This window comes from Arvicola amphibius, chromosome 10 (genome assembly GCF_903992535.2).
Source record: "Arvicola amphibius chromosome 10, mArvAmp1.2, whole genome shotgun sequence".
NCBI lineage: Eukaryota > Metazoa > Chordata > Mammalia > Rodentia > Cricetidae > Arvicola > Arvicola amphibius.
Window position 1 is genome coordinate 110,873,893 of NC_052056.1, and position 288,358 is coordinate 111,162,250.

General features: G+C 43.3%; 2 protein-coding genes and 2 pseudogenes across 4 annotated transcripts; 2 read left to right on the top strand and 2 right to left on the bottom strand.

Moving 5' to 3' along the window:
- The first annotated feature begins 2,552 nt into the window (after positions 1–2,552).
- Positions 2,553–52,961, top strand: LOC119824400 (vomeronasal type-2 receptor 26-like). The gene is given in 10 exon segments (XM_038344519.2): positions 2,553–2,618; positions 2,836–3,098; positions 15,858–16,149; positions 17,385–18,200; positions 26,323–26,429; positions 26,431–26,477; positions 26,480–26,529; positions 26,531–26,548; positions 29,218–29,341; positions 52,048–52,961. Coding segments are annotated over 10 exon segments (2,697 nt in total).
- Positions 52,962–73,219: 20,258 nt separating this feature from the next.
- On the bottom strand, positions 73,220–212,952 carry Insr (insulin receptor). 3 transcript variants are annotated; one of them, XM_038346588.1, is made up of 22 exons: positions 212,339–212,952; positions 188,418–188,969; positions 136,154–136,475; positions 126,230–126,378; positions 124,382–124,526; positions 121,323–121,537; positions 118,420–118,546; positions 116,415–116,671; positions 113,034–113,201; positions 108,516–108,717; positions 105,074–105,109; positions 98,695–98,969; positions 97,547–97,686; positions 93,946–94,105; positions 91,820–91,919; positions 89,904–89,971; positions 87,660–87,904; positions 86,236–86,346; positions 85,908–86,067; positions 83,689–83,818; positions 81,571–81,705; positions 73,220–78,345 (listed from the first exon to the last, which is right to left on the bottom strand). In XM_038346588.1, the coding sequence occupies exons 1-22, from the start codon at positions 212,436–212,438 to the stop codon at positions 77,991–77,993; spliced, it is 4,152 nt and encodes a 1,383-aa protein (XP_038202516.1). In that variant the 5' UTR covers positions 212,439–212,952; the 3' UTR covers positions 73,220–77,990. The 3 variants fall into 3 exon arrangements, with proteins under 3 accessions (XP_038202516.1, XP_038202515.1, XP_038202517.1); XM_038346587.1 differs by having other exon boundaries at positions 91,820–91,922; XM_038346589.1 differs by lacking the exon at positions 105,074–105,109 and having other exon boundaries at positions 91,820–91,922.
- On the top strand, positions 195,581–195,676 carry LOC119825883 (annotated as a pseudogene).
- Positions 212,953–220,671: 7,719 nt separating the features above from the next.
- LOC119824401 lies at positions 220,672–221,602 on the bottom strand (annotated as a pseudogene).
- Positions 221,603–288,358: the final 66,756 nt, after the last annotated feature.

Below are 288,358 nucleotides of genomic sequence, written 5' to 3' on the forward strand. Positions count from 1 at the left end.
TCATTAGGTCCTATTTTTAAAAACCTGTACTCTACAAAATTGGAAAACTTAAAGGAAATGGAGAACTCTCTGGATAAATATCACTTACCAAAATTAAAATCAGACCAGATAAGCAAATTAAATAGACCTATAACTGCTAAAGAAATAGAAACAGTCATCAAAAGTCCTCCAATCAAAAAAAAAAGCCCAGGACCAGATAGCTTCAGCTCAAAATTCTACAAGATTTTCAAAATAGAAATACCAATACTCCTCAAATTGTTCCACACAATAGAAACAGAAGGAACATTGCCAAACTCTTTTTATAAGGCTACAATTACCCTGATACCCAAACCACATAAAGACATTACTAAGAAAGAGAATTACAGACCAATCTCATTCATGAACATTGATGCAAGATTACTCAATTAAATACTGGCAATTCATATCAAAAAAACATATCATTTGCAAGAAAATGGATGGAACTAGAAAAAGCCATCTTTAGTGAGGTAACCCAGACTGCAAAAGATGAGCATGGGATGGACCCACTCATGAGTGAATACTAGCTGTAAAGCCAATGATAAGGCTTGGCTCCACAACCCCAAAGAAGCTATATAATAAGGAGAACCCTAAGAGAAACATGCATACGCTCCCCTGGAAATGGGAAATAGGCAAGATCTCCTGAGAAAATTGGGAGTGTGGGATGGTGAGATTAGGCAAGGCAGAAGGGGGGAGGAGGGTATAAGAGGAAGGAGGAGGAGAATTAGAGGGAATGAGTTGGTCAACATGGGTGAAGGACAGAGATGGAGAACAAAGAAAGAGATATCTTGATTGAGGGAGCCATTATGAGCCTAGCAAAAACCCTAACACTAGAAAAATTCCCAGCAATCCAAAAGGATGACCCCAGCTAAGACCCTCAGCAATAGTATAGATGGTTCCTGAACTGGCTTTGCCCTGCAGTCAGATTGATGACTACCTTAAATGTTGTCCTAGAACCTACATCCAGCAACTGATAGAGGCAGATGCAGAGAATTACAGCAGAGCACTGGGCTGAACTCCAAAGTCCAATCGAAAATAAGGAGGAGTGAGAATATAAGCAAATAGGTCAAGACCGTGATGGGAATACACACTGAATCAGTTTACATGAGCTAAAAGAAGTCTTCCAATATGGACCTGACAGCAAGGGAGCCAGCATAAGTCCAAACTAGGCCTTCTGAATGTGCATGGCAGTTGTTTGGCTGTGGCCGACTGTGGGGCCACTGGCATTGAGACCAGGATTTATCCCTACTGCTTGTTCTGGCTTTTTGGAACCTATTCTTTCTGGAAGGATAACTTGATTAGCCTACATACAGTGTGGAAGACTTGGTCCTGCCTCAAAGCAATGTGCTAGATTTTGTTGACTCCCCACAGGAAGCCTATCCTCTCTGAGGACTGGATGGATGGTCGGATAAGGGTGGGAAGGGGGAAAGGTGGAGGTACCATGAAGAGTGGAAGGAGTAGGAAATGGATTTGACATGTAGAATGAGAAAAGATCGATTTTTAAAATAAATTAAAAATAAACACTGATTTGTTTTGTGCTATATTACAATTTGCAGTAGTGCATAATGAAAGGATGAAATTATATCTAAAGCAAGAGTATTTCTGTAGTTTGGGTATCAGGGTAACTTCAGGCTCATAAAAATAGTTTGGCAATGTTCCTTCTGTTTCTATTATTTGGAACACTTTGAGGGGTATAGGTATTAGGTCTTCTTTGAAGTTTTGGTAGAATTCTGCACTGAAACCATCTGGCCCTGGACTTTTTTGGAACCCATTCTCTTTGGATGGATACTTTTCTCAGCCTAGATATAGTAGGCAGAGCCTTGGACCTTCCACAAAGCAATGTGCCTTATCCTCTCTCAGTAGATGGGATGTGGTGTGAGGGAAAGGTGGAAGTAATGGGAGGAGTAGAGGGAGGAGGAACTGGGATTTGTACGTAAAAAAATGTTTGCTTTAAAATAAATAAATAAATAGATAGATAAATAAATAAATAAAAGAGTATTTCTGATAAGTGGTATTACAGGAAAGAAGAAATGTAGAGATGAAGAATTATTCTATTTATTGATTTTCTACAAGTGTACTTGGGAGGAGCTGTACCCTAGTGAACTTAATAGCAGAACACAGATTACTGCTCGGAAACCTTAATACTGTGAAAGAATGAGGTGCGAAATTATCTTATGGAAGTGTCTGAAATGCCCTTACTCATTTCTACATCTTTACAATCATTGCTACAAGGAGAGCAGATCAGAGAGTCGGGATAGATTCGAGGTCAGTGTGCCTGTGAATGGCAGACACTAAAAACTGACATCAGCACTTCGCCTTCAAGTGAAAGCGTTGTATGCAATATTTCAAGTGTTTGCAATGTGGACTCCAGCTATTGCTTTCTCTCTTATCTGTTCACACCTCCATGCGTCTTTCAAAACAGCAATCCAAATCAAACAAGCTGGACCTACAATTCTTTCTCGTACTATGGTGCTCTCCAGAGTCACTGTGGATGATTATGAAATCACAGAGGTAGGAAAATAAGGAAAGAAGCAAACATGTTTTTCACCAGCATAAAGGATGCAGGTGCAGAGTCCCAGGGCAATGAGATCCCCGGAGCACATGTATGAGAGGGAAAAGCAAGAAAAGAGGGCATTTCATGTTCACTCTGATTAGTTAGAGAAGAATGTCAACACTCTAACTTACCCTCAGTTTTCTGGACTTTCTTCTCTCTGTGTCCTTGTCTGGCATGAGAACCAGCTGTAGCTAACAGAGTCTTCCCTGACACTGTCAAGGTCTGAACCTGTTCCATGAACTAAGCCAATAATCTTTATGGCTCAGCTTAGTTGCAGGGCATTGTCTCTGTGTAGTGCAGACCCTCACATGTCTCTTCCTTTGCTTTGCCTCTTCTTACTCCTGCAATCTATGTTTTCATTAATGAAAATAACTAATCAGAAGTGTTTGGAGAATGGGAATCCCACCACGTACATGAAGGCTGACATAATCCTAGGTGTGTTTATTCCCATTTACTTCACAATAGAAGGACCCAAGGAAATCCAGATGTTTTTTGAGAAAAAAGAAAATCCACTATTCAAAAGCTTAAGGTAAGTACTTGTGCCACTGTGCTAAGGATGTTCTAGCTGCAGGACAGTGCATGCTCATCTGTGCACATGTAATTCCTTTAAGAGTAAAGAACTGTATACACAATATAGTATTATATACTATATTATATATTATATATTATATACTATAATATATATTATATATTATAGAGAAATGTGAAACTCAGTTGCGAACTTTCCACATTCATTATGCTTCTAGAGATCTTTACTCTCCTCCTCTTTATTTCTCTAGTCAAGTAGAGATCAAAGAGGAAAATCACCAACTTTTGTGTCTGCCCATACTGTGAGTTCATGGTCAGGCTTATATTATTTTCACAGATTGAATTTAATGTGTCAGGAGAGGTTGCACCCTGTTCACATATCTTTGGGAATCTAAATGTGTTGTGTTTGAATGTTTGATTCTTTCTATAGACTAGAAGAGTTTCGGCTAAATCCCCATGTCTTTAGTGCATACCTTAGCTTCTCCTACCTCACATGTTCTTGCATTAGTTTGTTTAAATATCTCAAGATTTCAACATTGTGATCATGTTTATTACTTATTTATTTCTCATTAATATTTTAATGCAGTGTCTGAAACTCACATCCTTCATGCTTGATATTTTGTTTTCTGCTTAGTCAGTACTGAGTTTTTATTGGCAGTTTCTTGATTTTATTTCCAACATTTCTGTCTCTTCTTCCTTTACCCCAGAATCTCAATTTCCTTTTAGGATGTGACTTTCTCAGTATATATTTGTTTTTTTACTCCCCCCTCAGCCGTTGTCTTCCTTCAACAGTGTTGTCTCAATGCCCAGTTGAATTCATTTGCTTGTTTCTATCTTCTTTTAGGTCATCCATCTTTTTGCTTTTTGAACTAGCAATCTGACATTTGATCTTTCTGAATATTTTTTTAGTTCATTTGTTGATTAGTTATCATATTATGGAGTAGTTATTTGGCCTTGCTGTTTAGTAATTCCTATTGTTTGTTTCTATTGTTGCTATAATCAGTACCTTTGTTCATTTGAGCATCAGTTATATATTTGGATGGTCCTATACTAAGAAGTTTCTTCTTAAATGTTCAACCTATTCATTTCTGTGTAAGAAGGAAACAAACTTCCAGGCTTCTACTTCTAGTGCTTGTGGTGTTATGGAATGTGTGAAGAAAAAAGTTCCTAGATGCTAGATTTATTTGGCAGTTATAGTACTCTTAGGAATGGATGGAAGGACTACAGTTCAGTAGCCCAATACTGAAGGAGATGGTAGGAATTTTAAGACTAGGAGGAGAAAGATCCCATCCTCAAGAAGAGGCAGTGGGCAGGAAAGCTTTAACTCTTAACTGAAAGCAGTACTTATCTGGAGTCTGCCTAATGTATCATAGGGGAATTCAAGTCACAACTCACTTATCTTAAATTAATTTGGTTTTTAGTTTACAGATAAAGATGAAAAACTTAGATGTGTTAACATTTCCACTCTTTGTAATCTTACTGAAACCTCATTGTAGAAGAAGCAGTTAGCCAGTGTCTATAAATAGTGAAGTAGACTCATGATTTAGAGCCATATCAAAAGCTTGGTAATTCAAAGGGGGATACAAATATGAACACTCTTTACATGCTTCCTTTGTCCATATTTTATGTATGTATATCAGATAAGTATTCGGCACAGTGAGAAGCAATTTTAAGTCTTATTTAGAAAACAATGAAAGAAAATTAAAATTTTGCTCATTGGCTATGAAAATAGTAGGTAGTACTTTACCAAGGCTAGATTAATAGCTCATCAGAACTCCACTGATTAATATGATAAAACTCTGTATGTTAGAAATCTTTAAGTCTCATTTTCATATACATTAGATCAGTTAAACATACCTTTGCAACTTGCATTTACCTACCTTAAATCATTTCCCTTGATCCTCAAAAGTAACATCAACTTCAAACATTTTTTCCCGGCCAATCTTTTACCAGGAGACTAATATGATTGACTTATGGGAGCAATAATTCAAAAGGAGTTTCTTTAAAATAAAAGAATAGTAAAAAGTATATTTGTTTCTAGTACTAGCATGATAGTTTCAGTTTGATTTTTCAATTGAACCTGTTATAAGATTATCTTTTTCAGTGTTAGGCCTGTCAGCAAGGTAACCCAGTCTGTGAGTCTGCCTTTTTCAGCAGATGACCTGTTCTCTGTAGAATAAAACAGGACCTGACATGCATATGACACGGACTGACCATGCAACTGCAGCCTTGTTGGGAGGAGCTGGGTAGAACTGCTTGCTGCTGCTAAAATTATAAAGCTGAAACTTGCTATCACCACTATCAGAGATCTGAGAAGGATAAATGTGAGCAGGAAGTATAATCTAAACTGCCTCTGTATCAGCTAAAATGATAGAGACTTACCTGATATGGGGGCAACTAGTTGGGATCCTTTGTATGATTTCAATGTCTTTGTTGGGAGCAGAGATTATCATCTTCAGATGCCACATGAGACACCATTGGACTTTGGTTGCCACACAGGACAGCATCAGCCTTCAACCACTGGACTCTTGAGATTTGAGAAATGTTTCTGTGGAGGAGGAACTTGAGGAAACTGACCTACCTTGCCAAGGCATAGTGTTCAGAGTTTGGGCAGGGACCAGGCGGTGGGTGAGACATGTGACAGCTCTTGACCCAGTGGTTGGAATTAGCACAGCTGAGGTAATATCCAGGTGGACTCTGTATTATCAATGGTATTTGTGGATAGCCTCAATTACAGATTCCAGAAGCAGGTATTTTTGTTTATAAGGTGAAGTCTTTTTATTAAGTAACTTAAATACCATGTTCAACAGATCTCTCTGAGGATTTTGAGGGTTTGAGGGACATCATCTAATTTATTAACTATATCTGATTTTAAACAAACTTTACTTCTTTTTAATTACTTGCTTCAGACTTGTCATTGATAGCGTATACAGAAGGCTAAAGCTTATCCCGCTGTGAATGAAATACATTTGTACTCATCGTGACCAAAACAAGGCTCTGAGCATGGTAAAGAATTTGATCATTTATAAAGTGACTGACCATTAGCTTGCATGTCTTAATTATCTTCTACAGTTTCCAACAAGTTGGTAGCTTTTATAAGAATAGAATTTTACAGTTTCATCCCTGTTAGGTGAGCCTTATAATTTTGAATTGAACATTTAATTGAAGACTCTTGCTGGGTAGTGGTGGTACATGACTTTAATCCCAGCACTAGGGAGGCAGAGACAGTTGGATCTCTGTGAGTTCGAGGTCAGCATGGTCTACAAGAGCTAGATTTAGGAGAGGTACCAAAGCTACACAGAGAATCCCTGCTTTGACAAACCAAAGGAAAAAAATGATCCTTTTGTATCAAGATAAAATATTAAAGAATATAGTCCACAGCATGTCTGGGAACACGATGTCATAATCATTCATAGTGTAACTTTACACTATGTCAGTTTCCTATATGACATATTTTATTCAAATAGCTAAAGATTAACAAAGTTATCAAATACAAGAAGGGTATGCATCCATCTTCGAGACAATTTCTGCTAGCCTGGATGGACTTTAGGAATTTACAAACTTTATCAAACATAAAAATTCATTAAATACATATTGTTCTTTATCTATATTGTCTAGATGCCTGGTGTTGGACACAGTTAGCAATGGCAAAAGGGATGTGACATACATGTCTAAATGAGTTTCTTTTATGATAAATAGGCTCTTAGAACATTAGGAATCATAAATCATCTTCAAACTTTTGCTGTTAGCAAGGTTTTTCCTCTACAAACAAGAATTAAATCAATAGCATGTGCAGTATGCTGTGTCATATCTGTTTTTCTAAACAAGAGTTGAATTCAAGTCACAAATAAGAATATTCTATATTTTTAACTCTCAAGTCTTTCTTTTTTCACTTTTTCATTGATTATTATTGAGCTCTACATTTTTCTCTGCTCCGGCTCCCTGCCTCTCCTCTCCCCACTTCAACCCTCCCCCAAGGTCTCCATGCTTCCAATTTATTCAGGAGATCTCTTTTTCTACTTCCCATGTACATTAGATCTATGTAATTCCCTCTTAGCATCCTCATTGTTGTCAAGCTCTCTAGGATTGTGATTTGTAAACTGGTTTTCTTTGCTTTATGTTTAAAAACCATCTATGAGTGAGTACATGTGATAATTATCTTTTTGTGTCTGGGTTACCTCACTCAAAATAATGTTTTCTACCTCCATCCATTTTCCTGCAAAATTCAAGATGTCATTATTTTTTCTGATGTGTAGTACTCCATTATGTAAATGTACTACATTTTCATTATGCATTTATCAGTCGAGGGGCATTTAGGTTGTTTCCAGGTCCTGGCTATGACAAACAATGCTGCCATGAACATAGTTGAGCACATGTCCTTGTGGCACAGTTGAGCATCCTTTGGATATATACCCAAAAGTGGTATGACTTGGTCTTGAGGAAGGTTGTTTCCTAATTTTATGAGAAATTGCCACACTGACATCCAAATGGACTGTACCAACTTGCATTCCCACCAGTAGGAGTGTTTCCTTTTCCCCACAACCTCTCCAGCATGAGATGTCATCAGTGATTTTTATCTTGGCCATTCTTACAGGTGTAAGATGGAATCTCAGAGTTGTTTTGATTTGCATTTCTCTGATGACTAAGGATGTTGAACATTCCCTTACGTGTCTTTCAGCCATGTTAGATTCCTCTAAAGTGTTGAGAGTTCTCTGCTTAGGTCTGTAGTCCATTTTTATTGGATTATGTGTTCTTTTGATGATCTATTTCTTGAGTTCTTTGTATATTTTGGAGATCAGACCTCTGTCTGATGTGGGATTAGTGAAGATCTTTTCCCATTCTGTACACTGTTGTTTTGTCTTGTTGACTGTATCCTATCCTTTACAGAAGCTTTTCAGTTTCAAGAAGTCCCATTTATTTTCTCTCAGTGTCTATGCTGCTGAGGTTATATTTAGGAAGTGGTCTCCTGTTCCAATGCATTCAAGTGTACTTCCCACTTTCTCTTCTATGGGGTTCAGTGTGGCTAGCTTTATGTTGAGGTCTTTGATCCATTTGGACTTGAGTTTTGTGCATGGTGATAGATAAAGGTCTATTTTTGTTCTTCTACATGTTAATATCCAGTTATGCCAGCACCATTTGTTAAATATGCTTTCTTTTTTTCCATTTGATATTTTTTGCTTCTTTGTTAAAAATCAGGTGTTCAAAGGTGTATGGATTAATATCCAAGTCTTCTATTCAATTTGATTGGCCTTCCTGTCTGTTCTTATGACAATAACAGGTTGTTTTCAGTACTGTAGCTCTGTAGTAAAATTTAGTTTCAGCTCAGAATTCTATAAGACTTTCAAAGAAGAACTAATACCAATACTTCTCAAATTATTCCACACAATAAAAATAGAAAGAACAATGTCAAACTCTTTTTATGAAACTACAATTACCCTGATAACCAAACTACAGAAAGACATTACTAGGAAGGAGAATTACAGACAATAACACTCATGAACATTGATGCAAAAATACTAAATAGAATACTGGCAAATCAAATCCAAGAACACATCAGAACCATCATCCACCATGATCAAGTCGGCTTCATCCCAGAGATGCAGGAATGGTTCAACATATGAAAATCTGTCAATGTAATTCACAATATAAACAAACTGAAAAATAAAAACCACAGGATCATCTTATTAGATGCCAAAAAATCTTTTGACAAAATACAACATCCCTTCATGATAAAGGTTTTGGAGAGAGCAGGGATAGAAGGAACATACCTAAACATAATAAAGGCAATATACAGCAAGCCAACAGGCAACATCAAACTAAATGGAAAGAAACTCCCAGCAATTCCACTGAAATCAGGAACAAGACAGGTTGTCCACTCTCTCCATATCTATTCAATATAGTTATTGAGGTCCTAGCTAGAGCAATAAGACACCAAAAAGAGGTCAAGGGGCTACAAATCAGAAAAGAAGAAGTGAAACTCTCACTGTTTGATGATGATATAGTAGTTTACATGAGCAATCCCAAAAATTCTACCAAGGAACATCTATGACTCATAAACACTTTCAGTAATGTAGCAGGATACAAGGTTAACTCAAAAAAATCAGAAGCCTTCCTATACACAGATGATAAAAGGGCTGGGGAGGAAATCAGAGAAACAACAACCTTCACAATATGTAGAATGAAGCGGCGGGGCTGCGTCCCGCCACCCGGCTGCCGGCTAGCTTTACACCCGAAATAATTACACGGAAACTGTATTCTTTTAAACACTGCCTGGCCCATTATCTGTAGCCTCTTATTGGTTAATTCTCACATCTTTCTTTAACCCATATTTAGTAATCCATGTAGCACCACGAGGTGTGGCTTACCAGGAGAGATCTTAACCTGCGTCCATCTCAGAGAGGAGAATCATGGTGACTCACTATGGCGACTGCCTGAATTGTCTGCCCAACTCTCCCAGAATTCTGTTCTGTCTATTCCGCCTACCTAATTTTCTGTTCTCTTAAAGGGCCAAGGCAGTTTTCTTTATTAATAAACCAATGAAAGTAACATAGACAGATAACTCTCCTCCATCAACAATAGCCACAAATAGCATAAAATATCTCAAAGTAACTCTAACCAAACAACTGGAATAGTTGTGTGACAAGAACTTTAAATCTTTGAAGAAAGAAATTGAAGAAGACACCAGAAAGTGGAATGATCTTCCATGCTCTTGGGTAGGCAGAATTAACATAGTAAAAATGGCAATCTTACCCAAAGCAATCTACAGATTCAACCCAATGCCCAGCAAAATTCCAGAAAATTTCTTCATAGACCCAAAAAGAACAGTACTCAACTTCATAAGGAAAAGCAAAAAAAACCCAGGATAACCAAAACAATCCTGTACAATAAAAGAACATCTGGAGGCATCACAATACCTGACTTCAAGTTCTACTACAATGTCTTTCTGTTACAAATTTTAACCTGACTTTTTGTTTCAGATTTTACAGATTTTTAAACTAACTCAATGAATTTACAAATCCATAGCTACAGACCCTTTAAAAATAGTCATACAAATCTTAAGATAACTACTTTATCAAATGTTTTAGGGATGTAAGAGAGGAGAGTAGATTAGCAGACATAATCGCTATTGCAAAAAAATTAGATATTTTTAATCATACAGTGTCTTTTACTTTTTTGCTCTACTCCTTGTTATGGATTCAGGTAGTCAATTTGATACAGGACAGATTTGAATGAAACTTTTAAGAACATGCTCAGGTCTGGCTGGAGGGGGCTGAAACCCAGAGCCAGAGCCAACTTCTTTATCGAATACATCAAAATAAAACAGTTTTTAGTATTACCCGTAGTGCAAAGATATTCAAATCTCTGTAAAAACTGTTTCAGTGGTCAGAGGAAGGGACAAGAACAAGCAGAGAGTAAAGAAGATTCCGTGAGAAGACAAGAGCAGGAAACAAAACACAGATGTAAGAGATTTTGAGAATAAATAGCAGAAAGCTTGGAAATAAAGAACTTTGGAATCATATGCTGGTGAAGTGGAGGAAATAGTTACGATTTGGGGGCATTTGGAGATCCAGAGTGCCATCTTTGGCTATTGAGCTATCCCGATGACAATCCATTTACAAGAAGACAACTAGTATTAAGGAAAACTCTAAATCTGAGAAGGAAAATAGATCAGAGAAGGCACATGAAAGTATGCAGAGCAATCTCAAGGAGTAAGCAAAGAACACGTTTGGAGGGAGAGCAAGTATGGGAGAGAGAAGGGTAAGTTTTCTGGAGTTGTCAAGAAGTCTGAGAAATTTGTCAGAGGGAAATGTCCCAAATCACAAAAGAGCAGCATCCCTTTCCATGAGATGGGTGCCCAATAGGGAAAGAGAAACTGCATTGTACACAGGCTAAAACTCTCTAAATAACCCATTCATTCACATATCAATGCTGAATGGTTTCAAAACTGCATCTCAAAAGTTCTCACTTAATCCAAATCCAGAGAAGTTGGGATAACAGGAACTAGAGGTTCCAATGTCTTATCAACAAACATTGACTTAACTACTGATAAAACAAACAATCCAATTTAAAACACATGGAACTAAACTGAGAATTCAGTTTAGTAACTGAGAAAGAAAATAAATATGCTCAAGCTCCTTAGCAATTAGTGAAATACAAATTAAAACTTCTTTGATATTTTATATTTCCCAAGAATATAAATTACAACAAATGCTGGAATATATGTGAGTAAAGGGGGTTGCAAACTGGAAAGCCCTATAAAATTAGTGTGGAGGATTTCTAAAAGTGTGGAAAGATATCTACACTATTCTCTATGTCTATTAATCCTGAGCATATGTGTAAAAAACTGCATATCCTACTGTAGATATTTTTGAACATCTATGTTCATTGTTGCTCTATTCACAATAGCCTTGTAATGGAAGCAGCCTCAATGTCAATCAACTGATGAATGGAAATTGTAACTGTGGTACATGTAAACAACTGAATTTTATTTGGCAGCAAATACAAATAGAATTATGGAATCTGCATGTAATGGATGGAGCTGGAATTACCATTCTGAATGAGGTAACCCAGACACAATAAGACTAAGTCAAATGCTTTCTCTCATATGCAGATGCTACTTTTCAATCTTCAGATGTCTCTACTTAACTGGAGTACACATATTAGCCAGGAAACTACTAAGGTGCAAAGGAGAGGGGATTTCACTAGCAGGGAAATAGAACACATGTGGTATGAAGAGGGGAACAGAAATACTGGAGCAGGAAGGGTTAAGTAGAAAGTGATGGAGAGCAGAACAGAGGGAGTGTGTGAAGGAATAATTAACTCTAAGACCTCAGAGAAAGCTTATGAAAATGTACTAATATAGACGCTTCCTAAATACATACACATATATAAAAAAAGCATTTAAATGGGGTTATTCTATAGCTGGGGAGAATGCCTCTCACAAGATCATGAACCATTAAGCAAAAAGACAAGTGTTAGGTATGAGTTAACTGTCTTAAGTTGTTTGAAAATGTTGCCCCTATACACACAAACATAACCAGCTTTGCCTTTGCTCTTGGTTACCCTCCAGAATCTGATGGCAGGACCTGTTTAATGAGAACATCACATAGTTGAGTCATAGGACATGGAGTAATTAAGCTGTGGCTGACATGGAAATTTCATTCGTACCTGCTAGCATCCACAGTAATGAAAAGTTTTATACACATTAATAAAAATGTAATAAACTGTCTAACACACCAGCAATCCCTGAAACCAACAATTATGACTGGCAGGAAAACATGCCCACTGGTGACATATCTTTATACTGGCATTAATATTATGGGAGTAACCCACAACATTCTTCTCAGATTTAAGTCCAGCTCCAATAGTGAGATATCATGTCCCATTGACATAAGAAACTGTGGTTAGTTGTGTCGTTGGTCCTAAATGTGAGCCTAATAATATTATTATGCTAAATAGACAAATATTTTACCTACCTGCTCAATTCTTACCTTAAATGGTAATTTCACTACATACTTCCCTCGTACCTTCTCAGGGAGGCTTCATTTTCCAATAGATGGTGTTCAATACATAAACCTATAAGTAGTCACCAACCAGACAACGAGAGATTGTGGAGTATCCAGCTCTGCATGGGACACGTTTATCATGTACTCTTTCCCCTGAAAACTCACAAGAGAGGGTAGAACTTTCTAAGAGTCAGAGATAGTGCATGATTGGGTTGAAATTGTTTGCTCATTAAATGGCATGGCCATGGCACACATGAACTGACTGCACAGGACCATCAGGAAATGAATATAAAATCCCCACATTAATGGGAGAGAGGATCATGAATACTGCTCCTGCCTAAGGAGCCATTGACAGTTGTAGCTGCTCGGGGTAGGAAAATCGGTTCTCTTCAGGATGTGAGCACTGAGAGAGAGGATTCCCATTCTCCAGCAGAAGGCCTGGCTCCCATGTATGTGCTGGTAATGCAGAGTGCCCTCTATAGGGATTTACAGAGAATGTACTTGAATATAAGTGGAGAAAGTGTCAGGAAGGATAAGGGAAGAAGTGGTGAGGGAGGTGGTGTGGGTTTGATGAAAACACATTCTATGCATGTAAGATATTCTCAAATAATGAATACATTCATACTTTTATAAATGTAGTGGAGAAAATTTGAATCAATTTTACAAATAAAAAAGAAGTCAAGGGTTAGCAGAAAGGGATCTCACTGTCCTTAGTAATTGCAGACTTCCGGCTGTAGATATGGAGGGAGTTCAGGTCACAGTGTGAACTCTTCTATTTCCTCTGGCTTATGTTGTTCCTGTGACTTTATTGAATGACTCTGATGTCCAGATCTGTAGCCGTATGGAGCTGTGAATTCTAAGGGCTGGCTAGATTCTCTCACTCTCTGGGACCACCTCAGACCATACTTCTCTTGTTGCTGTATAACTGGAGGGCGTCTCCTTACTGACATAAACTGGAAAATTACGTTAGCATGAGAACGGTACAGGTGTTGACACTTGAAAACCCGTTGGTTGTTAATCAGCAGGCAGGAGGATGCTGTGTGGATCTCAGACACACCACAGTAACCTCGCAGTCTCAGGCTTCACTACAATGATCAACAGATTTGCAGATCTACATTTTTACCAGTCCTGTGGGCTAAGGTTCAGAGATTCCATCCAAACTCCAGCATGATTCTCTAATAAGAAGCTTGGTTTATGGCTGCCCGTGGCTGGACACTCTTATGTCCTTCCTAGACTAGATTACATGCTGCCTGGTCCTCTAGTGCATAGTTTTCCTGCACTCCTGCTCTCTAAAAATCTATGATCTGTTCTTTCTATCACTCAAAATTTGTGGCAGAGTAAATACAGTATTCACAACCAGTGGGGTTTCCTTGATGTCGATATTGCTAAATCTTTAAAATTTTTGTATATTGAAATTTTTATATAATTACTTTTTCTTTTTTACTAAAAAGAATTTGCAGACAATGTATTTTGATCATTTTTTCTCTCCAACACCTCCACACTTAAAATATAATTCTCTTATTTCCTCCTCTTTGCCTACCTCCAACTCTATCTTGTCTCCCAGGGCCATTTCCTCTTAAATTCATTTTTTATAATTATTGCTATTTAGAAAAATCAACACATATAAATAAATAAGTTTACATATATAACCAACTGAATCAATTGTTTGGTGCATAGTATTATTTTGTGTCATTGGAAAAACCGCAGCCCTGAACTCAAATGGAAAAAGAAAGATTTATTCTAGAATCAAATTAATGTGATCATGGCCAACGAACACAGATTTAGATGACCCAAGATCCATGTTCCCTTGAGCAGACAGTTTCATGAATATTTCATAGTAAAATATAAAGCAAGTTGTAAATCAAGTAAATTAGTGAATACATCAGCCAGGAGGTCACAGGAAAGTTAGGAAAAATTATCCTACAAGCCCAAGATGACATCTGATGTCATTCTTAGCTTTTAGGTTGTTGGAAGCCAGTGCTCTACTAAGTTACTAGATTTCAAAGGAATTTTGCTCATTAGTTATAGGGGATTAACTCACCTCCATAGTTGGCCATAAATGACTGTCCATGGCGATGCAGTTAGCCTGGAATAAGCTTCTAGATCTACAAAATTCCAACATCTCCACATCACTGAAGCTGATATCAGCCAGTCTCTGTAGACGCAGCTCTTTCCAGGAGTTCTCATGCATGTATTTATACACATGTATACAGTTATACACATGTTAATCATATGCACACATTTACACATGCTTACATTTATACACATGTGTACATTTCTACTGCTGAACACTCAGTATTGAATAATCCTCAGAGCAGACTGATTTCTCCTTCTCTCAATAGTGACTATTCATCAGTTATGAACAACAGATTCTCTCTTAACATAGCATCTAGCTATAGGATTCAAAGTCACATAGTATAAACAAATGTCATAATTTTTCTGCTGCCAACAGGTAGAATCTCTCCTTCAAGAGAACTCAGTGGACTCATGATTTCTCTTACTTGCCTCCAGTAGAGCTAACCAGACTCTCATCTAACACAAATTTTGAAAGTACCTCCTAAGAACTCCTCTCCAATCACCGAAAGTCATGAGTGAGAGAGACAATTTAGCCCACCTTACTACTTCTAAAGTTTCCTTTCCTCTAATTTTGAGAATTCTTTTACTGCCCTCATGAATTTGGGAGCTTTCACTCTTTATAATATTCTATTTTTACTTATTATTTTATTTACTTTGATTCTTTCACTGGCAGGAGACTCTACTCACTCATTTAATCTGCAAGTTTAGAGAACAATTTTTTCTTTGTTTACTAGTTTCTGAAATTTCATGGATTTCTTTTTTATTTTATGTGTATGATTGCTTTGTCTACGTTGTGTGTGTGTGTGTGTGTGTGTGTGTGTGTGTGTGTGTGTGTGTGTGTGTGTTTCACATGTGTGCCTGCAGAGGCCAGAGGAGGACATGGATCCCCAGAAAACAGGTGTTGCAAGCTATTGTAACCCAAAGAGTGGCTTCTGTAACCTGAATCAGAATACTACGTAAGAGCAGCAAGTAATTCCAGAAAAGAATACTAAAATATAATTCAAATACCAAGATGTTCATGAGCCATGCCATGATGTTCCTGAGCTGTCAGCAGTTCGTTCATACAAGCTTTATGTGTCAGAAGAGAAATCAGGTTTTAAAGTCCTCTTCCTGAATTTGCTAAGGCATTTCTGAGAATAATGGCCTGACTGTACTCCTCATTCTGCTCCTCCTTTTAGGGGAAGATGGAAGAACTATCAGTATTTGCTGACCTTATACTTTGCCATTGAGGAGATCAATAAAGATTCCCACCTGCTTCCCAATGTGACCTTGGGTTTCCACCTCTACAATGCATTTGACTATCACTACAGAACCTTAGAAGGACCTCTGATGTGGCTGTCTGGAAGGAATGAGTTTATCCCTAACTACAAATGCATAACTCAACAGAAAACTCTTGCAATCATTGCAGGAGTCAGGCCTGAATTTTCTGCTGCAATTGGAACACTTTTAGAACTCTACAAAGTTCCACAAGTAAGTTAATAATGTTCTGGTGACTACACTCACATAGGATACCATACCAAAAGAAAATGTTTATATCCAGTGATTTAAAATAAAAGTAAATGAATTACCTGGATTCTGCTGTGATCAACAGGGGAAAGAGTGTGGTGAAAAACTTGAGCAGCAAATATTTGGATTTCCAAACAGATCACTTACTAGTATTTATGATTCTGTCTCCAAACATTGGCAAGATGTACTGTAGTAGATTATAGCTGAGTGCTGCTCACAAGTCAGAGTCTACAGCACAGATAACTGCCCAAGCTGGGTCATAAACATCTCATAGTTCCTCCAGGAGTTAATTACTGACAGGTAGAGGAACAGAAAGTTCAGGACATTTAAATAAATTTGGACAATCCTCAAGGACATCACTAATAAAAATGTTACAAAAAATTATTTTCTCATTCAGGAAAGTAGATCTCTGTATAGCACTCACAGAGAAGAACTGCTTACATAAATCCCCAAAACTGGCTCTTGCCAGGCACTATTGAAGGAAAGAAGCCATCATTAGGTATCATTACAAACAGAAAAACATTAGATGAGGACCATGCTCAGGAATACAGTGCAACACTGATTATTATCACTCAGTTAAAAATTGATAAATGTATTGGGTCTTGATGTAAGAAAAAATGATATACATGATAATTTTCATTATTCTCAGTTACTCACATTTTATATTAGTTGTTCAGTGATGGCTCCTCAGATTTATCTATAGGGAAGGAGGAGGCAACAAAACTTGCTGATGTTCCCCTAGATCTTCATGCCTTACTCTTTTCTAAATGCAGGAGCTAAAACTATGAGCAAATTTGTCATTTATGTTCCTCAAACTAGAGGTTCTAGTACAGATGCTGATATGTAGTGAGAGTACAGCACTTGGTAATGTTTCTGCAGTCTTTCTCTACAACAAATGCTCTGTTCAGTTGTTATTGGAACAATAGAATTCAATTGTACCTTTCAAATCTGTCATGAAAAGAATATCAATCACTTTATAGGTGCTTCGGAACTCTTAGTAACTTCAGAGCCCATAGTACTTGAAACTGACCATAGTCCATCACATGATGAGAAAGAGAAGCTAATCTCAAAAAGACACTCTTCTCACCAATCTTCAGTTCCCTGATCCTCTTCTGTGAATAATAAACTCATTTCCTCTCTAAGGGTGATAACTCCAAATACCTAGAAACTCAGAATCAATATTTTGTTTGTTTCATCAGGTCTCATATGGAACTTTTGATTCTGCACTAACTGACAAAGATACATTTCCATCCCTTTATCAAATGTCTCCAAAAGACACAGCTCTAATCCAAGGGGTGATCTCTTTATTGCTGTACTTTGGCTGGAAGTGGGTGGGGCTAATTGTGTCTGATGATCTAAAAGGTAAGGAATTCATCTCTGGCCTGAGAGCAGAGATGGCATTGGAAGATATCTGTGTAGCTTTTACAATAAAATTCCCAGCTAATTGGAAAATTCAGTTAGTATCTGAGGTTTCATTGCCGAAGTTAAATCAAGATACAAAAGTAAACGTACATGTATTCTATAGTGATATGAATGACCTAGTCCTTTTCTGCCTCAAAAATGGAATCATATCAAACAGAAGGAAGGTGTGGATCATGACAAAGCCACAATTATTTTACTTAGATTCTGAATTATATGTGTTTAATGATTATTTGGACATTTTTGGAGGAAGCTTCTCATTTTCAAAAAATAAAAATATTCCTGGCTTTAAGAATTTTATCAAAGCACTTATGCCCTCCCAGTACCCAGAAGATCTTTACTTCCGTAAATTCTGGATTGACACATTTTATTGCACACCTCCTCCTTTACATTGTGGAAAATATACACCCTGCCCACCAAATATATCCCTAGAGACTAAACAAGAAGAAAATGTTGTGATGATCACTTCTGAACCCAGGGTTTCCATATGGAATGCAGTGCATGCAGTAGCCCATGCCCTCCATAAAATGCTTTTGAGTAAAACAGAAATAGCACCTCACAAAGCAGCAAACAAGGACAGGCTTCTACCTTGGCAGGTAAGCCTACCACATAACCAAGGGAAGCATTGGGCACTTATATTGTTAGGAGGTAATTCATGGTATTCAAACACATAATTCGTTTTCACCTTATAATTAAAATAGTAAGGCAAAGTGTAAAGGGGTTCTTTCACAGTGGGTGTCAATGTGTCTGTAAATATGGTGCATGCTTTGGGAAATGGTTGATTTGCTTGCAAGACATATTTCAACAAATGGTTTCCTAGTATGATCTGAAATTCTGTAAGATATACAAAAGCAATTAATGTCAAAATTTGTAAATTCAATAATCAAATTTATTCATTTTCATGGAATGTTTCTGGTGCCACCATGTAGAGATATAGTGACCATATTTAATCCAAGACCAAAGGGTTAAACTTTTTAAAAAGTAAAAATAGCCTCCCATTGACTAAAAAGTAACTGATAAATTGCTTTTTATACTTTATTTACTATGCTGTTATTAAATTTATTTATTTATTTTTGGAAAAACAGTCTTTTCTCATTTTACATGTCAATACCAGTTCCCACTCTCTGCCCTCTTCTCACTCCCCGCACCTTCCCCACCACCCATCCACTCCTCAGAGAGGGTAAGACTTCCCATGGGGAGTCAACAGAGTCTGGCAGATCGCTTTGAGGCAGGATCAAGGCCCTCCCACTAAGCCTTGGCTGAGCAAGGTATTCCTCCAAAGAGAATAGGTTCCAAAAAGTCAGTACAAGCAGTAGGGGTAAATCCTGGTCCCACTACCAGGGGCCCCACATTCTACCCCAGCCATGCAATTGTCACCCACATTAAGATGGCCTAGTTTGGTCCTATGCTGCTTCTCCCACTGTCAGAATGGATTCAGTGAGCTCCCATTCTCTCAGGTAAGCTGTTTCAGTAGGTAACCCCATCATGGTCTTGACCCCTTTGATCACATTATTGTTCTACCCTCTCTGCGACTGAACTCTGGGAGCTCAGCTCAGTGCTTCATTATGGATCTCTGCATCTGCTTCCATCAGCTGCTGCATGAAGGTTCTATGATGACTATCAAGGTAGTAATCAATCTGATTACAGGGGAAGGCCAGTTCCGACACCCTCTTTACTATTGCTTAGGGTCTTAGGTGGGAGCACCATTGTGGACTCCTGGAAATTTCTCTACTGCCAGGTTTCTTGATAGTCCCATAATGGCTCCCTCAATCAAGACAGCTATTTCCTCGCTTTACCTCTCTCTCTTTCACCCCATCTCATCTATCCCATTCCCTCAAGCTCTTCTCCACTCACCATTCTCCCCTCCTCCTCCCTTTTTACCCTTCCTTCTCCCAACACCCCCATGCTCTTAAATTTTCTCAGGTAACCTGTCTATTTTCCCTTCCCAGGGGGAGTGTAATGTATGTATATTATGTTTCTCTTAAGGTTCTCATTGTTACCTAGCTTCTCTGAGGTGGTGGACTATAGGCTCATTATCTTTTGATTCACATCTAATATTCACTTATGGGTGAGTATATATTGTGCTCATCATTCTGGGTCTGGGTTATCTCACTCAGGATGAATTTTTTTCTAGTGTCATCCATTTGCATGCAAATTTCAAGATGTCATTGTTTTTTACCACTGAGTAGTACTCCATTGTGTAAATGTATCATATTTTCTTTATTGATTCTCTGGTTGAGGGGAATCTAGGTTGTTTTCAGGTTCTGGCTATTACAAGTAATGTTACTATGAACATGGTTGAGCAAATGTCCTTGTAATATAATTGAGCATCTTTGGGAATATGCCCAGGAGTGCTGTTGCTGGGTATTGAGGTAGGTTGATTCCCAATTTAAAAAAAAAACACCATACTGATATCCAAAGTTGTATGACTTTGCACTCTGACTCTCAATGGAGGAGTATTCCCTTTACTCCACATCCTCTCCAGCACAAGCTGTCATGGTGTTATTGATCTTAGCCATTCTGACTGGTGTAAGATGGCATCTCAGAATTGTTTGATTTGCATTTCACTGGTGGCTAAGGGTGTTGACTAGTTTCTTTGGTGTCTGTTGGTCATCTGAGATTCTTCGGTTGAGTTTCTCTGTGTGGTTCGTACCCCATTTTAATTAGATTATTTGGTATTTTGATATCTTGTTTCATGAGTTCTTATATTTGGAGATCAGTCCTCTGTTAGATGTGTGGTTGGTGAAGGTCTTTTCCCATTCTGTAGACTGAAGATTTGTCTTATTGATATTGTCCTTTGCCTTAGAGAAAGTTCTCAGTTTCAGAAGGTCCCATTAATTTATTGTTGCTCTCAGTGTCTGTGCTGCTGAAGTTATATTTAGGAAGTGTCATCTTGTGCCCATGCATTTAAGGCTACATCTCACTTTCTCTTCTATGATATATCGGTGTGGCTGGATTTAAATTGAGGTCTTTAATCCAGTTTTGTACATAGAGACAGAAATGGATCTATTTGCATTTTTCTACATGTTGACATACAGTTATGCCAAGACCATTGTTGAAAATGCTTTCTCCCTTCCATTGTATAATTTTAGCTTCTTTGTCAAAAATCAGGTGTTCATAGTAGTGTGGATTACTACCAGTGTCTTTGATTCAATTCCATTGGCTCACCTGTCTTTTTTATGTAAAAAGCAAGCTATTTTCATTGCTGTAGCTTTATAATAGAGCTTGGTGTCAGGGATGGTGATGCTTCTGGAAGTTCCTTTATTATACAAGGTTGTTTTGGTAGTTTGGGGTTTTTTGTTTTTCCATATGAAGTTGAGTATTGTTCTTTTGAAGTCTGTGAATAATTATTTTGAGATTTTATTGGGGAATTTATTCAATCTGTAAATTGCTTTTCGTAGGATTGCCATTTTATTGTCTTAATCCCACCTATTCAAAAGCAGGGGAGATCTTTCTATTTTCTGATATCTTCTTCAGTTTCTTTCTTCAAGTCTTAAATTTCTTATACAGGTTTTTTACTTCTTTGGTTAGTGCTACTCCAAGATATTTTATGTATTTTTGGATATTGTAATGGTGATGCTTCTCTGATTTCTTCCTTAGTAGCTTTATCATTTGTATACATGAGGGCTATTGACTCTTTGAGTTGATCAAGTATCCTGCCAACATTGCTGAAGGTGTCTATCAGCTGTAGAATGCCCTCATAAAATTATTGGGGTCACCTATGCATACTATCTTGTCATCTGCAAATAACCAATCTTTGACTTCCTCCTTTCCAATGTATATGCCCCTGATCTTCTTTTGTTGCCTTATTGGTCTTGCTAGAACTTCAAGTGCTATATTGAATAGATATGGAGAAAGTGGATAGCCTTGTCTTGTCCCTGATTTTAGTGGAATCTCTTTTTGTTTCTCTCCATTTAATTTGATGTTGGTTGTTGGCTTGCTGTATATTGTTTTGTTATATTTAGATATGTTCCCTGAATCCCTCGTTTCTCCAAGACCTTGAAGGGTGTCAGATTTTGTTGAATGCTTATTCAGTCTCTAATGAGATGATAATATCATTTTTCTTTTTCAGTTTATTTTATTTTTTATTTTTATTTTTTTATTTTTATTTTTCAGTTTATTATATTTATGGTGGATTATATTGATATATTTTCACTTATTGAACCATCCCTGCATCTCTGGGATAAAGTCAACTTAATCATGGTGGAGGAATTTTTTATGATGTGATCTTGAATTTGTTTTGCCAGTATTTTATTGAACATTTTGCATCAATGTTCATAAGGGCAATTGGTCTGTAATTCTCTGTCTTAGTTGAATCTTTGTATAGTTTGTGTATCAGAGTAATTGTGGTCTCATAAAGAGAATTTGACAATGATCCTTCTGTTTCTATTATGGGGAAAAATTTGCGGAGTATAGGTATTAGCTCTTCTTTTATTCTTTTATTATGGAAGAATTCTGTGCTGAAGCCATCAAGTCCTGGGGTTGTTTTAGTTGGGAGAATGTGATAACTGCTTCTATTTCCTTAGAGGTAAAAGATCTATTTAAATTATTCAGCTGGTCTTGATTTAACTTTGATAAATGATATTTATACAGAAAATTGTCCATTTCTTTTAAATTTTCCAATTTTGTACAGTACAAGTTTTCTAAGTATGACCTAATGATTGTCTGGATTTCTTCAATGTTTGTTGTTTTGTCCTCCTTTTCAGTTAAGATTTTGTTAATTTGGATATTCTCTTTCTGTCTTTGATTAGTATGAAAAGTTTGAATAAGTATATCTTGATATTCTCAAAGAGTCAGCCCTTGTTTCATTGATTCTTTGTATTGTTTTCTTTGTTTCTATTTTTACTGATTTCAGCCCTCAATTTGATTATTTCCTGTCCATATACTCCTCCTTAGTGAGTCTGTTTCTTTGTTCTGTAGTTTCAGGTGTGCTGTTAAGTTGCTAGTGTGAGATTTCTCTACTTTCTTTATGTAGGCACTCAGAGCTATAAACTTTCCTCTTAGCATTGCTTTAATAGTGTCCCATTGGTTTGGGTATGCCGTACACTCATTTTCATTGAATTCTAGGAAGCCTGTAGAAGGAGCTGCGGGCTGTGTCCACACCGCCTGGCTAGCTTTGCCCAAAATAATTACACGGAAACTGTATTCTTTAAAAACTGCCTGGCCCATTAGTTTTCAGCCTCTTATTGGTTAATTCTTACATCTTCCTTTATCCCATATTTAGTAATCTGTGTAGCACCACGAGGTGGTCGCTTACCAGGAGATATCTTAACCTGCGTCCATCTCAGAGAGGAGAAGCATGGTGACTGCATATGGCAAACTGCCTGAAGCATCTCCCTACTCCTTCTTCCCACAATTCTGTTCTGTCTACTTACTCCGCTACCTAATTTTCTGTCTCTTAAAGGGCCAAGGCAGTTTCTTTATTAATAATGAAAGTAACACATAGACACTCCTCCATCATTTCCCCTTTTTCTGTTTAAACAAAAAAGAAAGGCTTTCACTTTAACATAGTAAAATTACACGTAACAAAAACAGTTATCAAGCAAGAATTACAGTTACAATATTTAGATCTATTTTATCTTTTATCATAACTATGGAAAGCTATAATTATCTATTTATTCTTCATCTCCATCAAAGACTCCAGAAGGATATAATGCTACCTAAGTAAACAAGAAATATGCAACTTTCAAACTCTAGAAATGACAGAGACAACTCACTGCCTGGACAGTCACCCAAAGTTCCTCTGTACCGTTGGGGCATCCATCTTCGGCCTTCAGGCCCATAGTATCCAGCAGACATTTCCATGAAGCAGGAAATTCCAAAGACAGTTCAGTCACTTTCTTCTGTGTCCTGCAGAATGTCTTGCAGACTCTTTCATGAATCAGGAACCCCGAAAGACCATCTCACCTTTAGGCAAGTTCAGCAGTCCTCTCTCTGCGGGTTCTTTGTGTCCAGTTTATTCAACAGTCCAAGCAAGAGCAGTTTCTTGCCTAAATGGCTATCAAACTCCATAAGGAGCCTCTGTGATGCCCATCTTCCTCTTGAAGTAGATTGGTGCTGCCAGGAGTAGACGTGTCTCATTGTCATGAAAAGCCCTAAGTTATTAAAATATTAAATGCCATATTCTGCAGTCTTTGAAAGATATGAAGAATGCCTATCTGAAATATATCTATGCACATCTAGAAAATCTAACTAACATGACAAGCTTGATGATTATCCATTAACAACCTATATTTCTTAATTATACATTTTTAAAATGAACTATCTCCATCCATCGCCAGATGAAACTTCTATGGTGATATGCAAGATATTCATCAGTATGGCTATAGGAAAGGGCCATTTCAGGCTCCCTCTCCTCAGCTGCCCAAGGAACTAGCTGGGGACATCTCCATGGATACCTTGGGACCCCCCTCTAGAGTGAAGTCTCTTGCTAAACCCTAAAATGGCTCCCTTAATTAAGATATCTTCTTTCCCTGCACCCCTATCCACCCTTCCTCCATCCCAACCATCCCATTCCCCCAGGGTCTCCCCCTCCCCCCCTCCTCACTTTTCTATCCACATCTCCCCATCACTCCTTACCGCCACCCCCCCCCCCCCCCCCAAGATCCCAAATTTGTGCCTGGCAATCTAGTCTACTTCCAATATCCAGGAGGATACCTATATGTTTTTCTTTGGGTTCACCTTCTTATTTAGCTTCTCTTGAGATACCATCTTACACCTGTCGGAATGGCTAAAATAAAAAACACTAATGATAGCCTTTGCTGGAGAGGATGTGGAGTAAGGGGTACACTCATCCACTGCTGGTGGGAATGCACACTTGTGCAACCACTTTGGAAAGCAGTGTGGTGGTTTCTCAAGAAATTCGGAATCAACCTACCCCTGGATCCAGCAATACCACTCTTGGGAATATACCCAAGAGATGCCCTATCATACTACAAAAGCATTTGTTCAACTATGTTCATAGCAGCATTATTTGTAATAGCCAGAACCTGGAAACAACCTAGATGTCCCTCAATGGAAGAATGGATACAGAAAGTGTGGAATATATACATATTAGAGTACTACTCAGCGGTAAAAGAAAAAACAATGACATCTTGAATTTTGCATGAAAATGGATGGAAATAGAAAACACTATTCTGAGTGAGGTAACCCAGACCCAAAAGGATGAATTGTATGTACTCACTCATCAGTGGATTCTAGACATAAATAAATGTCAGTGAGCCTATAATTCCTGATCTTAAAGAAGCTATGTTTGAGTTTTAAACCAATTCTATAAACCAGTCCTTATAAACTTGGACTCACTTATACTTTTGAGCATTCACCTTCAAATAGGTTATCATCAAGAGAAGGTTGTTGACCAGTCAATTAACTTTTCATTCAGTCAAAGATAGTTTAGTAAAAAATTAACTCTGAATGTTTTCTCTATTATGTGGTTCTTACTATTACAGATAACAATAATATGTGACATAGACTTTGACACAGTTTGTGAACATGGCTTCCACAGATGTTAAGTAGTATGTCTCTTGTACATATAACTAAATACCTATGAAGCAGGTCTTTATATAACAAGTTGCTAATTAGTTAACACAACAGTCAATCTCAGAACTGAAGTATTAACCCATTGTATTAATTTAAATATTTAATTAAATGATTACATAGAGGGATGGCTCAGAGTTAGGAGCTCTTGATCCTCTTGCAGAGGAACCAAGTTTGGTTGTTCATACACACCTGATGGCTCACAACTATGTGTAAGTTCCATTCTAAGGAATGTGACACATGAGGAATCTTACATGTAGTTTGTATATATGCATACATATAGACAGTACACCGAAATGAAAAGAACTCAAATCTAGGGGCCAGAGATTGCTCAGTGGTTAGGCATACTTGCTGCTATTTAGAAGCCCCAGGTTCAGTTCCAAATATCCACAAAGCAGCTTACAGCTGTCTGTAACTCTGCTTATGGAGAATCCTGCATCATCTTCTATCCTTCAACAAGTAACTTGTACACAAAATTAAAATGAATTAATCTAAAAATAAATCTTTTAAAATTCTAATTAAAGCACTGAATATTTATATTTTAATTTGTATCCAATAAGGTTCATACCAAATTTAAAAGGCAAATTATGTGACCAAACTAAATCAAGGAAGAATGAAGGCAGTTAGTGGGTCTCTTTACAATTTCCTAAAGCATAAATGACACGCAAAATTGCTGCATATTTAAAGTACATTTTTATGAATTAAGAGCTTTGTGTGAACTCCTGCTAATATTATAAGATCAAGATACTCTGTATATCTACATATATTCCTATATACTTAACTAACTGTACATACATATATTCGTGTGCTATAAAAAAGATAAATATCTTAACACCTGTATACCCAAATACATAATGCTGCTTACATTTTTACTTCAGTTTCATTCAAAAACATGTATATTTTCTAACTGGTGACACAGGGCCTTGGTTCCACTAAGAACATGCTTCCAACTATGCTATGTTTCACCCCTTAGATGCCATTTCTATTTACATTCAGCTATTCCTACTTTAGTTTCATGAGGAGCAAAGTTCATCTCCCTGGGACAACTTGGGAGACAATGACTCAAATGAAGCCTTTTCAAAAAGAAAGCTGCAACAGGGAGAGTGAAGGAGGCTTGTTCTAAGGAATCATCAGTGAGAAACTGGTATGCACCACTCATGTCCAAATGATGTCTCTCTCCAGCTTCATCCATTCCTCAGGAAAATTCAATTTACAAGCACTGATGGGGAACAAATATGCTTTGATGAGAACAAGAATCATGTGGAAAAATATGATATACAAAATTTTATAGTACACGCTATCATTATACATTCTAGTTAAAGTAGGAGAGTTTGTCTCCAGAGTCCACAGGATCAAGTCTTGTTCATCAATGAAGTTATGATCAAATGGGCCAAGAAACTTCAATCAGGTCTGGCAAATTTCAACCTTAATATGTTGAAAAACATCTACAAAGAGTTCCTGTGAATTTAATGTATCATCGTACTCTTTGAAATTTTTCAAATAATTCATTTTTATAATGTTATTTTATTTTTACAAAAAGAAAACAATCCTTTTTATTTTCATACCAATCCCAGTTCCCACCTTCCTCCCCTCCTCCCATTTCCATCACGTATTTCTACACCCCACTCCCATGCACTCCTCAGAAAGAGTAAGACTCATTGTTTTGTGTAAGGTCCAAGGCCCTCCCTACTATACCTAGGCCTAGCAAGGTATCCATCCAAAGAAAATAGGTTCCCAAAAAGCCAGTACAAGCAGTAGTAATAAATCATAGTGCCACTGGCAGTGGCCCTGCAGTCTGCCCATCCATACAACTGACATTGTTGTATGAGGGTGAGTGGGGAAGGGACAGTGGAAGAAGAGAAAGAGGAGAGAAGGGGAGGGGGGACAACTTGGGGGAACAGGATAGATGAGATGGAGGAAGGATAGAGATGAGAGCATGGAAAAAGTCTAGATTGGTCCTATGCTTGTTCCCTCCTTGTCTGGCTGGAGTTGGTGAGCTCTGATTAGCTCAGGTAGACTGTTTCAATGGGTGTTCCCATCATGATCTTGACATCTTTTCTCATATTCTCACTCCTCCCACTCTTCAACTGAACTTTGGGAGCTCAGGCCAGTATTTCACTGCGGGTCTCTGCCTCTGCTTTCATCAATTGCTGTCTGGTGATATTTAAGGTATTCATCAATCTGACTAGAGGGCAAGGCCAATTTGGACACCCTCTCCTCTACTGCTTAGGGTCTTAGCTGGTGTCATCCTTGTCAATTCCTGGGAATTTCTCTAGGGCCAGGTTTCTTGCTAGCCCCATAGTTGCTTCCCTCAATCAAGATATCTCTTTCCTTGCTCTCATCTCTGTCCTTCCTCCATCTCAACTATCCCATTCCCTCAAGTTCTCCTCCCCCTCTCCTCTCCTCCTCTTCCCCTTGCACTCTTTTTTCTCTCCCCATCCACATGCTCCCAATTTTGTCAGGCAATCTTATCTATTTCCACTTTTGAAGTGGTCTATGTATGTTTTGCCTATATTATAAGTCCTTAGCTCTGTTGTGAGCTTGTGTGTGAATGCTCATGCATGTGAGTGCATGTGCCTGTTGAGGCCACAGTCAGAGTGGATACCATCTGCAATTCTTTTCCATTTTATTATAAACATGATCTCTCGCTCAACTCCTTGTCTTTTGATTTAGCTTTCCTGTCTGTCCAGCATGCCATAGGCTGTCTCTTTGTCTCTATGACTGCCGTATTTGGATAACAGGCACTTGACTTTTCTATACTTCCATTCTGCATGATCAAATTCAGGACTGCATGCTTATGTGGGAGTCACAATAAATACTGAGCCATCTCTTTTGTTCTATTTGATGTCTTTAATTTAAAAATAAATCAACCTTTTAAATTTGACATATATATATACATATACATGAACATATGCATAGGCATATACAAACAGGCAAGAACATATTGTTACCTAATTCCTGTAGATAGAATTAGTTCGAATTAAATTTGAACTTGTATGTATTTATTCATATTATAATGAATGAATAAATCAGCGTTCATATATACGATTTATGTATATTTCTGTGAATGCATATGCACATTTTATTATATATGCATGTTGATACTCAATGCATCTCTCCATTGAACACAATTCATACTCAAACTTTTCCATAGTCCTTATAAAGAAGATATAAATTATGAATTTTTATATAAATCATCTCTATAACCAATGTTTGTAAACTACCTTATTTGTGTGCTAGGAGCTGACCTCAGGTTTCTCCACAAGAGTAGTATGCATCATTAATGGCTGGGCCAGTTCTCCAGGCCCATATACTTGTTAATATGTAGATATTTATGAGACAGAAACTGAGTCCAATTTATGACAAGAAGCATGTCTAAAGGAAAGAGAAATATTTTCTTGCACACACAATTTCCAGAAATATTAACAAACTGATGTTTTGTTAAATTAGAAGTAAATTGGTTTTTAAAAAAACTAAATGATTATGTCACTAATGTTTGGAAGAAAAAGCATGGTATTACTCTGAGTGTGGGGAGTCAAGGATGAAACTCACAGTAATGGATCATATTTCAGTATCTCTGGAACATCAACATGTGAAGAAGTCAGGAGAAGCTGTGATCACCCACCAATGGCCAAACTCTCTTTCATGGGACATGTCAATCAGAGTGAATGGTTGTGACTACAAACTTGGGAAGCTAAAAGTAGAAGCAGATGTGACTGGGTTTCTGTCTGACAATCCAACTGATTTGTAATTCATATACAAATTATGAAGGAAGGAGTTTTTGTTTGCTCTTTCACAGGAGAGAATATATGGATGTTTTACACATTTCACAAAAGCTAGCAGAAGTGAGTCACAGTTTGCTCAGCATAAAGAAACTTTGAACATTTAGCATCTTGAAGTGTGCTAACTTCAGCTCTACACACTACACTCTACACTCCCATATGGAGATTTCACAGAGCCTCATAAATATATACAACTTTCATAGTCATCATGCAGTTTAAATTGCTTTGGTTAAAATTACCACAATTCTGTGACTGATGTGCAAAATTATGACCAGGTTTTCTGTTTTGTCCTTAGACTCCTCAATCTGTATGTACACAGAGCTGTGGTCCAGGTTTCTGGAAAAGTCTAGAAAAAGACAGACCTATCTGCTGTTTTTCTTGTGTGTTTTGTCCAGAAAGACACATTTCCAATCAAACAGGTAATAAAATACTTTTTCTCAAACTTCTTGTTAATGTAGAAGGAGAAAGATAAGAAGTGACCATGATGTAATACAGCATGGAGAACCCATGTCTCTTTCATTCATCCCCACATTCATTAGTAATCACTGATGATTCCACACAATGTGTGAACATTTGAGTGGCATTCCTTATGTTATTGTATCATCTGCATCCATATTTCCAAAACCTGACTTTCCTTACATGGTAGTTTTACCTCAGCTCTTGCTGTGATCCATGGTAGAGGCTGCCCAAGCAATGTGAGGTGTGCATATAACCATGCTACTTCTGTGTTCCTTGAATAAATGAATTCAATAATTCTTTCCTGAAAATAAGCCCTGTTTCCAGGAGCCCTTTCTGCTCCTTCAGCCAATAGCCACTTAGATACCAGCCCATTAGGGCGTGGTCTCTCTCTTTAAAAAATGCTTCCACTTCCCTCCACTCATGCTCTGGCTTCTGGCTCTGCTTCCAGCGACTAGGCTCCCTTCCTGATTGTGCAGAGGCTGTTGGCTTGGACGGTGATCTTTAAGTTTTCCCGTTAAATAAATAACCATTCTATTATCATAATTCCAAACTGCTGTGTGATTGTTTTGTGACTACGCCTTCATCTGGCGCCCAAAATGTTTGGTTTTAGAACCCTTCCTTCCCTGCTCGGCTACCTGCTGTCAGCTCGGCTTGGCACGAGCTCTCCCTTCCCTCAGCCGCGGCCGTGTGCCTTGTGCATGGAGCCAATACAGTTTAAATATAAATTATCACGCAGTGGCTTTTCTTGCTGAAATTTCTTTATATTTTCCCTTTACACACCTCAGATTGACTTCAAGTCCCCATGCACCCTATCGTTGCCTCCCCATGTGGATTTAAACTCCACAGGCCCGCACAGTCTCTGGCCCACACTGGCCTACTCTTTTAAATCTCCCTTGCAAGCCAGCAGCGCTTAAGTGGAGCGAACCAGAGTGACGAAAACTGCAACCCTCAGGGTGACTCTGTCACGTGGGAGGCCATATGCGGCTTCCAGGTTGCTCTTTCTCTACCCCTGGATTCTGGGTTCTGAGTTCTGTGTATGGAATTGATTTAATTAACATTTTCTTTGTTGAGCAACTCGCATTTCCCAGTTTTTAACAAATAATAAGGTGGACACTGAAACAGGACCCTGTTTTAGTCACCTTTGCAGCGGTTCTAGTCGTGACTCTGCAACAGCACCACCTCCTGGATAATAGGTAATTATGGCAGTTTCATTTCCAATGCAAATTTTACTGTTGTTTATTAATACAATGTTTTATATCATACAAGGTTTATATGACTATGGGGATACCTTAATTTACTGGTTACTAGGTTTCAGTATTCTTTTCAATATTCTATCATTAAGGAAGAATATGGCACTCCTAAGAATCATACAATCTTTACTAGAAACTCAGGCAGGTCAGAAGATTCAGGATTTAAGAGAGACAATGATAAAAAGATTTGAAAAGATTGAAGAACTTATTGGAGCTGGTGAACAGAGTAAGGAGGCACAAGGACAGGATACAATGCCACCACCAGCTATTAGAACTGGCTTATCCAGTGACATACCCTGTAATTTATTCTGACAAAGAGTCAATTTCTAAAGGCTCAAAGGGAGTCAAAAAAGCTAGATGGAAGCCAATAGGAATGAATGATCTAAAAGAAATCAAGCAAGCTGTCATTAATTATGGCTTGCACTCTACATTTGTTAAGGAAATGATAAGGACTTGGGCTTCTAATGTCAGAGCTACCCCCCATGATTTCTATCAGTTAGTGACTGCAGTTTAGATGATGGACCTTCCTTGATGTTTGGAATTTATTTCAGAGAAGAATCCAAACATATGGAAACAGCAAGGAAGAGCAAAAGGTGTGGAGGTTTCCCAAGATCAAATTCTTGGTGTAGGAGTGTATGCTGATCCACAGGTCCAAGCTCTTTATGATGAAGAAGTATTGTCATTATGTCACAAGGCAGCCTTAAATGCTTGGAATAGAATACAAGATCCAGGGAAAAGGGTCGAATCATATACCAGGATTAGGCAGGGACAGAGAGAACCTTTTGTTGACTTTTTGCAAAGATTAATTAAGGCTCTGGACATAGGGGCAACAGACCCAGAAGCTAGATGAATACTTCTTGAATCTCTAGCTTTTGAAAATGCAAACATAGATTGCAAAAAGATAATTGGGCCTTTAAAGTCTATATCAGCACCTATGGATGAATGGATTCAGCATACGATGAATGTTGAGACGTTTAGCTATAATGATGAATCTTGGGTAGGAGAAGCAATTTCCAAAGCAATGAGGAGACATCAAACTGCCAGGTGTTTTAATTGTGGTAAATTAGGACATTTGCAAAGGGATTGCAGACAAAGAACTTCTAGGAATAATATCTCCTCTGGGAATGACAAAAATAGGAGACCTCGGCCTTCAGGTATATGTAGGAGATGCGGTAAAGGCTGACATTGGTCCAACAAATGCAGGTCAACAACAGACAGACAAGGTAACCCGATACCATTGGGAAACCCCTTGAGGGGCCTCTCACAGGCCCCCAAGCCAGAAGTGGCCCAGTCATTCCCAGTCACAGTGGAGAACGTGCCTCACCAAGAAAATTTAAAGCTCCAATTTCTGCTGTAAAAAGTAATACTGGTTTAAATGATGAATTACATGGGGAGGATGAGTCAAAAAATCTAGTAGAATAGAGTAAATGTATATTTTGGCAGACTTCTATTAACGATCAAAGACCAAAGCTAAGAGTCTGTATAAATGGCATTTTTATTGAAGGCTTATTAGACAAAGGTGCAGATTAAATATCATTACTCCAGAATCTTGGCATCCGAATTGGCCTCTTCAAGAGGTGCATGTTCAGTTCCTGGGAATTGGAACCCTATCTCGTGTAAAACAAAGCCACAAGATGGGTTGAATTCATAGGGCTTGAAGGGCAAATAGGAAGACTAAGGCCATATATAGCCAATATTGCAATAAATTTATGGGGCCATGACCTGCTACAACAATGGAATACCCAGATTAACATTCCTGCAGTCTCAGGAACTCATAATTCTGGGAAGGATGTAATAAATTACTATGCACAAAGGTCACCAGCCATTCAGGCTGTACAAGAACATAAAGCAACTAACAAATCTTTAGAGGTACCAACAGCCCTACCTTTAAAAATGGCTAACTGAGAAGCCATATGGGTTAAACAATGGCCTTTAGCTGAAGATAAATTACAGGCCATTGGAACAGCTGGTACAAGAGCAACTAGATGCTCACCATATTGAGGAATCAACCAGCCCTTGGAATTCTCCTGTGTTTTGTTCTAAAAAAGAAATCTCTAAATGGAGAATGGTGACAGATCTAAGAGCTCGTCAATAAGCGTAATTCAACCTATGGGCCCACTACAATCTGGAATTCCTTTGCCTTCTCTATTACCAAAAGGATGGCCTCTTATAGTTATTGATTTGAAAGATTGTTTTTTCACTATACCTTTACAAGAAAAGGATAGAGAAAATTTTGCCTTCATGGTGCCTACTTATAATAATTCTCAGCCTACTAAGAGATATCAATGGACTTTCCTCCCACAGGATATGCTCAATAGTCCTACGTTGTGCCAATATTTTGTAAGTAAGCCATTGGAAATAATTCGTAAGCAATTTCCCAAGACCATAATTTATCATTACATGGATGACATTTTGTTATCTGATTCAAATAAAGATACTTTAGAAAGGCTGTTTGAAGAAGTAAAGAAAGTCTTGCCTAAATGGGGATTACAAATTGTCCCTGAAAAGATTCAAAGAGGAAATTCTATTAATTACCTAGGTTACAGAATAGGGTTAGAGAAAATTAAAACCCAAAAGGCACAAATTTGGAGAGACTGGTTACAGACTCTTAATGACTTCCAAAGATTGTTAGGAGACATTTCCAGTCTACAACCAGCTGTTGGGATAATACCTGATCTAATAGTTCATTTAAACAAAACCTTAGATGGTGATAAAGATTTGAATAGTCCCAGAAAACTGACAGCTGAAGCAGAAAAGGAATTGACAATGATTGAGGAAAAATTACAAGAGGCACATGTGGATAGGATGAACCCAAATCTTAGCTGCATTCTAGTCATAGTGCCTTCCAGAATTTCTCCTACAGGGATTTTAATGCATAGGGAAGATATTATTTTAGAGTGGATATTTATACCTAATAAACCAAGTAAAAAAATTAAAAACTTATGTGGAAAAAGTCTCTGAATTAATTATAAAAGGTAAGCTGAGACTTCATCAACTAGCAGGTATAGACCCAGCAGAAATTATACTGCCTTTTACTACTGAGGAAATAAAAAAGTTATGGGAAGACAATGAACTATGGCAAAGAGCTTGTGCTAATTTTTTTGGGAGAAATTAATAGCAACTATCCTAAAAGTGATAGAATTAACCTCATAAAGAGAACTTCTTGGATTCTTCCTAGAATGTTATGAAGAGTGCTCCAATAATTGGAGCCCACAGGTTTATACTGATGCAAATAAATCAGGGAAAGCAGGTTACAAGTCAGATGAATTGAGTAAGGTGGAACGAAGTCCTTATGATTCTGTCCAGAAGGCAGAATTATATGCCATTCTTATGGTGCTATGGGATTTTAAAGAACCTCTTAATATAGTTACTGATTCACAATATGCAGAAAGAGTTATCTTACATATTGAAACTGCTGAATTTATACCTGATGATACAGAACTAACCTCATTGTTTATCCCGGTACAAGACATAATCAGGAATAGGCTTTGCCCTATGTATATAACACACATCCAATCCCAAACAGGTCTGCCAGGTCCTCTAGCACAAGGTAATGCAGATATTAATCAATTATTGATTGGTAGTGTGCTGCAGGCCTCTGAATTTCATAAAAAACATCACGTCAATAGCAAAGGCTTGAAGAAAGAGTTTTCTATTACATGGCAACAAGCTAAGGAGATTGTAAAGAAATGCTCTACTTTCTCTTTCTATAACCAAACACCACTGCCTGCAGGGACTAATCCAAAGGGCACTCAAAGGAATGAAATCTGGCAGATGGATGTGTTTCACTTTATGGAATTTGGTAAATTAAAATATGTACACCACACCATAGACACATATTCAGGTTTTCAATGGGCTACTGCCCTGAGCTCAGAAAAGGCTGATTCAGTAATCACACATTTATTGGAAGTATGGCCATCATGGGAATACCTGCACAAATAAAGACAGACAATGGTCCAGCATATGTATCTAAGAAAATGAAACGCTTTTTTGATTATTATAATATAAAGCATATTACAGGTATACCAAATAATCCTACAGGTCAGGCAGTTATAGAAAGATCAAATAATACTATAAAGGATATGCTGAACAAACAGAAAGGGACAGAAAATACCCCCAGAAATAGATTGCATAATGCTTTATTAACCTTGAATTTTCTTAATGCTAATGAGAAAGGAACAATAGCGGCAGAAAGAAATTGGATAATGGAAAAGTCTGCTGAACTAAATCAACCGATTTATTTCAAAGATGTGCTGACCTCTCAATGGAAGCCAGGAGATGTGTGACGTTGGGGAAGGGGTTTTGGTCTTGTTTCCACAGGAGAAGAAAAATTGGGGATACCATCCAAATTAATAAAGGTTCGATTTGAAGAGGAGAAACCTCTTGGAAAGGTGAAATGACAGCTCATCCACAATGATGATATTCATACAGGTGATAAGAAAAACATATAGAATGGGGGCAGGGTTCTGTTCTTATCTCCACAGGTAAACATTCATCTTTGAAAAATTCAAGGGACCCTGGATGTTTGAATACTGACAGATGGAAAAATAACTGTCCAATAGGGATTATCAAGAAAACTGAATAAGTTCCATAAGTAAAATATACTAAATCATATTTCTAAATTTATAGAGCTGGTTTTGGAGTTGGACTCTGGCTCAGTCCCCTCCTAATTCCAAGCCTGTTGTTAAGAGAAAAACCCAGAGTTTCTGGAGTTTCTGTCTCATGTCAAGAGCCATGATATGGGACAGAAAGAAATATGAGTTTAGAAAACATCTTTGCTTTTCTTCATATCTCTCATACTTTTCACTGAATATATCTATCATGCCTTTTGAATATATGTATGTCTGTATATGTCTATATGATTAATGTTTACGTTTTCCACAATGAACAATGAGTTTTTCCTGCAGTGACATTTGAAGATTCCAGGGAGAAGATGGGGCCCCATAACAACAACTCCACCTGGTTGATATGACGTCATGATACTGATAGGGCTACTACAAGACCTGTTTTGGGTACCAGCTGCACAAGACAGTTCCAACTTGGTTAGCTGAAATGGTGCACATCTTGTAAAATATTCTGGCCAGACCTGCACAAAATACTCAGAGACTATTCGCAATTTTAAAAGACATTGATCTTGAAATTTAACTATCATTTTACTTTCACAGGATCCCCCAGAAAGAACATCACCCCCATGACAGCTGGAAGTAATGCTAGAGGACGACGTCCCCTCTCCCAGTAAAGTTTGTCTTGGGTTTAGGGACATCATTTAAGGGTTGATTATAATTAGTATACAGTTGAAGGTTGGGGGGTTAGGGGAGGAATTTTATAAGCTCAGGGATCTTTTTGGAAAAAAAGAGGGATAATTGGATGATGGGATAGTAGATTTGTAATTGTGAGTTCCTGTTTTTAGACAAATATATTGGTATCGATTCTTGTATATTGATACAAAGTTAAATTATATTGACTATTGTATGCATGCATGTTTCTAACTCTGTTTAAAATATTTTTATGTATTGATATGTATATATTGTATATATTTACCATATTGCAGTGTACATTTCTATCTCTGATTAAGATATTTATATATTGTTTATGTATTGATATATATTTACCATATTGTATTGTATATTTGTACATTGTTTATATTTGGAGGTCATGTTGTCCTCATTATTGCACAGTTGTTTATAGTCTTAGTCTTTAAGTTAGATAGGTATTGAGAATTATATAGATCAATAGTCATCTAAGTTTGTCATATTATAATTAGACTATATCAGGTTCTTTAGATACATAGAGATTATATTCAGTATAGATAGATAATCTTCACCTCTTCAAAGAGCTGTAGAAAATGGCCTTTAATACTAACTCATTTTCATGGTAGTGAGACACAATTGCTCCTGGAACACTGATCTATTCCCAAAGAATGTTGAGCACCAAAGACACTCCACCTGGAGCCTTTCTTCTTGGCAGAACTGGCCTTTGGGCAAAAAAATGCCCATACCTCAACCACTGACAGAGATACAGAGTATCTATAAATGGATAAAACAGGACTGTCATATCCTGCCAAGACAGGGTAAGATAGTTTTGAAAAGTTTCTTGCCTTTGAAAATGGTATGTCAGTTATGTTAGGCCTTAGCCAAAGTTGGTTGCTTCAATGCTTCAAACGTGACTTTGGGTGATTGCCCAGGTAGCTAGTTGTCTCTGTGATTTGTTGCATGTTTTGGAAGTTGTTTAATTACACTTCCTAATTACTCAGGTAACATTATTTCCCTTCTCAGATCTTCGATGGGGTTGAAGACTATATAAATGTAGTTACTTTCCTCTCATGACTTGGCCAAGTTATTTATTATAAAAGACTTAAGCTAGTTGGAATAGGATATTTGTACTTATTGTCTATAATTTCATAGTAGGTTTAGAAATCTCTTACTTAAACAAAAGGGGGTGGTGTTGCGGGAGCTCCTTCCGCTCCTTCAGCCAGTAGCTGCTGAGATACCAGCCCATTGGGGAAATGGTCTCTCTCTCTTTAAAAATACGGCCACTTCCCTCCACTCGCTCTCTGGCTTCCAGCTCTGCTTCCAGCGACTAGACTCCCTTCCTGATTGCACAGAGGGCTGTTGTCTGGGACGATGATCTTTAAGTTTTTCCCTTTTAAATAAATAACCATTCTATTAATCCTAATTCCAAACTGGTGTGGGATTGTTTGTGACTTATGCCTTCAGTTTTATTTTTCAGTTTGTTTATATGGTGGATTACATTGACAGATTTTTGTATGTTGAACCATCCCTGCATCTCTGGGGTGAAACAGACTGAATCATGGTGGATAATGGTTCTGATGTGTTCTTGGATTCATTTAGCCAGTATTTTATTTAGTATTTTTGTATCAATGTTCATGAATGAGATTTGTCCATAATTATCTTTCTTAGTAATGTCTTTATGTGGTTTGGATAGCAGAGTAATTGTAGTCTCTTAAAAAGAGTTTGGCAATATTCCTTCTGATTCTATTCTGTGGAGCAATTTGAGGAGCATTGATATTATGCTCCTATGTATAACCCCTGCAGCACAGACAATCAGAGCAACATTGAATAAATGGGAACTCCTGAAGCTGAGCAGCTTCTGTAAAGCAATGGACACTGTCACTAAGAAATAAAGGCAGCCTACTGACTGGGAAAAGATCTTCACCAACGCCACAACAGACAAAGGTCTGATCTACAAAATATATAAGGAACTCAAGAGACTAGACTTTAAAATGCTAATTAACCCAATTAAAAAATGGGGCACCTGAACTCGAACAGAGAATTCTCAACAGAAGAAGTTGAAATGGCCAAAAGACACTTAAGGTCATGCTCAACCTCCTTAGCTATCAGGGAAATGCAAATCAAAACAACTTTGAGATACCTTCTTACACCTATCAGATTGGCTAAAATCAAAAACACCAATGATAGCCTTTGCTGGAGAGGTTGTGGGGTAAGGCATACACTCATCCATTGCTGGTGGGAATGCACACTTGTGCAACCACTTTGGAAAGCAGTGTGGCGGCTTCTCAGGAAATTCGTGATCAACCTACCCCCAGGACCCAGCAATTCCACTCTTGGGAATTTACCCAAGAGATTGCCCAATCATACTACAAAAGCATTTGTTCAAACTATGTTCACAGGAGCATTGTTTGTAACAGCAGAACCTGGAAACAACCTAGATGCCCTTCAGCGGAAGAATGGATGAAGAAACTGTGAATATATACATATTAGAATACTACTCAGCGATAAAAAACAATGACATCTTGAATTTTGCATGCAAATGGATGAAAATAGAAAACACTATTCTGAGTGAGGTAACCCAGACCCAAAAAGATGAACACGGGATGTACTCACTCATAATCAGTTTCTAATCATAAAAAAAGGACATCGAGCCTATAATTCGTGATCCTAGAGAAGATAATAAGAAGGTGAACCCAAAGAAAAATATATAGTTATCCTCCTGGATATTGGAAGTAGAAAAGATTGCTGGGCAAAAATTGGGAACTTGGGGGTGGGGTGGGATGGGGGCAAGGAGAGATGGGGAGAGAAAAGTGTGAAGGGGAGGATGGGGAGAGTTTGGGGGAATGGGATGGTTGGGATATAGAAAGGGTGGATATGGGAGCAGGGAAGCATATATCTTAATTAAGGGAGCCATTTTAGGGTTGGCAAGAGACTTGACTCTAGAGGGGTTCCCAGGTATCCAGGGAGATGCCCCCAGCTAGTTCCTTGGGCAGCTGAGGAGACGGAGCTGGAAAAGGCCAGCTCCTATAGCCATATTGAAGAATATCTTCCATATCACCATAGAACCTTCATCTGGCAATGGATGGAGATAGAGACAGAGCCCCACATGGGAGCACCGGACTGAGCTTCCAAGGTCCTGATGAGGAGCAGAAGGAGGGAGAACATGAGCAAGAAAGTCAGGACCGTGAGGGGTGCGTTCACCCACTGAGACGGTGGGACAGAACTAATGGGAGATCACCAAGACCAGTTGGAATGGGACTGATGGAGCATGCGATCAAACCAGACTCTGAATGTGGCTGACGGTGGAGGCTGACTGAGAAGCCAAGGACAATGGCGATGGGCTTTGATTCTACTGCATGGACAGGCTCTGTGTGAGCCTTGTCAGTTTGGATGTTCTACTTCCTCGACCTGGGGGGAGTTGGGAGGACCTTGGACTTAACATAGTGTAGGGAACCCTGATGGCTCTTTGGCCTGGAGAGGGAGGGGAGTGGGGGGTATGGGTGGAAGAGAGGGGAGGGAAGGGGAGGAGGAGAGGAGATAGAAATTTTAATAAAAAATGAGAAAAAAAAGAAAAAAGAGAGTTTGGCAATGTTCCTTCTGATTCTATTGTGTGGAACAATTTGAGGAGCATTGATATTATTTCTTCTTTGAAAATCTTGTAGAATTCTGAGCTGAAACCATCTGGTCCTGGACTTTTTTAATTTTTAATTTTAATTTATTAGGGCTAGGTATGTTCCTTGTATTCACCTTCTTTATAAGGAGGGGGTGTTAGATTTTGTCAAAGGCTTTTTTAAACATCTAATTGTAGTGTGGAGCTGTGGGCCGGCTTTCTGCCACCCTATGCCCCAAAATAACAACACACAAATTATATTCCTTTAAACACTGCCTGGCACCTTAGTTTCAGCCTCTTACTCACATCTTGATTAACCCATATCTAATAATCTGTATAGCACCACGAGTGGTGTCTTACCGGGAAAGATTCAGCATGTCTGACCTGGTGTCTGGCTTCATCGCATTTCTCTCCCTGAGGAGAGGCATGGCAGTCTGTCCCAGAGAGGAGAGGCGGGGCAATTGTCTGAGCCATCTACCTCACTTCCTTTTTCCTGTTCTGTCTACTCCACCTATCTAATTCTTGCCCTATCAAAAAGCCAAGGCAGTTTGCTTATTAGCCAATGAGAATCCTCCATCATTTCCCCTTTTTCTGTTTAAACAAAAAAGAAAGGCTTTAACTTTAAATAGTAGAATTACATATAACAAAACAGTTATCAAGTAAGAATTACAGTTACAATATTTATATCTACTTTATCTTTTATCATAACTAAAGAAAACTATAACTATCTATCTAACTATCTATCTATTCTTCAACTCCATCAAAGAATCCAGAAGGATATAATATTACCTAAGTAAATAAGAAATAAGCAACTTACAAAACTCTAGAAATGAACAGAGACATCCTCGCTGCCTGGACAGTCACCCAAAGTTCTTTTGTACTATTGGGGCATCCATCTTCGGCCTACAGACCCATAGTATCCAGCAGACATTTCCATGAAGCAGGAAATTCCAAAGGCAGTTCAGTCACTATCTGATGTGTTCTACAGAACGTCTCGCAGACTTTCATGAATCAGGAACCCCGAAAGATTATCTCACCTTTAGGCAAGTTCAGCAGTCCTCTTTCTGTGGGTTCTTTGTGTCCAGTTTATGCCAACAGTCCAGGCAAGAGCAGTTTCTTCCCCAAATGGCTATCAAACTCCATAAGGAGCCTCTTCGATGCCCATCTTCCTCTTGAAGTAGATTGGCGCTGCCAGGAGCTGACGTGTCTCATTGTCATGAAAAGCCTTAAGTTATTAAAACATTTAAGTGGAATATTCTGTAGTCTTTGAAAGATATTAGGAATGCTTATCTAACTGAAATATATCTCTATATATCTAGAAAATCTAGTAACATGACTACAAGCTTAACTAATATCAATAATTATCCATTAACAACCTATATTTTCTAATTAAACATTACATTTTTAAGTGAACTATTCAATCACAATACCTTAATCAAGATCAGAAATATATATACATATAACAAAATTGACCTTAAAATCCATACCAATGCAAATTATTCATATCTATATCATATCCCCCTTTAAATGTAAAAGAACATTTATAAACAATATCTGGGAATATGGGCATAGTTATTTCTCTCCAAACTGCTTCCTGCTGAATGGGGACACTGTTAATCCGATCTTTCATGGTGTAACCTGTGTGCCAGGTTCATCTCAGTCATCAGTTGGGTGGAGTAATTTTCTGAAGGTATTCACAGCAACCTTTCAGGAGGGCGTGGTCTATCATACTATATTGGGATAGAAGCAATCCAACGGGTCTCATTTTCTGTAAAAATAAAAGAAAAATCTCTTTTCCAAAGTATCATATGCTTAGATCCAAATTCTGAAGTCAAGGTATTTTCAAGATATCTTTCTTGGATTAGTTCAGCAGCATTTATAAACAAATATCTTTTAGCAGCTGTTGCTCCTTCCTCGGTATTTAAACAATTCAAAGAGAGCATAATAGCATACAGTATCAAGATTCTCTGTGTATTTTCCATCTTTGTACAGCTTTCTTTTAACCTCTATTTTGTTTATTTTTACTTTTATTTTTTTATTTTTTGACAAGTTCTCTGTATATCTTTGACCTGGAATAACTCTGCAGACCAGGCTCTCCTTGAACTCTCAGAGATCCACTTGCCTTTGCTTCCCAAGTGCTGGGATTAAAGGTGTATGCTACCACACCTTGAACTCACAGAGATCTGTCTGTCTCTGCCTCCCAGGCATTGGGATTAAAGGTGTGTGCTGCCACACCTTGAAGTCACAGAGGTCAATCTACCTCTGCCTCCCAAGTGTTGGGATTAAAGGTGCGTACCACCACAACAAACTACTTCCTTTTTTATTTTTAAGAACTTTAACCTTTAGCCTGCATATATTTTTAACACATAGTAAACCATTTTGACGTTTTCTTCTACTTTGAATCTTTTACTGTATATCTCTCTTTTTCTGACTACATGAGTCTTTAATTTACCAAACAATATCGGTAGGACTAAAGCCGTGACTTTGGCAGCTAGATCCAGCCTATTCCTTAGCTTTCTAGAGCATGAGACTCTTAATCTCAGGGTCGTGGGTTCGAGCTCCATGTTGGGCGCCATTCTGTAGTGTGGAGCTGTGGGCCAGCTTTCCGCCACACTATGCCCCAAAATAACAACACACAAATTATATTCTTTTAAACACTGCCTGGCACCTTAGTTTCAGCCTCTTACTCACATCTTGATTAACCCATATCTAATAATCTGTGTAGCACCATGAGTGGTGTCTTACCGGGAAAGATTCAGCATGTCTGACCTGGTGGCTGGCTTCATCACATCTCTCTCCCTGAGGAGAGGCATGGCAGTCTGTCCCAGAGAGGAGAGGTGGGACAATTGTCTGAGCCATCTACCTCACTTCCTTTTTCCTGTTCTGTCTACTCCACCTATCTAAATCTTGCCCAATCAAAAAGCCAAGGCAGTTTGTTTATTAGCCAATGAAAATCCTCCATCATCTAATGAAATGATTGTGTGGGTTTTTTCTTTCAGTTTGATTATATGGTGGATTACATTGACATATTTTTGTATATTGAACCATCCCTGCATCTATGGGATAATGCCTACTTGATCATAGTGTATTTTTTATATTCTTTGATTCTGTTTGCCAGTATCTTTTTGAGTATTTTTGCATAAATGTTCATGAGGGAGATTGGTCTGTAATTCTCTTTCTTTATTGCATATTTGTTTGGTTTGGTTATCAGGACAACTATGGTCTCATAAAAAGAATTTGGCAATATTCCTTCTATTTCTATTGTGTGCAACAATTTGTGGAGTATTGATATTAGCTCTTCTTTGAATTTCTAATAGAATTTTGTACTCAAAACATCTAGTCCTGGCCTTTTTTAGTTGGGAGACTTTTAATGATTTATATTTTCTTAGGGATTATATGTCTATTTAAATTGTTTATCTGGTCTTGATTTCATTTTTGTATGTGGTGTCTATCAAGGAAGTTGTTCCTTTCTTTTGGGTTTTCTAATTTTGTGGAGTATAGGTTTTTTTGAAGTATGACTTAATGATTTTCTGGATTTCTTCAGTATCTGTGTTATATCCCCCTTTTCATTTCTGATTTTGTTAATTTGAGTATGCTCTCTCTGCCTTTTGATAATTTTGGATAAGGGTTTGTCTATCTTGCTCATTTTCTCAAAGAACCAACTCTTTGTTTCAATGATTTTATGTGTTGTTCTCCTTGTTTCTATTTTATTGATTTCAGCATTCAGTTTGGTTATTTTCCTGTGGTCCACTACTCCTGGATGAGTTTAATACATTTTGTTCTAGAGCTTTAATGTGTGCTGTTAAGTTACTTCTGTGAGATGTCTCCAAAGTCTTTATGTAGGCACTTAGTGCTATGAACTTTCCTCTTAGCACTGCTTTCATAATGTCCCATAAATTTGGGTATGTTGTGGATCCATTTTCATTGAATTCTAGGAAGTCTTTGATTTCTTTATTTATTTATTCTTGACCCAGTGGTGGTTCCATTGAGAGCTGTTTCATTTCTATAAGTTTATAGGTTTTCTGTAGTTCATGTTGTTATTGAACTCTGACTTTAACTCATGATGATCTGATAACAAGGTGTTATTCCAATTTTTTATATCTTCTGAGTTTTTCCTGATACCTGAGTATGTGCTCAGTTTTAGAGAAGGTTCCATGTTGTGCTGAGAAGGCATATTCTTTTGGGTTTGTGTGAAATATTTGCTAGATGTCTGTTGAATCCATTTGAGTCATGACATCCGTTAATTCTCTTATTTCCCTGTTAAGCTTCTGTCTGTCAGACCTGTCCATTTGTAGGAGTGGGTTGTTGAAATGTACTCCTATTAGTGTATGGGGTTTGATGTGTGATTTAAGCTTTAGAAGTATTTCTTTTACAAAAATGTGGGTGCCCTTGTATTGGGGGCATAGATAGTCAGAATTAAGACTTCTTCTTGATGGATTTATCCTGTGATGAGTATGAAGTATCCTTCTCCATCTCTTTTGATTAATTTTAGTTGGTAGTCTATTTTGTTAGATATTAAGGTAACTATCATTTGATGGTTGTTCCTGTATGATGACTGGATAAATTAAGATTTTTTTTGTATAACCTTAAATTAAATTAAAGAGGTCATTCCTCTTTAATTTCATAATGTAATGGTGAGATTGGTTCGTCTTTAAACTTCTCTGTCTGTGTTTGAATATTTTTATTATCTGTATTAGTAAGCTTTTCCAGGGCAGTAACTTATCTGTGAAACTATTATTATTTCATTTAGTAATTATTTTTAAGGCTTGCATATTATCAGTAGTAACCTAGGCTTTTATCTTGTAAGGCTTGTATCTTATAAATAGTAAATTTTTATAAAGTTTCTGTTATCAGTCAACTTTTCATTATCTTCATCAGTAAACATTACTAAAGTTTGTATTTTATCAAACTTCACCTACATTATCAGTTAAGTTTATTGCCTTCTTTATTAATTAATTAATTGTAAGTCTTGCATGTAATGAGTAGTAACCTTGTCTAAGGCTTATATATCATGAATGGTAAGTTTGTCTAAGGTATATGTATCTTACCAATCAACTTCTCATATTTGGCAAAGTTATCAAACCATATTTTGAGAATAAAATATGAATTGTCAAACTGATGATAACTATGACCAAAAGTATATCAATCTCAGCTATTATGTTTATTTTCTCATTTATGTTTTTATTTGCATCCAGCTCATAGTAGCAGTAAACAGGGTTCTAATTCCCTGCAATGTGATATTTCCTGTTTTTAACATTGGAAAGATTTTAAGATTGTCCTTGCCCCTTATTCTTTCTTCCTATTGTTAGTTTGTTTGTTTTTGTTTAATAGCCTAGTTTACCATTTAAAAGTTTCCAAGTATCTTACCAACTCTGACGCCAATCCTCAGTGGATTGGTTTATGCACAGGTATTCAAATGTAGGGAAGATGTTTGAACAAATAAAGGTGGTGCTTGTAAGACTTGATTTTATGAAGGTATTCATATGTAGTGATGATGTTTGACCAGCAGGTGGTGAAGGCAAGGCACGAGATCCCGGTGCAGAAGCAGCACTCTTACTCAACACTCTAGAAGGGATTTCACTCCAGCCAGGACCCAGGTGACCCTGGTGGGGACGTTCAGCCAAGCAGCTTAGCTAGCCTCCACCCTGCTGCCTGTAAGTGTCAGGCAGAATAGAGTAAGAGGTGCCGCTATGTTACACATGCCTTGCGTTTCCTACCCATAACCAGTGAATTGATAACAGCAGCCGCAAAGTTCCAAGGTCCCAACAGGGTCTCAAGGCAAGCGGTCTCAAGATGAGCCAAGCTGCCTAAATTGACAGCCCAAAGAGGGCTTTGGAAAACCCCAAATGTAGGAAAGCATCTCAGAAGGGGGATGGGGAAAAAATGAAATGTGAGCCTGGGAACCCCTTTGCAGGTGGCAGTTGGCATGTCAGAACCATGTACCATCATGTGGTCTAACAATGCCCAACAATGAGAATCAGATGTAAGAGATTTCTTTTACCGTTTATGAAAAATAAAACCCACACATAAATATTAGAACCAAAAAAAAGCTGAGGTGAATCATAAGCAACTATTAAAGTAGCGGCCACCACTGGTTTTCTGGCTCAAAAAGTCCCACCCCCAAGCTTTTGGCCACGCCTCTTCCCTCTAGCTCTCTAACTCTTTCTCTCCTCCTGGGTCCTCCAAGGCACCACTTTCATTGTATCCGATAAGTTTGTGTATGATGTGCATTCATTTTCATTGAATTCTAGCAGATCTCTAATTTCTTCCTTTGTTTTTTCTTTGATCTAATGGTCATTCAGTAGACTTGTTCAGTTTTCATGAGTTTGTAGAGTTTCTGTTGTTCCTGTTGATTTTGAAAACCAACTTTAACCCACAGTGGTCTAATAGGACACAGGGGATTATTTCTACATTCCTATATCTGTGGAGACTTTCTTTGTTACTGAGAATATATTTTTAAATGATTTATTCATTTTTATTTTATGTGCATTAGTGTTTTGCTTGCATGTATGTCTATTTGAGAGTGTAGGATTCCCTGCAACTGGAGTTACAGACAGTTATGAGCTGCCGTGTGGTATGGAAGGAGATTATCAGCTGTAGGAGTTCTTTGGTGGAGTTTTGGGGTCGCTTATGTACACTATCATATCATCTGCAAATAATGAAAGTTTAACTTCTTCCTTTCCAATTCGAATCCCCTTGATCCCCTTATGTTGTCTTATTGCTATTGCTAGAACTTCAAGCACTATATTGAAGACATAAGTAGAGAGTGGACAGCCTTGTCATGTTTCTGAATTTAGTGGGATGGCCTTGAGTTTCTCTCCATTTAATTTGATGTTAGCTGTCTGCTTGCTGTAAATAGCCTTTATTATATTTAGGAATGACCCTTGTATCCCTAATCTCTCCAAGACCTTTATCATAAAGGAATGTTGAATTTTGTCAAATGCTTTTTCAGCATCTAATGAGATGATCATATGGTTTTTTTCTTCAGTGTATTTATATAATGGATTAAATGATAGATTATCATATGTTGAACCAGCCCTGCATCTCTGGGATGAAACCTACTTGATCGTAGTGGATAATTTTTCTAATGTGTTCTTGGATTTGGTTTGCCAGTATTTTATTGAGAATTTTTGCGTCAATGTTCATGAGTGAGATTGGCCTGTAATTCTCTTTCTTGGTTGAGTCTTTGAGCAGTTTAGGTATCAGGGTAACTGTAGCTTCATAAAAGGAATTTGGCAATGACTCTTCTGTTTCTATATTATGAAATACCTTAAGGAATATAGGTATTAGGTCTTCTTCGAAGTTCTGGTAGAATTCTGCATTGAAACCATCTGGTCCTGGCCTTTTTTGGTAGGGAAGTTTTTGATCACAGTTTCTAATTCTTTGCAACTAACAGGACTATTTAGAATGTTCACCTGGTCCTTGTTTAACTTTGGTATATGGTACTTATCTAAAAAATGTCCATTTCTTTTACATTTTCCAATTTTGTGGCATACAGGCTTTTGTAGTAAGATCTAATGATTCTCTGAATTTCCTCTGTGTCTGTGGTTATGTCCCCCTTTTCATTTCTAATCTCATTAATTTGTGTGTTCTCTCTCTGCCATTTGATTAGTTTGGCTAAGGGTTTGTCAATCTTGTTGATTTTCTCCAAGAACCAGCTTTTTTTTTTTTTGTTTTTGTTTTTTTGTTTGTTTTTCGAGACAGAGTTTCTCTGTGACTTTGGAGCCTGTCCTGGAACTAGCTCTTGTAGACCAGGCTGACTTCAAACACACAGAGATCTGTCTGCCTCTGCCTCCCAAGTGCTGGGATTAAAAACAACCAGCTTTTTGTTTCATTGATTCTTTGGATTGTTTTCTGTGTTTCTATTTTGTTGATATCCGCCCTCAGTTTGATTATTTTCAGTCTTCTACTCCTCCTAAGTGAGTATGCTTCTTTTTTTTCTAGAGCTTTCAGGTGTGCTGTTAAGTCTCCAATGTGTGCTTTCTCCGTTTTCTTTAAGTGGGCACTTAGTGCTATGAACTTTCCTCTTAGCACTGCTTTCATTGTGTCCCATAGGTTTGAGTATGTTGTGTCTTTATTTTCATTAAATTCAAGGAAGACTTTAATTTCTTTCTTTATTCCTTCTTTGACCCAGGTGTGGTTCAGTAGTTGACTGTTCAGTTTCCATGAGTTTGTAGGTTTTCTGGCGGTAGCATTATTGTTGAATTCTAATTTTAATCCATGGTGATCCAATAAGACACAGGTAGTTACTAATATTTTTTTGTAACTGTGGAAGTTTGCTTTGTTACCGAGTATGTGGTCAATTTTCGAAAAGGTTCCATGAGCCGCAAAGAAGAAGGTATATTCTTTCCTTGATGGAGGATTCTCATTGGCTAATAAACACACTGCCTTGGCTTTTTGATAGGGCAGGATTTAGATAGGTGGAGTAGACAGAACAAAAAGAAGGAAGTGAGGGAAGTCAGATAGATGAGTCAGACAATTGCCCCGCCTCTCCTCTCTGGGACAGATGCCATGCCTCTCCTCAGGGAGACAGACGCAATGGAGCCAGCCACCAGGTCAGAAATGCTGAATCTTTCCCAGTAAGACACCACTCGTGATGTTACATAGATTATTAGATATGGGTTAATCAAGATGTGAGTAAGAGGCTGAAACTAATGGGCCAGGCAGTGTTTAAATGAATACAGTTTGTGTGTTGTTCTTCCGGGGCATAAGCTAGCCAGGCAGCCAGGAACTGGGCAGGAATGCAGCCCACCGCTCCCATCACCACTACAGAATGGAGTCCAATATGGATAACTGAATCCACAGAAAGCTTGAGAAAGGTTGGGAAAGAATAAAGCATGTTTTTTGGTAGCAGCAATTTCTCGGGTCTGTTCTGTTTGCTAGAGGCAAATAAACGCTCTCATCTAAGAGGCTTCCTGACTCAGCTTTAGCTGCAAAACTGTGCAGCTCTTTTAAGAGGTCCTGTCACGAAACACTTAAATGGTGTTGATGAAAAGCTGAACGCATGCTTTTCAGTTTTCAGCCATAGCAGGAAAGAAGTTGTGCTGTTTTAAAATGCCAGCTTTCTGGGCTGTCCTGCCAGGGCAAACTCTGACTCTTTCAAGCAGGCGGTCCTGACTATGGAGCTTTTGATTGTTGTTTAACACTGTTGCAGCTTGCTTGCTGGCAGGGACCTTGAAACGCCACAGAGTTGTGGTAATAAAAATGGCTCTAGCAAGTACCTCTACCATGAGGCTGGAAAGCTAAGGAATGGGATGGATCTAGCTGGCAAAGCCACGGCTTGAATCGTACCCATATTGCTCAGTAATTTAAAGGCTCATGTCATCAGAAAAAGAGAGAGATACAGTAAAGAGAGATTCAAAAACAAAGAAGACCTCTAAATAATTTACAGTGTGTTAAAAATATATGCAGACTAAAGGTTAAAGTTCTTAAAAGTAAAAAAGAAAAAGAAAGAGATTAGTTTGGGTGTGGTGGTACACACATTTAATCCCAATAATTGGAAGGCAGAGGTAGACTGACCTCTGTGACTTCAAGGTGTAGCAGGACACACCTTTAATCCCAATGCCTGGGAGGCAGAGACAGACAGATCTCTGTGAGTTCAAGGTGTTATAGCACAAACCTTTAATCCCAGTACTGGGGAGGCAGATGGATCTCTGAGAGTTCAAGGACAGCGTGGTCTGCAGAGTTATTTCAGGACAAAGATATACAGAGAACCTGTCCGGTTGTACTTACTACCCAGTCCCAGCACCCTGATCAGGCTGAGCTGGGGATGTTATGAGTCTGAAGAGGGGGAGGAATAAAGGAGGGTTTTTCTGGATGCAAGCTGGGTGGGGTAGGAAGAGAGAGGCCAGGGAGAACAGCCCCAGCCGGAAGACCAGGAAGTGTCAGGGGTTGAGGAGTTGCTGTGCTCTGTCTCCCAGGCTGCTGCCGAGGGGTCAGGAACTCACTCACCTCCCGGATGTATCGTCTGGAACTAAGATCAGGTGTCCTTGCTGACCAGGGAGTTCGCAGAAAAAGGGCCTACTGTAGGGAGGAGCTGCAGGCTGCATTCCCGCCCAGCTCCCTGCTGCCTGGCTAGCTTTAGTCCCGAAATAACAACACAAACTGTATTCTTTTAAACACTGTCTGGCTCATTAGTTCCAGCCTCTTATTGTCTAATTCTTACATCTTGATTAACCCAATTTTAGTAATCTGTGTAGCACCATGAGGGGTGGCTTACTGGGAAGATTCTAGCCTGCATCCATCACGGAGAGGAGAGAGGAGAGTCATGGCGACTGCTTGAGGCATCTGACTAACTTCCCTACTTCCCAGCATTCTGTTCTGTTTACTTGTCGCGGGCCGTGTGGGCCCCAACATAGATAACTATTTTCCCTAACTAGACTGGTACGGAGTTGCGAGGAGTAATCAGACACAGCTTACATGGTCATCCTTGAAGGGCAAGATCTGATCCTTCATTTATTCTCCAAAGTTTATATATCATCACAACAATTGAGCAGGAAAACACATTAGGCTGTATCCTAGGTAACCAGGTGAATGGCCTTCTGTCATGTATGCATCTACCTGTTTGCGAGTATGCTAGCTGTCACGTAGGCCATGAATTAGCATCTCTATAAGACATCCTCCAAATTAAGAAAGGAAGGAGCACCAAACATCCTGATCAGCTTCAGCTAACACCTCTCCTCAGGTGATCTACATTAGTAACAAAAGAAAGTAGGAGCAGCACATCCAGGCTGTTGTTAGGCTGAGACAGCTTGTCTGCAAAGCTACGTGACCACCTCAGACCGGGCCTATGGCTCTTGTGCCATACCGAAATATGGGCCTACATCTACTCCACCTATCTAAATCCTGCCCTATCAAAAAGTCAAGGCAGTTTCTTTATTAACCAATGAGTATCCTCCATCAGCCTACCTTACTGCAGGCAGGCTATTGAAACAAAGAAACTCCCTCCTGCCCGGTTGCACTCCCTACCCAGTCCCAGCGCCCCGATCGGGCTGAGCTGGAGATGTTATGAACCCGAAGATGGGAGGAAGAAGGGAGGGTTTTTCTGGATGCAAGCTGGGTGGGGTAGGAAGAGAGAGGCAGTAGCCAGGGAGAATAGCCCCAGCTGGAAGACCAGGAAGTATTCTGACTTTTAGTCTCCATAGAGAAGTTGGGTGGACTTCATGTAGGTCTGAATTTATATGTTACTTGTCCTTTTTTCCCTTCTGGCTTTTAATAGACTTTTTTTGTTATGTTCATTTAGCATTTTCATTATGACATGATACAGTGACTTTCTCTTCTAATCTAATCTATTTGGTTGGTGTTCTGTAAGTTTCTTGTACCTTTGTAGTTATATCCTTCTTCAAGTTAGGGAAATTTTCTTCTATAATTTTGCTGAATTATTTTTTAGGTTTTTATGCTGAGATTTTTCTCTTCTATTACTATTATTTTTAGATTTGGTCTTTTTATAGTGTCCTGATTTCCTGGTGTTTTATGTTAAGAATTTGTTGGATTTGACATTTTCTTTGACCAATGAATCTATTTCTTCTATTGTATCTTCAATGCTTGAGATTCTCTCTTCCATCTCATGTATTCTGTGGGTGATACTTGCATCTTTAGTTCCTGTTCATGCACCCATTTTCCATTTTCTGAATTCCCTTACTTTGTGTTTTGTTTATTGCTTCTATTTTGATTTTCATGTCATGGAATTGTTTTTTTTTTTCAACTGTTTCTTTTCCTTATCTTTTCTTGGCATTTTTTATGGATTACTTGATTTGCTCTAGTTTTTTGGTTAGTTTTTTCTTGATTTCTTTAAGGGAATTTTTCATTTTCTCTTTAAGAATATCTATCATCCTCAATAAAACTGCTTGAAGTTCATTTTATTGTGATTTGTCTGTATTGGAATACTCATGTTTGTCGTCATAAGGTAGATGGGCTGTGGTGGTGCCATATTGCCGTGGCTGTTATTGATTTTTACATTGACATTTACGCATCTGGGTTTGGGATGATTAGCGCTAGTTATTGATTTGTGAGTTTGCCTTTCTTGGGTGGGTATTTTATTTTTCATTTCTATTTCCTCTTTGGTTTTCTAGTCTTTGTGCCCTAGGTTACTGGTGGCTGGTGTGACCTCTGGTCTAGTTTGGAGTCTCTGTCCAAGTTTCGAGTTGGCCTTCTGGCAGTTAGTTTCTACTGGGTGCAGCAGGGGGTTTCTGTTCTTTGACCGGATTGGCCTGAACCTGGGCACCTAGGGTTTGAACAAGCTGGTGTGGCTTAATTTTAGAATTATTTAAAGGATTGCTTGACAGTTTTACTTCATCTAAATAATTAGATTACTATTTTACTCTCATTGCCCCAGAAAAAACAGTAATAAACTTGACAGGACATGGCTTGTCATGAGGTAGACACGACAGATAGTAGAAATTGGCTTTTTAAATAGTTATTGTCCTTCTTGGCACAGAGTAAAGCAGAATGTGCCAGGCTACAAACAACAACAGTGGATGGCATTCTTTGTGGCATGAATGTGAAATGAATAAATAATTGTAGAAGCTGACATGTTGGTTCATTTCCTCCCATAGATCAGCAGGAATGTATCCCTTGCCCAGTTCGAGAGTACTCAAACCCTGAGAGAAACATCTGCCTGCCCAAGTCAGTGACATTCCTGTCCTTGGATGACTCTCTGGGCATGGCTCTGGCCTGCACAGCTCTGTGCTTGTCTGTCAGCACAGCTGTAGTTTTGGGGATCTTTCTCAAGCACCAAGACTCACCCATCGTGAAGGCCAATAATCGGACTCTCAGCTTCATCCTGCTCATCTCCCTCCTCCTCTGCTTCCTGTGCTCCTTTCTCTTCATTGGCCATCCAAACACAGCCTCCTGCATATTGCAACAAATTACATTTGCTCTGGTGTTCACTCTGGCTCTTTCCACTGTCTTGACCAAAACTATAACGGTAATTCTGGCCTTTAGAGCCATGACACCAGGAAGAACAATGAGAAGGCTCTTTGTCTCAGGCTTCTATAACTCTGTTATCCCCATCTGTGTCCTGATCCAGCTTATTCTCCTTGGACTCTGGCTGGGAACCTCACCTCCCTATATTGAAGTAGATGTACACTCTGAACATGATCACATCATCATTTTGTGCAACAAGGGCTCTGTCACTGCTTTCTACTATGTGCTGGCATACTTGGGGATCTTGGCCCTAGTGAGCTTCACTGTGGCTTTTCTGGCTAGGAACCTGCCTGATACCTTCAATGAAGCCAAGTTCCTGACATTCAGCATGCTGGTGTTCTGCAGTGTCTGGGTCACCTTCCTCCCTGTCTACCACAGCACCAAGGACAAGACCATGGTGGCTGTGGAGGTCTTCTCCATCTTAGCATCCACTGCAGGGTTGCTTGGGTGCATATTTTTCCCAAAGTGCTACATAATACTCCTAAAGCCTGATAAGAACTCTTTGAAATGTTTTAAGAATAAAACACAATCTAGGAAAAACTGATCATTTTGATGCATTAACTAAGTCTCTCTCATAAAATCTTAGTATAGTCAGGTGAAACTATGACCTACTTCTCAGTGTATTTTTCTGAAATGTTGTTTTAACAAAAATGAAAGAGTCCCTCGCTGTTTCTCACATATAGACAATCTATTTCAGAATAGATGCTACTACTGAAAATGCATGTTAGTAAGTCATGCATGTCAGTTATTAATTTGTAGCCATTATAAATATTCAATATGCATTATATGATAATAACTTAGACAAATAACACATTAACTACATGTCAGGCAAAGAAATATCTGGGCTAGGGTCTTGCCAACAGGTCCAGCCACTCCATAAATCAGTGTGGAGAATTTTCAAAATGCTAAAAATATACCTGCCATATGAAACAACTATATTATTCCTTGACCTATGCACTAAGGAGTCAACATCCCACTCCAGAGATACTTGCTCAGTCATTCTCATTGCTGTTCTATTCACAATAGGTAGGAATCAAGAACATGTAGATCTCCTATAACAGATAAATGGATAAAGAAAATGCTGTACACATAAATGGATGGAAGTAGAAAAAAACTATACTAAGTTATGCAACCCAGACCTAGAAAGTCAAATGTCACATGTTCTCTCTTCTCTGAGATATCTAGCTCCAAATCTTCAGATGTGAATATTCACCCCAGACTAACAGTAGAAACCAGGAAATAGGGTTGGGAAGTTAAATAGCAGGGTACAAATGATCTAACTGGGGAGAGGGTACTCTAAATATGAGGGGGAGAATAAATACAAAAGAAGAAACTGGTTGTAATAACAGTAAATATGCCTGAAAGAATCATAAGCAATTATACTATGAACTACATATCGAAAACTACCTATAATATACATAACTTCATGCATAAATATACAAATGTAGTTTAAATGGAAAACCTACAAGCCTTGCTTTAACAAGCCAGAGTATAGTCTAATTAAATATTTATCATTACACTCACAGGTAAATACAATTCCCCACTCACCAAAGAAACTTTCTTTGCAACAATTCATGAGATAAAACCACAACTAATCGAAAGGCAGGATTCTGGATTCTAGTCTCCACTGACACATCTACCAAACAATTCCTACATCTATGGCTCACAGACATGAACAACATGGAGCTACAAGATTGTAAAAGGCAGAGGATCAGAGTTTACACTGAAACTGTGTCTCCTAATAATGTCATAAGCAACACCCATAAGTGTTACCAACATGACTGCATGAACATGAACTGAACAAGGGAAAGGATAATACAGATGCTGAACTGGACTAGGAAGAGACCATCAGGCTTCAACCTTACAGAAAAATCTACACGGCATGAATAAACTCTGAGAGTGGAAGAAATAATTTTCCACAGGGAGGAGCACAATAATCAGTTAGTTATCCAACACCAAATGATCAGCTCTGAAAACATAGAAACAATAACATTATAAGGCGGAGAAACTTATATGTAGGAGTATATGCTTCTGTTCAGGAAGAGGCAGGGCTCCCATGGCTGTCAACAAAGCATGGCATATCCAATTGAGGTCAGACTGAGTTCCTCCCCAAGTATTAAGGCTGGGAAAGGCAACCCAGAATGAAGAATAAATTCCTGGAAGTTAGCCAAGGTGTTAGGGACAGGCCCAGATTCCACCACTAGGGGTCCCTCAAGTATATCAAGCTACACAACTGTTACACATATGTAGAGACAGGGATTCATGGATCCCTGTGAGGGGGAAATAAAAGAGATCTTCTGGGTAAACTGGTGCCCAGTGGGGATGGGAACATAAGCAATAGGACCTCATGGCTTTTTTCTTTAGTGTTATTTCATGCTGTGATGGGGGAGCTAACCAATCCCCTTGTTTGAGGGGCATGTCCCCTCCAGAGGGCCCAAATACCTTTGAAACATCCATGTGCATTTGTTTTTGCTCTCTTTGTTTCCTGTGCTTTGTGGAACTCTAGCTTTGTAAGTTTTTCCCTTTTCCTCCTTTTATTAAAGCTGAGTATTTTATAATAAAGCTAGTTTGGTTAATTCCAGTTGCCGACCAACCATGCCCCTTCATTTGGCGTCCAACTCGGAGCTTTTGGGAGCCTTTAGCTCGGGACCCCAACACCAGCCACACAGCGGCATTGGGCTTTTGATTGATTCAGTGGTCGCCCCGCATGCAATTTTGTGCCGCAGCCGCCTGCGCGCTCCTACACTCGTGTGACTGCCTGAGTCCCAGTGTTCAAGCTTGGGCAGCCGCTGCTGAATGAGAGCCAGTACTGCTGACTAGGTTTGGCTCTCCCTTACGTGGGGTTAGTGGCTTTCCCCCCATCCCCCTCACGGGAGAACTTCCATCTGCACAGCTTCTGCACTGTGGAAATTCAGCATTGAGCTCGAGCAGTTACTGTCTGCATCTTGGCCCTTAGCGCGCATGCAAGCGGGCACATACTGCACCTGGTTTTCCAGCTGTAGCGTGCCCCGGCCGCAGCAGCAGCTGCCACTGCTGCCAAACGAGTGGTTCTAGCCAGCTACAGCGCACGCACCTGGCCAGCTTCTGGCCGTGGCAGCCGTGGCCACTGCCACCGTGGAAAGAGTGAGTGCCCCCGCTTCCGGCCTGGCTTTGCCCCCCCCCCCTCGATTTTTTTGGTGTTCACACCGCTGCCACCTCCGATGTTGCAGACTCGCCATAGCACAGCAGCATATGAGAGGTTAATGCCCACACTGTGATCACGGAAGTAAGACATGAACAACCAAGCGAGGAAGCAGGGCAAGTGACTCTATCCCCTCAGGCGGAGTCCGACCTTGGCTCTGCCAGGTTTCCTGGTTTTCCTGGCTGGCCTGGAGCCACCTTTTACCCAGCGCCTGCATTCCACAGCCATAACCTCCAGTTTTGAGTATTTGTTTCAGGAATTTTTTCCTCCAGTTCTGACTTTGTTGGCCACGTGGATCCAGGTGCATCCCACCACCTACTGGCAGGCAACAGTGATTACAGGTAAAATTTCTTTTGATTAAAAAATAAATAAATAAAAATACAGATTTGATTGAAAATGTCTGACAATATCACCGTTGAAGGATTCTACAGCTTGTTTAATTACACCATGGCTGAGTTATTGCAGGATGCAAATGAGGTTTTCTTTCGTTGGATATTTACAGGGCTTGGGATTTTTCTTGTTTTTGTTTGTTTTCGTTGTAACATGGTTGGACAATAGGAAGATGACAGAGTCCTTACAGGACAAATCCAGGATTCTTAAGGCAGAAGTTGAAAAATTAGAAAGGGCACAACTATTTTGAAAGACAACTTCCAAATGGTTGGGTTTAAAAAACAATTCAGATTGACAATAACCACATCAAGAAACAGTTTGCTGATATGACTCTGTCAACTGAGCAAAATTTAGGAAAGGTAAAGTCTGATATTAAGAAGAGATTCATTGCTGTGGAGGAGGGAACAGCTGATTTGGATCGTAAACTTCAGTCCCTGTCTGTAGGAAGTGAAACATTATCTGAGAGAATTAAAACTGCTGAATTTGACAATCGGATTTTGTCTAAAGGATATGACAGATTGAACAACAGATTGTTATTACAAGAAGGCACAATTCATGTCATGAAAATTCTATCCAAGGATGAGATATTATCTGTATTGTACAAACTTCATACCTTAGAATCCTCTATAAAGGCCTTGGAACATAATTCTGGACAGGAGATTCAGGCCTTGCAGAAGGCAATGGTAAACAGATTTGAAAAGATTGAGGAAATTCTAAATTCTGATGAACAGGAGCAAACGGTAGAAAGGCAAATTTTAACTCCATCAGTGAGTAAAACTCTCCAGGATAATTTCCATAAAGCTCTACCTGCCTTTCCAGTAATAACAACAGAGAATGTGACTGGTTCCAGAAACCCTAGGGTCATCAAGGAACATACATGGGAACCCATCTGTATGACTGATCTGAAAGAAATTAAACAAGCTGTTATGAATTTTGGGATACATAGCTCCTTTGTTAAGGAGATGCTAAAAACATGGTCTATCAACAACAAGACAACGCCCCATGACTGGATTCAATTGATTTCAGCAGTTCTAGAGAGTGGATCTCAATTGAATTGGAAGTATATGTTTAGACAAGAGGATAGATTTTTAGAACAGCAGGAAAGAGTGAAGGGAATTAAAATTACCCTAGATCAAATTCTAGGTGAATGACTTTTCTCTGATCCTTTAGAACAAGCTAATTATGATGAACACACCTTATCCATATGTACTACAGCAGCCTGAAAGGCTTGGGACAGGGTTCAAGACCCAGGACAGAGAATAGAATCATATATCAGAGTTAAACAGGGTCAGAGAGAACCCTTTAGTGACTTTTTACAAAGACCAACTAAAGCTGTACAAATAGGGATATCTGACCCAGAGGCAAGGCGTATAATAATTGAGTCTTTGGCTTATGAGAATGCCAATGTGGAGTGCAAAAGGATTTTGTGGCCTTCAAAGATCAGATCAGCGCCCTTGGATGAATGGGTCTTGTATACAATGAATGCTGATACATTTGACTATGGCACTGAAGCATGGGTAGAAGAAGCAATTTCCAATGGTAAAAGAAGGCATCAAAATACCAAATGTTTTAATTGTGGCAAAATGGAACGTATGAAAAGTAATTGTAGACAAAGGATTTCCAGAAATAATAATAATAATATCTCTTCCAGGAATAACAGAAATAGGAGGACTCAGCCTTCAGATTTATGTAGGAGATGTGGAAAAGGCTGGACGAATGAATGTAGGTCAACAAGAGATAAACAAGGCAATCAGTTGCCATCGGGAAACACAATGGGGGGCCTCTCGCAGGCCCCCATGGTGAATGTGGTCCAGTCATTTCCGGTTACTACAGAGAACATGCCTTGTCAGGAAAATTAGAAAGCCCCATGCCTGCTGTTAAAAGCAAAAATGGCTTGAAAGATGAGTTACATTTATTTTGGCAGACTTCTATAAGTGATCAAAGACCAAAGCTAAGATTGTGTGTAAATGGCGTTTTTATTACTGGCCTGCTGGACACAGGTGTGGATATAAGTATCATTACTCCAGAACCTTGGCATCCATATTGGCCTCTTCAGGACGTAAATGTTCAGTTCCTGGGAATTGGAACCCTATCTTGAGTAAGGCAGAGCATGAGATGGGTTGAATGTATAGGGACAGAAGGACAAATAAAAAATTAAGGCCACATGTAGCCAATATTGCAGTGAATTTATGGGGCCGTGACCTATTGCAGCAATGGAATACCCAAATTAACATTCCTGCTACTTCTAAAACCTATATTTATGAGGAAAATATTAAAAGATATTACAGATGGCAAAAACCAGCCATTCGGGCTGTACAATTAGACCTGTTTTTTGGTACCAACTGCACAGGACAGTTTTGAATGGTGCACATTTTTGACAAAATTCTGGTCAGACCTCCTCAAAACACTCAGAGGCTAGGAGCTTAACAAACTTTAGACTAATAAACCCAAAGAAGAGAATATGACCTAATTTGATAAAATAAGAGTCAAAAATAGAGGCACTGTACTGGCTAGATTTATGTCAACTTGACACAAGCTAGAGCCATCAGAGAAGAGAAAATCTCATTTGAAAAAATGCCTCCATAAAATCAAGCTGCAGGTATGTCTAGAGGCCATTTTTTAATTGGATTATTTGGCATTTTGAAGCCAAATTTCTCGAATTCTTTGCATATTTTGGAGTTCAGTCCTCTGTCAGATGTGGAGTTGGTGAAGATCTTTTCCCATTCAGTGGACTCCCATTTTGTCTTATTTACTACATCTTTTGCCTTACAGAAGCTTCTCAGTTTCAGGAGGTTCCATTTATTGTTGTTGCTCTCAGTGTCTGTGCTACTGGGGTTATAGTTAGGAAGTGGTCTCCTGTGCCAATGTATTCAAGGCTACTTCCCACTTTCTTTTCTATCAGGTTCAATGTAACTGGATTTATGTTGTGGTCTTTGATCCTCTTGGACTTGAGTTTTGTGCATGCTATTAGTCATAGATCTATTTGAATTCTTCTACATGTCAATATCCATTTATGCCAGCACCATTTGCTGAAGATGCTTTTTTCTCATAGTACAATTTTGGCTTCTTTGTCAAAAATCAAGTATCCATAAGTGTGTGGATTAATGTTGGTGTCATAATTCGATTTCATTGATCCATGTGTCTGTTTTTATGCTAATACCAAGTTGTTTTTATTAGTGTAGGTCTACAGTAGAGCTTGACATCAGGGATGGTGATGCCTCCGGAGGTTCCCAAATTGTTTAGGAGTGTTTTGACTGTCCTAGGTTTTTTTGTTTTCTTCATATGAAATTGAGTTTGCTTCTTTCAAGGTCTGTGAAGAATTGTCATGGGACTTTAATGGTGATATCATTGAATCTATAGATTGTTTTTTATGAGATGGTCATTTTTCTTATGTTGATCATACCTATCCAAAAAGATAGGAGATCTTTTCATTTTCTAATATCTCTTCATTTTTTGTCAAAGATCAATAGTTCTTAATCATACAGGTTTTCTTAGGGTTAAGTCCAATATATTTTATGTTATTTGTGGCTAGTAAAGAAAGACAATTGGTTTTTTGAGTTTATTGTGAATCCCCCCTCATTGATGAAGGTGTTTATCAGCTGTAGGTGTTACCTGGTAGAATTTTTGGGATCTCTTATACATATCTTGTCATCTGCAAATAGTGAAAGTGATTCTTTCTTTCCAATTTGTATCCCCTCAATCTCCTTTTGCTGTCTTACTGTTCTAGATAGAACTTCTAGTACTATATTGAGTAGATTTTTTTTAAAAAAAAGTAGACTTCCTTATCTTATTCCTGATTTTAGTGGAATTGCTTTGTGTTTTTCTCCATTTAATCTGTCGGCTTGCTGTGTAATGCCTTTATTATGTTTAGGTATGTTCCTTGTATCCCTCATAACTCCAAGACCTTTATCATGAAGGAGTGTTTGATTTTGTCAAAGGTTTTTCAACATCTAATGAGATGATCATGTTATTTCATTCAGTTTGTTTATATGGCATGTTACATTGACAGATTTCTGTATGTTGAACTATCCTTGCATCTCTGAAATAAAACCTACTTGATCATGGTGGATGATTTTTTGATGTGTTCTTGGATTCAGTTTGCTAGTATTTTATTGAGTATTTTTACATTAATGTTTATGAGAAAGACTGGCACTGGCCTGTAATTCTCATTCTTCATTGAATCTTTGTATGATTTGCATATCAGAGTGTCTGTAGCTTCATAAAAGGAGTTTGACAATGCCCCTTCTGTTACTATTATATGGAAATATTTGAGGAGTATTGGTATGAGGTCTTCATTAAAATTCTGGTAGAATTCCATGTTGCACACCATCAGGCCTCAGACTTGTTTTATTGGGAGATTTTAATAACTGCTTCTATTTCCTTAGGGGTTATAAGTCTATTTAAGTGGTTTATCTGGTTTCTTTCAGACTTTCCAATTTTGTGGAGTACAGGTTTTTGAAGTATGACCTAATGAGTCTCTAGATTTCCTCGGTGTCTGTTGTTATGCCCCCTTTTCATCAGGCTAAAAGAACTTTATTATTTGCTTTAAAGAGTGATATAAAGTCAGTTTTCTTCTAACAACTGATCTACTTTGAACTTCTAGAGAAGAGGAAAAAACAAGAACCTGGGAGATAAAGATTCTGCTGGTTGCTCTTGCATTTTCACTGTTTTGCCAGAGATGGCAAAGCCTAGCCCCAGCCCCTCATTCACACGTGCTTCTTGAGATACAGGAAGCAATTCCCTCCAAGTAATCCAGTGGCAGCTACATGAGTGTGTTAACTTGAGGGTCAAGGAGAAAACACCTATGTGCCCTGAGGACTGCATCTATGGCATCTGCATACATATTTGGCAATGTTACTGATGATTCTGGTTTTAGCAATTCTACTAGTATACTTATTCTTCATGTTCTTTTTCTCCTTCCATACCAGTGGCTTCTGAAAATATAGATGTGCTGCATGATAATATGAGTCTTCCTCATCTGATAGAGAGGGCAGGTATTGAAGTTGTAAAGCAAGTTATGGGTAAAAAAAAAACTGACTGATGAATGAATTGGAGAAATTTGAAGAAAATGCAGAAATTGTTTTTTTTTAACCTGATTATAAAATTTGGCAAAAGAATCATACTGAAACAGAAAAAAGCTTGTCTATGATGAATAAAGTTTATGAAGAACCTAGGGCTTTAGAGATGACTGCCTATAGCCTTATAAATCAAAACTGGATCCCCAGCTTCCTTGGCTTTTCTAGCATGCCAGCAGGGATTTTCCTGCATCTAGGCTCCCTGAAACACAAAACTCATCCACTGGAACCCTCAAGCCACTAACCACACCCCACCTAAGAGCTGAGAGCTTCCTAAATTATTAAGGGGACCAAGAACATGCTACAACACTGAGGGGATTAAGAGAGAGAACCAAGAGAGCAAACCAGAAGGGAAGACCAAGAGAGAAGGTATATAGAGACCTCAGAGGCTTTCTGAGACAGATGCTGAAGTACAGAACAGAACAAGAAAAACTCCCAAATACTCAGACGGACACAGCAAGGATTGGACCAAGATGAAAAGACATTGCTGGCCTCATTTGAAGGAAGAAATGTGTAGGCACCAATGCAAGAATTCCTCCAACAATTTAAAAAGCAACATGGTAAGATCAGAACCCAGTGGACACACAACAGGAAGACTTGGTCATACTAACCCAGAAGTAGAAGAAAACGACTCTATATGTAACTTTATAAAAATAATGAAGACGTTTAAAGAGGAAGTGAAAAACTTCCTTAAATAAATAGAAGAGAAAACAAACAAAAAAATTGGAAGAAATTATTAACGCCCTCAAAAAAAAAAAAACCCAAGAGAACAAAAAAAAAAATTAAACAGGAGAAGAAAACAGTTAAAGACATGAAAACTGAAATAGAGGTAATAAAAAGAAACACAAACCAAGGGAAATCAGGTTATGGAAAATCTGGATAAATAACAGGAACTACAGAGACAAGTATAACCAACAAAATACAAGAGATAGAAGAAATAATCCCAGGCGCTGAAGATGCTATAGAGGAAATAGACTCATTGGTCAAAAGAAACATTAAATCCAACAAATTCTTAACACAAAACATTCAGGAAATCTGGGACAACATGAAAAGACCAAATGTAAGAATAATGAGGGTAGAAGAAGGAGAACTCCAGCTCAAAGGCACAGAAAATATATTCAACAAAATTATAGAAGAAAACTTTCCCAACCTAAAAAAGGATATCTCTATGAAAGCACAAGAAGCTTACAGAATATCAAATAGACTGAATAAAAAAATCTCCTCACCATATAATAATCCAAACACTAAATACACAGAATAAAGAAAGAATATTAAAGCTGCAAAGAAAAAAAAAGATCAATTAACATATCAGGGTAAATCTATCAGAATTACACCCATCGTCTCAATGGAAACCATGACAGCCAGAAGGTCCTGGATAGATATGCTGCAGACACTAAAAGACAATGGATACAAGCCCAGACAACTATACCCAGCAAAGCTTTCATTCACTATCAATAGAGAAAACAAAATATTCCATGACAAAAACAGATTTAAACAATATGTATCCACAAACCCAGCTTTACAGAAAGTACTAGAAGGAAAACCCCAACCTAAGGAAGCTAACTACACCCACAAAAACACAGACATCTGATAACCCCTCAACAGTATAACCCAAAAAAGGGGAACACACAAACACTACTAACAAAAATAACCGGAGTTAACAATCACTGGTTATTAATATCACTTACTATCAATGGACACAATTCACCTATAAAAAGACACAAGCTAAAAGTATAGATACGAAATCAGGATCCAGCCATAGGCTTTTTACAAGAAACACACCTCAACTGAAAAGACAGACACTACCTCAGAGTAAAGGGTTAGGAAAAGGTTTTCCAATCAAATGGACCTAAGAAACAAGCAGGTGTAGCTATCCTAATATCTAACAAAATTGATTTCAAACTAAAATCAATCAGAAGAGATGGAGAAGGACAGTTTATACTCATAAGAGGAACAATTCATCAAGATGAAGTCTCAGTCCTGAACACCTATGCCCCTAATGCAAGATCACCCACATATGTAAAAGAAACATTACTAAAACTTAAATCGCACATCAAATCCCACACATTAATAGTAGGAGACTTCAATCTTCCACTCTCGCCAATGCACAGGTCAACCAGACTAACTTAACAAAAAAAATAAGAGAACTAACAGATGTAATTATTCAAATGGACTTAACAGACATCTATAGAACATTCTACCCAAACACTGAAGAATATACCTTCTTTTCAGCACCTCTTGGAACATTCTCTAAAATTGATCACATACTCAGTAACCAAGCAATCCTCCAGAGATACAAAAAAAATTGGAGTAACCCTCTGTATCTTATTGGATCACTAGGGATTAAAGTTAGAATTTAGCAACAATACTACTCCCAGAAAGCCTACAAATTCATGAAAACTGAGCAGTCAACTACTGAACCAACCCTGGGCCAAGAAAGAAATTAAAGTCTTCCTTGAATTCAATGAAAATGAAGGTACTACATATCCAAACCTATGGGACACTATGAAAGCAGTGCTTAGAGGAATGTTCATAGCTCTAAGTACCCACATAAGGAACATGGAGAAAATTCACATTAGTACCTTAACAGCACACCTGAAAGGCCTAGAACAAAAAGAAGCAGACTCACCCAGGAGGAGTAGAAGACAGGGAATAATCAATTTGAGGGCTAGAAGCAAAAAAATAGAAACAAAGAAAGCAATCAAAAGAATCAATGAAACAATAAGCTCGTTCCTTGAGAAAATCAAAAAGATTGACAAACCCTTTTCCAAACTAATCAAAGGGTGAGGAGAGAATATCCAAATTAACAAAATCAGAAATGAAAACAGGACTATAACAGACACTGAGGAAATTCATAGAATTATTAGGTCTCACTACAAAACCCTGTATTCGACAAAATTGAAAAAATATAAGAGAAATTGACAATTTTTTAGATAGATACTATATACCAAAATTAAATTGAGAGCAAGTGAGCAATTTAAATAGACCTATAAGCTGTGAGGAAATAGAAGCTGTCATCAAAAACCTCCCCAAAGCCTAGGGCTGGATGGTTTTAATGCAGAATTCTACCACAACTTCCAAGAAGAGCTAATACCTCTATGCCTCAAAGTGTTCCACATAACAGAAACATAAGAGACATTGGCAAACTCTTTCTATGAGGCTACAATTACCTTAATACCAAAACCACACAAAGAATCAACCAAGAAAGAGAATTACAGACCAATCTCACTCATGAACATCAACACAAAAATTCTCATTAAAATACTGGCAAACCGAATCCAAGAACACATCCAAAAAAATATCCATTATGATCAAGTAGGCTTCGTCCCAGAGATGCAGAGCTGGTTCAACATATGAAAATCTGTCAGTGTAATCCATCATATAAATAAACTGAAAGAAAAATGCATATGATCATTTTATTACATGCTGAAAAAACATTTGGTGAAATCCAACACCACTTCATGAAAAAGATCTTGGAGTAATTAAAGATACAAGGATCATATCCAAATATAATAAAAGTAATATACAGCAAGCCGACAGCTAACATCAAATTAAATGGAGAGAAACTCAAAGTGATTCCACTAAAATCAGGAACAATACAAGGCTGTCAATATAGTCTCTTCAACATAGTTCTTGAATTTTTAGCAATACCAATAAGACAACATAAGGAGATCAAGGGGATTCGAATTAGAAAGGAAGAAGTTAAACTTTTGTTATTTGCAGATGATATGATAGTGTACATAAATGACCCCAAAAACTCTACCAGAGAAGTACTACAGCTGATAAATACCTTCAGTGAAGTGGCAGGATACAAGATCAACTCAAAAAAAATTAGTAGTCCTCCTATACACAAACGATAAAGAAGCTGAGAGGGAAATCAGAGAAACATCACCTTTCACAAGAGTCACAACTAACATAAAATAACTTGGGGTAATACTAACTAAGGAAGTGAAAAACCTATTTTCAAGAATTTTAAGACTTTGAAGAAAGAAACTGAAGATGCCAGTAAATGGAAAGATCTCCCATGTTCTTGGATAGGAAGTATCAACATAGTAAGAATGGCAATCCTGCCAAAAGCTATTTATAGATTCAGTACAATCCTCATCAAAATCCCAAAACAATTCTTCACAGAACTTGAAAGAACAATAATCAACTTCATATGAAAAAACAAAAAAACCAGAATAGCCAAAACAATCTTGTCCAATAAAGGAACTTCCGGGGGCATTGCCATCCCTGACATCAAGCTCTATTACAGCTACAGTGATGAAAACAGCTTGGTATTGGCATAAAAACAGAGATGTTGACCAATGGAATCGAATTGAAGATCCAGATATTAATTCACACACCTATGAACACCTGATTTTTGACAAGGAAGCTAAAATTATACAATGAAAAAAGCATTTTCCACAAATGGTGCTGGCATAACTGGATATCAACATGTAGAAGAATGGAAATCAATTCATATCTATTACCATGCACAAAACTCAAGTCTGAAAGGATTAAAAACCTCAAAATATGACCACACTGAACCTGATAGAAGAGAAAGTGGAAAGTGGCCTGCAATGCATGGGCACAGGAGACCACTTCCTAAATATAACCCCAGTAGCACAGACAATAACAGTATCGATAAATAAATGGGACCTCCTGAAACTGAGAAGCTTCTATAAGACAAAAAGGCAGCCTACTGAATGGGAAAAAATCTTCACCAACCCCACATCAGACAAAAGATTGATCTCCAAAATATACAAAGAACAAATGGATGGAATTAGAAAACATTATCCTGAGTGAGGTAACCCAGACCCAAAAAAACGAATATGGTAGGTACTCACTCATAAGTGGATACTAGTCATAAACAAAGGGCAACGAGCCTATACTTCAGGATCCTAGAGAAACTAAGTAATAATGTGAACCCCAAAAAAACTTATATAGACCCACCTGGAAATTGGAATCAGACAAAAATTTGGGAGCAGGGTGGCAGGGGATAGAAGGAAAGGGAGAAGGGGGGGTTGAGGAGAAATTGAGGGAATGGGATAGTTGAGATGGAGGAAGGACAGAGATGAGAGAAAGGAAAGAGTTATCTTAATTGAGGGAGTCATTATAGAGTTAGCAAGAAACCTGGATCTATAAAAATGTCCAAGAACCCACAGGGATGACCCCAGCTAAGACCCTAAGCAACAGAGGAAAGGGTGTCTGAACTGACCTTACCCTGTAGTCAGACTGATGATTATCTTAAATATCACCATAGAACCTTCATGCAATAACAGATGGGAACAGAGGCAATAACCCACATCGGAGCACTGGACTGAGTTCCCAAGATCCAGTTGAAGAGTTGAAGGAGTGAGAGTATGAGCAAGGAATTCAAGACCATGAAGGGGTTCACCCACTGAAACAGTTTGCCTGAGCTAATGGGAGCTCACCAACTCCAACTGGACTGGGAGTGAATGAGCATGGGAACAACCAAGTCCCTCTGAAGGGGATTGACAGCTGGGGCAGACGAGGGGCCACTGATAGTGACACTGGGATGTGTCTCTACTTGTATATACGGGCTTCATGGGATCCTATTCTCTTTGGATGTAAACCTTGCTCAACCTAGACGTAGTAGGGAGGGCCTTGGACTTTCCACAGGGCATGGTGCATGGCACTCCCTTAGGGTTGGAGGGGTGGGAGGAGGGTCTGTGGAGGGAGAGAGAAAGTACTGGGGGAGGGGGAGGGAATGGGAATTTCGATTGGTATTTTTTTAAAATAATAAAAAGAAAAGGTAAATGGGCAATAGCTAGGTAGGTGGTATAGCAGGGACATCTAGACAGAGAGAGCTCTGAGATGAAAGACAGAGTCACCAGCAGAAGCAGAGGGAAAACACATTCAGTAGTTGTAAAACCCACAAAACATGTGGCAACATGTAGATGAATAGAAATGGGTTAATTTAAGTTATAGGAACTAGCGGAACAAACCTAAGCTACAGACTGAGCTTTCATTATTAATAATAAGTCTCTGTGTCATTCTTCTGGTTATATGATTCACTTTAGGGAAAGTGAGCAAGTATTTGTTACTAACAAATACCACAAAGTACAGGTTTGGAAAGTGTTTGAATAGTGACACTCACTTCCCACTTGGAACCTTAAGGAAACACCTGAAGTGGCCTGTGGAAGATTAGTAATCTCATCTATACCAGCAAAAGCCTCAAGGCACAGGCAATTCAAGATGTAAGAAATGAAAGTTTGATGCAGGGCTCTGAATATATCTCAGAAGACAGACAGACAGACAGACAGACAGACAGACAGACAGACAGACAGGCAGACAGACAGACAGATAAGATAAGATAAGATAAGATAAGATAAGATAGATCAATGGGTGGGTGGATGGGCAGATGGACAGATAGATAGATGATAGATAGAAGATAGAGATAGATAGAAGATAGATAGATAGATAGATGATAGATAGATAGATAGATAGATAGATAGATAGATAGATAGATAGATAGATATAGATATACAGATATATAGATATCAAAGGCAAAGTATTTTGTCTAACATGCATAGGGCCCTGGGTTCTATGCCTAGTAGTGCAAGGAAAAGAAAATATTTGGCCCAATAATCTCATCTGTGACCGATAGGGTTTTAATTATCAACTAAGCACAGCCTAACTCACTGGGGAAGAACACCTCAATGAGGACATCTAAAGTGAACTAACATGTGGGCGTGTCTGTGGGAGACTGCCTTAAGTTAACTGAGGTAGGAAGACCCTGCCCACTATGAGAGGCACCATTCCCTAGTCAGGAGTCCTGGGCTGTGGAAGAGTTGAGAAATTAAGCAAACTCACAGCACCCACGCGTTTACTCTCTTCTCACTCTTGACCAACCACAAATGAAATGTGACTGGCTGCTTCAGGCTCCTGCTGCTGTGACTTCTCTGTGATAATGAACTATAGCCTGTAATTCTGACCTAAAATAAACCCTTTCTCTTAAGCTGTTTTTTGTCAGGTTATTTTATCACAACAACAGGAATCAAACTAAACGAAATTCAAAGGCTATACATCGGCACTGCCAGTTTCAAAGAAGTGCTATTCACAGTAAACCAGAAGTGGATACAGCCCATCTGTCCAACAACTGATGACTGGTAAGAAACATCTAAGAGAGCTGGAGAGATGGCTCAGAGGTTAAGAGCACTGACTATTCTTCCAGAGGTCCTGAGTTTAATTCCCAGCAACCACATGATGGCTCACAGCTCTCTATAATGAGATCTGGTGCCCTCTTCTGGCATGCAAACATACATGGAAGGAATGTTGTATATACATATATAATAAATAAATAAATCTTTAAAAAAAGCAAGAGAGAGAGAGAGAGAGAGAGAGAGAGAGAAAGAAAGAAAGAAAGAAAGAAAGAAAGAAAGAAAGAAAGAAAGAAAGAAAGAAAGAATCTCAGATACAAGGCTCCAGAGATGGGCCAGTCAGTAAAGTGTCTGCAACACAAGCGTGAGGACCTCAGTTCATATCTCAGCTCCAACGAAGAAGCCAGCCATGGTGATGCACATTTGTAATCCTAGTGACAGGAAGCGGGAGATAGGAGAAGCCCTGGGTTCACTGACTGGCCAACCTCACCTAATCAGTGACCCCCAGAACCAACAAGAGGCTTTGTTACAACAGTACTTGCTGCTCTGTTTGGTTCCAGATGGCTCACAAAATGCCTGTTACTCCATTTACAGGAGATCCAACACCCTCTTCACACATACATATATTCACAAACACACATGCATACACACAGAATTAAAATAATTTAAAAAAAATAACAAAGTAGAAACACACACACATACAAAACCACTCATGGTTGTGCTTTGGCTCCAACACTTCATATACATTTGCATGAGTGCCTGCACACACACAAGCACACTCCACCACATACACTCTCATATGTTAGACACATATATGCATGCACAATAGAATACTAATTAACCCCAAACAAACAAACAGACTTATTTCAATTGCAACAACATAGGTGCAGCTCAAGAGCATTACGTGAAATAACTAAGGCACAGAAACACAATTGTTACAGGAGCTCACTCACATTTGGTATTTTGAAAGCTGGGTCTGGCAAGATGGTTCAGCAGGTAACAGTTCTTGCTGCCAAGCTCAATGGCCTGAATTTAATTCCTAGGACCGACAGAGTATAAGTAATGAAGCAATTCATGCAAACTGTCCTCTGACTTCCATATGCACACCACAGCAACATACCTGCCTCTCTCTCTCTCTCTCTCTCTCTCTCTCTCTCTCTCTCTCTCTCTCTCTCTCTCTCTCCCCTCCCTCCCTTCCTCCCTCCCTCCTTCCCCTCTCTCTCTCTCTCTCCCTCCCTCCTTCCCCTCCCCTCCCTCTCTCTCTCTCCCTCCCTCCCTCCTTCCCTCCCCCCTCCCTCCTTCCCTCCCTCTCCCTCCCTCTCTCTCTCTCTCTCTCTCTCTCTCTCTCTCTCTCTCTCTCTCTCTCTCTCTCTCTCACACACACACACACACACACGCTACTGGTGGGTTATTGCATGATAACATGCCTATAGACAATGATATACTATGCATTTTAAAAAGCTGGAAGAGCAAGGCATGGTGCTGCATGCTGTTATTCCTTGCATTTAGGAGGATGACTCAGAGAAATCTCAGTGAGTTCAAGGCCAGGATGATCTAAATAGTAAATTCCAGGAGACCAGGGGCACACACACACACACCCCAAAAATGACAGGTTTTCACCATAAAAAAATAAATGTTTGAGGAGATAGATATGTTTAACCTGACTTAAATTATGCAATGTATACTTACATTGAATATAACACAGTACTACATTAAAATACAGTTTTTACAATTTATGCATCAGCTAAGAGTATTTGCAAGAAGAAACAGGGGCAGGGAGAGAACCAGGTTGGTTAAAGCCCTACCTTGTAAACATAAGGACCTGAGTTTTAGCCCCAGAACCTGTGTAAAAAGGGCTGAGAAATGTGGCACAAAATTGTAATCCAGCACTGGAAAGACAGAAACAAATGCATCCCTGGAACTTGCTGGCCAGTCAGTCCTGCCTATATAGTGAGTTCTGGGACAATGAGAGACTTTCTCAGAATAGGAGTCAGGGCAGCACCTAAGCAACAACACAAATGTTGTTCCCTGGCTTCCACATACCTGTAGTCATACATACATATGTATGCATACTCACATGTACATGTGCGTCTGCACAACATTATCACACACATACACACACAAAACAGTATGATGTTTTAAGCCACTATCTGGATGTTTGTTACACAGTAAAAACTATCATGTGAAATTATGTCTCACTGAAAGTCTCAGAAAGTTAAAAGTGTGTGTGTGTGTGTGTGTGTGTGTGTGTGTGTGTTGTATACATATGTATGCTTGGTATGTCTGCTACACAAACAAGAATGTTCAGATGTGTGCACCTATGCACATGCAGTCACAGACCAGAGTACAATGTCACATGACTTGTCTCTCAGGCTCCACCTTAGTGCCTTGAGACAGGGTCTGACTGAGTAAGAAGTTCACCGCTAGACTGGCTGGTCAGGAAGCTGCCATCACCTGTCTGTCTCCACCTCCACTCCAAACTGAGGTTATAGATTCACACAACCATGCTTCCTACTGAAGTCCAGGAGATATGAAACCCTCTGGACTCCACAGGCACTTCACACTCACGGTGCACAGACCACGCAGACCGGCAAAACATCCATGCACATAAAATAAAAAATAAGAAAACAAAAAATTCTAACTTCCAGTTTTCTGTGCTGAAGACCTGTAAGTCTCTTCTCAGAGATCATTACTTTGGGCTGGGGATGGCTCAGTGAGTAAAGTGACTGCCTTGTGTGCTTGCTTTTTTTTTTTTTTTTTTTTTTTTTTTTTTTTTTTTTTGGCCATAATAAACCCTCTGACCAAAAGCAACTGGTGAGGAAAGGATTCATTTAGTCCATCATCAGGGGAAACTAAGGCAGGAACTCAAAGCAAGAGCTTGAGGCAGAAACCATGAAGAAATTTTGCCTACTGGCTGACTCTCAGCTTTCTTATTTGCATATAGCAGGCCTACCTGCCTAGGGATTGTACTGCCCACAGAGTGCTTGCCCTTGCTGCCAATCAACCAGCAATCTATGAGGACAACCAAGATCAGTCATCACACCTTCCAAGCACCAAGACCTGAGTTACACATTGCTTGTGTTGTGCTTTGAATAAGAATGGTCCCCAAGGCTCATATATTTGAATGCTTAGTCATCAGGGAGTGACGCTATTTGAAAGGATGAAAACAATTGGGTGTGGCCTTATTGGAGAAAGTGGGTTTTGCGGTTTCAAAAAGCCTATTCCAGGCCCAGAGTCTCTTGCTCTGCACACTGATCATGACGTAGCTCACAGCTACTGCTCCGGGAGCCTGCCTGCATGTTGTCACAATCCCTACAATGATGATGATGAACTAAACCTCTGAAACTGTAGACAAGCTCCCAATTAAATGCTTTCTGTCACAAGAGCTGCCTTGGTCATGGTGTCTCTTCACAACAATACAACAGTGACTCAGACAGAAATTGGTGCCAGAGACTGGGGTATTGCTATGATAGGCTTGAGCAAGATGTCTGAGGGAGGAATATGGAAGATTTGGGGATTTTGAACTAGAAAAATGGTTGGATACTTTAGGTGGGGCTTAGTGGTTTATCCCAGTGGGAGCATGGAAGACAGTGCTCAAGGTGATTTGAACTGTGAAAGCCCAGCTCAAAAGAAGTTTCAGAGGTTAAGAGGCTTAGAGACCATTCTTGTGATGTTTTGGCAAAGAATGAGGCTTCTTTTTGCCCTTGTCCTAAAAACCTGTCTGAAGCTAAATCAAAGAGTTTTGAATTGATGGCCTCGGCAGAGATTTCAAGACAGTCTGCACTGCTATTCCAAGATGTGTTGTGTAGTTATTAACGACCAGTCTTAAACAGATCTATAATGAAAAGGAGCAAGCTGAGCAAGGAAAAAATACAAAATATATAGTTTTGAGGAGTTAAGGAACACCAGGAAATGTCATGTTGGAGACGAATCCAGTCCTCAAAGAGATAAAAAAATTTTAAAGAAAAGCCTGCTGGTAAATGGAATAAGGGAGTGGTGACCTGAGGGCAAGACTCCACCAACCTAAGCTTCCAATTTGTGAAAAGGAATTAAAGGAAATCTTAAGCAGTGAAGAAACCATGAAAAACAGAAAGCTAATAAGATGTAACTGAAAAAGACAGCCAAGTTCCAGGCCCAGCAAAAAGCAGAATTTGGCAGCTTCAGCCACTTAGTTCTGGCTTTAGAGTCAAGAAAGAATATAAGAAATGGGTTGTGGAATTTCCCTCTACAGCTAAGGAAAGCTGCTGAAGCAAGGTGTATGTCGGGGTATCCCTTCATGGAGGCCCTGAGAGGCCACTTCACAAAGCTATGAAGGTAGAACCTGGATTGTATTGCAGACTCCAAGATGTTGGAGATACCAGAGTCATGACATACCTGCCAAGAGAAGCTTCAGATTCAAAGTAGAACCAACCCAAGAGAAAAGTATGTTGCAGTAAACAAAGCAGAAAGAAGTTGGAGATCTGAAGAGCACTTTGACCGGAGACATGGAAATGCAGAGTTTAAAGTTTGCCCAGCTGGTTTTTGGTCTTGTTTTGATCCAGTATTTCCTCACTATCCTCCCTTTCTTCCTTCTTTGAAATGATAATGTATATCCTGTGCCATTGTATATTAAAAGTATGTGATATGCTTTTTGATTTTGACTTTACAGGGGATTACAGCTAAGAGACTGCCATGAGTCTCAGAAGAGACTTTTGACTTTCAGGGAGTCTTGAGACTGTGAAAGACTATGGGAACTTTTGAGGTTCTACTAAATGCATTTTTGCATCATAGTATGACTATTAGCACCAGTTAGCCCCCTTTAAATGTTTAAGCCCCCAAACCAACATTAAAAAAGTCATCCGTGGTGGCATGTGCTTACAACCCCAGCACTGGAGGCAGAAGCAGGCAGATCACTGGAGTTCATTGGCTGGTCAGCTATGAAAAATCCTGTCTCAAAAGTAATGGTGAACAGCACTTAAGAGACAATATCTGAAGCACATATGCTTGCACTTGCACACATGAGCACTAACACACATGTGTATCTGCATACATGAACACACACACAAATAACTCACAATTTCCCAAGTTTTTATTTAATAAATTTCAAAACCACAACTCCACCCAGACCAACCTGGATACCACATAAAAAACAGTCTCAGATAATTTATTCCAAATTTTAATATAAACAAGTAATTAGCCTGTATTGTACATGCAGAACAATTTCAGCCCCTCCCCTCCCCCTCACAAAGAAGGCATATTCTGTACATGATGCTACTTGGCTCTTGTAAGAAAACATCACTGTTTTGGGTGGGTTTTGAGTTTCTGAGTTTTCTACAGCACTGTGGCACATTTGATCCCACACTGCTGATATATGGGGTGCAGCTACCCAGGCACATAAAGGGGCAAGGAGCAGCAACTTTGATACAAAGGATAAGGACCAAACAAGCCATTCCTGGACATGTGCATGGACACATGAACACATGGACACACACACACACACACACACACACACACACACACACACACTTTAGGGTCCTTCCTTCTCAAATGATAACACGGGTCCCAGGTTCATGATCAAGTTTTTAACAAGTTTTTGTTTTGTTTTGCTTTTTTAGTGGCTCACATATAGATAAAAAAATGACCAGAGACTGATTCTGAACCTTGATTGGCATCAAGTAAGCGCAAATACTCACTGATCTCTATTTCTTGAGGACCACCTGAGGATAAATATGCCTTCAGTCATGGCCTCTTAAAAGTTTAAACAGCAAGGGATAATCATTTATTCCTATTTCACAACCTCATCTCTTGTGTCAATTCATATTTTGAGGAACATTTTGAAAGATTTTTTAAAATGGCTCTACCCTATGTGTGTCATTTATACAAAAATGAGCATTTTTCTTTTCCATGTTCAAAACAACTATAATTTTTCAAGATTATATGTTCTCATGAAGTCGCCAGCTAGTATCCAGAACACATCCACCTATCAGGAACTAGAAAAACCTTTTGTAGAATGACAGCCACTCATTTGCTAAGATTGCCAGTATGAACTAGACTTGCACAGTGATACTGCTCATTGGCCAGTGTTATGGTGGACTTTAAATAAATTTATAGTCCTTAACCCCATAATTAATCACTCTGCCTGGTAGACTATGTGTCCTGGTAAGATAATAAGGGTGGCCTGCGCTTGCACCGGTGACATCACTCCCAACAGCCACAGAAGTAGACATGCAGCTCTCCCTGCCCATCTCCACATTCTCCCAAACTGTGCTCAGCCTAACTCCAGAGAACCATCAGCGTGCTTCCCCTCCAGTTAGCTTCAAACGACAGGAAGCATCTAGAAGGGCTCTAGAACATGAACATTTCCTGGTGTGTGCTTGATATCATTGAACCAGACAGAAAGCATATCTGCTATTATCCTGGAAGAAATTACTGTGTGGCTTTTACCATGATCATAAAAAGACTTTTAAAATGATGAGACATCTTCCAAAACATACAGCAAAGTGTCAATGTAACTTGGCTTTGCTTCTTTTGTTCCCCTCTCACCCCATCACGACAAACTCTCAGGAGAGCCATGATTTTCTAGGTCCCAAGGTTCTTTTCTTACAAAGCTAACATCTTCTCAAGCCAAAATGAGTCTCATGACCCAACAGCTACTTATTCCCTCCCCAGCAGCATTAGATATCAAAATGGAGTTGGTAAAGTCCTTTTTGATAGGGTCATCCCAAGTTGGTACACCTCTCCAGAGAAGATGAAGAAGGGCGAACTTTCAAGGGCTGTGCCCTAAAATGAAGTAAGAAATGGGAAGCCTGAAAACAGGGGCCATGCTGGCCCTGCCTTGACTTCCAGACTTCCCAAAACTGCATAAAGCCAAACAGTGTCAGCTTGAGGGCAACCAAATCCCAGCAGAGGGCTCCTGTTTTATTGCTTAAAATATGTTCAAGAAACTGATGGGTTTTGGATTAGGATTTCTCCCCAAATGCCCTCATACTGGCTGGTTGTATAGGAGGTGCCCTCAGATACCCCAAAGCCTCACAGGTCTGAAAAGGGCTGAGAAACAACGGTAGGTCAGAGAACTCAAAGTGCCTGCGCATTCATGGCTGGGAGGTGTCATGTGACAGCTGTAAGTGCTATCACACTCTCCCCAAAAGACCTCAACGTGAGGACCTCAGAGAGGCTAAATCAAGATGGACTGAAGCCCGGCTTGTGTGTAAGGAGTGTGCATCAACAAAAAGCTGTAGAAGGTTACACTCAGAAGAATACCAGCAAAGAGAAGAATCCGGGTTCACAGGAAGGCTCTAACTGCATTCCAACTCCCTCCCTCAAAGTTCTTCCTAGTCTGTGGCATTCAGAAATCAGCTGGTACACAGCTCCCCAACTCAGAGCACGATCCGCCCGAATCGCCTGTGACTGAACCTCACCCTAACAAGACACTGAGGTAGACTGTGCTGAGAGAGACACAAACATGGCCCACACTCACCTGTTTTTTATTTTTTCCTTGATAAAAAAAATTTACATGCACACCATTTTTTTACAAAAGTGATTTTCAAGAGTGATTTTATATATTAAAATAAATACTTTCCCCAGTAATATAAGAAAACCTTTTGAATTAGAAAAATGTGGAAATTCCTGCTAGTGTAGCATCTGACCACTACAAATTTACTGTGAAAAGGAAAAAGAAACAACAAATACCAGACCTACATGTCTTCCACTGATGCACAAACCCTCTAGTTACAAAGTTATTTGGGTGAAAATAACTGACCTTTTTCTTCTTGTACCAACCATTGAGTTCCCTGGTAACATTTTTACATCTGTCACTTTTCTAATACCAATTTGACAGCAACTGGCAATCAGAATCTGTGTCTACTTGTGTTCTCAACCAAGAATTAAGAGGGTTTTGGGGTGGACGCTGTGTCTTTATCTCACATCTCTTAGAGGAGAAGAAAGGTATCAGATATTTGTGGGGAAACACAGGCAGGGAAGGATGTGTGGGAGGATTCTGAGCCCCGATCCATGAGTTCACCATGGCTGTTTGTTTCTTTTACTTGAGCAGCTGTAGTTTTATGCAGAGAGGAAGCTGTGGGTTCACATCCTTTCAGGAGTTCTTGGTGATGGGAAGAAAGTCTCTGATGTCTTCTCCAACAGACTGTAGTCTCGAGGGACTGAAACATTAGCACCTGAGAAAGAGACTCAGGCACCACACCTGCCCGAGCTGAGGTCCCTGGGAACCAAGAGCAGCTGTGGGAGTTTAGTGTGGAGAACAGCCGATGTCCCCCGGGGGAGGAGACCAACAGCTATCCCAAGGGGGCATCTCCTTATATTGCTTAGTGTTCTCAAAGTCCTCCTGTGTCGTTGGTTTTTGGGATGAGTTTGCTGTGTTTATACAATGACTGAGCAACAAGTAGGCCTTGAAGAGCTGAGGTACACAAGCAGAGAAAAACCCAAAGATGAACACAGGTGTTCTGGAAGGCCAGCTCAGCTCCAGGACTACCAGTGTATGCAAGCAAGAGACATCCAGTCCAACTTGCTAGAAGAATCAGTCAAAAATCCAGTTTCCCATATACTCTACAAGGCCTCACAGTGTCCTAAAGGGCTAGCAGCTAATGTGGTATAATTCCCCGAAAAACATGTGCTTCAAAGACCAAACACAAGAGGCCATTCCCTCGTGTCTCCCTACACAGGCAGGTGTGCCCACTACTTCCTCTGCCCCCAAAGAAATAATAACTTATTAGGCTCATGCCAGAGATTCCTTAAGCATTAAATATGTTACAAATATATTCTCAAAATTATTATCTGACTTCTTTCTACTTCTGTCCGGTATGTGTGTTTGTGTGTTTGTGTGTGTGTGTGTGTGTGTGTGTGTCCTTTGCTTTGTTTGGTCTTCCAAACACCCTTGATGAATCCAGACCAAATGGTCCTCCCTCAGTTTTTGGAAAACATTGCAAAAGGGAGGGAAAGAAGACATCTGAGCAAGACTTCTGAAATGACCGAGAAGCATCTCTAGACGGCACAGATGCTGAATTCCTAAGAAGGAAGGACAAGGTGAGGTCACCCACTCCAAGCAGCAGGAGCTTCATGAGCCAATGAATTCCCCAAGCATCAGTCCAGATAATGTTTTACACACACACACAATCCCCACCCCACCCTGTGATCTCTAGCCTGGACACGACACGCACACAAACACACACAGGTGTGAACAGAAGCACACACAGAGGACTACACACCCTCTCCCAAAATAAAATATGAAAGCAGCAGCTATTGGTCAATTTGAGGAACTGATTTTGTGAATGAAGAAAAAAAGCTAAAATAAAGCCCCTCTCTCAGATTAATCAAACCTTCTCAAAGCCCAACCCCGCAAAGCATGTAATTCTAGAACAGGGCGCTGTGGGTTGGGTTTTTTGTTGTTGTTTTTTTTTTTTCTGTCTGTCTCTCCTTAGCTTTCTTACTTGTGTTCCATAAATAAATTCTGTCCTTGACAACTAACTGTAACTCAGACACTAGCAAGAAAAGAGAAATGCCTGTACAAACAGGTGCATTCTTTCAACCTATGAGGAAAACAACAGCAACAACAAAATCCTGGTTTGAAGCCGTGGACGGGAGAAGGGGACGTGTCTGTGGAAAGCCCAACCCCTCTAGGTTCACAGTTAGCCCTCCACTGGCTTGCAGGGTTGGCCATCACACATGTGTATGTTTAGGTCAAAAGACAAACAGAAACGTGTATGAACTATCTCTGAGCTCAGTTTCACATCTGGGTAGAGTCCTGATAATCCTGAGTTTCCTGGAGGCGGTCAAACTAGAGAAGAGTTTTAAAAAAGAAAGAAAGAGTCCTTCCCCAGCAGGCGCTGTTAGGAAGGGTTTGACCTGGGCAGGGTGAGCACACGCCCATTCTTCTTGCCCCCGTTCATGTGGGTGTATGGGATGTGTTCATCATAGGTCCGTTTGATGCTCAGAGTGGACCCTCCCTCCCGGCCCCCAGCCTCTTCCCTGTGACAGTGAGAGGACCGATCCAAGGGGACATTCTCCATGTCCTCGAACTCCATCTCCAGCTCCTCACTCTCGGGAGCCTTGTTCTCTTCGCTGTAGAAGAAGGAAACCTCTGGAAAGCTGGGGTGGAGGTCATCCTTCAGCAGGTTGACAATTTCCAGGAAGGTTGGCCTCATCTTGGGGTTGAACTGCCAGCACATGCGCATCAGGTCAGTGCTGCAGGAACAAGAACCAGGGTGGATGAGCCTCAATATGCAGCCAAGCCAAGCAGCTCCCTCATACTCCGCCCCACTATGGACCACATCCAAGTAGTAGACTCCTTGCCTTGGCTGTGGCTGCACATTTGGCAGTCAAGGCTGGGCTGACAGTTCTAGTGGGACTGAAGATGGCTGTGAAAAGCAAGCCGGCAAAACCTGGTAGTGCAGGCCTGTCATGCCAGCTACTCGGGAGGCTAGGGTAGGACGACTATAAATTCAAGGACTGCCACGTTAGAGTGGCTCTCAGACCAGCTTGGGCAACTTAGTGAGAACAGTGCCTCTAAATTAAAAGGACAAAAAGGGACAGTGTTCAGTGAAGAAAGAGGGAGGGCAGAGGAAAAGAAAAAAAGAGTGGGAAATGGAAAGAAAAGGAAAAGATTGGGGAAGGAAGGAATGGGGAGGGAAGAGGAAAAAGGTGGGAGAGGGGAGGAGAAAATAACATAGTGGAGCCGAGAAGCTGTCAACCGGGGAAAGGGCCCCAACTAAGGAAAGTTTAGATTAGGTTGGAATGCTAACATGCCCATGGAGGTTGTCTTGGTTGTCCATCGACATGGCAAGACCTGGATCTGTGAGGATAACACTACACCCTGGGCAAGGCCTCCTAAACTTCACGAGAGTGTGGAAAGCAAGTTGAGAGCAAACAAGGAAAGATCACATACTTATTTCTCTCTGCCCTTGACTGCAGATGTGACCTGACTAGCTGCTTCCTACTTTGACCTCCCCATTAGTGATCCAAATAAGTTCTTCCTCCCCTAAATTGCTTGTGGTCAGGTTTTACCATGGTAACAGAGGTGAGGAACTGGATAGGCATTGTATTGTACATCGTTTATTCCCCTACACATCCCCAGTCTCAGGAGTTAACCGGTATGTCTCACCCCTGTCTGGAACTGCTTGCTGAGGCTTACCTGTACCCAACAGTCATTCTAGACTTAAAGACTCTTTAGGGCTGGTATTCTTGAGCACTGGCAGGTACAGCTATATGAACTGAACATAGGGAGCTGGCTCCTCATATATCAAAAGAAAATGTCAGGAGGGGCTTTAGTCATAGAACCAGCCTGGTGGGCTCTGCAGTATTTACAGGACTGAGGTACACTGGTGCCTAACATCATACAAGAGTCCGTACCTCATCCTTACAGATTCCCCAAGAGCCCCGGGTTTCTACTTCAGTCCAAAACATTAAGAACAGAAACCAAGGACTTCCATTTGCGTTTTGACCTTTTTCTTCCTCCCATGTAACTTGACCTACAGCAAATTTCAGACCTTGAATGAAATCTGGCTCCCTGCATGTGTCTATAAAGTTTTATTGTCACAGGGTATAATGCTGTTTCTTAGATGCCTCCAAACACTGAGCTGTTGATGCAACACGTTTCCAGGTACAGCTCTGGGGAAGTGTTTGGATCATGAGGGCACTAACATAGTCAATGGATGAAACCATCAGTGGAGTAAGAGGAACACTAAGAGGAAGGGCCTTGCTGGAGGAAGCGGGTTACTGGAGGTATGAATCTCAGGGGTCCATTTTACCTCCAGCCTCAGTTCCGCTCTCATGCTACCACCCTTGATCTTCTGCCTCACCAGAGCTCTAAGTAGCTGAGTCAAGTGAGCATGGAGAGAGACTGAAACTGAACCACAGTAAGTCTTTCCTCCTTAAGCTGAAATTCTCAGGTATCCTCAGCAGTGACAGCTAATGAACAGGGTCTCATCCATGCATCTACACGATGCCAATGACTGTATTCAAGATACAACTGCACAGCCATCGTGCTGTTGATATTTATAGTAGAGCCTTTAGGGAAGGCTGTGGACCTCTGCCCTGAGGCTCAGTCTCCTTTCCAGTTGCTATGATGACAAAATGTCCCAATAAAAGAAACCTAGGGAAGCAGGGTTAATTTTAGCTCCCAATTCCAGGCTACAGACCATCAGAGTGGGGGAAGGAAGGCAACAGGAACTTAAAGCAGCTAGTCACATCACATGCACAGTCAAGACACATAGAGAATGAATGCCTGTTCGCTGGCTCAGCTCGCTTTCTCCACTTTATGCAGTCAGGTTCCCCTGCCTAGGAAATGGTGCCACCAACAGTCGGATGGTAGGTGACATCACTTAGCATAATCAAGACAATCCCCCATAGACATGCCCACAGGCCAATGTTACCTAGACAACTGTCCTCCCAGACAATTCTAGATTGTGTCAAGTTGATAATTAAAACTAATCATCGCAGGTAAACCCCCCCAGCTCTCGTCCAGTTACAAACTGGTCTGGTTAGGAAAGGGCAATGTTTGGAAAATTTTAAATGTGAAGAGAAAAATACAAATACAAGACAAATGCAAGCACCTACATGAAGACACAGAAAGAAACACAAAATGGTTATAAAGATTTGGTATGCAAGGTTGGGAGATGGTTCAGTCAGTAAAGTGCTTGCCCCTCAAGCCTGAGAACCTGAATTAGTTCCTCAGAACATACATAAAAAAATACACATTTACAATCCCAGTGCTGGGGAGGCAGAGGTGGGAGGATCCTGGGAACTCTACAGTTGGCCATCCGGCCTAGCTGAATAAATGAGTGGAACGCCAATGGAAGGCCATGTCTCAAAGGAGGTGACAATGCCCAAGGTTGCCCTCTGGTCTCCACACATGTATGAACAACAGGTATGCACAGAAGCATTTAAAAAAATTTAAGGAGCTAAAGAGAATGGCTCAGTGGTTAAGAGGACTTATGCCTCTTGAAGATGACCAAGGTTTAGCTCCCAGCACCTATGTATTGGTTCACAACTACTTATAACTCTAGGTCCAGGAGATCTGACACCCTCTTCCAGTGTTCTTGGACACCAAATATGTAAGTTACGTACATATATGTAGGAAAAGACTCACATACCTAAGATTAAAAATAAATATTTAAAACAGATTTGATGTGCAAATGTATACATGTAGACTTCATGACACATGAAGAGGCATAAATATATGCAGACATAAGCACATACGTAGGCATATGTGAAAATGTAAGTGTGCATCCAAAATGCAATATGCAAACACAAGCCTATAAGTAAAGGCATGCTATACAAACATACATGTGGGCCTAATGCCTGCAAACCAAACATACTCATATACACCTGGGATATACAGACACAAAACATATAAAGTGCAAAGCCTTTTGAATAGACTCATCACACTCTCCACCTCTTTTCTATACTTACAGTCTCTCGGGACAATTGTCAGGTGGATCCAGATAGCCTCCATCCATGACAAACTTCAACACCTGTTCGTTAGACAGGCCTTGGTACGGTTGCTCAGCCAGGCTAGTGATTTCCCAAAGGACCACCCCAAAGGACCTGCCAATGACAATTGAGAGCAGTTAACAAAGAAGTCAACTAAACATACACGCACACACACGCACACACATGCACACACACGCACACACACGCACACACACGCACACACACACACACACACACACACACACACACACACCGTCTCTCAAACATATCCATTCATACCTCTTTTGACTTACGAGAACTTGGCTGGCCAAGTAACAATGGACAGACTGAAACAATAGCTCAGTTGGCAAAGTGCTTTCCACCAAAGTATGAGTACCTGAGTTCAGTGCCCAAAACCCATGTAAAGAACTGGATGTATGGGCCAGCAAGATATCTCAGTAGGCAAAGACTCATGCTGCCAAGCCTAATGACCCAAATTAGATCCCAAGGACCCATATGGTGGGAGGTGAGAAGTGACTCCTGTAAGTTGTCCTTTGACTTCCACACATGTGCTGTGGTATGTTCCTCAGAACACACACACACACACGAAGACACAGACAGACATCTAGCGCTCTCTCTCTCTCTCTCTCTCTCTCTCTCTCTCTCTCTCTCTCTCTCTCTCTCTCTCTCTCTCTCTTTCTCCCTCCTGCCCGCTCGCTCTCGCTCTCTCTCTCGCTGTGTGTGTGTGTCTTTTGTTTAAAGCAGGGCTAGCTGGGGAGATGACTCAGTGGCTCATGTGCTTGCCCCACAAGTCTGAGGATAGAAGTTCAAATCCCCAGAAAATCATGTAAATGCCAGGTGGGCATAGTAACCTAGCTGTAATTCCAGCCTCAGAAGGCAGAGACAGGGGATCCCTAGAGCAAGCTGGCTGACTAGCAAGAATAGTCATCGCACCTTGACTAGCTCTGGGTTTGATTGAGAGACCCTGCCTCAGTGAATAAAGTAGAAGAGCAGTCAAGGATAATTTCCAATATCAACCTCAGAACTCTACATGCATGAATGTACACTTGGTGTGCACACACATGCAAACAACCACATACATATGAAAATGGGGTAAGGGAGAAGCTGGGTGTGGTGGTGAGCACTTGTAATCCCAGCACAGGGGAAGCAGAGAATCCCGAGATCTCTGGCCAGCAAACCTAACCAATATAGAAAATTACAGGTCAGTGAGAGACACTGCTTAAAAAACCAAGGTAGAAGTCAGGCAGTGTGGGTGCACACCTTTAATCCAAGCACTTGGGAGGCAGAGGCTAGCCTGGTCTATAAGAACTAGTTCCAGGATAGGCTACAAAGCTACAGAGAAAGCCTGTCTCAGAAAGAGAGAGAGAGAGAGAGAGAGAGAGAGAGAGAGAGAGAGAGAGAGAGAGAGAGAGAGAGAGAGAGAACAAGGTAGATGGCACCTGAAAAGGAACTATGCCCAAGGCTGTCACATGCCTTCCAGATGGAAACCTGTGTGCACTGTTGTGAGATATTTGTACACTGTGTGAAGATGTGTTGCTGTGATTGGTTTAATAAAGAGCTGAACAGCCAATAGCTAGGCAGGAAGTATAGGTGGGATTTCTGAGGAAAGAAAAGAAAAGAAGATGAATCAACAGGCAGGAGAAGCCAGGAGACATGGAGAGAAAACAGGATGTGTAAGATAGAAGAGAGGTAATGCCATGTGATAGAATGTAGATTAATATAAATGGGTTAATCTAAGTTATAAGAGCTAGTTAGGAACAAGCCTAAGCTATAGATTGAGCTTTCATAATTAATAAGTCTTTGTGTCATTATTTGGGAGCTGGCTGGTGGGACAGAGAAAGACTCATTACAGCATGTGAACATACACGCACACATGTGCACACATGCACACACACCTGCAACAACTTATGTCATAATTCATAAATAAATTATTCTAAAACCATTCTCAATCTATGCACAAGGACCCAGAAAGAACTACCTTCATTTCAATATGTGGAAGGCAGGCCTCCCTCTATCACCTCCTGCTGACTCCATCAGTGGGATTCCTGCAGGAGTTTAAGCCCAGTACAGACATCTACCCATGCATGCATAACTTACCACATATCAGAAGAAGCAGTAAAGACTCCATCCTTCAAGGACTCAGGTGACATCCACCGTACGGGAAGCAGGCCCTTGCCCCCTTTCCGATAGTAATCTGTCTCATAGATGTCTCTCGTCATTCCAAAGTCTGACAACAAACAGTTCACACATTTTTCAGTTCATCATCCTAGCATTGAGTGTTCCACCCCACATGACACCACTAGAGGGTAGGCAAATTCCCCAAGAAGGAGTTCGGGGGCTGTACCTGAGGCTGTGGATGGAGAATAGGGGCTACCATGTAAAGGAAGGGGAAAAGAGGTCTCTAACGACAAAGAACCAACAGTATGGCCTGAAGCTCCCAACACCTACTCCTTCCCCAGTGTCCCAAATAGACCTTTTCCTTTCTTCCAGCCAACCTGCTGCTGCCGTGACTCAGCTGCACACCCCAAAACCAAAAGCTGGGGGTCCCCTTTTGACCTTGCCTTTTGCTCACTCCCCCAAACAGTGGGCAACCAAGGCTTTCTGGCTCTACATCTCTCTCCAATGCATCTCACTTCTCATTGCCTTTGCACAAACCAGGCTCACCTCCATCTCTCCCCGTGCATCCTCCGCCATGGCAACATCCCACTATACAAGAGCAGCTATATGAACAGAATCATACCCCTTTCTGTTCCCACTGTTTTTGTTTCTTTTTCTGAGACAGTCTCACATATTCTAGGAAGCCTAGGACTTGCCATGTTGCTGAGAACGACATTGAGCCACTGATCTTCCAGCCTCTACCTCCGCAAGTGTCAGGATACATGCACCACCACACCTGGGTTTTGGGGGGCGGGGTTTCTCATTAATGTAGAAAGGTCTTTAGGATCATAAATACAGAATCATGTCTGATGTGGGATTCCCCTCTGTATGCTGTAAATACCATTGGATAATAAAGAAACTGGCTTGGCCTATAGCAAGTAGAACTTAGTTAGGTGGGAAAGCTAAGCTGAATGCTGGGAGAAAGAGGGCAGAGTCAGAGGGAAGCCATGTAGCTTCCTTCCTTCTGCCAGAGGAAGACACTGGATGGAACTTTACCTGGTAAGCCACAGCCATGTGGCGATACACAGATTAATGGAGATGGGTTAAATTAATATGTAAGAGCTAGCCAATAAGAAGCTAGAGCTAATAGGCCAAGCAGTGATTTAATTAATACAGTTTCTGTGTGGTTATTTCAGGTCTGAGCCGCCAAGCGGCCAGAATGACCAAGAGGCCTTCTTACAACACATGTCCCATCTTCCTTCATATAGTTCATGCAGGATGATGTCACTGGGTCACATTCCTGCATGACTCCTGTTGTTTTGTAGAAGAATATCTCTTGGAATCACACACAGGTTCACCTCCCTACCTGCTCCCATAGCTAATGTTTGTGTGTGGGAAGGGGAGTCTGTGGGATCTTTATGGGACCTTGCCTCTTCCTGGTTCTCACTGGTGTTGTAGAGGAGAGGCAAGTCCTCTGAGTTATGAAGCGCTTGCATGCCTGCTTCTTGGCTCTCAGCTCAGCCTTACACCTCACCGTCCTGGGCCCTCCCATCCTGTCCACACACTCCAAGCAGACATCGAGACACTTCGCATCTACTTCTGTTGTCTCTTACATTCTCTGACTCAACCTTCGGTCTTGTACTAGGAAGTACTAACTGTCGCCTGGACACAGGCTAGAGTCACTTGAGAGGAAAGCCTCCATTAAAGAACTGCCTAGATCAGACTGGCCTGGGGCAAGACTATGGGGGCCTGTCTTGATGGTTAGTTGATATAGGAAGGTCCAGTCCACTCTAGACAGCACCATTTCTTTGGCAGAGACTCCTGGGCTATCTGTGAAAGCTAGCTAAGCATGAGCCAGAGCAAACCACCAAGCAGCGTTCTTCCATGGTTTCTGCTTCAAGTTGCTGCCCTGACTTCCCTGAGTGATGGACAAGTTGAAACAAACTCTTTCCTCCTCAAGGTGTTTTATTTATTTGTTTGTTTGCTTGTTTACTTAATTATGATAGAAACAGGCAGGAAACTAGAACAGAAATGTTGACTTCTGGGCTAGGAAAGTGCCCAGAAGTAGGTAAAAGTACTTTTCAGACAAGCATGAGGACCTGAATTCTGAACCCCAGAACCTGCCATTCTACCCACACCCCTAACACACACACACACACACACACACACACACACACACACACACACGAGGGTGCGCACTAAAGGATTCCAAGACACACCTCCAATTTTGACGGTAAAATCATGAGCAACCATGCAGTTTCGAGCTGCCAGGTCACGGTGCACAAACTTCTTGGCATTCAAGTATGCCATGCCATCAGCAATTTCTGCTGTCATCTGAATCATCTCTTGCAAGGTAGGGGGAGGACGGCCTGGGTTATTCTAAAGTCAAAACAAGGGTTGCAATTAGCTCTCTGCTGCCATCTAAATTATCTCTTGCAGGGTAAGGGGAGAGTAGCCAAGGTTACAAAGTCAAAATATGGGTTTGCACTTAGCAAGCTTGGTACACTTAAGAGCAGGTGCCCTTCTAGGGATCTAGAGGAAACTCACTTCAGCATCCGGGCGCAGGGAACGGAGGTGACTCTTCAGGTCTCCATGAGCCATCAATTCCATCACGACTAGTGTTGGCTGGCCTTTGGACACCACCCCAAGGAGGCGAACCTGTAGGACAAGTATGGAAGTGATTCAAAGAGCATGAAGGTGACTCAAAGAGGGTCCAGGTATTATTTCAATTTGCCATGAACTCTGTCTGGTGCCCACAGCACACAGGCCACTCCATGCCTGGAAGAAGCACAGCCAGCCCTAGTATGCGGAAGCAAACAGACCCACTCATGTATAGCACATTCCAGCAAATCTCACCCGCTCAATGTTCCTCAGTATATAAACCATGTTCTTACCTCCAGACCTCTGCAGTTCCTGCACTCCTTGGCCTGTCTCCTCTCATGTACACATGGTTCAGTCTCACATCCTTTAAGACTTTACTCAAATATACTCCACAGTCCTCTCTCTCTTTTTCAATTTTTCCTAGCACCACTCTCTCAATATGCCATTCATACGTCTATTTTGGGAAATGTCTTCCCTGCAATAGATATCTAAGAGGGAGGTCGGGAACTTGCTTCCACATCAGCAAGAGCAGGGTTTTTAGGAGATGATACATAGCAATTTCTTCTGAATTGAAGGGCAGCTTCTTAAGACTTAATAAGACTAAGGAAGTAAACAATTCACAAGTCTAAGAAAGTTCCTAAAAATTTACAAGATTTACTTTCCACGTAAAATCTCTAGAAAGAATAGATTCTCCATCTCTCTAGTGCCTGCAAGTTGCGCAGAGAACTGAAATTCCAGTTTTCATGAGTTATCACTTATGCTAGGGAGGGCTTTTTGGAGATGCAGCTACCTATGCACATTGTCCATGCTCCTCTAAGTAAACCTACACTCTTGCAAGCTACAGTAAGCTCACTGGTCTCGCTCTAATGGAATCCTTTCCTTGGTTTGTCATGATTACCCTATCAGAGTAAGTTTTGTTCACCTCTCTGCAGTACAAGTCACACAAAAGGGGACCCTAAATATGCCTTATAACAATAAACAAATATAATGTTCAACAATAAATAAAGAGCCCACTCTGGGAACAGAAGGTTTATTTTGGCTTCAGGGAGAAGAAAGAATGGGGGCAGGTACAAAGGGGTGGCCTTCCATGTGGTTAAGAGGTATAGGGGAGGCAAGAATAGCAAAGAAATGTAATAATACAGATATCAATGGGAAAGTCTGAAAAGCGAAGGAAGATCCTAGAAAGCAACAGAACGGTTAGAGAGTTTGATTCTAGGAAAGCTGGGAAAAGATGAGGTGGAGAAGGGAGGCTCAACAGGGTGGGGGTAGGCATCAGTCTACACCCAGCTTCCTGGGTGGCTCCAGGGAGTGGAGGCAGAGTTAACAAGAAGCATGAAAGGAAACCTCTGTCCCTCCCCAGCCAGACTCACCACATGATGGCAGGTGAATCCCTTCATGACTGATGCCTCGTTGAGGAACTCGATCCGTTCTCGGAGACTGGCTGACTCATTGACCGTCTTCACTGCAACACGCGTCTCTGCCTCGCCCTTGATGACACCCTTGGCGTTGCCTTCATACACCATGCCAAAGGACCCCTGCCCCAGCTCTCGTAGAAGGGTGATCTTCTCTCGAGGCACCTCCCACTCATCCGGCACGTACACGGAAGAAGGAAACACTACTTTTCACTTATCTATACAGTGCGCTCAGCCAGCCTCTTGAAGCCCCCTAAGACCCCCCCAACACAACTTTTTCTTGAGCTATACACAAATATTCACTCATTCTGTGACTCAAGACTTCACCTGGGCATTGGGTAAACAACCCAGAACAGGACGAATTTCTGCCACCATCGAGGAGAACGCAGAGGCTAGGGATCCTGCGTAGGAAGCACTAAGATGGTCCTGTATCCCCTTCTTTCCCATCTTGACTCCAGATCCCTGCCACTAGATGGTGTCCTGTGATGGTTAATACCCTGAGTCACCTAGGAGATAAGCCTTGGGGAATGTCTATGAAGGAAGCTTTTAGATAAAATTAATTGAGGTGCAAAGACCCACTCTAAACATGGGCAGATCATCCTGAAGGATGGAATTCTGGACTGAATACAAAAGGCAAAAGCGTGCTGAGCAGCAGTATTTGCCACTCTGCTTCCTGACTCTGGACACAATGTGACCAGTTGCCCAGACTTCTGCTCCATAAGGAGCTGCATCCTGAAACTGTGAGCCAAAATGAAACCTTGCTCCCTTAAGATGCCTTTGTCAAGAATTCTGTCACTGTATTGACTAAAAACAAGTTAGACACTTCCTATTGGAGAGAATGGTGGAAGAAAGGGAGTAGGTTAAAATAGACTGGGGAAAAAGTGTCTATAATGCTTAGCAATCCTTCCTAGAAAGTGGTAGATTCTCTGTCGCCACCCCCTGGACTCCTTCATGGCCTTCTGATTCTCTTCAGTCCATAAGACTCAGTAAGAAGATGCCTTGTAGCCCACCTTCACTGTTAGGAACCCATAGAGCATTCTAGGGAAGGGCACCAGGCAAGAAATCACACAGAAGGAGAGGCTACTCCTTGGGACCACCCAGCCTACTAACCAACACTAGTGAGTGGGGTTATCCAAGGCAACAACCTACAGGCCCGATCAATACTTTCATGCCTTGAAACTCAAACATTGATTGCGCTATTTGAGGCCCTTTAAAGAAAATATGCCAAATTATGAAATTCTTGGAAAAGAGGCATATCTTCTCTCTAGAGGCCACCCACTATCCTTAGGGACAGTTAGGACTGGTGTTGAGCGTAAATGCTAAGCTCCCAACATCAGCACCAGTTTATACCCAGCTACCACCACCAGCAAATGTCTCCCTAGCACTCATCCAGCTCCTACCTGACCCATCCTACCTTCACTTGTTTACAGTTTGTGCGCATATGTGTATATACATTTGTGTGTGTGTGTGTGCATGCATTTATGGGTAAGTACACATGTGTACTTATACACATGAAGGTCAGAGGCTGACAACAGGAATCTTCCTTGATCACGCTCTACCTCCTTTGCAAGCAATGATCTCTCACTGAACCTGGAGCTCACAGATTAAGCCTGGCTGACTTGCTATTAAGCCCCATGTCCCTGCTTCCCCAGTGCAGGAATGACAGGTACATATCATAGCACCCAGATGTTTACATGAACACTATGGGTCATACTCAGTCCTCAGGTGTGGGCAGTAACATTTTACCCACTGACCCATTTCCCAACGTTATTATCTCCACTTCTCTTCCCTCAGTGTCCTATCACAACTTCTAATTCCTAACAAGAATGACAAATTGTGTGTGTGTGTGTGTGTGTGTGTGTGTGTGTGTGTGTTGGGGGGGGGTCTGGTCCTGACTTTGCAACACTCCTATGGCTGCGGCACAAAGTTCTTAGTTTCAAATTCCAGCCTGAAGATCCCAAAAAGATGCTATCAAGCCACCCGGGCAGGTCCAGACAACGGATCTAAATTCCATAGCAGCAGAGTCTCTGCAGCAAGGGTAGACAGGCATGCTCAGCACTCCAGGGGGTTCTCTCAGCCTCTTTGAGATGTTTTTCCCTTCTCCCTGTGATGCTAGCCAACTCTCAGATATGACTTAACATTGTGGCAAAGGAAATCAAGGGCAGAGTTCTGGCTTCCAACAAAAAAGGAAGAGGTGCTCACCATCACTGGCACTGAGGTATTCAGGGTTTGAAGATGCATACAATGGTCCCATTGGCCCATCCGGCTGCCTAGAAGAGGAAAAGATAGACACACCAGCTTGAGTATCCCATGGCATTCTGGACACTAGAAATAGGCAAATACTACAGATCATGAATGGATTCATGGTTCTACATTTTGTCCAACTTAGAGAAAGTGAGAGACGACAATGTTAATTAGTGTCAGGTTAGCCTTCATTAGTTAGTCTGGCACAGCCTAGAATCATCTAAGAGGAGAAGCCTCAGATGAGGAATTGCCTAGATCAGATTAGTCTGTGAACATGTCTAAGAGGGTTATGTTTTGTTTAATAATTATACAGGAGGTCCAGCCCCCTGTCAGTGGCATCCTCCCTCAGCAGGTAGTCTTGGGCTGTATGAGCAAGCAAGCTGAGCAGGAGTCAGTAAAACAGCAATCAAACGTTCCTCCATGGTTTCTACTTCGAGTTTCTACTTGTGAATCACAGGCCCTGACTGTGACCTGTAAATGTAAACCAAAATAAACCCTTTCCTTCCCAGGTTGCTTTGGCAAGAGTGCTTTATCAAAGCAACAGAAAGGAACCTCGTACCATAAAGCAGACTGAATTTCAAAGTATGTCAGCTGTGCCATGATGGCATGATACATGACACGAAAAGCTGTTCTGTCCTGTGTAAAAACGACCTGATTTGGCAAAGGTATTGCTTGTAGTTATCAAATATGTGTGTGTCTCCCTTGTCTCCCTTAATTTTTGTCTTACTCTTTAATGAAAGGAGGGGCGGACAAAATGAAGCTGACGCATACTTGTAGGTGGGGTGGCACACACCTGCAAGCTTATTTGGGAAGCTGAGGTAGGAGGTAGGATGGTCACAAGTTCAAGGCCAACCTTGGCCATAGGGCAAGACCCTGCCTGAGAAAAACAGAGCAAAGATGGAATTGGACATCATCAGGTTAAGCAAAATAACCCAGACTCAGAAAGACAAAGACAGCTATAAATTACAGAACAGTAGATAGGGTGCTAGGAGGAGAGAGGAAGAGGGTAACGGGGATAAAGACAAAATGATATGTAAGTGTGTGTCCCATATATATGGGACATGAAAACAGAAAGGTGGATGATTTCTGGGGAGGAAAAAGATCAGTAAGGATGAGGAAGGAAGAAGGGGGGGAGGTTATATATAAGGAACTATACTGATATATATGTACAAAACCATCATAATGAGACCCATTATCCTGTAAGCTATCTGAAAGAGCAAAAACAAGTAAACCAATGTTTATGCTTCATTGTGGTTTGAATAAGAAGTGATCTAACATTAAATGTGTGCACTGTTTTGGAAGGTTACAGGAGGTGGGGCCTTGATGAGGAAGTGTGTCACTGAGGATGGGCTTTGCAGTTTGCCAGCCCAGGCCCACTTTCTGTTCTCTCTCGACCTCTTGGGTCCAGATGAATTGTGAACTTCTAGGCTCATACTCCTGTAGCCTGGTCTTCGCTGTCACAGTGGACTGAATATCCTTCTGGAACTGTAAGACAAAATCTACTTTTCCTCCCCAAAGTTGCTGTATGTCAAGGTTTTTTATTGCAGCAACAGGAAATTAACTAATGCATGATGGAATTATGTATGCTTCCCCATCAGCTATAACTCTAGGCTGGCTGCAGATATTAAGATCTGGGTAAAAATCTATCAGTGGAAGTATACAGGAAGAATCAGTGAACTAGAGGGAATTTGTAATCAAGAGTACATCATAGTATTATACAGTAAACTTATTACCATGAGTATTGCATGTAGCACATCCCTAAGTAAACCTTATAAGAAACTTGCCTCTATCTAATTCAATATTTATGTTACAGTTTGTTTGTTTTTCCCCAAGAAAGACGGCTGTTAGCCGTTCACCAACACACCCTTGCTTACCTCTTTTTCAGGAATAGATAAATACTTCCAATAACAACACTGAAGAGGAAGACAAAGATGAGGGGCCCGATGATAATTTTGGCAATATTTGATGGGACATCTACTGCAACAGAATAAGAAGGTACAAGTTTAGGATAAAATGTATTGATAGCAAGATTTACACCATTGAACACTGGCTGTTGTCATCTCAGTACCTGGTATTGGGATGGGAACTGAGGCAGGAGGTTCGTGAGTTCAATACCACCCTGGGCAATAAAGCAAAATCCTAGGCCATTTCCAAGCAAGACATGGTCTTCACAGAAACGAACTCACAGCATGTGGGAGCCATGGTAACTGACGGCTGCTAAGAGGAAGAGTCAGTTTTCTTCAGGGATACGGCCAATGAGAAGCTACTCTATTTCAGTAGATGACCCTACACCTGAGGCACACTGGCAACACTAAGTGCACTCAGTGTTTTTGTTGTTTCTTATAAAATTCACCTGAAGTTGAAGGGGGAAAGTGTGGGAGACAGCTCAGTCAATCAAGTGCTTGCTTTGCAACCATGAGGACCTGAGTTAGAGCTCCACATAAAAGCAGGTGAAGACCTGCTGTGGTGTTACAGACCTGGATTCACAGCACTAGGAGGTCTCCCTGGGTGTGATGTTACAGACCTGGACTCACTGGGTGTGGTGTTACAGACCCGGACTCACAGCACTAGGAGGTCTCCCTGGGTGTGGTGTTACAGACCCGGACTCACAGCACTAGGAGGTCTCCCTGGATGTGGTGTTACAGACCTGGGTTCACAGCACTGGGAGGTCTCCCTGGGTGTGGTGTTACAGACCTGGATTCACAGCACTGGGAGGTCTCCCTGGGTGTGGTGTTACAGACCTGGATTCACAGCACTAGGAGGTCTTCCTGGGTGTGGTGTTACAGACCTGGATTCACAGCACTGGGAGGGGAGGTCTCCCTGGGTGTGGTGTTACAGACCTGGATTCACAGCACTGGGAGGTCTCCCTGGGTGTGGTGTTACAGACCTGGATTCACAGCACTAGGAGGTCTCCCTGGGTGTGGTGTTACAGACCCGGATTCACAGCACTGGGAGGTCTCCCAGCTCGTGCTTCATCATGACTTCTGTCACCAGCTCTGTCCTGAGCAATCCCACTTTGAGCTTCCCTGTGAATTGACAGCAAACTGCCTCCTTGCCCGTAGGATATATTTGTAAACACTGGTGGCTGAATAAAACTCAGCAAATGGATGCTGTCTGGTTACAAGCCTTGTGTCCCTGCCTCCTCTCTTCTCCTTTAAGAGAACAAAGTACTCTGAAAAGTTATAAAATTTTTGAGTTTTAACTTTTTTGAATTTTAATGTGCTATTTAACAGTTTTATATATATACAATGTGTCTTAATCATTCACACCCCAATGATTAATGACTTTAAAGTATATACTTTATTATTAATCAGTGTGTGTATGTGTGTGTTTGTACATGTGTACTACTTGCCCATGGAGGCCAAGAGGTCGATCTACATCAAGTATCTTCCTTTATCGAGTTCCATCTCTCTTTCTCTCTCTCTCTCTCTCTATTTCTCTCTATCTCTATCTCGGTTTGCATGTTGTTTCTCTTGTTTGTTTTCTTGGAGACAAGATCTTAGTATGTAGCCCTCACTAGCCTGAAATACACTATGCAGACCAGGTTGGCTTGGAACTCTGTCTGTCTCCGCCTCCCTAGCCCTGTCATTTCTTCTTCTATTTCCTTTCTTTTTAAGATTATAATATGATTACATTATTTCCCATTCCCTTTCCCCCTTCAATCCCTCCATAAACCCTTCCTTGCCCTATACCTTATTTTTTGAGGCAGGGTTGTTCAGTGAACACAGATCTTACTGGTTGGCTGGACTGGCTGGCCAGTACACCCCAGGGTTACAGTTTGTGCATGGGCATACCCAGAATTTTATGTGGGTGATGAGGATGTGAACTGTTGGTAGAAAGGGTCAGCAAACATGTCGAGCTGGTTATGTTACAGTTTCTGGTGGACCCAAAAGGAAAGCACCTGTCACTTCTTTCCCTCGGGGCCATTTTTTAAAATGATCTACCGTTCCTACAGCACCGAGCACAGATCCAACCACTTGAGGTTACTATGGAGACTTACAATAATCAGTCACATAAAAATAGGTGGGTTCTGTCCAGGAGCCATTGCCTGCCAGGGAGGTAGCCCGGACTCGAACACTGTAGTTCCCTGGGGAGAGCCCTCTCAGCCTGCAGCCCCGCTCCAGGGCAAAATGCTTCCTGGAGACACAGAGGTGCAGCTCCTGGAAGAAACGAGAAGGTGGTTAGTTGAGTTTTGCACATCTGGGCACATCCCTCCCAGGTGGGGACATCACAATTAGGCTCCCACGCAGGTCAAGCAGAGAGAGTAAAAAGGAAGGCAAGAGCCTGACCTGTCAGAGGCTCTGAGAATTCATTTGTTTCTTTCTGTTTTTATTTGTCGGGGGTGGGGTTGTTGCCTTTGCTTTCTTGAGACAGTGTCTCATGCAGCTCAAGTTGATCTCCATAGCACAGGTGATTTGGACGCCAGTTCTCTGCGACCTAGCCAGGTCCCTAGCCCCTCACTGGAGGATTCTCAGCAAGGCTTCCACCCTGAGCCACACCACTGCCCCTCACTGTGGTTGGAAAGCAATAATGGAGCTGTGATTCAGGGGGCCAAGAGCTTGCCTAGCATGCTCAATGCCCTGGGTTCCCTCTCAGCCCCGCATAACCAAGTTGGTGCACATGCCTCTCAACAAACATAGGAAGATGGAGGTCAGAAATGCAGAAGGTCAAGGTCACCCCCTCCTATACTGGCTACATAAGAAGTTTGAGGCCAGCCTTGTCTCAAAAAGGAAAGAAGGAAAAAAAGAGTTGGCATTCCTCTGAAAGATTTATTAGATGTAACATCTAAACAAATTGGGGGCACACAACCCTAAGAAGCATGTACTCAGGGCTCCTTAGGAGTGAGGCCAGGATCTCTAGGGAATAACTTTGTGAAGTCTGTGATCACCAGACCCAAAATTCCAAAATTTTCCAAGTAGTTCCATCACTCACCCCTCAACTAAGAACTGGGATGGGAGGAGGAAATGTAAGAGCCCCTGTGCTCATCAAGTGACATTAGTAAGGAGAAAAGAAATGTGCTGGGCTAGGTGGCAGGAGGTGGGTGGAGAACTCAGTCCTAAGGTTCTTCCCACCTGAATGAGTCATCAAGCAGAAAAGGACAGATGAGCAACTACAGAAGCCCAGGAGAGCTGCTGAGGGCACAAGGGAGGCCCATCTCTAAGGCTGGATAATCACCATAGATGCCTAATGCGTAGAGCAAGGAAAGAATGCAATAGAAGATCAGGAGCATAAGTGCTCTCTCTGTGAACACACAACACATAAACATACACACAGAGATACAACACACAGACACACAGGTACAAACCACAGCCACAGACAGATGCACACGCAGAGTTACACACTACATTTGGGGAGTCACACAGAGACAGATACACCACACAAAGAGCATACAACATATGTGTGTTGTGTACATACACACACATATGCACAACACACACATTCACAAAGTAAAATGAACAGGGAAAATTGATCAAAAATAAAGAAACTAGGGCTGGAGAGATGGCTTGGCAGTTTAGAGCATTTTATGTTCTTGCAGAAGGCCTTGGTTTGGTTTTCATTGCCCATAAGGCTTACAACCACCTGTAAGTCCAGATCCAAAACATCCAGGTGTTTGGCACACATTCACACTAATAACACTGATACACACACACAATCATAGTATACATGCATAAAAGTCAAACGAAAGGAAGAAAGGAAGGCAGGAAGGCAGGCGGGCGGGAGGGAGGGGGGAGGAAGGGAGGGAGGGAGGGAGGGAGGGAAGGAAGGAAGGAAGGAAGGAAGGAAGGAAGGAAGGAAGGAAGGAAGGAAGGAAGGATTTGTCCTGTAGGTCATAGGGTGCTGACTCCATGCTCTGAGTCATTGTTAAATGCCATCTTTGGGTACCAAAAAGAGATACAGTCCCGGGAAGAAAGGGTCCTCAGAGGAATCCTATCTGCTCATAAGGATTTATTGTATGTTATAGAACTCTGAAAGTTTCATTAAGTCAGTTTTGCTATATTAAGGGAATATGGATAAACACGGCCCACCATCTGTTTTTATGAAGTTTTATAGGTACACAATAACATTTACATGGAGTTCATGTTGCCTTCAGAATACAATGGCAAAGTTAAATATGTCTAAAACTAAATCACACTTCAATCATGAAATTATATTCTCTGCCTATATAGCAGTTGTGAATTCTAATTCCAGAGGCTATGGGGAGAGAAACACCATGAGGCAGAAGAAAGCATCTTATGAATACAGTGTCAATATATATGTAAAACACATATGAATATGTTCGCATGTTTGAAAATCTATAAAAATTAAATAGCTTAATTCTATCTGAATACAGAGCCCAGGATGGCCCCCGAAAAAAATGAGGGTTTAGGGCCTACAGATGGTCCACTTAGTAAAGGGCTTGCTGCAGAAACACGAGTACCCAAGGCAGACCTGCAGCACCTTGACAAAGGTGGGTGTTCAGCTCTCAGTGGGCTTCCCGGCAGCTTAGAGGCAGCTGTAACACCACTGAGTGTCCGCTCACAGTGGGCCCTCGGGTACCTTAGATATGACTTTGGAGTCTCTACTGAATTCCTACTTTCTCTGCATGCTCACATCAAACCCCACAGTGTCTGGTGTGGCAAAGAGGCACATAAGAAAGTTTTAAATGATGCACTCCTGGACTGAGATGAATCTCTCTAAAGTGGAGCGAGCCCCATCCCATAATAAAAGGACACAAATATAAGCAGCCCATGAAGCAGTTTGAAGGACACAGCTAAAAATCTACACACACATATGATGAAAGACTGGGTCAATAAGATGCCTCAGCAAGCACTTTAGCTTGAAGCAAAGTCCAGTGACCTGAGTCCAATCTCCAGGACCCATGCAGTGGAAGGAGCAAGCTGATTCTCAAAAACTGTCCTCTGACCTCCTTAAACAGAGCAGGCTACCTCTTCATACACAATAAATTAATTTAATTTTTTTAAATTTAAGTGAAAAAGAAATAAAAGATTCTCAATTGGCATGTCTGTCTATCTTCCTGGAAAGATGGTCATCAGGGTTTTGAACTCTAATTAAAGACAGCATCTGATGTGAGAAGCAATGGGTAACTGAGAAACTTAGTTCCTACCCAGTATTATATACCTACTTCCAAAAACTAAAACATTACAATCTGGAAGGAAGTTCCTTAAGACTCAGAAAGTTCTAAAGGGAGGCTCTGAAAGGCTCAGGAAGTCCACACCTCACAAGTCTGAGGAAGTCACTGAAACTTCTGGGACCCACAAGGCCTCACTTTTCCTGAGGTTATGCAGCAGAACTGCTGAGGAGAGGAGACTCTGACTGGGAGGGTTCTCTGGAAAGTCCTGCAGAGAGCTCCCAGGTTCCAGTTTTCATGAGTTATCATCCACGCTGGGTGGTGGGCTTTTGGTGATGGATCTGCTTTGGAATTATCCCCATGACCATAAGTAAGCCCTTATCCTTGCCACTCTAAATAACTCCCAATAAAAAGTCATTGCCTCATCAAATTGGACCCTGGCCACACCCTTACTTTGGTCTGTCACTGGTCCCTATTTGTTCACATTTCCCCTGGAATAGTTCCACACAACACCAAGATCTGGAATCCTTACCTCATCGCCATATCGCCGATAGCTCACTTCATACAGCACAATCAGACCATTGGGCTCCTTTGGCTCTTGCCACATTAAGTGTACAACATTGTTCTCAAAGATTTCATGGGTCACAGGGCCAACGATATCATCTGCCTTAGCTATGAGAAACAATTAAAAGCTCAGATATTAACTCTTGAATCGAAATTCATCCCTGACACCAGGGTCTCAACAGCTGAGGGACCTGGTTGTAATTTTCCCACGTCTTATTTTCTTTATCAGAAAATAAAATAAAACTCATAGAGTGAGAAGATAGCTCAGTCAATAAAACCCATGCTCAATCCCCAGAACCCACACAAAAGAGCTGGAACATAGTGCTCTGGTAATCCAGTGCTGAGAGACAGGCGATCCCTGGAACGCATGGACCAGCCAGCCAGACCAAATCAAGTACCAGACCCATAAGAGATCCTAAGTGGATGGCACCTAAAAAAAAGATGCCCATGGTTGATTTTTGGCTTCACCACACCTAGGCACGCACATGGACACACACAGAGAAAAGATTAGGATACAGTGCGTGATGTTTAGTGTTTATTGCCAACCTACAGGATCCAGAATCAAATGAAAAATGGGAATCTGAGCTTGTCTGTGGGGGTTATCTCGATTGTGTTTAAGCGAGTTGGAGAGACCCACTTTGGGTGGCACCATTCCCTGCTCAGGATATAAACTGTATAAATGGAGAAAGGGAACTGAACACCAGCATGCATGTGCTTTTCTCTTCTTCTGACTGTGGATGTGATAGAACCAGCTACCCCAAGCTCCTTCTGCAGACATCCCAGGCACAGTGAAATGTACCTTGAACTGTGAACTAAAATAAATCCTTTCTCCTTTAAGCAGCTTTGTCAGGACTTTTATCAAAACTACAGGAAAAGAAACTAAGACACTCCAGCAAGTCCCAACTACTCAGGAAACACCTGAGTGGGCAGGAGGACTCCTTAAGACCAGGAGTTCAATGCCAACCTCGGTAACAAAGGAAGAGGTCCGTCTTGGAACAAAAACAATAGAGAACACTTTTAGAAAACATCTACACTATGCAGAGAGGAGAGGACTTGTCTGTGGCCCAGTGGGACTCCAGCCCTGTAAATTGTAAACACAGAGGAAAGCAAGCCCACCTTCAGGCATGGTCCGGGCACTGACGTAGGCAGCCACACTACACCTCTCTTCTGGGGAGTCTTGGTTGCATGCCTGCAGCTCAATGCGATAGCCAGTAAAGTGTCTCAGGCCAGAGATGACAAGTGACTCCTTGTTCACCACTTTCTCAAATGGCCTGTGTTCCTCCTGACTCGTAGGTGCAATGGTGGAGGAGGTGTTAGGAAAATCTGGAAGTGTAGGCATGGTGGCTGTCACATTCCCCACCTCTTCAAGGGATCTTCGCTTTCGAGATGGCCTGTGGGAAGAGAGCATGTGTGGGGGTCATGACATCACCATCTTAAAATAAAATTATACTGAGGAAAGCAATGCTTAATTAACTCAAAAGAGACTTGAGTGGAGGAGAGGTGCAGAGGTGCAGACTGATTTCCACACAGATGTCTTTGTCAGAGACACTGGCTATGAAGGCACACCCACCCTGAATGTTCTTGACTCTAGGGCTACCCCCAAGTTCTCCTCAACACGCTTGATTGAAGGTTTCCAATTTTCTGAAGAATGGTCCATAAGGGGCAGAGTAAGTAAGATTTGGAAAGATGTAGGAGTGTAGCTATCGGGGCAGGGGTGTCAAGGATACAATCTACAGTCCCACACAATCAGTCTATGATGCTCATGTACACATATGCATGTGTATGCTCATGTGTGTGCAGCTTCACAAGGAGGCCAGAGGACAACCTCGAGTTTTGCTCCTCAAGTGCTGTCCACCTTGGTTTTTTTTTTTTCCTTCTTCTTTAAAGCAGTCTCTCTCATTAACCTGTAACTCACGGAGTAGGCTAAGATGACCAGTCAACAAGACCCAGGCAACCACCCCGCTTCACTTCCCTGGCACTGAGATTACAAACTGAGTCACCATGCTGGGCCTTGTTGTTAAGACCTGTTTCTATTTCAAAGTCTTTGTATATGTGTGTGGGTATTTGCATGTGAGTGCAGGGACCCTCAGAGTCCAGAAGAGGTCATCAGATTCCCTAGAGCAGGAGTTACAGGCAGATGTGGATCACTTCATGTGTGTGCTGGAAACTGAGTTCAGGTCCTCTGTAAGAGCAGTAAGCATTTTAAATCACTGAGCTTCCAGGGTTTGTTTTTCATTTTTACTCAATTCCTCATGCTGGCAAGGCAAGTATTTCACTAACTGATCCATCATCCCAGGCCCTACATTGTCATTCAAACATGCGTTGTTAATAGAGAGAGAGCTGTGAAACTTGAGAGATGAAGCATCAATTCTTGGTAATGAAATTCTATCACTGGGGTTAGAGCAAGAAAAAGAAAGAACCATTAAGTGGACAGATGCCCCTGCCCCTTAAAGAGACACAGAAAATAAATACTGAGAGATGACACATTAAAAACTGCAGAAAGTATATGCAGAAATGTAAATTCTTCATAACACCCATGACCCACTGCTCCCTCTGCACAATTACTTTTGCTTATAAGCCATGGGAGCATGATGATGATCCAGCCAGCTGCTTACTACACCTGCTAGATGGGAAACAACCCCTGAGTACTTTCCTAAAACATGAGATTAAGAGAGCTTCCTGAACTTCCAGAGGACTTGAGTTAGTTCCCCAGCACCCAGATCAGGCCTCTTGCAACAGCTCCACAGAGTCCCACACCCTCTTCTGGCCTCCGCAGACACCTGCACACACATGGCATATGCTCACAGATACACAGAAATAAAAAATAAACTCTTTTTAAAAGTCTTAAGAAGATTTCTGTTTGGGTATGGCTTTTTCCTCAGTTAAAATTAGGATTTTCTCTTTTCAACTACAAATGTTGTGTGTGCGGCTTTTATCTATCTATGTATATGTATGTATGTATATATATATATATGTATATATGTATATACATATACATATATATACACACACATGTATTAATTATTTCATATATGAGTATTGTATTTACATCATTTCCACCAACTCCTCCCAAGTCATCCACTCCCTCTCAGGACCTTTTTTTTTTCTCTAATCATCATTCACACACACATAATATATATACACACATATATAAAACCTATGTCAAATTTATTAACACATAGATTATATAAATGTGTATGTATATGTACATGCACACACATATATACATATCTTATGTGTTGCTCATACATACATGTATCTAGGGCTGATAACCAGGGACTGTATAACCTATCAGGGGCTCACCCGGGATAAACCATCTCTCTGGCCCCAGCACATGACCTTGCTGAAAATCCATGGGCTACAAAAGATCACTTAATTCATGATCCATCCTTCACTTAACCACTTTCCTATTTTTCAAACAAGGGCATCCCCAAGGTACAGTTCAGTGATACAGTACATACTTAGCTTACATGAGACCTTAGGTTTGATCCAAAAAGAAAGGAAAAGAACATTTCTATTCTTTCCTCATTATAGTTTTGATTACTGTGTTGTCCTACTATTTTCCAAAGCAGATCCTGGGAAGAAACTATGGCCAGGTTGAAAGAACTCTGAGCCTCTGGAAACCTGTGTGCCTGACGATACTGCACAATGGACATGGTACTACCTGAAGCCTCGCCCACCACCGTGACTCTGGACTTTGGAATACCATTAGAAAGCTGAGGGTTAAAAGCTGGGTTTTGTCTTTTTCCAAAATTTTCAACCTAAGACATTACAAACATGGCACCAGATAGTGGAGTGGTCAGCCCTCACTGGGACATACACACTCCCCGCAGACTCAGCCCTCACTGGGACATACACACTCCCCGCAGACTCAGCCCTCACTGGGACATACACACTCCCCGCAGACTCAGCCCTCACTGGGACATACACACTCTCTATAGACTCAGCCTTCACTGGGACATACACACTCTCTATAGACTCAGCCCTCACTGGGACATTTACACTCCCCGCAGACTCAGCCCTCACGGGGACAGTTACACTTTCTCCACAAAGGCCCAGGGAGCATCATGGAAGGGAAGACTTAGCCCAGGAGGGCCTTGACTCCCAGCAACACTTCTATCTCAGCATCTCACTTGAGATAATTGGCTCTAAAGCCACAAACTCAAGTCTGAGCATATTGTCCTTTCATCCCTCATTATGTACAATAGCTTTCTTAACTGAAAAAAGAAAAGAGCTTATTTATTAAGCCTCAATTAGATCCATTCACTTTAGTGAGTCTGAGAGAATTTCTATACAGTCACAACTGAACCTGACAAAATAACCAGAATCCTCATGCCTCACAGCTCACACTGGGGGAGTCATATCTGAACACCTGAAGACCATGTGCACTCATCAAGCATGTCAATGGGCAGAGAATGCATTTCGTTCTATTGAAATGTTTATTTTATTTTTAATGCTTATTATTATATTATTTTGTGTGTGTGGGGGGGGGGTATTTTTTCACTTGCAGTCAGTACTCTTAAATACAGAGCCATCTCTCCAACCCCTGCAGTTTTTAAGACTGAAGATCTATAGCATCTTTACTTTGGATAAGCCTACAAGCTGCATGTTGGCCTTTTCTAGCAAAAAGGAAAAGGTTTTGTGTTTATTTAATTTTTGAAGTGTTGGGAATTAAACTTTACGTTTGCAGTATTGGGTACTGAGTCTTGTTTTATCTTATTTTAATGGGTTTTAATATGACAGTGCTGGATACTGAGCCCTTTACTCGGTTGCATTCACTGTTTTACTTTGTTTTTGCAGTACTGTGGGTTCAGCCATACCTCTACTTTCCATTTAATCTCATTTCTGCAGTGGGAAAGACTGAACCTATTACTTTATGCATTCAGGTATTTATTTACTTTGTTTTTTTTTTAAGTCAGGGTGTCTCTGTGTAGCCCCTGACTGTCCTAGAATTCACACTGTAGACAAGGCTGACCTCGAACTCAAAGAGCCTTCTGCCTCTGCCTCCCAAGTGCTGAGATTAAAGGCATGCACAGCCAACACCTAGCTAATTACTATATTTTGCAGTACCCAATATTGAACTCTTGTTTTTCCTTTCTTTGTTTTTATTTTATCTTATTTCTAGCATACTGAAGGGTGAACTCAAGGCCAGGCACATGCTACACAAGTCATCTGCCAGTGCACTAAAACCTTCCAGCTCAATGAAGTGTTTTAAATAGATCTAACAGATAACTAGAGGTTTCTCAAAAAGATATCTACACTTGCTCGCGAACTGCAGTACAGTGTGAGGACAGCTTTTTAAAGATTTAGTTTCACTAGTTTAAGGGGAGGGCATACGCGCGTGTATAGTGTCCACAGAGGCCAGAAGAAGGCAAGAGATCCCCTAGATCTGCAGGTGCTGGTGGTTGTGAGCCATATGGGTGCTGGAAACTGAACCCCAACCCTATGCAAGGACAGCGAGTGCTCTTAGCCACTGAGCCATCTCTCTGACCACAACATAATTTTTATATGCACTAGAAAACGAACACTTTTGTGTGAATTTACTTAAATACTACATTGGCTTGAATGTTTTACCCACAAGATCTCTAAGGTACTTCGGCATCCCAATAGGATACTATTAAAATAAAATAAAATAAAGGGCTGAAGAGATGGCTCAGTGGTTAGTAGCACTGGCTGCTATTACAGAAACAGTCCAGTTCCCAGCATCTACATGGCAGCTCACAACTGTCCATAACTCCTGTTCCAGAGAATCTGATGTCCACTTCTGGCATCTCCTGGCACCAGGCAGTTACATGGTGCATAGACGTACACGAGGACAAAATATATAACCATATTAAAATAAAAAAACGTTATATCAAGTGAAAAGCCACTGTGTTGATGAATGACTTCTGACAAAGAATATCAACCGAGCCCTCTACTCCATTCAGAAACGTGACTTCATTATTCAGCAATCCCACACTAAACCAGTGACCTCAACCAGAGAATGCTACCATCACTACTTTGGAAAGCTGAGATGTTCCTGCTGTGGAGTAGGGTGAGTTCAGGAATTCTCCTCAGCATCGTACCACGTCCAGAATGCTCCTCACCCCATTGAGCAATCTATCCCCAAATATCAACTGGGGATAAGATGAGGAATTCAGCTTAGGGTGTGGGCCACAAAATTCATGAGCTTCACTGACAACAGATTATATTTCAATTGGCCACTAGAGGTCAGATCTAGCCTGGAAACAGAGACAGACAGACAGACTGCTAGAAATTCTTGCCTGCTACTGTGAACAAGGTCCCAGCCTCAGCTGGAGAAGCCATCACTGGGGAAAACCTAGAGATGCCTCTTTTCTGAACCATCATGTCGTCAAACGGCCTTCTAAGTGCTTGTTTAGCTCCTCACTGATTTGCGCTGCTCTCAGCCTTGGTGAGAGCAGCTTCTCTCGGCAGTGACTAAAGCATTGACTCCCCACTGTCCAAAGTGGTGAGAGCCAGTGCCTGACTGCTCAGCTAGGACGAGCTGGGACACTAGATCAGCCCCACCCCCAAGTCTCTGCAGTGAAAAACCTGTTTAAGAGTCAAACAGGGGGGAATATCATCCTCTGGACACGACATGGCCATTGTGCTCACAAACCCGCAGCAGCTATGGTTACTTACACAAGACCTACACATGACCAAGCCAGTTAGAAATCGGGGCCCTGTCTGAGGAATTATTGTCAGCTGATGGCTACTGGGGAAGGAGAGTCCCTTTCCTTTGGAGTTGTGATCAATGGTATGTCGACATACATTCAAAGAAAGGCCCCAGACTTGTTCATAAATGGACAGCACTAATTGAATTCAGAGGGTCAAAAAATAAATAAAATACGTATTTTATTAAACCCTTCAAAGCAGCCCCTACCTGTCTCTGCAGACTTGCTTCATGCTCCAACAAGGGCGAACAATGTCTCACCGCCCTGTCTGTCTGCACTGATCCCTTAATGGCCTCCCTACCACTGCTGCCCCTCAGTTGCCTGCTGAAGTTCAGCAACATTGTGTTCCTGTGATCGTCACCTTTTGTGGTCATATTGCATTGTCTAGAGACCCAGAGAAATGGTCATTAGGAAGGATGAGATTGGGTTTAATTAAAAAGTAGAATTCCCTACCACCTGAAGCTGGAACATCAAGCCTCAGACAGGGTTCTGGGTGTGTACCCAGCTACTTGTAGTCAGATATTTAGTGAGCAAATGCCTGGAGGGAAAATGATCCATTGGGGAAGGACCCAGGAAGTGTGCCCTTGAGTGCATATTTTAGGAAGAGTGTGTTAGTTAAAATTTTTCCCCACATTCATGCCCAGATTCCATTTCCCAGTGAAGGCATTTTTAATCGGAGAATTTGTGAAGCATCCAGTCTCAAGAGCTGCAGTTCACCACATGCAAAATAAAAGCCCCAGAAATCCCTGATTTGGGGCTTGGCACCCCACACTGACTGAACAGCGACAGGGCCGTGTGGATGTCCCACAGCTGAGTCATACCTAGTGTCCTCGGCACCACTGCCTGCAGAGGGTTTTCTGTGAAAACAAAATTCATTGCTTTGAGGACAGACAGAATTTCAACCAAGGGACCGTTTGACTCTGACACCCCTGAAGCAGTACTCCCTCCAAAAAAGAGCACTGTTATGTTTGGGATGTGGTTTGACTCTGTTCCCCAAGGGTCACCTACTGGAGATTTGGTCCTCGGAGTGGTAATAAGAGGTAGTAGCAGAAAAGGAGTAACGGAAGAGGAATAGCAGAAGCTCTTTACCGGCTCCTCCCTAGTCTATACAGCTTCCGTCTCATAACAGATACCCCTCCCACTCTGATGTCATCTTTGTTGATATATCACCAAAGCTGCCCAGATCCAAAACTGTGAGCTAAATCAATCTTTTTTTTCTTCATAATGTGTCAGATCTCGGCTATTTCATTTTAGTAACAGAAAGAACACAAGTTATGCCATCATTGGCCAGTGGAAAAGATCTATCTATACTTTCCCTGAAGTGCAGGGAATCCAGGGAAAGTGAGAGAAAATGACTTCAGAATTCCCATGAATGTCATATATGACTATTATCTAGCCATAAGCAATTCAGCCATTTCCCCAAATCCAGCATCATTTAAGTTCTTACTGTTTAGTGTGTGTGTGTGTGTGTGTGTGTGTATGTGTGTGTGTGAATTTTGTGTGTGCGTGTGTGTGTGTGATGTGTGTGTTTTGTGTGTATGTGTGGTGTGTGTGTGTATGTGTGGTGTGTGTGTGTATGTGTGGTGTGTGTGTTTTGTGTGTGTGTGTGTGTGCGTGTGTGTGTGTGTGTGTGTGTGTGTGTGGTGTGTGTGTGTGTGCAGGCCACCTTCTGAGACAGAGACTCGCTGTCTGGAATCTGAAGAGTTGGTGGAGATGGTTAGCCAGTTGAGCTCCAAGCATCCTATGCTATGGGACACCTTCTTAGCTATGGGCTTACTAGCAAGTGCCTCCACAGCTGACTCTTTTAATGCGAGTTTTTAGGGGTGCAGCTCAGATTCTCATGGCAGCATAGCAAGAGCTTTACTGGCTGAACCCCCACTCCAGCCCAGCATTTTGGACTCAGTTATGGCAGAAGATACTATAAAGAAAGAAAAATGAAAACAATGGTTCTGGAGATGAAACTACTCAAGGGAAATACCAGTGGACACTGGAAACACTAGAACTTTGTTCAGTCCCAGCATGGACTTTCTAGAGCTCTGATGTGCTCTGGAAATGGAAAATTCCATCTAATTTGTTAGATGGGTGGGCAGGGGGGAAGTCTGATGAAGAATTCGAGGGAAGGCGACAAGGATGGAAAAAAAAGAAGCTCAGCAGCAGGCACATTCGAAGCTCGTGCTCTTGGAAACATCTGGAAGTTTCCAGAAGTATTTCTGGCTGTCATATCTGGGATAAGAGATACTACTAGAGTTGAGCGGCTGCAGACTAAGAATATTGGTCAGTACCCTTTTGCCCAGGATGGGTTCCACCACACAGAGTAGCCTGGATCCAAGAATGCAAGGTTATGGTTGAGAGTCATTCAGGCATACAACCTTAAAATACAAGGAGCAATTACAACGAGCCCAGGGGATCCATGAGACCTACATTCTTGGGTTCAACCAACTATTAATCAAAACTATTTGTAGACCTGTCCGGCAAGATGCACCCACTAATGCAACAGTGGCATGAGCATTACAAGAGGTAACCAACTGCTCTCAGGGATCTGAGTTCCGCTCCACAGGAGGGAATTCATGTGCAGATCTGGTCAAAAGCTCATGATTCAGGAAGTAATGGGCTCTAATGGGGAACCTACCATTGCTGCTTTGCTAAGTGAACATGTTATCAAACTACCCTTTAAAATATTTTTTATGCACATACGTTAGTGCTGTTCTCAAACCTAATCAGAGAAACTTCCTTTTACACTTAGCAGAGACTCACAGCTGACCAAAGTGCTGAGAATAAGTAACTATTGAGTGCGCAGCCCTAAATGGGAAATCTGTATTAACTCCACTACCGTGGCTCAGAGAATGAAATACGCAGAAGAGAAAGTGTAGAGAATGTAAGAGCCAGAGGATGGGGAAGAGTGCTATGAAATGCTATCTTCGGACACAACATGGCCATTGCACCCATGAACTCGGTGCAGCTGGGGTTACCTGACACAAGATCAAGTCAAGGCCACTCAACATTTCAGCGGGCAGCACTGAGCCCAGTGAGTCTAAAAATGAAGAGGAGGAGGAAGAGGAAGACGAGAACAACATGAAGGAGGCAGACATGTTGATGGGAGTATAAGAGAGAAGTGAGGGTCAATATGATCAAGATACATGTATACATGTGTGAAACTGTCAAAGAATGATTCTAAAAGTTGTGTCATAGTGAATATATATAGGCATTTTTCTTGTTGTGGTACCCATGTTACACAATACGGTGTGACAAATATTGATTTATATAGTATATGTACTATCTGAAGATGTTATAAGTTATCTAAAGATGATTTAATATGGGAGGTATGAGTGGGTTCTTTGCAGATATTATGATGTTTATATAAGAGACTTGAGAATCTGTGGAGTAACCCTCAAGATCCTGGAACCAATCCACTGGAGACACCAAAGGCCAACTGTGCTGTGTCAATTGTGCAGAAGAGAAAACTGGGGCACAGAGCAATATGGTAACTTGCTCAGACCCGTACATGTAAGAGTAGAGAGCCCAAACGGACAGCTTCTAGAGTCCCTGTTATCAACAGCTCCACCGTTCTGTAAGACATATGCAGGGGATGGGCCTAGATTCAGGCATGTCTGCTGCTGTTTTCAGTTCAAATCAAGTACAAGGAATAAACTTGTAACCCACAGGTGTATTTGTGTGCGCGCACACACACATGCATATATAAGTGCACATGTGACCCACAGGCATGTTTGTAAGTGTGCATACATATGTGTACACATACATGTGACCCACAGGTATATTTGCGTGTGAAAATATGTGTATGAAAGTGAACATGTGTGAGCAGCTGGGTGTGCATGTGAAGCCAGAGAATAACCTTAGCAGTAGTTTCTCAGATGCTCTACACTTTGTTTTTTAAGACAATCTCTCGTTGGCCCAGACACTACTAGTTAGACCAGTCTGACTGGGAGTAAGGCCTAGGAATCACCATGTCTCTGCTGCCCCAGTGCTTATAATACAAGCATACACCTGGCTGTTTATGTGGGTTCTGGGGACACAACTCAGTCCTTGTGCTTTTAAAGCAAATATTTTCCTAACTGGATCATCATCTCCCCAACAAACAAGTTTGTTTCTTCCCTCCAACCACAAGAACAAGATTGAACTTAGGCTCCAATCACCTCCCCACACACAGTCTCTGGAGCTCACTTCGTCTCATTTCCTAAGTAATGGCACCCTCTCCAACACCAAGCTGAAAGACAGAAAGAAAGCCAGCACATGCTAAGTTCCGACCTGGGGACAAAAACCACATTATGCAGGTAATCCTCAAAGGTCTTCCTGAACGAAGACTCCTCCAGCTCCTTCAGGATCTGAGAGTCGGTCTTGGGGCAGGAGCAGCATTCGCTGGCCGAGTCGTCATACTCGCTCTGATTGTGCTTCTGAGAATCGTCAGACTCAAAAGGTGGGGACCAGGTCCGTGAGGGGAGCTTCAGCCCTGGGGAGAAGCGGAGCAGAGGGCTCAATCTCTGCCAGAACTCACACACACACACACACACACACACACACACACACACACACACACACACACACTGAGGTCAGAGGTCCATCTTGGTGTCATTCCTTAGGCCACAGGCCTTCACTGGGGACTCTGGACAAGAACTCTATCACAAGTCCTGTTTCCAGACCTTTTCTCACTGAGACGGGGCTTCACTCTGTTATCCAGTCAGACACTGAACTCACTCTGTACCCTAGATTGGCCTGGTTTCTCATTCTTGCATCCTCACCCTCCCAAAGGGTCAAATTACAGTCTTATAACACCAGTTCTGGAGTTACTGTGTGTGCTTGTGTGCATTCTGTGTGCATATGTTTGTGTTACCTGTATCTATCTATGTACTCTCACCCATGTGGGTGAATACAAATGCCAGAGGTTTATATTGAATGTCTTCTACAAACATGTCTTCATCTTTTTATTGTTATTATTAAGTTAATTTTATGGGGGAACAGAACAAGCCAAAGTACACATGTGGAAATCAGAGGACAACATTCAGGAATCTATTTTCTTCTTCAACCATGTGGATTCCAGGAATTAAAGTTAGTCTGTAAGCCTTGTAAAGAAACCTTTACTTCCTGATACATTTGCCAGCCCTCCACCTTACTTACTAAGACAGTCTCCTATTAAACTTGGGCCTCATACTTGCTAGGCTGGCTGGCCAGCACACTCCAGAGGTCTGCCTGTCTCTGCCTCCCCAGTGTGATGGCTACAGATGCACGCCACCACCCCAGATTTCTTCTACATGGGTGTTGGGGACCCAAACTCGGACTCTTGTGTTTGTACAACAAACCTGTTATCCAGCATCATTTCCGTAGGCCCAAATTTACCACAGTTTAAAAAAAAATCAGTTGGTGACACTAATAGAAAGCTATTACTGGTGATTTATTTACACTACTGAAAGTATGATTAAATAAACACAAAATGTTACCATTTAACCTTGTGTTGGCATACAGTTAGAGGCACTGTACGTCTACAGTGTGGCACAATCATTGCCTCTACCCGTTTCCAGAACTTTCTCATCTTACCAAACTGAAGCCCTGTCCTCATTCAACACTGACTTTCCATTTCCTCCTACACTGGCCCCATACTCTGCCTTCATCCGTATAAATCTGACTATAGTTAGGCCTCCCTGTGAGTATAAGCTCTTGCGGGCTGGTGAAATGACTCCATGGGTAAAGTGGCTGCCATGTAAGCATGAGGACCTGAGTTCAATCCCTAACATCCACACTAATCTTACTCCCCAGTGCTAGGAAAGTAGAGACAGGAGGATCCCTGGAACTCACTGGTGAGCCAATCTAGCCAAATTGGTGAGCATTGAGTTCAGTGATAGACCCTGCCTCAAAACACAAGGTCGAAAGTCACAAAGCAAACATCCAACATCAACCTCAAACACAGCCCTATGCATGTTTCCAGCAGAGTGTGACTCTGTGCATGTGAACACTGGGGAAGACGGCTCAGTCCAAACACACGAGTAGAAATGTGTATGCATGCATAAACACACATGTGCAAATAAATTCTATGATGATCAAATATCAGACCATCTTTAAACAGTCCTGTTGTATTCATGGATTTAAAGTGGTTTTATGTTCGTTCTGAGACAGGGTCTCGTATAGCCCTGAATGGCCTCAAACTTGCTATGTAGATAGTGATGATGTTAAATGCCTGACCTTCCTGCCTCCACTTCCCAAATGCTACAGTTGCAGGCCTGTGCCACCACACTGGGTCTGTGTGGTGTTGGGAATGGACACGGAATTTCTTGCATGCTAGGAAGTCCTCTCCCAGCCAAGCTATACCCTCAGCCCCTGTAATCACGAGTTTCCATTTACAGAATGAAAGTTTGCTGCGGTTAGCCTGGCACTGTAGAGAACACCTGTCATCATAGCACTTGAGTTTGAGGCCAACCTGGGTCACATGAAACCTTGTTTAAAAACAAACAACAAAAACAAAATCAAACTTTTTCTAAAAGTTAGTGGGTTTTTTAAACAAGACAAAAACAAGCAAACAAAGTCTTGGCATTGCTGGAAGCATGGGTAGCAGGTGGTTTCGTACACTCAAAAGCAGAGCCGATAGGTCAGAGCTGAGCCCAGGACTGGGCTTGCGCTCAAGTTATATAAAGTATGCAAGGAGATAAATCAACTTGCTGATCCTGGCCCAGGCGGGCATGATGTCACAGGCATGCATATAGCACATGATCTTAGAGTTGGGACTGTTCCCAGGAATCATCTGTCCTCCACCCCTTCTCCACAAAAGGAGACAGACTACTTGCTGCGTGACTTAGCCAAAACCAGACACCAGGCCAGGGGTGGATCTGAGCACAGACCTCAGCCACACCTCTCCAGCAGCCCCCTTGGCCTGCTTCTGCAAGGTCACAGGCCAGCTAAAAAGGAATCAAAGACAAAAGTCACAACTAAATGAACAGCAAATTTTCACCTTCTCAGCTCTGACGGTGGATTGCGGCAGTTTATTTTGTTTTAATACATTTAGTGTGGTGTGTGTGTGCGTGCATGCCACTGTGGGAGGGGGGATCAGATTATAACTTTTGGCCCTGAGTACTCTCTTTGCACCATGTCGGTCTTAGGGATCACTTGGGTCATCAGGCTGGGCAGCAAGCACCTCTATCCACTGAGGCATCTTGCTGCCCCATCCGCCAGGTTTCTTTTTCGATAACCCACTTTTAGCTATTGTGAAATATACAACACAGTGACCATGCAAGACAACTCTAGAACAGTTGCTCTAGCTGCTACTTCGGCACCCTGTCCACTAGGCTTCTCCACTGTGCTTGTGCACACACACGTACACCTCAGGCTCTACAACCAGTGGTGGAAAGATTTTGAATGTTTCTATCACATGGAAATAGTGAAGACATTCACTACTCAGATTTGCTTTTTACATATTTTATGTATGCCTATGCAATGTGTGGCTCACAGCTGAAAGTAGCATTGGATATATTTCACCGTTGTATCTCTTCCTTGTTTGTGCTGCAGTCCCGCAGACTGCACCCAGGACTTTGGACACTCTGGGAAAGTGCTCATCACACAGCACTGTATTTGGATTTTTGGAAGCCTCTAAAGTGTGAATCCACATGCAATGTCTAAAACTGTGTGATTACACTGGCGAGATGTCAAGTGTGGGTCTGTGTGCAATGTCCAAAATGCGTGTGTGCACCGGGGAGATGGTGAGTGTGAATCTGTGTGAAATGTCTAAAGATCTGTGTGTGCACCGGGGAGATGGCAAAGGCAGGGGCCCAAGTTTGATCCCCAAAACCCATGTAAAAAGCTGGTTGTGGTGGGGTACATTTGTAGTACATTTGTAATCCCAGTGCTGGGAAGATGGAGAAAGGCAAGTTCTTGGGGGTCACTCATTAGCCAGAATAGCCAGTTTAGTAAGAACAGGCTAGTGAAAGATCCTGTCTCAAATAAAAATAAAAATCCACAAGGCGAGGGCTGGGCTGTAGCTCGGAGGCAGAGTACTTGCCTAGTATGCATGAGGCCCTGGGTTCAGTGCATAGTACCGAAATCTTACAAATAGAAGGGGTAGAAAGATGACTGAACAGATAAAAAGGCTTGCCCTCACACCACTTGTGTTTGATCCCTGGTGCCCACATGGCTGGCAAGACAACTCCTGCAAGCTGACCGCTGACCGCTGACCTCCTCACACGTGTTTGCCCACACAGAAAGACTATGTAAATCAGTAAATAGAATAAAAGTATTTTTAATTCAAACAAAATATGGGATGGGGATGTAGCTCTGTTGGTGTAATGTTAGCACCCATGCAGTACTGCATTTGAATTTCTGGCCCCACATAAACTCAGCATGGTGGTACAGTCCTATAGCCCCAACACTTAGGAGGTAGAGGCAGGAAGAGCAAAAATCCAATGTCTTCCTCAGCTACATAGTAAGTTTAAGTTCAGTGGGCTTTGTGAGACCCTGTCTCAAAAAAAAAAAAAAAGGTTAAAAATAAGGTATACAGCATTCTTGGACATACATCCAAAGTTGTTCTTTGAGCTCTACACTCTACACATACATGCACACATGACCTGTACACACACACATAAACACAAAGTGTCTCTTATGTGAGAAAGAATGGAATATGAGCAAGTGTGCACATGCGTGTGTGTGTGTGTTTGTGTGTGTGTGTGTGTGCGTGTGTGTGTGTAAGCACACATGCTTGTGCGGGTACCCTGGGAAACAGGAAAGGAAACCTGTGTCCCCATAAGAGAATCAAGATACAGCAACCACATGACAGTTGCCTGTGCTTACCTTTGAGACAATAATCCAACTCAAACAGCTCGCTGTCCTCTGCCTGCCTCTCCCAGTAGACCAAGTAGTGTGTGATGTTGCCATTGGGGTCAGAGGGGGGCTTCCACTTTAAGATAATCTGAGATGAGGAATTAGAAACCGATATGGGGTCCAGGGGGACAGAAGGATCTGCAAAAGAGAAAAGAAACGAGTTACCATGAAGGAGAGTAGGTAAGTTGTTGGGTGTACCTAAGCAGGGGATTGTGGTCCAACTGAAACCACAGCTATGTCAGCTAGAGTTACTTAACATCAGAGAAAAGTAGGCACAGTTAAATGCTTGCCCAGCCCAGGCAGGAGTGACTGCCATTCACACTGTGGCTTATGTGCCCACCATGTGTCATTTACTGCATAGACCGGCTCTGTCAGATGCCAAAGCCCTTGCTGTTGTGGACATAGGAAGATGTTCCTGGGGCCAAAGACAATCGAGGGAAGAGATAAATTCTGGTTAACAGGGGCACGAAATCAAACCCAGTCATCTAATGCACTCGAAACCATCAAACTATCTGTTTTTGAGACAGGCTCTCATGTGGCCCAGGCTAGTCTCAAACTTGATAAGGTAGCCAAGGATGTACTTCAACTCTTGTTTCTCCTACCTACCTCATGCATGCTTGGATGAGAGACATGCACCCCAATACCTGGTTTATATGGTTGTGGCGATTTAACCTAGGACTTAATACAAGCAAGGCAAGCACCCTACCAAGCCAGCCACATACCCAGCCCCATATGGTGTTATTCAGATGTCATGCACCAGCCTACAAAACATAACCTAAACTCTCCCTCTGAAGAACAGTGGTACCTGAGGCTCGGTAGACGGCTCAGTGGTGATGCACTTGCCACAGAAGCATAAGGACAGTTCAGATCCCCAGCACCCACCCACATAAAGCCAAGTAGCGATGGCTGTAGCACCCTACCTATAAACCCGGCAGCCAGAGACAGAGGATCAGCAACCTCTGGGTGCACTGAGAGAGCCTGCCACAATATATCAGATGAAAAACAATTGAGGAAGACTCCAGTGTCAACCTCTGGCATATTCCACATTCAGATATGATACACACATGCAACCACACGTGTGCCCGCACACACACAGAATGTTGGAGGCTGAGAGAGTTGGAGAGGGTGAACATGGAGTTCTCAAGGCAAAAGCAAAAAGTGTGCAAAGACCAGGAGGGTAGAAGATTCTGGAAACTAAACTTTGGTCTAGATACTCAATGAGAGTAGAGATGGTGAAGAAGCTAGAACAATGGATTCTGTTCTGTGTGAGGGGGAGCTTATTCTCTGCATGTTGACATTTGGGGCAGAGAACTCTTTTTGTCAACCATTTCACTTCCCAACTGTAACCAGTAAAAATGTCTCTAGACATTGCCAGGCATCCTTCCTTCCCTGGGAGGGACAAAATTATCCCTACTTGAAAACTACTAAGCTAAGAAAAGGGGTTAATCTTGACAGAAATATAATGAAGTTGCTATGAGACACTATAGCCAGAAAGAAAAAAAATAAAGAAAAATTAAAGAGGAGGGAGATGAGAATGGCAATAAAACAAGATTACACCCTACGGGAGCTGGGAGATGCTCAAATGAGGCACTCTTTCTATATTTGAAAAGTTCTTATGACAGAATAGAAAAAACATGCAATAGTCCCTCCTTATCTATATGGCACATTTTATAACTGCTGTGGATATCTGAAACCACATACAGCACTGAACCATCAATGCTTCCCCTCATTACCTACCTATGATAAAACTTTACTAGTAGAAAATAACAGCAATAATAAAATAAAACCACTAAAATAATATACACTAACAGAAGTTTCTTTTGTTGTTATTTTCTGGGAGCTTATTGTTTGGTTATTTGTTTGCTTGTATGTTTTTAAGACTGAATCTTGGTCTTGCCTTGAAGTGATGTGTCCGACTTTGTTGACTCCCCATGGGAAGTCTTACCCTTTCTGAGAAGTGGATGGCAGGGGAGGTGAGGCAGGAGGAAGGGAGGGAGTGGGAACAGAGATAGCTATATAAAATGAGAAAACATTGTATTAAAAAAAATTCTTACATCAAAAAAAGAAAGGACTGGATCTCACATGGTCCAGGTTGGCTTCAAACTTAGTATGTAGATAGAGATGACCCTGAACTCCTGACCCCCCCCCCCCCGCCTATACTTTGTTGTTGTTTTGAGATTGTAACAAGGTCTTGATATGTAGCCCAGGCTAGTCTCAAACACACAGCAATTCTCTTGCCTCAGCATTCCAAGTAATAAGACTACAGATGTGTATAACCAAGTCTATCTCTCATTTTTAATTAACTGATTATTTACTGATTGAATTAACCTCTTCAAAGATAGGTCTCACTGTGTAACCCTGGATGGCCTAGAAGTCACTACTTAGACCAGGCTGAGCTTAAACTCAGAGATCCATTTACGTCTGACTCCCAAGCAAAGCCTCTCGCCTCCCCATGACAAGTGTTGAAAACAGTCTTGTGCAGGTAATGACAGATGCTGAGTTCGAGGCAAGAAGGTATGTGTTAATATATGTATGGTGTGTGTGCATATGTGCATGTGCATATATGTGTGTGCATTGTGTTAGTGGGTATGCATGTATATTGTAAATATATGCGATGTTATATGCATGTTATATGTGATGGGTATGCACATACCTATGTGTTACATGTGGTGTCTGTGTGAGTGTTATAAGTAGTATGTGTGTATTACATGTAATATGTGTGTTATATGTATGAGTGCATGTTACATTTGGTGGATGGGTGTGCCTCTCTATGTGTGTGTGTTATGTACAGTATTGTGCTATATGTGGTATGTGTGTTAATTGGAGTGTGTGTGCTGTATGTGATGTGTGTGTGTTATATGTGAAGTGTGTGTTACATGTGGGGTGTGTATGTATGTATGCATGTGTGTGTTAGATGGGTAGTGTCTATGCATGTGCTGAGGCCAGAGGAGGAAGTCAGGCACACCATCCTATCACTGTCTACTCTCTTCAAACAGGATCTTTCACTAAAACTAAAGCTAAGCTGGCAGCCATCAAATCCTAGTGACCCCCTTGTCCCTGGCCCATGAGCCACAGTGTTCTGGGGTTACAGACATGCACATGGCCACACTCTGAGGCATGAACATGGTCACTACCAGCTTTCAATGTAGGTGATGAGAACAGCACTCAATCGTCCCCACTGAGCCATCTGCCCAGCCCAAGAGTGTTATCCTCTGAAAATATGAGCCATAGCCTTTAGCTCCTCCAGAAGCCAGTCACAGGAGAAAGCCTGTCACAGGACATCACTAAGTTGTCTACCAAAGGCAAGAGAGTCAGTTCAACAGCAAGCCCATATTCACAGGACACACTTACTGGTGGCATCTGTCTGCACATAGATGATGTCACTTTTGGCTCCATAGGTCCGGCGTTCATCTGAGAAGGTAACCAAGGTCTTGACAAAGATGGCATATTGGGTCCATGGCTTGAGACCCCGCATTAGCCACCCAGGGTGGCTTGGGGTTTGAGACTTGGGGTCGTTGGACCTCTGGGGTGGGTCAATATCTACCACAGTCCAGCTGTTGGAGCCACAAGCATCCTGACCATCAAACTCCGTCACATTCTGATAAGGGCTTTTGGGAAATAAGAGGGAGAGCTAGGTTACCACTGTGTAAATGTCAATCCAGCACTATGTGGAGTGGGGACCTAGAGAGTTACAAGATGTAGACTCACTTCTTTTCTGTTTGGTGTGTGTGTGTGTGTGTGTGTGTGTGTGTGTGTGTGTGTGTGTAACTGTATGTGTTTGTGGCAGTTCACTTGAGTGTATGTAACATGAAGGACATGAAGAAAACCATCAGGGGCCATCTTTTTTGTTTTTTTCTGTTTGTTGAGACAGACTCTAGTCCCAGCTGGCCTCAAAGTCACATAAATCTGCCAGCCTCTTGTCTTCTCATTATTGGAATTAATTGCATTCACACTTGATTCCCACCTTGTGATTTGAGATAGAGTGATCTTCTCTGGCCTGAAATTCACCTCACAGACTAGGCTAGCTAGCCAGAGACCCCAAAGATCTGCCCATCTCTGCTTCCTTGGAGCTGGGATTTCAAGTGTATTCTACAATCCATGGCGTTCTGAAAGTGAGAATGAGTGTGTGTAATTGTATGCATGTGCCTTCAGGGGACAGAAGGAAAAGCTGGATCCCCTGGATCCCCTGCATCTGGCGACTGTGAAATGCCAGACTTGGATGCTGGAGACCAAAGTGGGGTCCTGAAATGCAGTGAGCACCTATAACTGTTGAGCCTCCTCTCCAACCCCCAGAAGTGAACCTTTTCCTGTTTCCAATTCTGAAATGCAGGTCTGCTCCAAAGCCAGCAGCACTGAGGTGTGATAAGCCCATGATGCTGACTCCAGTCACCGAGCACCGAATCTCAGCCTACCAAATAGCCATAGCATAAATGACTAAGACTGCAGCAAAACCAGTGGGGGTTTAGTGACTTAGGTGCCGTCAATGAATTTCCTTTCTATTTTTTTCCTTCCCACCCCAACATTGTCTATTTACTATATTCTCAGTATGAGTTATCAACATATGAGCACTGGGCCTGGGAAGAGGGCTCAGTAGGCAAAGCATTTGATGTACAAACTTGAGGACCAGAGTGCAATCCCTAGCACACACTCAAAGGTCAGCATCTGTAATCCCAGCACCAGGACATGGAGACAGGTGCATCTCTAGTCTGAATAAAAAGGAAGATGGAGGAGAGCTACGAAATGCTGACTTCTAGACATGACATAGTTGCTGCACACATCAACTCAGACCAGCTGTGGTTGCCTGAACCAGATCAACAAGCCAGTCAACATCCCAGCATGGGTGATGGAGGGCTTCAAGGTACTCCCCTAGCCAAGGAGTAGTATGTAGCTGCTAAGAGAGTCGAAGTCACTGCCCTTTGGGAACATGGACACTGGTAGGTTGTTCATGCTCCAGTGGATGGGTCCACATGCATGCACATATGGGCAGCACCAACTGGATTAAAGGGGTTGTCAAAAACACACAGAGAACACGAAGTTGGGAGGGAAATGGGATGAACACACTAGGGAATGTTGGAGGCAGAAAGTGGTGGGTAGATATGATCAAACATACATTACATAAGTATATGACGATTTAAAAGCACACACTTAAGATATTTTCTTATTTTAAAGGAGAGTGTGAACTAAGCACCAGTTCATCTCTCCACTTCCTGACTGCAGGTGCAGTGTATCCAGCTGCTGCACACTCCGGCTGCCATGACATCCCCACCTCACAAGCTGTGAGCCAAGATAAACCCTTCCTTACAGCTCTGTCTGTCCCTGCAATAAGGAACATAATAGGCCACCTCCTTTTACTTACGCCTCTTTGTAGAAGAGCATGAATCCCAGGAGGTCTCGGAAGTCGGGGGGCCAGTAGGGCTCCCACCTCAGCAAGATCTTGTCAAATGATGTCCGAATGAAAGAAAATTTAAGTAACTCATTTTCACCTAGAAAGGTTCAAGAGAAAAAAGTCAGACAAATGGAGTTTTGAATGGCTCATTTCAGAACAAAGTATTCAGCCTCCTGCTTCTTGGGGAGGGGGTAGATTGAGGGATGGAGGGGGTCCTGGCTTCATTTTGTAGCTGTGACAAAATACTGTGACAAAAAGCAACTTGAGGGAGGAGGAGTTGTTTGATTGTTTGTTGGGTGAGAGTCTATCACATTTCAGGGAAATTAGACAGGAATTCAAGCCATTAGTCATATCTCATCATCCACTGTCAGTAGCAGAGAGAGATAGATGCATGGGGGATGCCTGCTTGGTGCTTATACTTAGCTAGCTTTCTCCATCTCATATTGTTCAAGATCCAGGCCATGAAACAGCTCTTCTCACTTCAATTAACAGTCTAAATAAACCCAAGTCAGCAAAACCTACTTGATGAGCTCTGGGCCAGCAAGAAACCACCAAAATGACCAACTGTCAACCAAGAAAATGCTCCACAGATATGCCTACAGACCAACCTGATCTGGACAGTTCCTCAATTATGATTATTTTTCCAGGTGATTCTAGATTGTGTCAAGTTGAAAATTAAAATGGGGTGTATATAACCTGCTATTGCTTACATACGTCTCGTCCACATAAGCAGAGAAATGATCTTGCTGAGTTTGAAAGGTGGGGAGTCAGCAAATCAATTAGGTGTTGAAGACTCAACCAAATAAGATGCTCAACTGAACTGTGGATGATCCATGCCAAAGCAAAAAGGACAACTAGTCAGCCATTTTTTGAGCAAAGGGATCATCTCTTTTTTTATGTGTATGTATACATGTATATGCATGTTCATGTATTGCAGGAGTGCTGGCTAATCTTAGTTGTCAACTTGACACACCTGGGAAGAGGGAATCTCAAATGCAGAACTTCCTCAATCAGACTGGCCTGTTGGCCTCTGGTCATGTCTGTGAAGCAAGGAAGGAAGGAAGGACCCAGACTACAGTATGCAGAGCCATCTGTAGGTAGGTGGCCCTGGGCTATATAAGAAAGTTAGCTGACAATAAACAGCAGTCTTCCATGGCCACTGCTTCAGTTCCTGCCTCTAGATTTCTAACTTGAGTTCTTGCCTTGACCTCCCTAAATGATGGATTGTGCCCTAGGAATGTAATATAAAACAGACACTTTCGTCCCCAAGATACTTCTGGTCAGAGCAACAGAATTAAACCATCTCTCTAGCCTCAAACTTAATCTTGTCATTTATTCCCTGGTGATAGAGATTGCTGCATTGATTTCACCAACCCTGACACCCTTGGCATTCGCTTTATGCTTATGTGGCATCAGACACTACTTTGTGCAACTGACTCAGATAAGATACATAAAACCTGCCTCTGGTGGGCTGGGGAGACAGTTCCCTTGGTGAATGCTCCCTTTGTAAGGTTGAGGGCCTGAGTTATGTCCCCAAAACCTCATTTAAAAAAGGGGGGGAAGAGAAGGGAAGAACAAACAAAAAGAAAAATCTGTGGTGGTTTGAATGAGAATGGCCCCTATAGGCTCATATGATTGAATGCTTAGTCTCCAGTTAGTGAAACAGGGGAATCCCTAAATAAAGGCCGGGACAGACCATTGTGTGAAGCTGTGAGGACGAAACCTGGACAGCATTGGAGACCCCAAGATGCTGGAGATGCCAGAGCCATAGGATATCTGTCAAGGATAGTTGCCCAAGAGCACCAAGTTTATTGCATTCAGCAAAGTTGGAAAGGAAGAACGATCTAATACAGAATTTGGCGTTTGCTGAGCTAGGCTTTAATCTTGCTTTGGTCCAGTATTTCCTTACTATGCTCTCCTTCTTCCCTTTTGGAATGGTAATGATATCTTCTGCCACTAAATGTTGCAAGTATGTGATCTGTTTTTTGATTTTACAAGAGGTTACAGTTAAGAGATTTTCTTGCATATCAGAAGAGACTTTGGATTTTTATTTTATTCTTTTATTAGTTATTTATTTATTGGTTTTTCAAGACAGGGTTCCTCTGTCTAACAGTACTGACTGTCCTAGAAGTCACTCTGTAGACTAAGCTGCCCTCGAACTCATTGAGATCCACCTGCCTCTGCCTCCCAAGTACTGGGATTAAAAGCATGTGCCACCACTGCCCAGCAAGACTTTGGATTTTTAAAAAGGTCCAGTTCTCTTCTCTCTACCTGCTGCCTATGTATCAGGATGTAAGCTCTCAGCCCCAAGCCTGCCTATCTACTGCCATGCTTCCCACCATGATAATGGACTAAGCTTATGAAACTATAAGCCAGCTCCAATCAAATGTTTTCTTTTATAAGAAATGCTTTGGTCAAGAGTCTCTTCAGAGCAATAGGACACTGATTAAGACAATGGTGCACACACCCAACCCCAGCACTGAAAAAGTAGGAAAGGCAGATCCCTGTGGTTCTCTGACCAGACCCACAAAGCCTACTGGTGAGCTCTAGGCAGCAAGAAACCCTATCTAACAAAAAGAAAAACAGTGGATGATGCCTAGGGAATGACACCTAAGGTTGTCTTCTGTCCTCCACAAACACACACACACACGCACACACACACCTGGACACACAGACATGTACACACACATACATACACACACACACACACACACACACATATGCATACACACACACACACACCTGCCTTTGGTATTTTAAAACTCCTCTCCCAGAAAGCTATAGCTCAACAAAAAACAATGTCACTTTCCTGGGATCTAAGGAAGTGGCTGAGAGAGGGCAGCCATTAGGAACATAAAGATGAAGAGACTTACAGGATGCCTGGTCTCCATTGGTCTTCAGGGCAATATCGTTCCTCTCCTGGCGGCCCTTAGTTCCGGAAATCTCTTCCATCTTATGGATTTCCGACAAGCAGAGTTTGGGGTTGTAGTGGAAGAAGAGCTTGCCCTGAGTGATGGTGAGGTTGTGCTTGCTCCAGTCCCAGAGCTGCCTGAGGTTCTGGTTGTCCAAGGCATAGAAAGAGTAGTTCCTGCAGATACACACACAGCTAGTCACTCCATAACCCAGTCTTCAATCCCAAAATGACAGGGGCCACCGTACATACAGTGGGTTGTAATTTTGTTTTAAAAGAAATGAACTTGAGAGGGAGTAAGGGTGGGGTGGATTTATGAGGAGGAAGAGGGAGGTGTAGGGGCTGATTATAATCACAATATACTGTATGTATATAAGAAATTCTCAAGAATTAATTGTAAAATCACAGTTAAATAAAAACTAAAAACTAGGCATCAAGGGCTAGGCCTGGAGTTGACCCCTTCAGTTTAGTTGTGGGCCCAGTTCTAGCCATTTGCTTCACACAGACTCACAAATTATTTTTGGGACTGTGGAGAACAAAGAAATTCGCAAGATTTCATGGCCAGGAATGTGCAGAGCGCTCTCCTAGAATCCCTCAGTGAGAGACTAGGGGTGCAGCTAAGGGGTAGAGCTTCTGCTTAGAATCCCCTAGGGAGGCTGAGGGCATGGGTCAGGAGTAGAGCACCTACCTAGCATCCCCCAGTGAGGGGCTGGGATGTGGCTCAGCAGTAGAGCCCCTGCCTAGCATCCCCCAGTGAGGGGCTGGGATGTGGCTCAGCAGTAGAGCCCCTGCCTAGGATTCCCCAGTGAGGGGTTGGAGGCACGGCTCAGTGCTAGAGCCCCTGCCTAGGATCCCCCAGTGAGGGGTTGGAGGCATGGCTCAGTGCTAGAGTGCTTGCTTAGCATGCACCAGGCACTAGATTCAATAATCAACATAATGAAATAAGAGGGGAAAGAAAAGGAACTAGAGAAGAAAGAGAAGATAAAGTAGAAGGAGCAGGTAGAGGTGGAAGGGAGGTAGGGGTTGGCATCAGACTGGGTTTTGGAAGGGTAAAAGTGACCCAGGCAATAAAAATAGGAACAGAAATCAAGTTTGGGGACAAAAAGTATGAAAGGTTTTAACCATGTTTGGTTTGGTTTTGTGTTGTGCTTCTGTTTGTTTGTTTGTTTTTAGACAGGCTTGAGAAAGGGTCTCACTGTACCGCCCTGGCTGGCCTTAGAAATCACCGAATAGACCAGGCCAGGCTGGCCTTGAGAACTGCCTGCTTTCACCTCCCAAGCGCCCAGTTGTGTGGCTCTGCTTTAAGACACAGTGTGGATTGGCATTCCTTTTGCCCCTTTCCCTATTGGCTGCTGCTTTTACAACTAGGCTAGGGGAAAGGTAGCCATTTTGTGCCCATGAGAGACACAGAGAATCTAACTTCTCCATTGCATTTCTGAACGATCTTTCTGCTCATGAGTCTATCTCTACTTCTCAAAACACCACACGCCAGATTTCTGCTTGTTTGAGCAACTTAGGCAGGTTCTGTGGGACCTGGAGGAAAGTAGAGCAAATGAGAGTCCCAGAAAAAAGGATGGATAACTGGGGTCAGAAGGACATTTGCTGTATCTGAAGTTCCTGGTGGTAACCTAAGGAAAGCTACAGAGACAGGCTTGGGGTTGTGGGGAAGGAGAGAATTGGGACTGAGTATTTCGGCTTGTATAGGGCAAGATCCCAAGACACAGGCCATGGCCGAGAGCCCACACTGCCAACTCAGAAAAGATATGGAGACTGAGTGGGAAATGAGAAAGGATACCTAGGGGTGGGTGGAGAATGCCTTGAGGAGATGCAATTCCAGGGGCCAGGAAAGATGAGGATCTCAACAAAGAGCAGGGGTGGTCTCCGTTAAGAGGTTGGTGAACAAAAGATCTTGGGGTTGGGGGACAGCGACACCATGAACACAACATCTTATGTTGAGCCTTCTTCAACACTGATTAATTGGTTAAAATTTCAATAACTGTGGAGAGGTTGGAGTGTTGCAGGTCCAAAGTCTAATTACAGTTTATCCTGGTCTGTCTTGAACTCCCCTCACAGTCACTCCTTGCCCACCTCTGTGCCTGACCAAATACCCTGTGGCTAGCATGTAATAGCATGTAATATCCTTTAGGAATGTATTAGCATAGCAGAGCATTAGCTCCATGAACAAAAACACTAAGGATGTCATCGGATAACATCTATAGCAGAGACTTCTCTGGTTTGCTGTTAAGCACCTCTTTGATGTGTCTACCAACATCTTCTAAAAGGACCTTGGTTTGGGACTAATAGAACACATAACATTTACCACACTGAAATATGCAATTTGGGATTAACTTTATCAGTGTGTTCCTGGGCCATGCTACTCACGATTGGCTCCGGAATAAACTATCTCTTATCCCTTTGCGGTGAGAGTAGGAGTTCTGTATTGACAGAACCAAGAAGTTTCCAAACATGGCTGTAACGGGGTATTTATCACACTCCATTCTCAGTGTAGCTGTGACAGATGCACACGCCATTAGCAAATCCCAGCCTCTGGTTTCCCAGGAAGACTGGAAAGTAGACTTTTGTGTTTCCTAGCTGGATGGACATTTGGGAGTGCTACAGAGACCATCACCTAACAGATGCTTCATTTTGCTTCAGTTGGGATTTAAAAAAAAAAAAAATCCTAAAGGGTGCATTTGTGCGCGTGTGCTCATGAGTAGGGAGGACAGAGGAAAACCTTGCTGCCATCCCTTATACCTCATCCACCCTGGTTTTCTGAGTCAGGGGCTCTCACTGGTCTCCAACCTGATAAGCAGGTGAGGACTGGCTGGCCAGGGAGTGGCAAGGATCCACCTGTCTTTTCTTTCCAACACTAGTAGGTTCCTTTTTTTAAACCTGTGATCAAACTCAGGTCTTAACGTTGCAAAGTAAGCAGTTTACCCAGTGAACCATCTCCCCATCCCTTTGTTGTCTCATCCATGAGTTTCTTGGTTGGCAGCAACAAACATAGCCAGGTTCGCATACCCGATTTCCAAGGTCTCTCCTCGAATCAGATGCAGCTTCCGGAAGAAAGAAAGTGACACCAGAGCATAGGAGCGCCGGATTTTTAGGAACCCTGAGATTTCTTCAATGAGGCCAAGGTTAGCCTCCAGCTCAGCTGCCAGATTGTCTACAGAAAAGAGAAAACACCCATGAGTGTCTGCAGGAATTTTTATTCAGTGTGTGTGTGTGTGTGTGTGTGTGTGTGTGTGTGTGCGTGCGTGTGTGTATATCTATGTCTGTGTGTCTGAGTGTCTGTGTGTGTGTTCCTACCTTCCTGATGTATGTGTAATCCTACCCTTCTGGTGTGTGAGTGTGTGTGTCTTTGTGTGTATTCCTGCCCTCCTGTTTGTGTGTGTGTGTGTGTGTGTGTGTGTGTGTGTGTGTGTGTGTGTGTGTATTCCTGCCCTCCTGGCACATGTATATGTGTGTTCCTGTCCTCCTGGTGTGTGTGTATAAGTGTCTGTCTGTTTCTGTATTTGTGTGTATGTATTCCAGCCCTCCTATTGTGTGTGTGTGTGCGCGCGCATGTGTCTGTGTGTGCGTGTGTGCCCATGCTATCCTGTTATCTCAGCACTCAGGATGTGACAAAAGGAGGATTAGGAGTTGAAAGCCACCTATGACTACATAGTGAGTTTGAAGCAAACCTACAATACAAAACGCTTGCTTTTATTTTATTTAATATTTATTTATTTATTTATTATGTATACAATATTCTGTCTGCATGTATGCCTACAGGCCAGAAGAGGGCACCAGACCTCATTACAGATGGTTGTGAGCCACCATGTGGTTGCTGGGAATTGAACTCAGGACCTTTGGAAGAGCAGGCAATGCTCTTAACCTCTGTGCCATCTCTCCAGCCCTATGTTATTTTTTTTTTATTTTTGAAACAAAGTCTCATGAAGTCCAAATTGGCCTCAAATTTACTATCTAGCCAACAATACCCTTGAACTTCTGATTTTTGTGGGCTCACTCCCCCAGTGCTTCGATTTCACCAGTATGCCGGTGTGCCCTAGCGGCACAGTACTGAGGACTGAACCTATGAATGCTACTTACTGACCTACAGCCCTATCCATACTAAACTAAAGTTCTTCTAGCCTGGAGGCTTTTTCTTTATTTATTTCTTTGACATGGGGTCTCATGTAGCCTAGGCTGGCTTCAGACTCACACTGTAGCCAAGGAGGAGCTTAAACTAATCCTACCTCCATCTCCTGAGTACTGGAATAACAAGTGTGAGCCAGCAGACTCAGTGCACATTGGTAAGAATACAGATTCCTAGGGCTGTACAGATGGCCCAGCAGTAGTCAGGAGAATCTGCTGCTCCAGCAGAGAACCTGGGTTCAGTACCCAGCACCCACATGGCAGTTCACAACCATCTGTAACTGCAGTGCCCACTTCTTGCTTTTGAGAACACCACAAAGCACATAGTACATACATGGAAAGAAAACACTCAAACACAAAAAATAAAAAGAATAGATTCCTGATGCAGATTGGAAAATAAGAATTCCTGGAAAACACAGAGCCAGGAACTTTTTGTTTAGGATTTTAAGGCAACTCTTGCTATGAGTCTCCTACTTAGAGGGCCACTGAGGGGTGTGTCACTTTGTTTGCTTGTGTTGTTTTGTTTCTTTAGATAGGATTATGTTACCCAGGCTGGTCTGAACTTTCTAGATTCAAGCAATCCTCCTGCCTCAGCCTCCTGAGAAGCTGAGACCACAGGACCCAAGTGAATATGGCCATGAAAGTTGAGAGGGGAAAGTGTGGAATACCCTGGGCTCTGTACTTCCCTGCTCACAGTGTACAGTAAGTAGGGGACCCCCCGGGAGTACTCACTGCCCCCTCGAATGTTGATGATCAGGCTGCCATTGATCACAGTGCAGCCTCGGAGCTCCTGGGCAGATGTCACAGAGTCAATGGTCTTCTCGCCCTCGAGGATGTGGCAGACCTTAGGACAAGGTCCCAGACATGGGGTGCACATCAAGCTGAGCACGGAGCAGAGAAAGAGAAACAGATCAGTCGGGTGCATAGGGTTCCTTCACTCACTGTGTAGAATACAGCATGCTTCACGGGGACACAGCGGCAATTACTCTAAAGTGCAAGGGCTGAGCTCAGCACCTGTCCTAGTTAGCTTCAGTTGTCAACAAAATGCAGCCTAGAGTCATCTTGAGGGAATCTCAGTTGAGGATTGCCTAGATCAGACTGGCCCATGACCATCGGGAGTTACCTTGATTGTTGATTTATGTGGGAGAGCCCAATCCACTGTGAGCGACACCACTTCCTAGGCAGGTGAGTCTGGGCTGTATAACAACACTATCTATCTGTACATGAGCCAGGAACTGAGCCAGCAAGCAACGCTGCTCTGTGGTTTCTGTTTCAGGTTTCTGCCTGACTTCCCTCAGGCATAGACTGTGAGCAGGCAGTGTAAGCTGAAACAAACATCTCTTCCCTTAAGCAGCTTTTGGTCAGAGCATTTTATCACAGCAACAGAAAATCACTGATACAGAACTCAGAATAACCGAAACCAAGTTCATCTTCACAGTGGTAATCAGGCGCCCATGGGCACTATAGGATGCAGAACAAGATCCCCAAGCTATACTCAGTACCAACAACATCCCATCTCCACATTGCCACAACTAAAAACATTTCCAGATGTTAGAAGCTGTCAAATGCCTCCCACATACTTAGAATAGCCAATTAGCCCCTTTATAAAAAAAAAAAAAATCACTGCCCAGTGTTTGTTAATGCAAACTAAACACACACCACAAATATCTGGTTCTTCTTGTTTCAGAAAGAAGCAGCCCTTCATCCTGCCAGACACCTTGGTGTGGCCATAGCTGATGGAGTGTTTTAGTGAATCTATGTGAGTTTCCAGAACTCTGTTCTTTAAAACTCCAAGAACTGTGTTTCATACCTAGCTGGGACTCAGGCAGGCAATCTCCACTCTTATTCCTGTCCTCCATTACAACTTCTCCAGTTGACTGTTTGCAGGGGCCTGTCCTTACTCCCTAACTCCAGTGCCTGGGGACTTAACCAGACCTTGGTGTGGACTCAGCTTTCCTTCGGGCTGTGGACCCTCTCACCCCCTACTTCTAGCCCATCCCCATTTCTCTATGTCAGCCCCCAATACCTAGAAATAGTCTCTACCGGAGACCCCCAGTGTCCACACACAGTATAAACTCAGGCAGGGAATCACACTGTCCTTCCTCTCCTCCTTTATGATCTCTCCATTGTCACCCTCAGCCCTATAAAAAACTGCCTACCAGGATTTTACAATTCAACTCCCTTCACTGGATACTCCAACTCTTGATTCAGGCCCAGGGCCCGGCTGGGCCTTTCATTCCTGTCTCCCCAGAACTCTCTTCCCACACCTCTAAATCCCTGGGGACACAGGATCCCTAAGCTCTTTCCTGAAGTCCCTCTCAGCTTTTCTCCCAGCCCACTTCCACCACTTTCTGCCACCCACTGGCCTGCAGAAGCACTTCCAAAAAAGGCCATTCCCAGCCATCACACTGCCCTAAGATTCAGAGAGAGCAACGGAAACCAAGAAATGGAACAGTTACCCAACAGAGGCAAGACCAGATATGAGCACCTAGAATCATCTAAAACACCACCCGGAGGTGTAGACACCAACACAAAATGACTACCAGTTGCAGAATATTTGTTTACACTGTAAAGATGGAGCTTTGCCAAGGTGCCTTCTGATTGGTTTAATAAAGAGCTGAATGGCCAATAGCTAGGCAGAAGAGGTTAGGCAAGACTTCCAGAGACATAGAGGACTCTGGGAAGATAGAATGTATATTAGTATAAAGGGGTGAGTTTAAGTTATAAGAGCTTCTTAAGAATAAGCCTAAGCTACAGGCTGAGCCTTCATAATTAATAAGAAGTCTCACATTATTCGGGAGCTATCTGGTAGGACAGAAAAAGACTCATTACAACCAGCTGCATGAAAAGGTAATGAATAATAAATAAAAGCAGACCTATTAGAACTAGTGGTTCTCTACTTTCTTAACGTTATGACCCTTTAATACACTTCCTCATCTTGTGGCGACCCACAACCATAGAATTATTTCATTGCTACTTCTTAACTATAATTTTACTACTGTTATGAATCATAATATAAATATCTAACATGCAGGATATCTGATACGTGACACCACATCCCAAAGGACACGACCCACAGGTTGAGAAACATTGCTGTATTAGAATAAGACTTGAGTTTTCAGTGACGATTCTGAAGCCCAGAAGGGCCTAGACAGATGTTCTACAGATTCTAAAAGACCACAGAATACTATACCCAGGAAAACTATCAATCACCAGGGATGGAAAAAGAAGAACATTTCAAGATCAAACTAAAGTTAAGCAGTATTATCTATAAATCCAGCTCTTCAAGCACTCAAGCACTAGAAAGACTATGTCAACCTAAATAGACTAACAACAACCAAGAAAACACAAGGAATAATACCAGACCAGCAAATCAAATAGGGAAGACACACTATAACAACAAAACAGTAGGGATCAAGAAACACTGCTCATTCATAATTCTCAATGTAGATGACCTCAGTTATCCAATAAAAACACAAACACTAACAGAATGAATATGAAAAACAGGATCCATCCTTCAGGTGCATCCAAGAAACACAACTCAACATCAAAGACAGACATCGCCTCAGGATAAAAGGATGGAAAAAGATTCTAAGCAAATGGACCTAAGAAGCCAGTGTAACTATTTTAATATCAGACAAAACAGACTTCAAACCAAAACTAATTAGAAGAGATAGGGGGCAACACTACATACTCATCACAGAAAATCCATCAATTGCAATTCTTAATATCTATGAACCAAACACAAGGGCACCCAAGTTCTTAAAGAAACACTATTACAGCTCAAATCACACATGGACCCTCACACAGTGACAGTGGGACACTTCAGTACCCTCTCTCACAAACAGGTCATCCAGAAAAAAAGTGAAAGAGAAATGCTGGAGCTAGCTCACGTCGTAAACCAAACAGACCTAACAGATATTTACAAAACATTCTGCCAAAACTCAAAAGAATACACCCCAGGAACTTGTGGAACTTTCTCCAAAATTGGCAACATACTAAGACACAAAGAAAGACCAACAAACACAACAAATCCAAAATAACACCTATATCCTATCAGACTACCATGGATTAAAGCTGGATATCAACAACAGAAACAACATAAAGCTACAAAGTCATGGAAACTGAACAACTCTCTACTGAATGAAAAATGAGTCAAGACAGAAATTTGAAATTAAAGACTTTCTATAGAATTAAGTGAAAATGAAAACACATCACACACACTTACATACACAATAAAGGCAGTTCTAAGAGGCAAGTTCATAGCTCTAAGTTCCATTTTTAAAAAATTAAAATTACAACATAAAAAATGAAGAGATCTCAAACTTAACAGTACACCTGAAAGAACTAGAATAAAGAGGGAAAAAAATCACAACCCAAAGGAGTAAACAGCAAGAAATAATCAACTCAGGGCTAAAAATGAATAAAACAGAGAAAAAATAAAACCAAAAATTAGAGAGAATCAATGAAACAAAGAGTTGGTTCTCTGAGAAAATCAATAAGGTTGCAAACCTTAGGAAAATTCACAAAAAAGGCATAGTAAGAAGATCCAAATTAACAGACTTAGAGACAAAAAGACGAACATAACTACAGACACCAAGGAAATCCAGAGAATCATAAGTATATACTTTAAAAACCTGTACTTCGAATTAGAAAATGAAAAAAAAAAAAGCCCAGGGCCAGCTGACTTTAACACAGAATTCTACCAGACTTTCAAAGAAACAGAAGGAACGTTGCCCAGTTCTTTTTATGAGCACAATTATTCTGATACTTAAACCACATAAAGACCCAACAAAGAAAGAGAACTATAGACCAACTTTCCTTATGAACATAGATGCAAATATTCTCAATAAAATACTTGCAAACTGAATCTAAGAACAACAACAACAAAAGATCATCCACCCAATAAAGTAGGATTCATCCCACAGATTCATAGAGTTCAACATTCTTAAATCAATTAATGTAATCCACCATGCAAACAAACTGAAAGGAAAAAAAAAACCACATGATCATCTCATTAGATGCAGAAAAGGCCTTTGACAAAATCCAAACCCCTCCATGATAAAAGATCTGGAGAAATTAGGGATATAAGGTACATACCTCAAAATAATAACAAGCCGCCAGTCAACATCAACTTAAATGGAAGGAAACTCAAAGCCATTCCACTAAAACCAGGAAAAGACAAGGCTGTCCACTCTCTCCATACCATATAGTATTTGAAATCTTAGCTAGAGCAACAAGACAACTAAAGGAGATCCAAGGGGATACAGATTCCAAAGGAAGAATCAAAGTATTTTTATTTACAGATAAAATGATAGTATACTTATGTGACCCTAAGAATTCTACCAGGGAACTCCTACAGCTGACAAACACTTAGCCTTCCTATATACAAATGACAAACAGACTGAAAAAGAAATCAGAGAAGCAATATCTTTCACAATAACCTAAAAATAAATAAATAAAATATATTGTGGTATCTCTAACCAACCAAGTGGAAAACATGTATAATAAAAACTTTAAGGCACTGAGATAAAAAATTAAAGATGATATTAGAAAATGGAAAGATCTCCCATGCTCATGGATCAGCAAAATTAATAGAGTAAAAATAGTCATCCTACCAAACGCAATCTACAGATTCAACGCAATCCCCATCAAGATCCCAACACAATTCTTCACAGAAGTTGAAAGAACAGTTTTCAGATTCATATGGAAACATACACACACAAAAACAGAATAGTTGAACAATCCTGAATAATAAAAGAACTGCAGGACTACAAATTGTACTAGAGATCTACAGTAATAAAAACACCATGGTATGAGCATAGAAACAAACATGGGGATCGATGGAACTAAACCGAAGATCCAGACATAAATCCAGCAAACATATGGACACCTGATTTTTGACAAAGAAGCCACACATATATACTGGGGAAAAAAGACAACATCTTCAACAAATAGTACTGGTCAGACCGGAGGCTGCATGGAGAAGAATATTAGACAGGCTCATACTTATCACCCCGAACAAAACTCAAATCCAAATAGATCAACAACCTCAATACACGGCCAGATACATGAATCTGATAGAAGAGAAAGTGGGGAACAGCCTTGAACTCACTGACACAGGAAAATACTTTCTGAAAAGAACACTGATAGCACAGGCACTATGATTAACAATTAATAAATGAGACCTCATGAAACTGAAAAGCGTCTATAAGGCAAAGGTCACTGTCATTCAGACAAAGCAACAGCCTACAGAATGGGGAAAGAATTTTACCAACCACACATCTGATAGAGAGCCAATACCCAATATATATTAAATAAATAAAATCATTAAATTCTCAGATAAATGGGTGGAACTAGGAAAAAGAATCATCCTGAGATAACACAGACCCAGAAAGACAAATATGGTATGCATTCACATAGAAAAAGATGCTAACTGTTAGGCTTTGGATAGGCAAGCTACTATAACCACAAAGGTTAGATGTAGAGAAGTAACTAGGGAGTAGGGAAGGATATCTCAAGGAAGGGGACATGGAATACATAACTATGAATGGAGGGAGGGAATCGGGGATAGGGAGAGACTGGAACAGGAGGATTCAGGGAGAGGAGAAGAAGGGAGGGAATACAGAGAGGAACAGATAACACTAAGAAACACTGAGGGAGCCATATGGAAACCAACTACAGTAGAAGCTTCTTAAAATATATACATATGTAAAAGAAATCTAATGGGGAGACAATGCCTCAACCAGACATTTCTAGCTACCAAGTAAAACCTCATGACCAAGAATCCATTACACCCAATCAAGTAGTTAGACACAGAAAGGAGCGCCCAAGAAATCCCCACACAACTCAGGCTATTGCCAATAAGGCTACTGGGGACTTGCCACAAACTGATGGTAAGGCCCTATTACTGAAGACAACAGCAACATGCCTCACTGATCATGAGAAGTCAAGCTTATGCTTATGTAGAGCCTTTCTTTACTCTTGCTAACTAATGTTCACGGTACTGGAAGGTCCTCTGCATGCCACCAACCCAAACAAACCCTTCCATCTATGATGACCTGCCTGAATGATACCAGGTGCAATAGTGACATAAAATCATAACCAACTACTATCTGGTTAGATTTAAGGCCCATTCCATGAGATGAAACCCATGCCTGATACTGTTTAGGGGTCCAAGAACCTGAGAATAGCTAGGCCATGGACCTAGGGGAAAACCAAACACTATTGAGCCAGACAGTGGTGGTGCATACCTTTAATCCCAGCACTAGGGAGGTAGAGGCAGGCAGATCTCTGTGTGTTCGAGACAGCCTGGACTACAAAGTGAGTTTCAGGATACCCAGAGATGAACAAAGAAACCTTGTCTCAAAAAAAAAAAAAAAGGAAAAAAAGAAAAAAAGAAGGAAGAGAGGGGGGGAGGGAGGGGGGGAGGGAGGGAGGGAGAGAGGGAGGGAGGGAGGGAGAGAGGGACGGAGCGAGAGAAAGAAAGAAAGAAAGAAAGAAAGAAAGAAAGAAAGAAAGAAAGAAAGAAAGACAGACAGACAGACAGACAAAAGAAAGAGAAAAAAGAGAAGTTAGCAATAAAATAACTCCTGAGGACATTCTGACATACTCTTAGATCAGTGTCTCAGTCAATCAACATCAAGAAGCTTTCTCCTGCAGGAATTGGGAACAAATATAGAAACCTACAACAGAACAATGTACAGAGGGTCACCATCTTGGTTATGGTGAGCATTAAAAAAATGCTTTTTATTTAAATCCAATGTCTTTTTCTTCTTTCGAATGTATATGTATGTGTGCTATGTATGCATGTATGTACTATGTGTGAAAGCCCACAGCTGATGTTAGATGTCTTCCTCAATTGTTAGCTATCATATATGCGTGTGTATGTATATACAGAGAGAGAGAGACAGAAGGGGGGATGGACAGACAGACAGACAGACAGACAGACAGACAGACAGACAGATAGACAGTGTGTAGCATGAAGGTCAGAGGACAACCTTTGAGAGTCAGTTTTCTACTGTGGGAACTAAGGGTTCAAACTTAGGATGTCAGGCTTGGTTGCAAGCACCCTTACCTGTTGAACCACCTCACCAGCCCTCCATCTTACATACTGAGTTAGGATCCCTCACTTAATTCAGTAGATGGCCAACTTGCTCTGGGGATCCCTGTCTCTACTTTCCAAGGCTGGGATTACAGGTGGGTCATCACACAGCCAGGCAGTTACATGGGTCCTCAGAATCCAAATCCTGCTTTATTTGGTGGGTCATCTCTCCAGTCCTAAAGTCAATGTCTTTTAAACAAAAGTCTTGACAGAAACCATAAATCAGTCCCTAAATCATTCTTGAAAAATTGAAATGGATAAACAGAACAATATTTCTTTCTTCAATCTTCCTGTTGAACCTCCTCCCACCCTCAAAATGAAAAAAATAAAATAAAAAATAAAGTCCCATTCAACACAGAGACTGATTTATAGAGGTCTATTTGGGCCAACAATACTTGTTGTTTCATTTCCTTGGGTTTTTTTTTCAATTTATTTAATAAAAAATGAGCAAAACAAAACATATTGTACTTTTAGGTTTCATAAACACTAAAAAAAATTCATAGGAGCTAAAATAAAAATTGTTTTCCTTCTTACCCTTTCCACCCAGGGAAATAAAATTTCCCACCAAAATCAAAACACTCTTTTGCTCGCTCACTTGGCTAGCGCCCAAGTCTGAGAGGAAGAATTTTGACGTCAGCAGGTCAGCTCAAGGCCTTGCAATGTGCGTCTGTTTCTGATTTGGTTTTCTGTTCTTTGCTGGACATCCCCCACCCCACCTCCCTTCTTTTAAACCCAAACACCAAAAACACAAAAGAGATTTAAAACAACAACTTGGTGAAAGTCCCAGACACTAAAATATCTCATCCACAAAGTTGAAGCCTTGAACAAAGCATCTGGGTGTATATATAGGAAGCCTGACTCATCACCAAGGAGAGAAGTCCTGTTTCTCACCCAAGTGGTAGGAAATGGCTTGATGGTGCTGATCTTGGAAGGACAGTCAAGCTCTGGGAACAGTGTAGGCGTAAGGCTCCCCCTCCCTAAGACAGAGTGTTCCCAGGTTGTGTTGGGGTCAAGTGGGGTAGGATATGGAACATAGCTACCTTCCCGGTATAACAGTTATTTGCTGAGCCAGGAAGGAGGGTGCAGGTGAAATGAAAGAATCCCATCTTCAACTGTAAGCATGGCACTCAGAAATAGGGTGTTCATGAAGAGGAGCATTTCCTTCTGATCAAGCCCATGACCAAACCCCAGGACACAGTATTAAAGGAAATAAAACAAACAAACAAAAAAAAACCCACTCCTGAGAGCTGGTACATCACTCAGTTGGCTCCTGAGAGCTGGTAGATCACTCAGTTGGCTCCTGAAAGCTGGTAGATCTCTCAGTTGGCTACTGAGAGCTGGTAGATCACTCAGTTGGCTACTGAGAGCTGGTAGATCACTCAGTTGGCAAAACAATTGCTGTGCAAGCATGAGGAGGTAGGTTTGCTTTCCCAGCACCCAAGAGAGCCAGGACGGGAGTCACGCCTGTAATGCCAGACTGGAGAAGCAGACACAGGAGTATTCCAAGCTCTAGAGCCAGTGAGAGACCTTTTCTTAAAAGGGGAGCTAAAGTTGTCTTAAATTAAAATTAAAGCAGGAGCTGGAGACATGGCTCAGTGGTCCAGAGAACTTGCTGCTCTTGAGGTCCTGAGTTCAATTCCCAGCACCCACTCGGAGGGTTGCAGTCACCTGTAACTTCAGCTCAAAGACAACTGATGCCCTCTACTGGCCTCCCCAGACACCTCCATGCACATACAGACACTACACAAACGCACATATACATGAATAAATTAAAATATTTAAATAAATATTAAATAAAGTAAAATATTTAAACAACTAAGGAGGACAGTAACTGAAGAAAACATCCAACATCAACCACTGATCTACACACACAAGCATGCACACATGTACACACACATGTACTCATCTGCACCTGTCCGCATACATGAACACATACACACATATACATACACATGCCCGCCTGCACACAATGCCAATACACATGAACACAAACACATACAAGTGCACATGCCCTCCTGCACACCCAGGTTCCCACATGTGTGCACACTTGCACATGCATGCATGTATGGATATGCACACACACTCTTATACACATGTATGCATGCTTGCACATATCCATCTGCACATGCACATATACACACACATGAACACATACACACATACACAATTTAAAAGATGTAAGCGGTGGTAACTGCATTCTTAGCCAACGCACTCTGGTTTAGCACAGTTGGAACTGATAAGGCTTCATCATCAGTTCTAAACAGCAGTTAACAGCATTTTGTGGTTTTCTTGAAGGTGGTATATGTTTCTTTTGAGACAGGGTTCTACATAGCTCATGCTGGCCTTGAACTCACTACATAGCCAAGGATGACCCTGAATGTCTGCTCCTCCTGCCTCTACCTCCCAAATGCTAGGATCACTGGTGTGTACCTCCAGACCTGATAAACTCGGTGCTGAGGATGCATCCTAGCCAAAGAGCCCTCTTTTAACAGCTTTAACTACATCACCAGCTTCCATCCAGCTACTTCCCTGGACCCACGCACAGGACTCACTTGCTGGAATTCATTGTATAGCCAGAAGGACACTCAGGGATGCACTTGTTGTTGTGAATGACGTATTGGTGACAGCCGGGCTTCCTAGAGTTTCTGCATTTGTAGTGAAGGTCTTGACAGAAGCTGAAGTTCACACAGCGCCAATCCTGGAAGTGGTAGTAAGGGGGCGGGCAGGTCTCCACACAGCGACCATCCAGGTAGAAGTTGCGACAGGCCACACACTTGGTGGGGTCATCGGGTTCCGAACAGTTGCCTAGGCACTCCTTGTGGCAGCACAGGCCTTCAGCTGTGCAGCCATGTGACTTACAGACGGTCGGACAAACTAGAGACAAGAAGAAAAATAAAACAGCTGGTCAAGGACTCTGTCCAAGTTCTGTCTGCAAAAACTGCCAAACAAAATAATAACAATAACAGCCACACTTAAACAGCACTTGGCACGTGCCTGACTGGTCTGTGAAAAATGGCAGTAGCCCCCAAAGCAACTCCACACTTGGCAAGTTAAACAATCACCTGAGCGAAGGGAAGGCAAAAGGCCTAATGCACAGCATTTGCCAGTTACTATTACTAACTACCACCAACTTCAGGCTACTGAGAGGAAGTCAAGGAACCAAGTCCTTGACAAGAGACACAATGTAACACACCATTAACGCTTCCTATAACCATACAGTCTATTTCTATAATAAACACAGTAGTAGACAATAACTTCAAGGCACACATACTTTTTTAATGTTATGCCGAGGACAAGAGAGATAGCTCAACAGTTGCCAGCACTTGTAGATCTTACAAAAGATCCCAGTTCCCAGCACCTATAACAAGCAGTGGTTCACTGTAACTTGAGCTCCAGGGGATCTGATGCCCTATTCTGGGTTCAAGAGGCAACTGCCCATATTGCATATGCACACACTTAAGTAAAAAGAAAATACTTTCTGAAAATGCCATATGATAGCTAAAAAGTGGTGGTTTCCATCATTTGTTTTACATGTGATTTGTTTCAACTGTAGGTTTGCATAATTTCATTTACTGACTTAATTACTTACCTATTTATTTATATATTGCTTTCTTGGGGATAGAGCCCACAACTTGCAAATATCAGGCCTGGTTTCTAGCACTGAGCTACACTCCAGTCCTTCATTGGTGGATTCTAGGTAGGCCCTCTACAACTGACCCATGCCCCCAATTCTTCACTGGGGGATTCTAGGCAGGGGCTCTACCACTAAGACACATCCTCTACCCTTGTATATATTTCATCTGAAGACAAGTTCTCATTAAATTACCCAGGCTCTCCTGGAACTCTGTAGCCTAGGTTTAGCCTTCTGCTTGCCATCCTCCTGCCTCAGCCTATCACAGGGTCACAGGACCTGTAACCACTTCAGGCTCTGTTGCAACTTAAAAAGAGGATCCTGATCCTGAGGAAGGAGCTGACCTCTACCCCCACTCCTTCCATCAGCCTTTTCTCTCATAATCTCATTGTTCAACACTTCCTAATTGCTTTTTTTTTTTTTTTTTGAGACAGGGTTTCTCTATAGCTAGTTTTTGTAGACCAGGCTGGCCTCGAACTCACAGAGATCCACCTGCCTCTGTCTCCCAAGTACTGGGATTTAAAGGCTCGTGCCTCTTATTTACATATGTCAGGGGACACAGAAACAAGTGTGGAGGCCAGACGACTACCTGGGGTGTTAATCCTCACCTTCCAACCCGGCTCTGCCTGGATTCTGGAGATCTGAACTCAGGAGTCATCTCTCCAGCCACTTCCTAATTGTCCCTTCATTGCATCCCCTCACTTCCCAGGCTGCATATGAATATCTGTGACTCGGTTAGCTCTGGCTAATACTCTGTCAAGTGCCTGATCTGCCCTCTAAGGTGCGGCCCTCTCTCTTTCCTGTACACTCTGGAGCACAATCAGACAGCCAGGAACCAGATTTCTCCCAGATTTTCAAATTTAACTCTCCCAACACTTAGTGGGTCCCTCTCCACTAGCCAAACCTGGGGAGAGAAGTGGCCTCCAAGTCCCACATACAAGCAACTTAATTCTCTAGCATGACAGAAATATGAGCTGTCCAAAGGGTAGTCTCCTGTGGCCTGTGCTATAGCTAATGAACAGACAAAGCAAAAACAAATTTTAACTATGATAAATAACCTAAAAGCTTCCATCAGTGCCTGAGGGTGTGGCTCGGTGGTAGAGTGCCTGCCTAGTGCACAGAATACTGGCTTTGATGCTAGCATCACAAAAACCTGGGCATGGTGGTGCACCTCTGTCATCCCAGAACTCAAGAGGTGGAGACAGGAAAATCTAGAGTTCGATATTTAAGGTGGAGCACCAAAGAACCACCTGATGTCACCCTTGGGCCTCCACAAGCACATACAAACACTCAGAGAAACACATACCACATACACATACATATGCCATTTTCAAACAAATTAATTAATAAACAATAAAAGCACATATCTGGCTGTGCAGCATCCCCATCAGCCATTCACACATAAACCAACACTCTGTCCCTGCTCATGCTTCTCACAGCCCCTCCATGGCACTAACCCCACCTGCCTGCTTTCTGTCTCGGCAGGCACTGTGTATGAGTGTAATCCTTTATTTTCCAAATTATCCACATGGTAGCATATGTCAGCAGTTCCTTCTTCCTTTTTAGGGCTGAATTATATTATCTTCACTGATCCAATTATTTAACAGTGGCCACAGAGACTGCCTTTACCATTGGGATATTACAAATCATGCTTCTATGGATAAGGTGTACAAATATCTCTTTTGGTCCCATTTTCAATTCGCCCATGTATATACCCAGAGTGGTATAATTAAATCTATGTTGATTACACTCCCTGAGCATGAGAAGAGGATGCTGGGTATTCCACTTCATCACTCTCTATCTTATTCCCTTGAGACAGTCTCTCACTGAACCTAGAGCTGGGCTGGCAATCCGTGAGCTCAGGCACACACATGACTGTTCCCTGCTCTTTACATAGATGTTGAGGATTTAAGCTCAATTCTTCATGCCTACATATTAAAAACTCTTACTCAGCCTCCTCCCTAAGCCCAACGATGTTAATTCTATTAATTTTTCTAATGAGCCACCATGCTGTTTTTATCCAGCCACTGAACCATTTTACAATCCCAACAACCTTCACAAAAACTATGATTTCGCCGGAGGAGCCAAGGTTTTATGTTTCAGTTCAATGCACTACAACTTCAGATGTAATTACTACAGCCAACTCTCAACTCTTCTTTGGGGCGGAACAGATTTGGAGACTAAACATCTTGTCGGGGGAGGCTAAGGAAATGGCCATCCACCTTGAGGAAATGACCTAGAGCTCACCGATGAGACTATGCTAGCTGGCCAGCAAGCCCCACAGACCCTCCCCCCCACACACACACACACACCAGCGGAGTTCAAGGCTCCATGCACACTAGGCAAGCCTACTACAAAGCCACATCCTGTTGCAGTCCTACCCTCCTTTCTTTATGGGCACCAACAACAAACCTAAGTGTAATTCTGCCATGGTCCAACTTGGACAACCAAGGAGTTTATTGGACGTATGTACAGAGCACGGGAGCTTGGGTGGCCCCAAAGCAGCCACATCACAGGAAAGCCTCATCCCAGCATGGACGATGACGTCTCCAGGGCTGCACAGAGAGAGTTTTCCCCACCATCCTCTATACACCCTAGCACTAAGACCGTGAGTCCATGAGCATATACATCTGACTGGGAGGTACAGGAGAGAGCAGCTAGAATGTTGGGGTGGGGGTAATCCAGTGATCCACACCATCCCTCATCCTATGAGAGAATATCATATCAACAGTCTGCAGGTCTGACTTGGGGCTGGAGCAAGGGGAGCTGGGGAGGTGGACGAAACAGTTTATTGTAGGTAGTCACAGCTACTCTAATGAAGTTGACCTGTTAAGCTCAGAGGACAGCACCCTGCAACACCTCCCCCAGTCCCTTCCCTGCTATTATGAGTCCAGGAATACAGAAGGCAAAGCCGAGCAGGGCCAACTGTGCCAACGACGTTATCATCATTAGTTCGGCTCTGTCTAGGGAGATCTGAGGGCTGAAATTCAATTGGAGGAAGCAATAATTAAAGCAGGCGATTATCTTAGGCTCACAAAGACATGGACTCTCCCATACAACACACATAAGAGCAGGAAGAAGCCCATTTCCTGGGCCAGGGCTGCAGCTGAGGGTCAGCCCTTTTCATTCACAAGAAGCTTCATCAAAGCCCTAATAAACACTTCCCAAACACATAAGCTCTGCAGCCCACACAATACTAAAAGCGGCCAATGGTTGCAAACAAAGCCAGGGGCAGACAGCCAGGCACTTCAATCTTGCACTTTGCACTGTAGGATTCCATTTATAGTGCATCCGGGAAGAGGGAAAGAAAACATCGTGACAAGGCAGACACAGCTCACTGGCTACCAGAGCCTGGAGCTGGGGAGGATCAGGCTGCAGAGGCACCAGGGAACTGGGGGTAAGGGAGGGGTATGGTCAAACCACTCTTTTGCTTTTAAATTTTATTTATTCGTGTATTTGCAGGGACCAGAGGAAGGGATCTAGGTGCCATCTTCTTTTCTTTTACTATTTACTTGTTGAAAAGTTCCTATTTGCACACAGTGTATCTTGATCATACTTATGGTCCAACACTCCCCACCAACGCCCTCAGGATCCCTCCTCATCATATACATCTCCTTCCCAATTTCATGGCCTCTATTTTAAGCTTATTATTTATTTGTTAACCCATTAAAGGCCCTTTCCTTTGAGACCTTGGAGCTAGGCTAGAAACCAGCAAGCCCCAGGGCCACTCCACGGCACTGGGGTTCCAGGCTGGCATATGGCCACTGCCTGCTTTTTCTCTAAGTGCTAGGGATTACAAACGCAGATCTCACGCTTGGGCAGCAAGTGCTTTTACCCACTGAGTCAGCTCTCCAGTCCTCAATCTCTATCTGGTCTCTTTCTTTGGGGGTTGGTGACTGATGAACCACAGGTTGCGCCAGAGCTGGTGGTAACCGGGTGCCTGAGACAGGACTCCAGAGGGAGACATACTCTGAGAAGTTGGCAGGTCAGTACTAAGTAACAGTTACAGAGTCGTGAGACACAGCCAGGTGACTAGAGATAACAACAGCGGCTGTCCATTTGGAAAGCAACAACAAAGGAATGACAAAGGAGAGAAATAGATGGGGGGGGGACTAATAAGCCCACCCCAACCCCAGGCCGAGGTACTAATCAGCAGCTGATGACTGGAGGGGGTTGGGGAAGGATTCAAGTTTAGTTTTGATTGCTTTTGTTTTCAGACTGTAGCCTGAAAATGCCCAGGTTCCAATGGAGAGGCCCCACGTCCATGCACACACTGGCAGCACTTAATGGTACTCTGCGGATTTAAAACAGAGGATATGGAGTTTGAAGGAACACATGGGGAAGAGTCGGGGGTGAATATAACTAAACTACGTTTTAAAATGAATGAAATTCTAAAAGAGTAAGTAAAAAACAGTTTATGCAGGAGAAAGGTTTGCGGAAAGATAGTTTGGCTTGGTCTGCTGGGTTTGGTTTTATTTCCCTTGCAGTGCTGAGGATGAACAGCAGTGCCTCCTACCTAAGCTAGTGTTTTAGCCCAAGAAGCTAAGTGTAGTACACACAGTAAACAGTGTGTGCAGGCTCCAGATCCAAAGGGACACAGGAGGGCCTGCCTGGTATCCCAGGGCTGGTAGGCTAAGGAGTGAAAGGCCTGCCTCAGCCCATATGAAAACCTGCCTCAGAAAAAGAGGTTTATAAAGGTTCTTTTGTGAGCACTCTTTTTACTACAAACTCAGTACAAGAGCCAGAGGGTGTACCCGAAAAATAGCTGTGTTCTTCCATGCACCACTTAGTAAACTGTTCTGATGTCATTCAACAAACACACATCAAACCCACAGCATGCTGAGTGTTGTCATACACATTTGAGGAAAACAAGCGGTTTTCCTCCTATTGAGCAAGGGCAGGACCACAGGTGGTACAACAATACCACCCCTGCCCTCCAGAAGAAACAAGGCCCAGCTGTGTTCTCCCATTGCCCACATCCGCTACTGCAAGACACAGGCTTGGGCTGGGGGGGGGGGGGAGATGAAAATCTTGTGGGCGGGGGCGGGGGAACCTATGGCTCAGCTGGTAAAAATTCACTTTGCAGAGTCCTGGGCTCCATAGTCGTTGCTAGCCTGCAATCTCAGCACTCTAGGGGCTAAGTCGGGAAGATCAAGGTCAACCTAGTTGGAAGTTAGCCCCATGAAAACAGAGAAAAGGAACCAGAGGAGAAGAGAGGAGGGAGGAAGAGAAACAGGGCTGGGGGAGGATGAAAAGGAGAAGAAAAGGAGGTGAGTGAAGAGGAGAAGAGAGGGAAGAAGGAGGAGGAGAAATATCTTGGAGTGCAAACCAGTAGCCAGGGAGTGCAGGTCATTTTCCTTTTCTTATTGTGAACTTGACACAAGTTAGGGTTATCTGTGCAGGGGGACCTCAACTAAGAAAATCTTCCATCATCAGACTGGCCTGTGGGCGAGCCTGTGGGGCATTTTCTTAAATAAGGACTCGAGGGCCTTTTTGCTACCTGTAGGGACAGACCTCTACCTAACTCCCCAAAATGATTACCCCCAACTCTTCTCTCCCTAGTCTGTTACCCACCCTTAGGGGAGATGTCACTTGTACTTGATAGTCTGCTGACCTCTAGTCTATTGGTCTGAGATCACCTAGATTCTAGGCCTTTTCGTTATAGAACCTGCCCTCGTGGTCATGTGCACTTTGTAAAGGAGTGTCTATGTAGTCACACTTAAGGTTTATTGTGTACGTGGAACTGGACTGATTGTTCCATGGAAACCTTTTCCCAAAGGTTTTAAATTCTTAAGTAAGTTTTAAATATACTGACAATGAACCATCTGACATCAGACTGCCTGAAGTCTGATCCAGGTTAAGTCAATCTGCCCTAGCCGGGTGGTGGTGGCGCACGCCTTTAATCCCAGCACTCGGGAGGCAGAGGCAGGCGGATCTCTGAGTTCGAGGCCAACCTGGTCTACAAGAGCTAGTTCCAGGACAGGCTCTAGAAACTACAGGGAAACCCTGTCTCAAAAAAAAAAAAAAAAAAAAAAAAAAAAAAAAAAAAAAAAAAAAAGTCAATCTGCCCTAGGTTTTCATTCTCATCTTTTCTTGAGGTTTGCTTCCTTGTCTGACACCTGCAGGGTCTCCCCCACCCCACCCAGCATTCAATCCTGGGTATAAGAAAGCAGGTTAAACAAGCTGGTAATCAGAACTTGATCTCTTATTTCAGCTCCTGCTTCAGGTCCCTGCCTTCACTTGGAAGCATTAACCAGAAAAAAAAAATCCTTTCCTCCCCAAGTTGCTTTCGGTCATGGTGTCTCTGGTAGTTTGAATATAACTGGCCCCGTAAGCTTATAAGGTGTGGCACTATTAGGAGGTGTAGCTTTGTTGGAGTAGGTGTGATCTTGTTGGAGGAAGTGTGTTACTGGAGGAGGGGGACCTTTGAGGTCTCCTATACTCAAGCTACCCCCAGTGTCTCAGACCACTTCCTATTTTGTGGACTTGTAGGACTCTCAGCTCCTTCTCCAGGACCATGGCTGCCTGCATGCCACCATGTCGCACCATGCTGATATCAGACTACGAAAGTGTAAGCCATCCAATTAAATGTTTTCCTTTATATGGTCATGGTGTCTCTTCACAGCAAGAGAACCACTAAGACAGTGTCCATCACAACAACAGAAACCAAAGTAATAAAAAGAGTAAATTTTGTTGCATGAATTCTTTATCCTGCGTATGTCTTGTGACTGCAAGATCCTCTTCTTAATGACTCCAGTCAAAAATGTTTCAAATTTCAAAGCAAACAATGTTTGCCGGTAACACTGAGATAACCCAGCACTGACCTCTGGATAGGGTGTATTGGGAAAAGCATAGTATTTGCATATTTTTTCTCCAAACAATAACAATTCATCTTAGAAACGGCCTATAAAACAACTGCCCAGTCCAATGTTCTTCAAAAATGTCACTGTTGTACGAAGAAAAACAAGCAAACAAACAGACGCCACTAAGATGCCTCAGCCAGTACGGGTGCTTGCTGCCAAGCCTGACAACGTTGAGTTCAATCCCTGAGACCCGCACAGTGGAGGACTGAACTGAGCCTGGCTCTCAAAAGTCCTCCTCTGACCCCCACGAGCTCCCCCTGGCATATTCATGCCCTCCCAACACAAACAAAGAACTGTGATAAAATAATAAGTAAATAAACTAAAGAGCTGTGCAGACTAAAGACACTAAACTGAGATGCTACTAAACGTGAAGTGTTGTTTGGATCAGGGAGGAAAAACACTCCAACAAAGAGCACTACTGGGACGGTCGGTGAGAGTTCAAACCTTTATATAGTGTGGGAAGGCGCAGTCAGAACTGCGGAGTCAGTTCTGTCCCCCATCATGTGGGCTGGGTTCGCAGATTTTTATGGCCAGCACCTTTACTGGTTGAACCACCACAACAGCTCCAAATGGTGAGACTTTTCCAAGAGGATTAACATATTCTACTAGTGTTGAGTTCCTGGTTCTGGTTACTGTACTACTGTGTAAGGAATTTTTTTTGTTAGGAAACCCACTGAAGATGTAAGGAACATGATTATTGTTACAGACTCCAATGATGAAGAAAAAAGTCTATAATACTTGCATAGGAATAGATTACAGAAATAAAAAACAGACAGGGTAAAAATACCAGTAACTGACGAACAGTAATCCAATTCCTACAACTTTTCTTTAAACCCAAAACTGCATCAGCGGACAGAAGATGGCTCAACAGGCAGAGGCGCTCCTGCCACACCTGAGGACCCAAGTTAAGCCCTGGGACTCACATGGCAGAACAGCAAAAACCAACTCCTGCATAGCTGTCCTTTGAACTCTCACCTCTACACACATATACACACAAGGAATAAATATTTTTAACTGTATCAAAAAGAACAATCCATTTGCCCAATGGAAGGTTAAATGCTACTGTGGCAGAAGACCAGCTTTGCATTGTAAATAAATAACTAGTGCACAGAAATGCAGCACTGCGACCCCTCCCCCTCTGCTTCTCAAGCTTTAAACCGATTGCCCTTTTCTTGACAAACTACACACGTGAGACGAAACACGGAAACCACTATTTTAGTGTCTTCACAATACTGCACACATTAATAACACTTTATGACATTTCTTTCCAAAGCCTGCCGCTTAAATACACACACACACACACACACACACACACACACACACACCACACACACACACACACACACACACACACTCCTAAACACCATTGCTTTCCAGAAATTTCCAAATAGGAACAGTTGCATCATAGGCCCGAGGGCACAGTCGCAGTCAGGACCTCTCAGCTCTCCGGCCCTCATTGTGAATTTCAGAAACTCCTTACAGTCATGTCTTTGGTTTCCATTCCAGACCTTTCTCTCCTGGGCCCCTGTTCTCTGAAGTTTGAGTCCCGCAAGTCAAATTCCTACTACTTGGAATCTAATAAATGATTTAATGGTGGTATAAGGTGGGGCAGGATCCTGAACTTTGACAGTTTTGTGGTCAACACTAAACCCTCATTGAGCACGCGACTTTGAAACTGGAAGGCGTCCCTTTTCCATTCCAGGACAATAGGGACAGGATAGACGCACGCGCGCTGGAGACAGCTTTGGTTCTCTGCGCAGCTCTCCAGAGACAAACGGTGCTTGTAGACGCGGCGGGGGCTGGGGGGTGTCTGTGTGGGCACCTAGAGGTTCGGAGACAACAACAACCTCAGTCCGCAACCGAGAGTATGCAAACGAAGGGTGCGGCCTGGCTACTCGGAGCCCCACCCCCCGTGAACGGCGGCGGCCGAGCAACCCAAAAGCTTGCTGCACTCCGGCTCCACTGAATTCCAGGTCGGCTGATGGCGGCTGCAGCGCCGCCCTCCGGCTCAGCCAATGGGCGGGCGTGCTGCGGGCTGCTGGCTCCGCCACCCGAAGTGCGCGGGGGCTCTAGCCTCCCTAGCCTCCAGCTGGAGCAACTACCCGTGTCTGGGACGCCGCGAGAGGGCCTCTCCGAGGTGCAGACTGTACGGGATTGGCCTGGAAAGCAAGAGGCTTTGCAGAAACCTAAAAGGGCAGAGAAACCCTGTCTCGAAAGCCTCCCCCCAATAAAAAAAGATAACCTAAAAGGCGACACTAGGATTGCAGAGTGCAAGATGCATCCATCGGGTGGTGCGAGATGCTGGGCGTGTGCCCCGAGGAGATTTGGTCACCGCGTGGCACAGCCCGGGACACCCCGACCCCAGGCCTCAACTAGGCAGAGGCCCAATGAAGGGTAGCGGCTCAACGGGATCACACAGCTGGATCCCTTTTGTGGAACTGCATGGGAAGGGAGCAAGAACCTACAATGTCTCCCACTGTAGACCCAGAAAAACCAATAAGCACCCTCATCCTGCTGCAGCTGGGGCTAGAGCTCAATAGTCACTTAGGAAGCGCTGGATTCTAACTCCAGCGCTGACTAGAGGGTGTCCTCACATCAAGGTTCTTTGAATTGAAGACTGCAAATTTGTACACTCCAGGCTTGTTTTCAATTTCAATTTCTAAAGAAGAGTTAGGGAAAGTTATGCAATTAACAGGTCCCTCAGTCGTTCATTCAGATAGATAGATGATAGATAGAGATAGATAATAGATAGATAGATAGATAGATAGATAGATAGATAGATAGATAGATAGATAGATAGATAGATAGATATTTGGGGGAGGGGCACTGGGGAAATGACTCAGTTGGTAAAGTACTTCCTTGCCATGCAAGTATAAAGAAGACATGGCTTTCGATCTCTAGACTGCACCAACAAAACCCTGCAGTACTCGTTTGTAATCCTAAAGCTGAGGAGATGGAGATCTGTGGATCCCTAGAGCTTCCCTGCTGCCTAACCTAGCCAAATGAGTAAGTTTCAGGTTCATTCAGACTCTTGTCTCAAAAAGTAAGGTGGAGAATACAGAGGAAGGCAATGGACATTGAACTCTGGCCTACACACACGGGGATACACATACGTACAGATATGCATATACTACACACATATATGTGTGTATATATCCCAAGTATGCCTAAATATATATTCCATATACTGTGCATAATTAGTTGATATGATCTTACTATTTTTAAAATAACCTTCCCCTTTAGATGTGAGGAAATAAACAATAGCTACTTCATTAATGCCAGAACACCCAGAACTGAAACTGGCCCCCTGAAGAGACTGACTTGTGGTTATCATACAATGGTTATATTTGCAGTGGATTATGCTCAAGTGTTCCCCAGCAGGGAAGAATGATACAAGATATGCCAACGCATGAATTACCAGAGTCCTATGAATAGGTCAGAGCTGAAGAAAGGGAAACTTAACTACAGGAGAACAAACCTAAGGAGGAGTGGGGAGCCAAGGGGCAGAGTGAACAGGAAGGAGGAGGCTGATGCATGACACCTTTGAGAGGTGGAGTTACCAGGACTTAGTACCCAGACAGTGCCAGTTTCCACCTTGGGAGGGTGGTGATGTGGCTCAGCTGGTGTTTGCCTAGCAGGAAGGAGACCCTGGCTTCCATCCCTAACACCACATAAACTGGGCATTTTAAGGCCAGTATGGGCGGGGCGGGGGGGAGGTTGTAGGAGTTCAAGCTCATCCTCTGCTATTCAAGCAGTTTGAGGCCAACCTCGACCGAGACCCTGATTGGGGAAGGAAAAAAAAAAAAAAAAAAAAAAAAAAAAAAAAAAAAAAAAAAAAAACACTGAACCTGAAAAGTTACTTCTTAAGTTACCCCAGCCTGTTCTGAAAAATCTCTCCGGCAAAGAGGTATGGACCTGTGTTTCTTTTTTAACATTTTTAAAAAAAGTTTCCCTCATGTATGCACAGAATGTACACATTCTAGGCAGCTAACAGTAGAAGTGAGGTAGGTGTGTGTGTGTGTGTGTGTGAGAGAGAGAGAGAGAGAGAGAGAGAGAGAGAGGAGAGAGTGCACATGTGAGAGAGAGAGAGAGAGAGAGAGAGAGAGAGAGAGAGAGGAGAGTGTGCACATGTGAGAGAGAGAGAGAGAGAGAGAGAGAGAGAGAGAGAGAGAGAGCACATTTGAGCCACCACACAAGTGTGGAGGTCAGAAGACAACTAACTTTGGGGAGTCAGTCAGTTCCCTCCTTCCACCATGTGGGTTCTGGGAAATAAACTCAGGCCATCAGGCATGGCGGCAAGCATCTTTACCTGCTGAGTCTTCTTGACAGCCCTGAATTATAATTTTAAAAGACCAAGTGGCAGTAAACTGTCTTTTGTGTTTGTTTGGTTAAGCTCCTTAAAGCTGACTTTCCAGGTAAGAACACTGGCAACTGGAGGTACAGTGCAGAGCGTGTCTGTGCTTTGGTGTGCTTGCTCGCTTTAACAGACGACTGCCTTTCCTAATGCTCCCCTGTACTCTAAAATGCATACTGTTTAGTTTCAGCCCCATCCGTCACCATGTTCTTAATAACAGTATCATCTGAACTCCTTGTTACCTAACGTGTGTATGTGTGTGTTGCAAGTGAATATGTGAGTGTACATGCCACTGTGTACATATGTACAAGCCAGAGCAGGATGTCAGGAATCTTTATCTATTGTTCTATGATGTCTTATAGCCTTGAGGACAGGGTCTCACTGAAAGGGAAATTCATGTGTTCTGGCTAGGCTAGATGGATGGCTGGGGGCTCTCAGGATTCGTCTGTCTCTGCCTACAGGGAGGTATGCACATGCAGCCATACCTAACTTTTCACACAGGTGCTGGGGATTTGAACTCAGGTCCTTATGCTTGTGCAGTAAGCACTCTTACGTACTGAGACATCTCCCAGCACCTTAGCTGAGTTTTATCTACATGATCCAGGTATCCAGGTGTTACTGGAGTCTGCCTGAGTTTTCTGATTTTCTCCTGTGTACCTACACACACACATGCCTGTGTGTATATCTGTGTAAGAGGTATACATGTGTGGGCATTGGTACATGATGTACTTTTTAGAAGGACATCAGAGGAAACCTTAATTTCTGCTTTTTTGGCCTTGCATCTCAAATTGGCCTTAAATGTCAACAAGCAGGCCAGGCTGGCTGACTAGCCAGCTTCCATAGATGTACCTCTCTCCCTCAGGAATCTCAGCATCCCTGGGGATACAAGCTTGTAACACTCCAACTAGCTTTTTACCCTCCATATGGGTTCTTGGGACTTTTGACTCCACTCACAAATGCTTTAGTGATCAGGCTACCTTCCAGCCCTCATTTTCTCCTTTTAAATCTCCAACAATTTTCTCTGAGTCCCACTTAATGCCTTGTGCTTGGGATTCCCGGCTGATCTTTCTCTACTCATGTTAAGCCATATTTATAGGTTTTCTGTGTCACTGGAGGGTGGGGGAGATTAAATGTCACAACTTTCTAGATGAGAGAGCAAGTACCCCAGCTTCCAGAGGGAAGAGCGAGTGAGAATGGGGAGTCTCACTTAGCAAGGGGGGCTGGGGAGGGGCCATCTCAACCATGAAGAGGTCAGCTCGTGTGATCAATGACTTTTCTAAAGTCAGTCCGTTGCCAGCTAGGGTTCCTGCAAGTCCACAGATACCTTTTTGCAGGAGCCTCTCTGCAGCTACAAGCCAACTGGGGTTAGGGACAAGAAGCAGGACACTGCTAGACAGAGTCCTGAACTGCCACCAACACAGTGAAACTGACCACCATTTCTCACAGAAACAAAGGTGATATAAGTTTCAGTTTAGTTCCTGATTGAATTGGTTCCCAACACTAAGAAGGCTGGGTGTGTGTGCATGTATCTTGTGTGTGTTATCTATGTATGTGATATATGTGTGCACACACATGTGTGCTATATGAAATAGACATGGCAACAAAATAGATTCCTCAGAAAACCCTAACCTTTATTTTGTTTATTTATTATTTCCTCATTTGCTTATTTTTATATGTACTATATAGCGGTGCACATGTATGGGTGTAGAGGCCAGAGGTCAATGTGGGTTGGGCGTAGCGACTGAAGTAGCTGCTGTACAAATATGAGGAGTGAGTTTAGAGCTCCCAAGCCCATGTTAAAAATCAGAGGCAGCAACACAGCTCTGAGTGAGTAGAGACAGGAGAAGATGCTCCAGGGGGAGCATCGTGGCCAGCTAGCTAGCTGGATCTCAAGCTCCAGGTTCAGTGAGAGATTGCATCTTAAAAAGTAACGACACAATAAAGAGCCATCAAAAAAGGCACCTGAGATCGGCCCTCTGCCTCTACATGCACATGCACATACATGAACACACAAATGCACATACATAAGCACATATACACAGAGGGGGAAAAGGAAGAAAGAAAAAGACAAATGAAAGACAGGGAAACCTGTCCCTACTCTCCCCTCCCAGAAAAGCCACAGTCAGATCCCTCCAAGTGTCCCTGAACTTCTGAACTCAGGGTCTAATCATTCCATCTTCCCTTTCCCATAGTTTTCCCCAAAGGCTCCAACCCAAAAGGGTTATCAAGCAATCTAAATAAAACAAGCATTTTTTTAAAACCCTAATATAAGGTTGTAAAATGACTTTGTTTCACACTGTTAGCTGCCCTTTATCACTGCCTGGAAATGTCTGTGAGGGCTCCCACACAGTAGCAGAACACTCAGGGTTGAAAGGGAATGCCCTTTGAACATGGAATGCCCAATTTTCCTCTCAAAAATCAAGATTCAGAAAACCACAATTTGAGGGCTATTGAGCACATTCCTCCACGAAGCCTATGATTGTGGGATACCGGGGGAATTGGGAACGTGAGCCTTGAGTGAAATCTGGGCTCACAACTAAAACGAGCTGTTTGGTTTTGTTTTTGTTTTTTAAGGGAAGGGTACACCCGCTAATTCCGCTTACACATACTAAATGGGGTAAGGAGTTGCTGAGACTGCAAGGAAGCTGGAAATCAAGAAATTCTCACTAAGAAAAACGAAGCTATAATCTTAAGGAAAACACAGGTCCACCCAGTACTATCTTCCCACCCTGCCCAGAGAACAGAGAATCACAGGAAACTTGGCCTTGAATGTGGAAAAGGATTTACAAGGAAGCACCCCCACCCCTTCCTACTCTTGCAGCTACAGGAAAACCACCTTCACCTCGGTGCTCTCAGATGTTCGCCCCTTGAAACCAGTTTAAGGCAAACACAATCAATATCTCCCTCCATGGGACCTAACCCCTTTCATGGCCAGCTCCACTTTCCCTTGAAGACTCTTGATTCTACTTGAGCTCCAACTCTTCCTTTGAAGCCTCAAGATCAAAGGCTTACCTGGGTTCTCAGACTCAAAATCTGTCCCCAAGTCCCCTTCCTATCTGTTTCCTTGGCAGTTGTTGCCCTTGGCTCTCCATTATTCACTGAGTCCCACAGGATACAATGTTAAAATTGAATGTACCTTAGCAATGGAAGCAGAGGAGGAATCCTTGAAAATTAAGCAGTGAATACCCAAATAGAAACTTTGTTTTAGCAAAATAAGTTCTTAATACACACAAAACACACTTGTGCAGATGCACAGGGTCATGACCTTGACCAGTGGCAGAGAACAATTCTCAAGAGTGTAAGAAAGGACAGCCAGGAGCGCTATGGAAATACATGGGAGGAGCCAAGGAAAGCCCCGCCCACTGATGCTGGCTCCGTGGAAACGGGGTGGGGGTAAATAAGTCCCCACCCACTCGTGTTGGATCCCTGAACACCAGTGAAAGGTTCCTCCAGCCCTCTGATGCCAGTGAGCCAGTGAGCTAAAATTAGAGAACCAGGGCAGAGCCTCGTCAGGCAGAGTATTTACATCTGCGGTTAGATGTTAAAGCCAGACGGTCATAAAGACCTGGGGAGAATCTGCTATTCCCTAAAGGATGCTGGGATATTTTGGTCAAGCATCCTAACTTCTCTAAGCCTTTCCGAAAATGGCGTGTCATTAGGCCTACCTTGTGGAGCTGATTCAAGGAGGAAATGGTTCTCTAAACTAGGCAAGAAGCCTTCCCCATCTCTAAGACGCCATGAACTCACAGGCCGCAATTCTCTTGTTCTATTCTGTACAGCGATGTCAGCGCTTTCCTTTGAGCAAGGTACTATGCGAGGTGTTCACCAATGCAACTCGGGTTTTTGTTGTATTATTTCTAGACACAAGATCTCATACATCAAAAACTGACCTCCTGCCTCCACTTCCTGAGTGCGGGGATAACAGGCGTGCACCACCACACAGGATTTATGCTGAGGATGAAACCCAGTGTTTATGTATGCTAGGCAAGCACTCTACCCACTAAGCCATAGCCCAGTTACTTTGGATCCTCAAGACACTCATCAGCTGAACAACACAGCACACCTCATTGATTGCCATAGCTCTGCACAGCCGTTTAAAGGAGCTAAAACCAAATTTTACAATGCCTGTTTCTTCCACAAATGTCAGATGCAGAAGATTGAAGATTTAAGCAATAACCATGGTTGTGGCCTTTCCTACAAGAAATGGCACATCAATCAACTTCTGTTCCTTACAATCCGGAGCCGTGGGCTGGAGATGTGGTGGATAGAGAACTCACCTAGGGTGCACAAACCCTGGGTTCCATACCCAGCACTGCCTAAACTGGGACCCGCTGGTCCATGCCTCCTTGTCATCCCAGCACTGGGGAGGTGGAAACAGAAGAATCAGAAGAGTTCAAGGTCATTCTCAGTCAGCTACATAATGAAATGGAGTCCAGTCTAGGCTACATGAGACCTGTCTCGAGGAAAGAAAATTGTGCACAGAGGGTGTGCCCTCTGATAAATCTGCTGGTTTATTAAGCAATAAGCTAAATTTAGTTTGGGGGACCGATCCTCTTCTCCCTGCCAGCTCTCCTGCTCATTGTGAGTTCACTTTTAGCCTCAGCTTTCCCAAGGAACCAGTCTGTGCAATGTATTCCAGCAAACATTCTTAATGGCCCAGGGCTCTCAGCCAGGTGAGTTCCGGATTTTATTATGAGTAACAAATTAAATCGACTGGCAACAAAAGCCAACAGCCTGATCTGTTGACCCCTTGTGAACGGAAACATGGACAACTACATTTGCACAGGGTCAGGGAGGGGCAAGCAGGTGCTTTCTGTCCCACGGATGGAAAGCCTTGGAGCCAGCCATATGGAAAGTCCGAAACTGTTCTGAAAAGATCCACAAATAGCATGCTCCAGGCAAGAGACAACAGGCACTCCTTTCTAGGAGAATTTTAGAGAGAGGATAGGAATAAAATCCCACCCCCACTCTTCACTCTTCAATTTAGCCTTGCTAATACTACTGCTGGGAAGTCCCATGTCACCAACTCAAGCCTGCCTGCTGTCTAAGAGGTAGGTTTACCAGCTTTGGCATGACAGACATTTTGAGCTGGCTTGTTCTCTGTGGTAGGAACCAGCCTTTCCTTTGTACAATGTCTGACCTACCTACCCTGTCCTCACCTACCAGTCCTATGCCAGTAGAACCTCCAAGCTGTGCCAACATGTCCCCAGACATATACAGAATCACCTCCAGTAGGAATCTGGAGAGCAACACCCTTGAAAAGGACAGGCAGGACCATGAAAGTGAGAGACAGAAGTAACAGAGCCACAGCTGGGGCCATGACTCAGCTGCAGAGGACCTGCCTTGTGTTGTAGTGGTTTTTCTTTCGCTGCGATAGAATACTCTAACAAAAGCAACACAGGGAAGAAAGGGTTTATTCTGATTGATGGTTCCAGAAAGCTGGAAGCCACCACAGAGGGAAAGGCATGATGGCAGGAACAGGAAGCTGGCTAATCACATTTCCATCCATGGGGGTGGGGGGATCTGCCCCAAGGATGTACTTCCTCCAGCAAGGCTACACCTAAAACTTCTCCAAATAGTGCTACCATCTGGAGACTGTTCAGATACAAAAGCCTGTAGGGGGCGTTCCTCATTCAAACCACAACACAGTATACTTGGAGCCTGGGGTACCATCCCTAGTACCACATGCATCAGGCATGGAGGTGAACACCTGTAACCCTAGGGCCTGCAGGACTTGGTGAGCTCCATCCAAACCAGTGAGAGGCCTCATCTCTACAAAGGTGGATGGCAGGCTGGAGAGATGGCTCAGTGGTTAAGAGCACTTGCAGGTCTTTTGGAGACCCAGGTTGATTACCAGTACCCATGTCAGGTTGCTCACAATCACCTAAATTAAATACCTTCTCTGGTCTCTGGGAGTGCCCACACATATACATACACATATACATGCATACATACACACATATATGTATATATACAAACAGAATCTTAAATGCAAATAAATCTAAAAGAAAAAAGGTAGATGGCATTCTTAAGGCATGATACAAAAGAAGAAAATAAAGGGAAGATGGGGAAGAAGGGGTAGAAGTAAGAAAGAGAGGTCAGGGTGAGGGAGAGGGTTAGAAAGGAGAGGAGAGAAAAGTCCTCATACCTGCAACAACATGGATGAAACTTGAAGACATTATGCTTTGCATGTGAAAATGATCCTATGGGGACATGGTGCTGGTCTCTAGAGTCATCAATGCAGAATCAGCAAAGCAGGTTCTCAGCACCAAGCAGGGAGGGGAGTTGGTGTTTAATGACAGAACTTCAGTTTGTGAACAGGAGAAAGTTCTGGATGGATGGGTCAGCAGGATGGCTCAGTTGGTGAATGTGTTATTGGCCAAGCCTGACAACCTGAGGTCACATGGTGGACGGAGAGAACTAACTCCCACAAGTTGTTCTCTGAGCTCCACGCCCATGCCTTAGCATGCCACCCAAAAATAAACAGAATTTTAAAAGCCCTTGATAAGCCATCAATGTTGCTTTGATATATCATACAAAAAAAACTGAAAAATCTCAAGGCTAGGAAACACCTCAGGTGGTAAATGCTGGCCACACAAGCGTGAGGGCCTGAGTTCAAATCCTCAGCATCCACAAAAAAAATCACATCAGTAACCTCGCCAGTGAGCTGGGAGGGAGATGATAAGCAGATCTCTGCCAGTCAATCTAACCAATCAGTGAGCTCCAGGTTCAGTGAGAAACACTCAAAACTAAGGTGGAGAGCACCCGCAGGTGACCTCCAGACTTGGTGCACACATACATTATTATCCTCAAAGACTAAATGTAGCAGGCTGAGGAGACAGCTCAGTGGGGGAAAGTACCTGCCATCAACTCTGGTGACCTGAGTTCAATCTCTAGGTCCCACACAGTAGAAAGAAAGAACCAACTCCACAACGTTGTTCTCAAACTGCCACACGTGTTCTGTGGCATGTGCACATACACTCCCAATAAATGAATAAAATGTAATAAACCTTTTTTAGGAGAAGAAAAAGGAATCTAAGAATCCTGGGCATACACAACAGCACACAGGGAAGATGTGAGGGCGACCGTGGGAGGGGCAGTCAGGATCTGAAGAGTTTAGACTGGTGTTAAGTTTACTACTGTTAGAGCCTCCTCCATGCGCAAGAGGTCCTGGGTCCATCCCCCACTCTTCAGGATAACAATAGCAGACATGATGGAGATAATGAATACAAAAGGGGTGCTTGGATTCCCTAAACACAGGCTTTCGGCTATTTTCAGCCTGGCCAGACAGTCTATGAATCAGCTCACTCATAAATGGCTTTTCAGACTGCCAATTGGGGCTGGGATGGGGCCTGGGGCTCAGTTTGTAGAGTGCTGGCCCAGCACTCATGAAGCTCTGCTTCCACTCCAAGCATGACCTAAAGTAGGTTGGATGGAAAATGCCTGCCATCCCAGTTCTCAGGAGGTGTAAGCAAGAAGACAGGCAGCTCAAGGTCATCCCTGGCTGCCTAGTGAGGTTGAGGGCTACATGAGACCCTATCTCAAAAAGAAAAGTAAGACTGGCAACTTGAGCAATGTGTTTTCCCTTTACTGTGGTGGGGGCCTGTGGGGAGGCAAGATCGGCCCATACAGTTCTTGTTGCATGTCCCAGAACTACCTCCAAAGAGAGTAATGAGCTCTAGTCTGATCAGGTTGGTCTGTGAGGAACTGTCTTGATCTCCACTGATACAGAGGGCTCATGATGAATGGCACCATTCTCTAGGCGGGGGGGTCCTGGGCTGTATGAGAAAGCTAGCGGAGCATGAGCCTGTGAGCGAGCCAGCAAGAAGGAACTCACTTAAGTTCCTACCCTGACTTTCCTCTGTGATGAACTGTGACCTCTATATAGCACATTTCCTCCCTAAGTTGCCTTTGGTCAGTGTTACCACAGCAACAGAAAAGAAACTAGGATGCTATACAAGCACAAGAACCTGGATTTGACCTCTAGAACCCATGTTGGGGGTGGGGGAGTGGCCTGAACTTGTAATTCTAATTCTAGGAAGGTGAAGCTAGGAGGATCCATGGGACCTCTGGCTAGCCTCGCTTCTGGGCCAAGCTCTAACAAAACCCAATGAAAGACCTTATCAACAAAAAAGAAAGGAAGGAAAGAAGGAGGGGAGGGGAGGGGAGGGGAGGGGAGGGGAGAAGGAAAGAAAAAGAAAAAGAAAAAGGAAAGGAAAGGAAAGGAAAGGAAAAAACAGAGAAACAGGTATGGTTTGGGAGCGGTCTGGGGAGGTAGCTCCTGAGTGTGTTCACTGTGCAAGCATCTTTTGGAACATGCTCTTTTCCTTATATGAAGCCCAGATGAGAAGGGTTTCCACTCTTCCTCTGCAAGCTGTCTTTTTTCAAGTCTGGCCACCTTAGTGATCAGAACAGAACCTCATAATTAGTCAAATACTGGGAGTAAGTGACCAGTGAGTGTCCAGCCCTAAGAGGGACATTTATACCAACCCTGAAGTCTCAAGGGCACAGAAAGAATGGAAGAGCTGGAGTGGGATGAATGCGGTGAAAGTCTGTCATGGCCACTGCACTCCCGAACTCGCAGCAGCTGCGGTTACCTGAAAAATTACTCCCTAAGTCTAACATAGGTGTGGGAGGGGCTCCATGCCCCAAACCTAGCCCAGTGGGCAATTGATGACAGCTGGAAGAAGAGGAGTCATTTTCTCTAGAAGTGTGGCCACCGCTACATTACTCATGCTCATGAGAGCAGCACCACTTGGACTCCATCCCAGTGGCAGCAATTACGACGCAGAATACCCCCTCTCCCCCACATCCAGCACAACACAGAACTCCTCCCCGCAGCCATCATAGCACAGAACCCCTCACTTTCCTCTCTCCCATCCCCCACAATATTCCGTTAGTGATGAAAGTGGTAGTCGGTTTCTTTTCTTTTCTTTTTGAGACAACTTCAGCCTAAGACTAGCCCAGGCTAGTCTCTGAGCCAATTTACAGCCAAGGGTGACCTTGAACTCCTAGTCCTCCAATCTCAGCATGCCAAGTGCTGGGATGGCAGGTATGCGCCGCTGTGACTGGCTACTGTTTCTGAAGAGATGCTTGCACGCCATGTTTACTGCAGCAATCTTCATAAGAGCCACGCTATGGGACCAGCCTATGTGTCCAAGCAGAGGAAGATACGAGGAAAATGTAGCAAGTTCAGGGTTCAGCCAGAGACCCTCAGTAAAGAAAGTAGAGAGGAATAGAGGAAGACACCTTCAAGCTTCCATATGCACAAGCAAAAACATATACATACATCCATGTGTGCACACATGTGCACCTGCATATACACATGCATCTACCCACAAGCTAACACATATACACCCAAAACACACAAATTAATGAATTTTTTGTGGTTTCATTATCAGTGAATGCTTGTGTTTTGATTCATCTAACTATTTTATATACCTATATACTAGAGCCGCATAAAAAGTTCTTGGGCAATAAGAGATGGCAGTTGGAATAGGCTGAAGCCCCGCTTACTGTGGTGTACACACCAGGCTTACAGATGTGTAACGTGCCTATCTCATTCCTAATCTTCATACTGCTTAGACACTGAAATGAAACTGATGTGGATATGGGGCTGGTTCTGGATATGTGACCCACGAATGTACGGCCCCTTCATAAAATTCAATCTGCACAGAACCAGCACAATTCTCCCATAGACGTGAGCCCAGCACCAGACGGTGAGGACTCCCAATCCGCAGGAATAGATGTTCTGCTGCATTGTTTAGGGAGTCGTGATGAGAAAACATCTAACTAACACACTTTATTTCACCCTGTAGTAGATTTCATCCCACTGCCCTAGCTTCTCAAAGGCTGAGATTTTAGCCCTTGAACTTGCCATTCCACTGCCCTAGCTTCTCAAAGGCTGAGATGTTAGGTGTGCGCCATGCCACCCAGCTTTTTGTGAATCCCTTCTAGTGCTGATGCTTGAACCCACAGACAAGCAGCCTGTGGATAGGAAGACCCAACTAAACTGTGTTGAATGAGAGGTATCGTTAAAATTAATATCACCTTTTTGTTGGTGGTTGTGGTTTTTCTGGGGCAAGGGTTGTTGCTGTTGTTGTTTGTTTTATTTTGTTGGACTATCTCTACTGAGACCACTGGAAAAACTTAAATTATAGATTGAGCTTCCATTCTGTAGTGACAGCAGGAGCTCTCTTTCCACTCAGAAGAGTGTGGCACCTTGGCGTAACACAAATCTGTTTCTTGTCTTCTCATCTTTGCTGGTGTTGCTGTTTTGCCCAATAATATGCAACATTGCTAAATATCTCTCCAAAATAATGAAACAGAAGCTAGACAGATGGTCCAATAGTTCAGAGCACTGGCTGCTCTTACAGGAGGCAGAATTCAGTTCTCAGCACAGACATAGTAGCTCACAACTACATGTAACTTCCAGTTTTGGGCGATCTGATTGCCCTCTGCTGGCCCCCAAGGGTCTGCATGCACAAGGTACACATTCATGTGCACACACAGAATGGAATGGCATGGAATGGAGTGACCTGGCATGGGGGACACTCCCTGTAAGGACTCAGTCTGTAAGTACTTGTCACACAGCGTGAGAACCTGAGCTTAAGCTCTGTACCTACAAGAAACGGAGCACTACAGTGTTTCTGTCACCACAAGCCTGAGGGAGCTGAGAAGGCAGATGGCTGTGCCTTAAGCCTTAGGCTACTCCACTGTTTGTTTGGGATGACATCGAGATTCTGAAGGTCTATCTACTGAACGTCTATGGCATATTAAAAGTAGCATCTAGTCTGTGGTGAACTCTTTGAGTGCTAACTATTGCTGGACCTCAGTTTCCCTTTTTGCCTTTTCTGCCTGGAAGCTGGTTTGCTGTTGCCCAAAGTAGCAAACTTCCTTGGAGCTATGGCTTCCTCTGAAGAAGTCTAGTCACCCCTTGCCCAAGCCACCAAAGGGACAGGGCAATCACATCCCAAGGGCAACGGATGGACACAGTTGCCATCCACTGTGGAGAGCAAACTGGGTGTCGAGTTGGGGAGACACTCACATGAAATGTCATCATGGTATAAAGAAATATGTTCAGGATTAGGAATTAGTACCAAGCCGGCTCTAGACCAGCAGAGTCTAGGATGCTGAGAACCAGCTGCAGTAGCCAACATGTTCTCTTCTACTGGGACAATAAAGTGCTTGTTATGCAAGCGTGAGGATCCACATGGAAAGCCAGGAGAGCACTCGACCTCCTGAGCCCCAGGTCCAGCCCTGGTCCAGCCCCATAGCACACACAGACTCTTCATTCCCATCTCCATCCCCCATCTCTGTCAGCCGCAGCCGACTTGGACTGTCTGGCACCTGGCCTTTCATCTGCCATCATTTCACAAGACCCAAGAGGCCACAGAGTGAAGAGAACAAGACAAGCTCTAAACCCTCCACTCATCAACGCTTCCCGGTGTCCGGACAGAGGGGCCTGAGGACAAGCCTTCCGCCGTGCAGAGACTAGCAGATGGCTCCAGGTTGACCAAGTCACAACTCAACCAGAAGAACAAAAATCTTACAAAGAAGAACTGGCTTGGTGTCACACACCTGTAATCCCAGCACTTGGAGGCTGAGATAGGAAGGTCACAGGTTTGAGACTAGCCTGGGGAACAGAGATGTCAAACCAAACTGGGGAAGAGGGCACTGAGGATGGGGCTCAGCTGGTAGTGTTTGCTCAACATACAGGAAACCCTGGGTTTATCCCGACCATTGCCTACAACTAGACACGGTGGCACATTCCTGTAACACCAGCACTCACAAGATAATATCTTTACACACACACACACACACACACACACACACACACAATGAGCTTAGGGGGTGAAAGGTGGGAAGGGTTCAGGTTCCTAGCTCCTACTCTGAACCTAACACACCACACCCAGTGCCCTTCAATTCTCTAGGGTACAGTGTCACTGACTATGGAAGGGACAAACTCCCTGGGGGAGGTACTTTTGTGACTTTTCTCTTCAGAGGCAGTGGCAGCGGTACTGAGAACCAAACCTGGGGCCTTGAACTTGCTAACCAGGGGCTCTAACCTAGCTTAAGCCCCAGCACCAAGAGATGCTTTTTGTTCTCCACCTGTATGTCTTCCAGTTCCTGGAAACATCCATAGCCACCATTAAATGTCTACAGCCTCGGGTCCTTAGAGTCTCTGCTCCTCCAGGGTTGAGCAGTGGACCACTGGTAGGCAACTGCTCACTGGCTTATGTGCTGGGAAGCAGGTCCAAGGTCTCAAGGGTGCTAGGGGAGCACTCCAGCAGCCGAGTAATGGTCCCAGCCTATCATTCGGTGCTGCTTTATTCTACGTTTATTTTATTTTTATGTACATGTTTGTGTATGGATCTGCACACATTTATGTAGTGTTCATACAAGCCAGAAGAGGGCGCAGGATCCCTTGGAGCCAGAGTTTGGGGCAGTTGGTTGTGTACCACCACATAAGAGAGCTGGGGACCAGACTCTGAGCCTCTGGGAGAGGAGAATGCACCTTTAACCACCGTGCATCTCTCTGGAACCTGGCTTTTTTTTTTTTCTGTGAAAGTGTATTGTTTTGTGGCAAGAGGTCACTGCTTTTGGCTCTGCTGTATAGAGGATGACGAGGACTCTGGTGCAGAAACAAGGTCCCCATCACTCTGGCTGCTGCTCACATGCACATTTCATAGGCACTAGAAACCCAACTAATCTAACAGCTGACTAACATGAGAAAATAAAAAAATTTGTTCATTTTTACATAGACAGGGGATTGTTTATAAAAAGAGAGACCTGTGAGCTGGATAAATGGGCGAAGGCTCTTGGCACCAAGGCTGCATAATACAAGGAGAGAACCAGCTGGGAAAACTGCCCACTACCTCCACACTCCTGCCAGGGCACAAGTGAGCTCGTGTGTGTGTGTGTGTGTGTGTGTGTGTGTGTGTGTGTCCCTCCACGTGTGCATGCGCACATGCATGCACAACCCACACATGTGGAGGTCAGAGCAGAATTCTATAGCTTTGGTTCACTCCTCCCCCTATAGGTTCCACGGATTGGATTCAGTTGTGGGGCTTACACATGAAGCCCTTTCACCCCCTGAGGCTTCTAGCATGCTATGCAGAGGTGCACTGCAGGAGGGAGACCACGGAGGAGGTCAGGTGACTTGTACATCTGTTTGTTCACATTGACTTGCCGTCCCCATTACCACACTCTGGGATGAAGGTTGTTTTTCTGCATTGAGTACGAAGGACTCGGGGCTGGGTTGTAGCTCAGAGTACTTGCCTAACTAGCAGGCACAAACCTGAACTCCATCCCGAACATGGCATAAACCAGGTCTGGCAGCACAAGCCTGTCACCCCAATACAGGGATGTGGAGGCTGGAAAATCAGTTCAAGCTCATCCATCCATGGATACACAGTGAGTTTGAAGCCAACCTTACCTACATAAGACATACCTCAAAAAAAGAATAATACTGATTTTAAAAAATCCTTTAAGCTGATACACAAATAAATGCAGTGTATTCACAAATGTGCATGCACACATGCCCCCACACATGCACACCACACACATGCATGAACACACGTGCACATAACATACACGCACAGCATACACCACACATATATATACATAGAACACATGCACACACATCACATGTACAAACACTTCACACATAGTACACACATATACACACACACCAGACATGCACAGCACACACATGTACGCATATATAACACACACTCACACATCCATCACACACATCCAAACCTCATCCTCCTGCCTGATTCTGGACATCCTGAGCAATGTGTCAACAGCTCCACTTGGAATAGGACATTGAAAAAGCACAAAAGGAGACCAAGCACAGTAACTTCCTTCCAGAAGCAGTTCAAACTCAGACCTGGGAAACCAGAAACACCAGCCACAAGGCCTTCTGGAACTGTCTTCCCCTGCCTAAGTATTGGCCATTCAAGGCTTCTGCTAGAGAAATGGTCAGCACAAATGTTTCTAGAATGCTATTTTCCAGAGTTTGCATTTTTCTTTCACCCCTTTTTATAGGCTTGGTGGAAAGCACTTGCCTAGCACATGTAAGGCTCTGGGCTCACTCCCCAGCACAGGGGTGGGAATATGGGGTGGGGGGCAATAATAAATAAACACTTGTGTTTCAGAAATATCAACCCACCCAGGACAGCTGCAGGAGCTAGCCTCCACTCTCACTGAGGACTGACAGATACTGCAGACCCAATAAAGTTACAAAGCAACCTGTACCCAGCTACTCTGGGTTATGGACTGAAGGAGCAGCCTACCCCAGACCAAAATCCACTGACATTTTTTATATTTTGTGTGTGTGTGTGTGTGTGTGTGTGTGTGTGTGTGTGTACATGCACACACAGGTATCTGTGTGGATACATGTAAGTCAGAAGGCATTTTGCCAAAGCCAGACTTCTTCTATCATTTGGGTCCCAGTATCCAACTCAGGTCATTTTTTAACTTATAAGTATCACCCATGACTAACACTGTATTCTAAAGGTGTTTGTTTATTTTGTGCTTGCTTTTTTTTTTTTTTTGACAGAGTCTCACTCCAGACTGGTCTGCAACTCACACTACAGAACCAAGAACTACACTGAACTCCTAATCCCCCGGTCTCCACTTCCTAAGTGCTTAGATGACAGGTGTGCATCATTATACCTAGTGTATGTGGTTCTGGGGATAGAGCCTAGGGCTTCCTGCCTGCTAGACAAGAGCTCTACCATAGGAGCCACACCCCTGCTCATTTGATTGTTTTTAAATAGTTATTTGCTTATTTATCTGTATCTGTGTCTGGGCCTATGCATGTGGTGACACATGTCTAAAGGTCAGAGAACAACTTGTGAGAGTCCCTTCTCTCCTTCCACCATGTGGGCCCCAGGACTGGAACTCAGAGTTGACAGGCTTGGCCACAAGCACCTTTACCCACTGAGTCAATTCTCTAGCCCAGGTTCCTTTTCTTATTATTACATTTTAAAGTGAAATGTCCCCACAGGCTCGTGTGTTTAAACCCTTGCATCCCACCTGGGGGTGGCTGTCTGACTGGGTAGTGGAACCCTGAGAATGCATTCATGGGGTGGGGGAGAAGATGGCTGGAGATGCTCGAGACTTGAGCTCTTGCCACCGTGATCTCCTCCACAATCCCTGTCAAGCCTTCACCACATTGGTGAAAGTGAGCGCCAAGATGAACCTGACGCCTTACATCGTTTCTCTTGGATGTTGTATACCAGTTTTCTCCAAGATTCAAACATTCCATCCTGCAGAAAGCAGGAAGGTAAACCACTCAGAGCTTCAGGAACTCCCCAAAACTGACCAGATTCACTAGGCCCCTCCTGCCATAGTGAGCAATAAAAGCTGGGAATCCCCCTCAGAAGAGCAAAGCCAAGCTGCAAAGAAGACTCTCAGATACACCAAGCTGCAAAGAGAATGAAGACTGGGACCAGACCAGCTGCCTGGAAGAGGTTTCGGGCAACTGAGGCACCTGAGGCACCTGGAAAGGACACTCTTCACCCTGTTGGGATGCCTGCAGGCTGTGCAGTGTGCTCAGCTGTCACCCATGCTGGGGTGGGCCTGGGCAATGCAGCTGTCTTTGAGTCATTTCTGCTCCTGTGAGTAACCCATCACCCATACACCTGTAAGCAACATAAATAAACTCATCGGTTCACCTAGTCGGACTTTGGTGGTGTCCGTACTTTAGTCTGTCATGAGTTCCCTATCTGGGGTGATAGACGTATGCATTGCATCTCCCCAGGAAAAGTTTTGTCACAACATGGGTATTTTGTCACAGTCAAAAAAAAAAAAAAAAAAAAAAAAAAAAAAAAAAAAAAAAAAAAAAAAACCCTGTAACTAAGGGCTGACAAATGGCTCAGTGGGTAAAGACAGTTGTTGCCAAGCCTGACAATTTGAGTTCAATTCCCTGAAACCACACGGTGAAAAAGAGAACCAGCCCCTGCAAATGGGTCCTCTGTCCCCACCATGCCATGCTGTACATTTACACACACAATAAAAAATGTAATAAGGAAAGTTTTAAAAATTAATTAAAGGTAAAAATAACACACACATGCACAAATAAATAAATGTACTACAGTTTTAAAAAACTCAGCAGGAAGAGTCACAGTCCTCAGCAGTGCAGCCACTGGGAAGTTGTCCCTGCTTAGGTAAATAGCCACACACCCCCATGCTTGTACAGGCACCCCTAAGTATATGGGGTGAGTCACACACACACAATAATAAAGCAGGAGAGGGATTTGTTGGGAAGAGGGGGTTCAGTGGGTGGGAGAGGGGATAGAAGGTGGTAAGAATGATTATGATCAAAGTGCATTATATAGATAAACATGAAATTGTGAGAGAATAAAAATTGTTAATGTAGCTACTGTATTCACATTTGAGATTTGAATCTCCCTAAGGTACTAGTGATATTTTTGAGCAAAACTATAGTAGTCTGTGTAGAAATTGTCCAATAACCTGAATCAGGCAGTCACAAACTTGGGACCTTTCTGAAGGAGCAAAGCCCAAGTCCAAGAGTGTCCAACTGTGTGCTGCTCCTGTAAGCAACTGTGTTCTGGCCACTGTAAGCTGAAGACATGGGGTCCAGAGAGGACCCATCCCTAGAAACCACCAGAATCTCTGGGAAGAAGGTAATCTGGGGCGGGAGACTCAGTGGGTAAAGAAATTTCAGCATAATCCTGATAACCTGGGTTTTATCCCTGGAACCTATATAAAGAACCAAATGTGGCAAGCATCTGTAAGCCCAGTACTCCTGCAGCAAGCGGAGAGGCAGAGACAGGAAAATTGGCTGGAAGCTCTGGAGACAGCTAGCACTGGGTGCATTATATGGTGTCAAGAGACCCTGTTTCAAAACAAGGGGGAAAGCAAGAACTGTCTAAGAGAACACTGGCTCCAAGTGAAGCATAGCACACCCCACACTCACACATACTTACACTTACTCACTAATAAAATAAGGTGGTGATCCAAATGAGGATATTCCTACATCAACGTCTGGCCACCACACTCCTCTGCATAGGAGATTGCACCTGCTTGCATGTGCACATGTGCATGCATGAGCTGTGTGTGTGTGTGCGCGCACACAAATCATTTTTAAAAGATTAATGTAGAATCAATTAAGCCTCAACAGGTAGAAATAAGACAACACTTCATGAACTGGGAGAACGAAGTGTGGGGTAAAGGCTGCTGTGAGAGCTAATGGCTTCACAAATGGCCTGTCTTTATAAATACATAATGTCATTTGTATCTGTTGGCCACAGGAGACAGTCAAGAGTTCATGTTCACACCCCATTTGCTAAGCAGAGCCCCAAACAGGAAGGTCAAGAGCTTTAACAATTAGATAATTATCCTCTGCAGTGGGACAATTGAGGCGTCCACTCCAATCAGATGGGAGCCAGCTCTGACCAAATTCTGGCTCAGTCATTTAACGCTGCCTGGGAAGTTCCTGCTGGAACACAATCAGGGACATAATTACTGGCAAGATGCAGCCAAGTCCTCCTGGTCTGCAGGTGCCTGGTGTCAGAACTAGAGAGTTGAAGGGAATCAAGCACAGGGGGCTTAGACCAGCAGGCAGTTAACAAGGCAGCGAGAAGGTGAGACATCCCGTCCCTAGTCATAGGAAGTAACCACTTTCGATGCTTTCTTAAAAAGTGAAAAATAAATTAAATCTAAAAATAAACAAGTTTGAAGGAATGTCGGTTATGTAGTGAGTTTAAGGTGAGGCCAACCTGGACTACATTGAGATCCTTAGTAAAAAGTAAGTTAAAGTGGGGCCTGAGATACTTGCCCAGAATGCACAAGACCCTGGGTCCTACTCACAACATAGAAAATAAAAAATAGAAACATTAAAAGGGGTCCAGTGACCAGCTGGCCACAGGAATGAGGAGAGAGAGTGGCTGGCGGCCCTGAACACAGCTCAGGCTGTGCACTCAGAACAAAGCCAGCAGCCCATTGCAACAGCAGCTGCTTCCCCTTGACTTTTCTCCTAGCCTCAATTTCTTGCCCATAAATTGGGAACCATACCAGCCTTGACCTTATGAAGTCAGGTGGGGCTGACTGAGATCCCGCATGCAGCGAGTCCTGCTTGCAAGCACACAAAATGATGTACCACCGTCCATACACTTAGCGAACAGCAAACCAGTTAACTGTACACACAGACAGAGAGAGGAGACTCCAACATGCCTGAGAATCTCTGAGGTCATGTAGAAGAGAAACTATCTAGGGAATGTGTTTTCAACAAAGCCAGTGCCAGAGCAACACATGTCTCCAGCACAAGCTGTGGCCTTTAAAAGCCTGCAGCCTCCTAGGCTGGCCCCCAGGCACGGGGAAGGCACCTCCTTTGGCTGGCAGGGCCTCCCAGTCAGAGCCAAGAACCACAAGCTGCACCAAACTTTGGATTCCAAAACTCAGAATAACTCACTATCTTGGTAAGACTCAAACCACCAAGGAAACTGGGAACCAAGGAGATCTCCCTGGAACGCTGCAGAAGCACCAAAAAAAGGAAAAACTACAGGAAGCTGTTTCTGCAAAAACTGGGGTTATTTGTTGTTGTTCAAAAGCTAGAATTGAAAAGTATGCATTTCTACCATCCAACAACTATCAATCATCCTGCTCCTCTTCCAAGTTCCTGACAATTGACTCTCCATGCTTACAATACAAGTCTCAGCTACAACGTATCCATAGCATTTACCCTTTTGGTGGTGCAAAGGGTGGAGCCCGTGGCCTCACACAAGCTAGTCAAGCACTCCGCAGCTGAGCCACATCCCTGGTCCCTCACTGTGGGATTCTAGGCAGGAGCTCTACCCCTGAGCCATACCCATAACCCCCATGTCAACCAGGGCTGGGGCTCCTTTGGAAGAGTACTTACCTAGCCTTCATAAAGCCCTGGGTTCAATCCCCAATGCTACATTAAACCCAGCATAACAGAACACATCTGTAATCCCATCACTGAGGTGGTGAGGGCAAAGTCATCTTCTTTGCCACATATATTAAATTCAGGGCCATCCTGGATTACACACGACCATATCTCAACAAATAAGCAAGCCAACACAAATAATGGAAAATTTGGACCTAATTAAATAAATTGAAGTCTCTATCTTCTCATCAGAAAGCTTTTAGTTATAATCAACCATTAATTACAACTTTTGAAAGAACTAGTGGTGGGCTGGGGTGATTCCTGGGTGATAAAGAGCACTTACTGCTCTTCTAGAGGTCTGAGGTCCAGTTCCCAGCACCAATGCCAGGCCGCTCGGCCGCTTCTAACTCTAGACCCTGGAGCTCCATCGCCTTCTTCTGCTCTCCACAGGTACTACACTCCCAAGCACACAGACACAGACACACACACACAATTAAAGGAAAGATAAATCTTTTTAAGGAATTTTTTAGTAGAAGGGGGACTTGGTGGTACACACCTGCAATCTACTAGGGTGGTGAGGGAAGATTGTTAGTTCAAGGCCAGACTGGTCTACTCTCCAAAACCCTGTCTTAAAACAAAACAAAAAAGCAAGCCGAAGCTAGGGGTGTAGCTCAGAGGGAGAGGGCTGGCCCGGCATGCTCAAGGCCATGGGCCTGATCCCCAGCACCACGTGCCGACACACCCAAAACAAAAAGCAAAACCTTGTTCCAAGTACTTCAAAGAAACCAGAAAGAGGGCTGGGGACTCAGCTCAGTCAATTAAGTGCCGCCACGCCAGCATGTGGGCCTGATCCTGACCCAGGAAAACAGCTGAGAGTGACTATGAGGACTTCTGCTGCTAGGGAAGCTGACACAAGAAGCATTCCCAGGGCGCACCGACCAACGAGGCCAGTCATTTGGTGAGCTCCAAGCTCAGTGAGAGACCCTGTCCCAAAACAATAAGGCTCAGTGAAAAAAAATTCGCTTGTTGGCAAACCTCTCCACCGGAGTTGATCCCCAAGACACACAGAATGGAAGGCAAGAACTGAGTCCCCCAAGTTGTTCTCTGACCACTGCATGTGAAACGGCACGCAAAAGAAAAAAGTTAATGAGAAATAAGTAAGTAAATTTTAAAACAGTAACGAATAATTGAGGAAGACACCCTGCCATCAACATGCATATGCACACAGATGCACGTACATCTGCATGCATGTGATGTACAAGAACACAAAACACGCACAACATACATACCTAAAAATAGAGGGGAAAAAAAATCTATGTTTCAATTGAACATTTAAAAAGAAAAGCTTTCAGTTGTGTGAAGAAACAGGAAAGAAAACATGAAAGAGAAGAAAAGGTCTTCTTTGTTTTCAGACTTGATTTTATATAAAACATGTTTGGAAAGAGACTCTTGGGGCAGACTCGACCCCACCAAGCAAGCCCTGGAAGCATGTGAGCACACTGAGATTTGAGGCTGGAGTGGCAAGTTATATCCATCACGGTTTCCCTCCCACATGAAGGAGGTTTTCCTATCTCTCAATACTAACAAACAAATGGAACAGTAGCAAGGAATAAAACTCTATTTCCTGCCAAAGTTCTACATTCCACATCCACCCGGGAAACGTCCACTCCCAGGCCACAGACAGCTGGGCTTTGAGTGGAAGCGACAGAAAGAAGAGAAAATGATCTGGGCCAAGAGGCTTCTCTTGGCCCTGTAAGAAAGGCCACACATAGAGGAAAGAAAACAGGAGAGAGAAGCCCACATCCTCCCCTTCTCCTGTCTCTCCCTGAATCACAAGGAGCAAATCTCCCTCAGATTTGCAGAGGACACACTGTAGCAAAGCAGCGTCCAGACCTGGTGTCCTAGTTATCTTCCCTGTTGCTGTGATAAGGTCCATTGACAAAAGCAATTTAAGAGAGGAAGGGTTTGTTTAGGCTCACAATTTGAGTGCACAGTCCACAGGGGGGAAGTCATGGTGGCAGAAGGTTGAGGCAGCAGGTCATGTCACACCAGAGTCAGGAAGTAGCAGACAGATGAAGGCTGGTGCTCTGTCAATGTTCTAGTTTTATGAGGGTCAGGATCCCAGCCCAGGGAATGGTGTTACCCACAGTGGGCAGGACTTTCCATCTCAATTAACCTGATTCTAGATTTCAACGAGTTGACAAGTGAAATGAACCCTCACAATCTAGAGTGTCAGGACAGACATTGGTACTTCTTTGTACACAGAAGCTTTTAAAGATGGAAAGAGGCAAAGGTTTCAGCAGATAAATATACCACCCAAAGAGGAGCAAGTATTCATACACTGGAATTAGCTCATGCTAATACATGGATTTGCCTTGGAATCAAAGTGCTCTGGAAACTGAGACAATCACAAAAGGATTCTACTCTTAGGAGGTCCCTAAAATGGCAGCTCCATAAACATAGAAGGAAAGTGGTAAACGCCAGGGGCTGTGAGGGTTCAGGGGATGTATTGGGAAATGGAGCTTCAGTTTGGGAGACGAGAAAGTTCTGGAAATGGATGTCAATAATTGCACAACCATGTGAATGTGTTTCATGTTGCTTAACTATGCTCTAAAAAAATAGCTAAGATGGTAAATTTGAATTTGTGTCTATTTTATCACACACCAGAAGTAATAAACAAAGTCAGGCCTGTGGTGCAGTCGTGTAATCCCTGTTCCAGGGAGGTTGTGACAAAAGGAGATCATAAACTCAGGGCCTGCCTGGGCAACTTCGTGAGACCCTGTGTCAAAATGTCAATGAGATGGGGAGATGGTTCATCAGGTAGAAACACTTGCCACACAAGGCTGAGAGCCTGAGTTCAAATCCCCAGAACATGTATAAAAGTCAGATACGGTGCACATGTTGAAATCCGGTATTCCTAAAGTGAACTGGGAGGCGGAGGCAGGAGAATCACCTGAAATCTCACACCAAGTAGCCTGGTGTACAAAACAGCAAGAAATAGTAAAAAGAGACTGTGCCTGGAAACAAGGTGGATGGTAAAAACCAATTCCCAAAAGGTGTCCTTTAATCTCCACATGTACACCATGGTACATTCATGCTGATACACACACACGCGCACGCGCGCACACACACAACAACAGCTACTACTACTACTACTACTACTACTACTACTACTACTACTACTACTACCACCACCACCATGGAAGTCGAGCTAAGGATATGCCTCACTAGTACAGCACTTGCCCAGCAACCTCAAGACCTAAGCATTAATTATCAACTTGATAGAATCTAGAATAATCATCTGGGAGATGGACCTCTGGACAAGCCTGTAGGAGACGCTCTTAAACATTTTAATTGATGTGGGGAAGCCCACTTTATTGTGGATGGGGCCACTCCCTGGGTCCTAAATTGTATGAAGTAGAGAAAGGGAACTGGGCACTAGCATGCAGCCACTGCTTCCTGATCACGGATGTGATGTGACCACCTGCTTCAAGTTCTTACCATGACAGCGCCCTTAAACTCCTTCTCCCTTATGTTGTCTTTGTCAATTCATTTCCTGACAGCAAAAGCAACAGAAACTCAGACACACCTCCATCTCAGGGAAGAGTCACACAGCAACAACAAAAACAACAACAACAACAAAGAAAGTTAAGAAGACAGGAGCCCTGGTGGGTGCAGTTCACAAAGTTGATTAGATCATTCACACAACATGAGTCTGAGGTGTGCCTAAGGGGACACTGAGGGGGGAACACACCTATGTAAATGTTGCCACTTAGGGATCATACAGTGAGTGTGCCCCATACTGCAAGGCTAGTTCAGAAGCTCTGGCTTTGGCCTAGTGGGTCATGAGTCTTGGCTTCCCTGTCTCCCCAGCATGGCATTTCCCAATATGTCTCCCTATTGAACACGTAGAAGCTACAATTATCTGCATAAGACCTGCATGTGATTGACCCCAATGACATTCCATCATGAAGAATCAGGGGTTAGCAAGGCCTCGCATCTCCTTGAAAATCTATCAGAGCCAGTTAATGATTACTAGGGAAAGGGGCTCATAAGTTGCCAGCTCTCCCTGAAGATGAACAGCTAAGAGTTGCTAAGGGTAGGGACTCAGGAGAACTCCCCCACCTCCTTGCAGATCTATTATAAACAGCTAATGGTTACTAAAGAGGCTCATAAGACTCTACCTCTCCCTGAAGATAGACAGCTAACGGTAGTTAAAGGGAGGGGTTCATGAGTCTCCACCCATTTGAGGATTGATAAGCAGTTAGTTAAAGGTGGCTGACAGAGGGAGGAGACACAGTCCTACCCTTCCCAGAGGATTGCTAGGCAGTTAACAATTACTAAGAAGGTTCACAAGGCCCACACAATCCTCTTTGAGGACTGACAGCTGGAGTGGCTAGGAGACAGTTTCTTCCGTGGTATGGAAACTGGTAGGTTGCCCACCCTCCTGTAAACAATCACAAGGATTCTCATTGAGTCCAGGTGTAAAAGTAGGACTGCTAGAAAAGAGGAAGACGAACAGCAGGAGAGAAAGGAAGACAAACAGGCAAGTGGGAAGACTATGATCAATACACATTACATACATGTGTGGAAATGTCATATGAAAACTATTACGTATCATTAATATACACTATTAACCAGAGAACTTTAAAAATGGAGAATACTCCTGCCTCACCTAGGCAATAGCAACTCAGGCATACCCTTTGCCTAGGCTCTTGAAACCATGAACAACAAGGTTCATTTCTTGTTTGCGCAATTATCTCTGGAAGGCTAAAGAAAGATCACTGGCAGGAGTGGGGGGGGGGGGGGGGGGGTAAATCTGCCAAGTCAACAAAGATAAATAGCTAAGTTTGCTTCATGGCATTTTGTTTTGTTTTTCAGGCCAATGACAAACTAATCAGGCCTCCAAACAGCCATTCATTCAGGAATAAAAAGTGCAATTCACATCACATATAAGTGGAAAGAGTCCAAACAGACCTAAGCAACACAGACAGATTGCCGCCAAAGCCTCCAGTGACATCCTCGTTTTCTTCCCAAATCTCCTAGGATTCCAGCTTAATGCACACATTGGTTTGCAGGGCCCACTAGGAAACACTGACTCAAGATGAGGCTGTAGTGCCTGGGGCTGTGGCTCACATGGATACAGGGTTTCCCTGGCATGCCCGGGACCTAAAGTAGATTCTATCACCACATAAAATCGGGCATGGTAGCACATGCCTGTCATCCCAGCACTCAGGAAGTAGAGGCAAGAAATCAAGAGTCAAAGCCTCTGTTGGAGAGGAGATTATCTTCAGGTGTGTGACTTTTGTTTACGCTGCATTTAACTCCGTGAAGTTGTGTTACTGCGCCTGTCTAGGACCTGATGATCACAATAAAAAGATGAGTGGTCAATAGCAAGGCAGGAGCAAGGATAGCCGGGGCTGGCAGGCAGACAGTAGAAATAGAAGGCGAAATGAGGAAAAAGAAGAGCAAGGAAACAAGGAGAGGAGGACATCAGGGGCCAGCCAGTCACAGAGTAAGAAGGAAAGAAAGGTATACAGAAATAAAAAAAGATAAAAGCCCAGAGGCAAAAGGTAGTTGGGATAATTTAAGTTAAAAAAAAAAAAAAAAAGCTGGCAAGAAACGAGCCACGCTAAGGCCAGGCATTTATAACTAAGAATAAGCCTCCATATGTGATTTATTTGGGAGCTGGGTGGTGGGCCCCCCAAAAAGCCAAGAGTAAAATATCATACAACAAGCCTCAGCTACATAGTCAAGTTTGAAGCCAGCCTGGGCTACATGAGACCCTGTCTAAAAAAGTATGGGTCTGGGGAGGGTGGGTAAATTTTTTTATTGATTACGATTCTTGTTGCTGTTACTACTGGAATAACTGCGCATGCTAAGCCAGAACACCACTGTGCCAATTTGCTCAGGTTTGCCTTAAACTCACTCTGTAGTCATAAAAGGTCTACAAAATGTGATCCTCCTGCCTCAGCCTCCCAGATATCTAGAAAGAGTCAAAACCAACACACCCAGCTAGTGATACAATTTCATCTATAATTCTGAAATAAAGGACAAGTTATAAGCCGGGCGGTGGTGGCGCACGCCTTTAATCCCAGCACTCGGGAGGCAGAGGCAGGCGGATCTCTGTGAGTTCGAGACCAGCCTGGTCTACAAGAGCTAGTTCCAGGACAGGCTCCAAAGCCACAGAGAAACCCTGTCTCGAAAAACCAAAAAAAAAAAAAAAAAAAAAAAAAAAAAAAGGACAAGTTATAAAACAAAGAATATACATTTTTAAAGACAAAATAAATGGTGTGGGTTGGCGACTAGGGAATGCAGTGTGTGTGTGTGTGTGTGTGTGTGTGTGTGTGTGTGTGTGTGTGTGGTATGCTCATGTCTATGCAGCTATGAACACCCATGCAAAGCATATGGACCAGAAGAAGATATCATGTGTCTGCTCTATCCCTTTCTACTTTATTTCCATAGAGAGACTATCTCAGTGAACCTAGAGCTAAGCTGGCAACCAGCCAGCTCTGGTCATTCTCCCGCTTCCATCCCCCCCACCCCAGATATAGAGTTACAGAGGTACACATGGCCATACCTGCCTTTTTATGTGGATGTCCGGGATTTGAACTCTGGCCCTCACACTTGTCAGCAAATGCTTTTAGCCACTGAACCACCTCCCCAACCACTATATGTAGGACTTTTTCTTTAAGTGATGGGGCTGGTCAGTCACGCTATATGCATAGGCTTTAACTGTGAGGCACACCTCCAGCCCCCAATTTTTTTTAAAAAGTTAGTAAAAATAACCAGTAAGAAATATGAACGTGTACTCTTAGTGATTTTACTACTTTTCCATTTGACAAGAAGCAAGTGAAGGGAGGAGGCGTTGATTTGGGTTCACAGCTTGAGGGGATGCAGCCTATTGTGGAGGGGAAGGCATGGCAGCTGGCAACTGCAGAGTGAGTGGCAAGTGTGTGCAGCCAGAAACAGGAAACAGAGAAGACAGGAAGTGCGACCACGCAATAAAACCTCAGGACTCATCTCCAACAAGTCACGTCCACCCTACCCAAACTGAGACCCAGGGGGAAAACATGTGAGTCCATCAGGAATGCTGCATCTTCAAACCACAATAGAGATAAACACAATTTGAAAAATAGTTTGAGGCCGGCATTGGGAACCTCTAGAGACAGAACTGGCAGGGTGGCTTGAGCCCAAGAGTTCAAGACCAGCAAGGGAACCACCCACACAGCTTTCCAGTTTCATTTCTGCTGCTGGGACTAAATGCTCGACAACAGCAGCTCAGGGAAGCAGGGGGTTTATTTGGCTCACGGTTCCTGGTAACAGTCCATTGCTGGAGAAATCAATGTGGCAGGAATCTGAAGCAGCTGGTAACATCTTCATCCACAGCAGAAACAAATGCATACATCTTGTGCTCAGCTCATCCAGGACCCAAGCCCAGGGAAGGATACTATCCACAGTGGCATCAACTAATGCAATTGGGACAACCCCCCATGGGCCAAATCGATGTAGACAGTCCCTTGGTGACATTCTCTTCCTGGGTAAGTATAGGTTGTGTCAAGTGGTGCACACCTTTAATCCCAGCACTCGGAAAGCAGAGGCAGGAGAATCTCTGTGCGTTCAAGGCCATCCTGGTCTACAAGAGCTAGTTCCAGGACAGACTCCAAAGCTACAGAGAAACCCTGTCTCAAAAAAAAAAAAAAAAAAAAAAAGCCAGGCGGTGGTGGCGCACGCTTTTAATCCCAGCACTCGGGAGGCAGAGGCAGGTGGATCTCTGTGAGTTCGAGGCCAGCCTGGTCTACAAGAGCTAGGTCCAGGACAGGCTCTAAAAAAGCTGCAGAGAAACCCTGTCTTGAAAAACCAAAAAAAAAAAAAAGAAAAAAAGAAAAAAAAAGAAACCAACCATCACAGACACCATACCCAAAAACATATAAATAAATAGGAAAATAAGTAGATATGAAAATATTTTAAACCTCTGATTCTTCCTTCTCTGAAACAACAGCTGTAGTATAGAATTGTACATCCAAAGAGGCTTACATGCCATGTCTTTTAGATGCTTTCTGAAATTTAAAACATGGCCTAGAAAATCAAAGGAAGGTTAGCTCAGTGACTAAAGGACAAGCCACCAAATTGGGACGACCTGAGTTCAACCCCAGAAGTCATGGCTTTTAGGGGTAGGAGGAAATAACAATGATGACACGTGACACCAGCGAAGACAGGCATGGTGGCATGTGCTTGCCGTCTCAACACTGGGGAGACAAAAACAAAAAGGCCCTGGAGTTTGATGTCCAGCCACGCTAGCTGAATTGGTATGCTCCAAGTTCAGTAAGAAACTCTGTCTCAAAAGCAAGTTAAAGGATTGGACCACTGGTTGTTTTTCCAGAGGACCTGGGTTCAATTCCCAGCACCCACATGGCAGCGCACAACTGTCTATAACTCCAGCTCCAGGGATCTGATGTCCTCTATTGGCCTCTGTGAACACCAGGCACACACCGTGCACTGATATGCCTAGGAAATACTCATTAGCCTAAAAATGCATTTTAAAAATAAAATGAGACAGAGGTACCTGAGGAAAAACAACATCTAAGGTTATCCTCTGGCCTCCACATGCATACACACATATGTACACACACAAGACGGATAGACAGAGAAACAGAAACTCCTGCTAGGCATGATGACACACATCTGTAATCTCAGGTATGCCAGAAACTGAGACTGGAAGATCATTGGAGCCCAGGGGTTCAAGGCCATTGAGCCAGATAGTGAGATGCCAAGTCAATCAATCAATCAATCAATCAATCAATCAATATTTAAAAATAAAGTGCCAGCAAGACGGCTCAGCAAGTAAAGATACTTACAACCAAGTCTGATAATGGGAGTTCAACTCCTCAACCCCTAGGGCCCACATGACAAGAGAGAACTGACTGGCTCCTACAAATGGTCTTCTGACATCCACAAACACATGCCTTAGCATGAGCTCCCCACCCCCACATGCACACACGCCTTAGCATGATCCCCCCAAATGCACCTGCCTTAGCATACTCCATCACCCCTGCACACACATAATATATATAAATAAATATAAGCATACATTATGACACACACCTGTGATCCTAGGGTAGAATAGGGAGATAAAGGCTAGATTCAAAGCCAGGCTCAATATGCAGTGAGTTCAAGGCCAGCCAGGTCATGTGAGACTATAACAGACACATAATTACACATTAAAAAAAATAAATAAAGCTGAACCCTCCAAGCACCGCTGCTTCATATCTGTCTTTGGCTTCCAGAAGAAAAAAAAAATGAAGTTGAGGAAAGAGGAGAGACCCTCTGGGCAGATGTCAACAATATTGCCAAACCCATTTCCTGCCCCTCAACACCAGTCTTTGTCAAAAACGATAAAAAAGAACAGAAGGAACACAGCCTCCAGATGGCAGATTCAAAATCCCTTATTAGATTTCAAACAAAAACTACTACAGTCATACTTCTAACGTGACACAGGCCCGTTAAATACAAAGATGAGTCACAGCGCCCTTCTAAAGTCTGTCTGACATCACCCCAAGTCATCCTGGCTTTTCAGCAAGCTCACACTGAGGCCAGAAATAGACAGGAAGGCCATAGGGCAGGTGGACTGACAGGTCACACTCAGCCCTGGGCGAGAGCTAGAAAACCGACCGTAAAACCACAAACACAAGAAGAGAGAAAGAGAAAGTGGTTTTGTAAACACATTGCCCTGGCAGCCCCACAAAGCCAGGTGTCTGGGCGGAGAATTCTTCCTCCATTTACTGAAGGAAATTAGTATCTTCCCTTGGACAGCAGCATACTCTGAATTTGAATTTAGAGTTCACCTCCTGCTTCTGCTCCTGTGGGGCTTATCCACCGAAGTCGACTGGACAGTCAGCTACCAAAAAGCCACACACAATTCTTCAACTACAGAACCTCTAGCTCACATATTGAGGCCATCACCCCCCAAAAAAACTTTAAGAGTATGGGGGCACTCTGAGGATGTGGCTCAGGTGATAGCGTACTTCCCTAACATGTATAAGGACCTGGATTCCATCCTCAGCATTTTAAAAAAAATGGGCCTGGTAGTTCATGCCTATCATCTCAGTACTCAGAGGGGTGGAAGCAGGAAGATCAGAAGTTCAAGGTCAGCCTCAGTTACACACCTAATACTGGGCCAGCCTCAGCTGCGTGGAGAAAGTCTGTCTGAAAAATCCAAAGGCTAGGGATAAACTTCAGTGCTCGAGTACTGACCAGGCAGGGGAACCCTGGTTCCATCCCAGTACAACATAACTCTGGGTGTATCATGTACACCTGTCAACCCTGCACTGGAGAGATGGAAGATCAGAAGTTCAAGGCCAGTCTAAGATACCTAGGAATTTCAATGACCATTTGGGCTACCTGAGACTCTATCTAAAATAAAAATATGAAACCTTTTAAAGCCCATCAGAAAAAAAAAACTTCAATAACCCACCACACTGAGGATTAGTTTTAATCAACAACCTTACACAACTAAGAGTCACCAGCAAAGAGTCTCAGTGAAGGATTGTCTACGATAGGATGGCATGTACATGTGTGTGTCTGTGTATGTGTGTGTGTCTGAGTGTCTTTATCTGTGTCTATGTCTGTGTGTATGTGTGTCTATGTGTATGTATGTGTGTATGTCTATGTCTGTGTCTATGTGTGTGTGTCTATGTCTATATGTGCATGTTTGTGTCTACGTGTATCGGTGTGTATGTGTGTATCTATGTGATGTGTGTGTTTATGTCTGTGTATGTATGTCTATGTGTGTGTATGTGTGTCTGTGTGTTTGTCTGTGTCAGTGTATGTCTATGTCTGTGTCTATGCCTGTATGTTTTTGTGTATATATGTGTGTCTGTGTGTGTGTGTGGTCCCGTGGGGACTATGCTAATTAAGTTAATTGATGTAGGAAGACCTTGCCCAATATAGGCAGCATCGTTCCCTAAGCAGGGGGTCCTGAACTGCACAACATTAGAGAAATGGAGCGGAGTAAGCAAGCAGCAAGCATTTCTCTCTGCTCTACACCACGATGTGATTGATGATCAGCTCTTTGAAGCCCCTGATTTGACTTCCCCATGATAAAGGACTGTCTTCACCTGGAATATAAGCTGACGGAAATCTTTTCTCCCTAGTTACTTTTTGTCATCATATTTTATTGCAGCAACAAAAATGAAACTGAGAAACAGTGAAAGTTCATTTTCTTCAACCCTAAAAGTCAGTGACTCAACCCACTCAACGAGAGAAAGTGCAATCAAAACAAGAATCTGCCTCCTCCTCCCAAGTGTCTACATCCTCAAGTCAATTTGCTTTTATTGAGCCTATTTCAATAAAGTGAAAGGGTTTCCAAAAACCTGTTGGAAAATAACCTATGGAATAAGGATGACTTGGAGTAACTGTGAAAGCAAAGCAAGATGGTTTATGTAGCATAACTGAAGTACTACTTTCATGGCAACGGGGAACAAAAATAATATTTAGATATCATCGGAGACTCCTGAGACAACAATGAAAAAAAGAAGGTATGTGTCCAGGACTGATGAGAGCAGCAAAAACCAAACCACGAGTGAACTCGTGGCCTTAAAAGTTTTAATTGCATTAGAAGAATGAAATTAGCCCTGGAGGTGTTGCTCAGTGGTAAGCGTCCCTACCTAGACTTGCCCAGTGAGGAGCTGGGGGCACGACTCAGGGTAGAGCTTCAAATGCAAGGCCCTTGGTTAAACAAAACAAGATTGTTTGTTTTATTTGTTAATTTCACAATTTGGGATTATTCCAAAAATGTTTAGAGATGTAATGCCTTCTAAAAGCTTCACACTAAAGATGGGATTTAAAAAGAACAAAACTAAAAGCATAGGTTAGAATAAGCACGAAGTGAAAAGAATTATGTTCATAGCAATTACTGGGTTATTAAAACACAGAACTGAGCCGGGCGGTGGTGGCGCACGCCTTTAATCCCAGCACTCGGGAGGCAGAGGCAGGCGGATCTCTGTGAGTTCGAGACCAGCCTGGTCTACAAGAGCTAGTTCCAGGACAGGCTCCAAAGCTACAGAGAAACCCTGTCTCGAAAAACCAAAAAAAAAAAAAAAAAAAAAAAAAAAAAAAAAAAAAAAAAAAAAATAAAACACAGAACTGATGAATAAATCCAAGACCTTCAAGACTCTCAGCTCTCAATTGGGTTTACGGAGACTACACAAACACAACTATGCTACACTGAATAACACTCTCAATTTAGAAAACTCATTAATTCTAAGAAACTAAGAACCACAGAAATTGACCAAAAGATCTAACAATGGATTTTTAAAAAGAAAAAAAAAGATTTTAACCTAATATCAACAAACACCTTGTATTTAAAAAAAAAAAAAAAGTTACTCAAAAATTCCTTCCCACAAAGATTTTAAAACCATAACATTTCCCAAGAAATGACTCTGTTGTTCACGGAGAAATTAATTCTGATGCTAAACTTTGCTAAGAACCTTTAAAATGGAAACTTGCCTAATTCGCTTTCTGTGACTAGGAGATCGGATAACAAAACTTAATGAAGAGATTGCAAAATGAAACAAACCAAAGACACAGCCCAATTTCACTCATGAACAGAGATGGCAAAAACCCAAGACTTAGAACAAAGCAAGCCTTGCCAGTCAAAGTCAATGCTATGCCAAACAAACAAACAAAAAAAAAATTCAACAAGTGGCACCCCCAGGAAAGCAAGGATGGCTTTACCGTAGAAAACCCTTAAGCATGACTGTCAGATGACAGATACCATTGCTAAATTGTTAATGAGTCTTGAAGCCCTAAATTCTGTATTCTGGAGCTTGCCAAGTAGACTAGGCTGACTGGCCAGAAAGCCCCACCTGTCCCTGCTACCCCAGAGTTCAGAATACAAGCATGGACCACCATGTCCATCTTTTTGTACACATGGTCTGATGGATAGTGTTAACTATCAACTTGACACAATCTAGAATCACTTGGAAGGACATCTCAGTGACAGACTGTCTAGATTATACTGGCCTGTGAGCAGATATGTAGGAGATCGTCCTGATTATACATTAAGTGGGAAGACTACAACTGTGGGAGGCATCATTCCCTAGGCCTGGATCCTAGACTGTAGGACACTGGAGAAAATGAGCTGCGCACAAGCGTGTACACATTAATTCATTGTTCTCTGCTCCTGACTGTGGATGCAATGTGACTGACTGAGTCCTGCTACTCAGTGACAGATGTAGCCTGAACTAGGAGCCAAATAAAGCCTTTCTCCATTCAACTGCCTTTGTCAGAGTTATTTTATCACAGCAATGGGAAATGAACTAAGACGCAAGGGCTATGGGGATCAAGCTTAAGTCCTCTTTACTGGCTGAGCTGTCTTCACAGTCCCCAAGATTTCTATGAATGGCTATCAGAAGTTAGCTCAGCCTAGAAGATGAACTCGGGATGAGGATTTCCCCATCTCCATCTGCACCCCACGTCCTGTCCACCGCACCCATTCTGCTCTGCTGAGGCTGTTTCTCAGAGGAAAAGGTCAAGAAGGAACAAAAACATTCCTGGTTCTTGGTCACCCATAGAGAGACACTCTCAGCCCTGGCCAGTTTCTACCCTTTCCTGGTTCCTCCTCTCACTAGAAGAGTCTCTTTGTTGAGTTCCATTTTCTCAAGTGACTCTTTCCTCTATTCTGGGACTGTCAGGAGCACAGACACAGAATAAACAGTGTTGTGCTTCATATTAGGGGGTGTGTATCATTCACTTTACTCCTGGATGAGTAAAGCAACTCAGGGGAGGACAGGCTTATTCTGGCTCACAGTTGCGGGGAGCAGTCCATCACAATTGGGAAGCCATGGCAGCAGGACTGTGAGGTGGCTAGTGAATACTAACACAGCTTGCTTTCTCCATTAGACAGTCCAGGATCCAAAGACAGGGAATGATCACTTCTCAGTGAGGGTGGATCGTCCCTCCTCAGTTAATGCAATCTAGAAGTGTCACCATAAACACACCCAGAGATTTGTCGCTAGGTAAATCTAACCTGTCAAGTTGAAAATATTAACCATCACAAGTGGGGAATTCAAACTGAAAAGAATAAAAAGTAATAAATAGTTTCCCCAAAGAGAAGCTATCAGGGCTGAGGGGATGCACACAGAAGTTTGTGTAGTGGCTCATATAAGGCCTGTAATCCAGACGCCGGGGGTCTGGGGAAGTAAAACAAGGCCAGGGATATAGCTCAGTGATAGAACATTTGTCTAGTATGCATAAGACCCTGAGTCTGAACTTCAGCCCTACAAAAGTTACTTATGAAATAAAGGTAAAGGAATGGCACAGACAAGATCTGGAACACAGATGTTTGCAGAAGCTCTATTTCAAGTAACTAAAGGGGGGAAACATCACAAATGTTGATCAAGTGGTAAAATTGATAGGATCCATATGATGAAATATTATCCAGCCATTAAAAAAATCAAAACTTAATGAAATTACTATGTGAGTAAATTTTGAGAACATTGTTCTTAGAAAAAGAAAAGAAAGAACATAGAACAAGCTACATATTATCTGATTCCATGAATAAGAAATGTCCAGAACAAGTGAATCTACACAGCCTGAAAGCTAATTGCTCGTTGCCAGGCATTGAGGGAATCAGGATAGGGGAGTGAGTAATAATGGACATAGAATTTCTTTTGGGAGGTGATAAGAATGTTCCAAAACCAGACCATGAGGAAGGTGACACTACATTATCAATATACTTTCTAAATATATTCTACCGCAACCAGAAAACAGTGTTTTAGCCAGGAATGCTGGACTCCCAATGCTCGGAAGAATGAGGCAGGAGTACTGCCAAGAGTTTGAGGACAGTGAGACCCTATCTCAAACAACAAGAAAAGTCCAACATCCATATCCCTTCCATTTAATGATAGTTCTAGCAGACACAGGGAGAAAGACACACAGAGACGGAGCACACTACAGCTGAACCAAGGTCCCTGGCACCTCCCTGGGGCATGTCAAGTGTTCAGTAACAAAGAACAGATTTCACTTTCCACAAAGGATGACAGGGTGGGAAATAACTGGTCAATGAACTTCATCAAGCCAAAGAAAAACCAGTTAGACCAGTTACCTAGTCACCAGGCAAGTCAGCCAGAAACACCTCTTCATAAGTATGCATTGACCTCTATCCAGTGTCTTCCATAAATGATTGGGACAATATTCTCTCAAAAGAAAAATGAAAAAATGAAGCTTTCCACTGACATCCCAAAGAATCTTCCAGAAAAACAACCTCCCTCAAGACCCAGTCATACCACTTTTGGGTATATACCCAAAGGATGTTCAATCGTACCACAAGGACATGTGCTTAACTATGTTCATAGCAGCATTGTTTGTTATAACCAGAACCTGGAAACAACCTAAATGCCTCTCGACAGAAGAATGGATAAAGAAAATGTGGGACATTTACACAATGGAGTACTACATAGCAGAAAAAAATAATGACATCTTGAAATTTGCAAGCAAATGGATGGAGCTAGAAAACATCATTTTGAGTGAGGTAACCCAGACCCAGAAAGACAATTATCACATGTACTCACTCATAAGTGTTTTTTAAACATAAAGCAAAGAAAACCAGCCTAAAATCCACAATCCCAGAGAACCTAGACAACAAAGAGGACCCTAAGAGAGACATACATGAATCTAATCTACATGGGAAATAGAAGACAAGATCTCCTTAGTAAATTGGGAGCATGGGGACCATGGGAGAGGGTTGAAGGGGAGGAGGGAGTTAGGGAGGGAAGCAAGAAAAATGTATAGCTCAATAAAATCAATTAAAAAAGATTTTTAAAAAAGAATCTTCCAGAAAAATCTGCACTTGTCAGATCTGTAAATCTGCATATTCACCATTAAAGCTTTGAACACTAGAGACAGGAGAGATGGTTCAGTGGGTAAAGTGCTTGCCTGCAAGCATGAGGACCTGAGTTCAGATCCCTAAACCCATGTAAAAAGTTGGAGGTGCACAACTGTAATCCCAGCAATGGGAGCTAGAGGCAGGAGGATATTCTGGGGCTTGCTGGCCAGCTAGTAGAACTAACTTGGTGAGCTCCAGTTTCAGTAAGAGAGCCTGTCTGGAAAAAATAAATAAGTAACACAGGTGGGCCAGCACACATAGTAGAAGGAGAGAACCAACTTCCCCAAGTTGTCTTCTGACCTCCACAAGCACACTGCGGCACACATGTGCTCCCATTCACACATTCTCTGTCTCTCTGTCTCTCTCACACACACTCCCATTTCACACATATGCTCTCTCTCCCCCCTCTCCCTCTCCCTCTCTCTTTCTCACACATACACACACACACATGCACACACACTAAATAGAAGAGAGACAGACAGACAGAGAGAGACAGAGAGAGAGAGGATAAAGTTTATAAGTTAGGCAGTTCAGGATTAACAACTAATAATAAAACATAATAGTATACTGTAGTAAACATTGTGTAACTGTATTCTGTCTCTCCCTTCCTTCCTTCTTACCTCATCTCTCACGAAATACTTTCTAAGCTTTCAGCTCTTACTTAAACCAGTGGCTCTCAACCAGTGGGTTATGACCCTTTGGGGGTCACATATCAGACATTTACATTATGATTCATAACAGTAGCAAAATTATAGTTATGAAGGAGCAACAAAATAATTTATGGTTGTGGGTCACCACAACATGAGGAACAGTACTAAAAGGTCACAGCATTAGGAAGGTTGAGAACCACCAACTTAAATCCTCTGCGGCTTCTCTTTGGCGTATGAGAATTATTAGTATGCCTGTTTAAGCCTTGGAACTGAAACTCAGTAAAATGAGTGTTATTTGAAAATGAGCACAGCGGCAGCCCATGTAGCAAAGATGGCTATCACCTGACTAATGGGAATGTGGCGTGAACTATGGAAATGCTGGGCAAAGTCACAATCAGACCACAGAAGGGATGGTGCAAAGTTTTGTCAATCTACTTAAAATGGTGCGCTTTTAAAATCTGAATTCCAGGAGCTTGGGAATTTTCTGATACGTGTGTGTATGCGCGCATGCGCACGCATGCGTGCACCCATGCATATTCATGTGCATGATGGTGAGCGTATTCGTGTGCCCTTGCATGGTCCAATGCCTTTTAGGTGGTCTCTTTACTCACTATTCCACTCTCATTGTTCAGAACGTTTGTTTCTACTCCTAACTACGTCATTGATCTATTCATTGCACTCAAAACACAAACAAGAACCTGGCTACTTCAGCAGATACACAGGGACTCTGATCTGTTCTGTGAATCCATGCAGGCCACAAGTGAGTACAAACCTACCTCCCATCCCAATCTAAACCACCTCCCATCCCCACTGCATCTAGACCACAACCCAGCTCCAGCCCAAAACTCAAAAGGCCCTAGAAAATCCAAGCCCAAAGGTGGTCTTGCGTTCTACCGAGTCCATTCCTATCACGCACCTTCCTCTAGATCACTGCTCTGCAATTCTTTGTCCCTGAGTTGCCAGTATTCTCAAAATATTCCCAAAGGTAATGTTTTCGTCCCCTCAGTAGTCTATGTTCTCCACTGTCTCCTCCCCATGACATCCAGGTTTTGTCAGTTTGACACAAACTTAGATATAACTTTTGGAAGTTAAGAAAATGCCTCCATCGGAAATGATTGATGTGGGAGGGCCCAGCTCACCGTAGGTGGTGCCAAACCCTAGGCTTGTGGTCCTGGGTTCTATAAGAAAGCAGCCAGTGAGCTGTGTTCTTCCATAGTCTCTGCATCATCTCCTGCCTCCAGGTTTCTGCCCTGTGTTCCTGGCCTGACCTCCCTAGATAACAGACAACAAGCTATAAAATGAAATAAACCTTCTCCTCCCCAAGCTTCTTTGATCAAGGAGTTTATCACAACAACTGAAAGCTATCTAAGACATCCCCCAACTCCTACTACCCAAGAGTACTCCTCAGAAGTTCCCATAAAAACCTCACCCAGCAAGTCCCATTGCTCCTTGAGCTCAGCTAGGGGTAAAAATAAATAACACTTCCTCCCCTCCCTCCTCCTACCTTTTGTGTGCTAACCCATAAGCCACCCACTCCTTTTCTCCCATTCACCAGTCCTTCCCAGGGAATTTTACAACATGCGAATGAGGTCACTGAAGCCATAAACAGCTAATGAACTGCTCTCTTGGATATCAAAACACAATAAAAGCTGGCACTCAGAACAGAAATGCCCCAGGTACAGGAGAGAGAGGCAAAAACAGTAACAGCCACAGGAAGGGGAGACTTTTTCTTTCTTTCTTTCTCTTCCTCCTTTCTCTCTTTTCCTTCCATTTTTTTCCTTCTTTAGAATAGAATGTCTCCCAACTTCCCCTCTTGTCTCTGCTTCTTTCTTTCCTTTTCTGGGGTTCAAGGTTTCACTTTGTAACGAGGGGTGGCCTCACATTTGCCACCCCCCTGCCTCAATCTTCCCAGAACTAGGATTACAGATGACTGCTACCACGTCTATCTTGATTTCTGCCACAAACAGCATCAAGACCCACCCCCATGAGTCTCTAGGGGGCACAAAGTACCCCACAATGACTCACATCCACGCAGAGTTCCCCAGAGTCAAGAGTGGAAGATTTTATACATGGTGATAGTTAAACAGAAATGTTTAACGGAGATCATCTTATGTGTAGAGATGATTTTAAGTATAAGACATGAAAAAGGTATGTAAAACTCAATTCAGAGCCCCTGATTAGAAGCCCCCATTGAGAGGCTGGTAGCATTGCCCAGTGGTATGGCTTAGTCCTCCCATACACAAGGCTTTAGGAGTCTGTCTTCAACAACAACACCATCACTCGCCAGTAGCTCTGAACATTCAGAATATTTTCTTCACTGAACAAGAAGAGCCACAGATGAAATTGACAAAAGGATTAACAAGCTTCAAAGAAGAAAATTACAGATTAGATTCTGCCAAACCCACACAGGTTCTCAGACAGGGAAAGAGGGGAGCAGAGAAATCCTGAACATGTTTTCAGAGGCTCTGCCCTGAAATCAAACACAAGCAGAGATAAACAGTCACAGTATAGGCTTAGCACCCACCCGAGGACTTTTTGAAAGACTTTTTTAAACGACTCTCAAAGGCCAGTTCTCTCCATTCAAGGCTGGGAGTCCAGTCCACAGGTCCAACATTTCTGGAAAGCCATTTGGCAATCCAAATCAGGAGCCTCTGACCCAGAAATTTCCTTTCTGGAAAACAAGACTAAAAGAAACAAACATGGAGCTGGAGAAATGGCTCAGCAGTTCAGAGCACGTGCTGCTCTTGCCCAGGATCTGGGTTCAGGTCCCAAACGCACAAGGCAGCTCACAACCATTAGTAACTACAATTCCAGGGGATCCAACACCTTCTGGCCTCTAAGGGCACACATGTGATACACAGACAATCTTGAAGGCAGAACACCCATGTATATATAATAAAAATTATTTTAAAAAATAAAACTTGAACCCTAAAACAGCCAAATTCTTTTTTTAAAAAAAATGAAATAATCGGGCTGGAGAGATGGCTCAGAGGTTAAGAGCTATTGCCTGCTCTTCCAAAGGTCCTGAGTTCAATTCCCAGCAACCAAATGGTGGCTCACAACCATTTGTAATGGGGTCTGATGCCCTCTTCTGGCATGCAAGCATACACACAGACAGAGTATTGTATACATAATAAATAAATATAAAAAATTATATAAAAAATGAAATAATCTAAGTGCCTTATAACTCAGAAGGCTAAAGACATGGAAGCAACAGATCCATGAAGGGAGTGGAGAGACAGCTCAAAGGTAAAGGCATTTGCTCCTGCAGCCTGACTACCTAAGTTTGTTCCTCTAGACCCACATATGTGGACGGAGAAGACCAACTTCTAAAAGTTGTCCTCCAACTTCCATGTGGTCCATGGAATACAAGTGCACACTCATATACAGACACGCATGTGTACGCATGCATATACATACACACACACAAATAAAAATAGATGTAAAAAATACTACTTTCAAAGTTGAATTTTTACACATTTCTTTTTCTATCTCTTGCAAACTGACTTCTATAAACAGATAAGAAAAATATGCTACGTCAAATACACACCCTTGCATAGTCTACTACTCAACCAAGCAGAGGCCCACAGGAACATTCACTATCCAGCAGGGGTGTGGCAAACAGCCCTCTCAAAAAAATCTGCCTCCCTACTTACTTTATAAATAAAAGTTTTTTGACATACAAGCCACACCCATGTCTTAACACCTAACTATGGTTGCTTGCCTACAATGGCGGGGTTCAGTATACTCGTTCACCTATCAGAGATTTCACTTCCCACAGTCTCAATAACCCATAGTTAACTGTAAACTACCAAATGGAAGATTCCAGAAATAACCAATTTGTGTTTTCAATCATGTACTTTTCTGAGTGGCACAATAAAATCTCAAGATGTCTTGTTCTGCCACACCTGAAATGTGAATCAACTTCAAGTATAAAACTAGTTGTTAAAACAATGATGATTATATTCAAATTACCTTTATTTTATTTAACGGTGTCCTCCCAAGTGCAAAAGTGATGCTTGTTATTTTATTAGAGAATATCATTATAATTATTCTATTTCGGTTTTGGTTATGGTTGTTAATCACTTACCAAGTGACGGTGTGTGTGTGTGTGTGTGTGTGTGTGTGTGTGTGTATGTGTGTGTGTGTGCGCGCGCGCGCGCGTACGCGCGTATGTCTGCATACACAGCATACACAACCCTCGGAGGCCCAGGGTGCTGGATTTTCTCAGTGATATGGTGCTGGAAACTGAACATGAGTCTTCTAGAAGAGCAGGAAATGCTCTCAAATGTTGAGCCATACCCCAACTGCCTCCGTTTATTTTTGTTAGGGTATTCTATCATAACAATAAAAAAGTATAGCTATATATAGATATGCACACAAAAAAAATGTACATGCGCCACAGTGAAGTGTATCTCTCAAAGATAAGGGAGCGAGGGGTGAGTGTATTTTTTGATGGAAATTCTAGGGTTTGTACTCTGCAGCCTTCATCACCTAAACCTTCCCAGTGACCAGGAAGGAATGGCTTAGAACGGAGCTGCCTCCAGCATACCTTTCTGACAATGACTGTGTGTCCAGCACCGTTCCACAAACTGCCCATTGATGACGGTGGCAGGGCAGTTGGTCTTGCCCTTGGCAGTGCCTGGACAGACATCCCCACACTCCTCGTTGTCATCTTTGTTCAGCACAATGTAGTTGTCCTCCACAGAATCCAAGATCCGAGACCAGTCAATGGTGGCCAAGTAACAGAGCTCATTATTCTTCTCAATGCGGACAGAGCCCCGGGTGATGTTCATGAGGTTGTAGAGTCCCAGCTCCTTCAAGTGGACCATCTCAAAGATGACCAGGGCATAGTTGAAGAAGAGGCGGGAACCTCGGATGACTGTAAGGTTGGGGAAGAGGTCTTTCAAACTCTCTAGGCCATAGACACGGAAAAGAAGCAGGTAGTCTGTGATCATGATGAGTTTGGGGAAACTGAGGTCTCGGAAATCTTCGGGTCTGGTTTTGAACATCAAGAGGATCTGCAGATGGCCCTCGATGACTGAGCAGTTCTCCAGCTCATGCAGCCTGGTCAGGTTGTTCCTGATGTCCATGCCAGGGCACACTAAAGGGCAGACAACAGAAGCAAAGTAGATGAGCCAAGGACTGTAGAACAACTAATGAGGCCAGAGTCAGGAAGACAGCAGTGTTTGCTGTACAGGCATGAAGACCTGACGCCCATGCCCAGGACCCACGTAGTAAGCTAGTACAGCAGCATGTGTCTATGAGGGATGGGGGCATGCAGAGATAGACGGATTCCCACAGCTTATTGGGCTATTTGTATCAATGAACTCCAGGTCAGTAGGATACCCTGTCTTAAGAAATAAAGTGGAGGGCTTCTAAGGAACGGCTGTCACTTGAAGTAGACTTCTGGTCTCTAACACACGCACACAGGGGCTATATATCCCAGAGCACTCTAGGTCAGCATATCACAGAGACTCCTGCACATTTATGCTCACTGCTGCTCTGCTCACAATAGCTATATGTGAAAACAGTTTAAATGGATAAATAATAAAAAAAATGTGGCACATAATGTAATATAGATATCTTCTCAATAGCCAAGTTATAAAACAAGCAATTGAGAGATGAGAACTAGACTATGGCTCAGCTGGTAGACCACTTTCCCAGCATGCATAAAGCCCCTTAGTTCCACGCCAAGCACATACTGGATATGGTGGTGCACACCTATAATCCCAGCATTTAGGAGGTAGGAGACAGGAGGTTCAGGAGTTGAAAGTCATCTTCGGCTACATAGCAAGTAAGAGGTCAACCTGAGCTATTTGAGACCCTGTCTTTAAAAAATAATAATAATAACAGATAACAAAGAAAATATGACATGTAGACACAATGGAGTATTAGTCAGTGATACAGAATGAAATAGTTACATATATATATATATATATATATATATATATATATATATATATGACAGAAGCAGAAAGGAGAGCAGTTGAGGTAAAGAAACATGCATGTGGGCAGAAAGCCAAGTAAGAATAATGGGGCAGGCAGGGGTGATGAGCAAGGTACAATCATATAGACACACAAAATGACATAGCTTGAAACCCATTCTTCAGTATGCCAACCAAAAAACTTAATGAAGGAAAACAACCAGGACTCCTTTCCAAGCTTCCTGGCTGTTAACAGGGAGAGTGCCACAATCAATGTGAGCAGGTGTGTCTCTTCCACATCCAGATTTCATGAACTTTAGAGTTGCCCAGGAAAGGGTGATCTGTTTCCTGGCTCTGAGGAGCCTCTATATTGGTTCCCCACTCACTATACCAGCAGACATTCTCACCGACAGTATGTAAGAGCTCCCTGTCCTTAATATCCGCATCATTCTGATGAATAGCCATTGCCACAAATGTCCGTCAGTGAATGAATAGATAACGATATATGGTGTGCTAGGGTTGGTGGCCACTTGTAACCACAGTGATCAAGAGGCTGAGGCAGGAAGATTATGAGTTTGAGGATAAGCTGGGATGCATGGACTAGGCTGAAGGACATGGTTCAGATGTAGAGCCCCTGCCTAGACTCTACCAGTGAGGGCTGGGGTGTGGCTTAGGGGAAGAACCCCTGACTAGAATCTCCCAGTGAGGGGCTGGAGGTCTGGCTCAGGGGTAGAGTCCCTGCCTAGAGTTCCCCAGGGAGGAGATGGGACAGTGGTTCAGAGGTAGAAGCCCCTGCCTACTGTGCACAAGGCCTTCTGTCCAATCCCCATCAGAGAAGATGGGAAAGCTACAATTAGGGCCAGTGCCAACTTTGTGGTCACCCACTGTGGGCTCTGCATTTCAAATTCCTAAGCCAGCCCCGATGAATGGCTTTCCCTGTAAAGCAACCATGCCTAAATAATTCCTTTCAAAAGGCAAAGAACGTAATTCCTTTGGCTGCCCAGTTAGAAGCCTTAAAATAATCATAACCCTATCTATGAGGCAATTGGCTGACAGGAGGGTTGAGTAAGACATCAAGTGCAGAGGAAAGGGCAGCCGACCCCAGCCCAGGGCCCCTGAGCCTCAGCATGGAAGCTCTTCAGGAAGTGACTGACAGGACAATGTACTCATATCAGAACAGGGCAAGGAAAAACTGAATGTCTTTGTTTTGTGTTCACCCACCTCCCTGACTGGCTCTGCTTCCTTGGCCTGCCCTCCTGGCTGCCAATCGAGGTCTAATTACCTTTTACCTGGGTGTAGCAAGAGCTTCCCAGGAAACCCAACCTCCATCTCTTTGCTCAAACACAAAGGGAGTGCTGATTCTCCTAAGGGTGGGGGACCTGCCAAGTTCCCACCCCCTCCACGCCTTCCCATGGCCCTGCATGCCTGGCAATCACAGTCCTCGATATTCCTAAAAACCCTCCCACCCCTTAAGTCATGTGCGCTGGCTAGTTTTTGTCAACTTGACACAAGCTTGAGTCATCTGGGAAGAGAGAACCTCATTTAGAAACTGCCTTCATCAGACTGCCCAAGAGGCAAGCCTGTGGATTGATATGGGAGGAGCCAGACCACTATGTGCCTCCCCAAGACAGGTGGTCCTGGATTGTCGAAGAAAGCCAGGAAGAGTAAGCCAGTCAGCCCTGCTCCTCCAAGGTCTCCACTTCAGTTCCTGCCTCTGGGTTCCTGCCTTGAGTTCCTGCCTCGACTTCCCTTCATGACAGACTAGGTTGTGAAGGTAGCTGTTGGTCATGGTGTGTTTATCAAAGCAACAGCAAACAAACTAGAAAACCGTGCTAAGCAGTTACTCTCTCAATAGTTACAAAACTCCCTGTCTCCAATGTCAGATGCCCTGTTGGGAGCAATAAAGGAAATGCTCAATTCAAGAGAAGGGCCCAGGCACTGAATGGTATGCAATAGGTGCTCAGCTCATGTCACCTGTGTTGATGTGTATTTTCCCTCAAATATGTAACATATATCTCTGCGTGAGTCTGTTGTATGCACTCACAACCCCCACCTTCACCCCCAGCAAAGGACAAAGGTGTCATTCTTCCTCACATGCCTTCCACTATCTTTTTGAGACAGTTTTTCTCTGACCTGCAGCTTGCTGAGTGGGCTAAGCTAGAGAGTCAGTGAGCCTCAGGACTCCATCGGTCTCTTCCACCCCAGCTATGAAGTGTAAGCTGCCACTCCTGGATTCTTGGCTTCTGGGGAACTAATTCAGTTCCTTGTACTTGCAAAGCAAGTTCTTTATTGACTGAGCTGTCTCCCTGCTTCTATTTTAATCTTCCTCATCTTCCTTGTCTTCCTCCTATGTTTCATGCTCCTGAGGAAAAGGCAAACAGCTTACCAGCTAAGCTATCTCCCCAGCTCCTACTGGCTACTCCCAGACTCAACCTCCCAAGCCCTCAAATCACAGCTGTGCCCCACCACACTCTGCTTAGCTCCAGGCCATGATCCCTTAGAGCCATTCAGAAGCCACCTACTCCAGCAGCCCTCCCTGACTGCCCTTCCCGTGAAGACCTCTATGAGTCTCCCCTCCTTTGTGTTCCTTCTATACGAATTAGCATTTGTCAGAATCAAACTTCTTAGACAGAACTTCCCTACCAACCAGAGCCCTCTGCACCCATACAACCCCTGTTTATTTTATCCCAAAACATACAATATCTTTGAGGCAAAGAGACTCTTACCCTGGAGCCACTGAGATGGCTCATCAGGTAAAGGTGCTTGCTACCAAACCTGACAACTGGAGTTCGATCCCTGGGCCCCACATAGCAAAAAGAAAGAAACATCCTCTAACCTCCATAGTACACCATGGGACATACATACATACATGTGCACACACATGCATGTATGCATGAACGTGCATGCACACATACACATACCAGCTAAGATAAAAGGAACAGACAGCTTGAGCCTGGCAAGATAATGAATCCCTGTCTCAAAATGAAAGACTCCAAGCTGGAGAGATGACTCAGTGGATGAAATGCTGCCTTGTAAGCCTGATTCCATCCCTTGGTAGTGAGCACTTAGAATTTCTGCACTGGGGGGCTGGAGAGATGGCTCAGCGGTTAAGAGCATTGCCTGCTCTTCCAAAGGACCTGAGTTCAATCCCCGGCAACCACATGGTGGCTCACAACCATCTGTAATGAGGTCTGGCGTCCTCTTCTGGCCTGCAGACATACACACAGACAGAATATTGTATACATAATAAATAAATAAATATTTTTTTAAAAAAAGAATTTCTACACTGGGAAGGTGGAGATAGGGGCTCCCTGGAGATCACTGGCTAGCCAGGCTACCAAGGTCCAGGACAGTGACAGACCATGTCTTAAAAAAAATAGGGTGTCTGAGGGACACCCAAATTTGTCATCTGACCTCCACATAGATGTGCACATATGTGTAAGTATATACACACTACACACAGGCATGCACACATATACACGCACACATGCACACATGCAAATACACATGAACACACATAGAGAAAGGGATAGGGGAATCTAATCTGAGAATGACTTGAGGAAATACATCCTAAAGCTCTTGGGTTTGGTGTTCTTGCTTCATAACCCTCACAGAGCACATTAAACTCTATTTAAAAGAAAAGCCACGAGCCGGGCGGTGGTGGCGCACGCCTTTAATCCCAGCACTCGGGAGGCAGAGGCAGGCGGATCTCTGTGAGTTCGAGACCAGCCTGGTCTACAAGAGCTAGTTCCAGGACAGGCTCCAAAGCCACAGAGAAACCCTGTCTCGAAAAACCAAAAAAAAAAAAAAAAAAAAAAAAAAAGAAAAGAAAAGAAAAAGAAAAGCCACACACTTATTCATGAGGAAGTTAGAAGCCCCAGCCCTGGGCAAGAGTAAAACTGCCACCCTGCACGACACACTTGCCAGCTGAGCTCTGAACAGAGCAGAGGGCCCCCGGCAGTGATGAAGCCTGGGCTGGGAGACAGCTTTGAAGAGACCAGGACACCAACACAAATTCCATATAGTCGCACCAAGCAGATCTGAGGTTCCTGACACCTCAATGGTTTTCAAGCATGGACATAGTGACAGGCAAAGACCCATAGACATATTGTGTCAATGTTACTCTTGATTGACAAGTGGACAGGATCTAGAAGCACACGGGGGACAAGCCTGTGTTGCGAGGAAGTCTCTACACTGGGTTAACCGAGATAGGAAGACCTACCCTGAAAGTGGGCAGTGCCATTCCACAGGCTGGGCTCCTGGACTAAACAGAGAGAGAGCAAGCAATGTTACAAAAACTTAGTCAAGGGCTGGGGAAACAGCTCAGGGGTAACACACTCATCCTGCAAATGTGAGGAACAGAGTTCTGATTCCAGCACTCACAAAAATGATAGGCAGGTATGACAGCCTTCCTATAATCCCAGCACTTGGGAGATGAGGAAGAGGAGGCCCAGAATAAGCTGGCTTGATAAACTAGACATGCAATATCGGCCTCTGCTCTCGACACATTTGCAGATACATGCACTCACACATGCTAACATACATGAACATATCTTTTGCACAGATGCAAAAGAGAAAAAGGCTTAGTAAAGTCCTTGCTGAACAAACATGAAGAGCTGTGTTCCATCCTCAAAACCCGCATATAAAAAGCAAGCACAGATGCATACACATTCTAGTGCTGGGAGACAGACAGAGGAAGATCCTGGAGGCCCACAGGACGCCAGCCTACCTTAAACAGTGAGCTCCAGGTACAATGAGACCCTGCCTCAAAATAACAAGGTGGACAGCACCTGAAGAATGACACAAGGATGGTCTCTGGTATACTGCTGTAATAGCGGCACAAGTGCTTTGGGAGTAACCAACCACTGTCTGAATGGATCTAAGGCCCACTCCATAAGATGGAATCCATACCTGAAAATGCTAAAGTGGCCAAGAACCTGAGACTAGATAGATCATGGTCCCGGGGGAAACCCTAATAAATAATTCTGCTAAAGGAATATAGCAATAAAATCACTCCTAATGACACACTCAGTGCCTTACTCAGCCATCATCAGAGAAATTTCCTCTTGCAGTAGATGGGAGACCCGCAACTAGACAATGTGTAGAGACTGAGAGACCTTGGAACACTCAGTCCTAAATGGGATGTCACACCCTTCCCACAGGAATCAGGAAGCTAAGCGGAAGAGAGCACAAAAAGACTGTAGGAGTCAAGAGGTGACAGACAACTCCAAGAAAACAGTGTCTTCCAAACACAGTAGGACAGGAGAACACATAAACTCTCAGAGACCATAGCAGTATGCACAGGGCCTACACAGGTTCAATCCAGACTGAGTCCCAGCACTGAGAGGGGTAACTGGAAATAGGCTCCCATTTCCAACCATGAAAAAACGTCATCAGCAATTGATGCGCCCACTGACAAAGGAAAGAAGAGTTACCCCTGGTGGATTATCACTGAGTATACTAACCACACTCAGGATGCGTCTCACACCCAGGAGTAGCTGGCCAACACAAAATAAACTCAAAGGTATTTTTGTAAACTTTTTTTTTTGTTTCTTTGCTTTATTTGGGCATTTTTTGTCTTATTGGCCTTTGTTTGTTTTGACTTTCATTTTTCTGTGTTTGTGGGGTTTGTTGGAGAAGTTATTTTTTGTTTGGTTTTGGTCTGTTTTTAAAAGAGAAAAAACATGAAGTTGAGTGGGGGGGTGGTCAGAGGTGGGGAGGATCTGGTAGAAACTGGAGGAAGGGAAAAATCATGATCAAAATATATTGAATTAAAATTTTTTTCGTTGTGCTTGCTTCAGCAGCACATATACTATAATTGGAAAGATAAAATTGGCCCCTGTGCAAGGATGACACGCAAATTCATGAAGCGTTCCATATTTTTTAAAAAACGGAGTACAGACCTAAACAGAGAACTTTCAACAGAGGACTCTAAAATGCCTGAAAGACACTTAAAGAAATATTCAACATCCTTAGTCATCAGAGAAGTACAAATCAAAACAACTCTGAAATTCCATCTTACACCTGTAAGAATAGCCAAGATCAAAAACACTGATGACAACTTATGCTGGAAAGGTTGTGGGGAAAAGGGAACACTTCTGCATTGCTGGTGGGAATGCAAGCTGGTACAACCCCTTTGGATGTCAGTGTGGTGATTTCTCAGAAAATTAGGAAACAATCTTTCTCAAGACCCAGTAATACCACTTTTGGGTATATATCCAAAGGATGTTCAATCGTACCACAAGGACATGTGCTCAACTATGTTCATAGCAGCATTGTTTGTCATAGCCAGAACCTGGAAACAACCTAAATGCCCCTTGACAGAAGAATGGATAAGGAAAATGTGGTACATTTACACAATGAGTACTACACAGCAGAAAAAAGTAATGACATCTTGAATTTTGCGGGAAAATAGATAGAGCTAGAAAACATTATTTTGAGTGAGGTAACCCAGACACAGAAAGACAATTATCACATGTACTCACTCATAGGTGGTTTTTAAACATAAAGCAAAAAAAAAAAAAAAATCCAGCCTACAAACTACGATCCCAGAGAACCTAGACAACAATAAGGACCCTAAGAGAGACATACATAGATCTAATCTACATAGAAAGTAGAAAAAGACAAGGTCTCCTGAGTAAATTGGGAGCATGGGGACCTTAAGGGAGGGTTAAAGGGGGGAGGGGAGTGGCAAGGAGGGGAGCAGAGAAAAAATGTAGAGCTCAATAAAAATCAATATAAAAAACTTTTTTTATTTAGAAAAAAAGCGCCCTCTGGGTGAACACACACACATGCATATATAAAGATCATACAATCCCACTCCTGTGCACCCAAGAGAAAAGAAAATGTATGTTCACACAAAGAACTTGCATGCAAATTTGCACAGCAGAACTTTTCATACTAGCCAAAGACTGGATAGCACCTAAATGCCACTAAGGGACGCATGTTTGTGGCATGTCCATACAAAAGGAATAGTAATCGGCAATAATGAGGAATAAAGTTCCGAAGGGCACTACCTTGTGAATGAACCTTTAAAAACATCATACACTTGATGGAAGAACTGGGTCCTAAAGTCCGTGGATCTATTTATATAAAGTGTCCAGAAGAAGCCAATCCCAGGGAATCAGGATATGGACAAGTGGCTGTAGGAGCCAGGGAGGGGGCCAAGGGGCCAGCAATTCTTTGAAGGACAGGAAACGGTTGTAACCGAGTGCAGGGACTGTTGCGCAATCCTGTGACTACACTCAAAACCAGCAGAGCCCGTGCTTGAGCTGGAAGAACTATATAGCACACAAACTTACCTTACTATAAATAAACATTAAAAGGATCTAATTGCAGGGGCAATAAAGAAGCACTTTGCTGTTTTAATCTCTCTGTAAATCTAACTCTTAACTCATTAAAGCCTGATGTGTCCCTGTGAGTTGAAAACAATAGAGCAATTTACTGTTGGAACAGAAAAAATATCCAGAAGATGTCTGAACCAGCACCAGAAATTCTTGTAGGAATTCCAGCAGCTTCAGCCCCAACTCTGCCCCTGTGGGTGGGAATGATACTTCACGGTTTAATAAGGGCCTGGAGAAGGCTCAGCAGTGAAGAACACTAGCTGCTCTTGCAGAGGGAGGACTTGGTTTGATTCCCAGCACCCACGTGGCAGCTCTGTAACTCCAGTCCCAGAGGATCCGACGCCCTCTTCTGACCTCCACAGGCACTAGGCACACACAGGGTGTACAGATAAACATGAAGGGAAACCACTCACGAACATAAACCAAACCTAAATAAGCTGTAAGTGATTCACAAGGAGGTACAGAAGGCAGGAAGTAGGAAGATCCTATTGGCAGCTACATACAGTTCTCCCAGCCTTTGGCCCATCACTTGCTCATGCTTACCCCCTCGACCCCCTGGTTGTTTGTTGATGTTGTTTTCTTTTGCAATCAGTCTTTGAGACTAGGTCTTGTTATGTAGCCCAGGCTAGCCTTGAATTCAAAATCCTCCTAGCTCAGTCTCCTCAGAGGTAGGGTGACAGTTAGGGTGTCACACCCACCCAGTTTTCTTTTTTTTTCCTTAAAATTATTGTTTCTGCCGTTGATAATGATGATACTGAGATAGAGTTTCATAAAGCTGTCAGGCTGGTCTCAAACTTTCCACAAAGCTAAAGATAACCTTCAACTCCTGATCCTAGAATACAGTGATGTCTTGGATGCCACCACAAGCACCACATCAACTGGGCATGCAAGTTATCCCAGCACTCAGGAAGGGGGACAGAAAGGGCATGGATTCAAGCACTCAGGGCTTCCTGCTACACAGTGAAATCCAGACAAGCCTGAGCTACATGAGACCCAGTGTCAAAAATAAAAAAGCAAATAAATGCACACCTAGGACTAGGGAAAGAGCTCAGTGGGTAAAGTGCATACAGCACAGGCATGAGTAACCCATACCCACATAAAAGTCAGGCATGGCAGCATATGCCTGTGGTCCCAGCACTGGGAAAACAGAGAGGCACGTCACAGAGGGTCACTGGGCAGTCAAACCTAACTGAAACAGTTAGTTCTAAGCTCATGTCAACAAATAAAGTGGAAAGTGATTCTAGAGAAGATATCCTGATGTCAACCTTTGGCCTCCACATGCACACATGCGCTCACACATACAAAGACTACACACAGCACATTGAAGAAAAAAAGAAAAGTTGAAGAGATGGTGTGGTCCTGCAGAGGATCTAAGTTTGATTCCCAGCACCCTCGTTAGGTGGCTCACAGCCAGCTATGACTCTAGCGCCAAGGGAGAGCCCAACACCTCCAACCTCCCAGGGCAGCTGCACACACAGCCACGTGGGCAACTGCACACACAGCCACGTGCCCAAAAGGAAGCACACTGTATAAACTAACAACATGACCGCCCGTAGCACAGCTGAGGGCAAGGTTTTTTACTATAGGTAAGAGAGAGAGAGCAACCAGAAGTGTCTGGAAGAGAGAAAGTAGCGGACCTGGTCATGAGAGAAACGGACACACACACACACACACACACAACATAGAGAGAAGGACAGTGTAAGAGGATGACAGCGTAGGCAAAGGAGAAATCCAAACAGAGACCAGGAGAGGGCAAAAGAGAAGAGCAAGAGAGAGCATAGGGAAATAGCAGGGTTATAAGGAGAACGCGCCGCTGCGGGGAGGAAAGCTCATGAGCTGGAGAAGGTGAGAGAGCTGGGTGCCTGGGATACTGAAGGAGCCTGGAGGCCAGCATGCACTTTGGTTTGCTGGTAGGCATCACAGCCATTTGCCCCTTTGCCAGTGATTAAGGGAAATGGCTCCTTTTGATACGGATAGGCAGCTTCACAAGTTCCTGAGGACTGCTGCTGGCTAGCCACCAGAATTTGGAGAAACAGTTTCTCTGGGCCTGACATATATAATTTAACTTTTCTTAGTTAAACTATTTTTATTTAAGACCTAAAACCACGGCTCAGTGGGTAAAGGTGAGCTGCCAAGCCTGATGACCAGAGCTCCATTCCCAGGAACCACATGGTGAAGGGAGAGGTGATGCCTCCAATGTCCTCTGATTTCGACATGAGCACATACACATACAGAAGTAAATAAATAAAATTTAAAAAAAATGACAAAATATAATCTGGCCAGTTTCAAGTCCCCAAGACTGTGGTTAGGGGCTGCCACAATGGACTGAGCCAAGGACGAAAGTGTGTGCCAGCACGCAGAGCAGGCCTTTCTGAGGATGTCGTCCTCCATCGCTCTGCACCTACTGCATGCGGCAGCCACCCCTGTGAAACTGAGGCTCACTATTCCAGTGACCCGGCTGCTGGCCAGTGAGCCCCAGGACCATCAGGTTCTACCATGCCCTGCTCTTGTATGGATATTGGAGATGTAAACTGGGACCTTCCCAGTCCCTCAGGGCAAGCTCTCATCCACTAAGCCACTCACCCAGCCCTCAAAACAGAACGCTTCACTGGAAAGAACTGACCCCCGGGGTTTCAGGAACCTGAGAACTCTACAAGGAGGAAAAACTAGCACCAGAGCCATGTCTTCTTCTGTGGCTTTCTCCCCACTGTGAGAACAGTGGAGGAGATGTGCTGGTAAGAGCGAGGAAAGCAGTGCCCAGCCCGCAGATTCCCAGTGTCACCCTATGCTCAGAACTTTTTAGTGTCTCTGCTTTCAACCATGGCATCCCTGTCCCTTAGTCACAGATGTCTTCAGAACCATCCCTGGTCCCCTGTTCTGGGGCCCTGGTTGTTCCCTTCTCAATTCTTTCTAGTAGTAAAACTTTCTCCTGAGCCAGCAAGATGGCTCAGTGGGTACAGGAGCTTGTCACCACATCTGACAACCTGAGCTCAAGCCCCAAGCCAGGCATAATGGAAGGAACCAACTCCTACAGCTGTCCAGCTGTCCTCTGACCTCTGCCTGTGTATCTTACACACACACACACACACACACACACACACACACACTACATAAATAAATATAATACAATTTAAAGAGAGACAGATATTGCCTTTCAAACTACATGCTTCATGTGTTATGAAAGAGAAATCCAAGGTTTTGTTCAACTACCTAGAGATGGTCCCCACACCTTGCAGGGCAGGTGGGGAAGGGGATGACATAAGAACAGGACCTGTGTGAGTGGATGTGATAGAATACTATAAAAAGATACCAAGAAGCTCCCATCAGTGACACAGGAAGATCTCCAAGACATGTAGATCGACAAGGTACAAGGGATCCAACATCACCTGCGTGTATGGTAAATAATGAGACGTGTAGCTTACTATGCTAAGAGTATCTCCCTAGAAAGCTAATCAATGCTCCAGTCTCCATCTTCCAGTGCTGGAGATACTGATGCACACTACCTCTTATTTGGTTTTTCCTTTTGTTTTGTTTTACACGAATGTTGATGATCTAAACTCTGGTCCTCATGCTTGCAGGGCAAACTGTCTTACCAATAGCCATCACCTTGCCTGGGAAAGTTTTCACTACCAAAACTCTTCCTACTTGTGAGTTTGGGCTCTAGGCTATGAGTTCAGCACTTTTCACATGGAGGTCAAGGGAACAATTACTGTGTTCGAGTCCCAGCTCTGCCTTTTCCCAGCTATATAGTCATAAGCAAGCCCTGGCCCTCTCTACACCTATTTCCTCTTCTGAGCAACTCATGAGTCATGAGCCCAGGAAAGAAAGTGATATTACCTGGATGCAAAATATGATGGTTAATCTTTTTGTTTTGTTTTTCATTTTCATGTGTATTTGTATACGGTAAGCATGTATATGTATGTGCACGCATGTCTGTGCGTGAGGAGTTATGTGTACATGAGGAAGCCTAAGGTTGATGTCAGGAATAAAAACTGATCCCTTTTCCAGCTTACTCATTGAGGCAGGGTCTGTCAATCAAACCCAGGCTGGATGACATGGTTGCCTTCTCTCTGCCTTCCCAGAATGGAATGACTAGAGAGCACCTTGAGTTTCTGAGCCTTCTGGGGATCCGATTATCTGGTCTTCATGCCTGCTTTCGTAAGTGTTTTATGCAGTGACCCATCTTCCCAAGCCCTGTGAGATGGTTGATTTTAGCTGTTAATTGGACGGGCTTTAGAATCACCATAGATCTGTGAAGCAGTTTCTAGACTGTGTTAACTGAGGTGGAAGACCCATGCTAATGTGAGCAGCAGCATCCCAGGGGCTAGATCCTGGACTGGATGAGGAGCAGCTGAGCACTAGTTGATGTAGGAGTGTTTCTATCTATCTGTTGTTTCATTGGTTAATTAATAAAGAAACTGCTTGGCCTGATAGGTCAGAACATAGGTGTGTGGAGTAGACAGAACAGAATGCTGGGAAGAAGGGAAGTGAGGCAATCACCATGCCTCTCTCTGGGTCAGTTGCCATGAAGCCAGCCACCAGGTCAGACATGCTGAATCTTTCCTGGTAAGACACCACTTGTGGTGCTACACAGATTATTAAAAATGGGTTAAGCAAGATGTGAGAATTAGCTAATAAGAGGCTGAAACTAATGGGCCAGGCAGTGTTTAAATGAATACAGTTTGTGTGTTGTTATTTCCGGGGCTAAGCTAGCTGTGCGGGAGCCGGGCAGGACAAAAAGCAGACCTGCTCGTCACATCACTACAACTAGTGTCTGTCTCTCTCTACTTCCTGGCTGTGGATGCAATGTGACCGCTACCTCAAGCTCCCGCTGCCACGCCTTCCCAGCCATGATGGACTGTGAGCCAAAATACTCCCCTCATTCTTCCCTAAGTCACTTTCCTCAAATGACTCATGGCAGCAGTGAGACAGGTGACAGACACAGACAGATGGAGGGCTCCTCTTCTATTATCAACAGAGAAAAGAAAAAGCAAGGAGGACAAGCATAAGGTGAGCGAGTGATGGCAAGCCTTTCCGCCCAGGCCTTCATCCTGCTGCAGATTCCTCACACAGCTGCTGTGCATGCAGACTCGTGCACCCAGAGGACCTCCCAAAGCAAACAAGAGCCAGCAAGTGGCTCCAAGGGTGTCCCTCAGAACTTCTCCTGGAGGCTGGGGAGATGGCTCAGTGGGTGTCCTATTTTCATTCCCAATGCTATTATAAAAGATCTTTAAAAAAACAGCTTAGGGAACAGAAAGGGTTTATTTCAGCTCACAACTCCAGGTTAGAGTTCATCCGTGCAGAAAGGAGGTCAAGGCAGGAACTTCAAACAGCTTACATATGCTTGCTCAATTCCACCTCTCTTACACAGTCCAGGACCCCTGCTAGGGAATGAAGTCACCCACAGTGGATGGGTCTTCCCATATCAATAAATTTAAAACAATCCCCTCCCACATAGGCCTCCTCAGGCCAGCCCAATGCAGACAGTTCCTCCTCGAGACTCTTCCCAAGTGACTCTGGGTCGTGTCAAGGTGACAATTAAAGCTGTTACAACCAGTAAAGCACTTTCCCTGAAGTGTGAAGACCAGAGTTCAAATCTCCAACACCTATTTAAATTGTGGATGGGCAAAGTGGCCTTCTACAATCTCAGAGGTCCAAGGAAATATCACAAGAGGGACCCACAGCCAGGTGGCTAGCTAGACTAGCCAAATCAGCCAGTTTTAGGGTCAAATGACAGACACTGTATCAATATGAACAAAAGGACAGACAACCGACATCAAAATCTGGCCTGCACACACACGCCCATATGCACATAAACACATACACAAGTACACAATGCATATTCAAAAACCTAAAGAATTCCCTCACCTCAGAGGCAGAAGACAGATGTTCAACTCTCCACAGGGACAGGTTTAGGTGCCAAAAGTCTAGACACATCCTCGGATTCTGTAGAACTCAGATCTACCAGGGAAGACAGGCTCAGCAAAACAGGATTCCACAATGTAGACATGCAGGCAGGCAGGCAGGTAGGCAGGCAGGCACACACACGCGCGCGTGCGCGCGAACCCCCCCACCCCCCCACACACACACACACTACTAGTACTACTAACGGGCCCAGTGTTATAGTTGTTTGTTCCTTCCTGTCCCAGTGTCACCTTCTACTCTGGACCAGTCAACACAGCTTAGAGAAGCACCAACCCTTTCCACATTCCCACAAAAGCAAAAGAAAGACTTTTAGCACAAGTCTCTCTGCGCTGCAATGGAGCTGGAAGCCAAGCTACGCCCTTCAGCAGCCAGACCAGAAAACATCCCCCATTGGAAACAAAACAGATCTCTAAACGCTCGGAATTGTGAGCTGGCAAAATGGCTCAGGGAGTACAGGTGCTTGCCACCAAGTGTGATGACTTCGTTTTGAACTCCAGGACCCACAGTGGTGAAAGGAAAGAATCAACTCCCGTAAGTTGCCCTCTGACCTCCACAAGCACCCAGACGCACAAAATAAATAAATGTTTAAAGGTTTTTTTAAACTAGTTTGTTAAACAACAAAGAAACCGAAGTACTCCCTAGCTGGGTCCAACCTGTTCAATGGAACTCGAGCCAGGAGTGGCCCAAGCCACTGAGTGAACTTTCCAGAAGGCATAACCAAGAATTTGCACAAGAATGAAAATATTAGCAAAAACAATTGTTTGCATTTCCAAAGAACTCTAGATAGGAAACTGACCAACTAAACTGTCACACCACAGTCACGGGGAACACCTATGGCCAATTGCTCCTGTTCTTTTCCGTGGAACACCCTAAATTGCCTGATACAGGTTGGGTTCCTCCGAGTGACTGCCCACAATCCTTTATTTATTTACTTTTGAGATAAGGTCTCAGGTAGCCCAAACTGGCCTAAAACCCACCACGTTGTCAAGGACAACAAATTCTTCACATCCTCCTGCTTCCACCTCCTCTGTGCTGGGACAGCAGGTGTAGCTCTTGCTTATGCGGTGCTGGGGATTGAACCCAAATGCATACCAGGCAAGCACTCTACCCACTGAGCACAGCCCCAGCTCAACTCTGACTCTATCGCAGGCAGTTCATAAACTGATTTCCCACTTCCTCCCCATCACAATCCCCTATATACACACACAAACACACACACCACACACAGAGAGACACACTACCTACACAGATACATACCACACACACAGGCATGCGTGCACACACACCACATACTTCTTAATCTATGCTCCATACATGAGAGAGACTATGAGGTGGGTGGTGTTTGTCTTTCTGAACCTGGTTTGTTTCCCTTAACATAATGATCTCTAGTTATATCCATCTTCCTGAAAGTGCCATGATAACATTTTTCTTCAAGGATGCATCAAATTCCAATTTACAGACCATATCTTCTTTGTCCATTGTCAATGGACATCTAGGCTGGTTCTCAATCTTGACTCTTCTGCATAATGTAGCAAGGAACACAAATGGCCAAGTGTCTCTGAGCACAGAGCCTCTCAAAGTGACACACAGCCTTCATACCTCAGGGATAAAAGATGGTACCTTCATAAATATGCAAAGAGGTCATGTTAAGCAGCCAGATCACCAACAAAATATACAAAAATGAGCAAACAGGAAGCCAAATATGCCACACACAGATAGACAGTTACAGGCTCCAGATGGAGTTTGGTAGGTAAAGTACTTGCCTAGCATGTACAAAGCCCTGGGATCCATCCCCAACATAAACCCAGTGTGCAAGTGTTTGTCTATAATCCCAACACTCAGCATGTGGAGGCAAGAGAATCAGGAGTTCAAGACCAGCCTTAGCTACATAGTGAATTTGAGGCCAGCCTGAACTACATGAGATACTGCCTCAAAAGGAGAAACACATACACACACACACACACACACACACACACATTCACACACAGCGAAAAACACACTTGCAATGATTTCCAGATATGAACACGGCATAAGCTGATCAGCTTAGTGTTGAAGCTGCATTGTTACCTTGCTGGTCTGCAAATTCAAAGCTCCAACTTTTTGAGTATCCTCAAATAACCACAAGTGTGTCACAAGAATTAATCTAGAGGTTCCAAATAAATTTCAGCAACTAAGCGCTTTATAAATCCCAGGGCCTGGAGTTAAGAGGACCAAACATTTCAGTTTTAGGAATTTATCCATCTAATTATAGGACTTTTTCTTTCATTCTGGAAAAAAAAAGATTACAAGGATGGAGGTATGCCATCAGAGAGGTAGCACATTCCTGTTATCCCAGCACTCTGAAGGCAGAACAATCACCACAAGTCCCAGGCCAGCCTGGGCTATAGAGTGAATGTTTGCCTTAAGAAAATTTTTGATTAATAAATTAACTAATTAAAAATAAAAACAGTAGTCAGGCGGTGATGGTGCACTCTTTTAATCCCAGCACTCAGGAGGCAGAGGCAGGCGGATCTCTATGAGTTCGAGGCCAGTCTGGTCTACAGAGCTAGTTCCAGGACAGGTTCTAAAGCTACACATAGAAACACTGTCTCAAAAAAAAACAGGGGAAAAAAATACATATCCCTCTATAGAACGTGGTTTAGAATCTAAAAACGAGACAGGGAAGATGGCTGAGTGGCTAAGAGTGTGTACAGAACTTGCAGACAACCAGGGTTCAGTTCCAGCACCTGTGGAGAGCAGCTCACAACTGCCTGGAACTCCAGCTCCAGGGAGACCTCATGCCCTCTACTGGTGTCTACAGGCACTGCACTCACATGCACAAACACAAACAACACATAATTAAAAACAAAATCTTAAAAAAATAAAAAGAATAGGCAACTATATAGAGAAATTAGGTTTTGTAGTTGGCATGAACAGAGCAGCAGGGGAGGAGAGAAACTGAACATAGTATAGATGGAGATGGAGAGATGGCCCCTGCTCTTCCAGAGGTCCTGAGTTCAATTCCCAGCAACTACATGGTGGCTCACAACTATTTGTAGTAAGATCTGGCACCCTCTTCTGGCCTGCAGGCATACATGCAGACAGAACACTATATATAATAAATACATCTATTTTTTAAAATCCTTAAAGAACATAGTATAGAGAAAGAAAAATAATTTTCTTTCTACCCTTTCATTTTTAGCCAGGATGGGATTTTGGAATCACAGGAGTGAGAGGGAAGGGCTGCGTGTTTGGGAAAGTGCACAGCTGTGCAGGAACAGGTCTACCTGTTCCTCACCAGGAAGAGGGGAGACTCGTGAGGGACAGCACTCCCGCTCACACAGAATCTTCACACAGCTACAGCCATTTTTAAAAAAATAACATTTCTTTATTTTTAAGCTTTGGTTGGTTTGGGGGTGTTGCTTGTTTTTTGTTGTTTTGGGAAGAGTTGGGGTTTTTTTGGATTTTGGTTGTTTGCTTTCTTTCTGGTTTATCTTTTTAGATAAGATATTATATAACTCTGACTGGCCTGGAACTCACAGAGATCTGCCTGCCTCTGCCTCCTCAGTTGCTGGGGGTTAAAAGCAAGCAAGCAAGCAACATCACAACCAACTGTTGTTGTTTTAAGTATGTGTGAGTCTGTCTGTCTGTCTGTCTGTGCATTCCTTCAGTGACTCCTCCCCCTCCTAGATGGAGTTACAGTTAAGAGCCTCCTGACTTGGGTGTTGGGAACCAAACGCAGGGCCTCGGGAGAAGCAACCCTTAACCACCGAGCCATCTCTCCAGACTCCTCCTTCCCCCTTTGTTCTGAGACAGGTTCTCCCTCATATAGCCCAGGCTGGCCTTGACTCCCTGTGTAGCTGAGGATAACCTTAAGCTCCTGATCCTTCTGTCTATACCTCCCCAATGCTGGGGTTACCAGAGTACACGACCATGCAGGGTGCAAGCAGCACTATGGATAGAACCCAGGGCTTCATGCACACTCATGCCTAAGCAAACACCTTACCAACTGAGCCACATCCCCAGTCCTCAGGACAGTATTTTTTTTTAATGACTAGGGGAAAGGACTTTGAGTTCTCATGGTGGAAAGTTATGAGCAGGCAGACGAAGGACAGATAAATGTTAGTTAGTGAAGTTTATTAAATAGGAGATGGGGATGTGGCTCGATTGGTAGAGTGCTCGCCTGGCAAAGCAAAGCCCTGGGTTCGATCCCCACCTCTGCATAAACCAGGAGGGATGGTACAACCTGCCATGCCAGCACTCAGGAGGCAGAATCAAAAGGACTGAGAGTCGAACATTCTCTCAGCTAAATAATGAATTTGAAGCCAGCCTGGGCTACATATGATCCTGTCTCCAAAACAGAAAAGAAAAGAAGGAAGTTAGAGGGGAAAGGGAGAAGAAGGAGAAGGTGGGAGAAGAAGAAGTGGAAAAGGAGATGAACTAAAAAGAAGAAAAAGAAGAAAGGAGAGGGAGAAGAGGGAGAAAGGGGGAACAGGAAGAGAGGGAAGAAAGAAGGAGGGAGATGAAGGTCGAAGGTGGTGCAGAGGGCTGGGGTGATAGCTCAATAGCAGGGCATTGTGTACCATGTTCAAGTTCCTCCGTCTAACCCCAGAACCAAAAAAAAAAAAAAAAAAAGCATGATCCAGAAAACCATGGATGAAAGGCTGAAGTGTAAATATTTTTTGTTGTTGTTGCTACTACTAATTTGTACTAAGATTAGGACATGAAAGTAGTCAAGAAGGAGTACACAAAGGTGTGTGGCTCTGTGCCAATAAAACTTTATTTACAAAACCAGTAAATTTAGCACAAGCACCACAGTTTACTGACCCCTTTTTTTAGAAAAAGACTTAGACTAAATGGAACTGACACAGTGGGTCAGGAGAGGGGTGAAGGGCAGGCAGTCTACACACAGCACACAGGAAAAGAAAAGGCTTACCCCAGCTGGAGGAGGGTGCAAAACACAGGAAAGCCAGCCACAAGGGAAAATGCCTTCCTTGGGCAAGGACTCAGCCAGGCCTATGGTGACCAACAGACAAGACAGCAAGAGTGTGAAAGTATGTCCCTAAGGAGGACAGCAGAACTAGAGGTCAAAAGTGAAGATGGGTTTAGAGTATATTGAGTGTTTATAGGCTAAAGAGAGAAGAGCTACAGGGGGGTGGAAGATTCTAGAACAAGGAGAGGAGGAAAAAGCAAGGTCTCTTCAGGCAAGTGTTAGAGACAATCTGTCATGATTGGAGCTATTTTTCATTGTTACAACTTAAGAGACAGTCGGGTACCACTGGCATCAAGTTAGCAGAGACCAAGGGTGTCCACTAAACACATCAACAAAGCCAGGACAGCCCCTACAATCCAGAATAAGCCCACCCCAAGTTTTGAAGCTTGCTTGGGGTCTAGCAAGATGGCTCAGCAGGTGATCCCTGAGACACATGTAAAGATGGATAGAAAGAACTGACTGCAGAAAGTTGTTCTCTGGCCTCCACACATATGCCTGACACATAGGAGCATACGCAAACACACATGTGCACACAGCATGCACTCAGGCATGCATACATATACAAAATAAAATAATTTGAAAATTCATTTTAAATTAGAATAATTAATAAGGTGGAAAGCAACTTAGGAAGGTACCTGGTATTGGCCTCACTCACATCTTCTCACCCACATGAACACACACACAGACACACACCCCTCCAAAGGTCAACCCGAAAGATACCCCTAAAGCTCAGAAGGTTCCAATTGTTGTCATTGCACCCTGCTTTGTCCTTAACTTCACAGTCCTCAGAGGGCTATCTCGGCTCAGAGCCAGCCTGATCAAGGAAGAAATGGAAGAGCTACCCACTGCTTAGCTGAGCCCAGCTACCAAGAGTCCAATGAAAGATGAACTGAGTACCCCACCCTTAGGGACACCTCCCCCAAAAAAGACCCATTTCTATTCTCACCACTTAGGTCCTCATCATCACCGCCACCCCCCAATCCCAAGCATGATGGATGGACCTTACAGATTCAAGTTCTAGAAAGTTCCTCGCCCCACACCAAGCCTCTAAGAGGCATCAGGACTAGTTTATTTAACAGAATTTTGTTAACGATTACCCCAAAGCAGGGGCGGGAGCTTCCAACCCAAAAGAGCAAGTGTTTGTTAAGAAATCCAAGGCAAGCGAGATGGGTAACGGCACTTGCTGCCAAGCCTCATGACCTGCATCCAATTTCCAGGACCCAGACTGGAAAGAGGGAACCGACTCCAGAGAGCTGTCCTCTGACCCCCACACTCTAGCTGTGATATACACATGTTGGCCCCACATACACACAATTATAATAAATAAAATTAAATTTCAAAAATAAGGAAAAAGAGCCGGACATAATGGTGTGTGACTTTAATCTTCACACTTTTGGGGCAGAGGCAGGCAGGTCTCTGAGTTAGTGGGCAGCCTGGTCTACACAGGGAGTTCAAAACTACACAGTAAAACCCTGTCTCAAGATGATTAATTAATTAATTATTAAATTTTTTTAAAGAAAACAAGGAAACAAAGAAACCCAGTAGGCAGGCAGGGAACTGCCGTCCGAGCCAAGTGGCCTGCCGGCAGCCTTTATGAACCTGTCCTTTCTTCTCATGCAGAAACAGACGGCTACTGCTTTGAAGGCATGCGACAAGGACTCTCTGAGATCATGTTTACAAAGTATGGGGATTTTCCAGGAAATAAAGGATTTTTGTTATTCTTGTTGTTGTTTGAGACAGGATCTCCTGTAGCCCAGGCTGGCCTCAAACTCACTATGTTGTCCAAGACGATCCTCCTGATCCTCCACCTCCACCTTCAGAGTCTGGTGACAAGGGGTGTACAACTCCACATCTGGTTTATGCACGTCTAGGAATGAAACTCAGGGGCTTCATGCATGCTTGGGAAGCACACGGTCAGCCAGGGAGTGCCCTAATGGGACACACTTACTGCATAAACTCCAATGTCTTCGTACCTGTATGCCATTGCGGGAAAAACACCAATACGTACCTGCAATGCACTAGGCACTACTCAGGCTCTGACATCCGTGAGGAACAAATACAAGACCCTGTCCTTGTGAATACTGCCTGCATACAAAGCCACAGAAGCTCCTTTCCTGAGCACAGGAAGTACAGGCACAGATGAACAATTACCAAAAATGCAAAAACAGAACTCAAGGAACCAACTTGTGTACCCAAGTGCACAGTGCTACACACACAAAGTAACCCTACTTCCTTAAGGCGATTCCAAGGAGCCTCTGGGAGCAACATAGGTGATCCCAGGAGCCTTGGGAAACAGCATAGAGGATCCCAGGGGCCTTGGGGAGCAGCATAGGTGATCCCAGGAGCCTTGGGGAACAGCATAGGTGATCCCAGGAGCCTTGGGGAGCAGCATAGGTGATCCCAGGAGCCTTGGGGAGCAGCACAGGTGATCCCAGGAGCCTAGGGGAGCAGCATAGGTGATCCCAAAGAACCGCAGGGAGTAGCATAGGTGTTAACAATTCTTTGAATTTTCTTAATAAGAATCCAAACCATGGGCTGGGGAGATAGTTCAGTGGGTAAAAGCACTAGCTGCTCAAGCATAAGGACTGAAGTTCAAATCCCCAACACCCGCATAAAAGCCAGTCCTTCAACACACATCTGTAACCCTAGTGATAAAAGAGGTGGATGCAGGAGGAGCCTGAGGCTCTCAGCTAGTCAGCATAGCCAAATCAGCAAAGCTTAGGTTCACTGAGAGACCCTGTCTCAAAACATAAGGTTGGAGTGACAAAGGCAAACACCTGGTGTCAACCTAGGGCCTCTGCAAACACACACACAGGCACACTCATGTACACGTACACACACACACACACACACACACACACACACACACACCAAACCAATGGCCACTCTTCATTGAGCATCTCTGCATACTAGATCCAGATCTTCGGGTTCTCAAAGAACGTTAACTGGGTTAGCAGGTGACCCACTCAACAAACTCAGTCCAAACTGTTCAAGAATCTTGTGTGCATGCACACACGTGCACGGGCACACACAAACACACCTCCCTCATTCATAAACTGCAGTTCCTCCCCTCACTGACCCCAAACGAACTGCTTTTCCTTCCTTCCTTGACCCCTTCCTCACTGTAATTAATTTCCTTTTGCGGAGGAATCTGAGCCAGTAACTCAGAAGATATTTTTCATTGCATGTGTTCTGAAACAGATCTAACATTGCCCGGGCTGGCCTCAAACTCAATATCTGGACTAGCCTTAAACTCTCCAAACTCCTACCTTGGCCATCACCAGATACAGAAAGCTAGTAAGGGTGACCTCAGAACACATCCTAAACATGCCTCGCTTTAGACCTCTCTGAAATGGGCGTGCAATAATTTTGGCCTCCAGGGGACACTGAGAGGTTCTAGAGAAATGAGCTAACGACCTGGAGGCTCATAATCATTCTAATTATAACCATCCCAAAAGCTGCCCCTACTGCTACTAGGATTGCTGCGGGGCCGGAGGTATGTAGAGTTTGCCACTAGACATCTGGAAACAGAGAATTATAAACATAGCAGCCATGAGCTTATACACAGGGGGTCGATTCTCCAACAAGTGTCCTCCAGCAGTGAGGACCCCCTGGCTTTGGCTTTAAACCCTTTAGGTGTTTCGCTTCCTAAATCTGTTGTTAACCCTACTTTTTTAAGGCGACCCCAAAGAGCATGGGGTGGGAGGGCAGGTTTGGGTTTAGAGAAAAGAGCAAACACGGTTGAGAGGCACAATGGGGACAGACACCCAAAGGCTGGGCGGGCACTAGGGCAAGGTTCCTCAGACCCGAGTTGGGTACACGCGGGGTGCAGAGCCACAAGTCCAGCGGGCAAAGGCCAAGGTCAGCTGGCTTCTGCAGGGCCAGAGCCACCAAATCCACTATTACCCCTTCCCCAGGGGAAAGACGGATCAGTCTTTAGGTAGAGGACTCTACACAGACTAAGGGCGTCCTCAACCCTCAGTCCTTGGGGAGCTCTAAGTTGGCCCAGGGGAAAAAATGGATGTCCACAACCCTTAATCCTCAGTGAAAGGTCTATAGGTCTATATTGCTGAAATGGTGAGATGGGTGTCCGTAATCCTGGGTTCTTTGGGGGGCGGGTGACTCTAAGTTATTTGGGGCAATGGGAGAGGTGTCCCCAACACTCAGTCAAAGAGAAGAGTTCTCTAGGTTGGCTGCGGCGGTGGGGAGGGGTGTTCCTGACCCTCACTCCTTACGGTGGGGGCTCCGAGTTGTCTGGCGCGATGGGGGGAGTGTCCCCGACACACAGATTTCACCCCAGACTTACCCTCGCCAGGGTACAGGTGGCCGGCTGCGCCCACCAGCAACGCGGCCACGGCCACCAGCAACGGCACGGCCGTTGTCTCACGTCGTTTCCCGGAGCCCATGGCTGTAGGAGCACAGGGACCCCGGCGATCAGAGCACGCCACGCCGTCCCGCTGGGGACATAGTCCGCGAGGAGGTCGCCGGAGAGGCTCTAGGGGCCACGCGTCCGTCTCTTCCACGCCGGTGGCTCGCGGGCCGCAGCTCTCCAGGCGAGAGGGCCCTGGGGACAGCCCCGGGAAGAGCACAGAGGCCTCGGCTTCAACCAACGAGGTGGCGAGGCCCGCAGACTACGGCCCCGGGTCACCCAGGCCCGGTCCCGTGCCTGCAATCGCAGGGTCCAGAGCTCACCGCCGTGCGCCCCCTTTCCAGGCCTCCTGTTTCTTCGCCCGGTGCAGCTCTGGGTGGGTAGCGTTCTGCGGAGTCTGAAACAGAGGGACGCGCGAACGGGCGGGCACCTGGGCTGGTGGCGGCGGCGGGAGCAAGAGCTCGACTCCGGCCCGTAAACAACGCGGCCCGTCAGCTGGGCCCCGCGCGGGCCGAGGGAAAAGGTGGCGCGGATTGAAGCTGGGAAGGGACTGTGCGCTCAAGTGAGGCCCGCGGAGGGAGGGGGGTGCGGAGAAGGCAGCAGAGCGCCGGGAGGCGTGGCCAGAGTTTACAATGCCACGCCTCCTCGCCTCCTCGTGTGGCACCCCCAACTTTAGAGGCCCGGGGCTCACCTCAGATTCTCCCAGCTCAGACACCCCAAAATGCCTATTTAGAAAAAGGCTACGAGTTAAAAGCTTGGAAATGTCCCCAGATATTAAGCTGACATGAATACCCTAAACAGCTCTGAGACTCCCACGTCAGATCTCGGGAGCTGCCCAGCTCCGCGCCTAACTCGAACGCGCCCAAATAGCCCCGAAGTTCCAATTTAAATACCTGGGGCGCCCCAAATCCTCGCCCGACTCAAACATCAACAAACTGACCTGAGGTTCCAATATAAAAGCTAGGGACGTCCCAGACCCTCTTCTGACCGCAACAAACCCAAATAACATCTAGGTTCCAATTTAAAGGTCTGGACGGTGCTCCAGATCTCCGCCTGATCCGGACACCCCAAACAGGCCCGAAATAACTATTTAAAAGCCTGGAAAATGCCCCCAATTTCCTCCGGACATGAACACCCCAAACAGCTCTAAGACCCCAATATCTTACTCTAACGCCCTCCCAAATATCCCTATGACTTCGATCGCAACATGGGAGCCCCCTAAGATGCCCCCAGATGCAAGGCTCAACCAAAAAGATCCTGTCTTTACATTTTTCACTATTTTTGTCTCCTATGGAGAATCCACTTAAATTCTTTACTCCAGACGGTTTTTTTCTTTGCAGCCTCTAGGATTAATACCTCGCTGGATTTCCCTGGTCGTGGATCTCTCTAGGAGCTAGTGGGCGCCCCACAAGTTCCCTCCCCAATGAGCTTCCTCCCAGCAGCGTGACCCACACCAACTTCCAGGACACAGCCACGTGTCCACAACGCCGGCCGCCTGTTTTCCCTGGCCTGAACCCCTCTCTACGCAGCACTGGATTCCAGAGAAAAACAATAAAGAAATGACTCCTAGAAGACCATAAGAAGACTTCTAGGAAAACTCTGGAAACTTCATATAGAACCCAGATAGCTGTGTTCCATTTTCAACATGCATACCTGTAGGTGGCTGTATAAATGTCTAAAAATGTTAGTCATTCACTAACAGTCCTGCTCAACCACCTTCAGTCTAGCCCTGTCTGGACATTCGAAAAATGTGAAGTCCTGAGGCCTCTATCCTTCACTTCCCGTGTCCATTCGGGCAGATTACCACCATATCCGGAGCTGATGGTCTATGCAATGAGCTTAACAATATCTGTAAAAAGCAAAAATAAAAATAAAATAGCAAGCAATTGAAGACACTCAAGATCAACTTTTGGCAGAGAAAGAGAGAGAGGGAGAGGAGAGAGAGAGAGAGAGAGAGAGAGAGAGAGAGAGAGAGAGAGAGAGAGAGAGAGAGAGAGAGAGGATCTGGAGTTTGAACTTAGCCTGGAGCACATGAGATCTTGTCTTTAAAATAAAAATAAAACAGTTGGGCCGACAAGATGACTCAGCAGGTAAAGGCACTTGTTGCCAAGTCTGAAGACCCGAGTCCAATCATCCTAAGGTCCCACAGGGTATGCACACACATACTAAGTAAATAAATAAATGTAAGTGCTTTCAAAATTACTTTTAAGTGGTGGCCTAGAGCTGTGGTTCCTTAGTAGAGCAGTTGCTCATCATACATGAGACCCTGGGTTTAACCTGTAGGACCAAAAAACAAAACGCTTACTAGGAGCTGAGATCATGGTTCTTGCATTATGCAAATGCACTCCTTCCTTAAAGCCTTACCCCAATTTTGCCCCCACTGTCACTCCTCCTCACTGAGTGTCTGCTCCAATGAGCATCCTCCCCTGACTACAGTTTGCAAAGCCCTTCAGTCCCTATGCTTCCTTCCCCAGTCCTTTCCATCATGTGCATATCTCCCCCTCCCCGTGAAACTTTTATTATCTTGCGTGTCATTGCTTATCAGTCTGCCCTGCACACCGTGCCTGACATATATATTTGCTAATAAATATTTGTTCAGAGGAAGAATCCACAAACCCCTTGTAATAAGGAATTCTCAGTAAACAAAATCAACATGGTATGTTTCCTTGTAGACTTCATGTGTATGTCCTGTGTTATGTGTCCAGGCAGGGAGTAGATAGAAAAGTATCTGCCGAGGAAATCGTTGGAAGCTGAGATCTGAAGAGAAGGATGCCAGCCAAGAGAAGCTGGGAGAAAATATCCTCATGGCGTGAAGGGCTTATGCGGTGGCCATGGGGCTTTCGGGTGCTGTGGGTACAGAGAGGGGAGAGGATAACTTGATGTCATGAGTGGGAATGAGAAGGTGCAGATGCTCAACCACCACATCAGGATGTGCTTGATTTGTGTGTTTATGTGGACATGTGTGCACTTGTGAAGGTAGCATGTGTGGGTATGCGTGTGCAAGCGCACCTGTGCTTCTAGAGGCCACACAGGTGAGCATTGGGCATCTCCCTACATCAGTCTACAACCCTTTTTTTTTGAGACAGGGTCTCTTGCAGAGCCTGTAACACCAGTGAGCCAGCAAGCCTTGGGGATACTTGCATTCTGCCTTACAAACTCTGGGATCAGTGGTTTGGAACACAGTCCGTGCACCAGTTCTCTATATGAGTCTATATGTGTTCTGGGGACCTCAACTCAGTGCTTCCTTCTTGAAAGGCCAACACTGTATAACTCAGTCATTTCCTCAGAGACCGGCTTGTACTTTCATTGTTTTCTTTTCTTTCTTTTTTTGGTTTGTTTTGTTTGTTCATTTTTGAGACAAAGTCCCACTGGGTAGCCTGGGTTAACTACCTGCCTCTGCCTCCCAGGGTTCAGGACTAAAGGCATGCACCAACACATCCAACCTTAATTTTATTTGCAGGGGCTGGGAAAGAGCATGAGCAGATGCGAAGACTAGAAGAGGAGTGGTGTCCCCTGGAGTCAGGAACCAAGAAGGTGGCTCAGTGGGTAAAGGTATTTGCTGACGAGCTGGACAACCTGAACTCAGTCCTCAGGACTCATAGTAAAAGGAGAGCTGACTCCCACAAGTTGCCCTCTGACCAACACACACACACACAAACACGCACACGCTAATTAACACTAACACCAGGTGGGCACCACAAGCAGCACTCTAGGAGTATGAACCAGTGCTCTTCAGAGACAGCCAGACTGCAGATGACTTGACCTTAGTCAATGAGGACACTGCAGTGTTGGAATGGCATAGATCAGGAGTCATAGTGATCTTCGGCTGTCTTAGATCCTGAATAATCATCTAGCTTAACTTCCGCCCCGACCCAAGTAACAGATAAACTTTAAAGAATAAGCCATTATTAGCACATCTTTGGCTTCCATCTACCCTAAGACTAAGAATACTGCAGTCCTTCTCACACCCAAAGAGATTTCATTTTGTTGTTGGGGCCTGATTATCTGATGTTACCACTAATGTAACTGGTACCCACAGTAACTGACAGCTTGTTTTTCTCTGTGCCTGCATCAAAGCTCATGCGAGGGTTGCAGAGTTGCCTCAATGGGTAAAAGCTGGCTGAACAAACTTGTACACCTGAGTTTGGATCCCTAGAACCTAAATAAATACGGATGAAGTATCTATTATCCAGAAGAGTGTCCACCTATTATCCTAACATCTCCACAAGGCGATGGGAAGTGGAGGCTGGAAAATCACTCAGAAAGGCAAAGGACGGAGAAGCTGGCACCTTCAGTGGTAAACAAGAAACTGTCACATAAGGTGGAAGGTGAGGATCAACAGCAGAGGTTGTTCTCTGCCCTCCACATATGCACAGTGGCACATGTGGTCACTCTTCTTTGGTTCATAATAAAGTATTTCCTTATTTACTTTCAGAGCCATTGCTTTAGGCCAGAATTGGGGCTCGGGTGGTAGAGCAACTGTGGAGCATCCAGGAACCCCTGGATCCCATCCTAGCAACTCTACCCTGGGGGATGGGATGTACACTGTTGATATCAGTTCTGAGGAGGTGGTGGCAGGAAGCCAGGGAGTTCAAGGTTATCCTTCCCTACGCAGGAAGTCTGAGGTCATACTCTCAAAAAACAACAACAACAACAAAAGAGCTGAGCCTGGTGATTTGTCATCCCAGCTCCTGAGGAAGCTGGGGCAGGAGGATTGAAGTTCAAGGACTACCTGGGCTTCAGAGAAAGAGCAAAGCCAACAAGGGTAGTTTAGTGAAGCCCTGTCCCCAAAGAAAATGTGAAAAGAGGGCTAGGAGTCCCATGGGTCCGTCACTGAGATGGAAGGAGAGTGTTAGCATCTTGTAATCTCACCAGTGACTGATTCGGAAGAGCTGTCTGTGAGGGCTAACGGTAATGGCATCATCCTTGTGCCTCTGTCTGCAACATGCAATCAATGGCTTGGCTTTGTGCTGAGAGTTGCATCATTGGGAGATTTTTGTCCTTGTGCAAACGTCACAGAGTATATTTGTACAAGCCCAGATAGTACAGCCTGGGGTGTATGGTGCAGCCTGTCATTACTAGGCAACAAGCTTCAAAACACTGTACACCAAACACTCTCTACTAACGCAACACTATGCTGAGTGCTGTATCCAAACAGTAAACACGCACAACAGAGAACATTAAAAAAAAAAAGTGGCTCACTGAGTAAAGCGCTGGCTGAGCAAGGGCAAGGACCTGAGTTCAGATCACCCCCACGGAAGCTGGGCATGGCAGCCTGCTCCTGTCACCCAGCCCTGGGGGAGAGGAGAAGTGGGTGCAGGGCTTGCTGGTCCTCTTGCCAAGCTCTTTTACCTTTCCCAGTCTGGTTTATTTCACTTAACATAATGATTTACAATCCGATCTATTTCCATGCAAATGTCACAAATTCAGGGTTTGTCTGTTCTGTTTTTAATATGGCAGAATAAGATTTTATTGTATACGAAAAGAAGGTTTGTTTAACCAAGACACAAGTCCTCAGTTTAAGTTTTAAAAGTAACTGGGTGTGTGGCACATACCCAAATGTCAGCATTATTGGCTGTGGCGGCGGGATCCAGAGTTCAAGGCTAGCCCGAGCTACACAATAAGGTCCTGGCTCAAAATTACAGTTTACAATAATATATATGACTATAGAAAAATTAAGATTGTAGAAAACAGCACAGTGGATGAAATGTTGACCATGCAACCATGAGAATCAGGGTTTGAATCCCCAGCACCCAAAGACAGGAAGGAGTGACAGCCACCTGTAGATCCAACACTCCTGAGGCAAACTGGCTATCTAAACTAGCCAGAATCCATAAAGGTTCATCAAGAGAACCCACCTCAGTAAGCAGAGGCAGATTCCTAATGCCTATCTCTGGCCTCAATGTACACATGTACACACAGGCAATTGCACTACAAACATCAGAAAGCTAAAAGTTTAGGAATAATTCAAAAATGAAAATCCTCAGGGCTGGAGAGATGAAGGGTCAGCTTCCAAGAGTCCTCTTCCAGGAGACCTCAGCTCAGTGCTCAGCTTTGACTCACAGCGACCTTTATTCCAGCTCCATGTAGATCTGGCACCCCTTCTGGCTTCTGGAAGCACTGCACTCACACAGAAATACACATAATTTTGAAAAATTTGTTTTGGTTTTGAGACAGGGTCTCATTATATAGCCCCGGCTGGCCTGGAACTAACTCTATAAAGTAGGCTGATCTCAAATTCACAGAGATGCCCCTGACTCTGCCTTCTGACTGCTAGGATTAAAGGCATGAACCAACAACTCAAAGCACAGGGGGCACAGCACAAAGGCATGGGGAAGGCATACGTTCCTGCTTTAAGTTGGTTCAGTCAGGAGCTGGAGATACAGAAAGGTATAGTGCTTGAGTAATATCCACATAGCCCAAGGCTCCATCCTCAGCAGCACATAAATGAGTATGGTGGCCCACACCTGTCATCCTAGTATTCAGGAAGTAGAGGCAGGAAGATCAAAAATTTAATACAACATACTGAGTTCGAAGCCAGCATGGGCTACATGAGGCCCTGTCTTGGTAGATAAACAAATAAGTAGATAGGTCCAATTGCTAGGGGTGATTTAATAACTACTTTCAACAAATAAATTGCATTAACTCCTTTACCCACTGATATCACTTCAAGATATTTACTTTACCGCACAGATTTGTTTTTGGATGGGGAAAGGATTTACAAGAATTCACATGTATAACTTAATAGAGCAAAACCCACAAATAATCTAAACACTTCCTTTCCCCCAAGAAGTGTACAATGTTCTCAAATAACTTTGTCCACAGTGTTATGGTTTAAGTAAAATGCTGCAGGTCCCTGAGTGGCCCACAGGCCATGAAGCAGATCCCAGGCAGAGAGCTGCACAGCAGGTGAGACCTGAGAGACCTCAGCAGGGCAGGCAGTCCCCCTGAGGAGAGACAGAAGGATAGGCACGTCATGAGACCACGCCGCAGGTATCCAAAGGCAGCTGGTTCCAGGCAGGGAGCCACGTAGTGGGTGGGAGACAGAGACATGGATAGGCACACCATGCAGAAAAAGTGGGTATTTATTTAGTAAGTTATGGAGGGGAAAGGGGAATGGGGAAGGGGAGAAGGGAGAAGAGGAGAGAGAGAAAAAAAACAGAAGGGGAAGGGGAGAAGTGGGGAGAAGGGACCGAGGCAGAAGCTGCCTCTTCAAGAGAGAGACACAGAAAGGAAGGGACTCAGATTGCAGGCAGGAAGGAAGATAGATCTACCTGCCTCGGTGGTGGAGGGGGCGGGGGCGGGACTTGTCTCTTAAAGGGACAGGATAGACCATTATACACAGAATTGGGGTTGACTCCATTGATAAAGTGTTTGCCTTGCAAGTGTAAGGAACTGAGTTCTATTCCCAGAACCAACATGGGGAAAGAAAAAACAAGAAAACCTGTGCTTGGCAGTGTGTACTTAGAATCCCAGAGCTGGGGGCAAGCACAGGAGGTCTCTATGGTTCACTGGCTTGTCAGCCTAGTCAAGTGGGCAAGGACCAATTCCCAGTGAGAGATCCTGTCTCAAAAAGTAATGTTGGAGGGGAGATCTGAAGAGACAATGGCTCAGTGTTTCAAAGCACCCATGTCAAGCATCTCACAAGGATCAGTAACTCCTGTCCCATGATACCCATCTCCCTCTTCTGTCTTCAGAGGGCACTACACCCATCCATACACAGAGGCATGCACATAAATAAAAACAAATACTAAGAAATAAAATAAAGGGATCAGCTTCTGGGGTATGACACCTAAGGTTGACATTTGGCCTTCAAGTGCAAATATACATGACCTACACACACACACATTTACACATACCACAGAATATCTGATCCATTCACACATTTTTGTTTTGGTTGGGTTTTCGTTTTGTTTGTTTGTTTGTTTGTTTGTTTGTTTTTTAAAGCAGCATGATGTCATTTTAATAGAAAAAGCTTGAGGCATAGTGTGTGTACTTTCTGTTTTACTAATTTGAAGTTACTTCCCCCCCCCCAAAAAAGATATGAAAAAACATACAGCATTTAACAAGTCCAACAAAAGGCCATCAACCATCAGGACATGCCCAAGACCTTAGAATTCAGCGGTGTGTTGTTAGATAGCTAGATGCTGACTTGTCTATAGACTCCACGGTCCTGGTAGAGACGGGGCAGGGGGGACTTCTGAAGATTGATGTCCTGATTTTTAGCCATTATAGGGAACAAGAGTTTCTCTTTGCTTCTTCCACTCCCTTTAGATCAGAATAAATAGACATTGTCTAAGGTGGCATATTTGAGGATAGCATATTGTAACTCCCCATAAGTTTCTCTCTCTTGTAAAGTGTCTCATGATCTTGCTTTGAACACATTCAGGACACAGCATTTTAGCTCCCACTCCTGGAAAACACAGGCTGGCAACAGGAAGAGAGAAATCATCCTTTGGGGAATGTCTGGAACCTTGATCTGACCAGTGTCAAACAAAGTTCCGATCAGTGTCAAATTGCAGGCGAACCCAGCCTGTCCTATCTGCAGGGAGCCGCCTGCTGTGGAGGACACACCACCTGGATCAGGAGGCTTGTAGCAGAAAGGCCTCCACAGATGCAGAAGGACATGAACCACAGCCCCAGGCTGAAAGGCTCTCTTAGCAATTCTTCTCCAGGCTGCAAACATGGACTCTTGGACTGGTTACAACTTCAGCTATACCACTCTCCTCTCTCTTCATACTTTGGTTATTTTCTTGAGGCCTGGATCCTTTGGTGACTATCTTGGGTTTCTTGGGAACCAGATTCATTCCGGCCTCAAGCAATGTGTTAGGAATATAACATTTTTTGTTTAGAATATGAATGTCTCCGAAGTCTTAAATAAACCTCAATTTTCTTGTCATTCATATTCAAGTGGTGATAACACCAGTCCTGAAGAGTTTTCCAGGACACACCCTTAATAGGAGGCAGGACAGCCTTCCTGCAGGAAGGGCTCTGGATATCCTTGAGGCTTAGAGTTGCTCAGAAGTCTGCAGAGGAGGAACTGGTGGTTTGAGGTCTTCAGGGGAAGAAACATTTGATTCCATAGGATGTTTTGTGGTGGGATCCTCAGTCACTGGGACCAGGGTTAAAAGTTACATTTTCTTCATCGAATTCTTCCTCACAGTGGTTCTTGTCGTAAGTGTCCTGGCTGGAGTGTGACATTGTAGGGTTAGGGTGGGGGGGTTGATTTGATATCGCTTTCAACAATAACTTGCATACTCCTGCGATTTCACAGGTTTTTATTTGCTTTGTTCTGTCTTCTCTTTATCTTCCCACATCTTTCATGAGTAATTTCGTAACACAACTTAGTAGGACAATAGGTGACTTTTCTCCTGTTTTTCTGCAGGATTTTATTTGAAGCTTTAGGGGAAATACAATCAGGGTTTGAAATTTCCTGTAAGGCAGAGGAATGCTTTGTAATTCGTCTGTTCGTTGATTCCCCAAAGAGTTTGTGCTCTCATCTCTCCTCTCCTCTCTCCTACTCTCTTCTTCTTCTCTCTCTCTTCTGTTCTCTCTGTCTCTCTTCTACTCTGTCTCTTCTCTGTCTCACTCTCTTCGTCTCCCCGTCTATCTCTCTGTCTCTGTTCTCTCTGATCCCTCTATATGTCTCTGTCTCTCTCTGTCTCTCCTCTGTCTCTGCTCTCTCTCTTTCTCTCTCTCTGTCTCTCTCTCTCTCTTCTACTCTCTGTCTCTCCTCTCTGTATCTGCTCTCTCCCTTCCTCTGTTTCTCTCTCTGTCTCTCTGTCTCTCTCTCTGTCTCTGTCTCTCTCTGTCTCTCTCTCTGTCTCTGTCTCTCTCTGTCTCTCTCTCTGTCTCTCTCTCCCTCTGTCTTCTTCCATGTCCCCTCTCTCAAACACATCCCATGCCCCCTCCTATAATGCAAATTGATGGCCTCTGTTTAGTTATTGTTACATATATGAATGCATAAATAAGTAACTATAGCCTGCTAAGTCCATTTAGGGTAGCTGGTGTGTGTGTGTGTGATTTCAGACTGACCACTTGGTGCTGGATAGGGGACTCATCCCTGAGGAAGAGTGGTTCCCCCACCCTCAGTTCTCATTAACTGTCTATAGTGCTTAGTCTAGGGGTTGTACCACATGAGTTTGCCCCCTCTCAAGTTAGTGTGTCTATTGATACTGCCCTTGCTCAGGACTTGTTTGCACAGCTATACTGTTGAAGTATCATGGGTGTGTAGCTTCCCTTGACACCTCTTGAAGATACAGTTTCACAGCAGACTTCCTGGTCTTCTGGCTTTTACAATCTTCTATCCTTTCTTCCTTGATATTCCCTGAGCCTTAGGCGCAGGGCTTGTGTAGTATATATAGCCATTAGGGCTGTGCTCCACACAATTCGATTTGTGTATTATGATCTCTTTTGGTTTTCTGCAATAGTCTCTATTTATTGTAGAGGTGCTTCTTTGATGAGAGGTGAGCATTACACTGACCTGTGGGCTTAAGGATAAGTTTTATAATGTGGTTAGGAATTATGTTGATCTACCAAAGTCCTGATAACAGATTCTCTCCTGAGATCCATGACCTCACTAGCCCCAGATAGCACCAGGCATGACTTCCGGCCTACTGAGTGGACCTTTCATCTAATTAGACAGCTGTTGGTTGCTGTCTGAATGCCACTGTTGCACATTTAGGTGTGTCTTATCATGCCTGTTATAACTCATTGATTTCACGATTGGGTGGGACTGTTGGGTACTCCCGCTCTTAGCAGCTTGCATAACACCTTCTGTATGGCCAAACCTGGACTGCAGGAAGAAGGCTTTCAGGTCAAATCAAGCATGAATTTTCCAAATTCTGTGTCCCAAGTATGCAGTGCCTTCAGTGAGAGAAACTTACCTTCATTCTCTTTGAGGTAACCAAAGGCACCAGCAATAGCACGTATTGTTTGGGGGAATCACTTAGACTCCCCTGACCAACAACTCAAATGGAGGTTTCTCGTGCCTGGTACCAGAATTTTTGCTACATGGTCTGTGTCTCTTTTGGGGAGCACTGCGTTGTCACTTCAAGTGGCGTACCTTCATATATGTGTGTGTGTGTGTGTGTATGTGTGTGTTATATATTTACATATATATAAAATATAAAGTTATATATTTCATGGGGCTTTATCAAACATCCTTGGTGCCATTTGAGAGTTACCTCTTTGTGTGTTTATTCCTGGTGTGTACACATTTGTGAACATGCATGTGGGGCCAGCAGTCAACCTTAGGTGTCATTCCCTGAGAGCCATCAACTTTTCTGTTTCCTGAGGCAGGATTTTTCACCTGGGTGGCTAGGCTGGCTGGCCAGGAAACCCCAAAGATCCTCCTGTCTCCACCTCCTGGCCTATAGAGTTAAAAATCAAATACCACTACACATGGCCTTTTCACATGGATCCTGGGGATTGAGCTCAGGCCCTCATTCTTGCAAGGGAAACACTTTGTTGACTAAGCCATGTGCCCAGTCCAGACACAGAGTGCCTTTCTTTTTTATTATTATTAATTGTTGGTGTGTATGCATAGTGCATTGGCTCAGCATTTTTAGTCTTAAGTTTTTCATTTTGAATCCTTGGGAAAGGTTTTTTTTTAACTTATTATTGTATGCATGATGTGTATGTGTGTGTACATGCCACATCATGCATGTGGAAGTCTGCGGACAATATTGTGGGGTCAGTTCTCTCCTTCTACCTTTAAATGAATTATGGATCCCAACTCAGGCCACTGGGTGTGAGTGACAAATGCTTTTACCAGAGTTATGTGGCATTTTAATTTTTACCTTAATTGATGTGGATGCCTTGTCCATGCTTCTTGGTGGGATGTATAAGCACATTTTCACGATTCATTCAATATGCCGACTTTTATTTATTTATTCATATATTTGTTTATTTGTTTGTATTTGCACATTGAATACAGGACCTTGCACATGGTGGGCAAGTAGCCTGCCATCTTTTTGTGTGTGTATCAGGACCTCACCAAGTTACTCAAGCTGGCCTTGAACTCATTCTGTAGCCCAGGCTAGCTTTGAATTTATGGTACTTTTACATCGGCCTCTGATGTCTAAGCTGTGGTTTCTATGGCCGTGATAAAACACCATGAACAAAAGAAATTTGGGGAGGAAAGGGTTTATTTCAGCTTAAAACTCTCAGGTCACACTCCATCACTGAGGTAAGTTGAGGCAGAAACTCACCCCAAGAACTTGGAGTCAGGAGCTGAAGCACAGGGCATTGAAAAACACTGCTACTAACTTGCTCCCATGGCTTGCTCAGCTTGGTTCTTTTAAACAATCCAGGACCACCTGTCCAGGGGTGGCACCACCAACTGTGAGCTGGGCCCTCCCACGTCAATCATCAATCAAGAACATGCCCCTACAGATTTGCCTACAATGCACATGATTTCCTTATGGAGCCGTTTTCTAAGAAAAGGTTCCTTCTTCCCAGAGGACCCTGTCAAGTTGACAAAACAAAAAGACTAACCAGGACAACAGGGCTGTGCATTCAAGCCTGGCTTTCTTTTTGATTTTATAAATTACTTTATTCAATTATTTTGTGTGTTGGGGGTAGGGGTTGCCTGCAAGTATATGCACCATGTGTGTACAGTGCCCCTATAGGCCAGAAAAAGGCATTGGATCACCCGGACTAGAATTACATACAGTTGTGGGCTGCCATATGGGTGCTGGGGATTGAGCCCTCACCTTCTGAAAGAGCAGCCCTTGCTATTAACCGCTGAGCCATCTCTGCAGCCCCAAACCTAGTTTTATTTCTCCTTCCTCTCTCCTCTGCCACCCTCCTTTCCTCTTCCTTCTTCCTCCCCACTCTCTCCAACTCCTTTTTTTTTTCCATTAACCTCTGTGTGATCTAATCCATTGCTAAGAGTGTTCTGGTATGCACACACCACAACCGTTTTTCCTGCATCCAAAATCCTAATGGCACCAGCCCAGTGTTGTGAAATATTATTTTAAGATGTGTTATATTCATTTATGTCATGGGGTTTTTGTTTAATGATGCAAAAATGTATTTCATTCTTTTATGTTGCATTTGTTTAACTCTGCAAAGCAGATACTTTGCCTGCCTAAACCACATGATTGATCTAATAAAGAGCTGAACAGCCAATAGCACGGTAGGAGAAAAGATAGGCCTGGCTGGCAGGCAGAGATAATAAATAGGAGGAGAAATCTAGGGAAGAGAGAAAAGAAAAAAAAGAGGACACCAGGGGACAGCCACCCAGCCTCACAGCCAGCCATGGAGTAAGAAGGAAAGAAACATATATAGAATAAATAAAGGTAAAAAGCTCAGAGGCAAAATGCAGTTAAAAAGAAACAGGATAATTTAAGTTGGAAAACTGACAACAAACAAACCAAGCTAAGGTCAGGCATTCATAAGTAAGAATAAGTCTCTGTGTGTTTATTTGAGAGCTGGGTGGCGGGCCCACAAAGAGAAGAAAAAGAAAACCTACAGCCAAGTGAATTTTTTTTGAGGGGGATAACGTGATTAATAAAAAAAAAAATTCTTTGCAGCTGGTGCTATTGCTCAACAGCTTCCTAGAGCCTTACATTTGACCCCTAGCCCTGCCCCCAGCACCAAAGGAAATCCTCCGATCTTAATGTAAATTGCTATCTGAGGTTTTATCATTGAAGTAAAATTGCTTTTCCATCATAGAGAAACAAAGTGGAAACATTTTCTGTAGAATACCATAGCACACACATCTTGGTGGTTGTTCCTTTGTCCTTTTCCTTTTCTTCTTTAAAACACAGCACCTCATGTAGCCCAGGCTACTTCAAACTCACTATTCAGTCAAGAATAACCTTGAACTCCTTGTCCTCCTGTCTCCGATTCCAGGGTCCTGGGCTGACAGGTGTGCACCGCCATGCCTAGTTCATGTGCTGCGAGAATGGAACCCGCAGCTTCGTGCATACTGGGCAGGCACTTTTTTGAGAAAAATCATACAATATATCTTTAATCATATTCACACTCCTTCCCTAACTCTCGGCTTCGCCGGCATCTCTCTACACCGAAATGTCTTAGTAACTTTTCAATTTCTGTGACAAAACACCAAGGCAATTTACAAAAGGAAGAGTTGGCGGCGGCTTGCTTGTATTTTCTGAAAGTGAGGCCATGGCCTTCAAGGTGGGGGGCAAGGCAGCAGGCAGACATGGTGCTGGAGCAGTAGCTGAGGGAAGGCAGCAGGCAGACTTGGTGCTGGGGCGGTAGCTAAGGTGATGCGGCGGTCGGAGGAGATTGGAAATAACCAAAATAGCCTTTTTAGAATAAATCAGTTTTAATAAAAGGAGAAAGTGGGATACACTTACGATGCAGAGAACCAAGTGGAAGAAGAAGGGGCGGACCTATCCCAAACCCGGTTCTTTTAAAGGTATCTTTTGCCCCTGGAGCGGCCACGCCGACAAAGGATTGGTCAGCCGCCCCAACACTAAGGAAGGCAGCAGGCAGACACGGTGCTGGTACGGTAGCTGAGAGCTCACATGTTAAGACAATAACCACAAAGCAGACAGAGAGGCTAACAGGGAAGGATGGGGGCTTTTTATACCTCAAAGCCTTCCCCCAGTGGCATACCTCAATAAGGCCAAACCTCCTAATCCTTTCCGAACAGTTCCACCAACTGAAGAAGAAGCAAGAATATATTAGCCTATAAGAGAGGTGGGGGCGCATTCTCATGGAAACCTCTATGCCACCAACTTCATATTGTCTCTGTATCTTTCTTATGTGTATTTTTTCATTTTTGAGATTATAAAATAATTGCATCATTTCTCCCCTAAATTTCCTATCTCCAAACACTCATATGAACCCCTCTTTGCTCTCTTCCTGCTCATTACCTCTCCTGTTTTTAATTGTTGCTACACGATTCTATATATGCATACACAAATTCATATATATATATATGTATGTGTATATGTCTATGTCTATGTATATGTATATACACATAGTTCGCAAACTTAACCTGCTCAGCCTGAACAAGGCTACTCAAATGCTTGTCTTCAGGACTAACCCTGGAGAAGACTATTTTTCCTACTCCGCATTCCTAAGTTGCCTATAGCTCTTTTGTAGGGGTTGGGGCCTTGAGGACTTTACCCCATCCATTTGGCATGTCTATCGTCCTTGTCCTGCTCACATGTGTGCAGTCATGTTTGTGAGACTTTGTAGGTGTAGCTTCTGACATTCCCAGGAGACACAATCTCATTGCTAGCTCCCTGATCTTCTGACTCTTACAGTCTTCCCGTATTCCCACAATATTTCCTGAGCCTTAGGTGATGTGCCCTTTGGGACTGGACTCCACAACTCCGCATTTTGATTGGGTGTGGTTTTCTCTCGTGGCTTCCATCTGTTGCAAAGGGAAGTTTCCTAGGTGAGGGTTGAAGATTACATTTATCTGTGGGTACAATGATTAATGTTTATAGATTGTTGTTAGGGATTATATTGGTTTAGTAAAGTAGTGGTCATAGATTCTCCTCCAGAAACCATGAGTGCACTAGTCCTGAGTAGTTGGGTCGGTTTCCAACATAGTCTCCCTCTTGTTAAGCAGGTCTTAAGTCCAATAAGAAAGCTGTTGGTTGCCACCAAGATATGTGTACCGCTACTGTACCTTTAGGTCTATCATGCCATGCTGGTTGAGGTGGTTCACAGGCACCATCACTGGATGGCACTATTGGTAGCCTCTTCTCTTTGGAAGATCTCATGGTGCCTTCTGACACCATGGAAACTAGTCTTTGGGGAGGAGGCATTCAGGTACTTCCAGCTCAGAGGCCTCTGGGCCCTGTCTCTGAAGCACATGGTTGCTTCAGCAATAGGGATTTATCTTCCAACTCTGGGGAACAACCAAGGGCAATAGCAATAATCTGGATGGTTTGAGAGTCTCTTGGACAACCTTGATCAAAAATCACAAAGGAGGTCTTCTCATGCTTTGTATTGGACTTTCTGCTAACTGGTGTTTTGGTGCTTGGAGGAAGCATTGTCAGCCTGGAAGAAAAATGCCATTTGAACTATATGCATATATTTCTATACAGGATTATGTGTGTTATAGGGGATTTTATTAGGTAAATAACTAATGTTATAATTCGTTATGAGTTTTTTAGACATATTTGCTGTTATTACATTTTTCCCTCATTCTTCTACATTGACCTCCCTCCTGCCTCACTAAAGAGGCCCTCCCTTTCCCATGTCCCCTATCAGATCACGTGTCCTACCATTCCTTTACCCTCTTCCCCCTTTCCTCTGTATTTACCGTCCTAAGGAACCCCCTTTCCCATGTCCCTTATCAGATCACGTGTACTCTGCTGTCCCCCTCCTCTTTTCTGTTCCCAACCCCCAATCCTGACAATGGTTCTGTTTTATTTTCTGGTTTCTGTAGTTACTACAGGATAAAAATGATACTTTTTTTCAAATGAATTTGGGTGTCCTCGAGTTTGGTGCATATATGTTTAGGACCTTCTAGGTCAACCGTTCCCTTGGTTAGAATGGGATGCCCCTCTTCAACTCTTCGGATTAGTTTTAGTTTGAAGTCTATTTTATAGGATATTAGGATAGTGGTTCCTGCTCGCTTCCTGGTCCCATTTGAATAGAAAACTTTGCTCATCCTCTTACTCTAAGGCAGTGCCTGTCTTTAGAACTAAGATGTCTTTCTTTCTTTCTTTATTTATTTCTTTAAATTTCATTCTACATTCCAACCACAGTTCTCCCTTCCATCCCTCCTCCCACTCCCCCTTTCTCCCTCCCAGCCCACCCCCATCCATTTCTACCAACAGATAAGGGCTCCCACAGGGAGTCAACAAAATCTGGCACATGAAGTTGGGGTAGGACCAAGCCCCTCTCCCCATGCATTAAGGCTGAGCATGGCATTCCACCATAGGGATTGTGCTTCAATGAGCTAGCTCATGCACCAGGGATAGACCCTGGTCCTACTGCCAGGGTCCTCACAGATAGTCCAAGCTCCCACATATGGAGGGCCTAGTTCAGTTTCATGGAGGTTTCACAACTGTCAATCTAGAGTTCATGAGTTTTCATGAGCTTGATTCAGCTGTCTCTGTAGAGTTCTCCATCATGACCTTAACCTCCCTGGCTCATATATTCCCTCCTCCCTCTCTTTAATTGGTTTCTCGGAGCTCAGCCTGGTGCTTGTCTGTGGAGCGCTGCATCTGCTTCTATCAGTTTTGGATGAAGACTCTATAATGATAGTTGGTGTAGTCACCAATATGATTATAGGGGAAACAGATGGATGGATTTTGTTTCTTGATCCATTGAGTCAACCATTATCTTTTAATTGGAGATTTGAGACCTTTGATATTTAGAGTTATTAATGAAATGCATTTGTTAGCTGTGGTCATTGTGTTATTGATTTTGGGTGTTATTTGTGTTCTCACTGGCACTTGGTGTTTTAATAATCACAGTTTTGTATTTCTTACCACCCTCTCTTTGCTATCTATGCTCATTCAGCCCAAAATATTACTTCCTATAATTTTTTTTTTTTTAGGTTTGGTTTGTTAGGGTAGAGAGGAAGGAGGGAGGTGGGGAAAAAAAAAGAAAATTGCCACCATAAAAAGAAAAAAAAAGACTAAATAGGGCCCTAAACAGAGAACATTCATTAAGCCAGCTGCAAAGGGCATTCAGACCTGTGCTACGTGAGGTGTTCCCAAGCTGATAAGGGGTAAGTGCCACCAGATAACGAGCAAAGTGGATCAAGGTGCTGTTTCCAAGAGAAAATAAAGCTGCGTGGGGACTCACAGCGCAGTATACTTACCCAAAGCAATTCCAGGAAAGCAGACTGTTGTGATGACTCAGCAGTAAGGACAATTGCCACCCGCCCCAACGAACTGACTCCGTGCCCAGGGGCCCAAGTGGTGGAAGGAGAATCAGAGCCTGAAGGTTCTGCTCTGGCCTCCCTAGTACACTGTGGCACATACTGGTGCATACATACCCAGCTCCAGGGTCTGTGAGAGACCTGTCTCAGGGGAATAAGAAAGAATGGCAGAGCAGGACACCCCAAATCTCCTCTGACCTCTGTACACATACACACAGGCACGCACGCACGCGCACACACACATGCACATGTGCACACACACAGGCATGCGTGCACGGGAATGCACCATACATAAATACAATACAAAACATGCAAAGATGAGCTGGACAGTCCCACAGGCAGCCAGGTCCCACGGGCAGCCAGGTCCCAATGGTGAGGGGTGAGCAAGGTGAAGGCAAAGGATGGGTGAGCAGGTAGGCAGGCATCAGAGCCTTGTGGGCTGCAGTGGACCTCGTGTTGCTTTGACTGTGATAGGAGCTTAAAGGATCTGAGCATAGGACGGACAAAGCACAGCCACACTGACATGGGACAGGGTGACACTGAGGAACAATTCTGAGTTGGTTCAAAGCCCAGCCATGAGCTTCTGCCATGGCCAAGGAAAGGGCCACATGACTAGCATGTGGCCTCACACCATCCCATCATCACCCCTCCTACCTTCCATGAAGGTGTCCTACATCTCAGTGCATTTGAAATTATGGGACTATATGGCTGGGGAAAGGATTTAATATCCATCCCCGGAAAGCTGACACAAGGTCAAGATGCTCATAGACCAGGGGCACCATGCAGCTAAGAAGAATAAAAGAAAGGGCCTACAGAGCAGAGAGTGAGTCGGAGGCTTGGGCCCACAGCCAGGCAAGATGGGCACAGAGTACAAGGTCAGCAGATTGCTTCTCTCCTTCTCTATTCCTATTGCTTCAGTAAGAAGCAGGCTCCTTCTCCTTCCTCATTTCCATTCCTGCTCTGGAACTTCTGATAAACGGGGACTTAGGAACTTTTCGCTGACCCGACCCATGCTTCCCTTTCATTTGTCTTCTCTGAAAATGGGGCCACTCTTAGAGGACCCGTGAACAAACCTCAGGGCCCAACATACAGGAAATGTGCCAAAGATACAGCCTTGGACTCAGAAGAATGATGGAAAATCCCTGGAAACCAGAAGTCGAGTAAAGATGCAAGGTCCAGGGCCAAAAACCACCAGAAGGTCAAGGGACTGGATTCTCACTGGATCACTCAAAATCACAGCATCCTTGGACACACTCTAGGGCCCTGGCAGGTAAGTCTGAGCAAACACAGGCCTCCAACTAAATGAGGCCTCAGACATTGGCCTGCTTGTCTTTCTCTCTCCTTTCCTTCCCTCCTCCCCCTCTTTCTCTTCATTCTTCTTCCCCAGTTGGTCACAGTCCATTGACTACACTTCTGTCTCTCACTAGGACAGTGACCTTGACTTTTCAGTACTGACCCCAGCCCACTTGCACTTCTTAACCCAGTTACAAACATGCCAACATGGAAAGATCTCTACAAGATGCCCTATAGTTTTAAAACTAGCTGTGCTCAGACTGAACAGGGAAACACATGAGGCTTCAGTCATGCACCAAAACCTACAGGCAACTGAAGAAAGCTGGGAGCAGGAAAGACGATCTTCGGCAGGGAAGAGCACACCGATTAGTTAGTTGTCCAGTACCAAATGGTCAGCCCTGAAAACATACATGCAAGTAGCGTTATACCCACACATCAGGCTATATTTAGGAATATAAATGTGCATGCATATATATATATATATATATATATATATATATATATGCATGCATGCAATAGCAGCGAAAAAAGAGACCATGAAGTTAAAGGAGGGTGAAGAGGAGTATATGAAAGGGTTTGGAGGAAGGAAAGGGAAGGAAAAATATAATTATATTATAATCTCAAAAATAAAAACAATAAAAATGGATTTTAAAAACTAGCTATGTTTGCATTTTAACTTTTGGTTTTAGTTTTTGTTGTTGTTCTCGATGATATTATTTGTTTGCTTGATTGATTGATTTTCATTTGTTTAAAAACAGGGTATCACATAGTCCAATTTGTTTTCCAACCAGTTATGAAGCTGAGTCTGACTTTGAACTCCTGGTCCTCCTGCCTCAGCCTCCCAGGTGCTGGCATGATAAACATGAGCTGCCAATCCTGCCATGATGACAAGTTGCTAAAGGAACAGAAATTAACTCATTAAAAATACTCTGTTAACTAGAAAAAAGCATCCTGAATGAGGTAACCCAGACCCAGAAAGACAAACTTGGCATGTACTCCCTCATAAGTGGCTATTAGACATAAAGCAAAGGATAACCAGCCTATAGTTTATGACCCCAGAGAAGCTAGGAAACAAGGAGAACCCTAAGAGAGACATACATGGATTCCCTTGGGAAGGGGAATTAGACAAGATCTCCTGAGAAAACTGGGAGTGTGGGGGGAGGGCAGAAGGAGTGGGAGATGGGAGAAGGAGAGGGGGAGGAGGAGGACATGAGGGAACAGGATGGTTGAGATGGGGGACGGAGTGGGAGAGCAAGGAAAGAGATATCTTGATTGAGGGAGCCATTATGGGTCTAGCAAGAAACCTGGCACTACGAAAATTCTCAGGAGTCCACAAGAATGACCCCAGCTAAGACCCTAGCAACAGTGGAGAGGGTGCCTGAACTGGCCATCCCTGGTAATAAGATTGATGATTACCTTAATTGTCATCATAGAACCTTCTGATGGAAGTAGATGCAGAGATCCACAGCTAAGCACTGGGCCAAGCTTCGGGAGACCAGTCAAAGAGAGGAAGAAGCAATAATATGAGCAAACGGGTCAAGACGATAATGAGGAATGCCCACAGAAACAGTTGACCTGAGCTAGTGAAAGCTCAGTGACTCTGGGCTGGTAGCGGGTGAACCTGCATAGGCCAAACTTGGTCCACTGAATGTGGGTGACAGCTATGTGACTTGGGCAGTCTGTGCAGCCACTAGCAGTGGGACAAGGATTTATCACTAGTGCTTGAACCTTGAACTGGCATTTTGGAACTTATTCTTTTTGGAGGAATACCTTGCTCAGCCTAGATATAGTGGGAGGACCTTGGTCGTGCCTCAAAGTGATGTGTTAGACTTTGTTGGCTCCCCTTGGGAAGCCTTACCCTCCCTGAGGAGTGGATGAGGGGCTGGAATAGGGAAAAGGTGGGGGAAGTGGGAAGAAAGGAGGGAGTGGGAACTGGGATAGGTATGCAAAATGAGAAAAGATTATTTAAAAAATAAATTTAAAAAAAATTTAAATGAAAAAAATGCTGTTATCTCCCAAACGTTCCACTCCTAGCACCCACATGGCAACTCATAATTGTCTATAACTTCAAGATCTGATACCCTCACACAGATATATATGTGGGCAAAACACCAATGCACATAAAATAAAAATAAATAAATTTTTAAAAATAAGTAAATAAACATCGTTGAACAAATGCATTTGTAGCATGATTGGGCATCTCTTGGGTATATTCCCAAGACTGGTATTGCTGGATTCTGAGGTAGGTTGACTCCCAATTTTCTGAGAAACTGCCACACTGATTTCCAAAGTGGTTGCACAAGTTTGCATTCCCATCAGCAATGGATGAGTGTTCCCCTTACTTCACATCCTCTCCAGCATAGGCTATCATTGGTGTTTTTGATTTTAGCCATTCTGACAGGTGTAAGATGGTATCTCAAAGTTGTTTTGATTTGCATTTCACTGATAGCTAAGGAGGTTGAACATGACCTTAAGTGTCTTTTGGCCATTTGAAATTCTTCTGTTGAGAATTCTCTGTTCAGTTCAGTACCCCATTTTTAATTGGGTTATTTAGAATTTTAAGGTCTAGATTCTTGAGTTCTTTATATATTTTGGAGATCAGACTTTTGTCTGATGCGGGGTTGGTGAAGATCTTCTCCCATTCAGTAGGTTGCCTTTTTGTATTAATGACTGTGTCCTTTGCTTTACAGAAGCTTCTCAGTTTCAGGAGGTCCCATTTATTCATTGTTGCTCTTGTTGTTTGTGCTACTGGGGTTATACGTAGGAAGTAGGCTCCTGTGCCCATGTATTGCAGGCAACTTCCCACTTTCTCTTCTATCAGGTTCAGTGTGGTCGGATTTATATTGATGTCTTTAATCCATTTGGACTTGAGTTTTGTGCATGGTGATAAATATGGATCTATTTTCATTCTTCTACAGGTTGACATCCAGTTATGCCAGTACCATTTGTTAAATATGCTTTCTTTCTTTCATTGTATAATTTTAGCTTCTTTGTCAGGTATTCATAGGTTTGTGGATTAATATCGGTTTTTTATTCGATTCTATTGATCAACATCTCTGTTCTTATGCCAATACCAAGCTGTTTTCATTACTGTAGCTCTGTAATAGAGTTTGATGTCAGGGATGGTAATGCCTCCGGAAGTTCCCTTATTGTATAGGATTGTTTTGGCTATCCTGGGTTTTTTGTTTTTCCATATAAAGTTGATTATTGTTCTCTCAAGGTCTGCGAAAAATTTTGTTGGGTTTTTGATGGGGATTGCATTGAATCTATAGATTGCCTTTGGTAGAAATGCCATTTTACTATATTGATCCTACCAATCCAAGAGCATGGGAGATCCTTCCATTTTCTGGTATCCTCTTCAACTTCTTTCTGCAAAGCCTTAAAGTTCTTGTGATGTCCCTCAGTGGAAGAAAGGATAAAGAAAGTGTGGCACATCTACACATTAGAATACTACTCAGCGGTAAAAAACAATGACATCTTGAATTTTGCATGCAAATGGATGGAAATAGAAAACACTATCCTGAGTGAGATAACACAGACCCAAATATACGAATGTGGTATGTACTCATTCATTAGTGGATTCTAGCCATTAACAAAAGACATTGAGCCTATAGTTCGCGATCCTAGAAAAGCTAAGTAATTAGGTAAACCCAAAGAAAATCATATATAGATCCTCCTGGAAATTTGACGCAGACAAGATCGCCAGGCAAAAGTTGGGAGCATGGGTGTGGAGGTGGGGTGGGGGAAAAGGGAGAGGGGAAGAGAGAAGGGAGAAAGGGAGGGTTAGGGAGAGCTTGGGGGAGTGGGATGGTTGAGATGGAAGGGCAGATATGGGAGCCATTTTGGGGTTGGCAAGAGGCTTGGCCCTGGAGGGGTTCCCAGGAGTCCACAGGAATGACCCTAGCTAGGACCCTGGGCAGTGGAGGAGAGGGTGCCTGAACTGGCCTTGTCCCGTAGTCAGACTGATGACTATCTTGAATATCACCATAGAACCTTCCTCCAGCAATAGATGGAGATAGAGACAGAGACCCACATTGGAGCACTGGACTGAGCTCCCAAGATCCAGTTGAAGAGCAGAAGGAGGGAGAATATGAGCAAGGAAGTCAGGACCACGAGGGATTGGTCCACACACTGAGACAGTGTGCCTGATCTTATGGGAGCTCAACAAAGCCAGCTGGACTGGGATGGAACAAGCATGTGATCAAACCGGACTCTCTGAATGTGGCTGACAATTGGGGCCGACTGAGAAGTCAATGATAATGACACTGAGATTTGTCTCTACGGCATGTACTGGCTTTTGGGGATTCTAGTCTATTTGGATGCATATCTTCCTAAGCCTGGATGAAGAGGGGAGGGCCTTGGACTTCACACAGGGCAGGGTACCCTGCCCTCTCTTAGGACTGGAGGGGGAAGAAGGAGGGTGAGTGGGGGAGCGGGAGGAAAATGGAAGGAGGGGAGGAAGTGGAAATTTTGAATGGTACTATTTATAAAGCAATAAAAAATAAAAAAATAAGTAAATAAGATTTAAACTTAATTAAAATTAGATAAATAAGCAAGTAAATAAATAGAAATGGAGGAAATGTGTGCATAGTAAGTAAAAGTCAGTCTGAGAAGGCTGTGAAAGGCTTTAGCTCCAGGGTGGCCCTTCCTACCTCAACTAATGTAATCTAGCTAATCCCTCGCTTCCATACCATACTCTACCAAGTTGAGATAATCCTGCAAAGATATGCCTACAGATTCTGACAAATTGTCCATCAATCTTAAGCATTGTCCCCTGGGATGGTCCCCTCAGAATCCCCCCATTGGTGAGCAAATTTACACCTTTTATTTTCCTTTGTCACTTATATTAGCCACTTTTGTCATCACCGTGACTAAAAACACCAGCCAAAACAGTTTAAGGAAAGAAAGGTTATCTTGGCTCACAGTTGGAAGAAGACAGTCGCTCCTGGCCTGGATGGCAAAATGCCAGGAGGGTGTCTTTATCACACTGAATCTGCAGTCAGGAGACAGAGAGCAACAAATGCTGGTGCTTGGCCCACTTTCTCCCTTCCATGCACTAGGACTTGAGTCCAGGGCACTTCCCTCAGTTAATCTAGGTCTCCCTACCTCAGTTAACCTAATTAAGATAGTTCCTCACAGACATGCCTAGGAGACTTTAGACCCTGTCAATCTGACAGTCAGTATCAGCTATCACACAAGGGAACTTGGTATACTCAAACAAAAAAACAAACAAACAAAAAAAAAAAAAACACCTCAGCAATTAAGACAGGACTCTGTTTAAGACGGGGAAACTTTAGGAAAGCTGTTATTCTTTTTCAAATAATATGTTTTATTTTTTGAAGTTTTATACATTTCTTCAAAGTATTTTTAATACTTATTTTTAATTATGTGCACCCATGTATGGGTTTGTACACATGAGTGCAGTACCCGCAGCATCCAGAAGAGGGTGTCAGACCCCCTGAATTATAAACACTTGTGGCTGTGCAACATGAGTGCTGGGAACTGAACTCAAGTCCTCTGCAAGAGCAGCAAAAAGCCTTGGCCACTAAGTTATCGCTATAGCCCCTATACAGTGTATCTGATCATATCCATCCATCATTACCTCCCTCCAACTCCCCCTAGAACCTCCACTCCTCCTCCCTTCCAATTTCTTGTCTTTTAATTTAAATTGTTACTAATAACTCCCTGAGCCCAATTAGTGTCGCCCTTATGTGCATGGGTGTGGAGCCATCTCCCAGCAGCCACACCCTGGGAGGAGAGTCTCCCTTCCATAGAGGCCATCAACTGCCAATAGCTCCCCTAATAAGGGTGTTACCTCAGGAGCCCTTCTCCTTCCATGCTGAGATTTTTTACTGGCTTGACTTTATCCAGGACTTGTGCAGGGAACCATAACTGTCATGTCTGGAAGAGGAGCCATGAAGATGTGTATGTGCCTTTGTGAGTTTATATGCGCTATCTGCATGCAGTGCCCTTGGGGTCTGGAAGGCACTGGATCCCCTGGTTCTGGAGTCAGAGGCAGCTGTGAGCTGCCTCATGAGGGTCCTGGGAGCCAAATTCTGGTCCTCTGCAAGGGCCGTAAACACTCTTGATTGATCCACCATCACTCCCGTCAAGTTAACCTGGCAGCAGGTGTACTTTGAGTGCACATTGAAGTGGTGTTACTGCAACTGAGGGGATGAAGCTATAACCCAGGATGGACTTGAACTCATGACTGTCCTGCCTCTGCCTCCTAAACGCAGTGTAAGCTATTTATTTATTTGTCTGTTTGTTTGCTTTTTTTTTGAGACAGGGTTTCCTTTTTATGTAGCCCCGGCTGTCCTGGAATTCACTCTATAGACCAGGTTGGCCTCCAACTCACAGAGGTCCGCCTGCCTCCACCTCCCAATTGCTGGGATTAAAGGCATGTGCCACCACTGCCTGGCCACAATGTATTTTATGATATTGAGGTTTTTCTTTTGTTCCCCTCCCTCAATATCATAAAATACATTGTGTTTTACTCTGCCTCTAAGAAACTGGGTTGTTGGGAGTTAACAGAAAGTTATTTGGGGGTTCCATCTCACTCCAGTCAAAAAGGCTAAGATCAAGACACTAAATGTCAGCCTGCTATGGTGGCGCACACCTTTAATCCCAGCCCTTGGGAGGCAGGCAGGCGGAGCTCTAAGAGTTCGAAGCCAGCCTGGTCTACAGGGTGAGTTCCACAACAGTCATAGCTACATAGTGAGACCTCATCTCAAAAATAAAAACAAGTATCAAGAAAAAAGAAAGAAAAGTAAAAAGAGATATAATGGATCTATAGAAAGAGGACACTTACTTCTGATAGGCGTGCAAACGGGGGCAGCGCCAATGAGAATGCAGCCACTCCTCAGAAAGCCAGAAACAGATTTACCACGTGACCCAGTGCTCCTGGGCACACGGCCACTGTACTTTATATCCCACCAGAGAGACTCCCGCTCACTCGTGCTTAGGGGCCTCTAGTCACAAAAATAGGGTCTCAGTTAGGGTTTCTACTGCTGTGAAGAGACACCATGACCACTGTCGCTCTTACAAAGGAAAACATTTAATTGGAGGTGGCTTACAGTTTCAGAGGTTTAGTCCTGTTGTCATCATGGTGGGACTGTAGCAGTGTGCAGGCAGACATCTGGTCCACAGACAGTAAAAGGAGACTGCTGTATGAGGCCTTGCTTGAGGAGACCTCAAAGCTCACTGCTACAGTGGCACACCTACTCCAGCGAGGTCACACCTACCCACCACTCATTCTTTACCCTGACAAACACCTCCGCTTCTTCTCCCACCCGTGAAGGTGACGGCCTCACTCCACTCTGTCTGCAGCTCTGCACCTCCTGCGGACTGGTTCACAGGAAGCCCACAAAGCTTTCCAGTCCCCACGAAAACCCGTGGCTCAGCACCTCTGCACACACAGGAAAGCTCCTGGATCTGAGAATATTCTTTCCCTAATTACCCACCAACTGCAGCCCCTCCCACACCCCATAAGCGGAGTCACACTTTTCCACCCTCGGTTCCAGGAATGGTGCACACACCCCCACGCACATGCACACACCTCTGCCTCAGATGCACCCTACTAGTGCCTCCTGACCCGTTTAAAGAGGAAGAAACGACCACCGGGTCGATTCCGTCAGCTCACAACTCACACCCGCCTCGTGGCCTTCACTCCTGCGTGTCTGGATCTGGGGGCAGCTTTTCCCCTTTGTGTCATCTTGCCCCTCGCAGCCTCCCCGACTCTGCCTCCCCAGGAGCAGCACAAATTCTACTTGGTCTTAATGATTAAAACCCAGAGTCATATATTAGGGGTAAAAACCGAAAGAGCTAGATCAGTTGTTCTCAGTCTTCTTAATGCCGTGACCCTTTCATACAGCTCCTTCTGTTGTGGTGACCCAACCATAAAGTTATTTTAGTTGCTACTTGACAACTGTAATGTTGCCACTGTTATAAATTAGAATGTAAGTGTCTATGTTTTCGACCCCTGTGAAAGGGTTGTCCGACCCGTAAAGGGGTTGCAACCCACATGTTGAGAACCACTGATCAAGGCCTCTTCTAATTGTAGTAGAATATGCTGAGTGTTATAAAATGGCATGAGATGGACCTTGGCAGGTCCACGGAGTCCCACGGTGGGTGACGGACAGACAGAGGGCGAGAGACAGAAGGGCCTTGCAGACAGAGCTTACATGGGGCGTTTTTTGGGGGGAAGAAAAGGAAGTGTGGGAAGGGAACGGTGAAGGGAGAGAGAAGAAAACACAGAGCGGCTTCATGGAAAGAGGAAGAGAGAGGGAGAAAGATGCAAAGAGAGAAAAAGAAAGAGGAAGAAGAGGAAGAGGTAGGCAGAGCTCCACCTTTTAAAGAGACGGGGTACTGCCTGCCCTGCATGCGGGTGTGATGCACTCTGCCAGGTCCCCAAGAGGCAGGGCCAGGTGTGCCTGCACACTGACACTGAGTACTTAGTGCCACTCTTGACGTTGGCCAGAGAATTTTGTCTCTGAAGTGGACAGCAATAGATGCACAGACTCATAACTGGTCTGAGGCATAAGCATGATAACAAGTGAATATGTCGAGTGTTCTGCCATACATGGGACATCTATATCAACCCCAACCCCACAAAGGTCAGGGTATGCTGCAGCAGACAGGCAGAATGATCTGCCATAAACGAGACATCTATATCAACCCCACAAAGGTCAGGGTATGCTGCAGCCGAGAGGCAGAATGATCTGCCATAAACGAGACATCTATATCAACCCCACAAAGGTCAGGGTATGCTGCAGCCGAGAGGCAGAATGAGAGGATGGAGAGGAGCACTGTGAATGCTGTCTTCTGCACATGACATGGGCACTGCGCTCATGAACCAGCACCATCGTTCACCATTCCAACAGGAAGCACTAATTGGGTCTTATGGGTTACCAAGTGGGAGCACTCGAAAGGAGAGGAACATGTTGTGGGGGCCAAAGGGACACTGGGAGAAAGAATCTGCAGTAGGTATGACCAAGATACATTGTATACATATCAATATAGACACGTATTAAATTGTCAAGAGCAAATAAAAAACAAAAAGACTTTTAAATTAAAATCAAAAATTAAATTTGCTACTTCAACATTTAGGATCCAGTGACATTAGACACACTCACAGGTGTACAGCCAACAGCACCTCCCATCTCTCACCTTCCTAAACTGTGAATGCTCAGCACTAACCCCTCAACTCTCTCCCCACCCCCACCATTCTACTTTCTGTCTCTGTGGTTCTGGTGACTTAGGGACCTCCTATATATGGAATCATGTAAGTGTGTGTTCCTTTATGGATGCCTTTTTATTGAGCACTGTGTCCTCAAAGTTCAACTATACTGAAGCTGGTATCAGAGCTGCCTTCCTTCTTGAGTTGAGTAATACTCTGTCACACACACACACACACACACACACACACACACACACACCACACCACAGCACAGCGCATTTGGTTTATCTGCTCTTCTTGATGGGTGTTTGTGTTGTAGTCATCTTTTAACTCTTGTGACTAGGGCTATTGTAGACATTGGAGGAGGATGAGCAGATGGGAAAGGAGATGGAACAAGAAGAGATGGAGCCAGGAGATAAACAGGAAATGGGGGGATAAGGAGATGAAGGAAGAAGGGAGAGAAAAGGATGTGGAAGAGATGGGGTGGAGGAGGACACGAAAGAGAAAGAGGGGTTGATCAAAGAGGAGGAGATGGAGAGGGAAAGAAGGCAAAGATAAAGGAGGAGATGGGGAGATGAGGAAGCGATAGAGTAGGAGGAGGGAGAAGGAAATAGAGGAGGAGATGGGGAAGGATGAAAGAGATGCATTGATAAGTGTAGCCCAACTGCAAGTGGCAGAAGTATAGAGGGTCCTGTTTGTCAAGAGTAACACACAAAAATCACAAAAATGCCATTTATAACAGCTAAGCCCCAGGATTGGCACAGTATTATACTTTGTAGATGTGACAGTTGTTGAGACTGGATTCTGAAAGGGAGGAACTTGAGCGTAATCATAGCATCCTGGAAGGAGGAGTTTGAGAGTCATCATAGCATCCTGGAAGGGGGAGTTTGAGAGTCATCATAGCATCCTGGAAGGGGGAGTTTGAGAGTCATCATAGCATCCTGGAAGGGGGAGTTTGAGAGTCATCATAGCATCCTGGAAGGGGGAGCTTGAGAGTCATTGCAGCATCCTGGAAAGGGAGCTTGAGCGTCATCATAGCATCCTGGAAGGGGAAGCTTGAGAAGTCACTTGGACTTAAAGGTGTGATACAATCACCTACTGGGGGATCCTCCTCAGTCTGACTCAGGAAGGCCATGTTTGGGAAAACAATAGGCTTGGAGTTATTTTCCTCAGATCCCCTGATGAAACCCAGGGCCACCTACACCCACCTGTCAGGAAAGCAGCCGGACTTCAACATTGTTTTTGTATTCTCCCAAAACTTCCAGCCCAGGCACCAACTGACTCTATCTTACCCAATAGCCACGTTTGGAAAATGAATAGGCAAGAAGAAGGAGGAGGACCAGGAGGAGGTGGGGGGGATGAAAGAAAGCCATTCAAAAAACTAAGGAGATAAATTAAAGAAAGAGACAGGATAGATAGATAGATGGATAAACACATTGAATTGATGGACAACTTAGTAGAAGAGGATGGATAGATAGATGATAGATAGATAGATGATAGATAGATAGATGATAGATACATAGATAGATGATATATAAATGATAGATGATATATAAATGATAGATGATAGATAGATACATAGATAGATGATAGATACATAGATAGATGATAGATAGATAGATAGATAGATAGATAGATAGATAGATAGATAATAGATAGGTAGGTAGGTAGAGAGATAGATGATAGATAGATAGATAGATAGGTAGATAGATAGATAGATAGATAGATGACAGATGTATAAATTTGATGGAGACATGGATAAGAAGGAGCTGCTGACAAGATAGTAGGTCAGCAGGTAAGGGCTCTTGACACACAAGCCTGGTGATCTAATTTTGATCCCTGGCACACATGACAGAAAAGAGAATCCATTCTTGAAAGTTGTCATCTGACTTTCACATGTGCCAACACTCACACAGACATGACAGATTCAGACAGATGGAGAGAGAGAGAGAGAGAGAGAGAGAGAGAGAGAGAGAGAGAGAGAGAGAGGAGAGAGAATAGTGATAAGAAGAAAGAAAAAGAAAATAGATTGGATGGATATATTGATTGATAATTCATAGACCAAATGAACCATCATTATATCATCTATAGGTGATAGATGATGATGATAAATGATAGACAGACAGACAGAGATAGATAGATAGATAGATAGATAGATAGATAGATAGATAGATAGATAGATGATAGATAGATAGATAGATAGATAGATAGATAGATAGGAAGACAGACAGACAGACAGACAGACAGACAGAGAGAGAGAGAGAGATAGGAAGACAGACAGACAGACAGATGATAGATGGCAGACCAGACATGGGCTAGATCTCTAAGTACTAATAGACATAACCACATCTACCCTAGACCTTTCTGTACACCTAGGTTCATAACTATCTGGCACCAGCATTTCTACCTTTGTGTGAGTCTGTGATACCATGTCTCTAGGTACCTGTCTGTCTATACTTTTGAATGTTGGCCCTATACCTCCATGACCATGACCAAACACCCTCAAACTCCAATCTCACCCCTGTTCCCACCCTCATATCTCCTACTAACTGAACCTGACCCTGATCCTCCTCCCTCACCATTAGCACCTTCACAGCCTTGAGTGCCCCCTGGACACACTCTCTATTTCAAGATCTGGAATATCCCCCAGAATTGCAGTGGGTCCTGGAACATTCCCAGGACTGCAGTGGGACCCTGGAGTGCTTGGGGGTTGTAATATCCCCAGGACTGCTTGGGGGCTGGGATATCTTAGTGATCTGGGCACCTGAGAGCACATCTGGCCCTTTTGGAATGCTGTCTCTGCTCAGAAGCACCCTTCAGGGGTCTGTATCGCTCGGCTATTCTCTAAGCCTTCTTTGGTTCTAGTTTTGTGTTTTGTCTTTATTTTCTTCCAGTTTAGGGAATCTTCTTATTTTTCATACTTGGGTTATGTATTAGTGAGTTTCTCTAGGAGAACAGAGTGGATGGAGTGTGTGTGTGTGTGTGTGTGTGTGTGTGTGTGTTAGAAGGGGATTTATTAGGTTGGCTTACATGATACGGCCTTCACACTAGAGAGTTGAGAACTCAGTAGTTTTTCAGACTATATGTTTGTCTCAATCCGAAGGCCTGGAAGATGCTGGGAGAATGACTGCCTTTAGTCCTTGTTAGAAGAGGTTTGGTTCTGCTGTCAGGAAAGAGTGCAGCTGTGCAGCAATCAGTGAACTTGCCAATGAGGGTTGAAAGGGGAGCTGATAAGAACAAAGTTTGGGGCTGGAGAGGGACTCAGGTCCCACTGCAGTTCTGGGAATGTCCCAGGACCCACTGCAATTCTGGGGATATTCCAGCCCCCATTGAAGTCATCCTGGGCTCTGAGAACTAGTTCTCGCAGTCAGATGACTGGATTCTGAGTCTGTGGGAACCTTGTAAGAGAGACCTTCACATCTGGGACCTCCCTGTCCCTGGACACCATGCCCTTCCTTCAGAGTTCCCAGAGTCCCTGGCACACATGGAGGAAAAGGAAGGCCGTCAGCACAGGTCATCCTTGTGAGCTAGCTGCTGGGGTGGGGATGCACAGAGTCCTTTCCAGAAAAACCAGAAAACTGGCTGGAAAATTCCAGGTACAGGAAATGCAAATGTCAGGATGTGGATAGGGAGCTACCCCCACAAGACGGTAGAAACTGAGGCCAGTAGGCCCAAATTGCTGACCCTAGAAAACATCCCCTCTTGGCTGTGTCCATGGGTAAATCAGGCAGAGAGCCAGGCACCGTCCTCACTCCCACACCTCAAAGAAAGCTGGCCTTGAATTTCTGATCCTTCTGTCTTCTCCTCCTGGTGGCTAGGATGACAGATGAGCACCCCATGCCCAGTTTACGCAGTGCCTCATACATGCACCCAGAGCCTCGTGCATGTTAGACAGCATTACATCAACAGAGCTGCATCCCTAGCCCCTCACTGCCTGCCGAGTATCTGTGCATTCGGATTCGGCCTTCTTTTCTCCTTCATGTATCTTTAGGACCTGTCCCCTAAATGACAGTAATACCATTGCTGGAGCCTTTAGGACATAAACCTGGGCTCTGGCAAATCCCAAAAGGATGATAATCTCAGCCACTCATCCCCAGGACCTCAACTAAAGAGACAAGCAAGTGTGGAAGAATAGCATGGTCATAAAGCACTTGCCTTGGAAGCATGAGAATATGAATTTGATCCCCAGAAATCGCATAAAAATGCCATGGGTGGTATACACTTGTATTCCCAATGCTGGGGAGGCAGAGACAGGAGGGTCCCTAGGCCTGTTAGCCATTCAGCATAGCCTGATCAGTGAGCCCCAACATGTGAGATCTTGTCTCAAAGGAGATGAACAGCCTTCCTGAGGGTGAGAGTGGCTCTGGAAGTTGTCTTCCACCTCTCCACCATGCACACCAACACACATACACTCACACACACACACACATACATACACACACACACACACACATACACTCACACACACACACACACACACACACACTCGCCCATCACTAACCCATCACTGTCTAGGCTCTAGTTTCCTTCAAGGTGGTGTAACAAGTTAGCAGAAGTGTGTACAATCTGGGCTGGGGAGATGGCTTAGCAGGTAAAGGTGCTTGCAGCAAAAGCCTCCACAAATTGTCTCTGACCAACCACCTGAGGTAGTTTGAAAGAAAATGGCCCCCAAAAGGTGTGGCACTATTGGGAGGTGTGGCCTTATTGGAGTAGGTGTGTCCTACTTGTTAGAAGAACTGTGTCCCTGTAGAGGCGGGCTTTGAGGTCTCATATAGGTTCGAGCCATGTCCAGTACTATAGACCACTTCCTGTTGGCTTCAGATTAAGATGTGGACTTCTCAGTTACTTCTCCAGCACCATGGCTGCCTCATGCCACCACGCTCTCAGCCCCATCATGTCCCGCCATGATGATAATGGACTAAATCCCTGAAACCGTGAGCCACCACCTCAATTAAATGCTCTCCTTTATAAGAGTTGCCTTGATAATGGTGTCTCTTCACAGTAATAGAAACCCAAACTGAGACACAACCCCAGGCTTGCCACAAACACACAAATAATAAAGAAGAGAACTCCTTAGAAGTGTGTGAAACCTCTCCCAATGATTTAGGAGCAGGTGAAATCTCTTCCTTGTGAGACCAGCTCTCCCCTGGCTGCACCAAGACTTCAGCCTTCCTTCCCCAACATGGGAGTCCTAATAAAATCTCACTTCTCTGTGTCCATTGTTCTAATAGTGAGATAGCACCAGCCTCTCTCTTTAAAATGTCTTCTCTCTTGCCAGCACAGTTACTGTGCCCGCTACTCCACACTCCCCACCCCATCCCCAGAATCCCAGCATCTCTGCCTCCAGGATCCCACTGTCTTTCTTAACATTCTCCTCAGGCCCAGCCAGAGGAAGATTTCAAATACAAAGCCTCAGCGTTGATGTTCTTTCTCATAAACCCTCCCATGGTTCCCTATTTCTGTAGGGGCACAAACCTGAAGCTCTAGTCTAGAGGTGTGGCTCAATTCGTGGAGTGCTTGCTTATCCCTGGGCTCTGTCTCAGCACCACATTCACCAGGTGTCGTGGTGCATACATACCTACTGTCCCCATGTGACACCAGGTGTCGTGGTGCATACATACCTATTGTCCCCATGTGACACCAGGTGTCGTGGTGCAAACATACCTATTGTCCCCGTGTGACACCAGGTGTCATGGTGGTGCATACATACCTATTGTCCCCATGTGACACCAGGTGTCATGGTGGTGCATACATACCTATTGTCCCCTTGTGACACTACATACCTATTGTCCCCGTGTGACACCAGGTGTCGTGGTGCATACATACCTAGTGTCCCCATGTGACACCAGGTGTCGTGGTGCATACATACCTATTGTCCCCATGTGACACCAGGTGTCGTGGTGCATACAAACCTACTGTCCCCATGTGACACCAGGTGTTGTGGTGCATACAAACCTACTGTCCCCATGTGACACCAGATGTCGTGGTGCATACATACCTAGTGTCCCCATGTGACACCAGGTGTCGTGGTGCATACATACCTATTGTCCCCATGTGACACCAGGTGTCATGGTGCATACATACCTACTGTCCCCATGTGACACCAGGTGTTGTGGTGCATACATATCTATTGTTCCCCATGTGACACCAGGTGTCGTGGTGCATACATACCTACTGTCCCCATGTGACACCAGGTGTCGTGGTGCATACATACCTACTGTCCCCATGTGACACCAGGTGTCATGGTGCATACATACCTACTGTCCCCATGTGACACCAGGTGTCGTGGTGCATACATACCTATTGTCCCCATGTGACACCAGGTGTCGTGGTGCAAACATACCTATTGTCCCCATGTGACACCAGGTGTCGTGGTTCATACATACCTATTGTCCCCGTGTGACACCAGGTGTCGTGGTGGTGCATACATACCTATTGTCCCCGTGTGACACCAGGTGTCGTGGTGCAAACATACCTATTGTTCCCCATGTGACACCAGGTGTCGTGGTGCATACATACCTATTGTCCCCATGTGACACCAGGTGTCGTGGTGCATACATACCTATTGTTCCCCATGTGCTTCCTGTTGCTATTATGCACCATGTCCCAAGCAACTTGGGAAGGAAGGGGTTTGTTTGGTTTATACCTCCAGGACATAGTCCATCACTGAGGGAAATCAGGGCAGAAATTTGGAGCAGAAACCACGGAGGAACATGGCTTACTGGCTTGCTTCCTTTAGCTTGCTCAGTCTGCTTTCTTATACAAAGACCTCCTGCCTAGGGATGATACTGCCTCAAGAGTGATCTACTCTCCCCACCCCCAACATCAATTATCAATTAAGAAAACACCTCATATTCCCACAGAACAACTTAATAGAGGTAATTCCCAGAAGCTAACAGAGCGCTGTTATCCCAGCACTTGAGAGGTAGAGACAGGAAGATCAGGAGTTCAAGGTCATCTTTACCTACAAAGAGAGTTCAAAGCCACCCTGGGCTATCTTCTCTCTAATTACTATAATAATAATAGTGCTGTGTCTCCCAAATCAGGTATAGCAGATCAACAAATGACAGCTATGTGCTCGGCATGGTCGGTACCTCCCAGGGTGATCATGTATGACTGAGTGATGCAGGTATCAGGCGCTTGCTGGTAACACATGGCTCATTCTGACAGCAAGACATAGGTAACCCCTCCCCTCATCTCTTATAGCATAGATAGGTGATAAAATAAATCTTGAGGTGGGAAATGACTATAAAGGTGCTTGCCATCAAGACCAACAGCCTGAGTTCCATCCCCGGGGACCCACGTGGTAGAAGAAGAGAATTGACTCAGAACTGACTTCTGACCTCAACACATGTGATATGGCAAACCCACAGCCACAAACATGAATTAATTAATCAATTGATTAAAAATATCTACTAGGCTTACTTAAGCTCTTTCTCCTCATGCTCCATGGCCCACTACCTACTTTTCTTGCCTCCACAGGTACCCCAGACCACACACATATCTAAAGGTTCTAAGTGGGATCCACAAATGAAAGAATATGCAACATGTGTCTTCCTGAGCCTGGATGACTCCGTCAATATAATTTATTTCAGTTCCATCTGTCTACCTTCATAGGGCACGGAGGATGTGGAAAAAAAGAATAATATCGGTGTCACACAAAGGAAGACACTAACGAAGAAAAAGTAATTTGCCTGGCAACTTCTTTGTGGAGGGAGGGGAAGGTAGAGAACCCAAACAGAAAGGAAACAAAAAATAATGAATGAGCAACCTCTTTTAATTGGGATGTAAAATAGAAAATCCCTGGCTTGTTAATCTTAAGAATCACTCCAGGCTGTGGTGGTGCGCACCTTTAATCCCAGCACTTTGAGGCAGAGGCAGGCAGATTTCTGGGAGTTTGAGGCCAGCCTGTTATACAAAGCAAGTTCTACAGTTCCAGGACAACCAGAGCTATTACACAAAGAAACCCTGTCTAAGAAAGGAAGAAAAAAAGAAAGAAAGGAAGGAAGAAATAAAGAACAAAAACAAAACAAAACAAAACAAAAAACCCTGAGAATCACAAGGAAAAAAGACCAAATCCATGATCGTCCAATTAAGGCAAGCTGTATATTGTATATTGGGGTACACCCAGGACTGGTCAGTCAGCTGTCTCACTCTGTGTTGGGATTTTAGAGAGTAGCTCCTGCTGGCCACTTGAAGTCCCTTTAACAGGATAGATAAAGTGTTTACAGGAGTGAGAGACTTGTCTGGTATACAATGTTAGACTCAATAATGGAGAAGGAACAAGTGTGAAGACAAACAACATGAGAATGGGGTCTCAAGTTTAGTGTGGGTCATAAAAACATGTTTTGCTGTTTACAGCAGATCTGAAAAACAAAAACTTATTCTCTTTTTTTTTTCTTTTTTTGGTTTTTCGAGACAGGGTTTCTCTGCAGCTTTTTTAGAGCCTGTCCTGGAACTAGCTCTTGTAGACCAGGCTGGCCTCGAACTCACAGAGATCCGCCTGCCTCTGCCTCCCGAGTGCTGGGATTAAAGGCATGCACCACCACCGCCTGGCCAAAAACTTATTCTTACTTACAAATAGAAACCTTAACTTATGAGGATTGAACACAGGACAAACAGGAACATATTCTTTAACTACAAACAGAAACCTTAACCTGCAAGGTATATTGTCCCTGCTTTGGTCCCACAGGATCTTCTGTGGCAGTCTCTTGCTCCAAGAGAGCAGCTGAGACCCAGGGGAGAGTGACCTCCCCTACTCAGTAGGTTAGGAACAACTATTTCTGTTTCTCCTCCTGACACCCTCTGCTTCCTGCCTTCCCACCCAGAGACAATGCTTAGGGAGGAACACCTTCGCAGAGACAATAGCTTATTCAAGGGGGCGGGGGCTCTCTGCAGACTTCCTCTATGATGTTCTGAGAAGGAGCTGAATTCTAAAACTTTAAAGTTCCAAAGAGATAAACTCTGCTTTTCTCACTTTATGGGAGGTTAGGTAAAACAGCTGTCATGTGTATCAGTGTCTATGAACTTTACTCCGGACAGAACGGAGGGCCTCTAGGAATGCCTTGAGGGATAAAATGGTTATTTGAGCATTAGTAATGACCAAATACGTGGCTATGTGAGACAGGTCTGTGTTGCCAGATCCAAGATAAAAAAAAAAAAAAAAAAGACTGGCCAGCATTATCAGATGCAGGAAGAAACCATATTGCAGACTGAAAGAGTCCCTTTTTTCTTTTAGATACAAACACAAGCTTTGATCTAAAGTAACACTGAGAGAAACATTTTCATCAGTAGAAGCATCTTCCCCTCAGCAAATTAGCTGAGGAAGATATTCCCTTAAGTCCGAATGGCAAACTGCACCTTTTAGGCTTGCATGCTACTAAAGCCACTTTCACATCCTAAAGATGCTGTTAACTCCAAAGATGTGAGGAGAAAGACTATTGGTTGTTAGCCCCAGTATGTTTTCAGCAGCTCAGCCAGCAGCCACCAGCCACCAAATGCAACATGCATAAGCTCTAAAAGGTCCTCACCATCCCAATAAATCTCTTGTGTGAGATCTTTTGTGTGATGTGATCTCTGCAGCATTCCTTGGGTCTGATCCACCAAGGTACTCCATAGCATAAAACCTTAGTGGTGCTGATTGAAAGACCTGGATAAATCCAGACCCCTCTAGCAGGAAGAGAAGAGCCAAAATTCTAGGATTAGCGGTTCAGTGACTCTGTTTCAGGAACCAGCTGAAGATAAAGTTAGATTGTAATCTTGAGAATAATCTTGAGGAACAGGGAGTTACCCCCTTGTGGTTATCACTGGTATTTTCAGAATTTTCCAATGATGCCCTCCCTAGCCCCTTTGGATTACTGGGTTGTGGTTTCTTCCCTTAAAAACCCCATCTCCCAGCTACTCGGGGTCAAACCCCTGCATGGGCTATGAGTCTCGGTCCCAGTGCACTGGCTCCTGTCCTGTCAATAAACCTCATGTGATTGCAGCAAGGACAGTCTCTCATGAGTGACTGGGGTGTCGTGTTATCCCAAGACTTGAGAGTCTCCCTACACTGGGGGTCTTTCAGATGACTTTGTAGGCTATTCTGGTGCCCGCATACTCCCCCGTTGGGGGTCTAGGCCACACTGGGACTCTATCCCTTATCTCCAGTCCACCTGAAAGAGATTCACCTCCTGGCTCACTAATCGCTGAACACCCACAGCATCCAACAACAGTTGGTAAGTTTTCCCTTTGTTCGTAAAGGTTTTCCTGAATCAGAGGAAGTGACTGTTGAGTGTCTAGCGTCCCTCCGGTATTCTTGCAGGTGGAGAAACACCCAGCTACTGTCTTCGAGGCTACAGTTAACCCTCTTCACCAACCCCACCTCTGACCATTTAAGGCTTTGCTTTTTGAGCTCTGTTTTCACCTTTTGGCTTTATTCGAAAGTCCTGATATCAGGTGCCATATCACAGGGTTTTTAGCTCTGGCCCCAACCAGTGAGATAACAACCCACTGAATGGCTTGTTCCTTCCTTTTTTTGGTCCCCATGAGTTCTTGGGACTCCTTGATTTTCAGGCCTTAGACCATCCCTTCTTCCTCACCTGTGGCAACTTCATCAATACATACCTCCTTGTTTGAGTGAAAGTTCCATCCCAAGTCACTATCATCCATATACCCAAAGAGTCTGGAATGTTTGGCTGGAAGCATCACCTCAGCCCCTGGCATCCATATATCCAAAGAATCTGGAATGTCTGGGTGGAACGTTCCATCCCAAACCCCCTTCCCTCGGAGTTGCATCAGTCCAGACTCCACCTCTGAGAAAGCTCGAGAACAACACATGGTTTTCGGTCTTTTTTCCCAGGCTCCTCTCTGGGGGTAGGGAGGCTGGAAGGCCACCCGGGATCATTGGTATCCATTAAACCTGGTTTTTTTTTTTTCGAATTTGGTTTGATTTGGTCTGATTTGGATTATTGCCTTGGTGGAGAGGTTTATGGGGCTGCAAAAACTTTTCATCTGGAGGTCCCCATTCCCTATTTATTTTCAATGTTCCTTCTTTGAATTAAGGTCGAATGATCTGTAAGTATGTTGCAGAGTGGGAACTGGAGCCAGATCCTGCTGGAGTGTGTGGTGGAAGCCACGTAGCGGGCCTGCTTCATTGCCCACGCACCTAGCACACACGTGTTCACCCCTGCAATGCCCACTCCAAACCAAGTTGCTAGCCTAAATCTTCTGAGATATATGTGGATCATTTGTTTGTGAGTTTGATTCCAAATTCTAAAGTCTGATTCTTCCGCTCCCCATTCCTTCCGGCCTGTGTTGCCCTCCACGTGGGTACCTATGTGCTTCTCTGGCTCCTGCCGCCGGCTTTGCCCATGGTGACATCTCCTTCTCTCCTGCATCCTGGCCCAGGAGCTGCATGACTGCCTTTGGCAGCCTAAGATGCTTTCTTTTTTCCTTGCTTCCTCCCACTCAGAGCTTTCTGCTCCATCTCTTTCTGCCTTCCTGGACCTACACTTAGCAAACTTCCTTGCCTCCCGCTAGGAGCTGTTCACCATGTGTCTCAGTTCCTGGTTGTTTCTCCGTGTCTGTTAACCCATCATCCCCTGTCCTATGCCACAAGTGTCTCTCTGGCTCCTGGAGCCAGCTTCTAGCTCTGTGGCTCCCACCATATGGACAACTTTCTCTCCGGCTCTGCCCTTCTATGGACCTCTCTACTTAAGACACTTCCTGTTCCCTTTTCCCTACACTCTCCTGCTGTCTCTGGCTCCAGCCTGCAGTCCTGCTGCTTCCGCTCTCAACTCCTCTTGGAGCTTATAGGAACACGCCCGCATGCTGTCCTGTTTCGCAATTCTCTCCCTCCCTTCCTCCATGAACTTGGATTTTCTTACAACAGCTTGGCCTCAGGACAGATCAATACCCATAAAAGCGCACAATTGATTTCCAAATTCTCCGAGATTATAACAACTTCTGCAACCACACAAAGGAATGATCCCAAAGTCTATTATCTCTGAGGTTCTACATTCCACTCTTAAAAATCCTTTATGTCTATGATTTATCTGTGCTCTGTTCTCAAACAAATTTCTTAAGATTATGCTATAAACTCTTAGCTCAGGATTTGTAAGTTGCTCATTGGATAAGATTTAAAAAAATATAAAATCTGGAACAAAATTTGGCTTTAAACTTATAACAAAAATCTTATAATTAAAAATCTATAAGTGGATATATATGTGTGTGATTCAACCCTTGTTTAGGGTGTGTGTGTGTGTGTGTGTGTGTGTGTTAGATTCGTCTCTGTGGATACAACTCTGTGTGTGTATTAACTTGGACTCAGCTCTGTGTGTATGTGTGTGTGTAACTCAGATTCAACTCTATGTATGTGTGTACTTGTAACTTGAATTTAATTCTCATAAAAAAATAGCTCAACGGATGTTTTTAGATAGCAACCATGTTGTTCTCCTCTATCTTGGCTAGTAAACTCATCAGGATGTAAGCAGTCACATGACGGGCAGCCATCTTTACTAAGGTTAGAGAGTACATACATGCCATATGACTCTGCCATCTTCCAATGATCATGTTACATAAAGCAACAATTATAAAACTTCTTAGTCCTAATGAACTCTCTATTTATCATTGTGTCTCCTTTTAAACTAAAGAAGTAACAAGTCTCAAACATTTTGAATTGGAGGGCTGGAGAGATGACTCAGTGGTTAAGAGCACTTGCTGCTCTTCCATAGGACCTGGGTTCAATTCTCAGCACCCACATCACAGCTCAAAATTGTCTGTAAATTCAGCTGCCGGGAATTTGACATCCTCACACAGACATACATGCAGGCAAAACAAACATAAAATTAAAAAAATAATAAAAAGCCAACAAGCTGTCACAAAAAAGTATTTTAGATTAGTATGAATTTTTGTATGATGATAAAAATCTAAGTTTATATTTGCTACAACCTACTATATATGTGATGCAACTCTGTTTTAGAATATACTGTACATGATGACAAAAATTTTAAGGTTATAAAGGTCTATTCAAATTAACAAAAGCTGATTTAAGATGTGTGTCTAACTGCTTACATCTTTGCAACTGTTCAAAACCAAGCTACTAGGAAATTTAGATAAGTGTGCGTGGTAGTTGTTTGAAAGAAAATGGCTCCCACAGCAAGTGGTACTATAAGGAGATGTGGCTTTGCTGGAGGAGGTGTGGTCCTGTTGGAGGAGATGTTTGTAATTCTTACCTGATAACCGTTTTTGTTGTATATAATTTTACCATGTTAAGTCTTCATTTTGGATTAGACAAAAGGAGGGAAAGGTGTAGAATAAACCTTTTTGAACACTGCGATGTTGGTTTGCTCTCATTGGTTTAATAAAGAGCCAATTGGCCAAGAACTAGGCAGAAAGAGGTTAAGCAGTAGAGCCAGACTAACAGAACACTGGGAAGGAGCAAAGAGTGGCCAGTCAGACCTAGAAGGGACAGGATGTGTAGAAAATGAGGTAATAAGCCATGAGTCACATGGCAGTATGTAAATGAATAGAAATGGGTTAAACTAAATTGTAAGAGCCTAAGCTATTGGCCAAGCATTTATAACTAATAATAAGTCTCTGTGTGGTTATTTAGAAGTTGGCTGGTAGGACAGAGAAAGTTTGCCTATACAGGGCTCTGTAGAGAGACCCTGTCTCAAAAAAAAAAATCTATCTTATGTGTCACTACGTATATACAAAAGCTCTGGTCATGATGCTATTTCCTTGATCCTTGTCTCAATTTTGGTTCTACGTGGTCTCTATCGCTTGAGGATATTGATTAGTTTATGAGATAATGCAGTCCCACACCAGGTGCAGTGCTTTCTGCTGGGTAATTACTTTACACTGAACTGCAAATGCCTTCTTTCCAAGGTCTGAGCAGTTAATGTACATGCGCATGTGTATAAACGCAAGAATTTGAAGGACTTTAAGGATAGTTTCAATGACTGCCTCTTTCAGTTAAATGAACAAGTTAACAAACAGATTTTCCCAGATCTGTATCTTTAGTAGGACTATGTAAGAGACAATACTAAACAATTTTTTAGTTGTCATTTTTTTAAAAACTGCTTCAAGACTTCCAAAAACATTTTAAAGTTTACAGATAACCTTAATGCATTACATCATAATATATTTGGGATAATTCTTCATCTCTCTTTTTAGTTTTTTGTTTGTTTGGTTTTTGTGTTTGTTTTTGAGACAGGGTCTCACCGTGAGACCCTGAATGTTCTGGAACTCACTATGTAGATCAGGCTGGCCTTTAACTCAGAGATCTAATGGCCTCTGCCTTTCAAGTGCTGACTGACTGTTTTTAAACAAAGATAAAGTATTTTCGGTAAATACTTGTTAAATGATTAACATGCTTAAGACAAACAGGTGACTGGAAAGGAATACAGTCAAGACCACACTTTACTCTGTTTCCTATGTCTCAGATCCTAATGAGAAGTGAATGTTTTCGTTTAGAGGCAAACAATTCCGACATGCCTTAAAATCTTTAACAAATAATTAATTTAAAATTAGCTTTTAAAAGACCACTAATGCATTTTACATATATTTGTAACTGTTAAATATTTAAGATACTGTGGAACTGGGAGGAGTGGAGGGAGGGAAGGCTGTGGTCCAGATGTATTGTGTGAGAGCAGAGTAAAGAAAAAAGAAAAAAAAATATTTAAGATGTCACATACATGGCTTCTATGTTTTAGATACAGCCTCCTGAGTTTTCATTTAAACTTATCTTATTAAAAATATCTTCTAATTTTTATAAAAGAATAAAGATAAAAATAAAAACATCAAGTTTTGAAAAAGAAGATATAAAGGGTATAGGTATAAGATGTATTTTTGGTAAAGAAGTTTAAAGAAAAGTGCTTTTGAATGGGAAAGAACTTTGAGCAGTGAGATGAAGATTGTTCTGGGATAGAAACAGAAGGGAACAATGTTAGACTAAATTAAGGCTTAAGTTTTAGAAAGATTGTAAAAAATAAAACTTACAGAAGCTGCATATAACTAAGTTGAGTATAAGGTAATGGTTCTTAACTTAAGGTCAAAAATCAGTAGCTGAGACTGATGGACCAGCCTGACTCCATCTTAAGATTAAAAGCCGTCTTGTTACAAGAGCAAAATAAATTCCTGTTTTCTGTAAATTTGTATTTGACCAGGTCTTAACCCATTTTCTTGGATTTGACATGTTCCACACCCTATGCCATGACCTCCACCTTGGTAAGATAAGATGTTCTGCCAAGTTCCTACATAACCAGAAACCCTCCAAAAAAGAACTAGTGTTAAAGTTTGGGGGGTTTATAAGCCCCACTTTTTCTTATGCTCAATGTTATTTTCTGAAACCCACTTTAGAGAGATAGCCCCATCTGACAGAAAATAAATCTTGCATAATTTGACCCAAGAGTTTGGGTGACAGTCTTTACTCTCATTGGGTGGGATTACCAGAGATGACATTCTATTCACAACAGTGTTTTTCTTAAGTGATATTTTAAAATGGCCTTAAAAGAAGAGCTTCGCACTGTTCTTTACTGAATGTAACATTTAAAACCAGTGATTAGATTTTATTCTTAAATGTTATGTTTGTTTTCCTACTGGGTAAAGCCTTTGCTTGTTGGACAGTCATTGCCTTCACCATGGGAGAAGTTTTGATTAGAAATTTATTCTTATTTGGGCATTCCTGCCAAGTTTCATGCTGACTGGAATTTATTTTAATGGACTAGTTTTAAATCCATCTATAAAATTAGATCTTATAGATAAACAAATAATACTGATAAATTATCAAAATTAACTATAATTTTGTCTTTAATATTTACCCTTTTTGGAGCCTGGAGAGATAGCTCAGTTGTTAAGAGTACTGGCTGCTCTTCCTGAGAACCCAGATTCTGTTCCAAGCACCCACAAGGTGCTGTCTGTAACTCAATTCCCACACATAAAATAAAATCTCAAAAAATTAAATTAAAAATATGTTCTTTTTGGAAAATTTCCATCATCTCCACATAAAATAAGTACTTTACAGCCTATAAAAAATTAAATAAAAACTATATGGGCCCTCTCTACTAACCAACGTATACTATTATAAATTAGTCTTCCTCAAAGGATTAGGAGAAAGCGTATTGCATCAAAGACTCTGTTCTGATAGAAGAAAAAGAACTTCATCTGATACTTGTGTCTGCCAAGTCCTAGGTGATGAACTGCCCCATATCAAACATGCCAACTTCACCTGAGAACATATCCCTGTGGAGTTCAGAAATGCTGGACCATGCACATCTTCACCTCCAACTAACTGAACCTTTCCTTCACACTTTATGTTAGTTAACTTGTTAAAATTATGTATGATAATTCATATTTCACTTGGCATATTCCTAACAGATAAGATAATGGTAGCCTGGGTTTAAGTAACGTTGCAAATGAGGATATGTCTTCTATTAATATGTTTTTTGTTTGTTTGCTTGCCCAAAACCTCAACCTAGCTCAAAAATAGTTTTCATGTTTAAAACATTCATGTGTTTTCATTATCTTTGTTTTAATTTTTTTCTCATTAATTCATTAGTCTTGTTTATAAATTGTCAAAAATGTATTTCAAATCTTCCAAAGGAAACTCCATTTGCAGTAACTATATTTTAAATCCAATTCCTTAGAACTCTTCCTCTACAAACATTTTTACTATTAATATACACTACATATATATTATAATAGATTAGTATATAATTACATTATTTTATGTTGCTATATATTATATATTTTAGATAATACATGATAAAATACCACATATTACCATATATCTTCATCATATATATAATAGCATATAATAATGTATAGTATAATATACATGACCCAATCAACACAACAAATTAGACACTGTCAAAGATGCTATAGCATACTTAGATGCTGAACAAACAAACTTTAGCTGCATTTACTCTAGCTAGAGACACCCAAAGATTTTTTGGGTCAACTCTTCCTGTACAAATTATACAAAGACACTGGTCTTTGATAACAGCAGCATTTACGTCTTATATCTTAGGAGCTGATGCTCCTTGATTAAATTAGTATCTAAGGTGTCCATAGTACAATTAAAAACCAGTTCAACAATGACTGTTCTGGTGTGGTAGTGCACGCCTTTAATCTCAGCACTCAGGAGGCAGAGACAGCTGAATCTCTGTGAGTTGTAGGCCAGTCAAGGTCACATGGCCAGAACTTGTCTCAAAAAGACATAATCGAAAACAAAAACAAAAACTCCCAGTATTTGTATTTTTCTAATTAAAAGCACGTGGACAATACGATAGCAATGTCTCCTGTTAACTCATTTCCATTTCCCTTCCTTTAATTTTGTTTTTATTCCACGTGAATAAGTATTTGCTTCCATGTATGTCTGTACACCACCTGTGTTAAGTGCCTTCAGAAGCTGAAAGAGGGAGCTGGATCTCCTAGAACTGGAGTTACAGATGTGGGTGCTGGGAACCAGAACCAAGCTTGATGTAGGTGGATCTTCTATCTATCTGTTGTTTCATTGGTTAATTAATAAAGAAAACATCTTGGCCTGATAGATCAGAACATAGGTAGGCGGGGAAGACAGAACAGAATGCTGGGAGAAAGAAAGCAGAGTCAGGCAGTGGCCATGCTTCTCTGACCCGAGACGGATGTAGGCTAGAATCTTTCCCGGTAGAATCTTTCTGGTGCTACACAGATTACTAAATATGGGTTAATCAAGATGTGAAAGTTAGCCAGTAAGAGGCTAGAGGGCTAGAGATAATGGGCCAAGCAGCGTTTAAAAGAATACAGTTTCCATGTAATTATTTTAGGTAAAGCTAGACGGTGTCTGGGAGCCGGGCTGCGGGAAGAGGTCCACAGCTACTCCTACACAAGCTTGGGTCCTTTTCATCACTGAGCCATCTCTGCAGCCCCCATTTTTATTTCTAACCTGTAAAATAAAAAGCAAGATTTGGTTATGCCTACAAAAACTATAAGATTATGACTAGGTCTGAACTCTTGTTTCTATCAGTGTTGTTAATATTTGGTAAACAAAAATCTTGTTAAAATAAAGTTTTTTAAAGTATTATATTGTTATTTACTTTCTTCTATAATGTGGCTTCTTTTGGGTCACTCCTATTGGTGGATATTTTTTTACCTTTTTTATTTATTTATTTATTTATTTTCATGGTTTATTTTTTTATTTAAAAATTTCCATCTCCTCCCCTCCCCTCCACCCATACCCCGCTTCCCTCCCTCTCCAGGCCAAGGAGACATCAGGGTTCCCTACTCTATGTTAAGTCCAAGGTCCTCCCAACTCCCCTCAGGTCCAGGAAGGTGATCGACCAAGCTGACAAGGCTCCCACAGAGCCCGTCCATGCAGAAGAATCAAAGCCCAGCGCCATTGTCCTTGGCTTCTCAGTCAGCCTCCACCATGGGCCACATTCAGAGAGTCCGGTTTGGTCTCATGTTCCATCAGTCCCATTCCAACTGGAGTTGGTGATCTCCCGTTAGTTCTGTCCCACCGTCTCCATGGGTAAACGCACCCTTCACGGTCCTGAATTTCTTTCTCATGTTCTCCCTCCTTCTGCTCCTCATCAGGACCTTGGGAGCTTAGTCCAGTGCTCCAATGTGGGGCTCAGTCATTTTCTTCATCCATTGCCAGGTGGAGATTCTATGGTGATATGCAAGAAATTCATCAGTATGACTATAGGATCTGGCCTTTTCCGGCTCCCTATCCTCAGCTGCCCAAAGAGCTAGCTGGGGCCATCCCCCTGGAAACCCAGGAACCCCTCTAGACTCAAGTCTCTTGACAACCCTCAGATGACTCCCTTAATTAAGATATATGCTTCCCTGCTCCCATATCCACCCTTCTTGTATCCCAAGCATCCTATTCCCCCAAGCTCTCCCCATTGTCCCCTTCATGCTTTTCTCTCCCCATCTCCCCTTGGCCCCGTCTCACCCCCCCCCCAAGTTCCCAATTTTTGCCCGGTGATCTTGTCTACTTCCAATATCCAGGAGGATTACTATATGTTTTTCTTTGGGTTCACCTTCTTATTATCTTCTCAAGGATCCTGAATTATAGGCTCGATGTCCTTTAATTATGGCTAGAAACCGATTATGAGTGAGTACATCCCATGTTCATCTTTTTGGGTCTGGGTTACCTCACTCAGAATAGTGTTTTCTATTTCCATCCATCTGCATGCAAAATTCAAGATGTCATTGTTTTTTACCGCTGAGTAGTATTCTAACATGTATCTATTCCACAGTTTCTTCATCCATTCTTCCACTGAAGGGCATCTAGGTTGTTTCCAGGATCTGGCTATTACAAATAATGCTATGAACATAGTTGAGCAGATGCTTTTGTAGTATGATTGGGCATCTCTTAGGTAAATTCCCAAGAGTGGAATTACTGGGTCCTGGGATAGGTTGATCCTGAATTTCCTGAGAAGCCGCCACACTGCTTTCCAAAGTGGTTGCACAAGTGTGCATTCCCACCAGCAATGGATGAGTGTGCTCCTTACCCCACAACCTCTCCAGCAAAGGTTATCATTGGTGTTTTTGATTTTAGCCAATCTGACAGGTGTAAGCTGGTATCTCAAAGTTGTTTTGATTTGCATTTACCTGATCACTAAGGAGGTTGAGCATGACCCTAGTGTCTTTTGGCCATTTGGACTTCTTCTGTTGAGAATTCTCTGTTCAGTTCAGAGCTCCATTTTTAATTGGGTTAATTAGCATTTAAAAGTCTAGTCTCTTGAGTTCCTTATATATTTTAGAGATCAGACCTTTGTCAGTTGCAGGGTTGGTGAAGATCTTCTCCCAGTCAGTAGGCTGCCTTTGTGTCTTAGTGACAGTGTCCTTTGCTTTACAGAAGCTGCTCAGCTTCAGGAGGTCCCATTTATTCAATGTTGCCCTTAATGTCTGGGCAGCTGGGGCTGTACGTAGGAAGTGGTCTCCTGTGCCCATTTGTTGTAGAGTACTTTCCACTTTCTCCTCTATCAAGCTCAGTGTGTTCAGATTAATATTGAGGTCTTTAATCCATTTGGACTTGAGTTTTGTGCATGGGGATAGATATGGATCTACTTTCATTCTTCTACAGGTTGACATCCAGTTATGCCAGCACCATTTGTTGAAGATGCCCTCTTCCTTCCATTATGTACTTTTGGCTCCTTTATCAAAAATCAGGTGTTCATAGGTTTGTGGTTTAAGATCCGGGTCTTCTATACGATTCCAGTGGTCGACTTCTCTGTTTTTATGCCAATACCAAGCTGTTTTCAATACTGTAGCTCTGTAATAGAGTTTGAAGTCAGGAATGGTAATGCCTCCAGAAGTACCTTTATTGTATAAGATTGTTTTGGCTATCCTGGGTTTCCTGTTTTTCCATATAAAGTTGATTATTGTCCTCTCAAGTTCTGTGAAGAATTTTGATGGGACCTTGATGGGGATTGCATTGAATCTATAGATTGCTTTTGGTAGAATTGCCAATCCACGAGCAAGGGAGATCCTTCCATTTTCTGGTATCCTCTTCAATTTCTTTCTTCAAAGACTTAAAGTTCTTGTCAAATAAATCCTTCATTTTCTTGGTTAGAGATACTCCCAGATATCTTATGCTATTTGTGGCTATTGTGAAAGGTGATACTTCTCTGATTTCCCTCTCTGCTTCCTTATCCTTTGTGTATAGGAGGGCAACTGATTTTTTGGAGTTGATCTTGTATCCTGCTACGTTACTGAGGGAGTTTATCAGCTGTAGGAGTTCTTTGGTGGAGTTTTTGGGGTCGCTTATGTATACTATCATATCATCTGCAAATAACGAAAATTTAACTTCTTCCTTTCCAAATCGAAATCCCCTTGATTCCCTTATGTTGTCTTATTGCTATTGCTAGAACTTCAAGCACTATATTGAAGAGATAAGGAGAGAGTGGACAGCCTTGTCGTGTTCCTGAATTTAGTGAGATGGCCTTGAGTTTCTCTCCGTTTAATTTGATATTAGCTGTCGGCTTGCTGTAAATAGCCTTTATTATATTTAGGAATGACCCTAGTATCCATAATCTCTCCAAGACCTTTATCATAAATGGGTGCTGAATTTTGTCAAATGCTTTTTCAGCATCTAATGAGATGATCATATGGTTTTTATCCTTCAGTTTATTTATATGATGGATTACATTGATAGATTTTCGTATGTTGAACCAGCCCTGCATCTCTGGGATGAAGCCTACTTGATCGTAGTGGATAATTTTTCTAATGTGTTCTTGGATTCGCTTTGCCAGTATTTTATTGAGAATTTTTGCGTCAATGTTCATGAGTGAGATTGGCCTGTAATTCTCTTTCTTGGTTGAGTCTTTGTGTGGTTTAGGTATCAGGGTAACTGTAGCTTCATAAAAGAATTTGGCAGTGACTCTTGTGTTTCTATATTATGAAATACCTTAAGGAGTATAGGCATTAGGTCTTCTTGGAAGTTCTGGTAGAATTCTGCATTGAAACCATCTGGTCCTGGGCTCTTTTTGGTAGGAAGGTTTTTGATAACAGTTTCTAATTCTTCGTGACTAACAGGACTATTTAGAGCGTTTACCTGGTCCTGGCTTAACTTTGGTATATGGTACTTATCTAAAAAAATGTCCATTTCTTTTACATTTTCAAGATTTTGTGGCATACAGGCTTTTGTAGTAAGATCTAATGATTCTCTGAATTTTCTCTGTGTCTGTGGTTATGTCCCCTTTTTCATTTCTGATCTTATTAATTTGCGTGTTCTCCCTCTGCCGTTTGATTAGTTTGGCTAAGGGTTTGTCAATCTTGTTGATTTTCTCCAAGAACCAGATTTTTGTTTCATTGATTCTTTGGATTGTTTTCTGTGTTTCTATTTTGTTGATTTCTGCCCTCAGTTTGATTATTTCCAGTCTTCTACTCCTCCTAGGTGAGTCTGCTTCTTGTTTTTTCCAGAGCTTTCAGGTGTGCTGTTAAGTCACCAATGAGTGCTTTCTCCGTTTTCTTTAAGTGGGCACTTAGTGCTATGAACTTTCCTCTTAGCACTGCTTTCATTGTGTCCCATAGGTTTGAGTATGTTGTGTCTTTGTTTTCATTAAATTCAAGAAAGACTTTAATTTCTTTCTTTATTTCTTCCTTGACCCAGGTGTGGTTCAGTAGTTGACTGTTCAGTTTCCATGAGTTTGTAGGCTTTCTGGGGGTAGCATTGTTGTTGAATTCTAATTTTAATCCATGGTGATCTGATAAGACACAGGTGGTTACTAATTTTTTTTGTAACTGTGGAAGTTTGCTTTGTTACCCAATATATGGTCAATTTTCGAAAAGGTTCCATGAGCCGCAGAGAAGAATGTATATTCTTTCCTATTTGGGTGGAATGTTCTATAGATGTCTGTTAAGTCCATTTGGTTCATTACCTCCATTAAGTCTTTTAATTCTCTGTTAGGTTTCTGTCTGATTGATCTGTCCATTGGTGAGAGAGGAGTGTTGAAGTCTCCTACTATTAGTGTGTGTGGTTTGATGGCTGCCTTGAGTTCTAGAAGTGTTTCTTTTACATAAGTGGGTGCTTTTATATTAGGGGCATAGATATTCAGGATTAAGACTTCATTCTGAAGGATTTTTCCTGTTATGAGTATAAAGTGTCCCTTTCCATCTCTTCTGATTGATTTTAGTTTGAAGTCAACTTTGTTAGAAATTAGTATGGCCACACCGGCTTCTTTCTTAGGTCCATTTGCTTGATAAACCTTTTTCCAACACTTTACTCTGAATAGGTGTCTGTCTTTGTGGTTGAGGTGTGTTTCTTGTAAACAGCAGAATGTTGGATCCTGTTTTCGTATCTAATCTCTTAGCCTGTGCCTTTTTATAGGTGAATTGAGTCCATTGATATTAAGTGATATTAGTGACCAGTGGTTGTTAACTCCGGTCATCATTTTTTGGTAGTAGAGATTGTGTGTTTCCCTTCTTCTAGTTGTGCTGGTGATGGGTCGCTAGATGCCTGAGTTATTGTGGGCATTGTTGGACTCCTTGGTTTGTGATTTTCCTTCTATTACTTTCTGCAAGGCTGGATTTGTGGCTACGTATTGTTTAAATCTGTTTTTGTCCTGGAATATCTTGTTTTCTCCATTGATGGTGAATGCTAGCTTTGCCGGGTATAGTAGTCTGGGCTTGCATCCATGTTTCCTTAGTGTCTGTAGCATCTATCCAGGGCCTTCTGGCTTTCATGGTTTCCAGTGAGAAGGCAGGTGTAATTCTGATAGGTTTCCCTTTGTATGTTACTTGACATTTTTCCTTTGCAGCTCTTAATATCTGTTCTTTATTCTGTATGTTTTGTGTTTTGATTATTATATGGCATGGGGATGCTTTTTTTTGATCCAGTCTATTTGGTGTTCTGTAGGCTTCTTGTAGCTTCACAGGAATATCCTTCTTTAGGTTGGGGAAATTTTCTTCTATAATTTTGTTTAATATATTTTCTGGGCCTTTGAGTTGTAATTCTTCTCCTTCTTCTACCCCAATTATTCTTAAGTTTGGTCTTTTCATGGTGTCCCAGATTTCCTGGATGTTTTGTGTTAAGAATTTGTTGGATTTGTTTTGTTCTTTAATCTGTGAGTTTATTTCCTCTATAGTATCTTCAGAGTCCAAGATTCTTTCTTCCATCTCTTGTATTCGGTTGGAAATACTTGTCTCTGAAGTTTGTGTTCGTTTACTCAGAATTTCCATTTCCAGTCTTCCCTCGGATTGTGTTTTCCTCATTACCTCCAATTTATTTTTCAGATCTTGTACTGTTTCCCTTACCTGTTTGATTGCTTTTTCTTGTTTTTCTTGGGTATCTTTGAGAGATTTATTTATTTCGTCTACTTTTTTGTTTGTCATCTCCATTTCCTTATGGCAGTTTTTTACCTCCTGTTTAAGGTCCTCTATTATTTTCATAAAGTACTGTTTAAGGTCGATTTCTTCTATTTCTTCCGGAGTAGGGTGTTCAATTCTTGTTGTTTTGGGATCACTGGATTCTGGTGATGTCATGTTGCCTATCGGGTTGTTGGAAGAGTTCTTGTATTGGCGCCTGCCTATCTCTTCCTTCAAATGGAGCTAGGAGAGACTTGGTGACTTGTTCCAATCCTTGCTCTGACTGAATCTGGGTAGATCTCCTCAGTACCAGAGCAGGAGCTATTCCTTGCAGCACAATCTGAAGGAGCCCGCACTCCTTTGCTGGGCTCCTCAGACCTGCCTGGAGGGCAGCCTCTCCCCCCTCTGGTTAGGTGGCCTTGGTACAGGGTCAGAATACTTGAATACACTAGGGAAGTCCATCCATATGGGACACCACAGCACTGAATCAGGGATTCCTGGTAGCTGAGGGACGCCTCCCAGATGTGTCTTTCGGTTTTAAGATCTGGTGTCTTTGCTCCCAGATGTGTCTTCTGGTACAAATATCCAGTGTCTTTGCTCCCAGATGTGTCTTCTGGTCCTCCCAGATGTGTTTTCTGGTCCTAATATCCAGTGTCTTTGCTGGCCAGGGAGTTCTGGAGAGGGCCTCCCTTGCCGCAGGCAGGCTAATGAAACAAAGAAGCTCCCACCCGCCGGTTGCACTCCCTATGCAAGCCCAGCGCCCTGATCTGGCTGAGCTGGAGATGTTATGAACCCGACTGTTGGTGGATTTTTCTGTCCTATCAACAGCTCCTAAATCATGACATGGAAATTTATTATTAATTGTGAAAACTTGGTCAATAGCTTAGGTTTGTTTCTAACTAGTTCTAGCTCTTATATCTTAAATCAACCCATACCTCTTAATCTATGGTCTACCTACCATGTGGCTTTTACCTCTATTCCATTTTGTATATCTAACTCATTCAGCATCTGACTGGCTTCTCCTGGTATCTCCACCCTTCTTCTTCCCAGAGTTCTCTCTGCCTGAAAATCCTGCCTAGTTATTGACTATTTAGCTGACATATCTTCACACAGTATAAAGGAATATTCCACAACACTGTCCAAACTGAATCTGCTGTGCTACCAGTGTGGTAAAACAGATCACATCCATGTTCACAGAGAAGAGCTATGTTAATCTGAATGGTCACCATCAATCTTCCCTAAGTGATAGGTAACAAATCCACCTGAAGTTACAGCCACAAGACCAAACTGGACAAAAGAGGAACTAAAATTCAGGGGACTTCAGTGATAGCTCAGCTTTTTAGACCATTGGCTACTCTTGCAGAAGATCAAGGTTCAATCCAGCATCCACGGGTCAGCTCACAACTGTCTGTAAGTCCAGTTCCAGGGGATCTAACACCCTCCCTCTTCCTGCCCTTGAGGGCAGTGCACATAGGAGGTGCACAGAAACACATGCAGTAGAACACAAGTAAATCTAAAAAGAATTTTAAAGAAAAACTAAAATTTAAAGACAATAGATTGCTTTGTTTTGTTTTGTTTTTTCGAGACAGGGTTTCTCTGTGTAATAGTCCTCGCTGTCCTGGAACTAGCTCTTATAGACCAGGCTGGCCTCGAAGTCACCAGAGAGCCACCTACCTCTTCCTCTTGAGTGCTAGGATTAAAGGCATGTGCCACCATTGCCTGGCCAAGATAATATATTTTTTTAAATGCTCCAAATATGAATAAGATAATTCATTGGGTACAAATAACTATAAATACAGGGGAAACATATAAATCTAGCTTTTTAAATATGCAAATTTGGGTTATTTACAATACATGTTTCCTCCATGTGTTATCTTCACTCCATTAGACCAGACAGTGTTCTTGATTCTTTTAATTTCAGGCATAATAATCTTATTATATGTCACATGTAAATGTTACATCAGACATAGAGTACAAAAGAAAAGAGGAACTAAGATACGGGTCATGATAGCTAATAGTTTCTATGTGATGGGGTTTCTTTCTTATTGGCCTCAGCTATTCCACTCTCCTGAAGACTGCTGCCCTGCCTATAACTCAGCCTCATCTACATCAGATCCTAGGGGCGGGCCTTCCTGGTTATGTGGATATTATATTATAATACTTAATGAGTAATATCACCTTTGGTATGCACAAAATGTGATGTGACCAACAGGGCATGTTGTTACTGAGAATCCATGGAAAGGAACTGTGCCTTCAAAGGCTGGTTGGCTCATTCGAATTTCAGTCATGAGGAGAGGTCCAATGCTGGAGACCCAGGGCCTAATTACAATTTATCCTGGGCCATCTCCAGCTCACTAGATAGCCACTCCACACCCCACTCTGTACCATACCTAACATCCCGACTAATAAGACAAAAATCTTTTGGTACATATTAACAACAAAACCCTAGTTTTCCACCAATCAGAGGGCTGAGTACTGTCAGGCAGCACCAAACTATCTTGGTTTAACCTACCTGCTTGGCGTGCCCACCAAGGTGTTTGAAAAGCACCTTGAGGGCTGGAGAGATGGCTCAGAGGTTAAGAGCATTGCCTGCTCTTCCAAAGGTCCTGAGTTCAATTCCCAGCAACCACATGGTGGTTCACAACCATCTGTAATGGGGTCTGGTGCCCTCTTCTGGCCTGCAGGCATACACACAGACAGAATATTGTATACATAATAAATAAATAAATATTTTTTTAAAAGCACCTTGATTCATTACTGTATTGTTATTGATTTGTTATTGTAAAAAGTTCATGAAATTACTATCTCATTTGCACATGGTGTTTGAGGAGACACAAATGGATGTCCCCAGGCCTCAGTCACACCTACATATGGACTTCAAACTAAACAGCTTTCTCTTCTCCCCTTAAAGAGTGTTTGCATCATCAGCTTCACAGAGTCAGAATCTAGAAACTGAGAGGGGTCTGAGTCAGGGAGCTCACTGTCTGTCACGTTGTCTGAATTACTTTTCCCTTCCTCCCTTCCTTCCTTTCTTTCTTGTTTTGCTTCTTTGTCATTGATTTTTTCGGTTTTAGTTTTTTTTTTCTTGGCCAAGGATCGATGCCAGGCCTTCTTCCCATATGCTAAACAGAGCTGCTACACTGCGGCCCTGAATGAGTCTGCCCCATGCTCCCTCCCTTTTGTATCCCACATAGCTGAAGGAGAGAACTGACTTCCGCATATTGTCCTCTGACCTTAACGCATACTTATACCTTGGCATGTACACACATGTGCGGGCACACACACAATAAATGTAATTTTAAAGTTTGGAGAAGCCTAATGAAGAATGAGAATGAGGATCTGGGTGGGGGCAGTGACCTCTTCTGTACTGCCATCCACTCTGACCACTTCTGTACTACCATCCACTCTGACCACCGTAGCAGGGGAGCAGAGACCCAGACAGCATCAAGATTAACCTAGGAAGGAAGCCAGTGGGCAGAGAGAGACCGAAGTCCTTCCCTAGACCCACAAAACTCAGAGGGGTGGCACAGCATTTTTGGGCAGCTCACTGGCCCCTCCCATTCTGAGCTGTATGTTTTCTTATTTAATTACCTGAGGCTATTCTAGCCGTGTGAGCTTGTAAGATTCTTTTTCCTGGGACACAAGAGCCTGAAAATTTGAGCCAGTGCCTCTGAATGCCCATCCTTATCTGTAGCATCGATGAGCCCAGCAATTAGAGGCTGATTTGTGCAACACAGCAATGCCCCATCTGAGGGGCAGAGGAACAGGAAGAAGAGGAAGGGAGAGGGAGTGGAGACAGATGAGGGAAAGCAAAGAGAGAAGGGGAGGAGTGGAGTGGCTCTTGGCTGTCAACTTGACTCCATCTGGGATTAATTAAAACCCGAGGGTGGGTACACCTGTGAGGGGTTTTTCTTGACTGAGTCATTTGAAGTGGGAAGACTCGCCTTAAATCTGGGCCATACCTTCTTCTTGGCAGCCTATATAAAAGACATGGAAGAAGGAAGCTCTTGCTCTTTGCCTGCCTACCTGTCCTTGCTGGCAAGTTCTTCCCTTTACTGGCATTAGAGCCTACTTCTTTAAGATTACAGCATATACTAAAGACCAGCTGAGACGTTCAGCCTCATAGACTGAACGCTGGATTCTTAGACGTTCTGTTGGTAGGTAGACCACAGCCTGTAAGCCACTCTAATAAACCCCCATATCCATTGATACTGATACAGATATAGATACAAATTCATTCATTCTACCAGTTCTGTTCCTTAAGAGAACCCTGACTAATAGAGGGAGAGAGAGAAAGGAGAAGAATGAGGAAGAGGGAGAAAGGGGAGGAAAGGAGGAGGAAGAGGAAAGAAGGGGGAAGGGCGATGGTGCACAGAACACATCTCCATCTGTGTTATGATTTACAGCAGCATGGGGTGAGCCCAGCAGGTCCCACTGAGGGTGAGAAACCACGGTGGTGGGAGACAGACAGATAGGCCATGCAGAGTTTGAGTATAGAGTTTATTGAGTGGGGATTGGAAGGGTATAAGGGTAGTGGGTTATGGAGGGGAGAGAGATAGAGGGACAGAGAAAGAGAGGAAAGGGGGAGGAGGAGAAGGCAGAGGCTGCCTCTTCAGAAGGATGGGCACAGAGGGGGGGAAGGAGGGAGGGAGGGAGGGAGGGAGGGAGGGAGGGAGGGAGGGAGGGAGGGAGGGAGGGAGAGACTGGGGGAAAGAGAGGAGGCCAAGATCACCTTGCCTAGGCAGGAAGGGGGAGATTGGGAGTGGGCGGAGCTTGTGCCCAGGTGACAGGGCAGGCCAGCATAGTTATAACAATCTGTGGTTTCATAAGTCCACAGCAGTAGCAGAAACAATGAAAGTTAGTCAGGAATCAGGGTGAAGGCTCCCAGCTACTGTGGCTAACACAACCAGCCAGAGCCTTTCTCTCTCAGTGAATTTGGTCTGGTCACGTGGTCTCATGTAGTCTAGGCTGACCACAGCCCCATTACGTTGCTAAGGGTGACCTTGAACTTCTGATCCTCTTGTCTCCATCCTCAAGTGCTGGAATTCCAGGTGGGCACCAAATGTATGCAGTGCTGGGGATGGAACCCAGAGAGCTCTGAACACGCCAGGCAAACACTCTATGAACTGAGCCACATCTCCGTCTCTATGAACTGAGCCACATCTCTGTCTCCTCTAAATACATGTTCGTTTGTTTATAACAGGGTCTCTCTACATAGCCCTGGCTGACCTCCAGTGCACAGAGCTCTGCCTGCCTCTACCACCCAAGTGCTATGACTGAAGGCATGTGTCACCAGTACATTTTTAACAGCCAAGATCTCTGTGCTGGCTAGTTTTATGTCAACTTGACACAAGCTAGAGTCATTTGGGAAGAAGGAGCTTCAGCTGAGAAAATGTCCCCACAGTTTGGCCCGTAGGCAAGCCCGTGGTGCGTTTTCTTGATTGACGATCGATGTAGGAGGGACCATTTCTGGTCAGTTCATCCCTGTTGAGAGACTGATCCAAGGCTTTCTCAGAGGCACCGATGAAAGAATAAAGGGAGTTTATCTAGTTCTGTGTGCTTACCAGGGCAAACTTGGCAAGACCAGCCTGTGGGGCACAGGACTGTAGGGCCCCCGGCCTCAAAGGGCTTGTGGGCACAGTTCATGAGAACCCAGGTCTCTCCCTTGAAAGGCTGTGGTTATCACTATCTGAGGTACCCTGTGTTCTCTTTGCTAAACTTGGCCCAAACTCCCCCTACAAATAACAGAAAAGGTGTTGTACTGCTTAATAAGCTTACGTCATTGGATTACTCAAGATTTCCTGTCCCAGCTGTCTGTCTTCTTTATTTTTCATCCCTGGTCCTCTCCCTCACCATTCGGGACCTTTATTCCCATGGGTTCAGGTCGCCACCCCTGGGCAGGTGGTTCTGAGTGCTGTGAGAAAGCTGGCTGAGCTAGCCTTAGGGAGCAAGCCTATAGGCAGCACCCCTCCGGGGCCTCTGCATCAGTTTCTGCCTCCAGTTCTCGCCCTGACTTCCCTCGGTGTGTTTTCTTTCCCAAGTCACCTCTGATCGTGATGTTTTATCACAGAAATAGTAACTCTAACAAGGACAGTCTCTGAGGGGGTCTACCACAGCAGCCTCCGGGAAACATGGCACAGAGCCTTCCTCAAACATTCTCAGCTTCCACTTCTGAAAAATGATACCACTGAGACCTGCCTCTCTGGACAGCTACAAAGACAGAGCGAGTTGGTATAAGCCCCATGGAAGGCACTCAAACAATTCATAAACAGCCATAGAAGTGGCTTTAAGTCGTGGACATTGAGTTATGGGGACATTAAGTTTCCAGTTATATTAAGACATGGTTTTCCTGTTGAGGCTCTGGAGTCTTCTGTGGTTTCTCTGACAGTCCAGGAACAGCAGAGGGGGTGGAGTGAGTCCTCAGCCTAGGACATGGGGAGAAAGGCCCTGCTGTCCCCAACCTCAAGTAACTCTCTGACCTAGGAAACCAGTCCTTGACGATTTGGGGTTTATCACAAAATGGTCCCTTGGGGAAAAGGTCCTTTATCCACAGCTTGTGGGAACGTAAACTGGTGCAGCTGTTGTGGAGGACAGTATGGAAACCCTCAGGGGGCTGAAAATAGTACCGCTGTGTGACCCAGCTATGTCCTTCCTGGACTGAGACCCTGCCTCAAAGGAAGGAGCAGGGAACCAGAAAGAGGGACACCTAACACCTTCTAATGGCACTTCACACAAGTGCACACAAGCTAGCATTCAAACACACACACACACACACACACACACATGCACACACCGTATTACAGAGATACTGTACATACTGTACAGTACATACTGTACTTACATACTGTACATACGTGTGTGGTGGCTAATCTTGGTTGTCAACCAACACACCTGGGAAGAAGGAAGCTCAACTGAAGAATTGCTTCCATCAGATTGACTTGTGACTGAGTCTGTAGGGCATTTTCTTGATTGCTGGTTGATGTGGGAGGTCCCAGCATACTGTGGGCAGTGCCATCCCTAGGCAGTGGTTCTGGGTTCTACGAGGAGCAAAGCCGTAAGTAGCATTCCCATATGGCCTCTGCTTCAGCTCCTGCCTTGGCTTCATCCCACCGTGGACTGTAACCTACAAGAGGAAATAAGCCTTTTCCTCCCTGAGATCTTTTGGGTCACTGTGCTTGTCCTAGCAACAAGAAGCAAACAGGGGCAGCGCTTATCACTGTGCTATTCACAATAGCTAAGAGATAGAGTGAGACTAAATGTCCATCAACATGGAACGTATAAAGAAAATATTATATATATATATATATATATATATATATATATATTCGGATAAGAAGAAGGATGGATTATGTCTTTTGCAGAACAATGGAAGGAACTGGAAATCAATATGTTAAGCAAAGTAAGACCGACTCAGAAAGAGAAATGTCACATGCTTCCTTTATGTATGAAATCTAGGGTGGGGTGTGTGTTCACGCACACACATGTGTGATGTGGAGGTATATGTAAGTGCAGGCACGTGTGTACTGTGTTGTATTGTCTGTGGAGGTCAGAGGATAGGGGGACAATCTTCACCTTCTGTGGGGTGCCTCTTTTAGGGACTTCAGCCTGGGCCCGGCAAGCGCAAAGCAGGGCTCTGGCAGGCCTTGCCCTTCTCCCCCATTCCCTCTGCCTTGCTAAAATCCAGTAGATTACATTCCTAAAGCTAGCCGCCAAGGTCTATTCCCTTATTTGGCCACTTCCTCCTCCTGAGGCTGCCTACCAAGATTCAGCTATCAAAGTATTAAAGATAGGCAATCAAAGGCCCCCTTTGGCTACCCTAATTAACATGCCCAATCAAAATTAAACAACTCATCCTAACAAGGAGTTCCCATTTTACCTTTCTAGGCTGCCATTTTCCTGTGGGCGACTGTTTCTCTCCTCTCTAACCTAACAGTCCTTTGACCCTCCAGGACAAATATTCCCTTCCCCCTCCCTGTTCCTTTCCCCTTTTCCCTAGTCCTCTATCTCCTGTCTTTACCTCTTATTCCTACCTTTTGTCCTTCTGGAACAAATAACTCTCCTTTGTGCTGAGAACTCTATCTTGGGGTGTTTTGAGCAGCCTTTGAGATTCCCTGTACCTCTAGTTTGCCATTGTCTGGGACCTCCAAGGACTCTGCCTCCCATCTCACTACTAAAGCCCTAGGATTGCAGACATGTGCTTCTCCATTTGGCTTTTACATGAGTTCTGGGCTCTGAACTCAGGTCATTAGGCTTAACGGCAAGTGACTTACCCGCTGAGCCATCTCTCCAGCCCAGTGGTTTTGGGGATTTTGTTTTAAATGCTGTTACATTTTATTTATTGTATGCAGGAGTGGGGGTGGATGGGTGGTTGTTGAGTGCTGTAGTTTGTCTGTGGAGGTCAGAGGACTATTGAGGGCTGTAGCTCTCCCCTTCTGCCATGCGACCCCAGGCACAGGCACTGAATTCAGACGGTCATGTGGTCACGGCAGTCACCTTTACCTCACCGGCTCCCAGTGTTTTTAATCATTTTGTTTTTACATATTTTATGACAATGTCTGGAAAATCACGTACAAATTAAATATGTAAATTTCACAGATGAATTTTCTAAATTCCTATCTAATTTCAGCTACAACCAGATGATAAATCCACGTCTCTCGGTGGTTCCTCTGGCTGTGCTCCCAAGTGTGGCATCAGCAACCCCTTATGACTGAGATTTAACTCTCTGGGCTCTGGTGACTCCATTTCAACACTGCCTTTGACGGTTAGACTAGCGCTTTTCATGGACACGCTTGTTGACAATCTTGCTACGCTCTTCTTACATTGCCTTCTCCTCCTCCTCTCCATTTTTCCTCTTTTTTAAAGACAGGACCTCCTGTGGCCCAGGCTGACCTCAAACTCCTTATCTTCCTGCTTCCACCTCCCAGGTGCTGAAATGTCAGGTGTGTCCCACCAGGCCTGGGTGATGGTATTCTCAGGATGAAACCCAGGATGAAACCTCCAGCACTTTCTCGCCAACTTGTAAATTCTCCTCATTATCTAATCCTTCTGGCTAGGAACAATGCTACCCAGAAGAAAAACCATGGGACAGCATTTCACTCGAGTGGCTACAGCCACTATAGCAGTTACGACAGGGATCAACGTGTGTGATTGCGGGGTGCGTTCTGGTGAGATGGCTCGGTGATTAAATTGCTTGCCCTACAAGCGAGAGGACTCGAATTAGAATCTCCAGTGCCCGTGTGAAAAGGTAGAGATGTCTGTGTGCGCCCATAACCCCAGTGCTGCAGGGGCAGCATAGGGAAGACAGTCAGAAGCGGGAGGATCCCTGAGTTCACCAGCCAGTCAGTCTTGCCAGTCCATGATATTGGATTTAGCGGGAGACCCTGTCACCAAAAGTAAGGGGGAGGGCAATAGAGGAAGTTGCCCAGCTTTGAAATGCGACTTGCATACACAGCACTCTAATCATTTTTAAATTCTTTTTATTTATTGCATTTTTAATCAATTCATCTGTATGCATGCATGTGTACAAGTGGCACAGCACACGTGTGGAAGTCAGAAAACAATTTGCAAGAGTTGGCCTTTTCTTCCACGAAGTGAGGCCCAGGGGTCAAATGAGGTCATCAGGCTTGACAGCAAGTACCTTTACCTACTGAGCCATGAGTACCTTTACCTACTGAGCCATGAGTACCTTTACCTACCCACCCACCCATTCAAATCATCTTTCAAAAACAGGGCGAGTTCTCAGTCCTTAATTCAAAAATCTCCAAAAAAAAAAAAAAGCTGAAAGGGAGTGATATTTACTTGTTGGGTTTTCCCCCCTCAATAGTATTTTCCCTAATAATTTTTAATATTATTTTCCAAACTGAGGGCTGGTAGCACAGGCTTGCAATACCAACTCTAGAGAAGTGGATGTGGGAGGTCATGAGTCTAAGGCCACCTTGTACTGTGTAAGTACAATATGTAAGTAATAATAGTAATAATAACAATAATAATAATAATAATAATAATAATGCTTAAAGACCAAACAAAAATATTTCCTTAAATTAATACATGAATGTGGGTGTGAAATAGAGAGAGGTTATATTCACTTCTCAGTTTATTTAACATTTAACATTTATCTCTCTCTCTCTCTCTCTCTCTCTCTCTCTCTCTCTCTCTCTCTCTGGTTCTTTTTTTTGTTTTTTTGGTTTTTGTTTTTTGTTTTTCAAGACAGGGTTTCTGTGTAGGTTTGGAGCCTGTCCTGGAACTATCTGTTGGAAACCAGGCTGGTCTCAAACTCACAGAGATCTGTCTACCTGTGCCTCCCTAGCGCTGGGATTGAAGGTGTGCGCCACCATATATCTCACTTTTAAAATATTTCTTTGTTTCTTGACTATTTGTTGGGGCGGGCGTACACGTCACAGCCTGAGTGTGGAGGCCAGAAGAGAATGAAGGAGTTGGCTCTCTCCTTTTGCCATGTGGGACCCAGGGATAGAACTCGGGTCATCAAGATTGGCAGTGACACCTTCACCTGCTGAGTCATCCTGCTTTTCCCTGAATTTTCCATTTCCTGGGAGTTCACTTGGTTGGTTTTGTTGTTGTTGTTTTGTACCATCTATTGTTGTTGTGGTAGTAGTGGGTTGTTTGTTGGCCTGGGTGGGTTTCGTTGTTGCTTTGTGGGAGGTCACTGGGGGAGCGTAATTTTGGGACTGACTGGATCTGGCTGTATCAAGGATCGATTTGCCTCACCATCTCCAGTGCTAGCTGTAACACCCGTAAGGCCTGCATTACCACGTCTGGCACCCATCTCAGAGAGAAAAAAAAAAAAACAAATTCATCTCTAAGCTGTAAAAATTGTTATGTGGATTCCCTCTGAGATCTGTATTAATTGTTCTTATTTTATCTTTAACCCATGGTGGCGAGCGTCTTCCTTCCTGACAACATAGAAATATTTCATTCTATGAAGCCTTTACCAAAAGGGCAAGGAGAAAGTGTCCTGAAACTCACACCCAAGCTCTGGCCACACCTGGTCCTGTAAGATCTTTGAGATTCCACATCCAACAGTTTTCTCCTTTTCTGTGATTGCAAGGCTGTGAGAACATAATCCAGGAGACAGTCCTGCCCTCTGGTGGTCATACTGGGGATAAGGATAGTAGCAATGATTGGCAGCACTTAAAAAAAAATCTAAGTCTGTGTGTGGTGTGTGTGTGTGTGTGTGTGTGTGTGTGTGTGTGTGTGTGTGTGTGTGTGTGTGAGATCTGTCTGTCTGCCTGTGCCTATGTGCATTTCTGTGTGTAGACGTCGAAGAGTGCCTTCCTCAAATGCTCTCCACCTTATTTTTTGAGACAGGGTCTTAGAGTCTCTTACAGAGCTTGGAGATCATTCATGAGCCAGGGAGTCCCAGGAATGTTCCTTCTCAGCCAAGCCAGCATGACACCAGTGTTGAGCTCAGAGGAGGCCCAGCCCACAGACGGACACCGTGGAGAGGGGTGTAAAGTGGTGTCAGGCTCATGTGGCAGAGTCCCTTCCTATTGCTCTCTGAGTAAAGGGGGGGGAGGGTCACAGCAGGAGCATGTAGCCAGTCCCTCCCACTCACCTGCAGGAGGCAGAGAATGGCACTGGGAAGTCTTTAGCTAGGCACTCACAGACAAGGTCTCAGTAGGATGTTATGAGTGTCTCAGAGGAGAGGGCTGTTACAGGCCTGGTAGTGGGAGCAGTCGCAGGGTTCTAAGATTCCAGGTATCGTCCTCCATCAATCTCTACAAAAAGAAACTTACATTACATTCATTTATTATGTGTGTGTTTATGGTGTACATGCACACATGTGCACAACACACTTGTGGAGGTCAGGGGACAATTTGTGGGAGCTGGTTCTCTCCTTCCACCCTATGGGTCGTGGAGATGTGACTGGCTGTCCAGCTGATGGCAAGCGCCTCTGCCCCCTGAGCCATCTCAGACTGATTGTCTGGCCGTGTCCCAGTGCTGGGGTTCCAGGCCCACACAGCCACACTCACTTTCCATGCAGCTGCTGAGGACTGAACTCAGTCAGGCCTCCGGGCTGTCTTGCCCCCTAACCTCTGCCCCACCCACATCCTGCTCTCGGATGACTTTTCCCAGAAAGTTTAGCTGCTTGACAGCCTTTAGGTCTCAGCTCAAATGGCCTTTCCTGACCTCCCAGGCTGAGGCAACAGCCTTCCCAACTCAGTCTGTGTCCCTTCACCCTGTGAACTTCCTGTCAGTCTTCCGTACCATATGCCTGTGCCTCCCAGATGTTTCCTAGGTCACGGTTTGTGTCCCGCACTGACCTGTGATCCACTTCAGGGCATCTGTCTTGTTCAACAGACAGTACTCAGAACAAGTGGGTGCTTGGTAAGGACATGTTGCAGGACTGGGAGTGTGACTCAGTTGGTAGAGTGCTTGCCTAGCCAGCATGAGGCGCTGAATTCTGAATAAAACCAGACAAGGCGCAGATTGGCTAAAATCCAAAACACCAATAATAACCTTTGCTGGAGAGGTTGTGGGGTAAGGGGCACACTCATCCATTGCTGGTGGGAATGCAAACTTGTGCAACCACTTTGGAAAGCAGTGTGGCGGTTTCTCAGGAAATTCGGGATCAACCTACCCCAGGACCCAGCAATTCCACTATTGGGAATCTACCCAAGAGATGCCCAATCATACAACAAAAGCATATGCTCATCTATGTTCATAGCAGCATTATTTGTAATAGCCAGATCCTGGAGACAGCCTAGATGCCCTTCAGTGGAAGAATGGATGAAGAAACTGTGGAATATATACATGCTAGAATACTACTCAGCGGTAAAAAACAATGACATCTTGAATTTTGCAGGCAAATGGATGGAAATAGAAAACACTATTCTGAGTGAGGTAACCCAGACCCATAAAGATGAACATGGGATGTACTCACTCATATTCGGTTTCTAGCCATAATTAAAGGACATCGAGCCTATAAGTTTGGGATCCTTGAGAAGATAATAAGAAGGTGAACTCCCAAAAAAGATATAGTAATCCTCCTGGATATTGGAAGTAGACACGATCGCCAGGCAAAATTGGGAACTTGAGGGTTGGGCAAGACTGGGCCAAGGGAAGATGGGGAGAGAAAAGTGTGAAGGGGAGAGCGGGGGGAGCTCGGAGGAATGGGGTGCTTGGGATATAGGAAGGGTGGATATGAGAGCAGGGAAGCATATATCTGAATTTAAGGAGCTACCTGAGGGTTGTCAAGAGACTTGACCCTAGAGGGGTTCCCAGGTTTCCAGGGAGACGCCCCCAGTTAGTTCCTTGGGCAGCTGAGGAGAGGGAGCCTGAAAAGGCCAGTTCCTATAGCCATACTGATGAATTTCTTGCATATCACCATAGAACCTCCACCTGACGATAGATGAAGAAAATGACAGAGCCCCACCTTGGAGCACCGAACTGAGCTCCCAAGGTCCTGATGAGGAGCAGAAGGAGAGAGAACATGAGAAAGAAAGTCAGGACCGTGAGGGAACCTCCAGCTGGCGACAGATGGGGAAGGTGACTGAGCCCCACATTGGAGCACTGGACTGAGCTCCCAAGGTCCCGATGAGGAGCAGAAGGAGCGAGAACATGAGGGAGAAAGTCAGGAACGAGAGGGGTGCGTTCACTCATGGAGACGGTGGGACAGAACTAATGGGAGATCACCAACTCCAGTTGGAATGGGACTGATGGATCATGCGACCAAACCCGTCTCTCTGAGTGTGGCCAACAGCGGGGGCTGACTGAGAAGCAAAGGACAATGGCTCTGGGCTCTGATTGTTCTTCATGGACGGGCTCTGTGGGAGCCTTCTCAGCTTGGTCGATCACCTTCCTGGACCTGGGGGGAGTTGGGAGGACCTTGGTCTTAGCATAGAGTGGGGAACCCTGATGGCTCCTTGGCCTTGAGAGGGAGGGAGGGGAGGTATGGGTGGAGGGGAGGGGAGGGAAGGGGGAGAAGGAGGGGAGGGAAGGGGGAGAAGGAGGGGAGGGAGGGGGGAGGAGGAGGGAAGGAGATGGAAATTTTTAAATATAAAAAAAAATAAACCATGAGGAAAAAAAAAAACCAGACAAGGCGGTACACAACTGTCATCTCAGCACTCAGGAGGTGGAGGCAGGAGGATCAGGAACTCAGTCATTCTCAGCTATATATGGAACTGGAGACCAACCTGGACTGCTTTAGACCCAGTCTCAAAAATAAATATGTGTCCTTTTCATTGAAGAAATAATTAACCACAGAATGTATACATGCAAATCTGTGCGTTGCTGTGTCTCCTGCTGCCTCCCACGTGCGTGCGTTCGTGCATGTGAGTGTTGTTTTAGTTTTTCTGGACAGTCCCCTGTGTGTCCCTGGAGACAAGTTTGAAATACCAATCTGGTGTTTGTGTGGAGCTGCTTCCGGGACCAAGCATCTGTGACTTTAAGAAACTCATGTGAGAACCACTGCAGGGTCACACGTTCCAGACACCAGCGTGAGAGTATCTGTGTGTGTTGGCAATATCTGCGCAGGATGTGTGTGCATGTTTGCTGTGTGTGTTCACATGATTGCAACCACCCTGTCAGGAAAGGAGATACTCAGGCTTGTGTGTGTGTGTGTGTGTGTGTGTGTGTGTGTGAGAGAGAGAGAGAGAGAGAGAGAGAGAGAGAGAGAGAGAGAGAGAGAGAGAGAGAGAGAGCACGTACACTTGGAAGCCAGAAGTCAACCTCAAATGTCATTCCTCAAACCTCATCCACCTTATTATTTGAGACAGCATATTTCAGGGGGACCCAGAGCCCACACATTCAATTCAGCTAAGCTGGCTGGCTAGTAAACCCCAGAGGGGGGGGAATCTTGTCTCTGCTTCTCCAGTCCTGGGATTACAAACACCCTCCATCAAGCCAGGATTTTCTATGTGGGTGCTGAGCGTCCAACTTAAGTCTTTATGCTTGTATGACAAGCTCTTTATTGGCTTAGCCATCTCCCCAGCCCCAAAAGATGGGGTATTCTAATGAGAGATACTTATATCCCTCCTCGTAGCTATCAAACTGTTGGAACAATGACCCTAAAGAACTAAAATTTCCCAGAAATCGCACAATGAGGGAAGAGAAATACTGAAGCCCTGGTCCAGGCAGGAGACCTGGTCTCCCAGGAAGACACCCCACACAGGCTGACAATATGTCACCCCCCTCGCAGGAGAGAGCAGAAGTGACAGGGTAATGATGATGGACAGGACCACAGCTCGACTAGGGCCACTGAGCTCTGCATCCCTTTGCTATCAGGACCCCAGAGATGAAACTGAGGTCACTGGACCTCCTAATTTGTTCTTCTTCCGAATTGCTTCTTCTTCTTCTTCTTCTTCTTCACTATTGCTTGTGTCCTTAATTAGAGTCTTGGGTCCAGACAGGTGTGTAACAAGCTTCCTTATCAGACTATCTTTGGATTGCCAGCCCCCAAATAACGATTTGAAGATTTATTATTAATTATGAAAGCTTGGTCTTAGCTTTGGCTTTTTCCCAACTGGCTCTTATAACTTAATTAACCTATATTTTTAAGCTATGCTCTACCGTGTGACTTGGTTACCTCTTCTCAGTACAGCCCATCTGACCTGCTCCAAGTCTGCTGGCAGAATCTGCCCAGATTAATTCCTCTCCTAGTCTCTCTGCCCAAAAGTCCTGCCTATCTTCTCCGGCTTGGCTATTGGCCATTTAGCTCTTTCTTAAACCAGTCAGAAGGCACCTTAGGCAGAGACACATCATTACAGTGTAAATGAATATTCCTCAATACATATGCCTGAGCCTCATCCCTGCCCTTCACTGGGGGATTCTAGGCTGAGGCTCTATTACATGGCCTCACCCTGCCTTTCACTGGGAGATTCTAGACAGGGACTCTGCCATGAAGCCACATTCCCCACCTTTCATTGGGGGATTCTAGGCAGGGGCTTTACCATGGAGCCTCATCCCAAACTCTCACTGGGGGATTCTAGGGAGGGGCTCTACCATGGAACCTCTTCCCTGCCTCTCATTGGGGAATTCTAGACAGGGGCTCTACCACAGAGCCTCATCCCTGCCCCTCATTGGTGGATTCTAGGCAGGAGTTCTACCATGGAGCCTCATCCCTGCCTCTTACTGGGGAATTCTAGGCAGGGGCTCTACCCTGGGCCATACCCCAGCCACTCACTGGGGGATTCTAGGCAGGGGCCCTACCCTGGGCCATACTGCAGTCCCTCACTGGCAGGGGTGTGTCTCTGCTAGTTTCTAGATTCTAGGCAGGGGCTCTGCTATTAAGCCATGCCTAAACCCCTATGCAAAGTTTTGATATGTTTAGATTGTGAAATTTATATAATTGGCACATATTTTTAGCTCATGTATCTATCTTTTCTTCTGAGGAAACAATTTACCCTCTGTGATTTTCAAGCATACAATAAATTATTTTTTATTTAGTCGCCATGTTAGCCAGGCTTTGGTTACTTAGTCCTACTCCAGTATTTAAAAACTGGCTTGATGAGCCGGGCGGCGGTGGCGCATGCCTTTAATCCCAGCACTCGGGAGGCAGAGGCAGGCGGATCTCTGTGAGTTCGAGACCAGCCTGGTCTACAAGAGCTAGTTCCAGGACAGGCTCCAAAGCTACAGAGAAACCCTGTCTTGAAAAATCAAAAAAACAAAAAAAAAAAAAAAAAAACTGGCTTGATGGCGAGCATACGCAGCAATCCTGAACTGGATAAAGGAACATTTTAAGAATTTTTTTTAAAGAAGGGCTTTTCTATGCTCAGTTCCCATATTATTCCTCTATGATCAGTTCTCATATTATTCCTACCTGGGTCTCCCCAATGAAAGGCCCAATATGACCTTAACTCCTTGCCCCTCTGTAGGACCTCCTTTTCTCTGCCTCCTTCAAGGAGAAGTCCACACATGACTGTAGACAGATTTTTCTTTGGACTGCCAGCTCACAAAAAAAAAAAAGAAAGAAAAATACATGGAGACTTTTTCTCATCTTACATACCAATCCCAGTTCCCACTCTCTCCCCTCTTCCACTCCCCACAACTTCCCCCCACTGCACCCATTACCCACTACTCAGAGAGAGTAAGTATTTCCATGGGGAGTCAGCAAAGTCTGGCACATCACTTTGAAGCAGGACCAACCAAGGCCCTCCTCACTATGTCTAGGCTGAGCAAGGTATCCCTCCAAAGAGAATGGACTTCAAAATGCACTAAGTTCAAGCACTAAGGATAAGTCCTGGTCCCACTGCCAGTGATCCCACAGCCTGCCCAGCCCACATTCAGAGGGCCTAGTTTGATCTTATGCATGTTCCCCCACTGTCAGTCTGGAGTCATTGCACTCCCACTAGCTCAGGTCAGGTGTTTCTGTGGGTATCCCCATCATGGTCTTGACCCCTTTGCTCATGTTATCGTTCCTCCCTCTCTTTGACTGGACTCTGGAACTTAGCCCAGTGCTTAGCTGTGGATCTCTACATCTGCTTCCATCAGATGCTGGATGAAAATCCTATGATGACAATTAAGGTAGTCTTCAATCTGATTATAAGAGAAGGCCAGTTCGGGCACCCTCCCACCATTGCTTAGGGTCTTCGGTGGGGTGATCCTTGTGGATTTCTGGAAATTTCTCTAATGTCAGGGTTCTTGCTAGCCCCATAATGCCTCCCTCAATCAAAATATTTTTCCTTGCTCTTTATCTCTGTTCTCCCCCCATCTCAACCATCCCATTCTCTCACATTCTCCCCCTTCCTCTCTCCCCTTTTCTTCCCTTTTTCCCCCACCCCCACACTCCCATTTTACTCAGGATATTGTGTCTATTTCCCCTTCTTAGGGGGATCCATGTGTATTTCTCTTAGGGTTCCCTTTGTTACCTAGCTTCTCTGGGGTCATGGACTATAGGCTGGTCATTGTTTGCTTTATGTCTAATATCCACTTATGAGTGAGTACATACTGTGTTTGTCTTGCTGGGCATGGGTTACCTCACTCAGGATGGTTTTTTTTTTTAGTTCCATCCATTTGCCTGCAAATTTCAAGACGTCATTGGTTTTTTTTTTTTTTTTTTTTTTTTTTTTGCCACTGAGTACATTGTGTAAATGTACCACATTTTCTTTATCCAGTCTTTGGTTGAGGAACATGTAGGTTATTTCCAGGTTCTGGCTGTTATGAATAATGCTGCTGTGAACACAGTTGAGCAAATGTCCTTGTGGTATGAGTATATATCCTCTGGGTATATGTCCAAGATTGATATTGCTGGGTTTTAAGGTATATTGATTCCCAGTTTTCTGAGAAACCACCATGAAACATGACTAATTAAAACTCAGAGAGAGAAATTGGGGATTCAAATTGAAGATCAGAAAAGCAAAGCAGCCAGCCACTGGCTCTTACCTCGACCTCACTCCAAAAATGGTGATTCTACCTCCAGGACTCTCAGAATGAGACTGAGAGCTGTCTCCTCCCATTTTATAATCCTCTCTAGGTCTGGGATTAAAGATGTGCCCTACTGGGATTAAAGGCATGCACTGCCCAATTGCTATGGCAACTAGTGCAGCTATTGGGATTAAAGGTGTGTGTGTTACCACTGCCTGGTCTATAAGCCTGACCAATGGGGTTGTTTTACTCTCTGATCTTCAGGCAAGCTTTATTTATTAAAATACAAATGAAATGCCACTATATTACCATACTAATTTCCAAAGTGACTGTATGAGTTTGCACTCCCACCAGCAATGCATGAGTGTTCCCCTTACTCTACATCCTCTCCAGGATAAATTATCAATTTTTTAAAAAGTTTATTTATTTATTATGTATACAACATTCTGCCTCCATGTATGCCCGCATGCCAGAGGAGCGCACTAGATCTCAGAACAGATGGTTGTGAGCCACCATGTGGTTGCTGGGAATTGAACTCAGGACCTCCGGAAGAGCAGCCAGTGCTCTTAACCTCTGAGCCATCTCTCCAGCCCCAATGTTTTTTTTTAATCTTAGTCATTCTGACTGGTATAAGATGGTATCTCAGAGTTGCTTTGATTTGCATTTCCTTGATAACTAAAGATGTTGAGCAATTCCTTAAGGGTGTTTTGACCACTTGAGATTCTACTGTTGAGAATTCTCTGTTTAGATCTGTACCCCATTTTTAATTGGATTAATTGGTATTGTGATGTCTGGGTTCTTGAGTTCTTTATGTATTTTGGAGATCAGTCCTCTGTCTGATGTGGGGTTGGTAAAGATCTTTTCCCATTCAGTTGGCTGCTGCTTTTTGACTGTGTCCTTTGTCTTACTGAAGCTTCACAGTTTCAGGAGATCCCATGTATTTATTGTTGTTCTCAGTGTCTGTGCTACTGGGATTATATATAGGAAGTGGTCTCCTGTGCCCATGTGCTCAAGGCTACTTCTCACTTTCTTGTCTATGCGGTTCAGTGTGACTGGATGTGAGGTCTCCGATCCATTTGGACTTGAATTTTGTGCAGGGTGATAGATTTGAACCTGTTTGCATTTTTCTACATGGCAACATCCAGTTCTGCTAGCACCGTTTGTTGACGATGCTTTCTTTTTTCTATTGTATAACTTTAGCTTCTTCATCAAAAATCAGGCATTCATAGGTGTGTGGATTAATATCTGGGTCTTTGATTCGATTCGATTGGTCTACCTATCTGTTTTTATGTCAATACCAAGCTGTTTTCATTACTCTAGTTAATAGAGCTTGATGTTAGGGATGGTGATACCTCCAGAAGTTCTTTTATTAGACAGGATTGTTTTGACTATCCTGGGTTTTTTGTTTTCCTATATGAAGTTGAGTGTTGTTCTTTCAAGGTCTGTGAAGAATTTTTCTGGGATTTTGATGGGGATTGCAATGAACACTGTGTATTGCTTTTGGTAAGATTGCCATTTTTATTATGTTGGTCCTACCTATCTAAGAGCATGGGAGATCTTTCCATTTTCTGATATCTTCTTCAATTTCTTTCTTCAAAGACTTAAAGTTCTTGTTGTACAGGTCTTTCACTTTTTTGGTTAGTGTTATCCCCAAGATATTTTATGTTATTTGTGTTTATTGTGAAGGGTGATGTTTCTCTGATTTCTTTACCACCCTTTTATCCTTTGTGTATAGGAGGGCTACTGATTTTTTTGAGTTGATCTTCTATCCTGCCACATTACTGAAAATTTTTATCAGCTGTAGGAGTTCCCTGGTAGAATTTTTGGGGTCACTTATGCACACTATCATATCTTCTGCAAATAGTGAAATTTTGACTTCATCCTTCCCAATTTGTATCCCCTTGATCTCTTTTTGTTGTTTTGTTGCTCTAGCTAGAACTTCAAGTACTAGATTGAATAGACATGGAAAGAGTGGACATCCTTGTTTTGTTCCTGATTTTAATGGAATCACTTTGAGTTTCTCTTCATTTGATTTGACGTCAACTGTCGGCTTACTGTGTATTGCTTTTATTTTTTGTTTGAATTTTTAAATTGTTTTTATTGAGGTATAAATTTTCATCCAATCCAATCCCTTCTTCCTCTCTCCTATTCTTGTTTATTGCTTTTATTGTGTTGAGATATGTTCCTTGTATCCTTGATCTCTCCAAGACCTTTATCATGAAGGGGTGTTGAATTTTGTCGAAAGTTTTTTCAGCACCTAACAAAATGATCATATTTTTTTTCTTTCAGTTTATTTATGTGGTGGATTACATCCACAGATTTTCATATGTTGAACCATCCCTGCATCTATGGGATGACGCCAACTTGGTCATAGTGGATAATTTTTTTGATGTGTTCTTGGATTCAGTTTGCCAGTATTTTATTGAATATTCTTACATCAATGTTCATGAGGGAGACTGGTCTGTAATTCTCTCTGGGAACAGTTACTTATATTGAAGGGTGTCTAGGAATTGGAATTGTCCTGGAACAAGGTTGCCCTCCAGACTAATTTATGTGACAGGATCAGAGAGGCTGAGTGAGGACTGCACAGATGTGTGTCCACAGGATCAAGAAGGACACCTGGAAGCAGAATAGGAGCTGAACTGTGGTCCCCATTTTAAGGTCGTTTTGAGCTGATCAGTTTCAGAGGCAGGCTGTATGGGCTCGACTAGTCCCTTCCTGGCTCAGGACCAAAGCAGCCTTTGTATGGGTGTAATATATCCACTTCTTGACACCTGCAACATTAAGAGCTGAGGGAGTGGGCAAATTTTGTGCAGTGCCAGCCAGGTCTTTCAAGAACCACTGGAGGCAGGTGTATCCATATTCTCAGAGGTCCTTTGAGTCCTTTGTGAGCAGTGGAGGTGGGTGGCCAATCATGATCTCAAAAATAGAGTCACCACATTTACAGGGTACATAATGCGTCCTAAACAGAATGTCTGCCTGGGGAGGTCTGTTTCATGACATTATTGACTAGTGCCATGTTAAAAGTTTTTTTTCCATCCTCTCGACTAGTCTGATAGTTGAGGGTGATTCCATGTTTAAGTTCTAAGTTAATTCTCTACAGATAAAAAGAACTTCTACCTGGTGTGAAAAAGCGCACACCATAGCAACAAATATCAATACCCTCTACTGGAATGAATGTCGATAAAGACCATTTCTAGATTTCAAATGTGTAGGACCCCTGTTTTTGTGTCATCATGGGGGCCTTGGGTCCTTGCTTAGGATAGTTCTGAGCATGCTGCAAACAGGCTTTGCTAGCTTGTCGGGTCCGTATTGGCAACCTTGGGACCACCGAGTATCTCTGTTACCAAAAGTTCCTGTACAGCAGTTTTTCCAGAGCCTTGTTTTATGAGCTTGTTAGATTAGGCTGAGAGCTGAGGTAACCAGCCATCACTCCTGGTTTCTAGTAGCCCCTTTGTCAGTTATTAAATATACCTCTGGTAGGGGGTAATGGCTCCTGGGGACTTCTGGGCTATGTCTTCAATGAGGGCAGCCAGTGACTGCCAGTTGGTGTCCCCTGACTCACTCAGCCTTGACTCTGTGTGAGCCTGCCAGTGCACCACTGCCACAGCTGGGCTTCTAGCCCCTGTACAGTATGGTCTCTAGGTTTGTCTGTCTGTCTGTCTGTTTTTGCCCCCTAGAATACACAGTCCCCTTTCTCTATATATTGCTGCTTTGAGTCTTTTGGTGTGAAAGGTTCTTTCCCTTGTTGGAGGCTTCAGCTCCCATCAATAAAAAGTTCCATATCTGAATTGGGGAATGACTCATCCTTTGAGTCAGGCTGTGAGGAAAAAAATCTCACTTATAATTTCTCTACAATCATGGATGGGCTCTCCTTTCTCTTCAGACAAGAGTGTGGCTGGATTTAGGGCCTGGAACCATAGCTGTCATCTTCTTGGATGAAGGGAGGGCCTGGCATTTTCCTCAGTAGCACACTAAAAAGGACTCTTTTTGTGAGCACAATTGGCCTGACCTGGTGAGCATCCCCATGTAGTTGTTGAGTCTGGCAGAGCAGGCTGGCAGGATGAAGCTGGTGAGCATTGAGCTGGGGTGGATGCCATTGGAAGGACAGGGTTCAAGGGGTCTTGCAACTGCCTCAGAGACACGTGGCTGGCACTTGCAATCAGAGCAAGTAGGGAGGTGGCCTCATGGGCAAAATTTCATCCTCTGCGGAAGCTAATGGGAAAGCTTAGTGTCTTCAAGCTTAACAGTCTTTTTGTTTTGTTTGTTTTGTTTTATTTTTCGAGACAGGGTTTCCCTGTAGTTTCTAGAGCCTGTCCTGGAACTAGCTCTTGTAGACCAGGCTGGCCTCAAACTCATAGATCCGCCTGCCTCTGCCTCCCGAGTGCTGGGATTAAAGGCGTGCGCCACCACCGCCCGGCTAAGTTTAACAGTCTTTGCTGTCAGTATGGTCCAGGGCTGGGAAGGTTCTGCTAGAAAAGCCATTCTGGAAGCTCTTGGATCAACACACTCAATGAATCAATATGTGGAAATTGATCTGTGTGGCCAGGTATCCCATACAGAACTCTTGGACTCTGTTAATCAGAGTCAAATCTGGAGTTCCATTTGCTGACCAGCCAACACCAAAGGAAGGCCAATTACTTTCATAGAGTCTTCCATTTGGAGGTCTTGTCTTTATCCTGCAGTCAGCAGTCCCTCTTTTAAAAGTGTTGAGGAGGGTTTGTAGGACTGCGCAGGTCTCACAACAGAACTATGTAGACCCCATGAGGAAAGGAGTTCCTGAACTAGGAGTTGGGAGTATGGGGTAGATGTAGCTAGCCCTGTTGGTGCATAGGGTGGGGTGAGAAGTCCAGCTTCTCCCTCAAGCAGGTTCTCACCTACTCAGCCACCTCTTAGCGACTTAAGAAGTTTTATCTTAGGGACACACTTATAATTCTCTGCTCAGTCTCCTGTTATGGAAGGTGAGTGTCCATCTAGTTGAAATTACCTCAGTGGACCCACAAGTTAGAGCCCAATCTGGTTCTGTAGCCACAGAGCTGTGTGACCATTGCAAGCATCCCCACATTCATTCACCATTCATTCAGAAGGCACACATTCCCATTTTAAGTTCCTGATTTGTCTGTTCCTCCAAAGACAATCTACTTTTCCTTGGAGACCAGTACCATCTTGGTATCCCATCAAGGCTTCAGATGCAATCTCTTGTGGGGTGACCAAGCCCACACCCCTGCCTATCCCCAGGGGCCTCACCTGATCCAGACTTCCAGCCCAGTCCTATCTTCTTCCTCTCAGAGACTCTGGTCCTGGGTCTCACAGTTCCCTTGGCCACTAGAAGCTCCTGAAAGACTTCAATCCCGGATCCAGTTTGTGTTCTCATTTTATGCTCTAAAACCACAAGGCGGGGCAGAAAAGCAAGCAAGATGTTACTGAAGCATCCATGGCGGTCAGCAGGCTGTTAGGCGTGAGGATCCACTGCTTCAGCATTTTCTCCAGACTGTTCTATTCCAGGTAACAGGTGAAGTCGGCCATGGTGGACAGGCAGTACAAGCAGCGCTTTAAG

Bases quoted from the DNA above. Each gene is read 5' to 3' on its own strand.
- Insr (XM_038346587.1), bottom strand. From the start codon at position 212,438: ATGGGCTCCGGGAAACGACGTGAGACAACGGCCGTGCCGTTGCTGGTG. The intron at 105,110-108,515 runs GTCGGAACTTAG...TTGTTTTCACAG, and splicing joins AATGTGGTTTTTGTCCCCAG to AAAACCCTCTGCAGGCAGTG. The intron at 81,706-83,688 runs GTAAGTTATGCA...TGTCATTGGCAG, and splicing joins ACTGCTTCTTCTGATATGTG to GTCCTTTGGGGTGGTCCTTT.